The sequence below is a fragment of the Heteronotia binoei genome, chromosome 4 (genome assembly GCF_032191835.1).
Source record: "Heteronotia binoei isolate CCM8104 ecotype False Entrance Well chromosome 4, APGP_CSIRO_Hbin_v1, whole genome shotgun sequence".
In the NCBI taxonomy this organism is placed as follows: Eukaryota; Metazoa; Chordata; class Lepidosauria; order Squamata; family Gekkonidae; genus Heteronotia; species Heteronotia binoei.
This window is the reverse complement of record NC_083226.1, coordinates 63527519-63815876: the sequence shown is the minus strand read 5'-3', so window position 1 is coordinate 63815876 and position 288358 is coordinate 63527519. Positions and strand designations below refer to the sequence as shown.

General features: G+C 41.5%; 4 protein-coding genes and 1 pseudogene across 5 annotated transcripts in view; 2 read left to right on the top strand and 3 right to left on the bottom strand.

Moving 5' to 3' along the window:
- CFAP95 (cilia and flagella associated protein 95) overlaps positions 1–10318 on the bottom strand; it is a 24196-nt gene extending 13878 nt beyond the window's left edge. Inside the window, exons 1-4 of the mRNA XM_060237444.1 lie at positions 9821–10318; positions 9179–9287; positions 4931–5052; positions 3746–3814 (exon numbers count right to left, since the gene is read on the bottom strand). Of these exons, the coding sequence (XP_060093427.1) occupies positions 3746–3814; positions 4931–5052; positions 9179–9287; positions 9821–9918 (398 nt within the window). The 5' untranslated portion in view covers positions 9919–10318. The remainder of the gene's footprint in view (positions 1–3745; positions 3815–4930; positions 5053–9178; positions 9288–9820) is intronic.
- A 6569-nt stretch (positions 10319–16887) lies between these two features.
- PTAR1 (protein prenyltransferase alpha subunit repeat containing 1) lies at positions 16888–75999 on the top strand. Its single transcript, XM_060237443.1, has 7 exons — positions 16888–17082; positions 32365–32534; positions 55804–55870; positions 61621–61725; positions 63916–64129; positions 71678–71994; positions 73451–75999. The coding sequence occupies exons 1-7, from the start codon at positions 16997–16999 to the stop codon at positions 73794–73796; spliced, it is 1305 nt and encodes a 434-aa protein (XP_060093426.1). The 5' UTR covers positions 16888–16996; the 3' UTR covers positions 73797–75999.
- A 37670-nt stretch (positions 76000–113669) lies between these two features.
- APBA1 (amyloid beta precursor protein binding family A member 1) lies at positions 113670–237511 on the top strand. Of its 2 annotated transcripts, XM_060237439.1 has the most exons (13): positions 113670–113884; positions 177978–179185; positions 198012–198113; positions 201346–201385; positions 207127–207272; positions 212922–212954; positions 214361–214447; positions 222462–222647; positions 223154–223333; positions 223784–223996; positions 227018–227137; positions 228690–228830; positions 233267–237511. In XM_060237439.1, the coding sequence occupies exons 2-13, from the start codon at positions 178031–178033 to the stop codon at positions 233336–233338; spliced, it is 2475 nt and encodes an 824-aa protein (XP_060093422.1). In that variant the 5' UTR covers positions 113670–113884; positions 177978–178030; the 3' UTR covers positions 233339–237511. The 2 variants fall into 2 exon arrangements, with proteins under 2 accessions (XP_060093422.1, XP_060093423.1); XM_060237440.1 differs by lacking the exon at positions 212922–212954.
- A 4760-nt stretch (positions 237512–242271) lies between these two features.
- ENTREP1 (endosomal transmembrane epsin interactor 1) lies at positions 242272–285913 on the bottom strand. Its single transcript, XM_060237441.1, has 11 exons — positions 285455–285913; positions 281766–281822; positions 268264–268374; positions 263676–263804; positions 261502–261609; positions 261240–261373; positions 250603–250732; positions 249568–249637; positions 246393–246527; positions 244122–244411; positions 242272–242890 (listed from the first exon to the last, which is right to left on the bottom strand). The coding sequence occupies exons 1-11, from the start codon at positions 285842–285844 to the stop codon at positions 242687–242689; spliced, it is 1758 nt and encodes a 585-aa protein (XP_060093424.1). The 5' UTR covers positions 285845–285913; the 3' UTR covers positions 242272–242686.
- On the bottom strand, positions 248548–249149 carry LOC132569837 (large ribosomal subunit protein uL24-like; annotated as a pseudogene).
- Positions 285914–288358: the final 2445 nt, after the last annotated feature.

Genomic DNA, 288358 nt, shown 5'->3' with positions numbered 1-288358 from the left:
GAGTACAAAGAATGGTCATCATTTGTTTTGCCTCAGTAATGCTTTCTTGGTGTGTGTGATAGGAAGTCAAATGCTCCCCTATAAATTGTGAACTTTTAGCATTCCTGTTATTCCTATTACATTGCCATCTCTACTGCTGGTCTACTTTCTTTTGCTTCACTATAGCAACAAGCCTTCCTTCACCCTGCTTGGTTTGCATTCCAATCAAAGCAGAGATGATGAACTGATGCTGTTTCCATTTTTTAATTAATTGTTGTTGTTGCTCCTGTTGCTATGAGAGAATCATGGCAGGGTTCAGTGGAGTCAAGAATTCTTGGATCAGGGCTTAGAGTCAGCTCTTACAGAGGGAAGGTTAAACACCGCCAAGCTTTGGTTCTCTTTTGCTTACCATATAATCATCCATCAAGCAGTGAGAGAATTTTCCTTGGTCCAGCTGCCTCAAACTCTTAAATGCTGCCTCTAGTTAACACCCAATACCTGCTTCTTGCCTCCTGCAAGTTTTCTTACAAATTCAAGACAAAGAAATATCTATTTGGACCTAAGCAATGGGGTCAGTGATCCCATTTGAGATGCAGCTCCTGGGTCATCCCCCACAATGCAACTCATGCTATGCACAAATCAAAGGAAGAAGGACAGAAACACAACTGTACTAATATTGGTTGGAAGTACCATCAAGTCGTAGGCGACATATATAACCCCACAGGGTTTTCAAGGCAAGAGACAAACAGAGGTGGTTTGCCATGACCTGCCTCTGCATAACAACCCTGCCCTTCATTGGTGATCTCCCATCCAAGTACTAATCAGGGCTGACCCTGCTTAGCTTATGAGATCTGATGAGATTAGGGCTGCCTGGGTCATCCAGGTCAGTGCATACCAATTTCTGCACTTATTCCAGAGACAGCACTAAAGTCACCTTAACTGGTAGGGAAAGATTTCATTTCCACAAGTCAAAGCAATGAAAAAACTGTGGGCAACGAAAAGGGAGACAGACTTGGGCCATATCCAATAAGACATGGACAAAAGGTCATTTTAAAGCTTGTTCTATGGCAGTGGCAAAGACCTTTCTGCCTTATTGTGTCTGCACAGTGTAGGCCAATGGAGCTGTTCTGGGTGGTCAGGGGCCTGTGGGATCTTGCCTGCAGGAGGAGGTGGACTGCTCAGTGGCCCACTGTGACAGTTTTGCTCAGCACCTTGCAGATAAAATCTCTGACATCTGTTCTGATTAGGACTCTGCATTAGCAGTGACGAGGCCACATGGTACTAGGGTGCTGACTTGTTCAACTGCGTGGGAGACTTTTCAGTTTATTCAGTCTGAGGATGAGGACAGGTTTCTTGGAAGTTTGAGGCCTACCATCTGCTTGCATGACCCTCCCCCTTCCTGGTTACTTAAATCTTCTGACGGGGGGTGGCTGGGTGAGGGTTTATTTTTTTAAAAAAGTAGTTAATGCTTCCTTAGGGGAAGGGACGGTCATCCCAGCCTTGAAACAGGCTGTGGTATATCCACTTCTAAAGAAGCCTACCCTCTATTCAGGAGATCTCAATACTTATTGACCAGTCTCAGATGTTCTGTTCTTGAGCAAGGTGATTGAATGGGTTATGCCTAGACAACTCCAAGTCTTCTGGAAGGAGGCAAACTATTTAGATATCTCCCAGTCTGGTTTCACACCTGGTTATGGGACTGAAACAGCTTTGTCACCAGGCCTGTAGCAAGAAAATTATAAGGGGGGGCATGGGGGCATGAGGAAAATGGTGGGATGAAATGTCACAAAATTAAAACATAATAAAAATATCCCCCACCATGGCCCCTGGCTGACCAAGCAGCAATTCCACCTCCTGCCACTCCATTTGTCAAGGAAAGAAGAGGTACCAATGAATTCCCTGCTGCTAAAGGGCTTCAGCTCTGACAGTGGCTGCAAGCACAACAGCCAAGCTCGCCCAGTTGTGGGGGGGGGGGGGGGGAAGGGGAGAACAGGAGAGGGCTCTTCTCACTGGCCAGCTTGTGTCTGTTGGTAAAGGGTAAGAAACTGACCAGGCAGGGAAAGCATGACCCTGGCCTGCCAAAAGGAAAGCTCCTTGGGGCCACGGAGCCTGATCCCACTCACTAGTAAGCCATCCTGCCTGCCAGGTGCCCTTTGCCCAAGTAAACAGTGTCTGGGCTGGCTGCTTGCCTTTATTTCATCCCACACTTCAAAAGGCAGAGACAGGAGAGGCTAAAAAACCTGGGACTCCTCCCCCCTCACTCCAAGAGGACTGTGCCAGCCATTGCTGCTCCTTATTACACCAAATCTGTTGGGGCAGGTGGGAGGCAGGCAGGCTGGGTTCCTGCTTAGGACTTTCTGTAGGGCAGGGGCAGGGCACTGGTGTGGCCTGATTTAAATGTAAAAATTTGCTAAATAAATGAGATTTACTGGAATGAAAAGTTGTGGGGTGTGGCCACAAGATACCCTACCGTGGCTACAGGACTGCTTGTCACCCTGGTAGATGACTTGAGTTTCAGAAGGTGATGCTGGGACACTGCAGTTCAGCCCCTTGGCCTCTGGTGTATGCCCCCCCCCCAAGTTCCATCCTGTCCCCTATGCTATTTAATGTCTCTATGAAACTGCTGGGTAAGGTCATTTAGAGATCTGAGTTTGTTTGTCACCATATGCGGATGACACTCAGCTCTATTTCACACTTACAGCTGATCCCAGGAAGGCTGTAGAGCCCCTGAACCAGTGCCCGGAGGCAGTTTTGGAATGGGTATGGGCTAATAAACTGGAGCTTAATCTTGACAAGATGGAAGAGCTATTGTTGGGCGGAAAGACTGTCCCAGGATTGGAGAGGGGTATCACATGTTTTGGATGGGTTTGCACTCCCTTTGAAGGAACAGGTCCTCAGTTTGGGGATGCTCTTGGACCCAGGCTTACTGCTGGATATGCAGGTGGAAGCTATGGCTAAGTCTTTAACCAACTTTAACTGGTTAACTAGCTGTGGCCTTTCCTGGACAGAAAAGATCTGGCCACTGTGGTATATGCCCTAGTTACATCCAGATTAGATTGCTGCAATGCACTGTACATGGGGTTGCTCTTGAAAAATGTTCAGAAATTTCACTTGGTACAGAATGCTGCACCCAGGTTATTGACTGGAGTAAACTGTAGAGACCATATCACTCTAGTCTTGGCCCACCTACACTGGCTTCCAGTTTGAAGATGTTTTAATGATGTGTGTTTTTATGTGGTTTTATAATGTATGTTTTTATTTTAATGGTTTCGTCATGTAATCTTTTGATGGTCTTTGAAAGGGCAGAAAAGCAGGATATAAATTTTGTTAATAAACAAACTTTAGTGTTTCTTTTGTGCTCCAGAATGTAATTCTCCACACACACACACACCCCAAATATATTCAGGGTTGGTTCTCTGGTCACCTTAGGTGATTTTGAGATATTGTATGCAACTATGAACATTTTTATGAGAATGACAGTAAGGTATCAGAAGGGCTTTAACAATGCTGCACAAGTAAAAAATATATATTTATTTTATGTTTATCAAAATTGTATCTATATATCATACTCAATATGACCACTAAAATAATTCACTGCTTTTGGCCTGTATGCTGGTAGCCAAGAATGAATAAATGTTACACATTTTCTAGCTTAAAAATAACTGTTAATTACTGTCTTTACAAACACTTTATAGATCCTTGCAAACATCAGTAAAACACAGGCACAATCACCAAACAAGCATTTTCTGCTTTTGTGAATACTAACATCGTAAAATGATCTGGGGAGTGATGTGGCAATACAGCTCCAGCACCTGTTGAAGGAAGCCCTGTCTCCCTGCAAATAGATAGTTTCAGACTATAAGCAACAAATCAAGAACATTCAAGTTCAACTCTGATTTTACAACATAAATTAGTAAAATTAATCTAACTCTTTTACTGGCCAGGGAAAAAACATAATTGACCATTAGATCAAACTCAAATATACATTAGAAGGAAAACTGTTTATCCCCAAGATATTTTCATTTTACAGCACAGTATAGTTGTTTTATTTTGAAAAAACTGACTTTACTACCAAGGTTATCATCATACTGTATTTCTGTAAATGGTCACCACTGCTCTCTACTGGTTGGAGTGTGCCAAAGTGGTTCAAAATGTATTCATTTCTAATTTCACTGCGTAGCAACAGGCAAAGCTACCCTCATTCTAACAAACATCTACAGCAGGGGTGGCTTAACTTGCTTAACATGAAAGCCATATATTATAAATGTCAAGTGTTTGAGAGCCGTAAGACATGAACCATCAGATGTTGAAAGGAGGGAGGGAGAAAGGGAGGAAGGAAGGAAAGACAAATAAATCCATTCTCTCTAAGCCAGGGGTGGCCAACGGTAGCTCTCCAGAAGTTTTTTGCCTACAACTCCCATCAGCCCCATCCATCAGCCATGCTGGCTGGGGCTGATGGGAGTTGTAGGCAAAAAACATCTGGAGAGCTACCAATGGCCACCCCTGCTCTAAGCCATCGGCTGGCTTGGCTTGAATAAGTGATTTAAAGAGAGAAATGCCTTCTCTAAGCCAGCCAACGGGGCCACACAACATGTGTGAAAGAGCCACATGTGGCTCCTGAGCTACAGTTACCTACAGTACAAAATCTCCCATCTCAAAAGTACAGAGTTCTTGTACAACTTTAGCTTAACTATAATGGAGTAAACAAGACATATTTACTGGAAGATGCCTTTACTCTTTCCATTTCCTATCCCATATTCTTAGGATACATTGCCAAAACTACCATATATATTTTGGATCTGGTGCAGGAATTCTTGGAATCAAATACTAATCACATTCAATATTTTTGAGCATGAGTAGTGGAACATGTAAAGGAATAAGGTATTTTAATAGATCCTATAAATCAGCATTATTTGAATATTGAACAAGAATTCAAAAGTATTCAGAATACCTGCTAATAACTGCTTCTTCAAAACTATCTTCATCCAACAGGGGCTTCTTAATGTTTAATTCCTGATATTCCTTAAGTCTATAGGGCTGTGACATATAATCTTGATATGTGGTTATCCATTTCTAAAAATAAGCATTTTAGAAAAAAGAACAAAGTTTACCAATACAATAGCAGTCTGCTGATTATATGTAACAATTATTTGTTTTATAAGAACATAAGAGACCTGCTAGATCAGACCCGTGCTCCATTCAGTCCAGCATCCTGTCTCACATAATAGCCAGCCAGTTCCTGTTGAGGGCCAACAACAGGGTATAGAGGCCAAAATCTTCCCCTTATGTTGTCTCCTGGCTGTGGGATTCACAGAGTTAGTGCCTCTGAATGTGGAGGTTCCTCTGACTAGTAGCCACTGATAGACCTATCTTCCATTAACCTATCTAATCCCCTTTTAAAGCTATTTATTCCTGCGGTCATCACTATATCCTCTGACAGTTAATTCCACATTTTAATCACTCTCTGCTTAAAGAAATATTTTCTTTTGTCAGTCATGAATCTACTGCCCATCAGCTTCACTGGATGTCCTTAAGTTCTAATATTTTGGGAGAAGGAGAAAAATTACTCTTTGTCAACTCTCTCCATCCCATGCTTAATTTATAAGCCTCTATCACGTTCCACCTTAGTCATCTTTTTTCTAAATTGAAACGTCCCAGACTCTTCAGCCTTTCATCATAGGGAAGGTGCCCAAGCCCCCAAGTCATCTTGGTTGCCCTCCTATGTACTTTTTCCAGCTCTGCAATGTCCTTTTGGAGAGAAGGGGACCAGAACTGTACACAGTATCCCAAATGAGGCCTCACCATAGATCTATACAGGGGCATTACAATAGCAGCCATTTTATTCTCAATCCCTTTCCTAATAATCCCCAGCATAAAGTTTGCCTTTTTCACTGTTGCAGCTCACTAGGTTGAGACTTTAATTGAGCTGTCCACTACAACCCCCTCTCAGCCTCAGCAAGTTCAGACCCCATTAACCTACACTTGAAGTTGGGATTGTTTACCCCACTGTGCATTATCTTACACCTTTTTTTGATTTAACATTTTAAATCAAAACTAGTTCCAGACCCATTACTTTGCATTGGTAAGAAGTGTTGTCTTAGAACGGAAGCTCTCTCATTTCCTTTATCTTTCTCCTGACTCTCTTCTCTTCCATGCTCAACCCTACCCCGCTGTATCCTCACTGTTCTTCTTATAACTCCAATGTTTTGTCACTCCATTAACCATAATAGCTTTTCAGCTCTAGAAAATTAAGGACAGACTTGAGAGCTACACCTGGAAAGCAGGCTTGTCACATTTTTGTCTGCTGCCAAAGGACCTGGATGGCAATATCCCCCCCTATTTCCTTGGCCTCATGCACATTGTTGATGCCACCACCAGAAGCAAAGCTTGCTATAAATACAGACTACTATTATTCCCAGAAATAAAATCTCCTCTTTTACACAAACTTTAATCTCTGTTAAACCTGGACATCCTAGCACTGTTGAACTCAGTGGACACTCTACTGTTCTGAGCTCTCTCCACTACCCAGAAAGGGTTGCCAGCCTCCAGGTAGTAGCTGGAGATCTCCCACTATTACACCTAATCTCCAAGTAAAAGAGATCTGTTCACCAGGAGAAAATGGTGGCTGTGGAAAGTGGACGCTATGGCATTAGACCTAGGGTTGCCAAGTCCAATTCAAGAAATATCTGGGGACTTTGGGGGTGGAGCCAGGAGACATTGGCGGTGTGGAGCCAGCAGACATTGGCGATCAAGGTTGTGACAAGCATAATTGAACTCCAAAGGGAGTTTGGCCATCACATTTAAAGGAATGGCACACCTTTTCAATTCCTTCCTTCCATAGGAAATAATGAAGGATAGGGGCACCTTCTTTTGGGGCTCATAGAACTTAACCCCCTAGTCCAATCTTTTTGAAACTTAGGAAGTATTTTGGGGAGAGGCACTAGATGCTATACTGAAAATGTGGTGCTTCTACCCCAAAAAACAGCCCCCCCCCGAGCCCCAGATACCCACAGATCAATTCTCCATGATTTTCTATGGGAATAAAGCTCCATAGGGAATAACAGAGTTCCCAGTAGACATTTCCCTCCCCTCCCCCCACTTTCTGATGACCCTGAAGCGGGGGGGAGGGCCTCCAAACCGGGGGATCCCCTGCCCCCACCTGGGGATTATACAATACACAGAGAGTAACACAGCAAAAGGACAGAAAACTAAAGGTACATAACCCACCGTGAAAACCAGCTTCTATTATTGAATTATACAAAGTCAATTTATGTATTATTTTCAAATGTTATAAAGGGAAAAATTAAACTTACAAAAGAGAAGACAATGAAAACAGAAGTTCAAAAACTTGGACTTGCTGGCTAAAACAACCAAACACAAAGCTGTGAAATTTCTTTGTGAGCACACAGAAATTGAAGACTGCAGTTCTATCAATATTTACTGGGAAATAAATTCCACAGAACTCAATGGAAATTTGCTGCTCAGTAAACAAGATGACTGGGGAAGGCAATGGCAAACCACCCCATAAAAAGTCTGCTGCAAAAATGTTGTGAAAGCAACACCACCCCAGAGTCGGAAACGACTGGTGTTTGCACAGGGGACTACCTAAACAAGCAGTAGACTGAGATTATATTTATTTTTCATTAAACATATTTCGATGAAAAATTAATAACAATCTCTAGATAGGCTAACAAACTCCTAGAAGTAGGTATACCCAGGCCCGTAGCTACGAGGGGGCCTGTGGGGGCACAGCCCCCCAACTTCTTGCCAAAGCCCCCTGACTCCAGGGCCCCAAGGAGCCCCCAGGGCCTCAGCCATGTTGGCAGGAGCTGCCACCAGTCCCGTGAGCGATTTGGTGATGGAGAGGTCGCTTGCGGGGCCGGCACCAGAAGCAGCCCAGGTATCCTGCCTGAGGTCTCTCCTTTAACTCAAGGGGCGGTGCTGGCTGCTGCTTCTGCTCCCCACTGGCAGAGAAGGAAGGTCGGCAGCCAGAGCGACTCTCCCTGTTGCTGCCCTCCCTTCCCGACACTAAAAGAGCATGCAGGGTCAGGGACAGAAGCAGCCCCCAGCAACCCGCATGAGTTAAAGGGCCCATGGGACAGTTGGGTACTGGGTTAGGGCCCCGTGTGCTATTTTAGTTACAGGAAGGGAGGGCAGCAATGAGAGTGGCAGAGAGAGCCGCTCTCTCATCAGCCTTCCTTCCATGCCACAAAAATAGCATGTGGGGCCAGGAAGAGAAGCAGCCCCCAGCTGATCCACGGGCCTTTTAACATACTGGAGACTGGGGGCTGCTTCTGTTCCTGGCCACTCACTATTTTATTGGCGGGAAAGGAGGGCGGTGACCAGAGCAGCAGGGAGAACCACTCTCTCACCAGCCTCCCTTCCACATCACTAAAACAGCACCTGGAGCGGGGGGCAGAAGCAACCCTCAGCACCCCGCTCTTGCTAAAGGGCCCACGGATCAGCTGGGGGCTGCTTCTGCTCCTGACCCCATGTGCTATTTTAGTGGCGTGGAAAGAAGGCTGTATGAGAGGGCGGCTCTCCCTGCCACTCTGGTCACCACCCTCCCTTCCCCGCCACTAAAATAGTGAGCAGGGTCAGGGACAGAAGCAGCCCTCAGTCTCCGGTGCATTAAAGTCTCAGCTGGTCAGCGGTCCCTTTAACTCATGGTGGAAGTTGGGGGCTGCTTCTGCCCCGTTCACTATTTTAGTGGCAGGGAAGGGAGGCCGGCAACGAGAGCAGCAGGGAGGGAGGGTTGGGGGGGGAGAGTGAGGAAAGGGAAGGTTGTGTGGGGTGCCAGGGGGCATAAGTGACCCCCGAAAAAATTATATGCCCCCCCGACCTTCCAGATCCTGGCTATGGCCCTGGGTATACCAGTCTTCTGGTAGGGACTGGGGATAAAACAATTAACAAAAACTAACAATAAAATAAAATTAACAATAAAATAAATAAGGTGCATCACCAGTGGAAAGGGCACATTCCACAAAATACAGTTTTTTGGCCCAAGAAGAAATGATGGTATTAAGAACAGATTCAGCACCTCAACAGGCTATAAAGCATAATGTCATAACATTAAAACCCAGTTAGAATATAATATTAAAGTTGATAAAACAATTAACAAAAACTAACAATAAAATAAAATTAACAATAAAATAAAAAATATTTTCTATCACGTGAAAGTGATAGAAGAGTTTCTTACCTCATTTATGGTTCCAAGCCTCCAGTAGGTAGAACGACATAAATTTTTAGATCCCAAAGGAATTTCATGTATGTCATAATCCTTTGGTTCAGTCTCTCTGTTTTGATGCCTTTAAATTAAAAAAAAGGAGAGGGGAAGGTAGATGAAATTAAACTATTATGGGCACTACTAAAAGATGCATGTACCAATCACATCAAAACATGCAGGCATCTATGGTCATATTTCTAATTCTTTTAAATATTTTTCAATTTTTCAAAATACAACTTTAAAAAAAATTCAAAATAGAACTTGAAAAACGTTTTGTCCAAAGATTATAGAAAGACAAAAAACTTGCTAAAAGATAACTAAATGGGAAAATCAGCTATCAATAATACTGATCCCCCTCCCCCAAAAAAGCTGGACAAATAATATACAGTATTATGTATCAAATAGTACAGTCAATGGGATTTTAAATTCATGGGGAAATAAACAAAATATTGGAGCTTTCACTGTCCCAGGAAAAAAAAGTTCCAAATCAAAAACTTGTTAATAATACTATATATTTTATATTGAAAAAGTGAAAACTGGAACTAGGAAAAATTGTGGGGGCTCAGCTCATCTTGCAAGCAGGAGACAGAAAAGTAAACAATGCCTTTTGCTTACCAGCGGTACACAAGGGTGGGTCTCCCATAGTTGGCAAAATGAGAGCGTAAAGTCAGCGCTCCTCTGCGCTGCATCACATCTGGGGGACCTAATTCCATCTTCAAAAGTTTAATTTTTTTTATTGCAACTCTAGGGAACTTTGTTCCACAAATTTGAAATCCCTTGGTATTAAATTGCAAACATCCATAAGTAAGAAGCAGCAGCAGATATCTCGCATGTTTTTAACATAATTTCACATGCCAACTCGCCAAACTACTCCCCCGTCCCCACTCAAGAAATACCAATATAGTAATTCTTCCAAACTTCCAAGCCCTTTACGATCTATTCTCTACTATCCCTGACAGAGAGACCATAACCGGAAAGCATACTTCAAGACGCCTTATCGTAACCATAGTAACCATAAAAAACTGCCACGATAACGAAACTCAAGAATCACTGCGCTCCACGCCGGAACTAGTTTGTTGCTGCTGAGCTTCCACTGGGAGTGAAAGCCAAGTTAACACTACATTTCCCAAGATGCAACAATAAGCTCATGGGTTGAAGGACGCCTTTCTCAAATTGGAGCGGCAAGCGGGGACACCAAGCTTTTAATAAAGCGTCTCCATAAGAGTTTCGTTGGTGTATTCGTTTGGGAAGCGTTAATCTTCGCCCTGCCCTTTCGTGTGCGTGTTAAATCCGCTCACGTAGACAATTATATTCAGTTTAATTTCCAAAACAAGAGATTTGGAAGGTGGGAACTGCCTAAAAGATTGTCCTGAGCGCTTCCGATGTGCAGCTGTATACTCCTAATATGTTGATACTGTTTATTTATTATTATAGAAAGGCAGATCTACCAGCCCTGGTCCAAATTAGATCTTGTACAAAGGAGTGGTTCTGTAGGAGGTTCTTGTATTTGCGTATTTTAACCGGTTTTGTTGATGTTATATAATTCAAAAGCGAATAAAAGTTTTTAGAGGGCATTCATCAATAAATTGCTGATTTTTAAAATATTGAATAAAATCCCTTTTAACATAGAGATTTTAAAAATGTTTTAACATGTCTTATAAGTTAACATTCTGAATATTCAGCTATGTCTGATCTTGGCTGAAAGGCTGAGAAGCACTGTATCTAAAGCCAGGTACATCTGAATTTGAAATAAATTTTCACTATCCTTAGAAGTATACCCTTACAAACCCCTTCATTCAGTGTTAAAACGCCATTCAGCAATACCACTAGCATATGAAACCCCAATCTTATGCGTATTTGCACTAAAGTAGATCCTTCAGAGTTGGGTTTATTTCCAAGTGAATGGGATTGTAGCTTTGCTCCCTTAAATCTACCCACTTTTATTCAGAGGTAAATCTTATGATACAGGGGCATAAACTACAGGAGGCAGTGGGACTCATGCCCCTCCCTCCCCCTTGCCAGCTGCGAAGTAGCATCATGAAGCTCTTTTGGCTTAAACTGTGCAGTCTCAACTTCTCCACTTGCACAGAGGCTACAACTCCACTTTCTTTCCTTGGAACATTTACTTGCCACACAGCAGCATCCCTCCACTACCTTATTTTTTTTTTCTTGGGATCTTTGGAAGTTCTGCCTAAAGCTCCTAATTTCAACCTGTGGATCATCAAAACAGACAACATACTAGAAATTAAAATGATTTTGGTATCCTGGGACTTGCAGTTGTAGCTCAAAAGAAATGGAGTGGATGGGAATATTTCTGTATTTAGCTATGGTGGCTCAAATGCTGGAAGGTGATTTTGGTATCCTCAAATGCTGGAAGGTGATTTTGGAACTTTAGAGAAAAATAAATGGACGACATGGGAGTATTTTTGTCTTTAGCCATGTCCGTTGGGTTAAGAGCAGTGAATTCTGATCTGGAGAACTGGATTTGATTCCCGTCTTTGCATGAAACCTGGGTGACCTTGAGCCAGGCATGGTTTTCTCAGAACTCTCTCAGCCCACCTGCTGCACAAGGTGGCTGTTGTGGTGAGAGGAAGGGAAGGTGACTAAGCCTCTTTGAGACTCCTTAGAGCAGAGAAAAGTGGTGTATAAAAACCAACTCTTTTGAGTTTCTGATACTGAATTCGGTATGTTTCTGCGCTAAAAATATGTTTTTTCCCCATAAGTTTACTTGTAAGCATTGTCACGGTCTCTGTTGTATGATTTTTTAACAGGCTCACATGCATTAGAATTGCTTAGGAGGTCACTTTTATAAAGTGATTCGAATTCTAGTTTTAATGTCTGTGAAAATTTTAAGCAGTTTGCTTTTATTCCTGCATTGCTTATTCTATGTATTTCAACATCTCTACTGCATTCTTTTCTGCCTTGTAATTCACTGTTTTATAGGTTGTTATGTTGTGTTTATTGCACTCTCTTCTGATTAACAAGTCCAGAAATTAAATAACAAGAAATAATACTGTATATTTTGTAGAAGATATTTTGTAGAAGATTTTGTAGAAGTAGTAGCTTTTGTTCATTTGTGATTGTGTCATTTTGCTATATTTCTTCCAATGATACTTAAAAATACACATTGTGGGTCCATATTGCTTTATTTAGAATTTCAGAATGTTTACAATGCGAAGTGCAGTTTGAATCAAATAAAAATGTTTGTTTTTGTCTTATAGAATGAATGTCAATGCAACAGTGAGAAAGCAATATCATTCACTATGTCTGTGTATCTGTACAGTCGCTGTTTGGGTGTGCAGCTAAAATGGACCCTGTCCTTCTTGGCTTGTTACATGTTGTTTTCTTATCTAGGACAGCAGCCTTGCATTTGTCTTTAGAACCTGAGGGGGGTAGGGGGATGCCTCTACAGTTCTGTTTAAACTAAGTACTGCCACTGAGAATTTAAATAAACTCAACTTTATTTTTTTAAATGTATTTTAAAATTGGCAAGGCAACCCCCCTCCCCCAACAACATACGGATCTTTCAAGAATCTTTACAGTTTTTCATTTTATTTATGGTAACCCCATTAATGTCCTCTCAAACACTAAATGCAAAGCAATATACCATTAGGTAATATACACTACTTCAAATTGATCATTTATGTTAATTAAAAATATATCATTTTTTCGTAAAAGATTATTTGATAAGATTTTGTTTTCTATCATATAATGTACTAAATGATATCATGGTTCAATAACTTTCTTCTCATATTGCATTCGTATTACATTTGAAAAGGAAAATGTTATTTTAGTCAAAATAAAATAATCCCATATTTTTTGAAACCAAGTCCAAGGAGCAAGAATTTGTTTATTTGATCATTTATAAGCTATTGACGTTTCAGCTGTAGAAAGTGAAACAGATATAGTATATTTTCTCTGAATTTCTTTGTTTGATTTATTCCAATGCTCTAGTAGAATTGCTTCCGGTTTAAATGGGATATTTACGTACTTGGAGCATTTTGTTAATATCTGATATCACTTTGAACCAAAATTTTCGTAAGATAGGACAAGACCACCAACAATGTAAAAATTCTTCAATATGGCCACATTGTTTTGGACAATGTTGTGAATTTGAAGAGTTAATTCTGTTTAAAATAGTTGGCGGTAAGAAACACCCTACTGTTGACAGCCTTGCTCAGGTCTTGCAAACTGAGGGCTGTGGCTTCCTTGATAGAGTCATCTAATACAGTCCATCTAATACAGGGCAGGGTCTGCCACGAGGATTGCCTAGGACACCAGCCCTCTGGGGGTGCCAAACTGGGTGTGCCCATGTGACTCAGTGATGTTATCAGTGTGGAGGCGGGCGGGGGGGACCAGAAGTTAGCCTTGCCTAGGGTTCCAGACCGTCTGGGGCTGGCCCCGATCTCATGTTGGGTCTTCATCTTTTCCTTCTGCCTTTAACTTTCCCTAGCATTACTGTCTTTTTCAGTGACCTTTGTCTTCTCATAATGTGACTAAAGTATATTCAGTATAGTCATTTTAGCTTCTAGGGAGAAATCAGGCATGATTTGATCTAAAACACATTTGAATACACAGTCCATGGCATCCGTAACACTCTCCTCCAACACCACATTTCAAAGGAATCAACTTTCTTCCTACCAACTTTCCTCATTGTTCAACTTTCACACCCATGCGAACTAACGGGGAATACTGCGATATGAATTATCTTGATTGCAGTTGTCAGCAACACATCCTTACATTTAAGGATATTCTCTAGTTCTTTCATGGCTGCCCTGCCTAGTTTCAAATTCCTTCTGATTTCTTAGTTGCAGTCTCCCTTTTGGTTGGTGATTGAGCCAAGGAAAGAACACTTAACAATTTCAGTTTCTCCACTGTTAGCCTAAATATTGCACAACTCCTCAGTAGTCATTATTTTTGTCTTCTTGATGTTCAGCTATAATCCTGCTTTGGCACCTCCTGCTTTAAACTTCAGCAGTAATCATTTCAAGTCCTTACTATTTTCTGCCAGTAATGTAGTATCACCTGTATATCTCAGATTGCTAATGTTCCTTCCACCAATTTTCACTCCGCCGTCATCTAAATTTAATTCAGTTTTCCTTTACGATATATCCTGCATACAGATTGAAGAGACAGGAGATAAAATACATTCTTGTACCTCTGTCAATTGGAAACCATTCTGTTTCTCTATATTGTCCTAACAGTAACCCCTTGCTCAGAGAACAGGTTGCACATCAAAACAATCAGATTCTGTGGCATACCCATTTCTTTTAAAACCAGCAATAGCTTTTCATGATCCACAGTCAAAAGCTTTGCTGTAATCCATGAAACACAAGTTGATCTTCTTTTGAAATTATCTCATATATTCCACAAAAAACAAAAATTTGCAATATGATCTCTTGTACCTTGTCCTTTTCTGAATCCAGCGTGAACATATGGCGTTTCTTGTTCTATATATGGTAGGAATCTGTTGTAAAATCATGGGACTTGTGTTCAAAACAGAAACTCAGCTGAAAGTTCCACTAAAATGTGTGGTTCTTACTCCTCTAAATGTTCAGGGGGGGCAACTACTCTACTTGGAAAGCAGAGAAACCTTTTTCAGGCATTATGTTTCTAGGACTCCTGTCACACACCAGGGAGTTTGTTATATCAGATCATCTCAGTACACATACTGTCACTCTGTTTGAAAAGTGGAACACATATGTTTTACAGCTTCAATATGTGTAAACACATACCATGAAAATCTAATTTTCAGGTTGTGCATAGCAAAGTTGATTACCATTTGAGACAACATGGTGATTATGTATACTGAGATGATCATACATCACACACTCTCTTAAGTGTGTAATTTAGAAACATCAGAAGTGTGCTGCCTGAAAAGGGAAAAAATGGGGCATGCTGACAGCAGCACACTGGACCAAGGCATGCATGCTGACAGCAGCATACTAACATGGCCATTGTGAAGGGACCAGCAACTAGCTACCTTCATACAAATATAGGGGCTTTCCGGCATGGTCTTTTTCTCCATGTATGTTTTTACCCTTATTTTCACTATTGGTCATAGTTGTTTGTGTGTGTGTTGTCCCCCTTGGGCTTCTGCTGTGTATATGAGTTTATATTAAAAGCCAGTTTGGTGTAGTGGTTAAGTATGCGGACTCTTATCTGGGAGAACCGAGTTTGATTCCCCACTCCTCTACTTGCACCTGCTGGAATGGTCTTGCGTCAGCCATAGCTCTGGCAGAGGTTGTCCTTGAAAGGGCAGCCCCACCCACCTCACAGGGTGTCTGTTGTGGGGGAGGAAGATAAAGGAGATTGTGAGCCGCTCTGAGACGCTGAGTGGAGGGTGGGATATAAATCCAATATCTTCTTCATCTTCTATTCCACATCTTCTTCCCTCTTTTGTGAGTATATGTATATCTCCTGTGACAGCCATTTTGTAGCGGTGCCTGCCGCCCTGCCTCAAAATTCCTAAGGTGCCCACAAGCACAAAAACATCGAGAACCCTTGCATCAGACTATTCTGCTTGGCAGTCAGGGATGCATTTCTACTCAAGCAACTAAACATTGGCAGCAGTACTGAGGCCAGCAACAGACATCATTTATGCTAGCCAACTCACCTCCTCCCAGATCTGCACAATCACCAACCAGATCCAAAGCAATTCTCTCACAGTCCAGCAATGCTACCGGCACCTGACTTGTTCCAAACATATCTGGCCAAATACAATCCTTCCCACTCCCACTTCTGTTTTCCAGCACAGCAACTTTTTCCCGCTGCATTGTTTCTGGCACTTGGACAAACAAAAGTAGATAACCCAAGGCTAAAGTGTACCTCATCAGAACACATGCAGCCGTCAAAGGAGCAAATGCCACCATTTTAGGTAAGGAAAATGGCACGTGTGGTGAAGTATTAAGCCCCCTCCCCTCTCATGCCACCCAGATCCAAACTGGCCCAGCTCCCCCTCCCCCCAAAATAGGAAAATTAAAATTCCAGAATACCTCTCTGAGGGAAATTCTAGGAAAAACCTAACACAGTAAAGTCCCATTACAGTAAATTCAGCCTACTTGTGAATCAATAGGAATCCAGTAGCACCTTAAAGACTTAACACAGTTTGTGATAGGGTATGAGCTTTCATGAGTCACTGTTTACTTCTTCATATATAAATTATCTGAAGAAGTGAGCAGTGACTCACGAAAGCTCATACCCCACCACAAGATGCTATTAGACTCTTACTCAGAAAGACTAGCACGGCTACCCATCTTAGCAGCTTCAATGACAGATTCTCCATTTTGCATTTCTACCGTCAAAAGATCCTTGAAACGGAAATAAGAACAGTGGAATTCTAAACTGGGTTCCATCTTGCTAAATCCAAAGAAGACAATGGTTTAAGAAAGATATAGCTTTGTTCAGGATTGCATTGTGCAGCATTACCAAAAGAAGGGATAGAGACCCAAAAGAGGAGAGAGAGCACCGAACGAAGCAAGCTAGTGGAGAAAGCGTAGAGACTGGGGGGGAAAGGGAAGATGTCAAAGCAGAAGTTGCCACTTGCCTTAGTCAAACAGTACTGGGTGACCTGAAACTTTTGTTCCCCCCGCCCCGTTTCGACCGGGCTGTGCCAGACAAAACATGAAGGCGGTGCCTCCTTGTTAGATTAGTCGGTTCTCCGAGCTCCGCCCTGCGGGGCCGCCGACCCGGATGCGCTTTGCTTTCCCCGGCCTGCCTGTGTGAGGCGACGGTGCCGCCGACAGTAACAGCAGAGGCGGCGGCCGGCAGCAGGGGAGGCGGGGACCGAAGATGGCCGAGTCCCCAGAGGAGGTGGCGGTGCTGGTGCAGCGGGTGGTGAAGGACATCAACAATGCCTTCAAGAGGAACCCCCACATGTGAGTGGATGAAGCGAGCAAGATTGGCAGGGATTAAATGTTGGGAACGCGGGGTAGATGAACACCCCGGCTCTGTTTTATCTTTCCTATCTTGTGCGGACGCCTGTCCTTGCGGAGAGGAGCAACAGAGGAGAGCAAGGAGGCGGGATCTGACTTTTTCCGGTCTAGACACCGCAAAGTTACTGGGTCTGACAGCATCAGCCATCCTCTTTCCACAGTCTGAACATGAGAGTAACTTTTTACTGGGGGGAGGGGGAACTCTGACCATGCTACCGAGTTGTAAAAAGAAAGTAAAACCTGTACACAACATGCAAGCAAATTTAGATTTACTGAGAACGGGGCTTACTCCCCAGAGGAGGATGTCTGCCTTCATTTATAATGATTTGATAAGATTACAAGGAGTGGAATCAATGTACTGAGGAAGCAAAGACAGAATATACCACATTAGCTTTTAGGATGTGCCCTTCAAACCCACAAAGGCTTTTTAAAAACCTTTGTAACTGTGTAGGAAGGTTTCCCTTTCAAGCTTTATTTTCTTATTGTTAGAGACAGAATAAGCATGTGCTAGTAATTTTTTTTTCTTTGTCAAACTGCAATATTTAAGTCTTTGGGTTTAATGCCAGGACAAAGAGCACAATAAGGACTGCCCTAAAATCCTCCATAGAAGCTTCATGAAAATCTGAGAACAGATACCACAGCACCAGGGTGAACCACTAACTGCTGAGTCTAATTATCTGGATGTGATGGTAGGTTTTGGCTCCAATGCAAAAAGTTGGTGGAGAGAAGCATTAGGGCAAAAAAAGATCTGAGTGGATCATTTTGTCAGCTGGTAATAATTTATCTTGGGCTATGCTGCAAATTATTAATAGAGCTAATAGGTCTTCAACAACAATCTTCTTAGGAGCTTGCTTAAAGTAGTGATCAGTGGGCTTATGTACTGTACTGCCCTATACTGTAAGTAGGCAGTTTTAAGGTAAAGTATATTGTTCAAAAACCAGCCGTTTTCCTTTTTCAAATCAGAAAGGTTAATATTCAGTATGCGACTGTTATGGAGCTTACTGTACAGAATATGATAGGGTGAACTGTATTGTGTGAATCAGCCCTGAGAGCTATGGTTTTACTTTAATTTGTATGCATCTCTTAGATAGTATCATAAATTATAAGCCTTTACAGCTTTTGCTGTTTGGCTTAATAGCATTTAATTTACCACATTGCTATAAAGTGAGACCAGGGAATTCCATTCTCGCTTTCATAAAAGTACATTGACACTATCACCTTCTGGAGTCTCCCTGATAGATGTGTTTGTTGAACGTTACCGGACTGGATCTTGGGAAAGCATGTGATAAGCATGGCAGAGAAGACCTTGAATACACTCTCATATTTTCCTGCTATGCTTTTAATGACTTCTCAGGCAAGATTTTCATCAAGCGTAGGCATCAAAAGCAATGATAAAGAAGTTCTAACCTGAATAATCTAGTTTGGCCTGAACTTGTAAGGGCTTGGGAGTTAAACAGGCTTGGCCATGGTCCTTAGAGGGTTGCTACACAGAAGAAGGCAATGGCAAACCACCACTGCTCATCTCTTGCCTTGAACATCCCATGGCTGGGATGGCCATGAGTCTGTTGTGATTTGAGGGCACATTCTTTTTCTTCTTGCCATATTGTTATACAAGGAATACAGCTGCAAAAACCAGTTTTCCATTACTTCTAGATTCTGTGCAGTGAATTAAAAGTAATGAATATGCATTGTGTATTGCTTTCTCTTGACATAATGATATTGTGATCTTTGTTAGGGTGTTAAAATATTGTCTTGGAAGTACATTACTAGTAATATTTCACTTACAGTGTACTTTTTTATAAAATAAAAAATATATCCCACCTTTAATATGAGGCATATAGCTGCAGTTGGTGGGGAGTAATTTAAATAGAATTAGAATCTTGCAATGATGCACAAGCGTTGTGAGAAAAATTCCATATATATTCCTATTAGGAAGGGTGATAAAACAGTTCTTGTTTAGAGGCTGCAGAAGCCATTTCCTGTGTTTATCTTAGAGACAAAGTTCTCTTAACTCATGATGAGCTTTCCACTGATGGCAGAAACCAGCCAGAAAGAATATAAAGAAGTGATAGAAATTAGATTTACAAAAAAGTTTTTTTGTGGTTGAGATCAGACATAGCTATGCTCTTTGTACATCAGGGAAAGATGCTGATGGGACTTAGGAAACTTCTGCTCTGTTTATTTTCGATAGATGAGCGATGGCTTCACACTTTGCACAGAGAAAGACCTGTGTTTTATCACTGCATGTATAATAATAATAATATAATAATAATAATAATAATAATAATAATAATAATAATAATAATAATAATAATAATAATAATTTTTTATTTCTATCCCGCCCTCCCCGCCGAAGCGGGCTCAGGGCGGCTCACAACATAAAATAAACACTACATCGGTTTTACATTATAAAACATGGTTAAAACAGTTATAAATTATTAAAAAATTAACATAACATAACAACATGGCGTTATAACATTAGATTTGGTAGACTTCTAAGAATAGGACATTAAAACATTTCCAGCAGCATGCCTAGCTTTGTCATTGATTCTGTCACTAGTTGAAGGCCATCCTGAAAAGGTGGGTCTTACAGGCCCTACGAAATTGATCTAAACATCTTAGGGCCCTCACTTCCTCAGGAAGTTGGTTCCATAGTAGTGGAGCAGTGACAGAGAAGGCCCGATCCCGGGTGGCCTTCAGTCTGGCCTCCCTTGGCCCAGGGATATTCAACTGGTTTTTCCCAGATGACCTCAGTGCCCTCTGGGGCTCGTGTGGGGAGAGACGGTCCCTCAGGTAGGTAGGTCCTCGGCCATATAGGGCTTTAAAGGTAATAACCAGCACTTTGTAGCGAACTCGGTATACCACTGGCAGCCAGTGCAACCCGCGCAGCCCCGGCTGTATGTGCTCCCATCTTGGGAGCCCCAGCAACAGCCTAGCCGCCGCGTTCTGCACCAGCTGCAGCCGCCGAGTTCGGCACAAGGGCAGCCCCATGTAGAGGGCGTTGCAGTAGTCCAGTCTCGAGGTGACCGTAGCATGGATCACCATTGCTAGGTCACGGCACCACAAGGATCCACCACAAATCTTAGGTTCTTGGCACGTGTACCTCTGTGATAAAGTTGGTTGCCTTAAGAAGGCAACTTCTAAGCAATATTCTCACATTTAATGTCATTGTCTCTTTTACTGTGTTTTCCCCTTGCTTTCAAGTACCACTTTAATCTTTTTAAGGAAAGGTAACTTTTTTATTCCTATTTCTGAAGCTTTCATAAATTAAACATTAAGCTCATATTTTGACACATTTTGCTCATTTGTGTTTTTTCAGACTAATGTAGGGCAAACCATCTCAGCTTACTATGTTCTATTTTTGAGTAGCCACTTAATTGGTCAAATATAGTGTGCACCTTACCACAGATATGAGGTCCCCCCACAAAGTAGATTGTGTAGGAATGTGGATACTCTTGTGTGTGTTTGTTTGTTTTTTAAAAAATTATCAATGGGATGGTCACTCCAGAAGTCTTTCTAATTTGGAGAAAGAAGGAATGAAGCATGAGAACTTGAATACTCTTCCACAGTTTGATATGTGCTCTAAATTGCTCAGTGGTGCTGCAGACCACTTTTGCAGCGCTGCTTTAATTTTTGAATTAACAGATCTGAATAATACCATTGGGAATGGAACTGGATAAATCTGCTTGCTATTCCAAGCCTGGTTGGGAGGCAGAGAAAATTTCCATGTGTCTCAGTGGGGACAAGGATGTTAGGGCAGAGGCAAGTAGTAGACATCTTAATAATTTGACTTAAATTATTATCTGTCCATGAAAAGAGAATAAGCAAGGCTCAAACTGGGGGTATATATTTGTTTTATGGGTCTAAGTAAGATGCCATCATCTTTAGTTGCTTGGTAGGCACTTAGTTTCATTTTTTCCCCTCGATCTATTTTACCTTACACCCTGCTGTTTACAAAAAAAAATCTTTTTTTTACCATGATTCTCAATCTCCACCCTTTAAAGATAATTAAATGTTTACTTAGTGATACTCTGGAGCAAGTGTTAAGTAACAATTACTACTCTAGCATCTCTGCATTGTAATGTGAATTTAGAGAAAAGAATTCCCAATCTGTTCTGTTTTGGCTTTGTTCTCAAGTCATCCACAGATTACAAGCATGAAGAATATTACATTCTTGGGTGCAAATTAAATTTAGAGCCTCCCAAATGCTGGAACAAATTAACTGGCTTCCACGTGGAGGCTGCTTGAAATAGCTGTTCCCATGTGGCACATTTCAGAGAGCTCTGAGAGAGAGCAGAGACTAAGTGATATAAGGGTGAGGTTTGGCTAAGCAGCTGGGGAAGTTGCTGAGAATTTCTGAGTTTGTGTGATTGCTGAAAATTCTGAGTTTGTGGTTGCTGGGGAACTGCTGTCTGTTTGGTTTGAGTGGGCTGAAGGTGAAGGTGATTGTTGCTGATTGATTAGGAGTGGCTGTGTTCCCCACCCTCTTTGCATTATTAAGCTGTGCCTTGCCAGAGAGGTAAAGGGCTCTTGACCTGCGGCTCTTAGCCTGGGGGCTGTGTAAGGACCAGATCCCTAATTTCCTTGCGCTCCCAATAAAGTAAGTTGACCCTCCAGAAGGGGAGCCACATAAACAAACAGGATTTGAAGGTAGAATGCCAGCAGGGGGGTGGGGGCTTTCCAGTGTTTTGCACTGAGTGTCACATGTATGACTATCTGTCCACAGGACAGAAGTCTTGGGTGTGTTCTCGATGCAAGGAGCTCCTGGTCCTCAGGGAACGTTTGTACCCTTGAGGCTGAGGTGACTGACCTGGAGAAGCAGACACAGTCATTTAGGCACTCGGAGAAGACTGTCGGGGACGTATTAGATGAGCTCCACTCTGAACGTGGCAGCCCCGTTGCTGCCAGGGAGCATGAGGGTCGAGAGGGAACAGGACACCAGGCTGAGGATAAGGGCAATGCGCCCTCAGAAGGGACCTCTTCTTCAGTTGGTGAGCGGGTATCCTTTCGCACCAAGGAACCATCCCTGGGCAGGGAGAGATGGGGGGGTCTTGGTAGTTGGTATTTGATCCTTAGGCAAGCAGACAGCTGGGTGGCAAAACCGCATACTGACCATATGGTGACTTGCCTGCTTGGTGCGAAGGTAGCGGACATTACGCGTGTAGTAGATAGGCTGATAGACAGTGCTGGGGAGGAGCCTGTGGTCGTGGTGCATGTCGGCACCAACAATGTGGTGAAATGCAGTTGTGAGGTCCAGGAGGAAAAATTTAGGCTGCTAGGTGGGAGACTTAAGGCCAGGACCTCCAAGGTAGCCTTCTCAGAAGTGCTACCTGTTCTACTTGCAGGGCTGGAGGGACAGGCACAAATTAGAAGTCTCAATGTATGGATGAGATGATGGTGTAAGGAGGAAGGGTTTAAGTTTGTTAGGCACTGGGATGCTTTCTGGAAAAAGAGGGAGCTGTACAAAAGAGACGGTCTCCACTTGTCCCCAGATGGAATCAGGCTGCTGGCGCTTAAAATCAAAAAGTTGGCAGAGCAGTTTTTAAACTAAATCTTGGGGGAAAGCTGACAGGAGATGAAACGTCTCTGGTTCGGGAGGTCTCATCTCAAAGAGATAAAGGGTTAGTTGTTACTTTTCTACCGGTAATGGATCAGAGTTGTCCACTGAGATGGTGACAAACAGTATGGACTGTCTGCCAAAGTCTCAAGTCAGCAGGAGGAAGGTTGCGGGCCTTGCTTGCTTCAGAAATTCTAGATGTTTGTATACAAATGCTAGAAGTGTTCGAAGTAAAATTGGTGAGTTGGAATGTTTAGTGTTGGGAGAAAACATAGACACTGTGGGAATTTCAGAAACTTGGTGGAATGAGGAGAATCAGTGGGACACGGTGATTCCTGGATATAAGTTATATCGGAACGATAGGGAGGGAAGGGTTGGAGGTGGGGTGGTTTTGTATGTCAGAGAGGGTATACAGTCCAGTAAGACTGAGGTCAGAGAATTAGATTCCCTTCTAGAAATGATTTGGGTTGAAATAGAGGGCTCAAAAGGAAATTTAACTATGGGAGTATATCGCCCGCCAAATCAAAACAAAGAGGACGATTATAATATGATGGAAGGATTAAAGATAGCGGCTAAACGTAAAAACTGTCGTAATAGGTGATTTTAACTACCCGCAGATTGATTGGGTCAATATGTGTTCTGGTCGAGAGAAAGAGATTGAGTTTCTAGATGCTCTCAATGACTGTGCTATGGAGCAGATGGCCACAGAACCTACCAGGTGTGGGGCGATCCTGGATTTGGTCCTAAGTAATGCCTAAGACTTGGTGAGAGATGTAAAAGTGATCACACTGCTTGGGAGCAATGACCATAACGTTATTGATTTCACCATTTGTATAAATAGAGAGTTGCCCCAAAAGACAAGCAAAATCACGTTTAACTTTAAAAGGGGTAAATTCTCTGAGATGAGGAGGCATGTGAAGAGGAAACTGAAAGGAAAGGTAAATACAGTCAAAACCCTTGGGGAAGCTTGGAGGCTATTTAAAACTACAATCCTAGAAGCTCAGATAAAATATATACCACAAGTTAGGAAAGGCACAAACAGGTATAAGAAAAGGCCTGCATGGTTAACAAACAAAGCAATGGAAGCTGTAAAAGGTAAGAAGGACTCCTTTAAGTGGTGGAAAGCTAGTCCAAGTGAGATTAATAAAAGGGAACACAGGATGTGGCAAATCAAATGCAAGACTGTGATCAGGCAGGCAAAAAGGGACTATGAGGAGCATATTGTAAAAAACATAAAGACCAACAATAAAAATTTCTTCAAATATATTAGAAGCAGGAAACCAGCCAGGGCGGCAGTGGGGCCTTTGGATGACCAAGGGGTCAAAGGATTACTGAAGAAGGATAGGGAAATGTCTGAGAAGCTGGATGCATTTTTTGCCTCCATCTTTACTGTGGAAGATAAGAAGTGTTTGCTTGCTCCAGAAGCACTTATTTTGGAAGGGGTGTTGAAAGATCTGAGTCAGATTGAAGTGACAAGAGAGGAGGTCCTACAACTGATAGACGAATTAAAAACTAATAAGTCACCGGGTCCGGATGGCATACATCCAAGAGTTCTGAAAGAACTCAAAGTTGAACTTGTGGATCTTCTGACAAAAATATGTAATCTTTCATTGAAATCTGCCTCCGTTCCTGAGGACTGGAAGGTAGCAAATGTCACCCCCATCTTTAAAAAGGGTTTCAGAGGAGATCCGGGAAATTATAGGCCAGTCAGTCTGACTTCAATACCAGGAAAGTTGGTAGAAACCATTATCAAGGGCAGAATGAGTAGGCACACTGATGAATACAAGTTATTGAGGAAGACTCAGCATGGATTCTGTAAGGGAAGATCTTGCCTCACTAATCTGTTACATTTCTTTGAGGGGGTGAACAAACGTAGACAAAGGAGACCCAATACATGTTGTTTACCTTAATTTCCAGACTTCCAGAAAGCTTTTGATAAAGTTCCTCATCAAAGGCTCCTTAGCAAGCTCGAGAGTCATGGAGTAAAAGGACAGGTTCTCTTGTGGATCAAAAACTGGCTAACAGGAAGCAGAGAGTGAGTATAAATGGGCAGTCTTTGCAGTGGAAGACGGTAAGCAGTGGGGTGCCGCAGGGCTCAGTACTGGGTCCCATGCTCTTTAACTTGTTCATAAATGATTTGGAGTTGGGAGTGAGCAGTGAAGTGGCCAAGTTTGCAGATGACACTAAATTGTTCAGGGTGGTGAGAACCAGAGAGGATTGTGAGGCACTCCAAAGGGATCTGTTGAGGCTGGGTGATTGGGTGTCAACGTGGCAGATGAGGTTCAGTGTGGCCAAGTGCAAAGGAATGCACATTGGAGCCAAGAATCCCAGCTACAAATACAAGTTGATGGGGTGTGAACTGGCAGAGACTGACCAAGAGAGAGATCTTGGGGTTGTGGTAGATAAATCACTGAAAATGTTAAGACAGTGTGCGATTGCAATAAAAAGGCCAACGCCATGCTGGGAATTACTAGGAAGGGAATTGCAAACAAATCAGCCAGTATCATAATGCAATTCTGGTCACCGCACCTCAAAAAGGATATTATAGCATTGGAAAAAGTCCAGAAAAGGGCAACTAGAATGATTAAAGGGTTGGAACACTTTCCTTATGAAGAAAGGTTAAAATGCTTGGGGCTCTTTAGCTTGGAGAAACATCTATTGCAGGGTGACATGATAGAGGTTTACAAGATTATGCATGGGATGGAGAAAGTAGAGAAAGAAGTACTTTTCTCCCTTTCTCACAATACAAGAACTCATGGGCATTCAATGAAATTGCTGAGCAGTGGGGTTAAAACGGATAAAAGGAAGTACTTCTTCACCCAAAGGGTGATTAACATGTGGAATTCACTGCCACAGGAGGTGGTGGCGGCTACAAGCATAGCCAGCTTCAAGATGGGGTTAGATAAAAATATGGAGCAGAGGTCCATCAGTGGCTATTAGCCACAGTATGTGTGTTTGTGTGTGTATGTAATTTTTTTGGCCACTGTGTCACACAGAGTGTTGGACTGGATGGGCCATTGGCCTTATCCAACATGGCTTCTCTTAAGTTCTTATGTGGTGAGCCATTTGTGCCTGTGTAAAGCTCCAAACTCTTCACAAAAGTCACAAAACAATTTGCGTGTAAGCACCACAACCTCATGGTAGATGGAATCAAGTCCTATATGTTTCATTTATATAGTGCAACCAATTTGCAAAATGCAGTTATCTAGATTTTGGCATAATGGAGGTGGAGGAATGATAAACAGGAAAAGAATATGAATTAATACTGGTTATACTTGTTTGAATTTATTTGCAGTCAGGAAGAATACCTAAGGGGTTTGCAGAAAATTGAGGAAGGATTTGAAGGACAGGAGGTGATTGAGATGCCATGTTATTTTTGAAATGCTTCCCATCTTTTATTTCAGATGGATTTTCTGGCTGTTTTATTGCTATATGAATTTTAGATTCAGATCTGGATAGATGTTATGGTAATAGGCAAAGAGTCGTATGTTTACAATAAAGCATTGTGAAAATGTTGTATAAGTGATTTAGTGGCTAATAAAGTACTGTGAAGTTTAATATCACCTGACATTCTAATTGAAAAATGATTTCTTCATTACATGTTCGAATAATTGCTACTCAGACACTTATTTATTGGTACCCTTAACAGTTATCCTTCATCTGCAGCCCTGAGTGGCCCAAGGCTTCTGCCTTGTTCTACTCCCTTAATAGTGCAAACAAGGGAGTTCCTTATCAGATGGGTGCACCATGCTGGTTGTTGGACTTATTTTTTTAGTTTTCTGTCCCACCCCTCTCCTGCAACGTAGTGCTTTGGGTGGCTTGCAGCATATTAAAAGAAATACAACTGAACCATAAGGTTCATCATTAAAACATATTACAACAGCTACAATCTTGACCTTCTCCCGGTACCTAGAAATATTTCAAAGAGAAAACATCTGGCAGACCAATGGTCATTGAAAATAAAACAATTATCCAAAGGCTTGCTGGAACAATTCCATCTTGCAATTCCATCTGTGGAATCTTGACAGGTCCCACAGGGCATATGTCTCCTCTGATAAAGCATTTCACTAGGGCGGGGCTATGATGGAAAAGCCTTCACCCTGGTGGAAGCAAGATGGACTTCCTGAGGACCAGGCACTGTAAAAATTGTTCAATGATGAGTTCAAGCAGCTGGGGAGTTATATTGGAAGAGACAGTCCTTCAAGTATGCCCGTACCAGACCACTTAGGGCTTTAAAGGGTGTAACCAGCACCTTGAACCTAATCCGGAAACAAATTGGCAACCAGTGTAGCAGCCTCAGGATTGGTTGTATATGGGTAGACCAAAATGAGCCAGTCAACAAACTGGCAGCTGCATTCTGGATCGCCCAAAGTTTCTGAAATATCCCCAAGGGCAGACCTGCATAGCACAGTTGCCTGTTCTGGAGGTGACCATGGCATGGATCACTGGCAAGATCAGGATGAACCAAATAGGGAACCAGTTGGCAGGCATAGCGTAGAAAGAAACCTCACCACAGTGGATATCTGCTTGTCCCAACAGAAGTGAGGAATCAAGTCACATCCTTAGGCTCTTCACTAGTTCACCAGACTTAATGGAGGAGCTCATAATTGCAGTCCTGCCAAAGATCTGGCCTTCCCCAGTCACATGACCTCCATCTTTGATGGATTCAATACCAGCTAGCTCTCCCTCAACCAATCACCCGCTGCATCCAGATGCTGACTCAAGACTAACATGGCTGCATCTGATTGCTTATCCAGCAGGAGAAAGAGTTGGGTGTTGTCAGCATATTGACGGCACCCAACGCCATATCTCCTGATGCGATCCACTAGAAGGTGTGTGTGCTCATGCACAAACACATATATTATACAACATTGGGGACAGGAGTTATCCCTGTGGAACACCACGATCTAGTGTACGCAAGGAGATCTGTCCTCTGACAGCTACCCTAGGAGAGTGTCCCTGAATAGAAAAGGAAAACCAGTTTAATGCAGTACCATATACCTCCTATGAGGCCAGGCAGCTGACCAGAACCAAATGGTCACCTGTATCTAATGCTGCTGACTGATCTAATAAGATAAACAGCACTGAACCAATCTAATTGTCATCCATCAAGGTTACAAGTCCAATCTTGGACCCCAAACCAGGTATGAAGCCAGATTAGAATGGGTGAAGTGCATAGTTTTCATTCAGGAAAACTTGAAGCTGTTCATCCATTGCTCTCTCAATTATCTTTCCCGGGAATGGTACATTTGATACTGAGTGGTACTTGACTAGATCTCTTTTTATATCCCGCCCTCCCCCGCCAAAGGCAGGCTTAGGACTAGCCGCCCTGAGCCTGCCTTTGGCGGGGGAGGGCGGGATATAAAAATAAATTTATTATTATTATTATTTAATCTTCTAGAGACTAGCCCCAAACCCGTACTTTGCTAAGGCATTTAACTACCTTTAAATTTGTTTGTTTGTTTTAGGTAGGAAGGGTGTTTTGGTTTTGGAAGATTTAGAAACTCAATTGCCATACGTAGGCTGAGATCACACACACACAATAATGCACCTTCAATGCACTTTCAAACTGGATTTTGCCAGTTCACACAGTAAAATCCAGTTTGAAAGTGCATTGAAAGTGGATTGAAAGTGCATTATTTAGTGTGTGTGATTGCAGCCTGACTGTTATTAAAAATGCCTATTCTGGTTTATAGCTGACTTCCCTTTTGGTCTGCACAACAACCCTGTGAGGTAGGTTAGGCTGAAAGTCTGTGAGTGGTCTGAACTAACAGTGTGGACCAAAGCAGGAGGGAAGCAACCTCAGCAGGGTATAATGAAACAGACTCCTGCCTGCAAAGCAGCCATTTTCTCTAGGGGAGCTGATCTCTGTCATCTGGAGAGCAGTTGTAATTCTGAGTGATCTTCAGCCCTCACCTGGAGAGTGGCAACAATAGTTCCCCTGGAGGAAGTGGCTGGTTTGGAGGGTGAAGTCTATGACATTGTACCTGTCTGAGGTCCTGCCCCTCCTCAAACCCCACCCTTTCCTTTCCACCCCTCAAATCTCCAGGACTTTTCTAATGTGGAGTTGGCAACCCTATGTCCTTCCCAGCAGTGGTAGCATCAATAGCAGTATGGTTACACAGGTCGAGGGGTTTGGTTTGGGCATTGATGAGTCAGTCAGGATACCTGTTCATTGGTCTGCAGTCTCCATTGGCTGATTTTTACCTCAGAACACAGTGCTGCACAGCTGAGCAATCAGAGAGAAGAGTGTCTGCAGTCTCCATTAACTGATTGCCACCTCAGAACACAGAACACATCTAACTAATCAAAGGGCATTTGTAAACAGGCAGCAGGCTGCCAGTCACACAGCAAAGCTTTACCCCATTGGGAAAACATTTTACCCCTTTTCACCCACTTAGGAGTCAGATTTCTAAAAATCTCTTCTTAGTGGGCATTGATGTCATTGGAAGGAATGCATTTTCCAAACTCTGGATTTCTAGGTCCAGGGTTTGGGGCTGGGCATTGATGATCTGTCAGGACACTTGTGTAGATGGATGGATGGTGTCTTAAGAGGCCTTACAGTGACCTCCTTCAAGTGCCTAGGGGAGCAATCCTGAGAGCTAAACTAATTACCGTAATCCTCAAAGGCCTCTTATCACCTCTTGGCTGGCTTTCACTAGCCAAGAGGAGCAGGGATCCAAGGAACAGGTTGTAGGCTTCACAGCCATCAGGGTTTTGCCAGCATCTTGTAAGGAGAGCAAGTGGAAGCGGTCTGAAACAGGATCAGAGAGAACCAATGGAGCCTCCAATATATAACTAACCCTCAAACTGGCAGCCAGATCATGGCAAAGTTGTGAGTCTTCATCCACAAAAAGTTTGCAAAAATGTCACAGCTAAATATCAAATCATCAGTTTGAGACTCCACCTTCAGGGAAGTCAGATTCCTAAATAATTGGGCTGGATGTGAACTGCCAGACCCATGGAGGCAGAAAAGAATAAGAGATTGGATGTATTCCCTGCCCTTCACTACCTGAAGGAGTCTCACAGTGGCTTACAATCTCTCTTCCCTTCCCCTCCACTCAGCAGACACCCTGTGAGGTGGGGGGGCGGGCCTAAGAGAGATCTTTCAAGAGCTGCTCTTGAGTAGAACAGCTCTGAGAGAGTTATGACCAACACAATGTCACTCCAGGAGTTGGTGGTGGAAGAGTGGGAAATCAAACCTAGTTCTCCCGGATAAGATTCAGAACACTTAACCACTATACCAAATTGGCTCTGGAGGAGGAGTTGGATGTATACCCTGCCATTCACTTTTGGGTTGAAAGCGGCTGAGCGGCCCCTTTCCATGGAGGCGCTGCTTGGCCGCTTTCAACCCAAAAGCGGCCGGCTGCCTTTAAAACACTGCGCTCTCCGAAGAGCGTGGTGTTTTGAAAGCAGCCAGCCGCCTTTTAAAAACTAAAGGAAGCCTCCAAAGAGTGTAGTGCAGGGGGAAAGCAGCGGTGCGACAGCACTCTGGTGTGCCGCCCGCCGCTCTCTAGTCCCCCTCACAATATCACTTTTAGGGAGATGGAAGGGGGAGTGGGTCTGCCCTTGGTAGTGTGAAATAGTCACTGAAACACCTGGGTCCAGTCCAGAAACTCACTCCAATTTAAATGTAATAAAATTTATTTACAAAAGATGAGAGAAATAAAAACAGAATTTTGGGGGAAAGGGCGTACAGAGGAGCAAAGAACTATAAAAAAAACGCATCTAGCTAACTCACCAACAATTGCTCCTGCCAGGTTACAGCCTCAAAGTTGCAGGAGAAGCTTGACAGGCATCATCATCAGCAAAGTGGAAGTCCTGAAGGTGTCTTAATCTTCAAGATGTCTCCAAGCCTCAGTGCTTAATGCTTATACTGAACTTGAACCTGAGCTTCACTTAAAGTAGCACAGCTGTCCATTCCCAATTGGCTATGCAATCCCATTCCTTGCTTAATTAAGATCTTACAAGCATGGAGGATCTGGATCACCAACTGTCAATAGATCCAGATTGGTAGCTGTCAAAACCAATTGATTTGGCAGTTCTCCAGCTGAGGACTAACACTTCGAATTACATACCAATAACAGCTAACAGGTGACGTTATTAGCGACCTTATATTTCATGGGTACAATCCAAAAAACACTTAACCATGGGGTGTTATCATTTTACAATTGATAGGCTTCAGCAATTTGCATAAAAACACACATTTAAAGACAAATGGCTGTCATAAAAGTCAGTTTCTTGACATCCAAATTCTAAAAAAATCCCTCAGCTCCACCAGTTCCTTTCCTGACCAGTTGTGTATTTTGGAGGAGATTGTTAGAATATTCTGCAATTGGGAATTCTTTTATTCACTAACAGTTTTGTATGCTCTGGTCCTGACATGTTTCAATTTGTTTTGCTCTTTTTGCACAAGTCACTAAATGAAATGTTTTACTCTCTTTGATCAAACTAAATGATGAGCATAAGACCATTCTTGTATGTAAATTGGTATGTTTCAATGATAAAAGATAATGAACCTATAGCTGGCAAGTGTATATTGTACTTGGAGAAAAAAAGATTCCTTAAATGGCTGTTCTCATTCTGTATAATTTACAGCCCAACCCTGCACACATTGCTTACGATAAATTGTGTCAGTTAACTGGGAAATACTTTTCAGGATGTGAATCTCAGTAACCTGAGTGTACCTTAACATCCAAGTAAATATAACTGTTTGCGAAAGTAGCAAACACCAGTTATATTTATTTGGACGTTAGGTTAAGAGATGCCACTGGTTCATTTCCAACACTTAAGTCAGGTGGACTTTAAACAGAAACATTTTAGCAAACTTATTGGTTACATCAATTCACAGACCAATCCTATTCACATTTGGTTGTTTATTTCATTTCTAGTCTGCCTTTCCCAAAGAGATTCAAGGTGCATGACACAGTTAAAGCCAGTGCAATCAGAGCAGTGTGCATATGATCAACAATGCAATAAAATGGGACTATAAAATGAGAGCAGTGCATTAAAATCATACATACAATAAAATATTATAATACATATTGTCAGAGCTTTGTTTGTAAAAAAAAAAAAAAAGCCAAGCAGGAACTAATTTGCAATTAGGCCACACCCCTGACATCACCATTGTTTCACACAGGGCTTTTTTGTAGAAAAAGCCCAGCAGGAACTCATTTGCATATTAAGCCACACTCCTTGATGCCGAGCCAGCCGGAACTGTGTTCCTGGACATTCCAGCTGAAAAAAAGCCCTGTGTAAAATTGGATTACAAAATTAGAAAAACAATACAACATTATGGTATATAGAACTAACAAACCAATGAAAATGATCTAAAATTTCAGAAAGTAACTGCGACCCTGTTTCCTTTATAAAAAGGGTGTCCTGAACAATCAGAGCAACAAAGTAATGTGAAAGTTGGTCCAGCTGCATTAAGTAGAGTTTACTATCAAATAAACATAGGGCTACAGGCTTAATTGCATCAGAGAAGATATTCAGAATGGTTATTCTAGCCCTCAAAATTTATTGAGTTGGATGAGGGGAAAGGATTAAGTAAATATAGAATGACAGGATGGATCAAGTGAAAAACTGTAGAAAGTTTAACATGTGCAATGTTATTAATACATAAAAGAGTTGTGTAATATCGTCACTTGCCTTTTTTTGTTTTCAAGTGATGAAATCGGATTAATTCCTTGCCCGGAAGCCAGATATAACCGAAGCCCTATAGTCTTGGTAGAAAACAAACTTGGAGTGGAAAGCTGGTGCGTCAAGTTTCTGTTGCCTTATGTTCATAACAAGCTTCTTCACTATAGACAACGAAAACAATGGCTGAACAAAGAAGGTATGTTACCTCATGAAATATTTTGTATATTTTGTATTTAGTTTTTAATTTTAATTGAAACTGTATAGATAGTCTTTAAAACTACTACTCTTAACACTAGAATTGCCTGGACAAGTAGAAACTTTTGAACAGATGTCATGCTAGTGTGTGTATATGTTTAAAGGTAGTGTTTGTGCTTTGTTGCTTTCAAGTGATGTAGAGACTAGTTTATTTTAACTGACCATCTTCAGGAAGGACATTCTCCTCTTCTTGAAAAACTCAAAAAAAGGGAAAACAGTATATTAATCCATTATATTAATGGATTATATTAATTAATCCAGTATATTAATGCCAGTATATTAAAACCTGGCAAAGAATACATAATTAACATAGTTAATAGAAAGTAACCTCATTTAAATCTGAAAGTAATGTCTTTAGGATGGGATTATAAGATTATACAGAATTCCCCTTGTCTAGAGTAACAAGGCAAAGTAACTAGTTCTCAGCTATAGGTAAAGCATGGTGTTTTCTTAATGCAGATATTTTTGGTTATGTTGGATTGTGTGTCTTAATAACAAAGTTTAAAAGGATGTGCCTAGGAATTGAGCTAGTATGGAGCTGGAAAAACCCTTCATGCTTCTTAATGGGCTCCTTGGAATATACATGTTTTCTCATCAACCTGCAACACCACCCCATAGTTTGATAAAAAGACAATAGATCAAATCAGTTTCAATACAATTAGTGTGAGTTCTGTCATGGACATTAGTAACAGATCTATGTCACTCAGCAGCTAAAGAGAACTTGAGGTATTGCAGTGGTCTTTTGATGGCTATGTCTTGTTTTTAGGCCACTTGTATGTAAACAGATTAAAGGCACATTTTCTGAGGATCACTCTCTGTAGTACTACTAGAAAAGACAGGCATGATGTAATAACAGATCACAATCATCTAGATAGACAGCTGCAGGACACTGGACCTACCATGCAAAAATTGTATGTTCATTTTATTTCCATTAAAAACACTCATGCATCTGTATTGTAAGTGGGTTACAGTGAACTCTTTCTGTTCTTCATGGCCTACTTCAGTGTTTCTTATGTGCATGTGTGCCCTTTAATCAACCACTTTAATCTTACCTCTTTTGGTGTATGGCTTTTTTGGCCATCGCAGGAATGATCATACTATGATTTTGATGTATGGTTTGTTTTTCAAGGCTTATTTGATTTTAGAGTGGAAATTTTATTTTAAAATTGTAATTATAGCTGTGCTCTGTTTCCAGTGGTTTCCTCTACAGCTTCTGCAGAATATACTTGGTGTAGAATAAATGTGCTTTTTTATTTTAAAAGATTCTAATTTCTTTGTCATTGCAAACATATAAGTTGGGGTGGTATTGAGGCTCTTTAAGACAGGGTTTTTTTTTGTTTAGGTTAAGGAAGTCATTGTGGAATGTATTTTCTAAGTGACTATTAGATTGCTTAAATCATATGGTAATTTATATATGTATATATCTCTGTGTGAAAAACTTATCTGCATGGCCGATGTGTAGGAATAGGCCAGGTAGGCGGCTTCCTAGGGCGCCACCTGGCCTATGGGGCACCATTGGGTGCCCTTTCCCCTTGATGTGCAAGGCTCTGAGTCCTGGGTGAGAATCACGACCACTCCTCTGGCCCCTGCCTGCCCACCAAAGCTGTCCTCCCTCCTTCCTGGCTCAGTACTACAAGCCCGTCAGAGGGGGTGGAGCAGGCACATGCCACATAGAAGCTGTTGTGTTGCCTCCTGCCTGCAGAAGCCACCCTCCCTGGCATTACAAGCCCGCCCAGGCCACCTTGCCAGTGAGTCTGTGTCCCGGCTCTGACTTCCTGAACTCCTCCTGGGTGGGTGGTGATTGGATGATGGCACTGGAGGGGGCAGAGCAGGAACATGCCATGCAGAAGGAACTGTTGTGTTGACTGCCTGCAAAAGCCATCCACCTTCCTTCCCGGAATCCAAAACCGACACTACAAGCAATGAGCCCCGCATGTTTGCCATGGAGCAAGACCCACAGAGCATGGGAAGAGGGTCTTCCTTGCTGGAACTCCAGCACTGGGCATAAGACGAGTGGAGGAGGAGGGGGCCCAGAAGAGCTGGTGGTGCCTTCTCTGTCAGTCGTGGAGCCTGGCTGGGGCTCAGGTGAGGGGAAAACCAATGTGGCATTTCCTGGCTGGCCGGGTATCCCTCCTGCTGCTGTGGGTTGCCATAAGTTGACTTTGACTGTATCCTGTTGTATTTCTGCCTGTTGAGTACCAATTAGAGTACTTGCTGTTTACATTTTTTTTTTTTAAATTTGTGGTGTTGGGGGCACTAATACATGGTCTTGCCTAGGGTGCCAAAAACTCTAACACTGGCCATATCTGTCAAGTACCTTTTAGGAATAAAATTTCAGTTTAGCTGAACTAGATTGTACAACATGGCAGAGAATAAACAAAATTTCCTAGATTTGCAAAAAGCATTGTGCAATAGAAAGGAAATCAGTTTATGTTGAAAATTAATCAAAATTGAGAAGACTTCAACTTTTAAGTAGCCTGTAATTCCCTCTGGTCATAACTTTTTGGAGATGATTGACTAAAAACTCTAGGTTGAATCTAAAGAAATAATTGAACAAAGCAGAAGTCAAGTTTCACTTTTAAGACCAACCAAGTTTTTTTCAGAAGGTTTTTTTCGGAATGTAAGCTTTCGTGTGCTCTCTAAGCACACTTCCTCATCTGATGAAGTGTGCTTAGAGAGTACACGAAAGCTTACGTTTTGAATAAAACTTGATCTTAAAGGTGCAGCTTGACTCCTGCTTTGTTCAGCTACTTCAGATCAACACGCCTGCCCACTTGGATCTATCTAAAGAAATAATGTTACTGTCCCTAAAATGTGTAGGATTTGCAGCATAAAAATCAAGACTTTGAACACTGGGCAACAATAGAAGTCTTGTTTATGAACCAGCTCTAATGACTAGGACTCTAATCCTGTGTGCATTAATTTGGAAGCAAGTCTGTTAGGATTTACTTCCAAATGTGTCTGAGTCCATTTACTGAATTTAATTATTACCTCCTCTTTCTTCTTCCTGAAATCAATGCCTATTGTGAGCTTTATGTACTTTGTACACATTTTGCAAGCAGATATGAATCTCAAGTTTTGTGAAGAACAGTAGTCCTCTGGAGTTTGGATGCAGAAAGTCCAAAGTTCAGTAGCTAGCATCTCCCCCTAAAAGCACCTCAGATTGTAGTTCTAGGAAAGATCTCTACTTAAAGTTTGTTTTGCCAGTTGGAGCAAGAAAGTTAGATGGGCCAAAGGTCTTGCTTCTGCTAAGAACATCTTCATGTGTTCACCAAAGTCAATCACAACTCTCTCTATCTGTAAGTCCATTTCTGCCGCTTGGCCTTTAACCATAGATTACCCACCTCTGTATTGTGCCCAGACATATAATCTGATGGACTGAAGAAGCTGTGTTAATTACAAAGTCAGGGTTTTTAAAAGATGGACCTCTGATGTAGGTTACACCTGTAATCCACTTTTGAAGTTGACTGACATTTTGGTAGAAGAGTAGAATCTCCCAGTGTTCAGCTTTGAGTTCACTTTAGAGGTCTTCTGACATTAAGAAGCCAGTAGATACTTTGTGCCAAAACTAGAATATTCTAAATCTCTTCCTCTTCCTGCTGTAGCCTGAAATTGTCAGACACAAGTATAAACTCTCCATACTCCAGATTACATAAAGCATACCTTGGCAGATTTTATGTTGGCTATGCAAGCCAGCCCAAAACTTTAGGACTCAGACTCATATTTCAGCTTTCTGGTTATGGATGACCATATCCTCGAATTATTGTTACTACAAAAAATGCTAGGTGCTACAATGAAATTCCTTAGATGCTATGGAAGCTGGGTGCCTGGAATTTGTCAAGCCTAACATACAGTAGCTATTAGTGAAACTCTTAGATTTCTTCATATTAGCACCTTTACATTGACACTTAGCGCTTACATTGACACACAGTTTAATCAGTTGTCACTGCTGTTTCCTACCAGATTAAAAGTGGCTGATCAGACAGCAACATCTGCCTCCAGGTAATCAATCGTTGTCGCCCTCCTCCAATCTTTCTCCAAACCAGATTATTTTGTTACCTGCTCCTTTGTGGTGTTTTTTGAGTTGTCCAGTTTCACCTCGTAGTTCTCTCCATCTGGATAGTTCTGCTGTGATATTAACCAACTTCCGGATGTTTGAAAGCTGTCCCAGAGTAAAAGGAGCCTCAGACATCCGGCTTACAGTCGCCATTTTTAAAAACTATTTAGCGATATACGCATAACCACATGTTTTTTACCTATGTGCATAATGTGCACATGCGCATAATACTCTTATGAAGATAATAGTGGAGGAAACAAAAAAAGAACTGCATGGTGCCCTTGTGTGGATGGCAGAAGATGGTTTCACTGCAGAATGATTTGAATTACAGTATGGCAGTCTGATCGATAATATCTGGAACAAATATATTTGGAACAGAATCGTGTCAGTTTAACAAGGCCTCAACACACTGTGTGAACAGGGCCAATGTGTTCCACTAAAAGCCAGAATAGTTGATGTGTATTTGTATTTGTATTGGTATTAGAATTATGTAGACCTCCCTTAAGCATGTTGATACAGCTGATGGCTATAAAAGCATTACTTAGTATTGTTGTCAAATTTTTCATACTTCCTACTGTTATGTTTTGCCAAAATATTTTGCCAAAAGAGGGGAAAAGATGCAGCTGAATATTATCAGCCCTTTATGCTGTCCTAATCCTAACCACATTTCATTTTCATTTCATGGAACTGATTTATGAAATGAGACCCAAATAGATTATACGAAGGCTGCGTTCAGATGTTCTGACAAACTCCAATTAAGATAAGTGCTTGTTGCCATGACTGCATGCACATTTCCTCCTTTTTTCTGGTTTCTCACAGTGTAGCAAAGGATTTCTGGTTTGAAACAAAATCCAGTTCCCTATGATAAATGCATGCAGGTGTCTCAGGGATAAACAAACTCCATCTGTAGATCTGAGAAGACGAGGTTTTGTTTCAGACCAGAAATGCTTAATCATACTCCATGCAAAAAGCAAGGGGGAGACACGTGCAAACATGGCAAGAAGCTGTGTTTGTGCTCAGCATCTTGGAACTTGCTATGATGCATGCATTCAGTTACCCTGATGCCCCTTCTAAAACAGGGAAAGGTGTTTCCCCAAAAACAATTAGGACTGAGGGAATTGTAGGCTGCAGTTTTCTGGGGGAGTAGGGAATTAGTGTAAGGTTGTGTTTCAGTTTATGTTTTCAAATCACTCAAACTGTTTCAGGCACGTATCTGCCATTCCTTGCATATACACAGTTTGGTGACCTTTGAAAATCTGCCCTAACATAATTCATATCTTCATATTGTGTTACATTTTAGTTAAACTGTCTGGCCAGATTAATCCACTTCATTTTTTGATTTTCCCTAATTATTATTTTTATGTCCTACTCTCATATGGGACTTCCTGTGGTCTCCCACCCAGATGACTAAGTCTGCACTGACTTAGCTTTACAGCATCAGGTGTTCTTCTACAGCAAGTGATCTTCAAACCATGGGTTTGGGACCCTTTGGTCACAAGTCCCTATAAAGCCACCATTTTTGGTTCTTTCTTGGAAGGACCTGCTACTAGACCATATGCATGTGAATAAGGGTGTTACACCTCCAGCCTTTCTTACCTACAGATGGAAAGGAGCAATAGGATGATGATCACAGAGGGTGTGGAGGCTACCTTTGATCACAGGCAGAGCTTCATGTCACATGACTGGGATGTCATACGACCAATATTCTTGTGCCCTGGGCACCCCTCGCAACCCCCCTGGCGCAGCCGTCGCCACTCTGCCTGGACCGCCCCCTTTTGGGACTCGTGCAGGTGTCCCCCTGAGGTCTCAGAATTAGGGGAGGGAGCCAGGTTACTTCATCTCAGGCCCCCTTTCCCCTCCGGCTGTGGTTGGGCTCCTCTCTCTCTCAGTTGGCAGCCCCTTTTTACATCAGCCAGCTTGCTCCCCAACCTCTTGTCCCTCTTCCTTTTATCCTTCTGCCAGTTCCCTCCCCGCTCCCCAGATCCCACCCCCTTTTGGCTCCGCCCCCACTCATAAGCCTGGACGCCAGGGAGAGGTGTTCCAGGGCTTGGCCACCTTGGAGCTGCTGGGCCGTCCATGGGCTCCTTCTTTGACTCCCCGCCCTGGCCGCCTTTGATGCTGTGTGGCAGCTGGACTCCTCATGCCCGAGAGCAGGCGCGCTGGCTGCAGGGGCTAAGTTGTGCTGCTGGGGGCGTCGCTCTGCCATCGGACGCCAAGGTAGGTGGCGGTGCAGCTGTGGGGGCGCCCAGTGGCGCCGTGGGTAGCTCCCCTGGTGTCAGAGGGGGAGATGGCTGGTGAGTGAGGGGGGGCCCCCGCGGAGTCCCGGCCTGGGCTGGGCAGGACAAATATCATGTTCCTTCCTGTCACCTGCTTGTGATTTAGTGGGTTCCTTGACTCCATCTCTGGATTGAACATGAACCCAGTTCTGGAAAGGATGAAAACCAGTGCAAAACTCATTTGTTAGGAGGGCCGGATCTGACATAAATGGGACTTTGTGGAGCTGAGCCATGCATTTCCTAAAATGTAATGCCAGAGAGAGATGTACACTTTATAAAGAACACAGACAAACACAATTAAAGATACTATTTTTTAATTTAAAATACAAACTCTTGCAATATTTTGCTAAAAACGGAAAGGTAGAGGAATAGTGGAATTTTGCAATGTAATTTTAAAAATAAAAGATAAAGTAAAAGCACAAAGATCACACAGCAGAAAACTAAAAAAACAAAATGCTCTCAACCTGGGAAAACACGAAATGGCAAGGCATTGCAAGCTCCCCCCCACATACACCCTGTCAATTCCGATTAACAATGGCTCTACAGTGTAATATCCCCCTTTGGCTGTGGGTTCCCAAGTTAGAGTACTCACTCGGCACTAGTTCTTATTCCATTTGAGAAGAGATAAAGCTGACTCAGAGCATGCACACTGGATTTACAAGGACACAACTTCAGGAAGCTTCAGCTGGCCATAGGAATGTTGGGAAGTTAAACAAAGTTGCAAGGAAAATGTGGAGTGGATTTCCCATTCCGGTCTCCTCTGTCCATAGGCCTGAATGGGAAATCCATTCCACATTTTCTTTGTAGCTTTGTTTTTGCTTTAGCCTCTGCAAAGAGAAGTCAAAAGGAGCTGGGAACGTTGGCAGCTTCGGTGCTTTGCAGGGTGAGGACAGGAGTGCAGAGAAGAGAGCCCCAAGGGCCTGATTGAAGCCCTTGGAGGGGGGCTGGTTTGGCCTGCGGGCCACATATTTGACACCACTGCCCTAGGTTGTTCACAAGTCCCCATCATGGGGACTTTCAACTGAAAAATATACTAGTCTGTCTTTTTATTCTCTGATATTCAAAATAAATCACAGAACAAGTTCAATAAAACTGCACATTTAGTGGTGTTGTTGGTTTTGAATATTAACTAGTCAAATAAAAAAGCAAATTTATTACTGTTAGAACAAGAACAAACATAAAATTAATGTGATTTATTACTCCAAATTTGGATATGCTTGTTATCCCTGAGTCTGCTATCTGATTTAGGTTTTATTGTAAGAGGGCACTGGGGAGGGTAGAGGAGATAAAGTAAATGACACACAGATTTTCTTCTTTTGCCCCTGCCGCACTATGTGAACTGGTGCTGTGGGTGAGTCCAGACTGCTGGGGTCCTATACTTCCTTACTTCCCTGGTCATTTAAGATGGTTTTTGTGGAATTTTCAAGATGTCACTTTCTGGGGCATCCTGTAAAATCCTAGTCCCAGTGTTTGTTGCACCATCTCAGATGTACAGTTAAGTTTATTAGGAGTTGTGTGGAACCAATAGATAATGGAAAAACAATATTAATGGAAGCAATGTTTTAAAAATGAAAACTAGTCAACTCCTCTGTTTCTACTTAGTATTTATATTCTTATGATCCTATCCTGAAGTCTCAAGTATTGTTATAGCATTAAATATACAAAATTGCTTGAAAAAATATCTTCTAAAACAGGGGACCCCAGTATGGTGTCTGTGGGTGTCATGGTGCCTGCTGACACCTTCTCTGGTGCCTGCCAAATGGCTTTAGAAAGTGGTCAAGGCCTGGTGGGACTTTTGCCCAGCAGGGCTTCTAATTGGCCATTGGGGATTTGATTGGCTGTGCAAATACATAAAAATGTTGCTTTTGCAGGAACTGCCACTAGAGAATAAGGATCGTCACTGTGTGATTGAATGTAAGCTGCGGCAGTTGTATTGTGGTTGACTCCACCTCTTGCAGCAGCCATTTTACAGCAGTTTTTGTGCCACCCTACTGTATTAGAATTCCAAAGATATCCCATAGTTGGAAGTTGGAAAACCCCTGATCTAAAGCATCAACAAATTTAAAATCAACCAACTTAAAATTCAAAGTAAATATTATCTTTGTATTGCTTCTAGCTGTCTGTCAAGTGTTCTTACTTGGATTTCAGATTTCATGCTGTAACTCTTACTGGAAGGTTTAATGTGACAAAAATAACTTTTATTAAATATTAAGCACAATGTTCTTATATGCATCAAGAACATCTTCAGAATTTTCAGTGTGTGTGACATTTTTATGCATTTTAAATGTGTGCCTTTTGTCAAGGAATTGATGGATAATTTCTGTTACTATTTTGACTTGTTATTGAGACTATTGAATGCATTAATAAGTTATTTAAAAAGTTATAAAAGCCTTTATATAATTTGTTACTAAGTGTAGTCACATTAATTGACCTGGTTTTGAGCCACATAAATCTATATAAAATCTGTATAAGACTTCTGTTTTCTGGTGGCATTTGATAGTTAATTATGCCTATCTGGCAGGCTCCCACAACAATTAAGGACATTTTCATCCACAACAGATAATATACATCAAATTTGGTTGTGCAGTAGGATATGGAAAATTGCCAAAAGAATAGTTCCACACATCAAGCATGTTTCTTTTATTGCCATCACAAATGCAGCAACGTGCACATTGACCATGGAGTGTATACATGGGAGTTTTCTGCATCCTTTCCTCTGTCAGCCACTTGCAGCCACCATTTTTCTCCACTGCTTTATTGATTAAAAAAAAAAGAAGTAGTGACTGCTGTTATGCTATAGCACCAGCTGGTGCGATAGTATCTTCCAATTTTTAAGGCCCTAAAAAAGCTCTCCAGTGGAACAGCAAGGAAAAAGGCAGCCATGAGGAGCTGACAACTGGAAAATGTGTGCCTTCCTATCCAAGATTGGAGCAAAGTAGATTTGAGAAAGAGTACAGTGAGAGAGGAAAAGGATGATTAGAGCATGATGTGTGGATGCTCTAGAGCAAAAAAATTTCTTTTAGGTGGAAAACAAAGTGGAGAAAAGTTCCTGTAAAGAAAAAAAGCATTAGAAAAATAAATCTAGGATTTAGGGTTGCCAGGTCCAACTTAGGAAATATCTGGGGACGCACATTCCAAAACACAAGCAGTTACAAGCATATTCTAAGCCTGCTGAGGTCTAAAGGCACACAGTGGCTGTTGGGGTGGGGCTTTCCCCCACCAGCCAGGGAGGAGCCTGCAAAACCAGGGTTTCCCTGCCGGGACCTGAGGACTGGCAAGCCTACTGAGGTTACACCATTTCCTGGCCATAAATCTTCTGTAGGGGATTGTTCAGAGCTAAACTAAAGAACAAATATTTTGATAACTGAGCTTGATTAACCCTAAACATACTGCATTGGATTAATATTTTGTATTCCAAATCACACCTTCATAATGTCCCAGACATAGTTAATAAGGAGACTGAAGGTTGCCCGTAAACTCATTGTAAGCACACAAAACAATCCTTGGTAACATGGATGTGAATCAGATTCACCTCAGTCTGAATTGGAGTTACTATGTAAAAGCATCTGCTGACCCTGAAACTGAAGTTGCCAATGGTGAGTTAAATTCTAATTAAGTAGATTGGTGGTAGCAGTGGCACAGCTCTGCAGATGTGGTAAAATTGAGATTTTTTTGTCTTAAAATTTAAACAGTGTAATGTAAAGGAAGTGTGTACTATTCAGCTGCCATATCTTAGAAATATTTTAATAACAGTTTTCAGTTAAGTATACATTTCTTTAAATATAAGCTACATTCAGTGAATTGTATTGAAATTTCCCCCTAAACAAAAATTTAGCAGCTGAAAAATAATTGAAGTATTTATGCAGCAAATAAAAGAAATGTGATTTCTTAGAATTTCATAACTCAGTTTAGTAAATAAAGTTAGAGGAATACTAAGTTAGATCCCAGTCAGAAAATGTTCTAATTCAGATTTTTCTGGAAAATCTACATCACTCATGCATTAAATGACTTCAGTTTCCCAGACTGTTGGTTTAATAATGGTGGCCAAATTTAAGATTATACCTGGAATGCAATCTTAAGTCTTTCTGGAAAGTTATGGAACTTAAAGGGGCTCACTTTAGAGTACATTTGTGTTTGATGGAGCTGTAAAATCTAGGATTAGTAGGTGATGAATTGATTCTTCCTTTCCTAGGCTTTTACCTAATGATTTTTAACTTTTAAATGTTTTATGGTCTGCTTCTGGCTGAGAGGGTAACATTACTCTGGGTTTTACATAGCAAAAATACTCTATGAAAGAGTGACTCATCCTTACACATGCACACAGCTCACAATCACAAATACATAGGACTTCAAGAACATGCATGAAGAACAGTCCATTGATCCACAGGAGCAGTGGGGAGGGCTGTCTAGGAGTCTGTGGAAGCATACAAATTTGTATCCCACTCTGTTCTGGAGAGTTGCCTGGCCTCCAAGAGCAGCTTGGGGAGGAGGAATGCTGTCTAGGAGTCTGTAGAGTGAAGGGGGAGTGATAGTCTGTTCTTAAAATTCCTTTTGTTCATAGCTCATAGTACCTAACTTACTGTCTTGTCATGAAGGGCCATAAATGGAACAAAAGCTTCTCGATATAGCTAAGTCCATGACTCACAGCAAGGTGCTGAGAATAAGATTTGTCCACATGTCTGTAGACAGTTTTCCAGATCCTACAGTATGTGATACTTTCCAGATAGTATGGAATTTCTCTTCAAGTAGTAGGTTATCAGTCATATATCCAAGGCAACAGAATTTTGACTTCTTCTAAAGAATTGTTGTCTAAAATTGTAACTGACTGTTGGCAACACTTTGCCATATGACTATAATTTTCTTAATTTTATTTATTTTATTAGATTTGTTGTATTGCCCAATCCTGGCCAAGGCCAGGCTCTGGATGATGTACACAGAATCATAGAGTTGAAAGTGGCCATACAGACCATTTAGTCCAACCCCCTGCTCCATGCAGGATCTAGTCCAACCCCTTCCTCCATGCAGGATCAGCCTAATATATTACATCAGGTGAGGTGATACATAATTTTTAAAAGCACAACAATTCAGATTAAAACAGCAAAACAATAAAAATTTCAGAAATCCTGATGGTGTCCAAAGTATTATTCTTTCAAGTGGTCAAAGCAACACATAATGGAGAGGGGAGGGAAGAACTTTGAGGGGGATGGGGAAAAAGTCAGGTGTCCTCAATTGAAAGTTTAGCTAAACATCTCTGCCCTGCAGGTCCTGTAGAATTGCATGAGGTCCCGCAGAGGCCAGATGTCATCTGGCAGAGAGTTCTACCAGGTTGGAGCCAGGACTGAGAAGGCCCCGGCCCTTGTTGAGGACAGGCAGACTTCTATAGAGCTGGGGATCACCAGTAAGTGCTCTACCAGGGACATAATGGAGGAGTTGGTCCCACAGATACATTGGTTCCCATGGATACATTCATTTCAGATCATTTAAGGCCTTGAATCTGACTTGGTACTCAACTGGAATCCAGTGTAGCTGGTTCAGCACTGGTTGAAAGTATGCTGTCTGTGACATTCCAACATCGCTGAACTTAATGAAATCAACACTAGCACCAAAATTATTTTAAATCGTTTTAAACTGTTTTAAAATTATTTAATTGATATTAATTAATTGTTAAAATTTTAATTGTTTATTTACTGTTTTATTGTTTTAGTTTGACTGCTGTGAGCTGCCCTGACCCTGCTTCGGCAGGGAGGGCGGGATATAAATCCGAGTAATAAATAAATAAATAAATAGAAAAATTCTGTTTCATGGCAAATTGGGACAAATAACTGTAGTGCAGGTCCCATGGAAAAGAGAGAAGTTTGCACAAAGCAGTGCTGGTCAATTTATACTACTTGTTGCTAGGTTCTGTACATCCAAATAAATGAGCTGCTGTCTTGCAAACTCATTCTTGGGTATTTACAAAATGTGTATGCTGCCTTTCTGTCCTTGGTTACTAGGGCCACCAAGGTGGCTAGAAATTTAAAGCATACATAATAAAACCACATTTAAAAAACACTAACATCATTCTCTTCAAACACACATCATTAAAACAATTAAAATAGAGTTAAAATACATAGGAAACAAAAAAAACAGCAGTTAGAACATTGGTTAGGAACGAGGGATCACTGAAGGAATGCCAAATGAAACAAAAAGGGTCTTCACCTACTGGTCAAAGATGGCAACAGAAGAGGATAGATGAATCTCTTTGAGAAGAGAGTTCAGGAACTGTGGGACCATGACTTAGGTTGTCTCCCAGGTTGCCACCTGCCTAATCTCAAAAGGCGGGGCACCCAAAGCAGAGCCTTTGAAGATGACTACAGTGGTCAGGCAGGTTCATATGGGAATAGGCAGTCCTTCAGTTATGCTTGTTCCAAAACATATAGGGCTTTGAAAGTCAAGACCGGCACTTTGAATTGTGCCTTGAAACAAACTGGGAGCTCATGTAGATGGGCCAAGACTGGAGTAATATGGTCCCTGCAACTCACTCCAGTCCATGTATTGGCTGCAGCATTCTGTACAACTTTAAGTCTCCAAACACTTTTTAAGGGCAACCTCATGGAGTGATCTAATCTAGATGTACCCAGGGCATGCACCCTAGTGGCCATATGCAATAGGCCTGGGTCCAGGAGCACCCCCCAAACTTGGGTTGCCAAGTCCTACCTTGGCTTTGGTGGGGGACTTTTCTTGTGAGTGGCATGATGATATCACCTGAACGCAACATAATTGTGCCAGACACATCACGCCAGGGATGCTCTAGGATTCAGGTAAAAACTCTATGGTGCCATAGTTTTCACCTAAAGCTAGAGCATCCCAGCATGATGTGCCTGGTGTGATGACGTCGCTTCCAGGTAATGTCATCATGCCGGGCATGTTGTGTGACAACGGAGCTTTTGGGGGCAGGGATTCCTCGGCAGCCCACTCTGTACTGGCGGGTTGGGGACCCCAACCCAGGGGAACCCCCACCTCCAGTGGGAGCTTGGCAGCCCTACCCAAAACTATGGACCTGCTCCTTCAAAGGATGTGTAACCCAATCCAGAATAGGTGACACCTTAAATCCTGGGTCAAACTGTTCATCCAGTTTATATTATGAATCGGCACAATTAGGTAATTTATTTACCTTCCTGCCCTCGGCGAACAGTTGATTATGTACATATAGTAAAATTATACTTGGGCTTGGCACACTTTTATGATATAATATGGAATTCTCAGAACAAAAGAATGATCCAAATAAGGCAAGGTATATTTAGGACAGAAGAAAAAGGGTCCTGGCTGTAGGCATTTCACCTACTTCATTGTTCCTTGGCCAGACTTGGTTTGACCCAGGGAGGGAACCTGCTTCCTTTAGGAAGTGGAGAATTCTCAACAAAACATCAGGGTATTATACTAGGAAAAGCACAAATAGAACACAGCTCAGATATAACCCTCCCATAGTTTGAATACCTTTAGGTCAGGCATCTCTAAGAAACTCTAACAATCAAATCAGGACTTAACAGAAACTTAACAAAATGCGAATACTTCTTAAAGCAGGATAGGCTCCAAAGGACTAATCTCCAAATCTATATTGAGGACAACTCAAATTTGACATATCAAAATAAATGACAATATGATTGTGGAATTACTTTTGTCAAATTCACAATGTGAAGATCTGGCACTCTGTCGAAGCAATTTGTGTCTAAAGCAATCGCCATCAAACTCCTCTCCTTTAAGATTATGACAAAGTGGTACATGACAGCAGCACAAATACACTGCGTAAATCGTACCACTTTTCCTTTATGCTGGAAGCTCTGTGGTGTTCCTGGGTCCTACCCTCCACTGTTGGTGGAGGTGCCCCGACATTCAGACTTTTGGGGGGAAACTCTTCACTATATCCAGAAAATAACAGGCTGTGTAGTGCCACTGAAACCTGAGACAGTTTTCTTGAGCCTATGGATGGATTCTACCATTCCATTGATTAGAAAAGATTTAATTCTTATTTTATTATCAGTTGCCAAAGAAGCATTGGCTTCATTTTGGAAGAAAAAAAGAAGTACGGTACATTCAATATCAAGATGGTACAAAGTTATTTGGGATCTCTTTATCATGGAAAGAATCTCATCAGGAGTGTCGAACTCATTTGTTATGAAGGCCGGATCTGACATAAATGACATCTTGTTGGGTTGGGCTGGGCCATGTCGGGCTAGGCCATGTGTGTACCTATTTAAGATTAGGTAGCAGAGATATAAACTTTATAAAGGACACAGAAAAACACAATTAAATATATATATTTTTAAAAAATTTAAAACATTAGCACTCATTGGTCTTAATGTTTGTATTTCTTCCATGGAATCCAGGGAACTGGGCAAAGGAAGCTCTGGGTATTTCTTTCCTTCCCCAGGGGACCAGGAGGGGCAGGAGTCTCAGCCAATAAAAGGAAGAGAGACTTGGCTCGGTAGTTCTGCTGTGAGAGCCTGGCAAAGCAAGCTCTGCCTCCTCCCCTTCCTCCTCAAGGGAGGAGCCTCAGCCAATGGAGAAAATAGAGGTTTTACTGTGTAGCTCCTGTGCAATTGAGCAAGCCTTACAAAGCAAACTGTTTTGCAGGAAGCAAGAGAGAGGGACAGTAAAGTCGATGACAGCCAGTTGCTCGAGGGCCTGATAGGGGCCTACTTCAACCCCCAGACTGCATGTTTGACACCCCTGATTTGCAATGTATAAGCAATCCCCATTTTGAATCTTTGCTTATTACTCTGGCGGCCTCTTATAAAATATATGCATACTCAGAATGTTCCCACACCACTTGGCCCGAATGTTAACTGTTTTGTAGCCTTTATATACCTTTGTTATCCTTACTTATCATTATATTGCTAATGAGCCCCAGGGGCTCTTCCAATTCATTATATTCACCATCCAAGAAATGCCCCAATCTTCCCTTGGGTATTTCCTGTTCGAACTGCTGTACAGCAGGCAACCCCGGGGGATCCTAGGCCTGATGGAGGAGCAATGGATGCAAGGCAGGGAGGGGCCAGAGGAAGCCCTGGAGGAGTACGTCAGGCAGCTACGAGAACGTCTGGAGGACGTGTGGCGGGAGGCCCGGGGGAACCTCGCACAGGCCCAGGAAGTCCAGCGGAGGAGATATGACAGGGGCGCTAAGGGGGACAATGTCCTGGTGCAAAGGGGAGTGATGGGCCAGAACCAAGGTGACCCTTGGCAAGGACCCTTCCAAGTTACCCAAGTCCTGAGACCCCTGATGTATGAGGTGCAATGTGGGCCCCGTGCCCGCCAGAAAAAGTCCATTAATGTGAACAATCTAAAGGCATGGGTATGGCGGGAGGCGATGGAAGAGCAGGGACTCCTGGCCGAAGACCTAAGTGACCTATGGGATGGGTCCATGCCCTGGTCAGTTGCAAAGGGCACTGATGGGCCCCCGACGTTCAGCGCCTCACTTATACCCGGACAACAGCAGGCCCTGCAAGAGGTCCTGGCCGAGTGCCCTTTCGTGTTCTTCAACAAGTCGGGCTTAACCACCCTGGTCAAGCATAGAGTGGTAACCCCCCCAGGCCAGGTGACCCGGGCACGATGGAGGCCAGTGCCGCAGAAATTCTGGGGTGTCATCTCCCGGAAAGTGGAGGAGATGCTGCGACTCGACGTCATTGAACCATTGCAGAGCGAATGGCGCAGCCCGGTGGTCCTGGTGCCGAAACTCGATGGCAGCGTGCGTTTCTGTGTAGACTATCAGGAAGTGAACAAACTGGCCAAATTCGATGCCTACCCAATGCCCCGGGCAGACATCCTCATTTACCAACTGGGGGAGGCCCGGTACCTCTCCGCCCTGGACCTCACCAAGGGCTATTGGCAGGTGCCCATGCACCCAGCTGACAGGGAGAAGACTGCCTTCGCTACCCCCCAGGTGCTCTTCCAATTCAAGTGCATGCCCTTTGGTTTTAACGGGGCAGCGGCCACGTTTCAGTGGCTGGTGGACAAGGCCTTGGCACAGTGCAAGGGCTTCGCTCGGGCCTACATTGATGACATCATCGTGTGTAGCCCAAACTGGGAAGCCCACCTGATCCACCTGTGCCATGAGTTCCGAGCCCTGCACGCCAGCGGGCTCCGCGCCAACCCATAGAAAAGCCACCTCGGCTTCCAGGAGCTAAAGTATCTGGGGTTCGTGGTGGAGAAGGAACAGCTGCGACCCCTGCCCGAGAAGGTCGTCACATTGGAACAGCAGCACCGCCCGCGCACCAAGAAGCAGTTACAGCGCTTCTTGGGGTTCGCGGGCCACTACAACAAATTCATCCCCAACTTCACAGCTGTGACCACACCGTTGACAGACTGCCTGTGGAAAATGTGCCTGAATGTCCTCCAGTGGGGGGTGGCCCAGGCGGCAGCTTTTGAAGCGCTCTGCACCAGCCTATCCCACGAACCCGTGCTGCAAAATCCGGACTTCTCCCGGCCCTTTGTGTTGCACACTGATGCTTCGGGGACTGGAATCGGGGCGGCCCTTGTGAGGAAAAGCCCCCTACTTTTCGTACATATGGACATCATGATCACCAGTATGGTTGCCAGGGTGCCTGGAGTTTTGACTCTCACACATCTGCTCTAAGAAGTGGACTTTGCCCACGGTTTCTAAGAGCTATGTGGATACTATAAGCCTCAGCTTTGCAGCAGCATTCTACATCTCTGAAGGGTGTTAGCCAGAACTACAGACATGCTCCAGCTGCTCCTTGTGTGCCCAGTCTTGGCCACTGCAGTGGAAGAAGCCAGGCCACCATGTTTCCAGCCTGCTTCCATGAACCAAAGGCTTAACACCACCAGAATCCGTCTTGGTTTCCTGATCCAAGCATACCCTGCCAGGCTGGACTCCATTCCTTCTTAGTGGGAAAGTCACACGTACACACCCTGAGCCTGCAAGCAACCCATTTGCCTCATGAATGGATTAACAGCTCCACTGTTGATCCTAATTGCTCAGCAATACCAGAACAATAACTCTTGCCCAGCAGAAGATGAGATAAGAGGAAGAACATCTCCTGTCTTCATCAAGTCTTTTTGTCTTACCTGGGTGATACCTAGGCCAGTATTTGATTCCCTATTGTCACCTTCCCAGATAATCCCATTTAACCTTAAGTATCCAGCCATTCCCATTTCTCACCCCAGTCTAATACCTTGGAGCCGCCCCAGGCAGCATTGCAACTTGGAAATTTCCAGGTTCACAGGACTAAGGTGAAGTTCATTGGTCAAAGCTGACATCCAATTAAGAGCTACCAAGGAACTTGCCATTGGCTCTGCTCATGTCCAGCCTCCTTGGTCATCACAGAGCCTTCCCCCTGCTCCTCCCCAAGACCTCCCAGCCCCTAAGGGTCTAAGGGAGTCTATTTAACCTCTGACCCAACTCCACTCATGTGTGCATCTAACAGTATCCCAGGTCCGCTGTCTAGATCCATCCCCAATTCTGGCCACAGTTTTGGGTCCATTTCCCCTGTCCTCTTATGTCGCCATTGGAAACCTTCCTGGAAGACTACGATGGTAATTATTGCCCTGTCTGTTTATCCATATATGTTCCCCTATCGATCTATCTGTATTTCCTTAGACCTGTGTGAATGTGTGAGTGTTTTGTATTTTTATCTTGTGTGAAAGAACTATTATTCTAAATAAATTACAATTGATTTTATTAAATTAGAGTCCATTTTATTGAGCATTCACTCTCTGGATGATTGAGCCTGGTATACATTTGGTAAAAAGATTCCTATTAAAGCTGGGTGTCCATCAAACTAATTCCCCAACCTCGTTTTGAGGGCATTTCGGCTTACACCCTGTCCAGGGGAACCCTGGGGAAGAACGTCTGGTGCTGTTCCTCAGCCGTAAGCTCCTGCCCACAGAGCGGGCGTACTCCACGGTGGAGAAGGAGGCCCTGGCAGTGAAGTGGGCTCTTGGGGCGTTGAAGTTCTACCTCACCAACAACCCGTTCCGGTTGGTGGTTGACCACGCCCCTGCTGCTGTGGATGTCGAGAATGAAAGACAGCAACGACCGTGTCCTTAGGTGGTACATGTCTCTTCTCCCCTTTTCATTCACAGTTCACCATCAAGCCGGGGCGGACCGCCATGTGGCCGACTACCTCTCCCGGCTCTTCGAGGAGGATGCAGAGAAGCAAGGGACATGGGGGGGGTGTCCCACCCGGGCTGGGACTGCGTGGGCCCCCCTGTGCTCGCCAGCCGTTCCCCCGCTGCCCGGGCAGCTCCCTGCACTGCCGCAAACCCCTACTGCCGCCCCTTCACTTACCTGGGACGCTGAAGCCCCAGCAACGCCCCCAACAGCACCCCGCAGCCAGCATGCTCGTCTCCGGGCTCGAGTGCAGCCAGAGCGGAGCGTCAGAGGCAGCCAAGGCCGGGAGGCTGAGAGGGAGCCCAGCGACGGACAAGGGAGGGGCCAGCAGGCTGACACGCTGCAGGAGCCGACATGACCCAGGCGCTTCCAAGAGACCAAGCCATGACACGCCTCTCCTGGGCGTCCGGGGTTTTTAATGGGGGAGGAGCCAGGAGGGGGTGGGTCCCAGAGAAGGGGGAGGGCTTAGGCTGCAGCGTAAAATAGAGGGAGGCAAGAGGTCAGGGAGAAAGCTGGTAAGCGCACAGAGGGGCTGCCTCCTGAGAGAGAGGGAAAGGAGCCTGTGCACAGCCAGAGAGGAACGGGGGCCTGAGGTGACGTAACCTGGCTCCCACCCCTTATTCTGAGACCTCCGGGGAACACTCACACCAGACCCAAGGGGGGCAGACTCATCAAGGGGGGCGACGGCCGCACCTGGAGACCGAGAGAGGTGCCCGGGGTGCGACATCATCTTAGACAGATAAGGCAGTTGGTTCCCTTCCTTGAATGCAGTGACTTGGCGACTGTGATCCATGCTATGGTAACCTTGAGACTAGACTACTGTAATGCCCTCTATGTCACGGGCTGGGGCCAGGCCAGGCGAAGTCCAGGGGCAGTCCAAGGTCTATAGCTGGGTAGCAAGGAGGGTCCAAAGCGCCAAAACCGAATCACAGTCCAGGTATCGTAGGTCAGAGGTTCAGAAGCCGAAGTCAGGGGGTCCAGAAGTCAATGCCAGAGTCAGGGGGTCCAGAAGCCAGTCAGAAGCCGAAGTGGATGCTAGAACGTCAGGTAAGTGACTAGTTGCTTCCACAAAGCCTTCTCTCAAAGCCCACAGCTATATAGCCCTCTGCTGTCTGTTGCCCATTTGAGCTAACTGCTGACTCAGAGGGCAGCCAGGATCCTGCTGAGACTCAAGCACCCTCACTCCTAGAAGGGCCAGAATCCTTTCAAAACTCAGGGCTCAGGGAGCGTCTTGCTCGTGAGCGTGCTGCCCTCCTCCGATCCCTGAGGTCCTGACGAAGGCGGTCACGCACACGAGCCACCCGAGAGGGCGAGGCAGGGGGGCTTGGATCTTCTCCAGCAGGAGGCAGGGGCACTGGTGCAGGTGGCAGGGGCACAGTTTCTTCTGCAGGCTCGGCTTCTTCTGCAGGGCCCCCAGCACCCATGACACTCTACATGAGACTGCCCTTGTGTCAAGCCCAGAAGCTTCAGCCGGTGCAGAATGCAGTAGGCCAGGTTATTAGAACTCCCTATATGGGAGCACATTCAACCTGTGCTGAAAGCACTGCACTAGCTGCCTGTGGCATTCTGGATTTGTTTCAAGGTACTGGTGTTGACCTTTAAAGCCCTATATGGCCTGGTGCCTATCTACCTTTGGGACTATCTTTCCCCACATATACCCCAGAGGGTACTGCGTTCAGGGACTCAGAATCTCCTGGTGATCCCCGAGCCGAAGGAGGCCTGGCTGAGTACCGCCAGGGCCTTTTCTGTGGCAGCTCCTACATGCTGGAACGCACTCCCAGATAACATCAGGGCCCTGTGGGACCTCTCTCAGTTCAGCAGTGCCTGCAAGACTGAATTATTCCATCTTGCATTTAGTGAATAACTTGGGAGACTGCTGCCAAATCAGCACAGAACTGATTGTCTTTGTCATCATTGCCGCGCCGATATTATCAATGCTGTACCTTATGAGATCACTGTCAATTTTTCACCAATTGCTCTATTTTAAAATGATTTTATATTGTATTTTATGATATTATATAGTATTTGTTATTGATTGTTTTATGATTCTATGTTTTATGGCCATAATGGTTGGTAGTTTCCCTGAGCCTGCTTGTGGGGGACGGGATATAACTCCAATAAAATAAAGGACATAAAATAAATCTCTGAAGTCTGCAGTAGAGTTGGCAACACAGTTGCTGGTTTTACTGCAGTTTTACTGTATTGACTTGTAGAAAGGAGAAAGGAATGAGAAAGAGAGAAAGGAATGAATTCTATAACTTCTCAAAAGCAGGAATTAATTAAACTTGAAACCAGGGGTGGCACACCTGCTAGTAGGCTGTCACCTAGGGCAGCAGTCTTCAAGGGGTGCTGAATTGGGCGTCCCCCAAGTGACTCACAGCAGTGGAGATTGCCAGTGCCCAACATGGTGACTGTTGGGGCAAGAGGAAGTGCATGCCTGCACTCAGCATGGCCAGTGATGGCGGCGAGGCTGGTGAGGCAGTGGATGGGTGGGAAGGGAGCTCCACCCCAGCTCTCAGAAGCTGCCAGTTGTGCCCCACCACAGGAGCCACCACTGCTGCCACATCCCTCAGGCAGGAGGGAAGGGGGCTCCAACAAGGCGGGCTGGGGGCCTGTTAGGGGGGTGACAAAGGGTGGGTGGCCACATGCAGATGGCTGGCTGGCAGGGAGCCTCATAGTCGGTGGGTCTGTCTGTTGAGGGGCGCTGCTGCTGGATGAAGACCTCTGGCTGGGGAATTGGAGAACTTGCAGGCTTCAGGGGTTGGTGCTAAGAAAACGTCTAACATAGATTCCTGTTATCTTGCCTGTTTGGAGCTTTCTTTTGGACCAGGACTGTGGCCAGCAGCTTTCCTCCCCCTCCACCTGGTGGGAGCAAGCCAGGGACTTTCCAGGGCTGGTTTGTCACCCAGCCAAGGAGGGTTTGACTTTGACTGGGACTTTCCTAGAGTCAGGATACGAGCTCCTTTGAGCCAATTGCAGACTCCAAGAGAGGTTGAGTCATCAATTACTAGGTAGTGGAGCTTCTGCCTCTGGGCAGAGTATCTCTTGCTTTCTCCGCTCTTCTCTAGCCTCCCATCCATCCTGCAGGTGGGGAGAGAAACCTTCTCTGGGTCGCCTGGGGACTGCACCCCACACCTCACCCCTTTCCTGGCCTATGCCTTGCAAAGTCTTTTGCCCTTGGGGCTCTCCTTGCCTTCCAGATTTTTGTTTCTCTGACGTGTATCAGTACTCCATTTGTGCTATGAGATTCACATAACAAAAGTGCTGTTCTGGGGGTGAGAACTGAAAGGCTTCAGACCGAATGGGGAGGGGGCTGGAGGGGGAGGGTCAGGGGCTGCTCCAGGCCTGCCCTCTCGGTTTGGACCAGAGATGGCTGCTGTGTTGGGAAGCTGGAAGAGAAGGCAGCAGGGGGAGAGACCTTTGGGAACTGGAGGGGGGCAGTAGGAGCTTTCCTGGAGGAATCGGGTCTCACAGGAGCCAGGGCAAGTTTCCAGGCTCCCTTCAAGCCTGGTGATGGGGGGGGATATCTTTCCTCCAGGATGGGGGTGCCTGCCATGAGCCCCCCTGCAAAGCTTCCCAGAACGGGCAGGGTGTTGCTCCCTCAGGTCTCCAGTTATAGAAGCTTTCCTGGTGGCTCCCAGTATAGACCTCCCTTCTGAAGGTGCAATATTTGGGGAGGGGGTTGGCAATTAACAGCATCCCTCATGGGTGGTGTGCTGCTAATTGCCAACCCTTCCCAAAATATTGCACCTTCAGAAGGGGGGGGGGCGGTACCCTGGGAACCACCAGGAAAGTTTCTATGACTGGGGACCTGAGGGAGCAATACCCTGCCTGCTCTGGGAAGCTTTGCAGCATCCATCTCAGGTGGTGTAAGAGCCCCGTGGTGCAGAGTGTTAAAGCTGTGTGGTGTCCTTTGTGTTATAATGATTATGGCTGATTTTAGGGAGATGATTTCTGAGAAAGATCTGCTTCTGAGGAAGATCAGCTATGAATCGGGCTTATTTCTAGATGCTCATCAATTTACTACAACTTATTACAGAAGCTGTTTTAAAATATCACAAGGATTGGACTTTTCTTAATTTTGTGATATAGGATCACATTACTAGTTGTGATATTTTTCTGTTATCTATGTAATGCGTAAGGATCATTTGTATTTTTATTAACTATAAAATACCGTAGCCATAAATCACAGTGATTACTTGAAAGAATGAGCCATAAACAGTGACTTGCCTGATGAGTTTAGTAGCTGAATGGATCCAGAGTTCGTGTATCCAAACCCAACATCCTAGGTTCCCATATCCCACCTCCAGTCTATTTTGCATTCTTATGGGCTGATATCATTTCCTCAGTAAAGTTGGTTTTCAAATAGCCATTTTGGAGGGAAGGAATCTGTCATTTTGCAAGGCTGTTGCAGGATATGCTGCCAGTTATTAATGTGGAAATGGCTGGTAGTTTTCTTTCCTACAGCTCCCCAGACTGCAAAATTAACAGCAATAAACGGAGACCAGATGGGACTACCAAGCCACATGGTACCCAAGATGGACTTCTTAGAGGGATAATAAATGAATGCCTTTATCCCACTCTTATTATTTTATTTATCTGTTGCAAGGGAAACAAAGCCAAGAAATTTGAGTCTGGAAAACAATGTCATTAGTTTCAGGATAAATGGAGGACTAATTTTAAACAAAAATGGTAACCACAAGTATCAAAAAGAGAAACATGGAAAGTTAAGAATATTTTTTTAGAATGTTTTTCTTTTCCTTTTCAGAATTGATAGATATTACATGTACGCTGCTGCTGCTAAATCCAGACTTCACTACTGCTTGGAATGTCAGGTATGCTTGGTTCAGCAATGGAATGATACAGAGATTTCCAGGAACAGCCTGAAGTCTGAAGGAGCCATGCACTTTAAGTGGTGGTTGACTACTTATCTACAAGCCTTTTAAAGAAGTTTCTTTGGGAAAGCTTTTAATGTGATTTCTCACTTTTCCATAGCATTATCAGCTGTCATGCTTCATGGTATTATTTTCAGAGGATGAGCTGAACCTCAGTTTTTTGTGTACCAGGATCACTGAAGAGCTATCGGTGTTGGCTGTCTTCACCCAGAGGTTTACAGCTTCTTTATTACCAGTGCTTATCCAATGTGGCTTGTGAATATGCAGAACACAGAATCAGTAATTTTGTCTGCATAAAACTATACAGGCTTGACAAAATTTTAATGATACTTTCCAGCTACTATTAATTGATTTTATGTGTCTGTGTGTGTGAGAGAGAAAATCAGTTCATTTTCCTAAAATATTGTCAGTGAAAGTAGTACTTCATGAATGATGATCTAAATATTGACATGTCAAAGCCTTTTCACCAGATCTTCTGATCTTTAGCAGTTACTTCATTTGCTGTAGCTTTGATTGCAGACATTTGTGCCGGAAGAGAAATACAGAGCAAATGCAACTATAGTAACAACACTCTTCCTCTGCTTGTTGGAGTTGGGGGTGGTACACAGCGTAGCTGATACATAAATGTTTCACTAGAATTTGACTACATGTCAGAATAATGAAAATAATGTCTGTTTGGGAAAAAATCTGAAAGAGCAAATATAGCTGGATGAAGCCTAAGGTATAAATAAACCCAAAATGTCAAGACTGTACATCTTTTTTTGCTCACGTGACAGTAGTAAAGGTGGCTGTCTTAATATACAGTAGTCATGTTTTTAGAACATGAATAAATTTGGAAATGCCTTAGTCTACCTACCTCCTAATATTACCATTTACAATAATATTTTATGGCATCACTTGTTACATATCATTCTCAGAATGTAACATTGTAGTTCTGTTCATAAACTTGGGGAAAACTGATGTCCTTTCTTGCTCTCCCATTTCTCTAACCCATTATTCCCTTCAGCTGTCATTCTGCATCCTTAGATCATGCCATAGAAGTGAAATACCCTTTTATCCAGCATTGTTTTTGGCAACCCTTGTATCACTTGTCATGCCAATGAAATGTTCTGGAGTTGAGCTGATGTGATTTTCTTTGTACAGCCTTAGCAGCTCTGCTGCTTAATGTCATATGAGACTATAGCAAAAGCACTGACCTGAGTTTGTTTTGCAAAAAAATGTTTGTGTGGTACTTGGTAAAGGGTGCTTAAGAGGAGGTGATACCTAAGTGCTATTTAGGGAACTGTTACAGAGCCTGACAATAGAATAATTTTGGCTTAGATCCTATCTAGAATTTCTGTGGGCACAAAGGGGGATCCTGACTCCCCCAAATGCAGCATAAAGCAGCCCTCCAAATGCTGTTTTTGGGAGATGAGGATCTCCAGAAATGGCTTGAAGGGCACTGGAGTTCTTCTGGGGGGGAGGGATTTGTGAAAATGGCTCCAACCCTGCACCTGTGATAATTCTAGATGGGATATGACATGATATCTTGTAATATATACTATTGTAGCATATGATAAGATGCCTTTAATAAAGTATTCTCCATAAATAAATGCCCACATAAGTGACAACACTTACAAGCCTTCTGGACTAAAATCTGAAGCTGTTTGCTTATGAATTTCAGTACTTTGTATCTGTTTTCTTCTCCCAGAGCTCAAATTCAACATGAGGGCCGTCTACCCCTGTGTTTTCTCTTTCCCCAATTGACTTTTAGTTAAGCAGGCTAGCAGAAGTCAAAGTGTGTACAAATATCAGAAATCTAAGAGCCATTACATGTCCATAATAATCCAAATAAGGCTCTCATTTTTAAAGTTTGTCATGATAAATTTGCTTGTGCTACTACACTTTAATATTTTAGAAATTGAACTAGAGAGTAAAGTAATCTGCGTCTTTTGTATTGGATAAGTGCCTTAACAGCCTGCAGCAAAGAATCTAAATTGTTCTTACCATTTTTCCAGTCCCTTGTTTAAAGCCTTTTATTTTTATTGAATCTTACTTCCATCCTCTACAAAATGGTGCTAACACAGCTTCACTGAACCACAGAATATAGGTATATAACAAAGAATTAAAATCCCTTTTTGCTAAAGTTTAGCTTTTGTCTCTCTTGAATGTCTCTGTATTTAAATATTTCCTAAGCAGTGATTAATGCTTTATGTATTGGTTATTAAGAACAAAATTTGTAGGAGGCAGGTTCAAATGAGTGAAGAGAGGTTTAAAGTGCTGCTTAGAATATTACAACTCTCCTATGTGGAAAGCATTTTCTTGTGGGAAAACAAGAACAAATTATGTGCAGCTACGCATGTATAATAGTTGCTCTCAAAAGAGGGGATGTTACAGAAATTAGGGGAAAAGTAAAAAGGAAGCTGAAAAGGAAAAACAAGACAGTCAGATCCCTAGAGAATGCTTGGAGGCTATTTGAAGCCACACTAATTGAAGCCCAAATAGAATGTGGTCTCTTTAAATGCCTTCTGAGTTCACTTACTTAGTTGTGCTGTGGCAGTAGTGAACTTGGCAAGTAAACTCAGAAGGCATTTAAAAATACTACTGGCTCTTTAAATGTCTTTCCCCCCTTCATCGAAAGCAATGGAGAATGAGGACACCTTCTTTGGGGGCCCATAGAGTGGACCAGGGGGTTCAATCTTTTTAAACCAGGGGTGGTGGTGGTTTGAGGAGAGGCATCAGCAGCTATACCCCAAATTTGGTATCTCTACCTAAAAAAATATCCTCCTCAGAGTCCCAAATACCTCTGAATTGATTCTCCATTATGTCCTATGGGGTGTTAAACATGGAGCCTGTGGACCACATCTAGCCCAGGCAGGGTTCCTATCCATCCCTTGAACAACTGGCTGTCTCCTGCTGCCTTCTCCAGTTCTGCTTCTGCTGCATCGCAGCTTGCTTTGCCAGTCTCTTAATCACACTGGAGAGATAGTAGTCAAGCCTCTGTTCTCTGCATTGGCTGAGGCTCGTCACCTTCCTCCTCCAGAAGAAGAAGGATTATTTCCCTCAATTACACAGGAGATAAAGGCAAGCCTTTCTTTCCTTCCATTGGCTGAGGTTCCTCCCTTTCCTCCCTGTTGCTCAGCTTCCTTAATCACACAAGATAAATACAAAGCACAGTTTTATTCAAGGCATGAGCTTTTTTGTGACTTGCTTCAGTGTGTTTGTATTCTGTTGGGCTCATTATGTTGTGGCTGTTCTGGATGCAACTGGGTTCTCCTCCCTTTTTTCATTGCATTCATGATCCAATATTTTGTAGTAGGAAAGCAATGTTTAGACAAGGAATAACAACAAGCCAGTGAGGTGGATTAGGCCGTGTGTCCAAACCAAGCTCACCCAGCACATTTTCTTTGCAGACTGGGGATTTTGAACTTAGACTTCCCAGATAGCAGGCTCATACTGACCACTATGCATGACTGTCTCTCTATTCTTGCATTGCCTCATAAGAATTGAGATATTGTTCTGGGAAGACTATAATTGTGTAGGCAAACACAGAAACCTCAGTCTGTATCATAGTTCCTTCACATGTTCTTCACAATTACAATTTCCACTCAGTGGATAGATATTAGCACATGTAGCACTCTGCAACACACTGGATATCCTTCGCTTCTCTGCTGACTTTCTACCTTTATACCTGGTTAGTGGTTTAAAGGTACCTAGAGTGATTCAAGGCCCCCAAGCCTGATCCCCAGGCTAAGAACCAAGGGCAGTTGATTCTTGCCAAAAGCGCAAGCCTCTGCCTAAGAGGATCCTTACCATTCAGAGGCCTACTGCCCCTGCCTCCTAGCAGCAACTGATCTTGCTCAGTGAGCAACATACACAACAAAGACCCAGGCAGACCCAGACAAAAACACCCCTCTCAAGAAGGCAACAAGCATGTACTCACCCTGAAACTCTGTTCTTCCATAAAGCACTCCAGTAATTTAGCAGTTCAGGAAAGTCAAAAACACCCTTACTTTCCCTGCAGCTCTCTCCTGGATTCTGTCTCCCAGCCCAGCTGGCTCAGAAAATAATGACTATGATAGACTAGTGTTCTTATTCAGTATAAGCTGGGCTTTTTTTGTAGCAAGAACTCCTTTGCATATTAGGTCACATTCCCTTGAAGTAGCCAGTCCTCCAGGACCTTACAGTAGGCCCTGTAATAAGAGCCCTGAAAGCTTGGCTACATCAGGGGTGTGTAGCCTAATATGAAAAGGGGTTCCTGCTACAAAAAACGCCCTGAGTATAAGGGAGCTTTGTGTGTGGCATGAGGTAGCTTACAAGGGCTTTCCCATTTTTGTGTAGAGCATCAAAGAGGTGTGTATAGTTGCCACCTGTTAAGAGCACCCAGTATTCACTGATTTCCATACACAGAAGTTTTTTCAGTGTGGTAGTGGATTTAGTGGAAATGACAAACTGTAATGAAATCGGCATGCATTGGCTTTCTCTGCTTTGTGTTTTTTATGGAAGTATGGTAAAAATTACATTTAGTAAGAGCAGAAATGATGGGATTCTATTGCTTAAATGCTGGAATGGAAAGGAGTTAATCATTGCTAGTGTAAGGAAAGGAAATTATAATTTGATCTATTTTATCACTGACTGTCTCCAGAATTCTCTTGTATAGCTTTTGGTAATTTAAAATTCCTTTGCCAAGTTACCTTCCCTCCCCCCCAAATACCCACTATCCATGTTAAATGACCTTTTCTGTTACAGTGACAAAAGGATTCAAAACTCCCCTTTAATTCCTGACATTACTGACAACAGTAGAACCGACCAGCAGTTTGTTTCTGTTCCAACACCTGGAAAACACCTACCGTATTTTTCGCACCATAAGACGCACTTTTTCCTCCCAAAAAAGTGGGGGGGAAAGTGTGTGCGTCTTATGGAGCAAAGGTACCATACGTACCTTCCTCGGGGGGGGGGGGGTGATCCGCTGCCTCCGTCCCGGCGCTTCCCGTCCCTGCCTGCCTGGCTCCAGCTCTGATGCTTACAGCAAGCGCCAGGATAGCTCCCTCCGCCCTCTGATCCCAGCGCTTGCTTTAAGCATCAGTGCTGAAGCCAGGCAGGCAAGCAGGGAGAAAGCACGCCGCCTCCTCCACAGCCAGGGCTTCCTCTTTGCCTGTCTGCCAGGCTTCAGCTGCTGCTTCTAGCAAGGGCTGGGTTCAGAGGCAGGATTGAGAGGGGGAAGGTGCCCAGATCTGGGTGCACAGCTTCAAAAATTTTTTTCCTGTTTTCCTCCTCTAAAAACTAGATGCGTCTTATGGTCCAGTGCGTCTAATGGTCCGAAAAATACGTACTTCAGCCCATTCAACATCTGTGCTCCTCTCATTTGTAATCTGTCTGGGTTATAGTTTGCACAACGCAAGGTGGGCATTTGATGCAGAATGTTTGCTTAAGTGTGCCTGACATTTAAAAGAGTACAACAAATGATGTCTGGTTGAGTGGGAAGAGAAGCCTATGTGGTCACAAAATAATCTGCATGACAATAGTACTCTTAGTGCTGCTCTGCACTTACTGCTTTGTCAAGGACAATATTTTGACTGTTCCAAACCATTTCAAAGTGATATCTTACACAAAGTAAGACTCAGGAAAATGATAGAATGCTTTATCAATGTTTAAGATAATTACTGTGCTGGTCAATTTAAATTAATGTTTGTCCTAATTAATTTGTTTAGGAAAGAACTAATACTATCTGGCACTTTAAATCCAGTTAAAGATTTACATCTTGGGAAACTGGCGCTAACTAAGTTTCCGAAGAGTCCAGAAACTTGGATTCACAGGTTTGTCTGTCTTTTCTTTGTTTTCTTAGAAAACATTGAAATAAAGGTACTTTGTTCTCAATGAAGCATGAATGATAAATACATGTGATATTATAAGATTGTTTATCGGGAAGTTTCTTTCTTTGCTATTTATTTAAATATTTATATATATTCTTAAATTCAACATTATTTAACTAAAATTCAATCAAAATTGTTTAATAAAAAAATCAATCAGTGGCAAAAAACAAGTAAACTTCTTACAGTATGATACATTTACAAATAACCATAACCCCAAATTAGTAACATCACCAGTGTATATACAGACTGTTCAGATAAAAGCTAATCTGTGGAATTTTGCAAGAGAACTGGCTTTTCTAATTCACTCTAGAAGAGAATTTCAGAAGCCTTTCAGAAAAAGCTCTTTGAACACCCTTGCCAGAGAGAGAACTGTCAGAACCTCTTATTGGCAGGTGGGCCCAGTAATCTTTACAGTGTAAAGAGCTGGGGTGGGGTGGGGGGGTTTGGTGCACGATATATTTTTACATGGTCTGAGGCCTGGTCTTGCATTTGCATTACAATGAGAAATGAAACCTACAAATATATGTGTGTGGTGGGAGTCACATTTGTGAATGTTCTCTATATAAACCACTGTTTGCAAGTACAATATTACTGTACCAGCAAGAGTGCTGAGCTAGAATTTTTGTCTCTGACATGGTAGGTGTTTTTGTTTTTTTAAAAAATATGCAGTACATTTAATATGGGAAGAATACAGAGACAATTTCTACCTATAGAAATCTACAGCCTCAGGATTGTGCCATTTCATTTTGTTCCATATGCAAACCAGGCCTGACAATACCTGGATCTTAATGGAAATGTTAACTCAGTAGAAGTTAATCTTATCTTGGGATCTTAATGGAAATGTTACCTCAGTAGAAGAATGTTATGAATTATTAGGATGGTAGCTGAAACTAAAACAGAAAATATTATACTGCTATTAGAATACTATGCACGTTTCTGGTGACCCCATTTCAAGAAAGGATATCTAAATGTTTGAAAGACACAGAAAAAAGCAACTAGGGGGAAAAACTAAGATGTTTGATCCAGGTAACTTTAAAAAAAACATATGTTGAGAGGTTAGCAGTTCAGTTGGAAGGTTGTTTTTGAACTGTACTTTGCACTGAAGAGGAAGTAACTAATTGACTCTGAGTACATAAAGGGAAAAGGGGAAGAGGGAAAGCACAAACAAAGGCTTGTTTGAGAAGCATCAAACTATATAGGTTTGGCATTACATCTGAACCAAGCCAAAATTACTTATGGTTTGAGAAGAAAAGAAGATAAGAGATTGGATTTATACCCCACCCTTCATTCAGAGTGGTTTACAATCTACTTTCCCTTCCCCTCCCCACAGCAGACAACCTGTGAGATAGGTGGGGCGGAGAGAGCTCTTTCAATAACTGCTCTTGAGAAAGCAACAGAGTGGTTTACAATCTACTTTCCCTTCCCCTCCCCACAGCAGACAACCTGTGAGATAGGTGGGGCGGAGAGAGCTCTTTCAATAACTGCTCTTGAGAAAGCAACTCGTTAAAGAACTGTGACCAACCCAAGGTCACTCAACAAGTGCATGTGAAGGAGTGGGGAATCAAACCTGTTTCTCCCGGATTAGAGTCCGTGCACTTAATCACTACATCAACCTGGCTCTGGTTTGAAAAAGTGGCTAGAGATCTGAGTGGCAGAATAGTGGAATGAAGCTGATTGTCAGTGAGGAGTTCAGGTTATACTAAAGGATGCATAAGCTTTCAAGAGTCAAAGCTCTGTTTGTTAGATATTTTGACTCAGGCAATTTTGAGAGCTTTGATTCTCAAAAGTTTATACCCCCAAAATCTTGTTGATGTCTGAGATGCTACTCAACTCAAATCTAGCTGCTCTGCTACAGACCAACACTTCTACCCTCTGAAACAAAAGGAAGTACAATTTAAGTGTCTTTTTAGAAGGATTCAATGTCAGTCCATCGTGACTACTGGATGAAATGTTGACAAAAGCATTTGGGTTCCACTAGGGAGATGTGAGAGTGTTGACAGTATTTCTTCTTTTCTCTATCCCAGCTTTGAATGTATTCTTAATTAAGAACCAGTCTAATGAAAAAATAATAATGAAATGTTTTCACTCTCTTGAATCGGCTTTTGCATTCTTAACTCTACACCATTTAACCAGACGATGGGTGCTGCAACAACTAATTCAGGAAAACTCCTTGCCCACTCTTGTGATTAAAGGGAATTTGGAAATGGCACCAACAGAAAGGATACAACGATTAGTAAAAGAAGAAATGGATGTCTGTTGTGAAGCTGCTGGGAGATATCCAAGCAATTATAATGCCTGGTCCCATCGCATCTGGGTTTTACAACACTTGGCAAAGCTCAGTACAAAGGTAGGGAACCATAGTGAACAGAATATCTGGATTCTAACATTGTAAGAAGTACATGAGCTGGAATAATAATTTATCTTTGAATTTTTTCACCAATAAGCCTAGTGAGATTTCTTTCAGAAGGCAAGAAAGTTAAAAAATGATATGAACCAGATTGAGCTGATTTGTATAGAGAGATTAAACTAGCAGCTTTGTAGAGTACTAAATAATATCAATGGTAGATAGTTACAATTCAAAATGATAACTGAGGAGAGAAAAGCATGTGGAAGGTGGGATAGAGCAGTAGAGACCAGGAATAAATTATATACTGGTACAGGCCATAAAGTCTCCCAATAGAATAAAATTAACACATATTTTAATACTATAATTTTAGGACTTTCTTCTGCCTTTATTCTCTAAAGACTGTCCATTGTTCAAATGCAAATCATACATTGGTATAGGTTGAGAGAAAGATCAGACAATTTAGAAGCAGCCTGATGTTTACAAGTGCCTTTCAAATATCTAAGGAAATCCTTCAGCTCAGTTTATGCAGCTTTAATAAATTAACGTGACATCAAACAGCCAGAATACAGCTAACTGGCTCTGGAAATGCCTTATCAACCTGAACAGAAATGTCTGTATGAAAAGCACTTGGTTCCACCCCTTCAGGGTAGTTCTCAGGGGGTGCTCTCTAAAATAGATTATGTGAGCAAGTTGGAAGATGTTGGTACCTGTCTTGTCTAAAATGGGGGGAAAGGACAATATCCTAATGGCTTTCCAGGTGCAGTTTCTCATCAGGGAGCCAGGCTTGGTGCCTCTTTGTTGTGCAGGCACATTGACCTTCCACAGTAGCCATTCTTGACTCTTCATTCTTTCATCTCCTTTGCTGTCTGCTGCCCCACCAGGCATTTTCAGGGGAAGGGTGCTGACTTTGCAAAAGCTATAAGCTGCTTTCACCTCCTTACAAGGATGTCACTTTATGCATCTCAGCTTGTCACCTGAGAACCTTCCAGAATGATAAGGACATTTAATAATAGCCTGAAAAGTATGTTACATGCCCCAAGAGAAAATCAGGCAGCACTGCAGACTCTTAATTCCCAAAAAGAGAATGTGGTGGCGGGAATTAAAAGAACAATGACAGCTAGGGCACTTTCAGTTTGCTTTAAAAATAAAAACTATTTCCATTAAATTAAAACAGACATTATGATGTTTAATCCAGGAAAACTAAGGGTTGGATCCAGACTACAATAGCAGTTTCTTCCTATTCCCCAATCATGCAGCAGAAGCCCTCCCTGTCATTCCTCAGGGTCCTCTGTCTCCCCAAGAGCAGCATTTCATGGTGATCAGAGCGCTGAAGGAGGATATGAAAGTTGCTGATTGAAACTTAGTCTGAATCCACCCCAGTGAATGCTTGCAGTGTCATGTAGTTTAGTGTATCTCAACTACACTTCAAGAGGCTTGTACACAGGGGTTTTTTTTTAGTAGGAACTCCTTTGCATGTTAGACCACACACCTCTGATGTACCCTGTCCTCCGAGAGCTTACAGGGCTCTTAGTACATCAGGGGTGTGTGGCCTAATATGAAAAGGAGCTCCTGCTACAAAAGAAGCCCTGCTTGTACATAATCTAGTTTTGGAAGGCACACTTCAGTGCTGGAGGCAGAGACATAGTTATAAAAATAGTCAGAACATTTGTTGTTTTTAGTACCCCATTTCCAATGAATTCAAAATGATGTTGAATTTGATTACTTATATTTGGGATAATGTTGTGTGAGTGTATGTTAAGGATGCTTCGAGTGGAAAGGCCAGTCCAAAGGAAGAAGGCCATGTATAGGAATAGTTTACTGATTTCCATGCTGGTATCTAATTCCTACTTTCCTCCTACCTTTCTGAAGGCTAGAAACTCAGCCTTAAAGGAGGGAGACTGTATAGACCAGGATATGCTTCCTGGCCATTCCACCTGCTCTCTCTTCCTCTGCAATGTCTGTGATTACAGTCTTCTGCTGCCTGTTTGTTTGTAGCTATAATCTCTGCACCCCTGCCTGTAAATTTGTCTCTTTCCCCATTGCTCTGTAGCCAAGGCATTGAGTCCTACAGTAAATCTTAAAAAAAGAATGGGAATGGACTCAAAATCCAGCAACTAATTTTAAAAAGCATAAAAGGGGGGGGGGGGAGAATATAGAGAGTAGAAACAAAAGTGTAACAGCGGTAGCAGATCTACACATACATTTCTGTAAAAGATTTCCAAATACCTAAAATTGTCCATATGCAACTGTCATCTGTATGCCATACATTCAAATATTGATAAGTTGTAAGGGCCTCAGCCTGCAGGAGATGGGCAGTTACCTCTCCAGTGTTGTAATTCAAATCTTTTAGCTGTAGTAAGGGCTTGGAGGGTCCATTTTCATTGACCTTGAGTTATTCTTCAATACACAAAGAAAAGGAAAGCTTCCCTGTGCAAGCACCAGTCGTTTCCGACTCTGGGGTGACGTTGCTTTCACAACATTTTCACAGCAGACTTTTTATGGGGTGGTTTGCCGTTGCCTTCCCCAGTCATCTACACTTCCCCCCAGCAAGCTGGGTACTCATTTCACTGACCTTGGAAGGATGGAAGGCTGATAGTTTAAAAGTGCAGATGTATCCTTAAAAATCAATGAACATTCTAATACAGAACTGATATGAGTAATAGCTTCTTTCCAGAAAAACCAAATAACTGGACATGCCAGAAGCATATGTTTAAGAGATTTGTCCTGTGAGTTACAATGCCTTGTTTTACTCATTCATTCCTTTTTGTTTTTAAATTTCAGGGTTTTTTATTGAGAAAAAAGATAGGCAGCTAACAAGACATAACAGATATACACTATACAGATAACAAAAGAATACACACACACATATACACACACATTAGTAAAAAGAGGCTTCTGATTTTCTTTACAACAGATACAGGTTTAATTGTTTAATTTTCTCTTGCTATATGCATACTGTTATGGGCTCTCTTTTTTCTATTATCTACTTTTCTTATTCCTAAAACCACAAATTATCAAATCATTATTACCTATTTTATGCAAAAAGTCTATAAGGGATTTCCAATCAGTAATAAATTGTCTTTTCCCTAATCAATGCCGTGAGTTTGGCCATCATTGCAAGTTCCAACAGCTTCTCCAACCATTCTTCTATTGAAGGTATCGTTGGACTCTTCCATTTTTCTATGTATAGTAGTCTCGCTGCCATGGTAATATATAAAAACAAAGTTCTATGACGGTTTTCCAGCTCCTTGTCCATTAGTTCCAAAAGAAAAAACTCTAGTTTCAGTTGTACATTAATCTTAGGTCTGGATTGACCTATTATGTTAATGTAGCATGTGAAAATGGATAAAATTGATATTGATATTATTATTATTGTTATTATTATTATTATTATTATTATTATGCACCATAGTTCTCTTGCTGCAAAAATTACAGGATGGAGCAGAATTCACTCTAGCATAAGTAGATCCTAACACATTCCACTTAGAGGGGCACTAGAGAGACCATGACGGGTGTTAATTAGTACAAGTTAATAAATATGCCTAATAATAAAAACTAAAACCAGGAAAACCAAATCCTCCTTCATTAAGTGGGAGTTGCATCCTCTTTTAAGAAATCTGAGGCAGTAAGAAGCCCTACATAAATTTCCAAAACAAAGTATTAATTTGATTAATATCTCTACAAAATATATGAAAAGGAATAGGTATAATTATTTAGGGCTGGGTATGATCTGGAGCCCCATGGTGCAAAGTGGTAAAGCTGCAGTACTGCAGTCCAAGCTCTGATCATGACTTGAGTTCAATCCTGGCAGAAGCTGGGTTCAGGTAGCCAGCTCATGGTTGACTCAGCCTTCTATCCTTCTGAGGTCGGTAAAATGAGTACCCAGCTTACTGGGGGTAAAGTGTAAATGACTGGGGAGGCAGTAGCAAACCACCCCGTAAAAAATCTGCCATGAAAACTTTGTGAAAGTAATGTCATCCCAGAATCAGAAACAACTGGCGCTTGCACAGGGGATTACCTTTACCTCTTCACCTTTACTATCTGGTTCAGACTTGGAAGGCTGGGCCAAACTTTAGCCAGTTAGAGGTTCGCAAGCTGCAGCTCAGGAAATATATGCTTGGCGCATACCTATCCAAGCTTTTCGCCGCAGCTTGGAAGCACTCAAAGAAATCTCACCCAAAAACCTTTGCACAAAAATGCTGGTGGGGGTAGTATTTTCCAGCTCTGAAAACACCAGTAGGGATTCTCCCAAGCTTGATAGGCAGTTTATGTATTTATTCATTGTTTTCAGTTTATAACCTGCCCCCTAGGGTGGCCAGATCGTCCCGCCCACCCAGGAAAGTCCCGCCCCTGCCCCCAAATTCCCGCCTCACGGGTTGGCTAACCCGGGACCAAGCAAATCCCGGGTTCGCCAAAATCCCGCCGCCATGGTGAGTGCGGTGACTGGTAACGCAGCGCCTTCGGTCGACCTGCCGTCCTTCTCCACCTCGCAGAAGCAGAGCAAGAACACCCCTCCTTCACAGACACACAAGTCACCCAGTCAGGAAAGGGTTAAAGAGAGTCCCCACCCCACCTCCCCACCGCGGGCTGAACTTTCCTCGCGGTGATCCAAGGGGGAGCGGAGCAGGAGCCAAAGTCGGGGGTGTGGGGGGAGGGGGAGAGAAGGGCGAAAGAAACTAGTTTGGGGCAGCGTTCCCTCCAAGCTGCACAATCATGCGAGCAGAACAATCTACTTTGTGAGCTGCTTGCAGCATTGAAGTTGTGAGCTGCTGCATTACTTCGTGTGCTCCGGGGCCCTCCTTCCTGAGCGGAGACAAAAAGCTGTGAGTTGGAGGCTAAAAACCTGTGCGCCAGCTCCCGCTCACTCAGCTTAGAGGGCACACTGGTGAGAGGTCCCTGGGAGAAGTCCTGCGCCGGCTGCTCTGCCTGTGCGCAACTCCCTCTGTCGGGGGGTTGGACAGAGAGAGAGGCGAGGAGGGCAGCGTGCTCCTCAATCCAACACGCCCGGGCTGGAGAGAGAAGCTCGGGGGGTGGTTTGCTTGCAGCTCTGCAGCCGCCCCGGCGTGGTCCCTTCTTCTTCCCTCCCTGCTCCGCCTCCTCCCGGCCGGCCGGGGCTGCCTCCGGGCTTGCAACTTTCTCCTCTCTCTCCCGGGCGCAGCAGCAGCAAGAGGAACCTGTTACTGGCGGCTTCTTCCTGCCACTGAGTCATCCCCCTGAATGTCGGGGCTGGTCGTGCTCTGTGCTCCGTGCACGCGGTTTCCCAGACCAGATGGCCGCCGGGGGTCTGTTCGACTGAAGGCAGGCAGCCGCCGCAAATGGCGTGCAAGCGGAGAAGCCAGCTCGGTCTACATGGGGGTGGGGGGGGGAGGGTTGCCCAAAGAGCTTCCCATTTCAAAGAGAGAAAAGGAATGAAGATGCACATCAAAGCCATTCTGTTTCAGTGTAACGCCGTAGTTCTTGGTGGTGTTGGTTTTTTGTGTCTTGACATTTCTGGTACAGCTGGGAATTTATTCCCCCCCCCCCCCCACCCTCAGCCAACAATGTTGTTTCCTCTGTGTTCAAAATGTTGTCAGCCTGTGCAATTTCTTTCTTTCTTTCTTTAAAAAAGTATCACTTCCCTTGCTTTAAACCAAAAGGGACATGGTGTGTTTTACAAGTTTCCCCATTTTGTGTCTGAGTGTAAAGTCTGCTTTTGGAGGTTTGGCTTCTGTATGTCTTGCAATGAATATCCGAGCATGGGACATCATGTGCTCATGGTCCCCTTTAAAAATATTTTTTTGGGTACAAGGTGTAAATAAAACCCAGGTTTCAGCCTTGTCTTGTGAGCAGTGTTCCCTCTAAGCTGCAGTCTTGTGAGCAAAAATGCTATTTTGTGAGCTACTGGCGTTAAAGTTGTGAGCTACTGGAATTAAAGTTGTGAGCTACTACATAAATTATTGTGCTCTGGGGTCATCCTTCCTGAGCTAAGACAAAAATCTGTGAGCTGGAGGCTAAAAATCTGTGAGCTAGCTCATGCTAACTCCGCTTAGAGGGAACACTGCTTGTGAGTAAACCCTATTGAGCTCTGCAGGAGTGACTTCTGAGTGAACAGGCATAGGTTCGTACTGTAGGCAATCTCTTCTGAGCTTCTGGGTGTGATTTGGAGTATGCTTGAGTTTTGAGGTTTTGTTGAGGTTCAGTTCTTTTGCTTCTGGTTCCAATGGGTCATTTGAGACACTTTGTCCAATGAGGTGCAGCTTTTTGGCTTGCCAGCGTGCAAAGGTTTCTGTCAAAGTTTGTGGACCCATGTCAGGGAAGTAACAAGAGGGCTACCCTCTTGTTAGAGCGCGGTGCCATGTCCCGGGGGTGCTGCACCCACCTCCTGTGGGATGTGAGGAAGCGGAGTTTGGGGCTAGAGGAGCCCGTCCTGCTGTGGAGGCGATACCTCGGTGAGAAGGGAGGGCGGGGTCTGGGCGGCGGGGGGAGGGGGCGGGGGGGCACGTCGTAGGTTGCCCCTCCCCCAGCAGCGCAGGCCATGGGCTTGACAGCGCTCGAGCTGGAGGGCCACGAGGGCGGGGCTGGTTGTGGGGCCAGGAGTTCAGTCCTTGGGGCAGCGCAGCTCGTTGGTCACTTTCTGCTTCCGGCAGGTGGCGCGGGGAAATGATGTCACAGGAAGTGAAGTCATTTCCTGTTTCCGGCGGTGGCATGACGTTACCCGAAGTGGCGTCACCGGAAGTGACGTCATTTCCTGTTTGTGGCGGCGCTTTGCGCGCACACACATTCATTCCCCACTCAAGGTGTCCCTGGCTGGCCTGCAGATATTATGGCCACCCTACCCACACAAAATGGGCTCAGGGTGAGTAACAACATATAAAACTTACATTTTTGGGTGCTTTTTTTGGGAGGGGTTTAGTTCAGTGGGATTTACACACACTAAGCTGCTTTGTCTTTGGGGGAGAGCTGTTCTTTTGCATATCGATTTTCCTGCTTTCCATTTGAACCTCCTGAAAATTTGCTATTCAGCAATAAGAGCTAAAATTTAATCTAGTGCAATTGTCTTTTAGGTTTACAACAGATTTACTTTTTAAAGACTATTGGCCCTTATTTCTGAATGTCACTTCTAAATCAATAAATACACCCACAAACCCTAAACAAGAGTTCCAAAGGTAATGTGTAGTCTTATTAGCTTAAAGTATATAGCTCTATTTAGAAGGTATGGTGAAATGGCAAGGAAGCAGAGGGTATGTTTGATTGATGGCCTTTGACATTATAGATTTTGGATTCAAACACCTCAAGGGTAACTGAGGACATAATTTAACATATTTTATCCATTTTAAAATGTCCTTGAATCGAGATAAAGGTCCTAATCTGAGGCTTATCCATTTCTTTGTTCATTTTCCTTTGACTCCATTTGTTTTAGCTGTGTTGAAGACCATGGACAGCATGCCTTAATAGCAGAGGACCTGAGAGTATCACTTTGAGGGGGAAGTGAAATAATGAAAATAGAAAAGCTAGGCATTTTTTGTGTTTGTGGTTGGGTTAATTTTACTGTTTGCTTTTGATTTTCAGATTCTACTTGATGAACTTTCTTCCACTAAACACTGGGTTTCCATGCATGTTTCAGACCATAGTGGATTCCACTACCGCCAGTTTTTATTAAAGTCCTTGATTGGCAGAACCGTGACTGACTATACTGTTCAGATGCATAATCAGCCAAACAATCAACAAGCACCCAGTCTTCCAAAAGCTGAAGGAAATAATGAAGTGGATGCTGCCTATGTGGAAGAACAAAGGCCAGATCACCCTTTTCTTCTAAAGGAAGAAGTAGAGCTCTGCACTGATTTAATTAATAGTTATCCAGGGCATGAAACTCTATGGTGTCACAGGTAAGGAAATGTATTCAAGGATGTGGGCTTGAAGAGGATGCTTGCAGCTCAAATCAGACACACTTCTCCAAATCTTTGCTGACTTTTTAAAAATAGGGGTGCTGGTGGACAGTTGCTTGTAGCAAGGTGGAGAAAATTTCCAGTCTTCATGATAAAATGCATTCAGGAAGTGGCTTAAAGTGTCTTTCTTGGAGCTGTCTCTGTGTATGGAATGTTAGATGTTGATTTATTTTAGTCTGAGGGTTAGTGTCCACCAGGAAAAAAAGCTTTTAGTTTACAGCATGATACAGTTTTTGTTTTGATGTTTAATATCAATCCAAACTCGTGTTATATTCTCTGTAGAAGCCACTAGAGGGTAGCTTTAGCAAGATGGATCTATTGATTATCACTATCCTCTCATTTTAAAGAATGTGGGATAGGTTAAATATCTCAAACTCCCAGGGTATTTATTTAAGTATTTCAGTAGCGAATCAGTCTGAGGCAGTAGCATGGTTACATGATAAAAACAGCTCTAAACAAAGTTTTGAGAATTGCAGAGAAACAGATGCAATTGTTTCAGTCTCCACTGTAGAAGATGTAAATTCAATCCCTTTGTATTCCACCCACTGCCCCCAGCCAAGCTCTTTATGACTCCTCTTTTCTATGGAAGTTGTAAAATAGATGAATAGGAGGAGCAAACAGTTCTCTATCCCTGTCTCTCTCTTTCTTCACACTACCACCTTGAACGCTGTTTTGGCTGTGTCTGAAGTTTCCATTAACCTTACAAAAAGTAATCCTGATGTTAGTGTCAGATGTTCTCAGAACTACATTTCCCAGGGTTTCTGGCACCTTGATACTTCCAGATCAGCGTTGGAGACATTAGGGAGACAGGATAAGACAGTCCAAGATAGTGAGGGATTTTCCCTTCCATCCATTTGCCTTTCTGCCTCTTTTATAGCAACAACCTCCACAGAGTATGGCTAGGATAGTTGAATGGGGTGGGTGGGGAGGACAGAAGGAGGATTCTTGTTGGATAACATCTCCAGATGAAGGGTATTGCGGAAAAATACATTTTAATCTAAAAAAGGTATTTTTCATATTGTCTCTTGTGGTGATCACCTAAAATGCCAAACTATGACTCTTATGATACTTTACAGCCCAAGTCCATTGAAGACAATGGGCTTAGAAGGGTGCAACTCAGTTTACAATTGCACTGTTACTTTCAGATAGTAATAAATTGGGTAGTTTTCAGTTACGAATAAATGCAGAGAGATTTTAAGTGATAGCAAATTTAACATGAGCCACAAAAATCTAAGTTGGAAATAAAACCTTTTTTTTTCTAATGCTTAACAAGATGCGAAGCAATCTACATTGAGGTTAGGGAGAAAATGACAGAAATATTTTCTTTTATTTAGTCATTCATTTTCTTAGACATGCTGAATGAAGTCTGACTTTTTTTTCTGACTTCTCTTTGAAGACGGCACGTGTTCTATCTTCAGCACCACTTAAAGAACAAACTTGTACTTCTGAACACCCAGGCAGGGGCTGCAGACAGCAGCGATGGAACTCTGAATAACACTCACCCTGGTGGTGCCCTTGGTCATGTGACTCAGGCCATGGATGTTGATGGTTTGATTGAATTCAACAAACAAGGCTACACTCAAGAAATCAAGCGGCTGAAACGTGCTCCTCTGCAGGACTCTGTCAGTCTGGAAGCAGAATACAGATTCACTGACCAGGTTCTATCAACTTGCAGGGATGTAGAACAGGCAAGGTTTGCTGGTGCATACAGAAAATGGCTGGGTTCTTTTCTAGGTCAGTGAAGGAGGAAATTAAAAAAAACTGCAGGGTCCCTTGTTTAGTGCAATATTCTCTTTTTGAAACACAGGTGCACATTATGGCTCTTGGCACTTTCCACCCTTTTGATGTTGTTGTCAGTGCTGGAACTTCATCTGCAATGATGGCTTTAGTTTTATATATATATACACACACACATACATTTTAAAATATCCTGGTTTTTATTAAAGCTTCTTCTGCACTTACATTTCTGTATAGGATAACTCCTTCTAGTTTTAGTACAAACTTGAAAACAAATGCCCCTTAAATTAAGATGAATAGAAATTTTTAAGTAGATAACCTAGGTGGGTTTCCTGACTAGAAGCAAGTTTGCTTTCAAATCTCCCTTCTATAACAAATGCTCAAGAAGCACTCAGAGCCATTGGCCATTGAAGACAAACCAATAAGCTGTGCAGATTAGTTTTTGGCAAGATTGATTTTGAATAAGATATTTTTTTGTTATATCATTGCATTGCCTTCATTGCTCTACTGCTCTTCTGTAAGAATTCAGGCTATAGTTGACCTGTTTCCAGTGCACATTTGAATTGCTCTGAGGACATTCCAGTACTATAACTCATTTTTGCATTGTAGTGCCAGTGAAGTATAGATGATACAAAATAGAAGAGTTGTGATAAGACTATCATATCTCTGCCTTATACACATACACCATGCATCCACCATCAGTTATATGGTTATGTAAAACTCTTCATTACATATCATATTTTTATTTATTTTCCTTTGTCAGTGTTAATTATGTGTATTTCCATATGTATTGTGAACACTACAGATATGTGCAGCTCTTCTTAAGTGTGACATGCCATAGACAAATCAGTTCAGGTGTTTAGAATTAAAAGAGGCTAAGGTAACTGGCCTTATTGAGTTTAAACAAGAAAATAATGCCCTGTGGCTGTTCTGTCATTGAGAAAGGACTGTTATGTCCAGTCTCTTCTACCTAGCAGCCTTTTACCATTATGTTTAAATCTATCAAACATAAACTGGGTGCAGAAGCAATTAATTTTCCTTCTTTTAGCGCTTTCCTACATTTGGAATTTTGAAACTATTATAGCGCTACCATGAAACACTTTTTCTCTGTATGTGTAGGTCCCAGCTCTGTTTCCCCCAAAGCTCACACAGGACTGATGTGTGAGTGGGATTCTTTGTTGATGTCAGTTAGAGTAGCCTCATTGTGTGTTTGGTGAAGGTTTGGCCTGGAGCACACCAATATGGAAATTCTTTCTGTACAAGGAACACCTGAATTGAACAGACACGACAGGATTCCGTTTGTCATGATGAAGCCAATGGTCCATATGTATGCGTGTGCACATTTTCTCAAAGCATATACTGCTCGTTTAGAAATGTATCATTTTACAATGTGCTTGCTAAAATAATAGTTTGATCAGGTTTCTCACCCAAGCTGGGGTGGCTCCAAATATTGAAATGTTTCCATTCACAATCTTTGTGCCTGTTTTCTTTGTACAAAGTGGAAAGCTGCATACTGCTGCTTTTCTAGGTAAGAAACTAGTAAAGCTGTAGAGCAGCTTGATTCTGTTGTCCTAAAGGGTGGCTTTTATTGGGCAGCTTAAATCTCATGCAAGTATTGGAACAAATTAGTTTGCCAAATGAATAGTGACATTTCTTTAGTATCACGAAGCCTGTCTTTAATTGGAGAGGCTTTGAAATAAAAGGAACTGGCCACCCAGGAAAAAGATCCCCTTCCTCCTCCCCCAGCAGATAAATAGTTTCTGGTTGTAGCTAACCCATTCCCTGAAAGTAAAACGTTTCAGATTTGAGTTTTTAATGTACAGTTGGATAGTACTAGAAATACCAGGGTAATACAGAGAATATTATCTTCTAATATAGTTACATTTTATTTTTACAACAATATCATAGGGCATAGTTCACTAAGACTGGGGTTGGTGCATCCCCCGTTTATTTTGAAGGGGTCTTGTGTGATTCACACACAATTCAGAGAAGTATGTGTAATACCAGTCCATAATGGATTTTAGTTTATTTGTAGTCTCTCACTTTTTGCATTCCTGCAGTTTAGCCAGAGAGAGAGAGAAGGATATGTGAAGTGGGGATGCAATAAAGAATGTTGTTCATGATGGGCAGATAATTCCCTGTTTGCTCGAGCTGGATTGATTTTATGAGAGCTTTCAAAGATAATAGTGAAACGTGAGTTGAAATCCATTTTGCTTTCTGTTTGATTTTTAAACTGAAGTCCCAGCTAGATTCCCTTGAGCTGTACATAAATAGAGATAGCTCCACTTATTAAATTTGGCAGCCCTTCCATTATCATAGATGTAAGGTCAAACTCTGCCCTCAGATACGGTTTTGAACTTCTCAGTGATGGCAGTAGGAATCACTTATGCTGAAATGAAGATGAAATTGCAGGACTACAATCAACTTCTGATACTTGGTTTTAAATTTATCTTGGTAGCTTGCAAAATGTAGACATTATTAATAGTTTTAAGAATAGTATTGATAGACATGGAGGGTTTTAAAAAAAAGGTTTATGAAAATATTCTAGAGACTGTTTAAACAATTTCAGTACAAACTCAGAAGCAAAATAATTCCCACTTTTTTTGCAGGTAGGATCTTTTAGAATAAGGGTCCTGAAAACCAATGACATAGCAAAAATGCAACATCTCTTTTTAAAATCTAAAAAGCTGTCAAAAGCTAATGGGTTTTTTTTCTAATGGCTGACTTTGAACGCCTTATGTAAATACAAGATCATTCCTTAGGAATATATTTTCGAGTGTGAAACTTTGTGGCATTTTGTAATTGAAAACTCTAAAAAGTATGACCACTTAATGTTCAGTTAACTTTTTAAAAAAGTCTTTGAGAAAAGGCTATATAAGTAGCAGTTCCGTTTATTTGGTCATGCCTCGAGGCTCTGGTGATTACCATGCATTAAAAGTTACCAAGCACAGCTCTTAGTGCTAAGTAGTTCAGAACTGAGCATTTAGTATGTTGGAGGTCAAGATAGTAAAACAATAATTAAACCACTGCACTAGTGAGGAAACACCAGACTTCACCTGTTCAGTTCCTAGCACTTGTTCATTCTTGCCAGTTCTTAATATTGATACAGCACCAAACATTATTCAGTACTACACCGTGGATGTGTATTTAAGAATTCAAGAAGTGTTATTATTTTGAATCTTTCTTGCACTGTAAAATCTAATCAAATGCAGTTTTGCTATCTTCCCCTTCTCCATGTTCTGGATCAGGTTTGACTGAGGAATATTTATGGTGAAAATATTCTGGTGGCTGTTTGCTGATGTGGTATGCTTGGAGCAGGCCCATCCCCCTTCCACTGGTTTCAATGCCATGGCAGATCTGGGCTGTTGGACCACACCTCGATGTGAGATATAACTCAGAAGAGCGGAGGTTGGATGAGGGAGGGTCAGTGCCATAATTTAGTTGAAGTAACCCTGTGGGGAAGCCAGAGGTACCCCTGGGAAAGTTGTCTTGGAAACAACAGGACACTGCTGAACTGGTCACCATAGAAACAAGGCCCTCAAAAGATCTTGAAGTCTTGTGGTGCCATAGATAGGGCTTATAATGGATGCTTAGAGCCATCTAAACCTTGCCATCAGAAGCTGGGGAGAAAGCTTTGTGCTGACTCTCATTCAGGCTGAAAGGGAGAAACCCGAAGGAGGACCAAAGTGTGAAGGCAAAATCCCCTCTCTAGATGAGGACTTGGAGGTTCAGCAGCTGGGAAACATTTCCATTCTTGGGGGAAGGTAGCAGTTTTAGGCCATAGTCTTCAAGCCCCATATTATATGACCAAAAATGAGAATCCCATATAAGAGTATTAGACCATGAGGTCAACATAAGCAAATAACCATTAAATACTACTTACTGCAGATAATATTAATGTATACATTGTCCTGTGCTGAATTAGCAATTGACTCTTTACTTTATGTATAATATGTAGCTACAGTATATGTCAACAATTTTGGCACATGGTTATAAAATGTTTAAATCTTCCATAGCTTTTACATCAGATTTCTACAATATTTAGAGCAGAGATTTGTCCTTTTCTGGTGGTATTGCAAAATACAGAAACTTTTTAAAAGTTCTGTACTTTAAAATAACAGAAAAATTAATACTGCTACCTGAGGGGAGGGGTAAATACATTTGTGTTTTGGAGAGAAATGTGGATAGAGTTACTCTACATGAGCTTTCTTGATAGGAAATGATGATACAATTTTCTATCTCCCTGTGTGAAGCAGTTTTGAAAAGCAAAACTGCCAAAAGACCAGAGTAGTTACATCTAGCATTGTTCACAACGCAGTGTGATATAATTAAGGTGGAAATGTAATACAAGAGTGGATTGAGTTGTAGTGATTTCGAAGTGGTATGTGAATATGAAACCAATACCAGCAGAAAACATTTATTTGTACTATGGTTTGTAACATTTGCTTATCTGTTTTTCCTCTGCTGGCTGCCACCACTGCAGAATGCTTACACTTTACTCCTAAACACAGTTTGTTTTAATATCTAAGTGTTAAATAATGAATGCTTGAATAGGCTGTACAGTTTATTATTAGTTACAGGGTTACTTTTATGTAGGAGACCTGTGTCAAAGAAGAAAACATAATGATGTTGTGGTAATGTTAGTTTTACCAAATACCTGTAATCTGCTTTAAACTTTACATTTCTCTTGTGTGGATGATATTCTGTAATTAGAATATACCTTCATGAAAGGATTGACTTTTCTTTGGATTACTGTTTCTGAAATAATGCCGTCAGTAACACTTCTTAGTGAAGAATGTTGGCCAGTATCAGGAAACAGCTGGGGGTTACCTATATAAGATGCAGCAGGTAGTTTTTTAAAAAATGCTCTGTAGCTTCCATCCAAGTCATAACATTTTTCAATTAAAAACTGGTGCTTTATTCACATTCTAAACTATTGTTTCTTTTAGAGTACTGCTGAGTTTTTACAGTCTTCTGCTGTTCTGAAAGTCACTGTCAGTTTATATTTGCCTTAGCTCAAGATCTGCTGAGTGAAAGATAAGCACCTTAGACATGTTCCTCTCCACTGACAGCACTACTGAAGAAATTAAGACTCTTTTGATATGAACTATCACAGGGAGGAGAAAAGCCCACTACTCTGGAATGCTCTAAAACAGACTTAGAAGTGGAAGGCAAAACTGGGTTGCATTGATGGAATTTTTCTTCTTCTTGCATTTATTGTGTGGCATTCTAAAAAGGTTTTTTTGTGAAGAATGTAGTATAGCAGTGGAAGGAGTGGTCTCTTTTGGATAACTGATTACCTCCTAAAACTGAGATAAGACCTAATTTTTTCTACAACTTCAGTCTCCAGGATTTTAAAAGCAAGAACTGTGCCAGCAAAGCCCATCTTTTTATGATGTGTTTAAAACAAACATCTGAAGAAAACAAATGCTTCCATTTGGTTTTGAAATCAGGCTTTCCCATGCCTGAACTCCATGCTGCCATTTTCACAAGCAAGCTCTGTACTGTTTTCAAATGTAGGAAATGGGCAAATGTGATTACGTAGTTTAAGCTTTTGCTGTAGCTCAATGTCAGTGATGGGATTTCTGATTCTTCCTTATGACTTCTGGTTTGTATTTGCTGTTTTACTCAGGGCATAGAGAATATTGAGTTAGGGTATCTTTTTATCCTTATATAGTCTATATGATTTGTAACTATTTTAAAATAAAGTGCATAACAATGGCCACTTAACAGTTTAGCCATCTATCTAATGCTGTGACTGGTTAACAGCTTTTTAAAAAATGCCTTTTGCACCTGTTCTGCATCCATGCAGTCTATTTTGTATCTTGAATCAAAACAGGTAAAACTGGCTGCAGTCTTAAACACACTACAGAGTAAACCCCATTGAGTTCATGAGGCTTATTTCTGAATAAACATGCTTAAGATTGCACATCATGAACCTAATTGTGTAGGTTTCTAAGTATTTGTTTACCTCTTTGCACGAGAGTGTTCCTGAAAAGAGGACAGCTTAATGTCCTGTATAACAGCACAAATTATTAATTTCTTCTGTTGCTTTAATTTAATACATTATAAGTATTTGAACAAAGCAGGAGTCAAGTGGCACCTTTAAGACCAACCAATTTTTATTTAGAATTTTATTTAGACCAACATGGCTGCCCGCTTGGATCTATCAACATTATAAGTATGTACACTACAGGGGAACAGCTGACTCCAAGATCATACATATCTCTAGTCTTACAGGGCAAACTGTCATGTTTGTCTCCTAGGCAGATTGAATTTTTGTGTGTTTATAGCACAAACAATGCTGTTTGGGACATATGTGCTCATTAATATTGGGTGGGGCTCAGTCAGTGTTAAGCAATGTTCAATTGGGTCTGTACATTTTGAATCAGATGAATTACATGTACTTACTTCCAAATAAACATACATGGGATTGTAGCTTATATCCCATTAGTTTCAGGTAGATGACTAGCTCAGTCTGAAAGTAAGACTCCAAAAATGTTTAAATTCTATTCCATTGTACCCAAGACAACCAGTGGAGGAATACTCTAGTGAAATAGCTGGTTTTAAAATTAGCTATAATGAATATTTTGTTGTGAACAGAAATGTACAACAGAGGCTTTAGTAGACTACACACATACATATGTAACTGTGGCCAACTGTCCTGTATCCAGTTGCTAAATTCATGGACCGATTTGTGCTGAAAAGGCATGGATTTTTCTACTGTGTAATACTGAAAACTGAATGTAAATCACATTAAATAAAACACCACAAGATTAAATGCTTTCCCCAAATATCTTCAAGGCCCAGTTTTTTCTATTTAATTTATTTATATTCCAGATTTGTTTTGTGCTTTCCTTGTTTTCTATATTAGTGTCATTACAATGTAATGTTTCAATCAAATTATTTTTCTGTTTGCATTTACTACCTTTAGAGATTAATCTAATGAGTGCAATTCACTCATCCCCTGTTGCTGTATAACCTCCATTAATTTCAGTACAAGAGCTTTTTGTCTGTCAGGTGGCATTGAGAGCTAGAATAAAGCAAGTCTTTGTCAACTTTAGTATTGGTGTGTAAACATGTTCTGACTTTTCAATCTAAATAATAGATTTTTAGACATTGCAAAATGGTGACCCAATACTATACACCTGTGTTATCTAATTTATTATATGATAAAAATGTCACATGTGGCTTCAAGAATAAAGTCCAAACAGAGAAACTGTCACTATTCCATGACTCAGAGGATGCTAAGAAAGAAGCTGTCCTTCAGCATTTTTGTGTTGCTGCAATATGCAGTGATTAATGAAAAATAAATGACCTTCCACACATTAATAAAAAGGATTTCAATTTAGTAAAAATCCAATTCTCTGAACATGTTTGCGATTCATAAATGAACAATCCAAAATTTTATAAGTATAATACAATAAAGTGTTCAGATCTCTCCAGGTGAAATTGATAAGGTAATTTGTGAATGGTTCTAACATGTTATTTGACAAGTATTTGAGAGAAAATTGGACTTCTTTTCCAAAGGTATTATCTAGGGGTGACGAAGTACATTCTCATTCTAGTTATTTTTGTGCATCTACTGTAATGTTACATTGGCTTTGATCTAAAAGGTCCCAAATTGTGATTTCCCTTCCTTTTGCAGCCCTCTCCCCTATACCATACCACACTATTTCATGGTGCTCACTGACTATCAAGAATGGCTTTTTTTGGAAGCATAGAAAAGAACTTGCAGCAGGAGTAATTAGAGAATTAAGATCTTGTGCTTGTGGTAGTTAAAATCTAAGCCTCCATTTTTCTTTGTAAAAGTACCATATGGTGTCTTAAAACCATGGTATAGGGCAAATAATGAGTTTAGATAAATCATTTGTCCTTACTACAGAGCATCAGCTAAAAGAAGATTACAGAGTTCTATGGATGAAGTGTGGGGTGATGCTACAGCTATAACTTGAGGAGGGGCTTCCCATACCCTGACCCAACAACCTATCATGAAGTTCTCTGTGTTTTCAGAAAATTGCACCTCAGCGTAATGTAACCTTGAGGCTAAAGTGAAAATCCTCCAAGATCAGGTACCAACTGCCAAAGAGAAAATGTGCAAGAAAAGGTTGCCAGCTAGTTAGCAGAGATGATATAGATTAAAATGTCTGTTCTATACATGCTTGACCACTCTTTCCTTGCCTGGAATTGCACTAGGCTCATGGTTTTTGGATTAGTTGTTGACTGAGGTGCAAAAACAGCAAGATCTTCTTCATGGTCTCTGTGCTTCACACTTGTGGGATAGTGCGCCTGCTCCAATCCTCAGATCAGTACCTAAAAAGCCCGGGATTTTTCACGCCAGGCCCCCCATGAGCATGTGCAGAAGCCCCAGTACCCATGCTCATGAGGGCCAGCACGAGGATCCCGCCAGTTCCTTTTTGACCGCCGTGCTGAAAGGATCTCGTCAGTTCTCCAGTCGGTACTTACTGTTTTTCTTTGGGGTTTTCCCCCTTTTCCTACCCATTGACCTTTCTTCAATTTTCTTCCTTTTCCTGGACTTTATTTCCTACCAAAAAAAAGGAGAGAGAGAGAAAGATACTTTAGTTCTGAACTTCGCCCTTTGGGGCATTTCTCCTGCTTCCTTCCCAGACTCATTTTGCCCTGAGTCGTCTATGGCAAAACGTTGGGGGTTCTTCAAATGGTGCTTACAGTGTGGAGGCAAAATTGCACCTCCCGACAGTCACTCTCTCTGCCTGGGTGAGGGACACCATGTCGACTCATGCCTGCATTGCTCGAAATTTTCCAAGCAAACGAGGAAACATCGAGCGGCCACGTTGTTGGCGGCCTTAGTCGAATCAGGTCTTCGACTGCCGAAAATGGCGTCAGGCCCTTCGGTACCGACGGACGAGTCCACCCAGCCTATGATTGCGGCATCGACGGGATCTTCGGTTGAAGCTACTCCTGTCGATCATGACTGTAAAGCAGGCAGCGGAGGCTCCAGCTGACTGCACATTGACAAAAAAGCATTGGGACGACTCAGGATCCAAGCCTTCACTACCAAAAAAGCCCAAGTCTAAGGAAAAGCGGAAGAGACAGGATAGACTCTCTCGCACGCCTTCCTCAAGCAGGGATGCTTTGACACTGGATCCAGTGGCGGTGCAAACTGTTCCACCGCGCAAGCTCCTAGCTTCGCCTAGTCACCGGAGAAGCCCATCAGTGTTGGGTAGACTTGGCTCGCAACTGATCCGTCTTTTGGGATCAGAGCAAGAAATTGACCTAACCCAGCAGACGCCCTCCTCTTGGTCGGGCTCCTGGAGTGACAGCAGATCGATATCGGAAGTAGAGACATCAGTTCCTATGGAACCGCTGGTCCCACTTCGACCGATCAGAGGACATTCACAGGAATGGGAGGTGGAATCGAGAGCTCGCCTTCATAGACTGCCACCAGCACCTATTTGGGATCAGCACCCATGGCCATACTCTGATGGGGCTTATCCCTACCAATCACCATATCCATGGTACCCTCCCCGTGACCTGTTGGACTGGGACCAGTGCTTGGAACTTCTCAAAGGTCTCGCACCACTCGCCACCACATTGCACACCCTCGGTGTCAGTATCAATCCCCCCGGACAGGCATAAGGAGAGGCTTAGGGAATCCCAAGTGAAACCATCGACACGTCCTTCGGTTCACGCATTGACCCCGCAGCTGTCAGAGCACTCCGATACAAGAGAGGCATCCTCGATGTCCAACTCCAAGGCTGGTGATGAGGACTTGGACAAGACACAGTTCAAACCATCACCTGACTCTCACATTGCAGAAGACCTTCCTATTTCCCCGTCAGAAGACCTTAAATCTTACAGGGATCTAGTAAAGTGCATGGTACAGGCTCTCTCACAGTGGTGCAGCTGCAACCTGTCATCGATGACACAGTCTTCGATATTATGCAACGGGACACATCAACAGCCGTAGCCCCTCCCATCACCAAGGTCATTCTACAGACAGTGAAGGACCCCTGGTCTAAGACTGCCTCTACGTCAATTTCCTCAGGACGCTTGGACCATATGTACCGTATTCAAGAAACGGAGGTAGAATTTCTCTTTACCCACCCTAAGCCCAACTCTGTGGTCATCTCCTCATCATCTAAGGCGCGCAAGACCTATTCCACCCCTCCAGACAAGGAGGGAAAGAAAATAGACAATGCTGGCAGACATTTTTACTCTGCTGGGGCTCTAGGTGTGAAGATCTCAAATTATGCCGCCTGCATGGAACACTACCAGTACTCCATCTGGGAGCAGATTACATCCCTAATTTCCTCCCTCCATGAGGACAAGCGAGCATCAGTGAGGAAGCTGCAAAAGGAGGGTTTGGCTTTGGCCAAGCAACAACTAGCCACCTCCACACACATGGTGGATGTGTCAGTTAAAACACTCACCTCCGCCTTTTTTTCGCCGTCATTCATGGTTACGGTCGACAGCCCTACAACCTGACACTAGGGCATATGTGGAAGACCTTCCCTTTGAGGGAGAAGGGCTATTCAATTCTACCACTGACAGTGTCCTGCAAGAAATGGACAAAAGCATAAAAACCTCGCGGAACCTCAGGGTCCCTGCCTCCTCGCTCGGGAAAATCTAAGCCTTGGCTCAAGCCGTGGCCTAAGAGACCTTACCAGAAGTACTCAACTGATAATTCATCGTGTATCAAAAGTTTCAAATGTCCACACTCCAGACCATTTTACCCCTCATCAACAAAGGGGATTGGATGGCTACCTTGGACCTCAAGGATGCCTATTTCCATGTCAGCATCCATCCATCTTTCAGACAATACCTCCGGTTTGCTATTGGACCCAACCATTTCCAATACAAAGCCCTCCCCTTCGGGCTTTGTACTGCACTGATGAGGGTATTTACCAATGTGATGATAGTTGTAGCCGCCCATCTCAGACTCCAAGGTATCGTTGGTTTTCTGTATATCGATGATTGGCTGCTGGTCCCGGATTCAGAAGATTGTCTATCCAGTCACCTTTCCATCACACTTCAGCTTCTCCAAACCAAGTCAACATTAAAAAAAAGCCACATTTGCTCTCTTCCCGAAAAGTTCAATTCATCAGGGCACTCCTGGACATGGAATTGCACTGAGCCTTCTTGCCTCACCAGAGAGCATTGGATGTCATCGCTCTCATTCATCTTCTCCAACTCAGAATGTGGGGCAACGCACAACAGCTACAGAGCCTGTTGGGCCTGATGGCAGCAACAACGTACTGCTGTTTGCGAAGCTTCACATGAGGCCACTCCAAGTTTGGTTCTTGAAACAGTTTCGCCCGCTACAGTTACCTTCAAACAGTTTTTCAGCAATGGGGGCATCCCCAGATAGATGTCTTCACAACTGCTCTGAATCGGAAGTGTAGTCGGTTCTGCACCAAGGGAGGGAGGGATCCAGCCTCCTTAGGGGATGGACTTCTGTTCCCTTGGGCAGATTGCTTCCTATATATGTTCCCACCTCTCCCACTCCTTTTTTTGTGTGTGTGTAAATCAATTTTATTATTTTTGCAATATATTGAGAAATATACCTCTATCAAACACCAAAAATAATCAGCCAATACATTACAAAATTTCCTCCCCCTCCCACCTCTAATTCATGACCTCCGCCGGTATTTAAAATATATAAAAAGACAATCTAAAGGTAAAAGTTACAATTATAGAATCTTCACTGAAAATTACCATTATCTTAACTCAAGGATAATTATTATATTTTATCTTCTACTTGATTCTTATTTATCTAACTTGCATATTAACTCAAATATCAATCACAGTTTCCCTCTTCCCATTAAAAGTTCAACTGATATTATCAAAAACAGTGTCTCTTCACTTTCAATTGTTTCTCCACATAGTTTTGAAATTTCTCCCAGTCTTCTTTGAATTTCTCTAAGTTACAGTCTTTTAAGATTCTAGTAAGTTTGTCCATTTCACTTCAGTTTAATACTTTTAAAACCCAGTCCCATTTCTCTGGTATTTTATCTTGCTTCCGCATTTGAGCATACAGTGTTCTCGCAGCTGAAAACAAATACCACAACAATGTCCTGTCTCACTTCGGAAAGCTTTCCATTTGTAATCCCACCAGAAAGACATCTGGTGCTCTCTTAAAATTATAACCCAAGATTTTAGAAATCTCTTGTTGAATCATAAGCTAAAATTGTTTCGCCTTTTCGCAAGTCCACCACATATGATAGAAAGAACCTTCATGTTTTTTACACTTCCAACACCTATCTGAAGCTTGATTGTTCATTTTTGCTATTTTTTTAGGTGTCATATGCCACCTGTACAACATTTTCAAACCATTCTCTTTTATATTATAGCACATTGATATTTTTGCAGAGTTCTTCCATAGGTGTTCCCACATCTCCATTTGTATTTCTTTGTTAAAATTTATTGCCCATTTTATCATTTGGGGTTTCACCACCTCCTCTTCTGTAGACCATTTCAATAACAGCTTGTAAGTCCTTGAAATCAGTTTTTCATTTTCACCCAACAGCATTTTTTCCATTTCTGTTTGTTCCTGCCTTATACCTATATTCCTAATATCATTCTCTACCAAGCTTTTGATTTTTTGCAATTGAATCCAATTAAATTTGTCCTGCAAATCTTTGGCCGGTTTCAATTACACTTTGCCTCCATGAATCTTTAGCAGTTGTTTATATGATACACATTTCCACCTCTCCCACTCCTGACAAGGGTAGTCAACAAGCTTCTGAGGGAACGGCCAAAATGTATACTAATAACGTCGTGGTGGCCTCGGCAGAATTGGTTCCTGATTCTTCTCCAGCTTGCTCAGGGAACTTTTCATCATTTTCCAGCAGAGCCGGACCTCCTTTCGGCCCAGGGAGGCCAAGTGTTCCATCACAATGCACCTCTTCTCAAGTTGACGGTGTGGTTCATCGACCCATAGATTTTTCAGATAAGGTCCAACAAGTCCTCTTGAACAGTAAGAAGTTGTCTACCTGCCTTTCCTATGAGAGGAAGTGGACACGGTTTGTTATGTTTTTGGCCGGAAAGGAAGGCCCGCCCCAACTGGCTGGCTTGCCTTTCATCTTTGCCTTTCTTTTGTCTCTCATCGATGTTGGCCTTACCTTTTCCTCAGTCAGGGTTTATTTGTCAGCTATATTGACCCTACATATGCCAACTGAGGGACACGTTGACCGATTTCACACACAGCTTACTCCGCGGTCATGTTCCTCTTTTCTGCGCAGTGTCGGTCGGATTTCCCACTATCTGTGCCGGAGTTACAGGAAGTGTCGTGGCTTTTACGTAGCAAACGTAAACCGCTAAAACCCAGTTTATGTTTGCTACGTGAAAGCCACGGCACTATCTGTAACTCCAGTGCATAGTGGGAAATTTGACGGACGCTGCACGAAGAGGAACGTGACCACGGGGTAAGCTGTGTGTGAAATCGGCCTGTTTGCGCACCCGCAGACAAAACATTTTTGAAAGGGCTTCTCAGACTGTATCCTCCATCTAGAGCGCCTCCAATTTTGTCGAACTTGTCCTTAGTTTTGGATAGGCTGACTAGACAGCCATTTGAACCTATGGCAACCTGTTCTCTGCAACAGCTATTGTGGAAGACAGCAGTTTTGATGGCAATCACGTCAGCCAGACGCGTGGGGGAACTCATGGCTGTGTTGCGACCACCCATATTTAGTTTTTCATGAGTCTGGTATATTGCTAGCCCCAGACATTTCCTTTCTCCCCAACATGGTTTCTCAGTTCCACCTCAACTTAGAGGTCTGGCTTCCATCTTACCCTACACGTACCTCGACGGAGGAGCGGCATCTGCATGCGCTAGATGTCAAGCGCGCACTGCTCTTCTATATGAGTCATTCCAAGAGCTTTCGTAGGGACCCACATCTTTTTGTGTCCTATGCTGCCCCTAAGTTGGACTGCAAAATTTCCTCTCAAAGGCTCTCCAAATGGCTCACTGAAACTATTAAACTCATTACCTCTTAGCCTGGACCTGTCCGTGGGCATTCTACTAGGGCTATGGCTACGTCGACAGCGTTCCTGAAGGGTGTCTCCTTGCCGGATGTCTGCAAGGCAGCCACGTGGTCCTCTCCACATGCTTTCATGTAGCACTATGCCCTGAATGTACGTATGCAGCAGAGGACTAGGTTGGGAGCTGTGATGCTGCAAGCTGTTTCTTCAGGTTGACCATCTGCTCCCGCCTCCAGGTACATCTAGCTTGCTAATCTCCCACAAGTGTGAAGCAAAGAGACCACGAAAAAGACAAACAGGTTGCTTACCTGCAACTGATGATCTTTGAGTGATCATCTGTGCATTCACACTACCCTTCCTCCTTCCCCACTGCTGAGTCTCCCTGTTATAGGGGCTTCCAGCGGGCAGAAGAAACTGGCGGGATCCTCGCACTGGCCCTTGTGTGCATGCATACTGGGGCTTCTGTGCGTGAAAAATCCTGGGCTTTTTAGGTACCAATCTGGCAATCGGCTCAGGTGCGCTATCCCACAAGTGTGAATGGACAGATGACCACTTGAAGATCATCAGTTACAGGTAAACAACCTGTTTATTTTGCAGTAACCCAGGTCACATTTGAAAGCTTGTAGCAGTGTGCAAAATTACTAATTTTGCTAATGATGAAGTTTTACTAATTATCAATTACTTAATTGCATGGTCAGCTGACTTTGGTATATGATAATGTACAACCACTGAATCAGTTGAATAATTTGTGCACCATGTGTTCTGTCAAGGCAGTGAAAAAAATTGTTGCTCTCTGTATTTGTGGTGGAAGTTACACCCTCCAACATTGACTTTCAGACTCCCTCCACCTGCTTTTAATCATAAATATAGGTATGCCTGTCCTTTTGGAACTAAACTACTTCCTTGCAGATAACTAAAACTGAGATTCAAAATGAGGAGTCCTGGCATGATGTAAAATACAACTCAATTGCATTCAGTTCCTTCAGTCTGGCTAGACTGGGAGCTTTTACTACTTAGAAAGGACATGGGTGGCTAATTTTCTGATGTCAAACATAAAAGATTCCTATTGGTATTGCATTAGAATCAAGTGCCAAAGAAAGGAAGGTTGCAGTCCATAATGAAAGTGTAAATCTTTGTGATAGTGTTCCTTAGCATGAACTGCTCACCTGGTACAGTGGATTCAAAACTAGATCATATGTACAATATGCCATGATAGCAATCTTGTTCAAAGGTTCAAGTTTATTTTTTTGCCATTTTCACGTTACATGTTTTACTGCAATAAAAATGCATTCTTCTGTATCATCTCATTCGTCTATAATGCAGATATGATTGAATTTTGATAGAGCTACATTAAAATAATTTATGACTGTACTGTAACTTCCTAACAATGCTATTTCCACTTGCTTTCATTTTCCCTCACTCATTTATATGCTTCACATCATAATAGCATTCAAACTGAGTTTTCTGAATTTACAGGATTCCATATTGCTTTTGGAGAGATAGAAAACATCCTCCTTTATATTTGGCCTAGCTTGCTGTCATGTTAGAAGTGGATGACAGCTGTCAAACTGTTCCATTCTGCCCACAAAATGCACCTTAATTTTTCTCAAAAGACTTTATACTGCATGTTAATTATATTTTCACATATATTAGAAGTATAAAACTGTGGTAAAGCCTGGTTCTGGAATTCTGTTTATCCCTTGCAGATGTTTTCCAGATTTAGCAGGTAAAAACATGTGGTGGTGATAACCATCAGCGGAATGAATTTTCCATTAGTGCTTTTTTTGTGGTGGTGGTGGTGGGTGTTGGTACATGTGTGTTTTGTTACATTATTTTTAGTAACCATCTAGTCTGAGCAAAATGATATTGTATTTAAGTGTAAATTTTTTTCTAAATATAGGCAGTTTTTAGTAAATATTTTATTGTAAAATCTGGCTTCCATTTGGTTATACCCTGGTCAGGTTTCCTCTCCCCCTAGTTGTTGAACAAGCCTTGGTTTTCCAAACTTGTTCATGTAATTTCCCCTTTTTTCAAAAACAACAAGAAAAAAAATTCTTCAAATCCAGGAACTAACAAAAAGGAAAAAGAAAATCAGTATATATAAAGTGAGCATTGATGCAACTGCTAACACTCAATATAAATTAATCAGAGTAATGAACTGTTGACTTAAATATTTATTAAGAGTGAAAATGGAGCAATTTCCATGGAACTGAACTGTAATGAACACAGATTGGCTTGCATATCTGTACTTCAGGAGCAAGCCATCTTAGGAACTACCATAGTCTCCATTTGTGTACATTATAGGCATTGTATACCTCACTTTGTCTCCTAAATGACAGCTGTCAGGAAAATGCTGAAGCTATAGCACTAGGATGCTTCAATGTTGAAAGCTCCATATGTTTCAGATTGACAGCTGTCATACAGGTTAGGGGCTATTGGCTTCTTTTCAGCATTATGCTGGAAATAAGTATTACCGTTGGGTTGAGTCCATTTCATTTTGTATGCCACTAAGATACTACAAATCTGTCACAATAGATTGTAGCAGAGCTTGGGTGATGAGTAAGAAATTTAAAAGATGACATTATAGTAGGGGACTTTTAGGAAGCTTCTAATAATTTGGGGAGTGTTTCCTAATTGTCGCTTACATTACCTTGCCTGTAATATCTTACATCATTAAGCTCAATTTGCTACTATGTAAGCAGGTCATTAATTGCTAGCTGAATATATAACGATGCCTATCACACCTGACCAAATCCAGTTATTTTTAGCATGTATCAGCTATTGGTCCTCTTCTCCTTTTGGTCTCTAAATCGGGAATGTATGAGGAGGAAGAGAAGGAGAAATTGGATTTATACCCTGCCCTTCACTCAAAGTCTCAGAGTGGCTTACAGTCTCCTTCCCAGAACAAACACCCTGTAAGGCAGGTGGAGCTGAGAGAGCTCTCCGAGAATTGTTCTTGAGAGAACAGCTCTGAGACAACGATGGTTTGCTCAAGGTCACCCAGCAGCTGCATATGGGGGAGTCAGAAATCAAACCCAGTTCTCCAAAATTATTCACACACATAACTACACCAAATCGGCTCTCTGGTTTGGTGATCCTGAGGAATCTGGTTTGGTGATCCTGTGGAACAAGGAGATCATGAGGAACAATCAGAAGTGAAGTGATAAGAATCACTGCTGCATACGTTAAAAAAAATTATTACTCATTTTCAATATTTTTCAGTATTTCAGGGTCACTATTTTAAGATACCAGTATGAGAGGGGGCAAAGTATATAAAAATCCACATCTTTTAAGGTTAAACTGCAGGAAATGGAACGTTTGAGATCTAAACTGTACATATGTTTTACTTATAAATTATCATTGTATTGTTCATATTTCATCATAAAATATACCAGTGTTTTTTAATTAATACAGTCACATTCCCTTCACCCCAAAGCAAAATACTTTGGTGTACATACCTAGTTTGTATCTTCTCAAAAGGATTAGAACAATTTCCACCATTTTGTAGCTGGTTCTTGTTATTATTATAATTGTTTCTCACAACAAAAAATGTTTTGATTAACTTCAGGCAGGTTAGGGGGCTATTGGCTTTTTTCCAGCTAAGATATAAATCATCACTTCCTGCAACCAAACGCCTGGTGGAACATCTCTGCCTTGCAGACCCTGTGGAATTGCACAAGATCCTGCAGGACTCTGATGCTGTTTAGCAGAGAGTTCCACCAGGTTGGGGGGGGGGGGGAATCAAATGTTTGATTTGGATATATGCACAAAACATGCTGGCCAAACTTACTCACTGTACTACTACACACTACTACTACTACTGTACTACTACTACACACCTGCAGCTTTAGCTATATTGTAACTGTATTGTAATTATTTTACTTGTAAACCACCCTCCCCTGTACATAAGGCAGTGGACATTTTCAAAACACATTCTACAAATCAAGTTAAACAGTTAAAATAATAAAACAGTAAAAAAAATCTGTAAAAAAATTGCACCGTGGCAGAGCAAACCCAACAAGACTAAGGTCAAGCCAGGAAAGTGTTTTTGGGGAAAATGTCAGGCACAGGTTCTAAAGCAGAGGTGGCCAAACTTGCTTAAGAGCCACAGAGAATAAACGTCAGATATCTGAGAGTCGCAAGACGTGAACATTAGATGTCTGAGAGCCACAAGACAGGGAGGGAGGAAAGTAAATAGGAGGAGGGAGGGAGAGAGGTGAAAGGAAAGCAACTTTAAATGCGTTCTCCAAGTTGCCAGCTACCTTGGCTTGGAGAAGTGATTTAAAGAGGCAAATGCCTTCTCTAAGCTGGCCAACCAGTGGGGGCTTCAAGAGCCACACAATATGTGTGGAAGAGCCACATGTGGCTCCCAAGCCACAGTTTGGCCACCCCTGTTCCAAAGTGTATAGATTGGATCCCCTGGAAGCTACACACACCAAACACACAGGAAACATCAAAAGTGCGCTCTCTGGAAAAGACAACTGCAGTTACAGGAATTTACAAAACAGCTCAAGAATAAACCAGTGATACCAAACTCACAAGCAAACTTCACCTGCATAGATTTCCCCTCCCCCCGCCAGTCAATGGAAGCAAGGCAAGCACCCCTCCCCCTATGCTCACAGCAAGTCATCTCTGTTCAGCATGAACACAGAGACTGTGACTCAGAGCCCTAAGTCTACCTAACACCACCAAATCCCAGCAGGGGAGAGGAGTCACTATCAAAATGTGGATCCTCAGCTGAGGAGCCCACTGCTTGGCATGAACAGAAAGACAAGAAGAAGAAGAAGAAGAAGAAGATATTGGATTTATATCCCGCCCTCCACTCCAAAGAGTCTCAGAGCGGCTCACAGTCTCCTTTACCTTCCTCCCCCACAACAGACACCCTGTGAGGTGGGTGGGGCTGGAGAGGGCTCTCACAGCAGCTGCCCTTTCAAGCTGACACTGACTTCTGATTCTGGTTTGCGATTTTGCTTTGGTGACTTGGCTTCTGCTTGGCTTACTGGACTTTGACTCTGGACTGGCTTTGGACTCCAGCCTGCCTGCACCCTGTCCAGGAAAATTTAGTCCAAGAGGATGCAAAGAATAAATGGACATAAGTCTGACATTAGAAACCACAACATTCATTTGCTGACCCAAGAGTAGCAGTGCCCTTACAAAGGAATGTCAAAGGGAAATTATAAAGGTAGACTGCTGAACCACAATTAATAACGGCATACCAGCCAGACAGCCAAATTCTTCTCAGCTCCCACACCAGGTCAACAGATTTGATGCTAGCAATTTTTGGTGCAGAGAGAGACCCCTAAATTTGTAAATTGTTATATTGTTTTATTATATTGTTTTTAAGCTGAATTGCTTAAAAAAATTTTATCCACATCAAAAACTGCATTATAATCACCAAAAATACAATAATTTGGAACATCGAATTCAACAAGCTTCTTGTGCAAGCTGGCATCAATTTTTTCCTGATTATTATTTGGGGCATATATGTTACCCACAATCACTCTTTTCCCATTAAATTCTACTTCTACCAGTAAAATTCTACCAGTATCTTCATTATAAAGCAATTTGGATTTTATCTGTTCTTTAATATAAATAGTGACCCCTCTTTTCCTCTTCTGATCGGATGACTAATAAAGTTGACCTAATTTTTTATTTTGCATATATTTTATATTTTCTTTCTTAATATGAGTCTCTTGTAGGCACATTATGTCAGACCGTAATTTCTTAAGCTGAAGAAAAGTCCTCTTTCTTTTTTTCGGTTCATTTAGTCCGTTAACGTTTATCAATATAATTTGTAATCCTGTTTTATTTATCTTCCCACTAAAATATTACTATCTGATATGTTCTTTTGTTCTTTTTGTGCCTGCAGTCTTGTCTTCATTCTCCCTCTTTTTCTCCTCTTAGGCTCATCTTCCTCAGTTCTGTTTAGATCTGCTTCTTCTTGTTCTTATTCCATTTCAGTTTCTTGACTGTCAAAATCCACATATCTATTCCAGAAGTCTTGGGCTTTCTCTAGCGATGTTAAGTTAAACCTTTTGTTTTGAAATATGAAAAATATACCGTCTGGGACTAGCCATCTAAATAAAATGGATTGTTCCGTTAGCCAAGCCATCAATTTTTTATATCCAGTTCTTCTATGCCTTATACTCCAGGGTATATCCTATAATACCTTTATTTTATTGCCCTACCACATTAAATCAGCCTCTTTCGTAACTTTCAAAATCCTCTCACACGATGAAGCTCTTATAAACTTAACATGTGTTTCTCTTGGTAAATTAAACTTTTTAGTATATGCAGTAGTCACTCTTTTGATGCAGTCTATTTCTTGCTCACATCTTGGACTATTTCCTCTTCTCCTATTGTCAAAATCTCAGTAATTTTTTTATAGATGTCTTCTTTTTCTTCTGGAATGCTCTGAAATCTTAGACTATATGTTGCCTTTTCCATCTCTATCCTAGCCATCCTATCTTCCAAATCCAATGACTTGGTTTTAACTTCTCGTATATAAGAAGCCGTTACATTCCCTTGGTCTTCTAGAGCCTCTACTTTAGCTGATAATTTATGCGTTTGCTGTGTGTTGGCGAAGAGTTGTTTCTGGAATTCCTCCACTTTCTCATTTGTCTTTCTTATTTCTCCCTTAAGTTTTGTCCTAATTTCTTCCAGAGCTTCTTGATTTTGATTAAACCCTGCTACCATAATATTTTGAAGCTTCTCTAAGGCGTCCTGGTTCAGGGTTGCCACAACTTATTTGCTCACTCCTGGGGGGGGGGGGGCGGTGTGCCCTGAGGCAATTTCTTAGCTTTGGTGTCCATATTTTTAAAAATAGTTGTTCACTTATTACCTTACTTAATTCTTTCCTATCTATATATTTTAACTATATTTTCTAACTATATATATTTTTGAACCCCTCCCAGTATCTCTTTCATTAAATCTTTAAATTAAACCTTAATTCTTGCATGCATTTATGAAAACATACATCTATTTCCACCCACAAAAATTCATTAAACTAATTAGTTATATCTACAGTAATGATCATAAATTGCTTCCTTTAAGTCCAATAATTAATTCATAACTAAATAAAATATATCAAAACAATTCAAGTTCATTGATAGTAACTTAATAAATATTCCAAAATAGATCTCCCCTTTAAGGCAACATATCTCAAATCTGGAATGATACGTCACTAGGTTCTCTTCCTCCTCCTTATTCCCAGCAGGCCTCTCAGCACCACCGTCGCAACAAAGTCCTGCACCCTCCCATAATCGCACAAAAACAAAACAAAAAATTCTCCAAAGTTCTATCAGAGTCAACGTCTAAAACAAGATGCTAAACGACAAGAGAAGAAAAAAAAATTTATATCCAAAGGTCTGTCCAATCTTCAAGGGGGAGGCAGCCGCGAAAACAACCCCCTAAGAACCGGCTCCTCCTCCTTTAAGCCTGGCCATCCATCTTCTTACTCGCCTCCATGCACTTTGTTCAATTCTCCAGGGACTTCTCTTTCTCTTGAGCAAGCTGTCCACCACCTCTTCTCCAGTCCCTTCTCTTTTCTATCTCATTTCAAACGTCTTGGGTTAAACAACTTTATCTTCCTTTATCATTTAAAGCAGTCCAGTTTCCTCTCCTTACTCTTTACTCCTTACTCTTCCTCTCCTTCGTCTCTTTTCATCCTGTGTCAACTTTGAACTATCAGTCCAAATCACTTTCTACTCCACAACTCCCTCCTCGCACAAATAGCTGCTTGAAAACTCTTCCCTTCACTTCAAAAGCAATTTCTCTCCCAACTCACACTTTCTCTATCCTGACCATAATCACTGCTGCTGCTGCTTCCGCCGCCATGCTGCCACATTGCTTTTTCAAAAGGTATAACCGATTATTTTCCCTTCTTTCCTCTGTTGTTCCATGTAGCTCCAATTTTTAAATTCAGTGTCTATTAAGGGCTAGGATTAATTGATGAAGGTTGCGTATATCCTTTCCACTCCTTATCGGGTGGCCCAGTTAATGTTTTACAGCATTCGCAAGCCTCGGCCTGAGCAAGGCTGTGATCATCAGGGAAAGCCTCCGCCGCTCCTTCCGAACCCCCGCCAGAACGTCCCGAGATGCTCTTTTAAGAGGTGTCCTCTGGAGAGGGCCCCCTCTGAGGCTTGGAAATCGGGGTGTCCCCAAGAGTGCTTGGAAAAACACTCAGTTTCACCACACCATCTTAACAGAAGACTTGTTTTAAAATTTTATTAGTCGCCCTGAGCCCGTAAGGGGATGGTGGGATACAAATCTGATTAAATAAATAAAAATAAAAACACCAGGGGTTTCCCAACCAGGATCTGCCAACCCTATACCCCATGCTCCACTAATAGGCAGGGGGGACCTGATAACCCTGGAACATGAATAGGCTCCACCCCCATGCTCAGGAGCGCTGCTTTTAGAAAGTTTCTTATGGCAGCAGGAGAGCCTTTATACTAGTTTCTCTACAAATAGTAGCTCATCTGCAGTAGAGGAAGATGCTTGTAGCTAGAACAGAGCTGCTGGTAAGCTGTTGCTGAGTGAGGAGAGCTTGTTTACCTGGGTAGTTGCTGGCCGCACCCTCTGCTGTTGCTCTGACTGTTGAGTCAGAGGTAGGTGGGGGCTTGAGCCTTTAATTTGCAAGGCTCATCCTTGCCAGAGGCAGAAGTGGCTCAGCTGGAGTAGAATAAAGTGCTTGGATCTAGAACAGAGCTGCTGGTAAGGTGAATGAGACTTGATTTGTTTTTTTGTAAAATTGCTGGGAAGCATTACCTAGGGTTGCTGTGAGAAGGAACTGTGTGAGTGCTTGGTGCCTGCTGGAGAGGGGTTTCTAATTGCTTTTGTGTGTCTTTTGTGTGGCTGTTGTTGATCATGAAGAGCTTGTTTGCCTGGGGATAGTTGCTGGCCCCACCCTCTGCTGTTGCTCTGGCTGTTGAATCAGAGGTGGGTGGGGGCTTGAGCCTTTAATTTGCATGGCTCATCCTTGCCAGAAGCACGAGCCTTTGGTGCCAGCCGAAGGGCAAGAGCCAAAGGGCTCTTGGCCTGTGGCTCTTAGCCTCGGGGTTCTGTAGAATGGTGGGTAGTTACCCACAAGTAGTTTCAAGTGGCAGTTGGTAGTGGGATTTAAAGAGAAGTGAAGATAAAGAAAATTTTGAAATGGATTGCAGCAGTATGGCTGGTGAGGGAGCAGAGGCAGTGACGCGTAAAGACTGGGATGTTTATATTTCTACCTGAGAGTAGCACGAATTACACTTGCAGCAAATGTAAATTAGTGGCCCTGCTGGAGGAGAAGATACGGGGACTGGAGGCACGATTGTCCACACTGCAGTGTATAAAGGAAGGTGAGGATTTTCTTGACAAAACGCATGAGGCACTCTTGAAAGGACAAGAGGAGGGAGAGGAAACGGTATCTCAGCAATTAGAAGAGAACCCAACACAGGAGGAGGGTTCCTGGAAAAATGTAACCCCAAGAGAAAGAAAATCGTGAGATGTTCTGAGCCTCTGCTGCTCAGCAATAGGTTCCAGGATCTCCCCACAGTAACTGATTCTGAACCATTGGAATAAGGGTTACTTCCCCAGCCTCCACAAAGCTTGAACAAAGTTTCTCAGGATCCTTTGGATAAGAAGCGTGGAGCTTCTGCTCCCCAATATAGGAAGAGGAAGGTGGTGGTGATTGGAGACTCCTTGCTCAGAGGGGTGGAGCCCAAAGTGTGCTGACTGGACTTGTCATCCCAAGAAGTCTGCTGACTGCTGGGTGCACGCATCCAGCACGTGAAAGAAAGGATTGGAAGATTTATCAAGCCCACGGATTACTGTCCTTTCTTGCTGATCCACGTGGGAATAAATGATACTGCCCATCATAGCTCTGAACGTATTAGAAAAGACTATGTGGCTCTGGGTCAGAAGGTGAAGGAGCTGGGTGTACAGGTTGTGTTCTCATCAGTTCTTCCTGTTGGCCATGGCTTAGGACGAGAAAGAATACTTCAAATAAATGACTGGCTACGTTGATGGTGTTGTCAGGAAAGATTTGGATTTCTGGACCATGGTTTAGGCTTTTGAGATTATGGTCTTCTATCAGGAGATGATTTGCACTATACGGCGGTAGGAAAAAGAGTGTTTGGTAACAGCCTTGCTAACCTAATAAGGAGGGCTTTAAACTAAATTGTACGGGGGAGTGAGACAATAATTCAAAGCCTCCTATGATGCCAGAAATTGGGGATAAGAACATTAAAGATTTGCAGAGAGTGGTGCATATACTAGGTAATGTTAACTTGCAGGTTTGTATGGAAACTAAACCCTCAGGATGCATAAAAAGTGGATTCCAATGTTTCTACATTAATGCACAAAATATGGGAAACAGGAGAAACTGGAAGTCCTAATACAGGAAGGAGACTATGACATAATAGGCCTTACTGAAACTTGGTGAGATCACACTCACAACTGGAATATTAGGATTCAGGGGTACAACTTATTTAAAAGGGACAGGCAAATGAGAAAGGGCGGAGGCGTAGCAGTATATATGAAGGAATTATATACTTGTGAGGAAATATGTGAATCTGAGCATGGCAGCTCAGTTGAGAGTCTCTGGGTAAAAACAAAAGGAATAAGAAATTACAGTGATATTATTGTGGGAGTCTGCTATAGACCACCAAGCCAGGCAGAGGACTTGGATGAGATACTCCTACAACATATTGCAAAGTTCTCCAAGAGAAGGGATACCATGATCATGAGAGATTTCAATTACCCAGACATCTGTTGGAAGTCCAACTCTGCTAAAAATGAAAAGTCAAATAGATTCCTGACTTGTCTTGCTGACAACTTCCTTTTCCAGAAAGTGAAGAAGAAAACAAGGGGATCTGTTATCTTGGATATGATTCTCACCAACAAGGAAGAATTGATTGAAGAAGTGGAAATAGTGGGCACCCTGGGCAGTAGTGACCATGTGAGTTTGGAATTTACAGTCTTAGGGAAGGGAAAAACTATATGTAGTCAGACTTATAGGTTGGACTTCAGAAAGACAAACTCCAATAGAACTATGCTGGGTAAAATCCCATGGTCAGAAATACTTAGGAAAAAGGGGGTTGAGAAGGGGTGGGAGTTTCTTCTTTCTTTTCTTTCTTTTTGAGTTTTAAAGGGTTTTATTCAAATATATAAGTACAACACAGTTACAAAGGAGAAAAATTGTAACAGTCCGTTCATGTCAGGAAAAATTACAGAGACATTTGGAGTCACTGTGATGGTCACAACATAAAATTAGGCAAAGATGGTCTTTACAAAAATTTGAGACATTGGGAATTAAGTTCATTCAAAACTAATAGAAAATATTAATAAACAGCATTAATCGCATCCACTTGTGATGAGTATAAAGTAAAAGAGTCCAAATAGTTCAGATATGGGAACAAAACTCTATAAAAGTTCTATTCATAAGAATCTGAATCTTGTTGTTTGAAAGAATCTGTAATTTTGTCATGCAAGCAGAAATCCAAAGCTTTGCAATGCCAGTTAAGAGATGGACATAGGTTCAGTAGACTTCCGTTTTGAAGCGATTTCCAGTTGCGCGGTGGCGCAAAGGCAGTGGTGGGATTCAAATAAATTAACAACAGGTTCTATGTCCTAATGACCATTTTAACTATACCAAAAGATATACTGAAAGGTAGTTTAATAATTCACGCATTAAATACTGCAATAAGAACAGTAAAAGAGGTAAAGACAACTAAGCTGTTGTTAATTTATTTGAATCCCACCACTGGGCAGTATCCAAGTGTGCACCTTTCTGGGGATGATAGTTGTGCTTTTAATTTTTTTTTAAATGTTTAACTTTAACAACAAGACAGTTATGCTTCTTGACAGTCTATGAAGACAACCAAGCTACCCCAGCGTGATTTTTTTTCTATTTCTCACTGAGGAAAGTTGAGCACTGGAGTATAGGAAGCTGCCTGGTATTAAGACACTGAGCTCATCTGTCTAGCTCATTATGTGCATGTACAAATTGATATAAATCAAATAAAGTTGTGAGCAAAAATTCTACTTTGAGTTACTGGCATTAAAACTGTGAGCTACTGCACAAATTAGTTTGCTGTGGGGCCATCCTTCCTGAGCTAAGACAAAAATGTGTGAGCTGGAGGCTAAAAATTTGTGAGCTAACTCAGCTTAGAGGGAACACTGGTCCCAGCCCTTTGCTGCTTGATAGCAGGATTTTCAGTTCCAGAAGGGATGCTGTGAACACTGCACTTCTATGGAGAGTCACTCCAGCCTTATTAACTGTTCTGTTTCGTGTCAGGCTGCAATCACACACACTAAATATGCACTTTCAATTCACTCTCAATGCACTTTCCAACTGGATGTTTCCAGTTCACACAGTAATATCCCAGCTTCAAAGTGCATTGAAAGTGTGTTATTTAGTGTCCTGTGATCTCAGCCTCAGAGTGGTATTTGATTAAGTTTCTCTATCTCTTCACAATGGAAGCTGCTGTTATTCTTAGGGGCTTCTTTATACAAGATCAAAGCCACCTGATGCCATCTGTTTCCCAGCACTTCCTAAGGTGAAATGACTGTTCCAATAGGAGCAGGTTAATAACAGTAAGATCACAGCCTGAAGTTAACTTTTTCCCTCCCATCTCCCGTTTTGGTAACAACATTCCAGTCTGACGAAGAGCTCTTGAGAGCATAAGTGTGCACAGTTTTGTGCCATACTGGTTGCACATAATAAAATTATATCATATGGCTTTTAAACATGCTTCCCCCCCCCCTGTTGGACCAACACAGCTGATCTGGAACATATGCCTGAGATTGCACGGCTTCATTTCCTACTGTGTGTCCCCAAGCCCAGGACAGGGCTTGGGTCTAAGAAAAGAAGCATTTTTTTTTTGGCTCATTATTCTTGAACGGCTATCCTAGAGCCCTAGTGAGAAAGATGGACTAGAAATAACATTTTAAAAATCCCCATTCCTTTTGCTAAAAAAGGGGGGGGGGTGGAGGAAGCCTTGAAAGCCACCTTGAAGATCATTAGCTTGAAAAGGTGAAGTAAATAAATGCACTTTTGTGGATAGAGATAGCTGGTAGGTAGAGAAGATAGATAGATGAAAGACAGATAAGAAAGAGTGAGAGAGTATGCCTGCCTGGGCAGATTTTTTTTTTTTTTAATTTAAAAACTTTTGTCCTCTAGAGATCCTTTTTTTAACAAAAGTGGTATCTCGGAATTATGGAAATGATATACTATGGGAATGCGTGTGTCTGTGCACACACACAAAAACCACAGGAAGGAAAAAGACAAAAAACCTCCCCCGACCAGCCCTCGCTGTCGCTGAACCAAAAACCGAGGCAGAGAAGCCCACCAATTTCTTTCTCCCTCTCCCCTCACGCCAAACTGAGTGGCCATGGCGTATACACAGATTCCAGAGGCGGGGAGCGTGTAGGTAGCGTGAGGCAGAGGCGGGATCGAGGGCTGCTTCCCCCTCCCTTCCCTTTGGCTGCCTCTCAAACCAGGCGGCGCTTGCCGTTGGTGGGAGGGGAAGCGCTCTCTCTCACACACACACACACAAACTCTCCCTTCTGTGTTTCTCAGGCGGGCAGGCGGGCGCGTGCCGTTGGGCCGAGTGCGCGCGCAGGTGCATTCCCATTCCCTGCTCCTCTCTCTCTTCACTCCCTCCCTTTCTCTTCCCCTCTCCTGGCGAGGATTGGTCGCCCGCCCGGGCCTCTTTTGCCTTATCTGGGGCGAGCCACGCAGCGCGCCCGCCCGCCTCGTTTTTTCCTTCTTTCCCCCTCTTTTTCCTCTCACAGAACCTCGCGCGGGTCCATCCAGAGGGGGGCGGGCAAGGGACCCAGGAAGGCTGCGGTTCGCCGCCCAGCCTGGGGGAGGCCGACAGCCAACGAGCGAAGAGGCCGGCCGGGTAAGAGAAGAACACCCTGAGAGGATGAGGAGTGAGGCCTTCTTGGCCCGGCCGGACTGAAGTAATAAAAATTAACAGCCGGCGCCCGGCCAACAACCGGTTCTATAGAACCGGTGCGAACCGGCTGAATCCCACCACTGCGCAAAGGTATTCAACTAGTTCATAGTTGTAGAAGTGAGGTATAGGAGGTGAACAAAAGTTCAAAACAGCATTCTCAAATGATATTGGGAATGACAAATGGAAAATTTGGGAAATTATATTTTGTACTCTAGGCTAAAAAGCTTGAACTGTTGGTCATTGCCATCAACAATGATATTGGGTGCCAATGGTGTTGCATCCTTTCCAGCATAGTCTAGATGAGTTAAGGAGGATGTAAACTAATTTGCTCGGAGTAGTATACCATCTAGTGAGAGTTTTAAAAAATTGAGTTCTTATTTTAATGCTGGGGGCTTTGAAAACTTTAGAATTCCAGATTTTGTACCATTGGTCAGGAGAGATAGGTCTGCCCAGCTCTTGGTGCCATAATTTTGTATATTTAGGTGGTTCAGTCAAATGATGTGAGATTAAAATATTATAAATAATGGATATCGAATGTTTAAAAGTTAAGTAAGCCTTATAAATTATTGTTTCAAAGGGAGTTAGTTTGAAGTTTAAGCTGTTGGACCTTTGGGGTAGCAAATAAATGGAACCACTGAATTTTAATATTTCCTTCGCTTTCAAGTGTCTGTTTTTCAAGTAGTTTTCCATTGGTTGAAATATTGATGAGCCTATTAAGTTGATTGGGAGTACAAGATTTATAGTAGTTGTTATTTAGGGCTGATTGGAACCAGTTTTGATTAATAAATAAGGTTAGGGATTCCTGCACTGCCTTCCCTAATAGGTTGACTTAAGAGTTTTAAACTGAATTCTCGGTTGTTTAGAATTCCAAACTGAGCAAGTTGTGAGCTTTATGTAGAGTGGTTTTGGGAAGGTCCAGTGGTAAGACTCTAAACAGAAATAAGAATAAGGAAAGAATAAAAGCTCTAATAAGGTCGATACGTTCTTGCCAAGTCCAACTATATTTTCCCCAAGAATTAAACTTCTCCTTGACTTTGGACTGAACTTTGGTTAAGTTACAACTCAAAAGCTCGTTTAAATTTATGGGAATGAATAGACCCAGATTCCTTAGAGACCCATTTGTAAGTACTTTTTTTTATTATTAACTGCTTTTGTATTGGTGACAGATGAATGTGATATATTTCCGGTTTATGACAGTTCGAAGTTAGACCAGAAACTAGCTTAAATAGATCAAAGTGTTTATGCAAAGCATTTAATTATTCCAATGGTTTGGTTAAATATAGCACTGTGTCGTCAGCAAATAACGACAGCTTGTAAGTTCTGTTTCCTATTGAGACTCCTGCTATTTCAGGGAAGGATCTGACCAATAAAGCTAAAGGTTCCAAGGCTATAATAAATAAGAGAGGGGATAAGGGACATCCTTGACGAGTTTTTCTGGTTGGAAAAAAGGGTTCTGAAAATAGGCCATTGATTTTTATATTAGTTCTTGGTTTTTTATAGATTGAAGAGATTGCTGTTATGAAAGGTTTTCCAAAGTTCATAAGATGTAGTAAATTTAATAAATAATTAATTTCTAGCAAATCGAAAGCTTTTTCCAAATCAAGAGATAAAAGAATTGATTCAATTTTTTCCATTCGGCCATAATTAATTATATTTAGGGATTTCCGAATATTATCTGTTAAGCTTCTTGAAGGAACAAAACCTGATTGGTCATTATGGATATATGAAAAAATGAATCGATTAAGGCATGAAACTAAAATTGAAGAAAAGATTTTGAATTCTTGATTTAATAAAACAACTGGCCTGTAAGATTTGATGCCTGTATGATCTTTATCTGGCTTAGGGATCATTATCATTGAGGATTTGGCCCATGATGGTGATAGGATACCCTTTCCCATTATGTCATTGCATACCCTTATCAGGTAGCTAGGAAGGATATGAAAAAAAGATTTTTAAAATTCACCACTAAATCTGTCATTGCCAAGAGATTTTCCATTTTTAATTTTTTTTAATTGCATCCGATACTTCTTGCTCTATAATGGGAGCATTAAGGATGTCTCTATGAGTTTGTTGTAATGTTGGAAGGTTATTGATTGATTGCAAAAATAAATTAATCGAGTCTAGTTGAGGAGAAGTTGAAGAGTATAGCGCTTTGTAAAATAAAATGAAAAGAAATATTTTTTTACCAATAAATTGCCTTTTGGGTCTGTGATTAGTTTTATTGGTTTATTTTTTGGTTTCTTATTTGTTTTCCAGCTAAATTTCTTAGGGCGTGAGAGTTTTGTATTGCAAAAAAAGTTTCATTTTCATTGTGTTATTTTTTTATATTTGAAAGCTCTAAAGTCTCAAGTGCTTTACGTTCATGGAGAAGCTTCTTGTAAATTTTAGGACTGTTAAGTTTTCTTATGGAGATTTTCTAAATGTTGAATTTTTTTTATCAATTCAGATTTTAATGAATTTTGTTGCTTTTTAAAGGCTGAAGTGAGAGCGATGATTTTGCCTCGGATAACCGGTTTCATTGCGTCCCAAAGGATTGCATTGGATACATCCCCTTTGTCATTATCCTGGAAATATTCTATGATGAACCTTTCAACATCGTTCCTGATGTGTTCTACTAATAAAATGGAAGGATCTAAAACCCATTGTTGTGGTTTTTGGTGGTAGTGTTCTAGTTAAAAGTTGCAGAAACCCATGCATGATCTGTAAAAAGTTTGGGACCAATTTCAACAAGAATTACTTTAGAGGACAGGGCTAAAGAACCTAAAAGATATGTGCACCTGATGCTTAGCAGAAAAATAGTATAGTCTCTAGTATTAGGGTTGGTTTGTCTCCAGAGGTCTATCAGGCCAAATTTCTGAAACAAAGAGAAAAAGCTCAGTATATGGGTTTATCTTGGATTTCTTTTGTAACCGGGTTGTAAAGTGTGATCTGTCTAGATTAAAGTTTGTAACATAATTCAAATCTGCACCTATAGTGAGTTCTCCAGAGGCAAAGCCTGAAAGATGAGAGAAAGTTTCGGATATGAATGCAATTTGGTTGTCATTGGGGGCATAGACAGAGGCTATAAGTTTATAGTTATATGGTTATAAGTTTATCATCAATAAATCCCTTCAGAAATAAAAATCGTCCTCTTGGGTCTGACACTGTCCCTAAACTTAAAAGAATGCTTGTCTTAAATTAAGATGGCCATCCCTCTAGACTTAGATGTGCCAGCCGCATGAAATTGAGAAGGAAATCTTTTTGTTTTAAATATCTTTTGATAGGTAGCTTTTAGATGAGTCTCCTGAATGCACACAATATCAGGTAAGTTTTTCAAGAGAGCTGTTTCATACTTCTTCCTTTTCACAATGTTGTTAAGCCCTCTGCAGTTGATTGACAAAATGGTTAATCTAGAATCCATATTCAATGAATGGTAGAAAAATTAAAATGGACATAAATACAAATTTAGTCCTTAATATTTGTCTCTTTGAGTCTCTGTGTGCTCAACCAAACACAAATAAAAACCTGCTCTTCCATAGGCAAGCTTTGCTAAGCTACTTATCAAACAGAAACTGCTCACAGTAAAGCATATTTAATATTAATAAATATCTCATTTCAATTTGTCTGGTGTTATAAATTGAGCTATTATAAAAGAACACAGGATTTTCTGCTTAGACCACTCAAGCCTAGACAGTAATGCAAAAGTTTTAGCAGGGCTAAATGAGTCTAATGAACGGTAAAAAAAATTGCACGGTTAAACAATACAGCCAACGTTCCTGTCTCATAGGCATTCCCACCTCGTTAGAAAGAAAAAAAAATAGTGAACTCTTTACATGGTATAAGTAACCCCTGACAGGAAACCAAATACTCCCTGCTCCAACCACCCCCCATCCCCAACCAGTAAGCTCCTTCAAGAAGACAACAAACAGAGCAATGCTATAACTTTGACGTCTCAACCCCCTCTTCCCCCTTAACGCACAAAGATCTCTTCGTTGCGGAAACTGGGAGAGCATAGAGAATGAAAGCATAAAAATTAGCCATAAAAAAACAAGGTTTGAACATATGAAGCTGCCTTATACTGAATCAGACCCTTGGTCCATCAAAGTCAGTATTGTCTACTCAGACTGGCAGCGGCTCTCCAGGGTCTCAAGCGGAGGTTTTTCACACCCAGTTGCCTGGACCCTTTTTTGGAGATGCCAGGGATTAAATCTGGGATCTTCTGCTTACCAAGCAGATGCTCTACCACTGAGCCACCATCCCTCCCCTAAGTTTACAGGTTCAATCAGAAATAACCCTTTCTGTTGCGTCTTCATTGAAACTGAAACTTTTCTGGAAAACCCCCAGAAATCAGACCAAAGTCTTGCCAATGATGCTTCATAACCTTTACCTAAAGAGCTCATTGCAACACAAATAGAGCAATAAAAATAAAATAAGAAAAACATCAAGAGCTTGTCTTCACAGATTTGGGAGCCTGTAGGCAAGCACCTCGCTCCCTAACCGCCATATTTTGGCTTGGAATTAGTTTAAGCCAGCAATGTTAACTACAAAGAAAATTAAGAACGATAAAGTATGAAAACAAGATTGTTACAAAATAGAGACAGTCAGGTGTCCCCCTTGCCCTTCTTCTTAGAGTCTGGGAAATCTGAGGCATGGAATCTGCTCCATTTAGGAGGGGTAATTTTAAGGTCCAACTTTCGCTTAGACGTCTTGCGTGATGGGTCAATGTCCATTTCGAGTTTAAGAGCATATAGTAGGTCATAACCCGACTCTAGATCTTCCGCCTGAAGAGACTGAGAATTGTGGCGCACTAGTAGTTTGCCCGTCGGTAGCCGGCGATACTTTATGCCTGCTTCGTTGAGGCGATTGGTTATCGGCTTCAGAGTTCATCTAGAGTTCATCTTCAGAGTTCATCTAGTCTGCAGAACCTCTGCAGGTAGGTCTGAAAATGTGGCAATTTTGGAGTCTTTATAAGGTAGTCCGTTTTTCACTCTGGCCTCCTTCAAAATTGCGTTTTTAGTTCTGGTGTTGAAAAATTCCACTAGGACGTCTCTCGGGTCGCGTTGGTTAGGAAGGTTCGGAGAGCCGATCCTATACGCTTTTAAAGTGACTGGTGCCAACCTGTCTTCCAGTTGCATAGTTGATGCTAGCCAATTAGAAATAAAAACGGAAAGTTCAATATTGCCTTCTGCCTGAATTTCAGAGAGCGTTCTTTGAGGTGTTCTAGGACAAGGATTTTTTCTATTGCCCAGGTTTCCTCCTTTTGGAGTTGTTGAATGTTTTCAGAATTCGCCATAGCATTCTCAAAGGTTGTATTTGCTGTGTCAGCAACATTATGAAGGGCATTCTGAATGGCAGAACGTTGCTCATTCACTGGCTGGAACATACTGTTGATTTGTGCTAGCATATCTGCTTTGAAGTGTTCAAATATGTCTGTAAGTCTTGTAGGGGTGGATTAGATGTATTTGTTTCCATCTCGGCTGCCGCGGTGGCCATTTGGGCTGAGGCGCAATTTTCTTAATTGCAGTGTTGGGCTTAAAATAAGCTGGTTTCAACGGACTGAAGCTGTTTTCAACGGAGAATGTTTCTTGTGGGTTGCTGAAGGATTCCCCATCGATCATGGTAAGAGTCTACTCAAATGGCTTTTATTGCCAGCGAAAAGGCAGTAGGGGGAGAGAGATTGCCTAGTATGCATCCGCCATTACTGCGACTGACGCCACACACCCCCAGGTGGGAGTTTCTTAAAAGCAAAATACTGAAAGCACAATCACAGACAATTCCTATGAGAAGAAAAAATGGAAAAAGCCGAAAGAAGAAGATGATGATGATATTGGATTTATATCCCGCCCTCCACTCCAAAGAGTCTCAGAGCGGCTCACAATCTCCTTTACTTTCCTCCCCCACAACAGACACCCTGTGAGGTGGGTGGGGCTGTAGAGGGCTCTCACAGCAGCTGCCCTTTCAAGGACAACTTCTGCCAGAGCTATGGCTGACCCAAGGCCATGCTAGCAGGTGCAAGTGGAGGAGTGGGGAATCAAACCCGGTTCTCCCAGATAAGAGTCCGCACACTTAACCACTACACCAAACTGGCTCTCCAGAAACTGAGGTGGCTCCATAAACAGCTCTCTAAAGACTTGAAAATTAAAAAGATTCCGTTAGGAATTGGAAGGAGGGACTTCTACCAAGGATAAATATAAACAAATCACCAGTGCTTGTAGAGAAAAAGTTAGGAAAGCTAAAGCTCAGTAGGAGCTTAGGCTGGCCAAAGATGCTAAAAACAACAAAAAAGGATTATTTTCTTATGTTCAGAGTAAGAAAAAGAGGAAGGATGTGGTAGGCCCATTGTGAGGGCAAGAAAGTGAAATTGTAACAGGTAATGAGAAGAGGGCGGAACTGCTCAATTCCTACTTTTCCTCACTCTTCTCTTCTGAGGGAAACGGTGCTCAACATGGCAAAAACAGAACATATAAGGAGGGTATGAAGTTCCAACCTAGGATCAGCATAGGGGTAGTACATAAACACCTAGTTTCTTTAAATGAAACTAAGTCCTCAGGGCCAGATGAATTACAACCAAGGGTTCTAAAAGAGCTTGCAGATGTAATTTATGAGCCTCTGGCTATTATTTTTGAGAATTCTTGGAGAACAGGAGAGGTGCCGGAAGATTGGAGGCGGGCGAATGCTGTCCCCATCTTCAAGAAGGAAAGAGGATCCAGGTAACTACCAACCTGTCAGCTTGACGTCTATACCTGGAAAAGTTTTAGAACAAATCATCAAACAGTTGGTCCTGGAATATATAGAAATAATGGATGTGATTACTAAGAGCCAGCATGGGTTTCTCAATAACAAATCATGTAATACAAACCTGATCTCTTTTTTTGAGAAAGTGACTACCTTGCTGGATCAGGGGAATGCTGTAGACGTCGTTTGTCTTGATTTCAGTAAGTCTTTTGATAAGGTTCCACATACTATCCTTGTTGTCAAATTGGTAAAATGTGGTTTGGATCCTGTTACTGTTAGGTGGATCTGTAACTAGTTGACAGATCGCACCCAAAGAGTGCTTGTGAATGGTTCCTCATCCTCTTGGAGAGGAGTGACAAGTGGAGTGCCTCAAGGATCTGTCTGTTAGTGTATGTGCAGGTGTCAGACCACTGCTTACAGCAAAGGATCTAATTGACAGTAGATGATCTGGCTGACAGAGGCATTTGGCAGATTGCCAGATTGTATCAGCCAGTGATGTGAGCATGACTCAGCACTAAACCTGATTGGTCACTCACCTAGAGGACATGTATAAATGTACAGTAGTACTCTGCTACTTGTGGGTAGATGGATGGTGAATTGTATGCGGAGCACTTTACTAGTCTGTATTATAGTTGTAAATAAATGTACATAGCTAGTCTAATTGCAGCTGTGTACAAGACTGGATTCCTTTGTGTCTTCAGAACCCTCTCTCACTAAACGCGGAAGACCAACAGGGTTATGGGACCTGTTTTGTTCAACATCTTTATAAATGATTTGGATGAAGGAATAGAGGGACTTCTTATTAAATTTGCAGATGATACTAAATTGTGAGGGGTTGCAAATACAGTAGAAGACAGAAACAGGATGCAGGATGACCTTGACAGGCTGGAAAACTGGGTTAAAATCAATAAAATGAATTTTAACAGGGATAAATGTGAAGTTCTGCATTTAGGTAGGAAAAATCCAATGCATGGTTATAGGATGGGGGAGACTTGTCTTAGCAGTAGTATGTGCAAAAAGGATCTAGGAGTCTTAGTGGATCATATGCTGAACATGAGTCAACAGTGTGATGCAGTGGCTAAAAATGCAAATGCAATTTTGAGCTGTATCAACAGAAGTATAGTGTCCAGGTCATGTGATATGATGGTATCGCTTTACTCTGCTCTGGTAAGACCTCACATGGCATACTGTGTTCAGTTTTGGGTACCACATTTTAAGAAGGATATAGACAAGCTGGAATGAGTCCAGAGGAGGGCGTCGAAGATGGTGAGGGGTCTGGAGACCAAGTCCTATGAGGAAAGGTTGAAGGAGCTGGGGATGTTTAGCCTGGAGAGGAGGCGGCTGAGAGGTGATATGATCACCATCTTCAAGTACTTGAAGGGCTGTCATCTAGAGGATGGTGTGGAATTGTTTTCTGTGGCCCCAGAAGGTAGGACCAGAACCAATGGGTTGAAATTAAATCCAAAGAGTTTCCGGCTCAACATTAGGAAGAACTTCCTGACCATTAGAGCAGTTCCTCAGTGGAACAGGCTTCTTCAGGAGGTGGTGGGCTCTCCTTCCTTGGAGGTTTTTAAACAGAGGCTAGATGGGCATCTGACAGCAAAGAAGATTCTGTGAATTTAAGGGGAGGTATTTGTGATTTTCCTGGATTGTGCAGGGGGTTGGGCTAGATGACCCTGGAGGTCCCTTCCAACTCTGTGATTCTATGATTCTAAGTAGGTGCCATACTTATAAGCCAGCAATCTTGCTTAGGTTAAGAGTGAGTGGGGCTAGCATGCTTATGTTCACTCCCTCTCTATGTGCATTGATTAAACAGAAGAATGGGTCATGTGCAGGGGTGTAGTCAGGGAAAGGTGTACTTTCCATTTCAGTCCAAATTCAAACTTGGATAGCCTATGAGGGCAAGGAAGAAAACCCTTATTCTGTTGCCTCTCTTAGGTTAAGAGAGTGGCTGGTTTAGGCTTCACACATTATTTAGGAATATGTACTCAATCCAGGCAATGAAACAAAAAGTAAAAGGGATCTGCTGACAAAATGACAAAGCCCTTTCACAAATCCTAAAAGGTACACTGAGAGTCTGAATAGAATAAAATCAAAGATAAGTTTATTAGGGAAGATAATTAGCAAAACCCAAGCAGTCACAATATCTTTCATTTCATAATATGCATCAACACTAGAGTGTTCATATTAATATACAAATATTGAAGATGCTTATATATATTGTGCAGTATATATAAGGCTAAAAAGAGTCAGGAGGCCAAAGTTCTAAAGCAAAAGGGTCAAACAAAAGCACCTGGCCGAGTATGGCAAGAAACAGGATGGACTATATGGACCTTTGATTTGATCCAGCAATTCTTTTCTTATGTTCTTAGTATGTCTCTTGATAACCAGTCATGAATATGGTCACAAGTATACTTTAACAATCATTCCTAAAATTTTACCCAAGGGCAGACCAGTAAAGCAACCTGTATTACCATTACCAGAAAGAAGGATTACTTCTATTTTGCCTTTCAACCATGGAGTGAAATAGAGGAAGAAAAGAGGGAAAGTATTTTCACAAAATTTCACTGTATATGTTTTGGGTTTTTTGGAGAATATTTTCCTACATGTAAATAGGGTGTCATCAATGCAGAAGATATAGTTTCCTGAATGAACACCACACTGGCATGTAAATGTGCCTCTGGTATTCCTGTGAATGCAGCTGTTATGTTCCCTTTAAGCTGAGTTAGTGTGAACTAACTCACCGTTTTTAGCCTCATGCTCACACGTTTTTGTCTTAGCACAGGAAAAATGGCCCCAGAGCAAACTAATTTGTGCAGTAGCTCACAAAGCAGAATTTTTGCTCACATGACTCCACAGCTTTGAGGAAGTATTAATAGCTTTGTGACTTAAGGAAGTCAGGACAGCTTTCTCATATTGTCATATTGTTTGCACACTCAAAGGGTGCTAAGCTTAGTCCAGAGGATAAACAGGAGCACTTGGCAGTAATCTTGAACTGAATGCAAAAAGCTAGAGTGAGTAATATAACCTTTTTTCATATTACTTGGGTTTTGTGTTCCCAAATACTGAACACTGAACTATGTTCCCTGTAATACTTTTGATTCTAGAATACAGAGGTATAAATCAACCCATTCTTTGCTTAGAAACCTTTTTTCAAATTCTTATATGTGGGGGTATGGCATGTGGTTTTTGTCATATGAAGAGATGACAGTAAAAATATTTCTGTAATCAGGAGTCCACCTTACAGTAACAAACAAACCTTACAGTAACTAAAATATACAGTGAAATATCTGAAATGTGGTGGGCCCTTGTTACACCATGAAGAATTACTTTAAAAGTATTTTTTGCTTTGTTAGAGATGAATGGATGAAATTTCATTGGTTCTGAAATTATGGTTTTCTACAATGAACATTTTCCAGTCTTCTCATACAGTAAATACTTCACAAACCACTACAGATTAATGCTTTATGACATTTGAAAGCTGGTATTTCTATCTTTTAGATGGCATAAGTATTCATTTCTATCTTTGGCAGTTCTTGAGCTTTCTGACTTTTTTTTTTAAACCCTGTCTCTGTGAAGAAGCTCTCTTTCTCTCTCTTATACACACACACCTGAATCTCAGACCAAAGCAATTCATTTCTCAGGGGTTTGCTCTGAATAGATGCTATGATGAAACCATTGTCATTTGTGAAATGTCTTTAAAAAGTTTTGCTGTTAAGCTTGGGAACAAGCAATAAACCTGGGTTAATTTTTCAAATTATGTATGCTTTCTCAAATAGGGTATTTTACAAAATTTTAACTTTGCCACAGTCTCTAAATGAAGACTGAAAAAGCCTCTTAACACCAATGATGACTGAAATTATCCAGTTATCTTATCACTATTCTGGATTAAAAACAATTTATTACATGTATAGATCTAAGAATGAAGATGAACAATTGGTGGACTTGTTTCTGCAGCAATTTTATTCAGCCCCGGATTGCATTACTAAATTTGAATCAAGATATATTCAAGATATCAAGATATATTCAAGATATATTCAGGGTTTGCTCACTACTTTGAATGGAAAGAAACAAGATTTTTTTTTGTAGAAGGAACTCCTTTGCATATTAGGCCACACACCCCTGATGTAGTCAATTCTCCAACAGCTTACAGTAGGCCCTTACAGGGGTGTTTGGCCTAATATGCAAAGGAGTTCCTGCTACAAAAATAGCTCTGGAAAGAAATGATGCTTGCAAATAATAAAAAGCAAACACTACACACCAGAACAATTTTTTTTTGCATCAACATGTAACCCCCCCCCCCCAATGCGGTCCCTGTAACCTCTGATATTTTTAAAACTAATGACAATTGATCATAAGGAGTGTCAACTTGCATTGACAAAATATTCTTTCTGTTCCTGGGAAGCTATTTTGAAGAGTGACACCTGGTTAGCTTCTGTTTTGTTATCCTGGGTTATTTTTTGAAATGGTTCTATTATTTTAATTATGGTCTTTTGGATAAGACATAGCACTTAAAAGTAGGTGAATTCACGTATCTTACTTACAACAACGATTTTCTGATCATTCAGTGCTTATCTACTTTGTCTTGGAAGAAAGGTGCAGCATTATAAAATGAGTAAGTCGCTTTACAGCAGACAGGCAAGAATTCAACTGTGCTATTGATAGTCTGCCTACAATGCAGGTACTTACCAGAAAAAAAATAGGGCGGCCTGTGCTTTACCATTTGCTTGCTGATGTCCCAAGAATTACTTTCCCTTATTATTCTCTCAGCTGTATTAAGGGCTGGGACCCAGAGTGTGAAAAACGCGGCTTGGCTAAACCTTAATCAGAAGGCAGAGCCGTTGTCCTTTCAAAGCATGCCAGCAAGTTTTCTGAATACGTGGAAAGGCTAGGTGGGCGGCGGAGGCTGCTCTCGCCTGCATTTGCTCTCTCCCTACGATGTTCGCGTCCGCGACGGGCCTTCTCCTTCTAGCGACTGTATTCGCTGGCCTCGCCTAGGAGACAATGGCGCAGAGGCTGTAAAGAAGAGAGAGAGGGGGACGCCTGGAAGAGCTATGCCTTGCGGCTTAAGAAAAGCACTTCGTTCGCTGGTGGCCTCCACCAGCTCTACCCAGATTCTGTCGTTTCCTCTCCGCTTCACGGGCGCACGGCTGAAGAAAGACAGCCAAGCAACTAGTCCGGCCGCCCCCACCGAAGTCACGCGGAAAACCTCGGAGGCGGGAAGAGGGAGGAGTAAGAGGCGGGGGCAGGAAGAGGCGCCGTCGCGGGTGGCTGCGGAGCAGAGTCCGGGTGGAGTGAGCGGAGAAGGAGGAGGAAGATGGTGGAGGGGGAGGCCGTGCTAGCGGCTGAAGTGAAAGCGTCTTTCCAGGTTTCCTGCTCACCAGCGCGCAGCTGCCGCCCTCCGCATCTGTGTCAGACCTGCTGCTGCTGTTGTACGCAGTGAGTGAGGCTGCCGCACAAGTCCCGAGCAAAAGGTAATCCTGAGGCGGCTCCCCTCTCGCTGGGGCTAAGGGGGATGGGCTGATCTGAGGGCTCTTGGAATCAAGGGAGGAGTGAGGGCGAAAAGCTGGGGGCAGTTGACGCGGATGATGGATGGTGCAAAGGCTTCCCAGAGACACAGGGCTTGCTCGGCGCAGGGGCCTGGGTTAGATGCGCGCCTGAGTATGGTGCGTGTGTCCAACCTGTGTGATCTGTATGGAGTGGGGTCCTCGCACAGTTTGCCTTCTCAGTCCACCCACAGATCCTGCGGTTAGGAGGGGAAAATGTGGAAGTCACGCCACCGGACTCACAATTTAATGTGCCATAGCAAGAACGTGTGATGACTGCATGTCTGGAGAGGTGTATTTTTGCTGGGAGGTGGGGTCATCTGAAAGACTGAGCGAGAAGAGAGGCGGATGGATGGGTCTTAGGGCTGCGATGGAAGGCAAGGCACAGATGCACAAGTGATGCAGAGACGGAGGCAGTTAATGACGTGCATGTTTATCGGGTAGGATTACTCCTATGAAACCAATTAGAGCGGTCAGGGTCGCTGCTGGAGCTCATAATTCAGGATTCGGCATAGATTTCAGGGCAGAGTTGGGGAGCGGCAAATCGCAACAGGGTACACATGGTAAATGGGATGCGGTTGGGGCGAAGATAAATCACATCCTAAAGGAGACGCTGTCGGTCTCCCTCCTCTGCATGCCTGTAATGCTAGACCCTCCCTTGCGTGTTACTACAGCCCCGGGCTTGTTTGCCCGATATCTTTGCTGAAACCCTGGCGAGGTGACCTGCTGCTGCTGCTGCTGCCACATACCAGTTCTTGGGAACTGAGGTGTCCTGACCTGCTTTGTTCCTTAAAGCCTTGCATCAGTTTTCACCCTGTCAAATTAAACACCATCCAGGTGGCCTTTATTTTCATTTGTGAACTATGTAGGCAGTTATGATGGTAGCACTGTTTCACTCAAGTGCTTCAACAGCAACTGAGATACCCATCATCTCGATGGTTTATTGGGATTAATACATTGAGTTATCTTTTATTTGCAGCAGTCAAGATTTCTAAGAATGTTTATAGAGCATCTCACTTTAAAACCAACAGTGCACATTACAAAGAATTAATAAAAAGGCTCCACCCCTTCTGCTAATTAATTATTGTTCAGCAGTCAGTGCAGTATAGCCAGGAGATCCAAAGATTGTCTGGCAGCCTGAAATTCTAGCTTTTTGTGGTGAGCTAGGTTTATTTTTTTGGACTGAGAGAACATTGACTGACTCAAGATCACTCAGCTGGCTTCGTGTGGAGGAGTAGGGAATTGAACCTGATTCTCTGCATTAGAGTCCACCAGTCTTCACCACTACATCACACTGGTTGTCTTGCTTCTGCTAATTAGGTGTAGACAAATTCAGCGTTAGGCACTAGACCAGACTGGACCATGTGGCAGTCATTTGTAACCTTGAGGTATGCAGCTTATTTCTATCCTGGCGGTATGCCTCAAGGTATATATGCATGCTGCCATCCTTCCGTATTTAGACATCCCTTTGATTATAGATTTCAGAGATCCAATCTAACAAGGATCTGGACAGTATCTGAGTCACTGCCTTATGTTTACTGCACTGCTGTCAAAATGAGAAGCTTTTCCTAGTGCATGCAGGCCTGTCACTCCTGTCTGAAGCACATATACAATGTACTGTCATAGTCATTAGAGGCTGTGAAACACAGATATGTATGTGTGTGTGATGTTTAGCTTTTGTGCGTTTTTAACAATAACTAAAAATGGAGAACATTTCATCTTTTGTCTTAAACCTGAAAGTCATTTCAGAGACTTCAGGTATTGAGTATACATTTGATGGCATTGTTTTGTTCCTTTTAGCACAGGGCTGAATTCACATAACCTCCATTCCTAAACAAATGGAGGTCCCAGTTTGTTTACCAGTGAAGCTTACGTTGTAGTAATCATAAATTAGATTAGATCGCATGTGGAAATAAACACAGTTGCATCCAAGGGATCCAGTTGTTCTGATTGAGAGTAACCTCAGATATTTGATTGCCCTTTAATTCCCACAGTATGCATTCATATGTTGTTCTAGAAGAGCAGTAATTCTAGAGCTATTAATCACTACTAAAAGGCCTGCTGTCAGTATGTTTTAAAGTACAGCTATGAGTTAATAGTATACTGAAAATGAATGTAGTACAGGCATATCATGTTTTTACATTTTCCATGTATGCCTGTGCCACATTTATTCTGTTTCCTCTTTCATGTATTTCAAAAAATGTTTTGCTTATACATTTCAAACAAATAGCTAGCAGACAGTACAGTGCCAAAGTTTTTAAAATGGATGGGCCTTTGTGCATAAGCAAAATCACAAACAGAAATTTGGTCGGAGAAGCTGTTCCTTGCGTATGGATAAAGTGATGAGAAAAGTTTCTTCTGTGTTTTTATTAAGATTTAGGTATCCTAGCAGGGTTTTTCTGTGAGGAGAGTCTGGTTTCAGTCCTCATAGCACTCAAAGGATGGTTTAAGCTACCTGCTCTCACTTTTTCTCTCTCTCAAGCTACCTTTGTTCACAAGATGATTGTGAGGAAGGTATAAATTGTGGCAAAGAATAAAATTGAAAGAATTATGTTGTATTTTTCTTCTTTTATTCTTCTTTTCTTTTTAAAATCATGTTGTATTTGCTGTACAAAATGACTGAATATAGGTTACAGTAATCTAAATTAAAAACTAATATAATCTTTGGATTTGAACCAATTTTCTGAGTAACAGTAGTTGTGGTATGTATGAATTCTGTAGTTCATAGAATTATTGAACTTCTTTTGTAATTACCCTGGCTTGCAGCTATGTTCTGGTTATGCACCGATGCATTTGGTTTGATTTAAAATAGCTGTAATGCATTTTGACTGTTTTGTTTTCTACAACATGTAAAACCTAGCGTTTTAGAAAGCTAGAATATAATATATTAATAGTTTGATCTGTTCAATAGGAACTAAAAGATTGCCAGGGGAAGTGGATTCTAAGGAAGAGAGGACATCTTTTGAAAAGAAGAAATATGTTTTCTCAGATTACAAATATTTATTTATTCAATCTTCATAATCATTTAAGACAAAATACATTATGTTGCTTGAAAAATAAATGTTACTAAGACTAAGATCCTAAGCATACTTCCTAAAATAAGATTCATTGAAAACAAATAGATGCATTTAAGGATGAGTGCTAAATTTGACTAGTGCACAGCTTACTAATTGGCCTCATTTTCCAGTGAAATGTTAAAATATATTTGTCTGTATTTATTGTACTTACAGCCTCCTTTTAGAGAAATCATCCATTTGATTATGACATTTGTATCCGTTTAGGTTCAGCAATTTCTGGACTGTTGGGCACAAGCTTTTTTATTATTGTCTTCAGTCTGTATTTTCAAATAATTCTAAACAAACAATTGTATAGAATGGTATACTTTTAAAAAATCTTTTATACTGTTCCATAGCTTGAGTTGTGAGAATGGTTCACAGCTGAAAACACTGAAAACATCAGTAAAAACAATAAAATCCACTGGTAGTATGAGGGGCAGGCAAAGGAGGAAAGGAAGGCAGTGCTCTTATTGGTGGGTGACAGGAAGTGACAGTGGCATTTCTGTTGTCATGACTGCAACAACATGCAGGCACATAGCTACTGAGTGACTAGTGGAACCTCTCTGTGTTAAGTGTCATCAAATCACTTCCAACTTATATCAATCCTGTTAATTAATGTTCTCCAAAATGTCCTATCATTAGGGTCCATTCTCAGGTCTTATAAATGGAGGACTGTGGCTTCTTTTATTGAGTCAATCCATTTCATGTTGGGTCTTCCTCTTGCTGCTTTCAACTTTTCCTAGCATTATTGTCTTTTCTAGTGACTTTTGTGACCAAAGTTTGATAGCCTCAGTTTAACCCAGGAGTGGCCAAACTATGGCTCAGGAGCCACATAAGGCTCTTTCACACACGTTATGTGGCTCCTAAAGTTCGAGGCAGAACTTAATGCAGGCTTATTCTCAAGTAAGCATGCATAGCATCGGGACCTCAGTCAGCCTTTGAGCCCTGACCCATAGGTAGGTGATTATTTCCGCTGTGTGTGAAGCAGGGCAGGAGGGGGGAAATAGGCGGGTTTGCAAGCTCTTTTCCTCGACTGCAGAGGTCGCCCAGAGACCTATAGTAAAAAAATAATTCCCTAACCATTCCTTAAACTGGTCTTATGGTGACCATTATTCCCAGCCTTTGTTTTTTAAAAAAGTCTCCATCTAGCAAGGTCATGTTTTAAAGTGCATATATTATCTTTCTGTACAAAGTATTACAAGTTTTAATAAAGATGTGTAATATTCGTGTCATGTGACTCTTATACTGAGCAAGTTTCGCCACTCCTGGTTTAGCCATTTCAGTTTCTAGGGAGAGTTTATGACTAGACCCACTTATTTGTCATTTTGGTGGTCCATGGTATCCATAAAACCCTCCTCCAACACCACATTTCAAAGGAATCAACTTTCTCTCCATCAGCTTTCTTCATTGTCCAACTTTCATACCCATACATAGTAGTGTGGAATATTATGGCATGAATTAACTTGATCTTAGTCACCAGCCACATATCCTTATGCTTAAGGATCTTTTCTTGCACCTTCATGGATGCCCTCCCTGGTTTCATCCTCCTTCTTGGGTGCAGTTTTTCTTTGGGTTGATGACTGAGTCAAGGAATAGAAAATCTTGAGCAATTTCAATTTCAGTTCTTCATTGACAACCTTAAAGTTGTGTGATTCCCCAGTAGTCATTACTTTTGTCTTTTTGGTGTCCAGCTGTAATCCAGTTTTCTGACTTTTTGCTTTAATCTTCATCAGCAGTTGCTTCAAGTCTTCGCTGTTTTCTGCCAATAACATGGTGTCATCTGCTTATCTCAAATTGTTAATGTTCCTTCCACCAATTCTCACTCTACATTTATCTCAGTCTAATCCAGTTTTCCTTATAATGTGTTCTGCATACAGATTATGCAGAACATATGCATACAGGGAGATAAAATATATCCTTGTTTGACAGCTTTGCCAATTGGAAACCATTCTGTTTCAGTGGAGCATAGATTGCACATCAAAATAATAAAGTGCTGTGGCACACCCATTTCCTTTAAAGCCAACTATAGGTTTTCATGATCCACACAGTCAAAAGCTTTGCTGTAGTCTATGAAACACAAGCTGTTTTTCTTCTAAAATTCTCTTATATGCTCCAGTAACCAATGTAAATTTGCAATATGATCTCTAGTGCCCCCTCTTTTGAATCCAGCTTGAATATGTAGTATTTCTTGTTCCATATATGGTAACATTATTTGTTGTAAAATTTAGAGCATCACTTTACTTGTGTGAGAAATTAATGCAATGGTCTAATAGGTGCTATAGTCTTTGACGTCTCCTTTTTTCAGAAGTCGGATGTAAACTGAGCATTTCCAGTCTGAAGGCCATTGCTTTGTTTTCCATATTTGTTGGCACAACCTTATTAAGATTTTGATGGATCCAGTTTGGAATAGCTCTATTGAGATTTCATCTGCTTCTGGTGACTTGTTTCTCCCAGTTGTTCTCAGTGCAGCTTCCACTTCACTTTCTAGTATTGTAGGTTCTTCTTCAAAAGATGGTTTTGAAGGAATCTGTCATCCTTTCATCTCTTTCTTCAGTGTACGGTTGTTGTAAGTCAGTCTGTGCTGAGTGAGGGGCTTGGATTTCTCAGGTGAAGAGCTAGCTGTCAGCCAGTAATTGAACAGCTGGCTGCAGCTGGCTAAGACACAGGAGAACAACAAGAGATCAGGTTTCTGGCTGATCAAGAGTCATAGCCTACAGCTGAACCGAGCCAACACCTTTTATCTCTGACACAGTAAACAAGTCTTCAGAAGCCACTCCCAGCCCACTTAGCTCACCCACACCCTTGCAGCACCAACACTGTCAGAGACCCTTAGAGTTGCTACTGAACCACCAGTCTTGCAGTTACCAGAGCTCTGCAACTTTGAACCTAGACTGGGCCTGACAACCAACTTTCCTGGAACCCCTGACTTTTGAACTGGACTTTGGTTATTCTCTGCAGCCTTGCCTGTGACTTCCCTTGCTGACCTCTAACCTTTGCCTCCTGGGGAAGCTGCACCAGTACAATTTTCATCTTTTCTTTATTTTGTCTTCCTTAGTTAATGTATTTCTGTATTGATCTTTCAGCATGCTGAACCATGATTTAAATTTCCCTTTGATTTTTTGGATCTTGTGGATCTTCCTGTTCTTCCTTTTTTGTTTACATTGGTCATTGCAGTCTCCTTGTCTCTATGTGTAAGTCGCTAGAATGCTGCACTTAGACTTTTGATTCTGTTTCTATCACTTTTTACTTTTGCTTCTTGTCTTTAGCAATTTTATGAATTTCATCAGTTGTTTGGTAACATTAATCGTCTTTGCACACGTTGCACATTCTTGATAATAACTCTGGTTTCAAGCCATATTTCTTCTGTTCACGTGAACTTAGTAATGCAAGTCTGTTATTTACATAGTTTTAAACTCTTCAGGAATGTTGCTTAGATTGCATTTTGGCATTATGACTGTTTTGAGGTTTTTATTCAGCTTTATTCTAATTTTTGATATTAACAATTCATGATCCGAACTAGAATCAGTTCCTGGTCTTGTTTTAGCAAAGAGAATAGAAGTTTTCCATCTTCTGCTTCTAATGATGTAATCTACTTAATTTCTATTATGGCTGTCCGGTGATGTCCACATATACAATCTTCTGTTTGGTTGCTTGAAGCATGTGTTTGCAATGAACAAGCTGTTGTCTTCACAGAATTCTGTGAGTTGCTGTCTTGCTTCATTTTGTGTTCATAACCCAAATCTTCCAACAATATTTGACTTTGCTTTATTTCCTGCTTTTGCGTTCCAGTCACCTATGATTATAAGCTCATTTTGTTTATGTGTGTGATCTGTTTCTTCCTGGACAAAAGGTTTCAATGTCTTTCTCATCAGCCTCTGTAGTTGGGGTATAAACTTGAACGAGGGTTATATTGATAGGCTTTCCATGAACCTGGCGTGAGTGAAAAATGGTGATAACACTTACTGGTGCCAGGTTCTCCCTTCATCATACTGCTCAGTGGCTATGTGCCTGTACAGAATTTGCTGCTTTCTGTTGCCTTCTGGTAAGGGCACTAATTTCTTCTCCAGTAACATACAGTGGTGGAGGCTGGAATATTCCCTGGGTTTTACCATGTCAGCTGTTGGTGAAGCCCACTATTAAGTTATTGACTTAACTTTCTCAAAGATTTAAATAGAAATTTCCTAGCTGTCATGATTAACAGGCAAGTGTTGTTATTTGAAGTGTAGTAGTAGTCATTGACAGAAGAGTCCTTGCAGATTTAATTCAACTTTTTGGTTTTTCTTGAGTTTCATCAGCTGGCTATCTGATTTCTGGTATCTTTTAAAACAAATAAAGCAAGAGATGTTGTCTGTTTGCCTGACCTTCAAGGGAAGTAATTTGTTCTTACTAAATCTTGATTGAAAGCAGGCCTGCCTATTATGACAATGAGTGAAGGTGGTGTCTCAGAGCTTCCTTCCAATCAAGATTCTCCACAACTTGTGTTCTTATGTATAGTGACTATTACAACTTTTGGTTTTTGTAATGGTATGCTGTTGAAACTTGACATTATAGATGTATTTGCTGCTCCATCTTCAGCATTTGGCTACACAAAAGGAAATTTTGAGATCTTTAATGTCGCATCAGGATATACAGAGTTTCTTCCTCCTTAAAAAAAAAAAGTCAAAACAAGACTGTGCAAGAAGAGTGGCTTGAAAGCATCTGTTTCTTAGGTCAATGTCAGCCTCCTTGCTCAAACTGTAGAGTGAAAATATAAAGTCCTGTATTTTCCCACTGGAAGTGAAAAAACGTGGGAGATGGTGCTTTTATCTGAAAAATGATCGGAGGGGAAAGCAACCTATGTTTGTCCTGTCCTTCCTTTGCCTCAAGGGTGATCTTGGCTTTTTTTTTTTTTTTTAAGTGTGTAATGAGTACAGAACTATCATATAACATTATTTTGAGCCAGTGTCTTTCAACAGTGCTCATGCAGAGTTCTCCTTTTTTATTGTTATAGGAAGCAGAAGTATCATAGCCTGCAGTATGGTATACCACCTACAATTATGATCCTTGTTTAGCTGTTGTCTAGGGTGACTCCTTTTCTGTTTGCAACAAAATTGTTTTTTTGATTCTGAGAGACCATGAATCAAGTGGAAGGGGAAGGAAATCCTCTTGTCATTCACCACCATGTTATACTTCATGCTTAATATAAATGGATGAGAACAAATAAATAAATAAATACACATGTTTTATTGTGACAGTGGCCCAATTCTTATAATACAGGTGTGAAATAGAATAATTACCCGTGTGATGTTGCACATGTCATATTTAAACCAATTCCTTGTCCAGTGCACAAGTAATAGAAGAATGGCAGTGCAGTGCAGGCCTGCATTGTAGGCTTCTGATGTGCTCTTACAGTTCATGCGCAGGCAAGGCAGCCTCACTGCATAGAAATACATAATCTTTGAAACAAGGGTATGTACTAGTGCATTCAGTGTAATGCTTAAATAGGGCTTAGGCCAGGGACCTTGTATTTCAGATTTGTCCTAGCCATTTGGAAACATCAAGTTTTACTTGCCTGTTGATCTGTAGGAAAACACGGGAGAGTGGCATTTTTCTCTGCCTTGATAGGTGGGTTATAATTTTAACTTGTTTGTAGAACACCACTGGCACTCTGAGCCTGGACTCTGTGATCTCATCAGATAATCAGCACTACATTGAGCAAGAATTGTTCTCTCCGAAGTCAATGAAAGCAACATTGGAAAAGTATAACTTTCATACTTCAAATGGACAGTTAGTTCTGGCATGATAAGCATATGGTCATAAGCTATCATGTTACCCTTCTATAGTGAAATGTAAAGAGTTAATGTGGACTTTGGTGTGTCTAAAGAACTTAATGGAAATCAAACATAAAGAATTCTCACATTGTACACCATCACTGTTAATAAGGAGAAAAGAGAAGGAAACATTGCAGCTCAGTGGTAGAGCATCTGCTTGGCTTACAAGTTCCAGGGTCAGTCTCCAGTATTTCCAGTTAAAATTCAGGTAGTAGGTGATGTGAAAGACTTCAGCTTGAGACCTTCAATAGCCACTTGAAATCTGAGTAGACAACACAGACTTTAATGGACCAGTGTTCTGATCTAGCATGAAGCAGATTTGTGTCCACCTGAGATGGAGATAATGTGCAAATTTAGAATTCTGCCTCCAAGCACAGTTGGACTAACCATAAAAGTCAGATGATTGGAAAGGACCCATGAACCATTCATGTATTGCCTAGTAACTTTCTATCTTCTTAGTAAAGCTCTTCTTTAATTTAAGAAACTGCATCTAGTGTGTTTTCCTTCTGTGATTTTAGTTTTATTTGTCTCTTCACCTTACTGTGATGAATATTGAGGGTAGCGTAGTTTATCTGCCAGGAATTTCTAAATGATGGCGTTCTGATGAACAGTCAATAGGAGTAAATAACACAAATCAGGGTCTGAATCGTTCGTTATTGTTGCCTTCAACTAGTGGGCTGTTTCTCTTGGAACCCTGTGCAGTGACCCATTGAAAGAAATTGTGGGATGTCATTATAATCTAGCATAGGGATGCCCAAACCGGCTTAGGAACCACATATGGTTCTTTCACACATATCGTCCAGCTCCCGTAGGTCAAGGAGGAATTTAATGCAGGCTTAAGTAAGTGCATAATGCAGGCTTAAGTAAGTCAGGTAAGTGTGCTTAGCATTGGGACCTCAGTCAGTCTTTGAGCACTGACCCATAGCTAGGTGACTACTTCCACTGTGTGTTAAGTGGGGAAGGAGAGGAAAATAGATTTGCAAGCTCTTCTCCTCTACCACAGAGGATGCCTAAAGACCTAGAGCAGGGAAAGAGAGTGCAAGAGCTGAGGAAGCCACTGAAAAGAGGGACAGAATTAAATAGGGTAGTGCAGGGTTCCCCTTAGTCTTATAGCTCTTGTAGGAGCTGTATTTACCAACCTTGGTGTCAAAGCAAAGAGAGATACATAATGATGCAAATGGTGGTCAGTACATGTGTGTTTCTTCTCCCACTGGTGCAAATAATAATTCCCCAACCTTTCCCTAGGTTGAATTTATTAGGACTGTTATTCCCAGCTTTTTTTTTTTAAGTCTCCCTTTAGCATGGTCATGTTGTAAAGTGCATACATATGTATTTTATCTTTCTGTGCAAAGGAAGTATTAAGGCTTTTAATAAAGACATGTGTGTAATATTTGCTAATGTCTTGTGACTCTCGGATATCTTATGTTTATTTTGTGTGGCTCTTATGTTAAGCAAGCTCCCCCCCCCCCCCCGATCTTGCAGGTAGAAAGGTGAACATGACCTAATGTTGGTACTCGGTCTCAGTGGGATTCATAGGGTCATTAATGTTGCCTGGTGTTTTTTTTTTTTAAAGTAAGAGTGTCACTTAGGCAGATGACTGTTCTAGGGGTAAGTTACCTAAGTACTAAGTAAGTTACCTAAGAACAAAAAAGTAACAAATCGTTCTTGCTCTTTGTACAAGTCATATCTTTAATACTGTACATATATGCTCTTACAGACCTTGAAGATTTCATAATGGCCAAGAAGTTTATCAAGTTGCTTCTAAAAAAACATAATATGGATTTAACGTACAAGAAGTGCTGTATTAGTAGTGCTTGAAAACAAATGATTTTTTTCTTCCACCTCGATCAGCATAATAAGCCAGCTGCTCAGAGCAGTAACAAAGGCATTTTTCTGCAGTTGCCACTAAAGAGCGGTATTCTTATTCCAGACTATATGTTGCTGGTAAGGCCTGCAAATATATGTATACCACTTTCAGAATGAAAATCTGCCAGAGTTTTTCATTGTACAGTTTTAGCTGTAATGCTTGTCTAGAATTGCACGCTAAAAGAAGCATCTGTCCTGGTGCGGAAAATGTTATCACTGAGTTTGTATTCATTGAATTATGTTCATTTAAATGGCCCTTTCTGGTAAAGAAAACTAATGTAAGAAACATATGCAAATTACATTCTTACTGGCTTTAAGTATTCCATGACAGTTTGATTTTATGATACAGCTTATCAGTATTGGGGTAACTGAGAAATCTGCACAAAGCAATGTGTAAGAGAGAGAAAAATACCAGCCTGACATTTAATAGCTCCAAAAATACATTTCTTCTCCAAAGGAATAATCTGAGCGCTTTTTTTGGTTAGCCCTGTAAAATTTATTAATAAGAGCCAGAGATAGGTTAGCTGATTAGTTTGGAACTTGCTTGACACTCAAGTAATGCCCAGAACAGCAGTTACTCCTTCTTGTGTCCCTTGGCAATTTTTATGTTGGCTAATCACTGCTTTCTAATAAGATATGGGAGGTGTTCCTGTATTGTTGTGCTTTGCCAAACAGCATTTTATTTAAAATCAAAGATAATATTGCTGTATTTTCAGGCATTACAGTAATCCATAACTGTCTGTGAAATCTGTCCCCTTAATGTTCTTCAGCACTATATATAATTATTTATTCCAAACCTACTTTATTAGTTGTATATTCAGGTATTTCTGGACGGTATCCCAGAACTCAAGGAAAGCAAGATGGAAGAGGCTGGTTTAGAGGTTTTGTGGTATTTGGAATACTTAGGTTGCTGTCACACTATAGGTGTTATGAAATGCCTTCAGTGCATTTGTGATGAAGGGCTTCTAGTTCCACCCTCCAGGAATCCCAGCAGATTCCTGCCTACAGGAGGAGTATGCAGATAATAAATGGCATCTGAATGTTGGGGAGGAATCTACTAGGAGGTTGGTTAGGTGCTTAGGCTTTGCCTGGTAAAGGAAAAGAACTCAGACATCTTTGGTAAAGGGACCTAAGAGTAGGTATCCTGTGTCATGTCAGGGAAATATTAGCTTATGAGGGGATTGTAGAAAATATTCCAGGAGACAAGCTAACCCTTTTTCAGTAGAACAAATTTTGAGTCCAGTGACATTTTTATGACCAACAAAAGTTTATTACAGCTAATTTATTACATCTGATACATCTGAGTTTATTACATCTGATACATTTGAGAAAGTATGCCTGCATTTGAAAGCTCATACCTTGAATAAATGTTCATTTTTCTTAAAGGTGCCATTGGATTCAAACCTTGTTCCACTGCTTCAGACCAACATGACTTTCCTCCTGGACCTGTTTCAGTAGGCTAAGATTCTTGTGTTTAAGGAAGAGGATCAAATGAAATTATTCTCTCTCTCTCTCTGTGACAGAAATGCCTGTTAGTTCAGTAAAGCTGTGGGGATGTGAAATTTGTCTTAAATCAGAGTTCTGTTGTCCCTTGCTGTTAATAACCAATAACTTGTTACATTCCTCGCTTTAGCCATCAAACCACCTATCCACTATACCACTAAGCATTGATCCTTTTTAGAGAAGAGGTAATAAATTTGTGTGTGTGTTATGAAAAAAAATCACTCCAGGAGAAGGGGGAGGGAGGAAGTAGTAGAAACTACCTATTCTACGCCCCAGGCTTTCTCTGTAATAGCAGCACATAATCCAGCATAGGTATTAACATTGGCTTACTCAACACTCGCACCATAACTAAAATCAGCTTGGTCACTGCTGCTGGAAGGTGGAATGGGTGGAGAACTGAGAAAGCACCTGGCAGTCACAGCATTCTATTCCCGATCTTCCTTACTTTACCACATACTTGTGAGTTTAACTGGTCATGCATCTGCTAGTTTGGTGTAGTGATTAAGTGTGCGGAGTCGTATCTGGGAGAACCGGGTTTGATTCCCCACTCTTCCACTTGCAGCTGCTGGAATGGCCTTGGGTCAGCCACAGCTCTGGCAGAGGTTGTCCTTGAAAGGGCAGCTGCTGTGAGAGCCCTCTCCAGCCCCACCCACCTCACAGGGTGTCTGTTGTGGGGGAGGAAGGTAAAGGAGATTGTGAGCCGCTCTGAGACTCTTTGGAGTGGAGGGCGGGATATAAATCCAATATCATCTTCTTCATCATCTTCTAGTATAGAGTTCAGAGAAAGAGACAAAGATATCGCTAAAAGTCTGTCCTCTCCCTTATTTGTATAGTTGCTTTCACATACTGCATCACTAAGCTCTGATGGTTGCCACAAGAAAAATATGTATGTCTCTAGCAGAATTATGTAATGAGGTTAAAGATGTTGCTTTATGTGAGCATGAGACCAGGAGTAAGCATGCAAAAACTGATGTATTGGAAGTATAATTTAATAAAGAGGCATCATTTATATATAATTTAATAAGAAGAGGGTTATGACAACCTGCAGGCAATGTTTGCAAATGTTTGTCAGATTTCTGGCAACCTATATCAAAGATATCCAAGCTCCTAGCTTTCTGTATGTGTGGTGTGCCCAGGAAGTGTGCTGTAGATTATGTCTCCTATCACCATAACTGGCAGAACTTGATGTCTGGTGACCTCTGCACTGTAATATCTCTTCGTCAGCTACTTCTAACTCTTTCAGAAGCTATTGTTTTTGTCCAACCCAAGTGGCAGAAAGAAGTTCATCTACAAGCTGGCCAAGTATAGTACCAAGGGACTAGAACTCAGTGCACTGACTGTGCTTCCTTCTTGAAAGTTCCCTAATACTTCATAAAGATTTCTGAAAGCCATACACATTTCATAGAACAATACTTAAACATAATGATACTTCCTTATATAAAAGACCAGATGAGGATAAATGACTAAAAGAATACACATAAAAGTCATTTGTTTTTTAGTTCAATCTTTTACCCTTGTTCTTTCATAGCCAGGTAGGATTGCCGTGCCCCTCTTAGCAACCGGTGCGGGGGACTTATGAGGAGAAGGGAGAAGGCCTGGGCTTCATGGCCGGTGGTGTACAGGGAGTGATGTCATAATGCCAGCAACATCTGGGTGATGCTCTGATATCTGGGCAAAAACTCTATGGTAAAACTGGCTCCTACCATGGAATTTTTGCCCAAATACCACAGCATTACCCAGACATTGCTGGCTTGGTGACATTGTTTCCTGTGCAGCTCCTTTCTCCTCATAATTCCCTCCGCCACCAGTTGCTGAGATACGTGGCCCAACATCCTCTTTATCAGCCAGCTGATTAGTGGGCAATAGGGCCTGGTGGCAGGGGACTCCACCTTCACAGGAGGTCTGGCAGCCCTACAGCCTGGCTGTTTTGAAGGTCATACAAGAGAGACATTGCTTTATCTTGCCACACATCCTCAGATCCATGTTACTTTTAATTTAACTTGATAAAGCAATCAATACAAAAGTTAGGTCAGTTCCAAGTGCTAATTCCACCAGCAGCAGCTACAGATGGGAATGATTTATGTTTCCCTGCTAATGTTTATAACAGTTTTATCAGTGCTTTGTATATTCCATTATAAGAGTTCCTGGTTTTAATTATATTGAGTACAATGTAATTAGCTCTCTGCTATACATTGCTATTTCTTCTTTAGGAAAACAGCAGCTCTTTGATGTGGGGGCAAACGATATGCTTTCTAACCCATCTTCCATTATTCAGTCTTCAGTATGCCCTCAAAGATTTGTCTAGATGGAGAAAAATTATTTTCCCCCTCTTTTAAGGAAAGTAAAATGTCATTTAATAAAGTCAAATGACAGAAATTGAATGTGATATAACCCCACTAACATTGTTGCCACTGATACTGTTAACTGGAAGGTTTTTCTGAAGGACAAGAACAGAAACTATAGCAGTAACACTGAGATGGAGAATCACATGATTTTGAAGCTGAATCTAGACAAAACAGAGATAATGCTGGTTGGGAAGGCTGAGGGACTGGATCTACTTGTCCTGGATTGAGTGATGTCTTTTTCAGAGCAGGTTAAGAGCCTGAGGGGTGCTCATGGATCATGCCTTGCTGTTTAAAAAGGAGGTTGGCTTGGTGGCTGCTGCTCCTAATTAGCCAATCTTTTGTTACATACTCTACTGATCTGGCCACACTGACCTTTGCTTTGCAACCTAATGGTGGGATCACTGCAACATTCTCTTATGAGGGACTGCCCTTGAAGACAACTCAGAAACAACTGGTCCAGAACATAGTAGTCCAGCTATTGTTCAGGGCTAGTCTATAGGAACATATGAGGTCCACATTGAAACAACTCCATAGGCTACCAGTCTGTTTCTGAGTTCAGTTCAAGGTGTTTGTTATGACAAATAAAGCCTTTTATGGCTTGGGACCCACATATTTGGTGGAACATCTCCTTCCCTATATGAATTTGTGCCAGCTGCAGTTGTCAGGCAGCCATCTTTCAGCTTAGAGTGGCCTATCTGCCATTGAATAGAATTTTCCAGATATTTTCCATCATAGCTCTGGCTCCCAGAAGAGATAAGGTGGATCCAGCCCTGTAGCTAGCAACTTTTTGCTCAGGGGACCCAAGTGCGGCCTGCTATTATATGACTGTGTGGAGCTGTCACACCATGCTTATACTTATAAATAACCAATAAATAATAAATACAAGTGGTATATTGCATAGAAATGTTTCAGGGTTGTTATTATTTTTACAAATAAAAATGGTTTATTGCACAATAATATTTCAGATTTGTTATAATTTATTCCAGTAGTAGTCAACTCCAAAGTAAGGTTTGGACCACCATATATCACAGGGGTGGCCAAACTGTGGCTCAGGAGCCACATATGGCTCTTTCACACATATTGTGTGGCTCTCGAAGCCCACACTGCTCCATTGGCCAACTTGGAGAAGGCATTTCTCTCTTTAAAACACTTCCCCAAGTCAACCAAGCTGGCAACTTGGATAATGCATTTAAAGTTGCTTTCTTTCCATCTCTCCCTCCACCAATCTATTTGCCTTCCTTTCCTCCCTTCTCTCCCTCCCTCCCTGTGGCTCACAAATATCTGACATTCATGTCTTGTGGCTCTCAAATATGAGACATTTATTGCATGTGGCTCTTATGTTGGCCATCCCTGATGTATCATATGCCCCCACATTCAAGGGATTCTCCTCTTCTAGGAAACATGTGCTGGGTCCTTGTTTAAAGAGCAGTTCTTGTGCCTGTTGCTCAAAAACTAAGTGTCCCCAGGACAATCACACAGGCAGAAACAGAACATCACTATGCTCTGGCACCTTTAAGACTAACAAATTATTTAAAGTAGAAACTTTAGTGTGCAAACACACTTCCTCAGGTACAATCAATCAAATAAAATATCCTCAAGTTCTGCTTATAAGGAAAAGAGAGCCTGGGGGCAGCTGTTACGGAACAGCCATGCAGAGCCAAGATGTATTGAGCTGAAATAGGCCTGTAAGATCAATGAATGGCAGCAAATTAGCACATAAATGCAACAGGTGACAGGGATGTGAGAATTAAACCAAAGTCCTGCAGAACCACCAAGCCAAACGAAAATCATCCCAGGGTACGTGTGATAACAGACTCTCAGCATGTACACACTTCTTCACATACATTGAAACAGATTTCCTCAAATATTACATTTCATTGCTAAATGAGGATTAATGCATTTGCTTCAGTTCCTTATACCAAACTGAGTTTATTGAATTTGAATTCATTCACAAGCACATCGAAAGCATATTGCAACTTTGCATCCTGGCTTCTTTCTTTAAAATAGTCCTTGTATCCTTTTATATGGATATAAGAAAGATTTCCTTTCAATTCTGTCTGAACAGACAAGCTTTGACAGTTGAAGCCTCAGATTCCCAAAACCAAGACAAATCAATCACTGGACATACCAAGATATGCTTGATCACCTGTTATTTTTCACCATTGCATATGCTGTTAAATGCCAACAATTCCTGTCTGATTCAGTAGAAGATGATGATATTGGATATTCTGCCCTATACTCTGAATCTCAGAGCGGCTCACAATCTCCTTTATCTTACTCCTCCACAACAGAGGTCTGAGAACAAAAGAAGCAATTTATGTGGCAAATGGTTACTTTTATGACTCTGAAGGTGTCAACAAATGCTAGTTTCAGGGAGATGATCTGCAGCTAGAATTGGGAATCACCAGAGTTAAAACAATGTCTGACATTAGTCTGCAGTGAAAACACACACCGAAAGGAAAATTACTGAAAAGGCTGTGTGAGGGGGCCTGTAAAAAAAATGCAAGGAGGCCATGCCCCCTCCAGCCCCTTGAGAGCTGTGGCGCTGGGTGGGCCCCTTATTGGAGATCTTCAAGAGGTGCTGCAAGGCCTGCCTGTTTGCCAGGCTTTGGAGGGGTATGGATGGCTGGCATCTTTTAAGGGGGAAGAGGTGTGAGAGATTTTGGGTTTGCTATTTTCATTTTTGCTTTTAATGGAAAATGTTTTTAAGTATTACTGAATCACAAGGAAAGGTGAGATGTAAATGTTTTAATAAATAATACTTTTATCTGCAGAACTATGCTAGATCTTCACATGCAAATATGAAATGCACATGCAGACCATTGATTTGCATATTAATTGGTAACTCTTGGAGGCATTGAATATAGATCTTTAATATACATTTAGGTAAGGGTTGTGGAGTGCTAATTCTTGGAAATGTTACTTTGGTGCTCATGGCTCACTATATCCATGTCTCTTGAATCCGATTCTATATAGAAGGGAAAGGTGAACCAGAGTCTGGGAGGCCCAGGTTCGGATCCTCTCTACTGTGGAAGCTTTCAGGGTGACCTTGGGCCAGTCACATACCCTCAACCTAACCTACCTCACAGGATGTTGTGAGGATAAAATGGAGGAGTGGAGAACAATGTAAACTGTTTTGGGTCTCTGTTGTGAAGAAAGGTTGAGTACAAATAAAGTACATAAACTGCTATTTTCTTTTGTGCTGCCTAACTTACATTTTCTATAAAATGGCCACACAAGAGGGGGAAGACCAAAACATTAATGAGTAAAGAAGAGGGAATGTAATGATGTGAACTTACGAAGAAGTCAGAAAAGTATAGTAACTAATATTAGCAGACTTCTAAATTTGGATTCTTTTTTATTGAAATAAGCTTCATCATATTACAAACTTCACAAGTAATAGATACAGCAAGTAGATGATTGTAGATATATATTATGCATATGATCAGGACATGTATTGCTAGATTTAAATCACTTTTAAAAGACAGGGCATCATTTGACATTCAATTAAATATCTTGATGCTTTTGGCCACTGGTGCTTTCATTTTTTAAAAAAAATGGTTCTTCAATGTCATTATATGATATAACAATAGGTGTAATTCTCAGCTGTCAATTTAAAGCAAGTTTATCTTTAGCTTCTTTTATTGTGGAGACAAACCCTTCTCATTATATCTCTGCACAGATTAGGCTAGATACATTTAAAAATGAAAGGTAGGAATTTAGACAAGCTGTTACAGGTATTTGTAACAACATTAAATTGCCATTTTTTTTGTAAAAACCAAGAAAGCCCCCCACTAGTGAGGGAAGGAAATGGTTTCTGCTGGACCCAGGGAAATGGCTATTGTGTGTGTGAGTAGGTAAATCTAAAAATTTCCTACCCTCACCAGAGCTATTCAGGCTTTCTCAAAACTTTGCAGCAAAGCAGGTTTGAAAAAGATGGAAGGACAGCTGAGAAAACCCCAGGAGGTGAATAAATGTACCATATTGCTGTGTGAAAGCAGGAGATAACCCTACTTCCCAATAGCATTGAACCTGAGACAGATAGTCAGTGTGGAAATGGCTGTCTAGCCCAGCCACCTCTTTGACATTCTAGTTTTCTACTGTAAGGGATTTTTTGTAGAAAGAACTTTGAAATATGAACTCTTTTACCAGCAGTCATATCAGCAAAGTATTTTCCCTCCGTGCTTGGACTGGCCCTTGAAAGTGTTCAGGAAAGATTGTTGAGAGGAATAGTTTCTTACAGCCAGAAAGAAGAGCAGTATAATCATACATTTAAACTGAAGTTCCCATTTCTGCTTTAGGTATTTCCTAAATAAAGTACATTATAATTCATTTATATACCATCTAGAATGTGTTGATTCATAATTAAATGGACTGTAGATCAGTATGCTTTAACTGTTTATAATTTTTCAGAATTAACCTCTTCAGAAAATGGTATATGATACATTGCTTTTTTAATAACTTCTTACTCATGATTTATCAAGCTCTGTTAGGATGGTAAATAGAAGATAATTTCACAGACTATTTTTATTTTCCAGTAGGGATTACTGAGTGGCTTTAAAGTCTCCTCCTCTCCCTTTATATATTCAAGGTCCTGGAGAAAGATCTTTTTCAGTTGAAAACTAGATGCTCAGATCATTACAGAAGCAAGGTTGGGTATGTGCATGGGTGTGAGAGAGTGCCTGTATTCTATTTTAGATAGTAGGTAAAGTCATAAATATAATTTGAGAACTGTAGTCATATAACTGGAGGGCAAAAAAGGGATACATAATGTGAGGTATTCTGTTTACTTTATTTAGGAAGGGCTGCTTCCTATATACTTCTCCAAGAACAGTGCATAATTCCAGTCCTGAAGTTTGATTATGCATCTTTGTGGCATCTTTTCTTAGTGGAGCCAAGTTTCCTATGAGAATAGCCCATATTTTCCCCCATCATACATTGTGCTTCTAGGTTTTTTTCTGTGCTCATTTGCATATGCAGTGTAAAAATACAGAATGGCTTTGAAGTTGATTACATACAGAATATTCAATCCACCACCTCATGCATTAACAGTTAATTCATCAGTTTAGCTGTTCTCCCTGCTTAAAAACACTTCTATTTTTACTGCTGAGCTGCTAGCATTAATTGGAATGATAAGGACAGAAAACTGTTAAAAGAAAGAAAAAAAACTACTAGTTTTTCCTGTCCATCTATGAATAAAGGAACCTGTGATTTAAGAACCTCCCCCTCCCCTCCTTTGCTCAGTCCAGGGTGCTGTAGATACAAGACTAATGTGCGCAGGGATCTTCTAGAGTTGCCAGTTCTGGGTTGGGAAATTCCTGGAGAGTTGAGAATGGAGTCAGGTACAGTCACAGCTTTGGCAAATATCCAGGCTGCACTTGAAGGATCTCTAGTAAAAGGCGAAAGATCTATGCGATCTGAAGAGAAACCAGAGTACTCTGGTTTACTCTGGTTTCCCCTCTGGAGGATGGCAGTCTTAGTAAACATATTCTGCTTCTTTCCATCTCTCCTTTGTTCATGTACAGAAGCATTCAGAATGCTTGGCAGTTATGGAAATAGGAGGTTGTATGCATGTTGCATAGCTCATTGAGAGGGGAAAGGTGGTTATTTGGCTGACATGATAGATCGTCCAGTCCTTGTAATAGGCCTGGATTGCTGAGAATTTCATGGTTGGAGGAATGAACTCTGTATAGGCACTGCCCACTTGTAATTTGTAACACATAGGAAAAAATAGTGGCAGATCACTGACATTCTTGTTTAATTTCCGCATTCCATCATATATGTAATAGGAATGGTTGGTCCCATCATGTGGACCATTAAAACATCTGCGGATGGGAGGGAGCACACAGGTCTTGGTTATGCCTTTCTGCAAACCTGAGGTTTCTGTGTTTGTTTTGTTTGAAACTTAGTACTCTTATTAAGCAACTTTGATGCTTATTGGTCTCTCCAAGGTAAATATATATTTTCAGAAGAATATTACAAAGGACCGATATTGTTTTCAGTCTACATTGATAGAGTAGCACAGATTATTTCCACGAGTGCTCCACTTTCTGCTACATATTGCTCTTATGCATGGCTTCTCTGGTAAATAAGCAGGTAGCAAAGATGTACTTGGACTTTCTTGTAACTTTTCTGTATTAGACATTGATGTGTCTGTAAACAGTCAGTATTAGTCTTTTGTCCTCATTTTTGCTGACTTTAATTTGCTTGGGCTCTTTGTTAGCAGAGTGGAGGTCTGAAATCAGTATCTGCTAATCAGAAATGTTTCTGGTAATGAGCTGCAGGGAATTGAGAACCTTGCTTTAGCCAAGACATCTATTTGTTTCTTTTGTTTTGGTTCATACCATTACACAAAAGTGATGCCATTGGCCCATTCCACAGGGGAGAAATAACAACATGTGTCCCTTTCCAAGGCACAGATGGCATAGCAAGCATGCCAAATCTATTGCAACCATGGCAACACCCATCAGATGACAGCAGCCAATGGTGCCACTATGTGGCATGCACAGGCACAGCTAATCACTACCTTCTGATCCACTCACTGCCCCTTGATGCAACACCCCTCACACACACATAGAGCCAGTGAACAAAGAGGAAAGACCCAGCAACAGCACATCTCCAACAGAGAAGAGTTGGTCCAAGTGTGCCCCCCCGCCAGCACATAGGGGAAGAGCACCCATGCAGCAGAAAGGACACCCAGCCCTTCCTCATCAAAAGTGCTACACATATGCAACCATCCTTGCTTCAAGCCATGCCCCCTTCCCTTGAAAGTAAAAAAGAAAGAGAAAAAACACCAACCGAAGCCAGGCTCAAACCCATAAGAACATAAGAGAAGCCATGTTGGATCTGGCCAGTGGCCCATCCAGTCCAACATTTTGTATCACACAGTGGCCAGAATCCACTGTTTGGACACCCAATACCATCCTAACCACTGGGTCAAAAGAATAGGTTTAAAGGAGGCATACTATTAGGGCACTCCACTTCAGCCCTGATCACCAGCCACATGGTAAGCAGAGACCACTGCACAGAGAGGCATGGCTCAGTGGAGAGGCCCTGGGATAGCATAGCCAGGACTCCTGATTCAGTCCCCAGATGGGGAAATGCCAGTGGCAGACTAAAACCACAGAGATGACATTTTGCCTTTGCAAGCCAGCAGCTAACATAATCAGCACTGCTCAGAATAGTACATTGTAGCATCACTACCAAGGCAATGTCTTATGCTGGTATTATTATCATTTTTAACTCTTTAATTTTAACTTACATGACAATTGTGACGTTCTATTGTTTTATTGTTATGGCTTATTTGACCTGTAACCTGCTCTGAGCCTGCTGCAGGGAATGTGGGATATAAAGTGAATAAAATAAAATAAAAACCGCTGGATGGCACAGCTGCTGGAAATCCATCATTTTGGCAAGGACATCCCTCCACAACCTTTCCGTACTAAACCTATGGCAGCAGTTCCCTTGTATCCATGCTTAGGGCTGTTTAGCCTAGAAAAAAACTGAGTAAATGGAGACATGATTGAAGTTTATAAAATGGAGATTGTGGACATTTTTGTTTGGGTCTGCCAAACAAAAAAAGTCTTCACCTGCTGGCGAAAGGCACCAGTATAGGGAAATAGGTTAATCTCCCTGGGGTGGAAGGTTTGATGCCGTGACTGAGAAAGCTCTTTCTTGGGTTGTTTACCTGTATAGCCTCAGATGATGGGGCAACTAAAATAGAGTCTCTGAATATTACTTGAGTGAATGGGTAGATTCATGTGGAAGGTGGCCTTAAAGTATGTTGGTCTTTAAAGAGCTTTTAAAGATCTCTACCAGTACCTTGAGTTGAGTCTGGAAACAAATTGGAAGCCAGTGTAGATGGAACAAGACTGGAATGACATGATCCCTGCAGCTTACTCCAATCAGCACTCCGGCTGCAGCATTCCATGCTAACCATAGCTTCTGGACAGTCTTCAAGGACAGCCCCGAGCAGAGCACATGGAGTAAAGTAATTGTTATTAGAACATGCACTACTGTAGAAGAGCCTTTCAAACCAGTACATGCACAGTCTTTCATTCTTATATTCCAGGCTAATGAGGACACATTTACAACCTGTACAATGCCAATAGCGCTAGCTCCCAGTTGAATTCCAAGTCAAATTCAAGGTCTTGGTTTTATCCTTCCAAATCCTATGTGGTCTGAAACCAACATACCTTTAGGTCCATCTCTCCTGGTATGTCCCTTATAGAAAATTAGGCATGATAGATCAAGATCTGCTGGTAACCCCTGGCCTAAAGATGTCTGCTTAGCCTCAACCAAAGCCAGAGTCTTCTTGGCTCTGGTGCCAGCCTGGTGGAACACTACTGAGATCTGGGCCCTGCAGTTCCTAATGCAATTCCACAGAGCCTTCAAAATGGAGATGTTCTACCAGACCTATGGTTGAAGCAACAGAGATGTATGTATGTTGGCCTCTGCTGCATTGTTGTCACCTGCATAGTCTTTCATCTGACTTTTTCCCATCATCAGTTGACATCCACCTGCAAGCTTATAGAGAATCTACACAGAGCAAATGGAAATGGATTGGCTGAATGGTGCAATCGACTGCTGTTGTTGATAGGCCAATTGTTCTTATTGCAATTTGGGTTTAATGATTTTTTAATAATTGTGATTTGGGTTTTTAATAACTGTTACACTTTAAATACTGAATTATGTTATTTGTTGTTGTAACTCATCCTGAACCTGCTTGCAGGAGAGGAAGGGCTAGAAGTCAAATAAATAAAATTATAATGAAATCTTTATGTTGACAGGCTTTTGTTCCAGTGTTTTCCAAACAGTCCGGTACACTTTCTTTGAATATTCGCTGACTCCTTTAGTTTCCAGAAGGCTGGTACACTCTTTCTAGTACCCAAACCCCTTCTCATGAAACACCAATGAGTTTTTATATGACTCTTAAGAGGTCTCTATAGGCAGTTTCTAACCACACCAGATCAGGGATATCTCCACTCATTGGAACTCTCTCCTTGTTTGACTGGGTAGGGACATTCTCCTCTGATTAGGGAGTGACAATGGGAGTCTTTGCCTGCTTCCCAGATTTTCTTACCAGCTTTCCTCCAGCACTCCATCTGTGTTAAACTGCTCTCAGCTAAGGCTTAAATCAGACTGTCAGTACTCATTTCAGTCAAGGCAGAAATCTGACTGACCATTTCCTCTACTCAACTGATACTAACCAATCAGATTGCTTGGAGCAGCCTGTTACTCAAGGCTTTCTGTTTCTTTGTAGAGTTAACCCTTCATAGTCCTTCAGCTATTTGTTCAGCACTTTTAAGCTTTAAAAAGTGCAGTCCATCATTGGCAGCTTCCTGGTTTCCTTGATAAACCAGAAGCATTGTTTCAGAATTTATTTTGGTTTACCTTGATTTGTTATTTTTACTTCAATCATTCAAAAGATAATAGGGCTCCATTTCCTAGATAGTGTTATATCAAGAGCCATTGGTAGATCCTAACAATGCATTGTCAATCATAATATGATTCATCTTTCATAAGATGACCAAAAAAATCTTTGAATATGTTACTTATTTCACATTTGGAAATCAATGTGTGCTTTGTTCTATGAATAGTGTACTAGTCACTTTAAGAAAATCAAAATCTGAGAAACCTTGTTTTGTTGTTAAGAACCCAAAAGTGTATCCATCTGAGCTATCCTCATATCTTCCTTATTGAAAATGTCTGACAGTGATTAAGAGATTATGCCAATCAACTGTCATTTGAAATCCACACATGTGCCAATTACACTGTTGTGCCATTCTCCCTCTTCCTGACAGGATATCTAGCTGGCTCCAAGTAGGTTTTTTCATGTCTTGCACTTGGATGTCTTTGTTTTTCATTAGTAAGGAAAAAAACCTGAAGACCTGCCATCATTTAGCCCTTCCTGCAAGGCGCAGATTAAGGACACAGACAGAGGAAACAAGATCTTCACTTGTCTCATTCTGTTCATAAAATGCAAGTTGTTGGCTTGTACAGCCTCAGTTTGCCTCAGGACTGTGTCCTGCACTTGGTTTTGTTAGGCTTCCTGATTTTTTTTAGCATTTTAAAGAAGAAAAAGCATGTCCCTTAAAATCTACTTGCTTTTACAGGAATGTTGCTCTAGCACATCCTACCTCAGTTGGTTAGTTTTTGGTATGCTATTTGCTCTCTTGCTTTTGGGTCAGGACTCTATACAATTTAATGAGTTGAGCTCTGGAAAGTCTTACAGTTGTTCTTGTGCAGTAACAGAACTCATATATGTGCCCTGCACAGCAACCACAAAGAAAAATGCAGGAAAAAATATGAGCTGATGCAGTTGTGTGTACTTCAGTTTCCTTGAGGCTTGGCTTAAGATGGGTTGAATTATGAAGAGGGGTTTCAAAGGAGAGAGAGGTAATTTTTTCCCTCTTGCTTTTTAATAACTTGAATTATGAGAGTAGATTAAATTGAAATAGCTTTTAGAAACCTGCATTTCAGGGTCTATTTTGTAAATGTAGCTGATGTGCAGTATTTCTCAAATATCTCTAGCTATAATGACAAACTGCCTTGCAATGATATGTACAGAGAGAATGTCACTGCCACTGTTACTACCTATCTTGATATTTAGCAAAAGGGAGCTTTATAACTTGTTACATATTGATAAAGAGTGCTTTTCAAGTGGTCCATCTACTGCAGGTAAGTATATCTGCAGCTGTTGTTTATTGCACCTGCTCTGGAGTGAGAAGGTTCTTGAAAATGTTTGCAATTATAAAAGATGCTGAACTTGAGAGAACATCAAAGTCATCTGAAAGAACTGTGAAAAGCAAAGGTTAAATTTAGAGGTGCTGGTGTCATGTCATTTTTCATTGTAAAAATGATAGCATAGTTATTCACACTGCACAGATATTTGAGTTGTGTGACACAGATATTGCTGAAATTGTACTAAAATGGATTGAATGGAGCCATTTTGTAAGAAATTGTCAAATGCCTAGCTGCGATTCAGAACTACTCAGTGAAGACAAATAAAAATGGTTCTAATTGCAGACTAATTTCTGTGTTTGTTTCAATGAGATTTTTTTGTTGCAGTGGGATTCATGCCTACACATTTAGTGGGGGGGGGAATCTCTTTAAAATATTCAAACATCCAGATCATCCACTTGGGATGCTATTTTGGTGTGTTCTTCATAAAACAGGATGTCTGTACTGGAAAGAAACTGTTTGTATCCTGAAACATGGGTAAATTTTGCTCTTCCAGCTCTTAACAGTGGTGACTAGAAAATGAGCAGATGTTCCATTCTCTAAGAGCTGAATATTTAATGAAGTTTATGAAGTGCCTATTGCTTGTGCTGTGCTTAAACTTGCTTGAGACATACTGTATCTGACAGGGACAGTGCCTACAGTTGTGAGTATTGTCCTCGGGGCCTGTTCAGTCATAAAAACTAGGCAGCTAATTGACATTCCAGGATCTTACACTTTAAAAAAGCAGAGTTTGATGGAGTTTCTCCACTGATCTTCAGACCCTTCTCCATTTTGTTTCTCTGAGGCTTCTAGGCATTCTAGCTCATCCAACTCTGAGGGTTTATTTCACTCTTCCTCTTTGGTACGCTTCTTCCAGCTGATCAGCTTCCAAATTGCCTGCCAAGAGGGCTAGCACTCCCAGCTTCTCTTCTGAATTGATTATTAAAGGCTCTGCCTAGTGCTCGCGTGATCCATTACCTAGTGACAGAGTGTCATGGGATGGCTTACTGATTTGCCCACTCCCAGGAAAATAGCAGTCTAGAAACAACCTCATCCCTTCCCCAGGTACCAGCTTTGAATAGTGTGCTTGAGCAGTGAAAGTCTACGGTATGGAAGACAACTACCAGAATTTAAAATAGTAAAGGATTTATTAAGGCGGGAAAAATTCATGCACATACTCAACATAACAGCAGGTTGGGCAAAAGAAAGGCTACAAACACACAAGCCTTTGTCCCTTGAATCTAAACATGCCCTAGCTGGTGTTATTCTAAAGCAGGCTCTTTAATCTTGCAAGTTAAAGCAATCTAAAAGCTTTCATTACTCTGGTGTTTTTACCTGGGCAGCCAACCCTTTATCTGTGCCCCGTGGCAATGGAAGTTGGAGCTCAAATGTCAGAGCTCATTCTTCCAGATGAAATCAGTCAAAATGAACCATCCTCCTTCAGTGGCAAAGATTTAATCTCTTCTGTTCACTTCTGTGGGTCAAAACACTTCTTCCTTGGTTCACCAGGAAGATCTTATCTAGCCCTTATAAGTCTTTGTCACTTTCTAGGTGTTAGATTCCAGCCAAGGTTAGAACTGGCTATTTAATTGTTTTCAGTTCTTACTCAAGTAGTTGACTGCATTTTTTCTCCAAAGTGTGTCACTGAAAGGTAGAAATGTCTCCCTTCTGTGACTTTTTTTCATTTGTTCATGCCTATACTACTCTTATGTTGCTATTTACCTGGTTCTAAGCATTGTGGTTATGGTGTAGGGATCAAGTTTGGGTATCTTACTGTTTGAATTATGTTGTGGTCAGGATTTATGGATGGATATATTTTGTTTCTGCCATGGCGTATGCTGTTTCAAAACCTTTTGAAAAGGAACTCTTAACTTTTGTTTTTGACCTCTTGGTTGCCTAAGAAATGGCCATAATTATAAAACTGAGAAAGTAAAGATGCACTTTAAAAATGAAAACAAGAAACTCCTTATATCATTTGATAGTGATTTAGTGTTCAGTATACAATATGGTGAGTGGTATGGTGGAGAATTTTAATACACCCAGGAATGGAAATAAAACTGGTGTATCCTTGCTTACCCTGGGGATCAACCTTATTTTGTGCAAGGCCCCAATAAGTAATCTGTATGTAGAAATCTGTTTATTTGTGTGCATTGCCAATGCTGGGGCTACCAGCCTCCAGGTGGGGCCTAGAGATCTCCCAGCTATCTCCAGATGTCAGAGATCAGCTCCCCTGGAGAAAATGACAGCTTTGAATGGTGGACTCTATGGCATTGTGTCATACTGAGGCCCCTCCACTCCCCAAACTCCACTCTCTCCCATATCCACCCCCAAAGTCTCCAAGTATTTTCTGACACAGATCTGGCAACCCTAGCCAATAACTGAGCATAATAACTGGGCTCTACTGAGTGATCTGGAAACCACCTGATTCTGTAGTAATGGTGCTGTTAAAGTGGCACAAATCTGATCAAGGCCCAGAGGCTGCTAAAAAAACCCATGCAAGCAGCTTTGAATTGTCTAAAGGAAGACCATTCTAACAATAACATGATTTGATCAATAAAGAATACAGCAAAAAGAATGAGCTAAATGCTGTATGTAAATTTTACAATAAATGAATTAAAAACTACTCTTTTGACTTCTTTTCTACAAATTTATATTTTACAATAAAATTATAATATATTTTAACCACTTAAATATTATATATAGCAAAGGAACTTAAATAATCCAATCACAGAATGTAAGCCCATGGATAAAGTAAGGAGTATCTCATGGAAATATCACAATGTTATAGGAACAGAATGTCCTCTGGATGTAAAATATATACTTCTATACTTATAGAAAAATATGACCCATCAGGGGTCCCAGATGCAGAAGAACATCCATTGCAAGTCAAGGATGAGCTTGATAAAATTTGCCATACTTGAAACTAACATGGATCCAAGGTAATCTTGAGTTTTGTTCCTTCTTCAGGGTACAGTTTGTGATTTCCCTTTAACAGTTTCTATATTTGGAGTTTATTCATATACAACAAAGCATCCTCTGAGGAGCAACCAAGCATCATAAACCCATGAGAGAGCTTGGCACTTGACTTGCCAAGAGACTTTCTGTTCTGGTAACATCATGATATTTCCATATGGATACCCCAGACTTGTTATCCATAAGAACATAAGAGAAGCCATGTTGGATCAGGCCAACGGCCCATCCAGTCCAACACTCTGTGTCACACAGTGGCAAAAAAATTTATATATACACACACACTGTGGCTAATAGCCACTGATGAACCTGTGCTCCATATTTTTATCTAAACCCCTCTTGAAGGTGGCTATACTTGTGGCCGCCACCACCTCCTGTGGCAGTGAATTCCACATGTTAATCACCCTTTGGGTGAAGAAGTACTTCCTTTTATCCGTTTTAACTTGTCTGCTCAGCAATTTAATCGAATGCCCACGAGTTCTTGTATTGTGAGAAAGGGAGAAAAGTACTTCTTTCTCTACTTTCTCCATCCCATGCATTATCTTGTAAACTTCTATCATGTCACCCCGCAGTCGACGTTTCTCCAAGCTAAAGAGTCCCAAGCGTTGCAACCTTTCTTCATAGGGAAAGTGCTCCAGCCCTTTAATCATTCTAGTTGCCCTTCTCTGGACTTTCTCCAATGCTATAATATCCTTTTTGAGGTGCGGCGACCAGAACTGCACACAGTACTCCAAATGAGGCCGCACCATTGATTTATACAGGGGCATTATGATACTGGCTGATTTGTTTTCAATTCCCTTCCTAATAATTCCCAGCATGGCGTTGGCCTTTTTTATTGCAATCGCACACTGTCTTGACATTTTCAGTGAGTTATCTACCACAACCCCAAGATCTCTCTCTTGGTCAGTCTCTGCCAGTTCACACCCCCATCAACTTGTATTGGTAGCTGGGATTCTTGGCCCCAATGTGCATTACTTTGCACTTGGCCACATTGAACCGCATCTACCACGTTGACGCCCACTCACCCAGCCTCAACAGATCCTTTTGGAGTTCCTCACAATCCTCTCTGGTTCTCACCACCCTGAACAATTTAGTGTCATCCACAAACTTGGCCACTTCACTGCTCACTCCCAACTCTAAATCATTTATGAACAAGTTAAAGAGCATGGGACCCAGTACCGAGCCCTGTGGCACCCCACTGCTTACCGTCCTCCACTGCAAAGACTGCCCATTTATACTCACTCTCTGCTTCCTATTACTCAGCCAGTTTTTTATCAAAGTGGATCCATGGGCTTTCAGTCTATGATTGTATCATTTGAGTTCATTTGTTACATATAAGTATTATATTTAAGATTGGTTAAAATATATTATGATTGTATTGTAAAATATACATTTATATAAAAGAAGACAAAAATTAATATTTAATTCATTTATTGTAAAATTTACATACAGCATTTAGCCTAGGCTATATTTTGCCACAATAAAGGAAGACCATGGCATAAATGAAACACCTAACAAAAAAGTAGTACTGTGATTTAAAATTTTCTATTGTTGCTTCAGTACAGTGAAAAAAGAAGAGAGAAATCAATAGTTGTAGTGTGATGGTGGAGTTTACATTTGGAGTTGCTAAAATTCAGGTCTCTTAGAAATGTAGACAAGTATTGGTAGAGTGACATCAAGAAAGTATGGCCCTGCAGGACCTTGGGGGATTTATGAGGCAAAAGTCTTAACCATGCTGTTGATGGTCTAGAGTAAAAATATCCACTGAAAGTATATTACTCAGAGATTCTGTCTGTAAATACTACAATTTTTTTGCGGGGGAGGGGGGAGTGTACAGTTCTACAGTATACTGTTCCTTACTGTTGGCTTTGATTTTGCGTTTTCACATTATTAGATGGAATAGATCCTTCCCCAGTTCCTCAAGTGGAAAGTAATGTTTCTCAAATGTAGTTGATCTCCCAGTGTGGATACATCTGCAAGGAAGCTTTGACTGTTTTGGATTATATCTGTATGATCTAGTTGGATTGAGAAGTATAGAAGATGCTTCCATATGGAACCTATCCTCTTCCATCTACGTTGAAATACAAGTGCAAACTGTATAAAAATATGCAATCAGTCCACGTACTTGGCTGATTCTCTTTTTCTGAGCAGGCTGCACAAGGAGGGTTGCTTCATGCGTACATGATGCTAGGTTTGGAAGCGCATGGAATGCCCTTCCAAACTCTTGTAAAACCTCCGTATAAATATTTACTTAATATCTTCTGCAGATCTCTATGTCTTCCTTTCACAGTAATTATTTAGGTAATTTCTGTACTTGATTTTTAAAAAAGAAACCAATTTCCCAAAGGTAATCTTTTTCAAACTTGACATTTTTCTGTTTATCACTAAGCTCTTTCCCCCTGCCTAACCTTGAATGAAGTTTATCAGATGCATTTACCTTTTTCTCTGCTACTTTGTACTTCAGAAATTTTCCTCTGAGGCATTGTTTTGCTCTGTGCTTCCAGACAACCTACAGTTAACAAGCACCTTTCTCTGTTCTGGCTATTTTCTCAAAGAACCATAGTAAGATAGGGCTGAATCATCCCTTTGTGAAACCAATCAAAGTTTTGATTGGATCAAATGTCAAAGAGGAAAAAACAAGAAAAAATTATAAATAAATATGGTATTCATGAACTGTCTAAGCAAAGGCCTTCTTTGCAGCACCTGTAAAATTACCTGATAAGGAATTCATTGCTCAGGATATATGAGACAGAGAGAAAATTGCTATAAGTAATAGTAGTGTTTCTCCCTAGTTATAATACATTTAGATTTGCATCAATAACATGCAGCCCTAGAACTGGCGATATATAATTGTGAAATAGTAGCAGCAGCAAAATGGTAACATTGAGGACCAAGTAATGGGGAGATATTTTAGTTTCATATGTTGTGATGATACTGGGATTGCTATTAAAAAGTTCTTCTGCATGATGGGGATCCTGCATGGGTGCTGTAATGAGATAACTATGTAGAACTGCACATCTCCACATGATATAATGAATTTGCTACATGATTAAAGGTAAAGGTAGTCCCCTGTGCAAGCACCAGTCGTTTCAGACAGGTATATATGAAGAGCCAGCCTATTTTGGAGATCAGCCTATCATATCCAGTAAACTCTGGTTTCCAAGTAATGACTAAAGAGGACTAGCAGGTCAGTAGAATGTCTGGTCTAGGGGTAATTTCTTTCCTGATCCCAAATACAATAACAGCTAGCAGTTTGTCTTAATCTACTCCTGGTCTGGAGACTGTGTCCAATAATTTGTAGATAGATCCAGGTGGGCAGCTGTGTTGGTCTGAAGCAGTAGAACAAAGCAGGAGTCAAGTATCGCCTTTAAGACCAACAAACTTTTATTCAGAATGTAAGCTTTCATGTGCATGCACACTTCTTCAGATGAGGAATGAGGTACAATAAGCAGAGCTACATATAGCTAGTGGGGTTTGCATTCTAAGCTATATGTAGCTCTGCTTACTGTACCTCATTCTTTGTCTGAAGAAGTGTACATGCACATGAAAGCTCACATTCTGAATAAAATTGTTGGTCTTAAAGGTGATACTTGACTCCTGCTTTGTTCCAATAACTTGTGACAATAACAGGTCTTGGAGGATGGGATGGTAGCAGGGAGGAACCTCTTTCAGATTGTATGTGGCCAGAAAAGACCTTTCTGATCCCAAGCCAGCCATTGCTGAAGTAACAGACTGAACACTGATAAGACAATCTTTCGCTGTCTTGAGGTGCGCTAATAACAGAATCGGTAAAATGAGTACCCAGCTTGCTGGGGGTAAAGTGTAGATGAATGGGGAAGGCAATGGCAAACCACGCCATAAAAAATTTGCCATGAAGACTTTGTGATGTGATGTCACCCCAGAGTCGTAAACTACTTGTGCTTGCACAGGGGACTAAAAGATAAATGTAGTCCCCTGTGCAAGCACCAGTCACTTCTACAAGTCCCCTGTGCAAGCACCAGTCACTTCTACAAGGTAGAAGTCATGGTCAGTGTAGGTGTAAAGAAATAATGGCATACAATAGGTGTGAAACTGGAGACACTTGTGCCTTGACTGGTAAGCATTTCTTGGAACTGTCCAACAAACTGGTTGATGAAGCTACTGCTTCTGCACTTTTTAAAATAAAATCTAATCTGAATTTTCAAATTAGGCTGATACTCTAAAGAGGAATGGATAATTTATTGATGAATGCATTAGGGTAGGAAGGAATGTTCTTGTATTTTTACTTTATGTAATTAAAAAGATTGCAAGTATTGAAAAGCTGTGACTTTAAACTTGTGATGTTCATTTTATGAACTCAGGTATCTTTGTATGGTATCATTGTCTTGGATTCAAACATCCCACTACATAAGTGGAAGGCATACCTGGTCACCAGAGGAAATTGCTGGTGTCCCTTCTGTTTTTGTACACCATTGGTCCCAACAAAGGTGCTGCAGAAGATTCCTGGTTCTGAATTTTAGGGAGCTGACTATGCTGGGGTGGACTGGTGTTAAGAGATTGACCTATCCTGTTCAAACAGAAATATCTTCTGTTCATGCAGCAGAATGTTCAAAACCAGGCCATTAATTAATTACACTTTAACATGTCTTGCTGGTTGTCTTTATATTCTGTGCTAGTTGTTAATTCCACTTGACAGCAATTCTCCAGATTTTTATGCCTTAATCCTGTATATCAGGGTTTTACAGAATTAAAAGCTCTTTCTGTTCCTTATTGGCTTTAATTTTTTGCATACATATGATTTAATGTAGTTTCCTTCAATGAAACACTGCTTCAGAAATAATAAGCAAAGTATGTATCTTGTTGCTTGTGTGTGTGTGTAGCATTTTAAGTGCTGGAGGGAGCTTAAGCTATTAACTATTGTGTGTTGCTGCATTTCTTCAACTTGAAATGTCTTTATAGCCTGTAGCAGTTTGTGCGATAAAATGGACATTGTTGAGGGATGCTGGGAATGTTTGCTATATATACACTTTATGCAAGTATATGGTAGAATTGACTCATGCAAAGAATGAAATCTCATACTCTCTTACTTAAAATAAGTGAAAGTTTCTTAATATAGCTATTATAACTTCTTGAGTGTCCCATGATTTTATTGAAAAATTACGTCATTAATAAACCCTAGGAAATGGTTTTTTGGTGGGTTTTTTGTGTGCGTAAGAGCCAGAAAATTCTGTATAGCAAAAGCACCTAAAGATGGAAATGTCTTGTGTAGAATACTGCCTATGTCATTAGACGCTAATATTTACTTACTGTGTTTTTCCCCCCTAAGAGCATGGAGGGGGCCAAAGGACACCCCAAATGGAGAACGGAATCTGTGGTGGCAGCACATTATGCAGTGTCTTGTGGAAAATAATAACTTAGTACTTGTGTGGATATATTGATAATTTGCATTGCTGCTAGAGTAGGAGGTTGATATGATGTCAAGAAGTACAGTTTTAAATCTTCATCTGGGGCAGGAGTTGGTTTCCTGTTTGGATTTTGCCAACATGGCCACCTTGATCCATGCCATAATAGCTTTGGGACTGCAATGTTTAGAGATAAGCACTTTATCTTAGCACACAAAATTTTCCAAGGTTCATTGTTTCATAAAACTAATCACAGTGAATGGTTGCCAAAGTGGGCAGAGGGGAGGGGTGCACAAATACATACAATAGTCCAAAATGAAAAATCAAGTTTGGAACCAAAGCCAACATCCTTATGCTCCTTTCATATGGTAGAAGGGATAATGTAATCAGCAATAGGATACAGAACCAACAGGTAATAGATGCAATACTATGGACAGTGACAGACTGATTGCCTCTGTAACCTCTGTGGAAGAGAGTTAAATTCTGTTGATAGAGATGAGTGTACAACCACTTACAAGGTATATCATGTACATCATTTAGCTCTGTTAAAATTAATGCATCAATAATCTTCAGGCTTTTTGTTAAATATAAACAATGTAAGGAAGTACATGTTAATATTTTATTTAAATCTTTACAAGTATTAGTCCATTAAAATAATTCCACCTAAAAGTTTGGATTCCCTTAACTTTAAATCAAACTTGATACTTTTTTCTTAATCAAATATTTCAGTTCAAGTACTTCTTGCTATTGGAACATAAAATCAGCTCTGAATGCTTTTAAGTCAAACTATACATGCTGAATTAGGTCATGCTCTGTTTAAGGCACTGGAAAAAATTTTCCTATTCAATGTTTTCCAGAAAGCACACATCACAGGATTGCGAACGAAGAGATAACTCAATGACAGCTTGTCAGTAAGGACCAAGTTGGGAGGTTGCTTCATCTGCAATATATAAATATATTGTATTTTTAATCTTACATTTCCATGATTTTTTAATTGCCATGCAGTTATACCAAATTTTCCAAAACTGGCACATGAATCAGCTCCCCATGCTGAATTTAAGTCTGTTTGGCTAGGCCCTGTGAAGCAAAGATAATATATCTGGTCCTCCACCATTTCCTCCTTGGACTCAGTAGCTCCCATTGCCACCCCAGATGATGGTTCCTAAGAAGCATTTTTTCATATTTGGCTTTTTAAACAGAAGTTCGTGGCTTAGACCCTGTAGCATTATTTAGTCACTTTACTGCAGTACATGCCTGTCCTCTGTTTGAACATAAGAACATAAGAGAAGCCATGTTGGATCAGGCCAGTCCAACACTCTGTGTCACACAGTGGCCAAAAAAAAAGGAGGTTCACAAGTGGGGCTAGAAGGCCTTCCCCTTTGCCCCCCCCCCCAAAGCACCAAGAATACAGAACATCACTGCCCCAGACAGTTCAAATAATATGCTGTGGCTAATAGCCACTGATGGACCTCTGCTCCATATTTTTATCCAAACCCCTCTTGAAGCTGGCTATGCTTGCAGCCGCCACCACATCCTGTGGCAATGAATTCCACATGTTACCCACCCTTTGGGTGAAGAAGTACTTCCTTTTATCCATTCTAACCCTACTGCTCAGCAATTTCATTGAATGCCCATGAGTTCTTGTATTGTGAGAGAGGGAGAAAAGTCTCTGCTTTCTCCATCCCATGCATAATCTTGTAAACCTCTATCATGTCACTCTGCAGTCGACGTTTCTCCAAGCTAAAGAGCCCCAAGTGTTTTAACCTTTCTTCATAGGGAAAGTGTTCCAAACCTTTAATCATTCTAGTTGCCCTTTTCTGGACTTTTTCCAATGCTATAATATCCTCTTTGAGGTGCGGTGACCAGAATTGTACACAGTATTCCAAATGAGACCGCACCATCAATTTATACAGGGGCATTATGATACTGGCTGATTTGTTATCAATTCCATTCCTAATAATTTCCAGCATGGCATTGGCCTTTTCTATTGCAATCGCACACTGTCTTGACATTTTTAGTGAGTTATCTACAATGACCCTAAGAGCTCTCTCTTGGTCAGTCTCTGCCAGTTCACACCTCATCAGCTTGTATTTGTAGCTGGGATTTTTGACCCCAATGTGCATTACTTTGCACTTGGCCACATTGAACCTCATCTGCCATATTGATGCCCACCAAGCCTCAACAGATCCCTTTGGAGTGCCTCACAATCCTCTCTGGTTTTTACCACCCTGAACAATTTAGTGTCATCTGCAAACTTAGCCACTTCACTGCTTACTCTCAATTCCAAATCATTTATGAACAAGTTAAAGAGCATGGGACCCAGTACTGAGCCCTGTGGCACCCCACTGCTTACCGTCTTCCACTGCGAAGATTGCCCATTTATACTCACTCTCTGCTTCCTATTAATTAGCCAGTTTTTGATCCACAAGAGAACTTGTCCTTTTACTCCATGACTCTCGAGCTTGCTAAGGAGCCTTTGATGAGGAACTTTATCAAAAGCTTTCTGGAAGTCAAGGTAAACAACATGTATTGGGTCTGCTTTGTTCACATGTTTGTTCACCCCCTCAAAGAAATGTAACAGGTTAGTGAGGCAAGATCTTCCCTTACAGAACCCATGCTGAGTCTTCCTCAGTAACTTGTGTTCATCAGTGTGCCTACTCATTCTGTCCTTGATAATGGTTTCTACCAACTTTCCTGGTATTGAAGTCAGACTGACTGGTCTGTAATTTCCTGGATCTTTTCTGGAACCCTTTTAAAAGATGGGGGTGACATATGCTACCTTCCAGTCCTCAGGAACGGAGGCAGATTTCAATTAAAGATTACATATTTTTGTCAGGAGATCCATAAGTTCACCTGAGTTCTTTCAGAACTCTTGGATGTATGCCATCCGGACCTGGTGATTTATTAGTTTTTAATTCGTCAATCAGTTGTAGGACCTCCTCTCTTGTCACCTCAATCTGACTCAAGTCTTTCAACACCCCTTACACAATTAGCGGTTCTGAAGTGGCAAACGCTTCTTATCTTCCACAGTGAGGATGGAGGCAAAAAATGCATTCAGCTTCTCAGCCATTTCCCTATCCTCCTTCAGTAATCCTTTTACCCCTTAGTCATCCAAAGGCCTCACTGCCTCCCTGGCTGGTTTTCTGCTTCTAATATATTTGAAGAAGTTTTGCCACTCTTGCATTTGCTTCAGGTGTCTTCACCTGTATAATTCTTAGGAAGCTCTTTTTGTTACATTTAATTTTTTTAAAATACTTTTTTTTGTGGTTCTGCTTCACTATTTCGTGTTTGCATCACAAAACCAGTTTGTCTTTCTCTTTTTTCTGTCTTGATAAAGGATACAGATTGCACACAGTCACAAGTGAATAGTTTCTCTCTTCATCATTGTTCAGACTGTGTAACAGCACAAACATATAAGATGTTTCTCTGGATATTCTTCATGAAATATATTGGAGGAAGTATGTAAGAACAAGCTGGTAGGATTCCTGTGCAACTTGGTGTTGTGTTGTCATTTTTCCACCTTGCCTTGTACTGTACTAGGATGACTTACTGCATTTCACATGTTCCCTCCGCTTTACTTAATAGTTTTAGTATTAATGCTCTAAATTGGATGGCATTTGGTAGCTTGGTATATCCAGGCTGTGAACCCCTTTTGAATTACTGCTGCAGAGAGAAAAACCTGCTGAATTGTCCATGGTCCACACAGAGGTCTTGAAAGTATTATTTGTGTTATAAAGTGCAGCCAGCAGGGGGTGTGCAAGTTAACAAACAAGTGGCTATTTAAAAAAAGCTTGTTAACAAATGAGCGCTTATTTGAGACATTTGCAAATAAGAAACCAGAAGAGATGCGATAGTACCAATGGTGGTTCCTCATATTTGTGTGATGTAACGTTGGGGAGCATTTTCAGCCATTTCAGAAGAAGGCAGTGAACACATGGTGATTGCCCACAATAAAAATTATTTCCCATATTCTCCCATTTCTCCCTGAAGAATACACACATTGTTTTTCTTTTTCTTTGTTCTCTTCCATTTTCCAGTCTTTCTTTTAGTTCTCTTTAGTCTTCTGATTTCTTTCTCCTTGGTTCCATTTTTTTTGAGACCTGTCTTCCAGGCCCCTCTTAGGGCCAGATTAGTCATGATGTGCCAACATTCATTTTGAATGGGGGTGGGGGTGGTATCCAGCTGTAAAAAGATCATGTGTACATGACTGCATGGAAGGAAGAGGGGTGGGGGTTCAGTGTTACTCTTAAAGATGCTGAATTGAAATAAACTAGCAAGGAAGCCAATTATCAGGAAGGTTTCTGTAGGGAGAGTAGTCAAAAGCAGCCTAGCATCCATACTGTGTATTAGGTAGGTAATGGCGTGTGAATGAATTGTACCCAAAACTAACCAAAAAGCATGGTTTATCATTTTTGTAATCTGAATTAGGAGTAGGGTTGCCAAGTCTGCCCAATATCCCAAACAATAAGGCTTTTTGGACAGAACCTGGTGGTCTCAGATTGAATAGTGGTATCAATGTTAGTTCAGCTATTGAATAGTGGTATCAATGTTAGTTCAACTTCCATCTTAAGTGCAGCTCAACATCTGGACTGTGCTTGCACAGGCCAGCCATGGATAGATTTTTCACCAGCTAAAAACTCTCTAAGGGGGTTGCCCCTCTCCCTCCGGGGCTGATGTGAGTAAATTTTCCAGCCTAAACTGTCACATGCACTGTTCCCTCCCAAGCTGTGCTAGGGGGAGCAGGTGTACAAAATTTTAGCTGGCTGCTCAGGGGTTTTAGCCTCTAGATCACAAGCTCTTGGAACAATGGAGGATGAGGGCAGCTCCCTCTGGGGCCCATAGAATTGGACCCCCTGGTTCAGTCTTATTGAAACTTTTTTTGGGGGGGGGAGGTTGAGGAGAGGCACCAGCAGCTATGCTGCAAACTTGGTGCTTCTACATCAAAAATAGAACTCCCCAGAGCCTCAGACACCCCCAGATTGATTCTCCATCATATCCTATGGGGCTCATTGACTATAGTGTTCCCAATAGACTATAATGAAGCATGGGGGGAAATCATTTTTGCACACCACTATTATGATTTTTAGTGTGATTTGTAAGCTGCCTTGAGTCACAGTAAAAGTGGGATATAAATATTTGAATAAATAAGTAGTTTGGGCAGGTTGCTAACATTTAAGGAAACTTCCTATTTTCAGGGCCGTCTTAACAGCATTATGGGCCCCGGGCAAAGCAGTGTACTGGGCCCCTACAACAACTACTAACAGGAATAAAATGTAAATGGCTGATAAATGGTCGACCTATACAAAGGATCCTTGTATAGGTCTACAAGACTACATTCAACATTTTCTCAACTTGCACAAATAAAAAGCTTATCCATTCATATATTCACAAACTATCAATACCTGGTTATTAGTGCTGCATCATACACAGATTAGTATGGGGCCCCTATGCTTTGTGGGGCCCACGGGCAAGTGCCCATCAGGCCCATGTGTTAAGACAGCTTCCTGTTTTGGGGCACCAGGTCTGAGGATAAATGCTAATAATGAAACAAAGTTGTAAGTGTTTAAAAATATCTAAATTGCAAATCATAAAAGAAAGTGGTGAACTCTAGGATATGCTTAGTCTAAGAAAAACACTATAAAACTTAAATACTCGTATTTTCATATTATCTCTGTTGTTTTAAAATGTACAGCTAAATGCCTAAATTGTACAGCCAAAAATTGAAATTGTAGTATCTGGTGTGCGCAAAGGTCCACATGAGGCAGTTCATATTTTATCATAACTATGTGGCACTGTTTTCCATCCCATGTCATTTCAATAACATTTGTATGTGGAATCACATGAGTTATGCCAGTGACTTGGTCCCTTTCAAACAAATTTCCTGGCTCAGTAAGGAACCGTCTCATTGACCCTGTGCACATTATTACTAATTATTTCTTTATGATGTTTTTCCATTTCAATATATTTCTTTTCAGAGGGTGGAAAAATAGGATCTAGGAGCATCTTGTCATTTTATTCACCTTTGGAGGAGTTTAAAGTTTTAATCCTGTGTCATTTTGTTTAGTCTAATAATAGTCTATCTAATAATGGGTATCCTGATTCCCTGCTTCCCCTTGGGGTATAATCAATCCATGTTCAAAAGCTTCAGGGACTACTGTATTTGTGTGCTACACTGAGTGCCCTGATTTGGGCATGGCATATAGATTAATCTGTTATTTCATGTTGGGAAATGTAGGTTCAGAAATGTCATTCTTCATTATGACTTTAATTTCCTTTGGAAAGCAAGCAGACTGTGTATGCAAGCAGCTGCCTCTGATCAGCTAATTCAGCCAAACAGAAATTCAGTGATTGAATTACATAAATGGGCTGCTTCAAGGGATGAGCAAAAGATTTTTGGGTCCATGTTCTTACAGTTGCATGAGAAATAAAATCAGCTGCCATTACATGTTCTGTCTTTGGAATGTTATAAGCTTGGGATGTCAAACATGCAGCCCATGGGATAGAACCAGCCCCTGCAGCTGGTCCACAAGCAACCATCTCTCCTGCTTCATTTCCCAAGCTGCTGCTTCTGCATAGCCAAGCCTGTCTTCCCTCCAGTGGCTGAGATATCCTGGCCCTTCTTCTTTTGGGGAAGAACGGAAGAGGGAAAGTGCACATGCATGCACCAGAAAAAATCTTTCCTCTATCTTTATGTCTAGAGTCATCCTCTGGGGCTGCTGCTGTGGCAGAAATCTCTCTTTCTTCCTTTGGAGAGGAAGGGAGGGGGGGAGGAAAGAGAGAGCGCACATGTGTGCACCAGATAAAAACTTCCTCAATTGCTCCCTCCTGCTTTGTTCTCTGGACTGCTGCTGTGTCTCCAAGCTTCTCTTCCCTCCTAGGTTTCCTTCCTCATTACCTATGCTGATATCCCCGCATGGTACCCCCTTGCATATCACACCTAATCCAATGAAGCCTGCTATTGCCATTCAGCATCTGAAATAATTTTTTATAATGCTTATATCTATAGTACCTCATGTTACATTTTGTGGCACACATGCCCCGGCCCATCATAGTGACATGTAGGGTTGCCAAGTCCAATTTAAGAAATATCTGGGGACTTTGGGGGTGGAGCCAGGAGTCTTTGGGGGTGGTGCCAGGAGACATTGGGGGCGGAGCCGAGAGCAAGGGTGTCACAAGCCTAATTGAACTTCAAGGGAATTCTGGCCATTACATTTAAAGGGACTGCACAAATTTTTAAATGCCTTCCTTCCATAGGAAATAATGAAGGATAGGGGTACCTTCTTTTGGGGCTCATAGAATTGGATCCCCTGGTCCAATCTTTTTGAAACTTGGGAGGTATTTTGGGGAGAGGCACTAGATGCTATACTGAAAATTTGGTGCGTCTATCTCAAAAAACAGCCCCCCCCCAGAGCCCCCGATACCCGCGGATCAATTCCCCATCATTCCCTATGGGAATCGTTCGTGGAGGTGCTTGATGGCTCTGGGGGCGGGGCTTCCCCTGCCGGCCAGCTGGCTGGGGGAGGGAGGAAGCCTGTAAAACCGGGGGATCCCCCTCTGGGACCTGGGGATTGGGAAGCCTAGTGACGTGTCAGATTCAGCCCTCATAACAAATGAGTTGGACTCCTCTGTTCCAAGCCAAGCTTGTCATTGATATCTCGGCTTGGCTTCGCGAACGAAGATTTAAGAAGGGTGCAATAGTCCACGTCTGCTGCAGGCTCGCTGGTGGCTGACAAGACCAATGTGGGACAGGCAGGTCCGGCCACAGTGGCTGCAGGGAAAAGTTAAAACTATAACATCTGAATATATCCCAGAAGCATTCAGGAGCCAGATCCCATTGTAGCTCCCCCACCCATGCACCACACAGAACAAAAAGATGTGAATTCATTGGCACTGAGTTTCTATTGTGGATGTGGAATCTCCATGGCTAAGACTTTCTGATAGTAACCCACATTAAATAAACTGGGACTGACTTATATATCACAGAAGCACTCAAGAGCTGTATCATATTGTAGCTATCTAACAGTGCCACCCATAAGCAAAGTTACATCCTTCTAAGTCAGCTGGAGGCAGTTTTCTTAGAAGGATGTAACTGCATAGGGATGGCACTGTAAGCCTATATCCTTTTCCAACCTGAGTTCTGTGGTGCACAGTCTGGAATTTTACTGAACCAAAAGATTTAAGTCCTAGGCTGTTGGTGAAAATAAATTAATGACTCTTACTTTTTCACAGACCAAAATAGTCTCTGTGTTGTCATTCACAGTTTTAAAATGCAAAATTTGAGATAAACTTGGTTTTACTTTGAGAGGCTTCAGAACCAGTGGTTTGTTTTTATTTAATGTCTGAGTGCAGTTTGAACTATTGGCTTGTCCCTGAGGTAAATTTTTAGTGTGCCATTCATTTGTCATTTACTTTTGGCTCCTGAGTGCTGAAGATAGTTCTTTTCCCCTTTCCCTAACATTTGGCAGGTTGTCTGGCCAGGTGAGTAATTTGTTTGCCAGCTGCTGATTTAAATCACACATTCCTGTCCCTTTTGAATTACTTTATTGATGGAAAGTTATTAAAACGCAATTAAATAGAAAGAATATGGAACTGGAATTAGAGGTACTGCTCTTAGTGTATTTTGCTTTGGTCAGCAACTAGTTTTGCTTACCAAAGCAATATACAGTCCAAGAGATTTAAAGAAGCAGTACAAAGTGGTGAGCCAGTACAATGGTACTTTTTTAAAAGGTTACATGGAGAACCCTCTGCCTCCCCACATACTTGAAACAACATCTGTTTCAATCTCCGAATCATTTCCTTCCATCCTCTTGCAGATTTCTGAAATAATCTAGTGCTGGGAAGGAAGAGATGACAGAAAATTGGACTTGCAACTGATATTCTGTAATAGTTAGGATTTAGTCATGAGGCTGCTGCTAATTGACATAACTTTGTAAGAATGAAAACACAACTTATTCGGCGCTGTATGCATTCCATTATGTTATAGGATTGCCATGAAAGTGTGGGATTTGAGGGTTGGCATAGAGTTCCGTTTTTAGCAGACTTTGGAGGATGGTGAAAGACAGGAGGGCCTGGTGTGACTTTGTCCATGGGGTCACAAAGAGTCGGACTCGACTGTGCGGCTGAACAACAACAAATAGATTTCAGTGTCCTGAAATTAAAAAAAAAAAAGATTTGTGAAACCTAAGCTTCTATCTTTTAAGACTGTGTTGAGGATATGTGAGGAAATTCTGAGGGAGAACCAGCTAGGGACATCCAGTGGTTGGGGATTGTCAGCTCTCATCCTTCCTCTTCATTGTTATTGATCATCTTCCACAGCCAAATCCATTTCCATTCCCTTTCTTCATTTGTCTTCTCTGTGTTTGCCAATCCATTTCATATTTTTGAATTCTGAGGTGCTTGGAATTGGGATTTTTAAAAACAAACTTCAACATATTGTATTGCTTCATGCATAAGCAAGTTCCCACCAAATAGCACTCTAAAAGTATAATCTGCAAGCAGTTTCTTTATGTGTATGTGCAAAAAAGCTATTAATTGGATCCATGAAAGGAGTGTGCTTCATATAAAGTCATCACGTTAGTTAGTTTGTAGGTTCTAAGCCTGTGGAAGTTGGACAACTTTTGAAGCATCATAAGTGAAACAGGGTCGGGTGATAGAACACATTCACAACCTATACCTAGATTAAACATTGTAAGAAAAGAAAAATACAACACCAGCTGCAGCATGCACTTGTTTGCTTGGAAGTTGCTCAGATGTACAAGTGGTTTGCATATCTCCCATTCACAGCTCCAGAGTAGTATCTGTAGTGTAAATATAGGGTTGCCAAGTCTAACTCAGAAAATATCTGGGGACTTTGGGAGTGGAGCCAGGAGACTCTCACATTCACTAAAACAAATAAGTAAAAATACAGCAGTTCCCCTGAATACCCATTTCCTCATTCCCAAGCAGCTGCATGTCTGTCTTCTCATTCTCTCTCTCTCTCTCCTCCACACACCCCAGCTAAAATAAACAGTCTGCAATTCCACACTTGTGTGGTCTCACTGGGGCAATTTACTCACGAGTTGCTGAAGTTCCAAGTTCTTCAGACTAACACAGGGAAATCAAAGGTTCTAGTTTATCCTTTGCTGTGTAAACGACTTCTAAAAGGATTGTGAAACAAATGTAGGGTCTGAACTGCTACAGCTTCACGCCTCACTGGGAACAGCCATGTTGTTCTGCTGGCTCCCCCCCACCACCACCATTCAGCCTGGGTCCTAGATTTAAAGGCACAGACACACCATCCAAAAAGCAAACCTTTCCAAGCTGCTTTTGTCATTCTGAAGTGGAAAGACACATGGTGGCTGTGGGGACGGGGCTTCTTCCCTGCCAGCCAGCTGACTGGGGGCGGGAAGGAGCCTGCAAAACTGGGGGATCCATTTGTGGAATGTGGGGATTGGCAAGCCTACATGAATACCATGAATTGTATGTTAATTGCCCTTTCAGAGACACACTGCAAATACAAAAAGGAAACAAGCAAATCCCTTATTTATCCTTATTTCAGTTTTTGTATAGCATCCAGAGCCACCCCGACGCATAGAATATGTGGAGAGCCAGTACAGGAGTGATGAACAAAAATACTACTGTAAGAGGCAAGTTTTTTTGTAATGTGTTATAGCATAAGTAGATTAATATTTTTGTAATGTAGAGAATTTAAAACTGCAAATTTTCAACCACATTTTTAATTTTTTAAATTAAATTATTCGTGTTTAATACTATTTGTGTTTGAAGCATGCTAGGGCCTCTGAGGCATATTGGCAGCTGGCATTGGAATGGGAGAAAGAAGCTGCAGGTTGTAAACACCTGCCTCTTGACCATGTTATTCAAACATATGTCGGATCCTTTATACCTAGCAACAGAGAGATGCTTCATCTTTCTGAAGGATGAGAGAACTGAGAAAAGTGAAGAATGTGTTGATACCTAATCTCTTTTTTTATGCTAAATTCTTGAACTTGCAAACTCTACCCTTCTGGATGGGATATTTTCCTATTTACAAATAATAAATTCTTCGTTATTAATTGAGTTTTCAATCTTACTGGAATGTCAGTATTTTTAATTTTACACTTTTGTCTTTTGAATAAATGCATATAGAGCAGTTTTAACACTTAGCATATTTTATTATTAAAATGATCTGTTTGTGTAAAGATGTTATCTGCTTATATGAAAGAGTGTGAGAGGTTATAGTGTTTTCTGGTGACATGAGGGGTGTTCTTAGGCATGCAAATGGTCTTGTTCCATTTTTTATCAGACCATGTATTTCCAATACTGTCTTTTAAAGCCTTTCTTCATAGTGAAATGTAAAATAAATTCAATTTTGTTTCCTTTTTTGGTGTGTTCTGTTGTAATAAATAGTAAGTAGCTTCCTCAGAAGTAGTGGCATTTAATCAGGGTGAGAAAAAAATTGAAGAGTGCCTTAAAGCATTTATTTTTGTTTAAACTGCTGTAACTCAAATGAGAGTAAGTACAGATGAGTAATTTTTCAGAGGTAACACACAAGGTTAACATTCTTCAGTCTTTCTAACAATCTGAATGGAGTTTGCTGGAAAAAAATTGCTTTGCCATGTTTTAAAATGCCATATCACCTTTCATTTTGTCAGTGAAGCATGTTTTCAACTGTTAAGATACCCATGAAATCTTTAATCAGAACTATGGTTTGCATATGAGGAGTTCATGCTCTGCTGTCTGTCTCTTTTTCTCTTGTCTGCAGATTTCCTCCTCCTTTTCTTAATTTGCTGTAATCATAGTGTGGTATTGTGTCAGAATCAGGCAAACTGTTGTTAGAGCTAATGAGGGATTGCCCCCGAAACCATAACTTGAAAATATGGTTTCAAGTGGGTGATGTGGTCTTTATGAAATTCTGGTTCGTGCCAAATGTGAGATACCGGATTTGAATATAACAGTGAACTCCAAATAAAACAAACCAGAAATATAAAATGGGTGCGGAAGACAGGCTGAATGAGCTTCTTGCCCGATCCCCAACCTTTTTCAGCCTGTGGGATCATTTGGAATTCTGACAGAAAGTGGTAGGTGCATCCATAAAATAGCTTTCATAGGAGATGGAACCAACCACAAAACGGCTGCTATGGGAAACAGAGATAACTAAGAAATGTCAGAGAATGAGGTTATGTATAACTAGTGAGAATAGCTCTTCAGTATCTGTCAGAAGTTCTGTTTAATTGGATGCATTTGAATATTGTTTAAAAACATTTTCTTGCGTACACAAAATAAGTATACATGAGCTACCTAAGAAATTCTCATTTGCCTGTGTCTGTATTTGTTTTGCAGGCCGCTAATACACGGGCAGCCCAATCCAAACATAAGTGGCGGCCGGCCATGGCGTAGCTGCCATACCGCTAGTAGACTTCCTGAGGACTTCGGCACACTGGAGCGTAGGGAGGGGAGAGGCATAGCTTGCCATGAGGGAGACAGTTTCCATGGCAACACGGCTGGCGTAGGCACGCAAGGAAGGTGGAGGCAGCCAGAGGGGAGGGCCAGCCCACCTCCCCCATTGGCCAGTCCAGGTGCATGCACCGCAGCTCATGACAGTCAGGGATGGGGAGAGGCGGCCCCAGAGAGGCTGATAGCCATCCCCAACCCACCCCCAAAGAGAGAACGGAGCCAATGATAGGCAGACCATCAAAGGCAAAGGAGATATGTCCCACCAACACAGGGAGGGAACAGGAGTGAGGCTGGGCATGCGTGCACGAGAAGCCTGGCTTGGTGGTGAGGCAGAAGTATTTCTAGGAGGGGAGAGACCGTGATTGGGTGCTGGGGAGGGGTTCGCCAGGCCGAGGCACGAGGGGATTGGCGAGACAACCACGCTGCTCCTTAAGGGGTTTTCAAGCTTCTGCAGTGGCGGAGGCAACGTTTGTTTTTAGTTTCAACAAGTACCTATTGGACACGCCACTGTTTTTGCAGGCGTAACGTTGCGCCTCTCGGGGGTCATGTCATCGGCCAAACTGCTCAGGAAGCCGCCTAAGCCTGGCCACGCCCCTAACTCCACCCCCTTCTCCACCTGAACGCCATGCTGCACCTCACTTCCGCCCATGCTTCGGCGCAGCCCTCGGGCACTGCTGCTCTTGGGCAGAGCGTCGCTGGGGCGTCCGCCCACCCACGTAACTCCTTTCTGCTGTGGCGGCACCAGTCATACGTCGGCGCAAATGCTTCTGAGGCCCATGTAGCGGCAAGTCCGCTCCCAGAGTGCTTTCAGCTCCTCCCCTCTGGATTGTGCTGTTATACACTAGAGAAAAATGCTTCTTCTGGTTTCTTCTTCACTTTAGATTAGCAGTTCTCTCATGAGCCCAGTTGTTTTTGGGTGAAATAAGAATAGCCTTAATTTCCACTTAAATCTAAAGAGGTCTGCAAGTCAATCTCCTTTTTAAAAACTCCCTTTTCTCTGTCCATTATCTGATGTCAACAGGTGAGATTCCCTCACATGCACACCCACACTCACATAAAAAGCCTTCAACCCTGTTGTGTTCAGGATAAGGGAGGACACATGTAGACGCATACACCATTCAAGCCAGCCCACCTGCACATGTAAAAAGCCTTCAGCCCGATTGTGGTGCTCAGAACGAGGGAAGGTACACACACGCACACACACACACATACCCCCATTCAGGCCAGACTGCCTGCTTTCTTCCTGGGTGCTGGACTTTAGTTTCCCTGCTCTCCCATCAAACCAATTGTAAGGCGGGGGGGGGGTTCTGTCTCCTCACACACATGCACACAGCTAAACAGGTGGAAATGGAAGATAATGATGAAGACCTGGAGCATTTTACATTCAGAAGTGAAGATCTGTGTTCTATGGCTGTTGTGGCCACTGAAATTTTTTTCCTCATTGGGAGAGCGAATCGGAACGCTGACCAGTCCAAAGCCCTGCTGGGCACAAGCTACACCTAGCCCCACTGACTTCCTGAAAATGCTTGGTGGGTGTTAGGAAAGGTGTGGCACCCACAGGTTACATGTTGGGGACTCCTACTCTAGTCCATTCTTGTCTTCAAACAGTAGTTTGAAGCCTGTGAAAAGTTACATTGGAACTAAGCAATCATAATGAATATGCCTGCCCAGAATAAGGCAAAATAGGTGGTTGATAATTCAGTTTCTGTTGGTTTGGACCAAAGAGAAAGACAAAAGCAGGCCTGCAGAATTCTAATATAATGTGGTTGCATGAAGGAAACAATTGTTCTTCAAGAGGTAGTAGTTTTAGGAGCCATGTGTGTAAGATGTGAAGCATACAAGTTCTTTCAGTTGTACTAGTTCGAAGGAGCAGTAGATGAGGCAAGACCTCCTGCCAGCTGTCTTTAATCCCAGCTGCCCCTCCATTGGTCAGAAAGAGAAACATGGAGGGAGCAAAATGGCATCTGCTGATACTGCAACATCACTTCATAACCAAAAGTGAAGTCACACCATCAATGAATGCCATGTGAGCACGTTCTGTCCTCCTCCAGTTTCAGGGGGTTACCTTAGCTAATAACCGTACAGGAGTTTAATGGTAATTTTTTTTTTGCCCTAAACTTATTCCTAAGAGCTCCTGGTAGAATTCAGAAATCTTAATTATTTTGTCCTGCCTTATGAATACTGTGGTTGGTACCACTGTTCATATGTTGCAGTGAATGCACTTAAATCTTGTAAGAAAGAACAAACGCATGTTCACTTGGCAATTGAAGCCAGGGATTAGGATACCTGGATAATTGTGGGATTTGTGTCACGTTGAGCTGCCCATGCCTTAAATACAACATGAAAATTACTTAATGCAAATGCTTTTTTAAAAAATCAAGTGTACACCGTACAAGGATTTTTTGTGTATGCACTGTAACTTGCAAATAGGGCTGGTGTTGTTTGTCATGGAATCAAATTGGAATGTAGAATGTCAAAAACCCAGGGATAGTGTATAGTGTTGCCAGGTCCGACTCATGAAATATCTGGGGACTTCGGGGATGGAGCCAGGAGCAAGGGTGTGACAAGCACAAATGACCTCCAAAGGGAGTTCTGGCCATCACATTTAAAGGGACTGCATTCCCATAATGAAGGATAGGGGCACCTTCTTTTGGACCAAGGGGTCCAATCTTTTTGAAACTGCAGGGGGGGGGGAGTTCAAAGAGAGGCACCAGATGCTATGCTGAAAATTTGGTGGCTCTGTCTCAAAGAACAGCCCTCCTAGAGTCCCAGATACTGATGAATCAATTCTCCAATATACCGTATGGGGACCAGTCTCCATAGGGTATAATGGAGTGCTCAGTGGACATTTTCATTTCCCCCTCCTGCCCACTTTCTGATAACCCTGAAGTAGGAAGAGGGCCTCCATACGAGGGGATGTCCTGCCCCCAACTGGGGAGTGCAACCGTAAATTGTAATTTGATTTCTTGGTGTCAGACTTCCCATTGACTTGATAGAAAAATTGTACAGCTTGGGCTTTCAGCCTATTACAGCTGCACACAAAAAGAAATGGTAGATAGAGTCCCTATTTAATATTCTACGTATTTTTGCTAAAATATGTAAATATGCCATATGAACTAATGACTGGTTGCTGGAAGATGTTGAATTAGTTAAGGTTATGTCTATAGTTTTTTCAGTCCCCTCTCCCTTTTTTTTATTTCTGTCTATGAATCACTGAAAATGTTCATTTCTTTTCAGTGCCTGATCTTGTTGACTAGAAATGTAAATAAATTGGACTGGAGATGAATGTATGATGGAAACCATGTTTTTTCCTCTTCACATAAACTTTTAGAGCACTCTAGAAAAGCTGCGAAGTAGCTACACTAGCATAAATTACAACAGAGGTTAGGAGTTGTAAATAAGTCATGAAACATTTCTTAAAGTCTGGATTATTCCGAGTCCAAGTTTTTAAATAAGTACTTGCTTTTAAGGTAACAAGTCAGAAAAGCTTTCCAGTGTGGGTCCTGTTTTATTTTTAAGTTCACAAATAACAGATGAAGATCCATGTGGCCTAACAAAATGTGTACATGCTAATCAGTGTTGTGTAGACTTCCTTGTAAAATTGCATGGATCTGTAAAATGATTTTTAGCAATGTATGACTATGGACAAATGTTATTAGCTTTAAAAAGCAACAGGGTTTGTGTGTGGTTTTTGTTTTAATCCTATTGGAAAGAAAAATGGCTTTTGAAAGCTTTCCTTGGCAATAATTGCAGGCACTTACTTTTCACCTCTGTGGCTTTTTCTCTCTTAACATTCCATGCTATGATTTTGCTTTACAATGAAATATATACTAGATGAAATTAATCTCTGGAATACAGGTTCATGTGAAACAACTGCCACAAGAGAAAATAATAGTTCTGGTCTTTATCAAACATCATATAGTTAACATTGTAATGAAAATCACTTTGCTCATGTATGAAAACTGTAGTTATGACATGATTGTCATTGTGTCAAAATTTACATAGGCCTGAATGAGGTAGTTTTGAGTCCGGTAGAACACCTTAGACATCAACAAGATCTAGGGGGTATGAGGTTTCAAGAGTCAAAGCTCTCTTTATACTAGGGGTGCCAGACTCCAGGTGGGACCCACATGTCCAGGCTAGAGAGATCAGTTCCGCTGGAGAAAATGGATGCTTTCGTTGGTGTATTCTATGGTATTGTACCTCACTGAGGTTCTTGTTCTCCACAGGCTCCATTCCTGAATCTCCAGGAGTTTCCCAACCTGGATTGGGCAACTCTGTGTGGCCAGAGGGACCTGGTGACCCTAGTTTATACCCCCAAAATCTCATTGATAAGATGCTGCTGAGCTCAAACTGCAGACCATGATGGGTGCCCTCTGAAAATATAGGAATGAATGTTATCATGAATAAGCGGTTTCTTGAATCAAAAATATATTTAAAAGTTTGCTGTCCTGTCTAAGGAACACCAAGTGTGCATGTGTGTAGGGGAACCCTATGTAAGTATAATACTGAAACTTGTCATGAAGACAGTTTTTTTATGGAGCAACAGGACAAAGTGTTCATGGAAAAGGTTCAGAACTTTATTAAAACTGCAAGCCTTACTCCATGCATCTACCGTTCTTGTTAGAAAGGTAATTGAAAATTTCCTTGCAACACAAGAACAGTATAACTTCTTGTGTTTAATAATTTTTACTGATAAACTTTCATAGTAAACTATTGAAAAGATGATCTAAAATTTCAGCCAAAATTTGATGCTGTGAAAGGTTCCTATACAGATACTTTTGCAGTATTTCGTTTAAAAACAGAAAGGTGGGGGAATAGTGGGATTTGGCTATGCAATTTTAAAAATAAAACATAAAGAAAAAGCACAAAGGATCATAGCAGAAACTAAAAATATAAACAAAAAATATACAATGCTCTGGACTTAGGAAAATATTAAATGGCTAGGCATCGCAAGCTTCTCTCCCTGCCTCCAGGTCTACTCAGATTGGTAATGGCTCTTCAATATAATATCCCCCTTTGACTATGGGTTCCCAGGTGAGAGTACTGACTAGGCACCAGTTCTAAGGTCCATTCAGCAGAGACATGCTGGCTCAAAGCATCAACCCTTTATTTGCAAGATCACTCAACTTAGCAAGGAACAACTTCTAACGGGGCCATATGAATGCTGAAAAGCGAAACTGAGCTCTACTCGATTAAAATCCATTGCAGCACAGACAAAGCTGAAAGGAAAATATGGAATGGATTTTCCATTTAGGTCTTTGTGCCGAGATATACTGCTCCCAGAGTAATTTATCTCAGCACAGACACCTTAATGGAAAGTCCATTCTGCATTTTCTTTATAGCTTTGCAAACCCAGAATTGCTTTCAGCTTCAGTCTGCAAAGACAAGAAAGAAGGAGCTAGGAATTTAAGCCTCTGAGCTTCAAATGGTTAGGAGAGGAGGAAGGAAGGGTGGAGAAAAGAGCCCCATGGGCCTGATTAAAGTTCTGGGTGGGCCTGTTCTGACCCACGGGCTAGACATTTGACACCCTGAAATAGATGGTATCTGTGTGCCCTGGATAGAGTTGCCAATCCCCAGGTGGGGGCAGGGGATCCTCCAGTTTGGAGCCCCTCCCCCTGCTTCAGGGTTATCAGAAAGCGGAGTGGGGGGAGGGAAATGTCTGCTGGGCATTCCATTATTCCCTATGGAGACTGATTCTCATAGGGCAAGGGTGGCCAACGGTAGCTTTCCAGATGTTTTTTGCCTACAACTCCCATCAGCCCCAGCCATTGGAGTTAAGTTAACCCTTTGGAGTTAAGTTATGCTTGTCACAACCTTGGTCCTGGCTCCACCCCCAAAGTCCCCAGATATTTCTCAAATTGGACCTGGCAACCCTAGCCTTGGAGTTACAAGAGAGGGCTAAATGTAATATGCTGATTTGAAATGACTGGTCAGTGGTGAATTTTTTCTGTGCAGTCAAGAGCATTGTGTGGCCTTCAGTCAAGAGCCAAGAGTGCAAAAAATCAACCTGTTTCTTTCATTTATTTTTTTGGGGGGAAACCATTTATCATGGTCTGAATGCTGAGCGAGGAGTGCTTAGGGAAGCACTTTCTGGTATGTGTCAGATCATTAGAGCACTGCTGCTGTGAGAGTAATTAATGGGAGAGAGCTTCGTTTTCCTGAAATGTAGTATGTCTTTATTTGCAAACCCATGTGTCACCTTACACTTCTGTGTTACAGGATGGCATATTACAGTGTCCTCAATGCAATAAAATGTCATGGTGCTTTGTAAATCAAAAATGCTGTACAATTTGATAATTGAGATGAGAGTTCATTTTAAAAAACCCTGCCACAAAGGAAATTGAAAAAATGTAAAGAGTAGATATAAGATATTGTAAAATTCCATCTCTTCTTACAGTTCCATCCTGACCAAATCATTTTTTCAGCTGTTCTTTCTTAATACATTATGTCATAGCTTAACACCTACTTTGTGTTTCTGTACAGCTTATTTACAGAATTTCTATTCACCACATTCTTCATTCCTAGTCACACAAGCCTTATAATGGCATAGACCCTAAATACTGAAATGCCTGCCCAGAGGCGGTGTGGCCAGTTTTTTAAAAATGTCAAAAACAGTTATTTTTGGATACTTCAGGATGCAAAGTCAAGATGACTCTGAATTTTTGACATGATTAATTCAGCATTAAGGCAACCCATTGGTTTTGTTATTGCCATTGTAACTACAGACTAGGCTGATGCTCAGACCACATATCTAAATATGCATTCTAAAATTTACATTGTTTCTTAATCCAGGTTTATAAGAAGGTGCCTTTGATTAATAAACTTTTTTTTCAGGTACCCAGGTAAAAAGGCTTCATAAAATGTGGCTGCTTGTTTCTATTAGACTAGAAATAATTATGTGAGTATGCAGACTGCTAAATGTTATTGTAGGATGATAAGTCCTATAGATTGGTTGTAAAACTAGAGATAGGGTTGCCAGGTCTGACTCAGGAAATATCTGGGGACTTCGGGGATGGAGCTAGAAGCAAGGTTTATTCTAACTTTAGTGGTTTGTTCATATGCTCAGGGAACACTCAAGGCAAACGGTGATGTCACAGTTGCCCATTTCTTGAGAAGCTTGGCTTTAGAAATTTTGCATTATCTATAGTGAACTATTTCAGCTGCTGCTCAGAGATTAGTGATGCCATCTATTTTACTATAGCAACTTATTTATACTAGCGCCCCAATGATCCAACAAAACTCTCTCCCCAGCACTGACCCTAAAGGGTTTAGCAGGAGAAGTTAAGTGTAATTCACACCTTTCATTGTCAGATTCACAGATTTCTGGCGCCACATCAGTGTTACAAGAGTGTTAAATATTTATTGGTGTTGTTTAGCACATCTGTGGGGCTCACGTGCTTGAGCCCCCAGATCCCACAAAACCTGAAGACAGAAATGTGGGTGGATCACACATTTGGCATATCAGCCTGAGCCACCCACGTTGTGTCTGAAAGGCTAAAAAGGCGCAGACATCTTACACTCATATTCTCGCTTTCTTTTGCTGACACATGTATTCTTGATAAATTGCTGGCTGTATTGAATCTTGGGGGCTATGAAGACATAACCTCATGCATGCTTCCTGTTTCATTAACTGCCTGAGATGTATAAATAAAACCAGGACTTGCAGAGAGCAAGCTTTCCTCACTTCCTCAATACACGTGTCGAGAGTCTTCATTCCTACATGTGGCGCCCGAACAGGGACAGCTCACCAAAGCAAGGACAGCGTACTGAAGCAGGTACAGCTCAGCTCCCGGGACAAGGGAGAGCTCCTGCTTTCGGGTATCGCCTGGCATACGGCCCCGAAGTGCACACTCCATCGTTCTCAAACGACCCCTTTCATTTGGTAAGTAATGGGTGGACAGTTTTCTCAGGCTGAGCAGAAATATTTAGGTGAGTTAAAGTTTTTGATCTAAAAGTCCGGCGAGTCCGTGACTTCTGGCCAACTTAAGACTCTGTTACAAGAGTTCAGTAAGCAATGCCCCTGGTATCCGAAGGGAGGTTTCTTTAAACTTCGGGACTGGGAGAAAATAGGGAAGACCTTTCACAAAGAGCCCCAAGCTTCTATTGAACTTCTGCAAGTCTGGCATAAATGCAGGTATGCAGTAGAGAAATTTATGCCCGTTTCTAACCCAAGCCAGCTCTCTAAAGATTGTTCCCTAAAAAGCACTGGTGTTCAACTAGTGCCCCCTGCTCCCCCTCTTCTTCCTCCTCCTTTTCCCCCTCCTCCACCAACAGATCCACCCGTGGACCCACCATCTAACGCCCCGGGACGCATGGTCTGTGAAGTTTTGGAGAAGGAACTTGATCAGGCTAAATTGGAAGATGTCCTAGAATTGGCAGAAATGTTGTCTATTTGCCCTGTACATTTAACATGGGAAGAGTTGCCTGACCTTTTATTGGTAAAGACTATCAGAGATATGGACATAGGGAAACCAGCCCATAGTTTTGCAACTGTCTGTCAAAAGCTACAAGAGCCCTGTTTAGTCTTTATCAATTGTCTTCAGGCAGCAATCAGAAGGTTGATAATCCTGATGCAGCAGGAAAATTGATGATAAAATTGGATCAGACCAACAGCCCATCCAGTCCAGCACTCTGTGTCATTCAGCAACCAATATATGTGTCAGTTTGGTGTAGTGATTAAGTGTGCGGACTCTTATCTGAAAGAGCTGGGTTTGATTCCCCACTCCTCCACTTACAACTGCTGACCTTGGGCAGTCATAGCCCTCTCAGAGGTTGTTCTGGTTAAGAGCAGTTTCTGTCAGTGCTCTCTCAGCCCCACCCACCTCACAGGGTGTCTGTTGTGAGGGAGGGCAGAATATAGATCCAGTGTCTTCTGTGCATACACACACACACACACACATATATGTATATCTATACTGTGGCTAATAGCAACTGATGGACCTCTGCTCTATATTTTTATCTAGCCCCTCTTGGGGCTGGCTATGCTTGTAGCTGCCACCACCTCCTGTAGCAGTAAATTCTACGTGTTAATCATCCTTCGGATGAAAAAGTACTTCCTTTTATCTATTTTAGCCTGATTGCTCAGCAATTTCATTGAATGCTTAGTAGGAACCAAAAGCAATTAGCACACTTACCCATTTTTTTCCCTCATTGCTAACAACTCTGCTCTGAACTTGGACACCACCCTGCAAGGCGGGCCAAGTACAAATAACAGGTTTGTGCAATGAAGACAGAAAAACAGCCCACAAAGTCTTACTGCCAATAGAGGAGCAGCAGACAGATAGCATTACTTTAAAAACCCCAGCCAGATTTTTTTTACAAAAGTTGCTCCTTCCCCAATAGAAGAATTTTTTTTAATTAAAACAAACAAAGGGAAAAAAGAGAGAAAAAAACAGCCTTGCAAGCCACCTTTTTGTGTGGGGCAAGATTGACTCAATTTGAAAAGAAAAACTGAATAATTACCAGAACAAAATATCAGAACGGCATAGTGACATGTGCTTCCAGCCATTCTCTCTCTCTCTCTCTCTCTCTCTGCGTTTAGAGAGGAAACAGGAAATTAGCAGAATTTCACTGCGCAATAAATAGCTTAGCGCTTTTTTGCATGGAGTTAAGGCATGTAACCCTTTATTGCTCTGAAAAGCAAAGGGCAACCTCATTTTTAACCCTAGCTTTTCTTTTCATGAACAAAAAAACAAACATTCTTGATCAGCCATGTGATATAGAATTAATTTTGTTTTTCTCTTGATTTAATCTCAAGTGTGTTCTAATATTTTCCAGAATTAAGATATTGTCTCACATGCACACACACCAGCAGTAAAAATGGCCCTGGTGACGTCACATTGCCCCTACAAGCGTGCATCTGAAAACCTGTCCCCTCTGGAAACAGCAGCAACAAACAATGGTTCCAGACATACATCCTCTCTGTTGCAAGAACACAAGGGGGGTGATAACAGATTTTATTATGTGCCTGTTAGTTTTGTACATACTAGACAAGGCCTTTATATTTTTGTATTTCTTTTGTTGAATTCCATTTTGCTTTACCTGTTTTTCTGAATTTGTTGATTTTTGTACACAATGGACATTTAATTCCAGCATGGCATTTCATGTAATTCCACAGGTCAAACTATTGTGGAACATGCTAATCATACATTAAAAACCACTCTTCAAAAACAATTAAAAGGAGTGAAAATGAGGGTTCAAATTGAATTTTGTCTTATTAACTTGGCATGGTCCAGCCCCCCTTACCTGGGGGTGCAGCCATGCTGCTGTGTTTTCTCTTGCAGGTCTTTTGTGGGTTTTGGCACGTTGTGTTTACTCGGCTAAAGATGGCATGGCATCAGGGTCTCCCAAATCTGATTCTCAATTTCAAACTCAGCCTCAAATGCTGAAAGAGGCTGGGCAAGAGCTTCTCCAGAGAATTTGGTGGCTGCTGTTTTTGTTACTCACAATGAAATCCATGACTAGTCTCTATTGTTTGTATTTATGTATTTTGTCTCCTGTCAAGGCTATTAGTTTTACATTTATCACAATTTTTCAACTTATTTTAAATTGCTTCACAATTTTTATTCATTTAAATTTGAAAATCTTTTTGTTGTTGGTTCTGAATTTTTATTTTCTGAAAAGAACAGTCTTTTAAAATTCTACCTCACAAATTTTGGTTCCTACAAGACCTCTTTTCATTTGAAGTTATAGCATATGTTATAGAAGAACATCTGTACCCTTCCTTGGATAAAACTACCCTATCACTGTGCATCTTCTCTCTTAAGTCTTGAAAAACTAATACCTTGTTTTATCAGTGACGCAATTATTCTCAGTGTCATGTTTCTCATAGAAATATTTGTTAGAGTATTTTGCACGCAGCAGAAGAGCTGAAGGAGAGGGACAGGGTAGGTCTGTACGGAGCAGTCAATCTGTGCTCAATCCCAAGCTCTGCAAATAAACTTTGAAAACGTTTATTAACAAATTCAGAGCCTCTATCAGAAATAATGCATGCAGGCACATTTCCAGTTTTTCTCTTAACAAACCTTAGCCAATTCTGCATATTTTGAAAGGTTTCAGTTTTAGCTTTCAACAGGTAAACAAAACCATACCTTGAATAGTGATCTTCTATACTTAAGACATATTTGGCCCCGCCCACTGACTCCTTAAAGGGCCCTATCAGGTCTAAGAACACTAGGTCAAGAGGTTTCTTACTAGTAAATTTACTTGGAGTACGCACAGGAGCTTTTGTAGACTTTACCAGCTTGCAGATTTCACAGTCAAGAAATTCCTTGCAAGGTTTAAGACTAAGGCCTTCTGCCTGTTCAACAGTCTTCTTTAGAGCAGGAAAACCAGCATGGCCTAATTTCCTGTGTAAAAGATGACAGCAATTATCATGCACTGGTTTATTCACACAGACGTTATTACACGTTTGTACCTTGGTATGCAAGAAGTATAAATCTTCCTTCAGCATTGCCTTTACACACAAGCCGTCCTTGGTCCTCAGCTCACAGCACGAGGTGTCAAATTGCAGTTTGAAACCTTCCCTGCACAGAGCAGACACAGACAGCAGATTCATCTTAAGTGAAGGAACAAAACCCATTTGAAGCTCCTTCCTTAGGCTTGGCAGGAACACTTTCCCTCTGCCAAAAACAGTTGCTTTAACTCCATCTGCCAAAACAACAGACTGGTTATCAACAGGTGTGTAAGTAGTAAACAAACTCCTCTCTCTACAGAGGTTCTCCGACGCTCCGCTGTCAATTAGGAAAGATTGAGTGTGATTAGTTGACTTACCAGTAGTAACGAGATGCACATTACCACTCTTATCAGCAGACCTCATTTCAGACCGTCTCTCTTTCCCTTTCTGGCCTTGACAATTCCTAAACAAATGTCTAGATGAGCCACACCGGAAACATTTCTTCCTTACAGCCATTACATTACCTGTTTGACAGTCAGGATCCTCCTTAACAGTAAATCCACTGCCCCTCTCTGGCTTACAGACAGGCTTTTTCTCCACACGCAGAGAGGAATTGGACTGTCTCTTGCCATATTCATCAAGAAGCCGTCCAGTTACGACGTTCATGGTCAACCCTGTCTCAGGCAAACCCTCCAGGCTCGTTATCACAGCGTCATATGATGCATCTAAAGAACTTAAAAGTATGCACACCTCCTGTGATTCAGAAAACATTTGGTTATGCTCTCTTAGCTCTAGAAACATCCTACGCATAGACTCTATATGAGATAACATATCTGCATTAGCTGCCAGCCTGGTATGCAGAAGCTTCCTCACCAAACGAATCTGAGAACCGACAGTTCCTCGGACGTAAATTTCCTTCAAAGCATTCCAGCAGTCATGAGCCTTCTCCAGTCCTGCTATATGCACCAGCTGGGAGTCGTCTAGAGAAAGACCTATTAAAGACAAAGCCTTAACATCCTTTTTACGCAAAAGGTCTGCAGCTTTTCTGTCTTCAGCAGCTTCCTCTGCCTCCTCAGCAGCCTCCTCTTCACCCTCCGGGCTACTGATAGGAGCAGCCACCACCTCCCACAGCTCTTGGTGCTTTAATAACAGACTGACCTTCTGGGACCACGTAGCATAGTTAGTCCCATTCAGCTTAGTAATGCTGAGCCCAGAGAAGGAAACAACATTTGCAGCTTCCATCTCTGCTACTTATCACTGGACACCTGGGCAACTTGGCAGTCTGCCCCCGTCTCTTCCAAAACACTGTGTTGCCTCCTCTGTCTTCAGAACAGCAGCACCTCTAGAAACACTGGGAGCACTGGGAGCTCTGGGCCCATAACCAATGTTAGAGTATTTTGCACGCAGCAGAAGAGCTGAAGGAGAGGGACAGGCAAAACACAGGAATTAATAGACAAGAGAAACAGCTGTATTCAATGGTAGATATATTTACCAGGAAAGTATCCAATATTCAGAGTCGTTGCCAGGCCAAGGTCATACACAGTAATCAGTACACACTTCAGTAGATAACAGTATACAGCAGTAAGTATACACAGCACGATCCAAGCACAGTAGCCTAGGATCCAATACCAGCAGTGATCGCTGCCACCCAGACTGAGAGCCTCACAGTACCCACAATCCTTACAGGCAGACAGAGCAGGCTCACTGAGCTTCCCTAAGTACACGTACCAATCATGCAATCTTACCAGAAGGTTGCATCAGCTCTGTGAGTCAGCACAAAGCCTAATTACAGGTGAGGTCATCCCACCTTACCTCAGTAACAGGTAACAGCTGGATCATGATGCAGCATGACTCAGCATGACATTGCAGAAACAACATTACTATTACTAAGATGGAGTCAGTCAGCCATTTTAGGACTGAGTTCCAACAATATTTTTTCTAGATCTGTTGGTAATTTACTAGGCAGAATTCCTGAAAACTCTTGGTCTTCATTAGAAATCTAGACTTTAATAATGTTCTGCATTCCTCAAATGTATATCTTCATTTGCTCTCTTAATGTCATTTATGTTCCATCTATGAACTGTACATATCAATCTTCCTATTTAGCTATTTGGTAAACCTCTTACCTGTGGAAAGAGGCATCTACATGCTTATCTATTTTATTTTATGCCTCTATAGTATCTTGTTAGAGTTTGACCTTTTCTGAGTGTTTTGTTTAGAAAATCCTTTCTATATTTCATGTTCTTATCATGGTAGGACTCCAGTTCTGCTTGATGTTGTGTTTCAATCCAGTCTACAGTCCTTGCTACTAGAGGACACATTTCCATTTGCTTGTTTTAAGTTTCAGCCTCTCCATTATTTCAGCCTTCTTCATCAAGGTGCATGTTTTAGCACCCTGCTTTATGCATCAGTTTTGAATCATAACTTTGCACTGCCATACACATCTCCTTGGCTGTGCAAGCTCCCTACTAGGTTTTCTCCTAAGTTTGTATATATATTGCATGCTTATTATAAATAGATTTAAAAATTGTTTTGTGTTGTTGACCAGGTATTAACCATAATTTGATTTCTAGGATTTTTTCATTGTGTTATTAAGTTTGCTCATCTTTTCTTTCAATATCCTGCACAGGAAATCTGGGCCTGCAAGTCAGGTTTAAATGCATGTTCATTATGATGGTTTTAAGAATTGCTGGTGTGTCTGTTAAGAATTGTTTGTTTAAGGATTAATTATTATTTGCTTTTAGGATTTTGTTGTTAGTTTGTTGAAACCCACTCTCACACCTATTTGAGACCCACAGAACAAATTTTGGATGAGCTGGCACAGAGAAAAAGGGGGTTCAGTGGGACTTGATCAACCCACTGATTTCCAGTGGTTTAAATTCTCTGATCCAGTTCTCTAATCATTTTGGGTCTGATCCCTCGTATACATGTATATTAAAGCTAGCATTGTTTTATTGAGGCCTCAGTTTTATTTTGTTTGTTTTTAAAGTTTTTTCTTATTTTTGATAATTTCATATGTTCCAAAGCTATAGCAAAAGTTTTTCTTTCCTTTTTGTGACCATTTTTATAATCCGGAGGTAATTCTAACTGGTAATCTCTCTTTGGAGCGCCAATCTTGTGCACAATTTCATGTTTTCTTTTTTTTTTTAATTCATATCTGTTGCAACAAAGTAAAAAGCCTCTCAGGAATCTCTAGGTGGATGCTTTTTATATGGATGTACACTAGACTGAATCTTGAGAAGTGATGCATAGGTTTATATTGTGAATTTGTATTCTGCATAATGTATGGTGTATAAAATTTGCCCTTTAACATTGGAAAGGCAGAGGCATTGTCAAACTAAAACTTAATGTGAGGAGAAGAAAGTATCCAGTCCAAAACAAGTGTGGTAAATTAGTTATGGCAATTTGTGGACAGCCAAGAAAAGCTTTAAAAGAAAAGAAAAAAAAATCTATTATTGTTATTTTGTTTGTTTGTTTCTTCACGTGTGTTTTCCAGGCTCTTCCATATCTACCCAGGGGTCTTGAAATTGCCTGGACATGCCTCATTGATGTTGGAAGGAAGGCCTCCCCCAAAACCCCATCCAAACTGAGTTATGGAGGCCACTTATTTCCAGGGAAATTCCTCTGCCTAGCAAAAGGCTAGAGGCCCCAGCAAGATCCCAATAAGCAGCCCCATGGCCACTTCCAAGTCGTACTTCCAAATAAAAAGAATTCCTTTTGGCTGCAATAGAAACACTTTTTCCTGTGAAAAGATTCTCATGCATAAAGCACGCAAACTCTCCATGAACTCAAGAAAGAAGACCTTTTGTTAGACTAAGGGAGGAGGGGAACAAGAAATAAACAGTGAAATGGTTTTTATATTGTAATAATAAGCCAGTATGGACTGCCCATTTCTGGCCATGCTCTCACCTATGTCTGAATGTGTGTATCTTGATCACCTAGGCTATAATATGTTGCTTGCCATAAAGGCACATGAATTGATTCAGTTTATAACATGTCACTTATGTGTTTTAAAAGATTGAGATGAGTTTTTGTATTCTTGCATCATAGCTAGTAATGTTTATTGATAAAAAATTTTCAATATCAAGACACATAGCTTTCCCTCATGCATGAAGAGCTTACTTTTTGGTAATTGACATTCCCATCCCCCTCTTGTCTCAACTGTGTTTTAACCCTGGTTGTTTGAAACCTAAATGAGAGCACATCATGCAATTTGGCCTACACTCTCCAGGAATTGTACAGTGCAGGAAGGCGGAGAACTGATACCAGGGTGCTATGGTATAAAGAGGGTAGCCTAGTTTCAAAAGAGACCTGGTGGGCCCTCTCACGCTAGAGGGGGTAGCTAGCCTCAAAAGACATGGTGGGCCCTCTCACGCTAGCCTGCATACCCAGCCGCATGATGGAGACTTAAACAGCTCTGTAGTGGAAGGCTGACCTGCCTAGCCAAAAGTATGCCTCTGAATAACCCTTCTCCTCCTATACATGCATCTTTTCTGGACAGACAAAAATTAAATACTAAGATGTGCCAGTGTGAATGCATAAATCCATCACTGTTTGTTTCCCACCTGTGGCTTATCTATTACCCCATCTTTATTAGTACACCTTTTTTATTAACTCATTGTAATGTTATTTCATTCTTTCCAGGGAATGTCAAGATCAAATTGTTATTTTGCTGCCCTTTGTAAGCAGCCATATAAAAAAGAAAAGAGTGGAATGTGGGGCTCATGCGCTTGAGCCTCCAGACCCACAAAGCCTGAAGACAGAAGTGTGGGTGGATCACGCATTTGGCATATCAGCCCGAGCCGTCCACGTTGTGTCTGAAAGGCTAAAAGGGCGCAGACATCTTACACTCATTCTCGCTTCCTTTTGCTGACACATGTATTCTTGATAAATTGCTGGCTGTATCGAATCTTGGGGGCTATGAAGACATAACCTCATGCTTGCTTCCTGTTTCATTAACTGCCTGAGATGTATAAATAAAACCAGGACTTGCAGAGAGCAAGCTTTCCTCACTTCCTCAGTACACGTGTCAAGAGTCTTCATTCCTACACACATCCATTTAGAGCCATTTCATGTTATGAATGCTATTGCTTGACAGGCATCCTTTTCCTTTTCTCTAAATTGCAATAAACCACAGACTACAATTTACATATTACTCTTGAGTATGTGCCTTGAGTACTGTTAGTATTCTGGAGCAGCTTTCTTTATTTATAACACTGCATTTCAAAGACTTCAGTTATTCTCAGCAGAAACAAAATGGGTTACAGTGGGAGTGTCAGAGGGAGAAAGCCAGTCATGGTTACTAAAAGCAGTTTTGATTTATTTTGCTGTTCCTTTTTCCAGAGCTGCCTGATATTTCTGAGTTTGTTTCTTGGCTCAAATAAGAAGAAGTTTGAGACAGACAATTATGCCCAATTTTCCTTACTCATAGAAGCATTTTAAAGAAGAATTTTTTCATTGCAGTGACAATCCGTGCATTTGGGGGAGGGGCATATTTTTCATTTGGCTTTCAATGGTTTAATTTTTATTTTTGTAATACCTTGTTATATGAATACATGAAATTGCCTAATACTAAGTCAGACCATCCATCAAGATCAATATTGTCTGCTAAGATGGGCGGTGGCTGTCCAGGGTGTCAAGTAGAGAGAGGTCTTTCACATCACCTACTACCTGATCCTTCTGGAGAAGCCAGAATGGTCCTGCCACACCCTCCTTATGGGCAGAGCACCAGAGCATGGTGATGGCAGCTGTGGGCCTCTTGCCTAGCCCACCTCAACTGAGCTGGTTCCAGTGGTGGCAGGCATATCAGCCCACTGGGATTTTTCCTCCTGCTGCTTTCTCATTAGTTGTATCCTTTGCTATACTGCCTTCTTTTTTTTGCATTGTTTTGCTCTCTTCTTCAATGTTATCTTGTTTGCATATATTGCCTGCATGATCTCCCTGAGTATCAGTCCCCTCTTATTGGCCTGTTCCAGGGCTTTTTTGTAGGAAAAAGCCCAGCAGGAACTCATTTGCATATTAAGCCACACCCCCAATGTCACAGTTGTTTCACATAGGGTTTTTTAAAAGAAAAGGCGCAAGAGGAACTCATTTGCATATTAGGCCACACCTTTTGTTGTCACTATTGTTTCACACAGGATTTATTTATTTATTTTTGAAAAAAGCCCAGCAGGAACTCATTTGCATATTAGGCAACACTTCCTGACACCAAGCCAGACAGAACTGCGTTCCTGCTCAAAAAAAGCCTGGCCTATTCAATTGTGACATCAGCTAGTATTAGGAATCCTGAGATTTTTCTTCATTCTCATCAGTGTTTTCTGCCTATATCATACATTAACTTGACTTAGGCCCTTTCTTCATCAGCTGACTCACTGCAATCTGATTATAGTGTATGACAATTTTCTGTTTTATAACAAAAAAAGATCATTTGTTGGTTTCCTGTGAAGTAGAAGTACTTTCTGATACTGGATTTAGTCTCTTCAGGGTTTTAAAATCTTTTTAAGACTACGTAATAACTGGTTTTGTAATTTCTTTGCAGCTTCAACACACACAATGTCAGTAGAATAAGTGAGGCACCTTCTAGAACCTGCCATGAACCATTTTGAGGGACCACCTGAAGGAGAGGTGAATGGTGAACTAGCAACTAGGGAAGTGAATGAGTCTGTGGAGGCGGACCTGGAACACTCTGAGGTGGAAGAGGAACAGCAACAGTATGCCATTCATTATCCAAGATGCACCAATGGCAACCATGAAGGACATTCTAGGCAGGAAGAAGAGGGCACATTAGCACGGTCAGCAAGTACTGAAAGTGGTTTTCATAATCATACTGATACTGCTGAGGGAGATGTCATAGCAACAACAGAAGATGGCTATGAAGGAGACAGAGTCCTAGAGAATGAGGATGAAAATGCCTATGCAGTACAATACAGACCTGAGGCAGAGGAGTATACAGAAAATGCTGAAGCAGAACATACTGAGACTATTCATAATCGAACTCTTCCCAACCACTTGCACTTTCATTCCATTGAGCATGAGGAAGCCATGAATGCTGCATATTCAGGCTATGTGTACACCCATCGGATCTTCCATCGAGGGGAAGATGAGCAGTATGCAGAACCCTATGCTGACTATGGGCTGCAAGAGCATGTGTATGAGGAGATAGGAGATACTCCTGACCTCGATGTCAGGGATGGTATTAGACTATATGAACAAGAGAGGGAGGAGGCTGACAACTACCGAAAGGAAGCTTTGGGAGCCCGCCTCCATCATTATGATGAACGATCTGATGGGGAGTCTGACAGTCCTGAGAAGGAGGCAGAGTTTGCGCCCTATCCAAGGATGGACAGTTATGAACAAGAGGAAGATATTGACCAAATTGTGGCCGAAGTCAAACAGAGCATGAGTTCTCAGAGTCTAGACAAAGCTGCTGAAGACATGCCAGAAGCAGAGCAGAATGTGGACACTAGTAATGCTCCTAGTAATGTGCATCATGAAAGCAACAGTCAGCTTCCAGTTGGCTCTAAGTCTTCTGCTAATATAGGAGAATCAGTGCAACGATATAGCAAAGAAAAAAGGGATGCGATATCACTGGCTATCAAAGACATTAAAGAGGCTATTGAGGAAGTGAAGACCAGGACCATTCGTTCTCCTTATACCCCTGATGAACCCAAAGAACCTATATGGGTTATGAGACAAGACATCAGTCCAACTAGGGATGGTGAGGATCAAAGGCCACTAGAGGAAGATGTAAGTATGCCACTGTTAGATTACATTTTTATAACTGTTTGCATGGAAAAACAGATTTCATCCTGTAATCTTTACTTTGACCTTTTGATATTTGGTATTGTTTTTAACTACTTTTAAAGCAAAAGGTCACATTGCTTTAAAAAATTTCCTGGATAAAGTGGTTTGTGAGTTAATTGCTGCTTCACTGGTTAAATGCGTTTGGAAATCAAAATTATTACTTCCCCTCTGGTTACCCAATAATGTTTGCTCTAATATATTGGTAACCAAAGAACATAAAATATAAAAAAAAACCCTGATTTTGCATATGGTTAAGGTAAGGGACACGCTAATCTCGAACATTTGATCTAATCATTTGATTCTGAGATACATAGTGTGTTGCTGAATGTGGAGTATATACAGTTACAATTTAATGTCAGACCATTACTTGGTGGTCTATGAAAAAGCCCACGACCAGATCTACATGTTTGTTGTGTTTAAACAATTTATTGGTAGCATATGGTTACAAAACTTAACTATTTCTTAATTTTTTTTCCGCATTAATCCATATGACATTTCCATCCCCCCTCCCTCCAATGTTGACTTCCCCGAGGTTATAAATTCAAACCAATACTAAAGGCACTTCTAACTGCTCAAAGTTCAATATATATATTCTTACAACTAAAAAATTGTCCAATGTTTCTTTACTTTCCAAGTTTTCTCCATATATCCTTTAAATTTTCTCCACTCCCTTTTGAATATCTCTAAATCATAGTCTCTTAGTGTTCTAGTTAATTTGTCCATTTCACACCACGATAAAACTTTCATGGTCCAATCCCATTTCTCTGGTATTTTTTCTTGCTTCCAAAGCTGCGCGTATAAAGTCCTAGCAGCTGATAACAGGTACCAAATTAGAGTCCTATCTTCTTTTGGAAATTTTTCTAATTGTAATCCAAGTAAAAACGTCTCTGCAATTTTCTTAAAATCGTAGCCCAAAATTTTGGAGATTTCTTGTTGTATCATCTTCCAGAATAAGATCTACATGTTTGTTGAGGGGGGGGGGGGGCAAAATTAAAAAATTACTCCCCCTTATGGGCCATTCTGTCTTATTGTCCCATAGAAAACAATGGACATACCCAATTTGGCACCCCCCCCCTTTGTCAGCACCCGGGGCAAGCACCTCCCTCTGCCCCCCCCCCCCCCCGATCCGGCCCTGAAAAAGCCTCAGATACACAGGCTTCCTCTTTACCCTGCATACTCACATTTTATTTTCTGTGATTCTCTTCTTTCCAGATTCAGTGCAAACCATTGTTTTGTGGCATCTGAATTCGCAAACTGTGGTATGAAATTGTCATACCCCCACTTGGTAATATTAAACTAACTGTTTCTGAGCCTGGCCTCCTCTCATAGTATTGTTGTTCTGAGGATAAAACTGAGGAAGGTTGGGATAAAAACAATAGTACTCTGATTGATTTGTGTTGTGAATGCTTCTGGTTACTTACCGAGTTTCAGGTTATTCCTCTGGGTTCTTATGAACCAAGATTATTTGTAGTAAGTCAGAAGATACATTAGGCTACACCTCAATCACGTCAGCTGTTATTTGTGCTTCAATCTGTAGTAGGATTGCTCTCTTCTTCTTTTGCAGAATAACTGGTTCAGTGATAGCAAACCCACTTTTTATTTGTATGTTCTTTGGTTCGGTCCCAGTCAGCAGATCTGATATGAGGACTGGGTTATGGAAAGGCTACTGCTAATGAACCTTTGGTCTTATATGGTATATGGCAGCACCTTATGTACTGATCTGGCTATGAAAGTTCTTCACTTTTGCTCCTCCAGTCCTTTATCAGACTGTGGTTCTTTATGTTACCTAACCACATGTCTTTTATACGGACATCCCTGTTATGATTCACTGCAGACAAACATACCCACAATAACAGAACCCTGTTTTTTGTCTAATACAAATCATCCTCCATTAGATATCAAGATCATATTAAGAATGGACATTTTTTACCTCCAGAATTACTTAGATATCTTTTAATAACCATTTTGAAAATGCCGGTGTAATTGATTCAGTTTTCTGTTAGTTTTCTTCAGCATATTCTGCTTTACAACTTCATTGTAGACTAAATTAAACAGGAGCTCACATCATCGGGTATCTGATAAACTGTGCATGCACAACAGAATTAAACCTTGCTGGTCTTAAAGGTGCTACTGGACTCAAACTTTGTTCTGTCATTAGACAGGTAATGCTTAATGTTTGGCAGAGAAAATTAAAACTCCAACCATCTAAATCAGTGCAGTCTGGAGCAGATTGGGAAGTGAAAATGGCCATGGAATAAGCTAAACTGAGTGGCCCTGTGGTTCTACAAGCCAGCTATGCAGGAGTTACTCAGCTCAGCAATACAAACAGTGGATATTAGCTCACCCATTACTTCCTCCTGAAAACTGGCAGAAGTGTGGGAAAAGAGTTGATGAACTGACCAGTTACCATTGCTAATTTGTGTAGTCCCTAAGGCTCTCACAAAGTTGCTGGAGCTTGTTTATGTTAGCTCTGAGCCATCAGTAGCCCTCTGGGACAGTGGCCCACAGTGCCTCACTGGAAAAGCAGGCGTAGGAGTTCTCCTCTTACTATTCCTTTTCTTACTATTCAAAGGGAATATGTTCAAACTTTATGCAGGGGCAACTTGAATATTTCCCAAAAAGAATTCACTCAATTCACTCAACAGATAGTCCATAGCATCAGCAGTCCTTGTCTCCTTCATGGGTTCATTAAATGAAAAATGAATTTGAGTTTTCAGCAGTTGCTGAGAGCAAAAGTGAAGATCTGTCCACTTTCATCCCAGTTTTTGCGGCTCTTGAAAACTATAGTTGCTCCGTATTAGTGGCTGTTATTGGTCAGTGGAATGTTTACCAATGGATCTAGAACATAAGAACATAAGAACATAAGAGAAGCCATGTTGGATCAGGCCAACGGCCCATCAAGTCCAACACTCTGTGTCACACAGTGGCAAAAAATGTTATATACACACATACACTGTGGCTAATAGCCACTGATGGACCTGTGCTCCATACACTGTGGCTAATAGCCACTGATGGACCTGTGCTCCATATTTTTATCTAAACCCCTCTTGAAGGTGGCTATACTTGTGGCCGCCACCACCTCCTGTGGCAGTGAATTCCACATGTTAATCACCCTTTGGGTGAAGAAGTACTTCCTTTTATCCGTCTTAACCTGTCTGCTCAGCAATTTCATCGAATGCCCACGAGTTCTTGTATTGTGAGAAAGGGAGAAAAGTACTTCTTTCTCTACTTTCTCCATTCCATGCATTATCTTGTAAACCTCTATCATGTCAACCTCTATCATATCATCTAGCTAAAACATAGGATACATCTGATTCACAATGTGTTTTTGTGTAGTCACCAATCTTTCATTAGAATCCTAACTTTTATTTTCAAAAGTACTGCTTAGTCCACTTCAGTCACAAAAGATAGTCTTCATAATGCATTGTAAACCATCTGGTTGGGCCTTGTACAGCCAAAACACCTGATCTGGGACTTTAGACTTTAAAACTTTGTCTGGACTCTGTGTCTAAGTCTTGTCAAGTAACATCAGATTAGAGAATCAAAGCTTGTATAAGTATCTTAGATTAGCTGTTTACATTTTATAATTTTCTCCTTGCTGTTCACTGCTCTTATATTTTTATTGTTCCTGCACACTCTTTTAATAAACTATATTAGTTATATCCTGTGGTGTTCTTTCAGTTTGAGGGTTTCAATCTATCTCCAGTTCTTTGACCTTCACTGACTAAAACTACCAGCGTAATTGTTTCTGGAACTCATCTTGCAGGGCTGACTTCTTGAGTGACACTCCGAAGAGCTAGAGATTCTGTCCCTTGGTCTCTGGCTGGAAGGACAGTAAAAAAACAGGTTGTGGCTTGTTACCTGGGGTCATGAGTATCCTCAGCCTTTTGTGTTTGTTGTTCCTGACCTATCACCTTTAAGGCAGTATATAGTGAGTTATACACATGGAAGATACTGGTTTTGAATACTTGAATCTATCACTTTTAAGGGAAAACATTCTCTTTCTTTTAGGGCAGATCCATTTTGTTTTTAATTTAAATTTGAATGAATAAATTTCCTCAGTTCTCAATCTGATGCTAAAGCAGCTTTGCAAAGCATCAGTTTTTCCACAGCAGGGACAATCTATTATTAATAAAGGGAACAGAAAAGGTTGTATTGAATAATTGAGCAAGTATCAGGTGCTGCAAGAACCTAAATGAATGTTACCAGCTATATGGATATGATTATGTGTTTACTGTTTGCTAAGCAAAAGTTTAAGAGTGGCTATTTAGAACACAACTTGGAATTCCATTGGGCTTCCTATAGATAGTAAACCCTTAAAAATTATGCAGTAAACCAGCGAATTCAAAGGCTTGAATAATTAGTAACTCTTGCTAGCTAAATGTACCACTAGGGAAAAGGATGTTGGATCATTAAATTGTTGAATGTAACTCCAAAATTTGCATTTAATGTATAAGGAACATATAAGAGAAAAGCAATTCATAGCATAGAAACATAGAATTGGAAGGGACTTCTAGGGTTATTGAGTATAACCCCCTGCACAATGCAGGAAATTAACAAATACTTCTCCCCACACATCCCCAGTGACCTGCTCCACACCCAGGGGATGGCCAAAAAAATAAAAACAACCCTCCAGTATCCTCAGGTAAAACTGGCCTGGCGAAAAATGACCCCAAAAGTGCCTGACCCCAAAGTGGTGAACAATATTTCCCTGGTCATGTAAGAAAGGGCCACAAGTCTAAGTTTTAAAACATTTTTATTTTACAGTATATGTTACTAATTTCAGTGGGAATTATTTCTAAATATGTGCACATGATCCTGCATGTATTTATAAAGAAGCAAGTCCCACTAGATTTTCTAGGATTTGATGCCAATTAAGTGTATATCTGATTACATCCTTAAGATTGTGTTTGGGTTTTGTAATATGGATATCTTGTACGATGTGGACTGTCTGAATGATACATATTGTTATTTTCCATGATGGGTGTTGCACATAAATAGTCATTTCCTGTAGGAAAAACTCATAAAATATTATAATACTACATAGAATATATAATAGTCCACAGAATATAATGCAGTGTTGTAATAAAGCAAAGTTATAAAAAAAGATAATATTTTTGAACAGAAGACCCAATGTTGTAGCATTGTTAAAGTCATGTGTTGAAGACTGCGAGCTAGGGATGGGCACAAACCAGGAAAACGGCGGTTCCTGTTGCTTCATGGTTCATTTGATTGCCCAAACTGATTCGTATTGGTTCATGATTCATTTGATTTTCTGAACTGGTCCATAGTTCATTTGGTTTGGGAGGTGCAAGTTAGAGGTATAAAACTCAGAGGAAATCTTCAGCAGGCTCCTCCTCCAAATTTGGCAAATACTGGATTTGGAATGTCCGATGTATAGCCCCCCAAAGTGTGTACCCCCAAGAAAGCTCAGGTTCAGTCCCTGAACCCACCGCAAGGAAAACCTTCCCAGCTGGGTGATGTGTTTAAAAAATTGTATGCAGAAAAAGGAGCCCTTGAAAGCCTCCCTTAAGTCAGCCGTACATTAAATAAGCGAACTAACTCTTCTCTCTTCACGCTGCAAAGTGAAAGCAGCTGATTCGGGGTGGTATTATACTGGTATATAATATAGATCAGAATGGGAGCCCTGTGGTTAGAGCTGTTAATCAAGCTATGGACAACTGCTTTGGGTGTTTCTAGGGCTCTCCACAAGTTCATCCCCGGTGTTGCCTAGTTTGATTGAATCAATTGATTGAATCAGTGCCAGGGTGTCTGGAGAATGAACTGCAAAAATGAACCACCATGGAAAAAATGTGGTTTGTTTTTTGGTTTTGGAATATCATGAACAAATGAACCAGTTTGAAACAAACCATGAACCAGCCCAGTTCGTGCTTGAACCGTGGTTCATTTCTCAGTTTATGCCCATCTTGCTGGGGACCATACATACAACTGACTACTGAATGACACTCCAGACTTTCCAAAAGGAAAAATTCAATACAATTAAATAGCCAGATGAACATCTGGAAACTCAGATTGTGTAGTAGTACAATATATAACAACATGGGATGGAGTGAACCCTTCATACAATAAATAACTCCGATCTCTCCAAGAAGAGTAAATGCCAGTAGTATTGACATGGAAATGAGCTAGTGTAGTAAGATCCTACCAGTTTAGACTTTCGTAGCTCATATTTGTCAGTGTGATTCAGTTTTATTCATGTATTCATTTGAGGAGAGGAGGACATCCTGACATTAGAATAACATAAAGGCTATACCCTTTTCCTCCAAGAAAGAGAACTGGTGACAGAAATCCTTTTGTAACTACCAGACTCTTTCTAGATTCTGTACAGATTATAGAAGACTGATTATAGAAGACTGACTTGAGCCAAACCAAAGTCCTTCTTCAAGTCTCAGTCCACCCAGGGCCAAAACTTGGGCAACATAGGCAACAATTCACACCTACAGTGTTCCTGATGCCAGGCCCCAGCCAGTGGGGGGGGGGGGCAGACTTCTTCTTTTCTGACAGAAATTGACTGCATCAACATCCAATGCCTGGGTTCGGCGCATCATCAGGCAAGGTTATATTACTGAGTCTGTATCAGTTGCCGGCAAGCACACAATCCTGGAAGCTGGCTTGATAATGAAGTTATTAGAGAGAAACGTAGCATTCTCTCTAAGAGGAGTACTTTGAAAGCACCTCCAGCATCTAGGCCAATTGGTTCAACATGACTCACCTGGATCAAGAGGGGTAGTCCCTATCCCACACCCTATTCAAACAAGTGACTGGTTCCGTCAGCCCTATGTAGATCTCTTCCACGCTTCTCTTAATACAAAGACCACCTGCTAATAAGCCAGGTAGGGCCCGGATCTCAATAGGGAACTGATTCCATCAGGTTGGGGCCAGGACTGAAAAAGCCCTGGCCCTAGTTGAGATGAAGCGGGCATCTCTTGGGCCTGGGACGGCCAATAAATGTTGGGAGGCCGAACGTAATGACCTCCTGGGCATATTTGGAAGGAGACGGTCCCATGGGTATGTTGGTCCCAGGCTGCATAAGGCTTTAAACGTTAGAACTAAAACCTTGAAGCGAATCCGGTACTCAATGGGTAGCCAATGCAGACCACAGAGTGCCGGCCGAATGCTCATCCCATAAAGGTGGTGCAGTTAGCAGGTGAGCCGCTGCATTCTGCACCTGCTGCAGTTTCCGGATCAGTCTCAAGGGTAAGCCAGCACAGAGCGAGTTACAGTAGTCTAGTCTGGAAGTGACCATTGCATGGATCATTGTAGCCAGGTCCTGGGGGGATAGATATGGTGTTAGCTGCCTGATCTGCTGAAGATAACAAAAGGCAGACCTGGCAATCATCGTGAGCTGGGCCTCCATTGAAAGGGAGGCATCCAAGGTCACTCCTAAGCTCTTCACCTGTTGGGCTGGCATCAGTGTGGCACCATCCAAAGCTGGGAGCTTGATGCCCATACCCACCCCGTCTTAGCTGGATTCAGTTTCAGCTGGCTCTGTTGTAAGTACCCAGCCACGGCTCCCAATGCCTCAGACAACTGGTCAGGGGCGGCGACTGGCCAACCACTCATCAACAGATAGAGCTGGGTGTCATCAGCGTACTGGTGGCAACCCATCCCAAAACCTCGGGCAATCTGGGCAAGGCGGCGCATATAGATGTTAAATAATATTGATGAGAGAATGGCTCCCTGCAGCACTCCACATATAAGTGGATGCTGCAAGGAAGTCTGCACGCCAAGCACCACCCTTTGTCCCCGTCACTGGAGAAAGGAGGAAAACCATTGTAAGGTCACCCTCCGAACTCTGGTGACGGCGAGGCGGTGGGTCATAAGGTCGTAATCGACCATGTCAGATGCTGTTGACAAATCGAGAAGTATCAGCAGCGCTGACCCACCTTGATCCAGGTGCTGTCTTAGGTCATCTGTGAGAGTGACTAGGACAGTCTCCGTTCCATGGCCCGAGTGAAAGCCGGACTGGAATGGATCCAAGGCGGATGTCTCATCCAGGAAAAACTGTAACTGCTCTGCCACTGCTTTCTCAACTACCTTACCCAGAAACGGTAAATTTGAAATTGGGCAGTAGTTGGCCAAGACCTCAGGGTCTAATGATGTTTTTTTTCAAAAGCAGATGAACCACTGCCTCCTTCAGTTTCTCTGGGAAGGTCCCTGTTGAAAAGGACAAGTTGACAATATCACACAGGGAGTCCCTGATACCATTACGGTTGGCTTTCACCAACCGAGATGGTCAGGGATCCAGGGGACAAGTGGTAGGCTTCACTGCAGCCAGGATCCTGTCCACATCCTCTGGTAAGAGCCCGCCGAAGCTGTCCAATATAGGACCAGAAGATGGCCAAGAGGCTTCCAGCTTGCATACTGTATCAATCGTGGCAGGTAGGTCTTGGCGGAGAGTCAGGATTTTATCTGCGAAATATGTCGGAAAAGCCTCAGAGCCAATATCTAATTCTCTACCATTTTGATTGCCTGATGGCAAGACTGTTAATGACCAAATTACTCGAAAAAGTTGAGCTGGGCATGACTTCGCAGACTCTATGGAAGCTGCATAGAACTCGTTCTTAGCAGACTTCATAGCCCCTTCATAGACCTTCATAAATGTTCTATAAAAGGTTCTTGACTCTTCGTCACAAGCACATCGCCACACTCACTCTAGCCATCTAAGTTGCCGTTTCACCCTCCACAGCTCCACAGTATACCAAGGAGCAGCTTTGCTGCAATGATGAAGAGGGAGCCGGGGAGCAATGTCATCAATGGGAGTGGAGAACTGGGAGTACCAGTCCTCCACTAATTCGTTCAATGACCTGCCAGGGGGCATCGGATCCTGCAGAGCCTCCTGAAACCTCTCTGGGTCCATTTGGCTTTGCAGGCTAACATAAATCAGCTCACCGCCTAAACAGGTGGGAAGTTTCAGGTCTAACTGGGCTGTCAGGGCATAATGATCTGACCATGGAACTGTCTCCGCTGTCACCAGATCTGGTAATATACCTGCCTGGTTCTTCTTCCTGGAGATTTCATGTGGTTCTTCAAGCACTTACCAGACCTCCATTTGAACCACTGCAAGAGTTATCACTCTGGTTCCTCATGCTTAAGGTGCTGTTTCTTATGACCATCACCTCTTCTTGACCCGTCTCAGAATTGGAAGCTGTGAAGGTACAGGAGTACAGCCTGGATTATAGGGGAAACTAATTTCCCCTGATTATAGGGGAAACTAATTGCTTTGTGGACAATAGCCCTCTTGTCTTAATTGTCTTAAACATTTTTTTCATGAGGTTGATGTTAATCATTAAATATTGTTTCTTCTCTGAAATGGGGTTGCCCTTCTGACCTGTGGAATGCAGAATTCCACTTTGAGATGAACAAAGAATCCAGATGGAGAACTACTACAACAACCATCTGGAAAATGCAGAAACCTTCAGCTATAGATAGAGCTCTGAGAATTGTTTGCAGTTCTTTGTGGATGTGTGAATACACAACCCTGCTGTGAAACTAGGTTTATAGATTTTAGTGTACTTCATAGTGTTCTTTTTAGTGTACTTCATAGTAAATAGGGTAGCTAGCCTCCTGATGGGGCCTGGAGATCTCCCAGAATTACAACTAATTTCCTGTTGTCAGAGATTAGCCCCTTTGGGAATAATGGCTATTCTGGAGAGTAGACTCTATGGTATTATACCCTACTGAGGTCTCTCCCCTCCCCACATCCCACCTTTCTCAGTTTCTGCTCCCAAATGTTCAGGAATTTCCCAGCCTGTAGTTAGTAACCCTTTCTAGCTAGACAATTAGAACATGAACATCACTGCTGCAGTATTCTTAGCCTACCCCAGCAATGTACCCACTACTCGATTTGGTTTTGTTCTGACATTTGTTCTTTTTTTTTGCAGGGTGGGGAGATGTAACAATTCCTCTTGGTTTGAAAATTGACTATCTCTGAAACTGTTTTCAAGCTGGGAGAAAGTTACTGTTAAGAAAACAGTGAAAATATAGTTTTCTCCATAGCAAAGTGCTCTCTCACATTAGTTACTGATATTGGACACAGTAGTGGATAAGGTCAGTGAGGAATTCACTCCTGTTGCTACAGCAATCATCTTCTTGGCCCCTTTGCCTCCTTGAATATTTCTCAAGGAATTTCCCCGCTTTGTCTGATGGATTCCTGTTCACTCCCAAGTATTTGCAGTCCCCCACACAGCTAAATCTTGCCCATTTTGTTTCTTCTACTGCAATTACTTTCAGATCACCAGAACAGGTGAAAAAATCTGTTTGTTAGATCTTATTCTGTTTTCTCTTTACTAAAATGTACATGCTGCCTAATAATATAACCAGTTTAAGTTAGGGCATGTTAACTTCACAGTATACAACTGGACTTCACAAACAGATATATATGCAGACATTGTGTGTTTGTTTTGTTTTCTTCTGAATTAGAAACTTTTAAAAAATGAATCCAAGGTTAAGGATCAAATTCTGCTTCTTGAAAACATCAGGTATATTATCATATTTTATAGTACATCAGTTCTGCTTCAAATGTGTACCTTAAACAGCAAGTTTAAATCAGGAATAGATGAAGCAACTGTTGTGAAAAAGGGTAGCCTGCTTATGGTAGAATGACCATCTTATGCATATTTTTGCAGGGCAGTAACAAAGAAGGCTAATCTACATAGGTAGGACACAGGCAGCATCTTATGTTACAGGTTTCATTTGCAAATCGCAGGCACATAATACCACTGGAAAAAAATTGAAGGCACTTGATGGCTAGGAGACACCTTTGACAGTTGACGCAGAGCAGCAGTAAAGTCAAAATGGAGAATTTTTGGATGTATCAGGCTGAATATTTCAGGAAAATGGTAGGTGAAGTCTTGCAAGAGTATAAATGGCAATTTGCAGAATGTTTTATTTACACTCTGAAGACAGTCCAGCAGCATAATATAGAACTGAATTAAGGTTGCATATATCAGATAATGCTGTATTTGTCAAATTTTTATGGATACAAGCAACTGTCATTTTACTGGAAATTTGGTCAAATATTTAACAGTTTTCAGTCTTGAAGTTTTAGTTATCTCTGCATCAGTTTATGCTGCAGTAAATAGAATATTTTAATGTATATTTTTGGTAGTGATTAATACAATATTTAAGTTGAAAAAATAGCAGTGTGTGTTGAGAGCCATGTCTAATATTAATGTTCAATATTCTTGTTTGCAAACGTTACGTTTTACAAAAGTAAATCTTGTAGCGAGAATATGAGAAAAATAGGTGGGAAATAGTCATGCAGTTCTTAAATGGAATATATTTTTCACTACTAGTATCTCTGTGATTGTGCAAATGGGTAAAATATTTTAAAACCACAAAACCCTGAAATGGCAGTACATCATTATATACAAGATGTGAAAACAGTTGGGAGAAGTCTTGCTTTCCACATTAGCTACATACATTTATTGTATCCTGTGCTAAAATAACTGAAAAACCTCTTTACCATGGACAACATGGGATGTGTATAATCACACGCAACAATCCATCTTTCAAACAGCCTTCTGTGGAGTAAGGATAGTAGGTGCTCTGTCCTCTAGGGTCTAGGGCAGTGAACATTTTCTCTTCATGAATTTATTTTTGTCATGGAAAAAGTAAAAAAAAATAATTGAAAAGAAGAAGGCCAGCTGAAGTGTGGTCACCATTGCTTGATACTTAATGAGAACTTACTTAATTTCAATTCCCATTTTCTGTATAGGTGAGGGGTAGGGTTGCCAGATCCAGCTTGGGAAGCCACTGAGATTTGGGGATGGATCCTGGACAGGACAGGGACCTCAGTGAGGTACCATGCTGCAAAGTCCACCCTCCAAAGTATTTTTTTCTAGGGGAACTGATCTCTGTAGCTGTAATTCTGGGAGATTCCTCATGTCCTACCTGGAGACTGGCATGTCCTTAGCCTGGTGGAGAAGTGCAGCTTCCCAGAACACAGTTAAAGGGTTCTTCCCCCATTCTCTTTTGGGAAGGGTTTCAGTACCTTATCATTGGTCTACCTTTGAAAGAGCTCAGAACTTGTATACAGTCTCAAGAGGTCTCCAATTGAGACTTACAGCTCACAGGGGCCAGACCAGTTTAGTGCTAGCAGCAGAATTGCATCAAATGCCTTGAAACTTTCTCTGACTTCTTGGTGCATGAACAGTGTGAGCTTGAAACCAACAGGTATAGACTTGAGGAAAGAAGAAGATGATATTGGATTTATATCCTGCCCTCCACTCCGAATCTCAGAGTCTCAGAGCTGCTCACAATCTTTTTTATCTTCCTCCCCCACAACAGGCACCCTGTGAGGTGGGTGGGGCTGAGAGGACTTTCACAGCAGCTGCCCTTTCAAGTACAACCTCTGCCACAGCTATGGCTGACCCAAGGCCATTCCAGCAGGTGGAGGAGTGGGGACTCAAACCCGGTTCTCCCAGATAAGAGTCCGCGCACTTAACTACTACACCACCCTAAGCAGATGTAAAGAAGATGGGAGGGCGAGCTATATTTCTACCCTTGATAAATGAAATTTTTAGAATGGATGTTTACCTGCATTAATAATTCCAGAGTTTTTGTGCATTATGAAGATCTATGTCTGCTCTATAAAAATTGTATTGGTCCTCTGTCCTTTGTTTCTTTCTTTCTGTTAAATTTCACTAAAAGCGAAGACTAAAATAGTAAAAGTTTCCATTGCAGAAGTAGTTTCAGGTTCGTAGCCATATCGGTGTGCAGAAAAAGAGCAATATTTGAATCCAGTAGTACCTTAAAGACCAACAATATTTCCAGGTTATATGTTTTTGAAAGCCAAAGTTCCCTTCCAATATGAGTAAGATTTGGAGATCCCTAAACCCTTATATCCCAATCAGGAGTTGGGAGTGGTATTGCAAAGAAAGGAGTCGGGATGCAAAAATACTATGCAAACGCACAAAAGTCTTCTAGTCGGGCCTGAGGCTGGAAGGTTTTTGGAACTGCTTCATATTTGAATTCATTATTGCAGAGCTAAATTTCTGCAGATGATTGTTTATTATGATTTGCACCTTGCTGGTTACAAAAAAATTAAACCTCAGCATGCAAAAAGAAAAAAGTGAAGTAGTCTTCGAAATGTAACTATTTTTTCTTTGAAATTTAGGTTTATGTTTTATCCTTACGTATAGCTTTTTAAAATATTGCTTAAATTGGTTACTTAAATAAACATCAATATATCTGTTTCCAAACAATGCTAGTATAGAGGGTATGTTTGATAGAGCCACAAAGTAGAGCTAGGGACAGACCAGTGGGATTTTTTCTACAAACCTGAAGGAAGGTTCAAAGCTGCAGAAAAATTGGGGGGGGGGGGGAATACACTGGGGATTTAAAACTCAAAATAACAGAAACAGTGCCTAAAGCTTTAAGAAAAGAATTCTCACTGAACTTGCAGTGGATGTTGAAGATTGCTAGTCAACCACAGTGATATTGCCAAGCCTTGGTTTCCATAAAACAAAGTGGTGGAGGTGAGGACAGAAAGAAACAAGAGGCCAAAACAGTCCTTCATTGTTATGTCCCCTAATGGAGGAGGATTCACCAGAGATATCAGCAATTGCAGAAACTCACTATCCACACAACTTTGTCTGGTAGTGGTGACCACTGCACAAATTGGCCCAGCCTGACTAGTTGGCAAGTAAGAACAAGGCAGGGAAAGTAGAGTTGCCAGTGTCCAGGTGGGAAAATAACAACAATATAAAACTGTGGAATAATAGCAAATAATATTTACATTAGTAAGTTGATTTTAAACACTGCAAAAAATGTTATTTATAGCTTTTTTAAGTGCATCAATTACTTAAAGTGCCACAAAGGCATTACAATATTAAATAACATCTACATTCTCATCATACATTCAATGGGGACCCAATAGATGTTGTTTACCTTGACTTCCAGAAAGCTTTTGATAAAGTTCCTCATCAAAGGCTCCTTAGTAAACATGAGAGTAATGGAGTAAAAGGACAAATCCTCTTGTGGATCAAAAACTGGCTAATTAATAGGAAACGGAGAGTCAGTATAAATGGGCAATTTTCTCAGTGGAAGGTGGTAAGCAGTGGGATGCTGCAGGGCTCAGTACTGGGTCCCATGCTTTTTAACTTGTTCATTAATTATTTGGAATTGGGAGTAAGCAGTGAAGTGGCTAAGTTTGCAGGTGATACTAAATTGTTCAGGGTGGTGAGAACCAGAGAGGATTGCTCCAAAGGGATCTGTTGAGGCTGGGTGAGTGGGCGTCAACGTGGCAGATGAGGTTCAGTGTGGCGAAGTGCAAAGTAATGTACATTGGGGCCAGAAATCCTAGCTATAAATACAAGTTGCTGGGTTGTGAACTGGCAGAGACTACCAAGAGAGAGATCTAGGGATCGTGGTATATAATTCACTGAAAATGTTGAGACAGTGTGTGATCGCAATAAAAAAGGCCAATGCCATGCTGGGAATTATTAGGAAGGGAACTGAAAACAAATCAGCCAGCATCATAATGCCCCTGTATAAATCGATGGTGTGATCTGGAGTACTGTGTGCAATTCTGGTCACCACACCTCAAAAAAGATATAGCATTGGAAAAAGTGCTGAAAAGGGCAACTAGAATGATTAAAGGGTTGGAACACTGTCTCTATGAAGAAAGGTTAAAACGCTTGGGGCTCTTTACCTTGGAGAAACGTCAACTGTGGGGTGATATGATAGAGGTTTACAAGATTATGCATGGGATAGAGAAGGTAGAGAAAGGAGCACTTTTCTCCCCTTCTCACAATACGAGAACTCATGGGCATTCAATGAAATTGCCAAGCAGTTGGGTTACAACTGATAAAAGGAAGTACTTTTACACATGGATTAACACATGGAATTCACTGCCATAGGAGGTAGTGGCGGCTACAAGCATAGACAGCTTCAAGAGGGGACTGGATAAGCATATGGAGCAGAGGTCCAACAGTAGCTATTAAAGGTAAAGGTGCAAGCACCAGTCATTTCCAACTCTGGGGTGACGTTGCTTTTACAACGTTTTCACAGCAGACTTTTTACGGGGTGGTTTGCCATTGCCTTCCCCAGTCATCTACACTTTCCCCCAGCAAGCTGGGTATAGCCACAGCCTATTGTTGCAACTCTCTGTCTGGGGCAGTGATGCTCTGTATTCTTGGTGTTTGGGGGTGGGGTGCACAGTGGGAGGGTTTCTAGCCCCACTAGTGGACCTCCTGATGGCAGTTAGTTTTTTTGGCCACTGTGTGACACAGAGTGTTGGACTGGATGGGCCATTGGCCTGATCCAACATGGTTTCTCTTATGTCCCAGGAAGACTTTCTGCTTTTCCTATTAGCAAAACGTTGTCTCATTGCTCCAGCGGACTAATTTAAACTGCTAGTGCTGGTCTCATAGAACAACATAAATTTTCAGCGATGTGTAGAGTTCCAATCTTGAATTGTTCTTCAATATAGGTATCCTTTCCAATAGATAACTTCCCAATTATTATTCAATCATTATTCAGCAACTTATTTCAAAGCTTAATACGTGGTATCATAGTAAGTCCCTGATGGAAATGCCAGCCTATGATACCATTTCTTAGGGATCACTTTATCAAAGAGGCATCCCACATACAACCCCATTCATCGGACTATACTTTCTAGCACAATTTACAGAGAAATCTCTCCAGCTGGCAGAGATCAGCTCCCCTGGAGAAAATGGCTGCTTTGAAGGGTGTACGCCAGGGCCAGCCCTAGCGTGCATGGTGCCCCAGGCAGACTCACCAGCCGCTGTGCCCTGCCACCCTCCTCTGCGGTGCTTCCCCCCTCCCCTTCTGCATCGCCCAGGAAGGGATGGTGGAGCAGCTCACTTCCTGGCCTCTTTAAAGCCCCTCTGCTGATCAGCTGATTGGCAGGTAAAATGCTGCCGCCACCCCTCCCTCCTCTTCTATTCTGCGATGCTGCTCTCCGTTGCCACCCTGGCACGCTCAGAGGAGTGTGGCTAGAATTGGTCCTACCTGCTTAGACTTGGCCCGGGCCTCTCAGTGCTCTCACTTCCAGTGGAAGTGAGGAAGGAGCAAAGCCTCGTCCAGTCCTCTCTTGAGAGCTCTGAGAGGCCCAGGCCGAGTCTAAGTGGGTAGGGCCGATTCTAACCGCACTCCTCTGAGCACACAAGAAGGGAAGGGAGGGGACAGTGGTAGCTAGGGTGACCATAATGTCTGAAGGCCAGCCAGGAACACTGGGGGGTTAGTGGGTGGGTAGGGGTGCGCGCGCGCGAAGTGCGTGCGCCGCCGGAAACAGGAAGTGACGTCACTTCCGGTGACGTCACTTCCGGTGACGTCATGCCACCACCGGAAACAGGAAGTGGCATCACTTCCTGTGACATCATTTCCCCCCGCGTCACGTGCCGGAAACGGGAAGTGACATCACTTCCTGTGACATCATTTCCCCCAAATGACATCATTTCCCCAAAATGCCACTGCCGGAAACAGGAAGTGACTTCACAGCACTTCCTGTGACGTCCCCAAAAATCCCCCAAATATCACCGCCGGAAACAATTTTGTTCTCAAATCCTGTATATACTTCATCAGTATATGGGATAAGGCACTTTCTCAACTGTGCTGCATAATGCAGCCTATTTATTTTGTCCTGTTGGCTCTGTTGGCTCTATCTGCGCCACCTTCATCACTTTCGGGGTGTGGATCCCCCAGTGGGGTGGTCTCCCGACTCCCTCCGCCGACTGTTTCTGATAGCCCTGCGCCCCCTCTTTCATTTGATATGTGTCCCGTGCGGGTGCCACCCTCCCGCCGGGAGATGCCGCAAAATGAGCCCCCTTGAGGCTTATGGCGGCAGGGCTCGGGGGAAGCGAGCTAGACTGCTGTTCTTTTGAGGGGTTATAGAGTGTTTCGAGCCCGTCCCTGTGGCATCGGTCCCATCGTTGTGGGACCCAGGGGGCCGGCGCAGCGGCACGCCGAAGCAGCCTGTCACTAATAACACCGGTCGAGATGCAGGACAGGAACCTGGAAGTGACCGACAGGCTGCTTCAGCGTGCCGCTGCGCCGGCCCCCTGGGCCCCACAATGATGGGACCGATGCCACAGGGACGGGCTCGAAACACTCTATAACCCCTCAAAAGAACAGCAGTCTAGCTCGCTTCCCCCGAGCCCTGCCGCCATAAGCCTCAAGGGGGCTCATTTTGCGGCATCTCCCGGCGGGAGGGTGGCACCCGCACGGGACACATATCAAATGAAAGAGGGGGCGCAGGGCCTCCAGCGACCCCCGCGGGCCTTTCCGACGCCCTCCCGGGCGGGGAAGGACGGGGGTGGGGGTTGCGAGGCCCGGGAAGCCTCGGGAAGGCCCGCGGGGGTCGCTGGAGGGCCTCCAGCGACCCCTGCGGGCCTTTCCGACGCCCTCCCGGGCCTCCGCCGCCACCGCCGGGCCCCGTGCGCGGGCGGGGAAAGCGGCGAGGGAGGGAGGGAGCGTCCCTGCGCGTGCGCAGAGCGATCTGCGCACGCGCAGGGTCGCTCCCTCCCTCACTCGCCGCCTTCCCCGCCCGGGCGCGCGGCCCCCGGCTCTCTGGCTGGCTAAACCGGGACCTCTTAATGGTCCCGGTATACCCAGCCCGGGAGCCGGGAATTGGGGGCCAGAACCGGGAAAGTCCCGGGAGACCGGGACGGTCTGGCCACCCTAGTGGTAGCATTTTACCTAACAATCAGTTGATCGGCAGGGGGGCTTTAAAGAGGCTGGGAAGGTGCTCCAGTGCCCCTTCCCGGGTGGCGCAGAAGGGAAGGGGGGAGGGAGGAGGCGGTGCAGTGATGGGGAGGAGGTAAACTAGGCATTTGCCTTGGGTATGGGGAGGGGGGAGAGCCCAATTTGGCATCCCCCCTCCCAGTGCCCTAGACAAATGCCTAGTGGGCAAGCTGGCCCTATCTATGGCATTGTACCATACTGAAGCTCCTCCCCTCCTCAAACTCCACCCTCTTCTGGATCCACCCCCAAAGTCCCCAGGTACTTTCCAACACAGTTCAGGGCTATCAGGAACTGGGGGAAATTACTGCTCCAAACAGAAGAAACTGAAAATAAACACAACATGCCTATGTCACCCAGAAGCGATGTAGGCATGTTGGTGATGTGGAGGGAAGAACATTCTGTATTTTGGGCAAAACTCTGTGTTAAGCTAATTCTACCATAGAGTTTTGCCTACAAACCATAGTATTGTCCTCCGTGTGCCTTTGTCCAGGGCCATAGCCAGTAGTGGGGCACACAGGGCTCTGCCCCTTTTGAATTTGCAGCACCCCAGCCACTGGCCTTTGCTGGTGAGTGGGTGCAGCTGCAGGCTGCCAAGTATTCCACGCAAGGAGAGTTACTGCAAGCTGCATCTCAAGCCCTTGGAGAGCTGCTGGACAAATGAGAGCTGCATTCCTAGCTGGGTGAGGAGAGCAGAAAAAGGAGAAAGACCATGGAAGCTGCTAGGGAAGGGAAAGAATAAACAGAGGAGGAGGGGGAAATGAGATATCCCTTGCAAGTCTTTGCAGGTCGCCCATTTGTCTAATTTAATACTACATATACTGCCAGAATTATTGTCTTCACTAGATTTACTTAGAAGTACATTTCATTAAAAGTAAAGGAACTTGCTTCCATTTACCATGTTAAATTCTGTGTATTTACTATTCCCATTTACTAAACCCTATTTACTAAACCCTATTCCCATCCCAGCACAATCCTTTTATCTTTTTAAAGATATCTGTCTTGTTGAGTCAGGATTTAATTTTGTTGTATTTTCTTCTAGTCTCCATCTCCTGATTCATCTTCACCTCAAGGTGCCGAATCATCAGGTATGCAACATCATCAGGATGTCTGTGGTATGGCAGAAACACCCACTAATAAGGAGGTACTTTTTTTTTTAATCAGTGGTTTTACTCATATTTAGGCTGCAATGATGTTCTGTGCTTTAGTTCTTAAATACAGCCTGGAATACTTAGAAGTAAATTCCATTTAAATAGAATGTATTTATTGATAAGCAATCTTATTTAGAAACATAGTCTTAATATTGGTAGATGGAAGTTTTGACAGATCAAAGCTGTGACTTTGAACATAAGCAGTGTGGGAATAAATTACACTTAGTTTAACTCAATCTACAATCAGCATGTTGATTGATAAAACTCCATTTTGAAATACCTTTTCATGTAGTTCTACTTTTAAAATGTCTTTCTGCAAATTGGAGTCAAGGGTATTGAAATGCAATCCAATGTTAAAAAAGCATAGTTATTACTTTACTTTGTAAAGCTTTATCCTAAATGTTTAAAATAACATTTTTATGGTATGCTGTACTTACTAATAATAAAAGTTTGAATTCAGTGGCATCTTTAAGACCAACAAAGTTTTAATCAAGATATAAGCTTTTGTTACTGAATTCAGACTTTTTTCTATGGCTGCAGACCGACATGACTGCCCACCTAGTAATAGAGAAGGTTGCTTCTCTCTGCAAGAGGTCGGTTTAGGGAATTTTAATGGAGGTAGTTAAATTTCCTTTTCCACAGGCTCCTCTGAGATTAAAGTACTATTCTGCTCTGTAATAATGAAATTTGTATTAACCACAGTCAACAAAGCTGTCATTCAGTGGTCACAGCGTTTGTAAAATTAATGGTCTTTGAGTCTGCTTGTGATTACCAACTGTTATGAGAAAAACTGGTCCTTATTACTTTTCTTCAGAGCTTTTATTGGAGGTTGTGAGCACCATTGAAAAAAATGTGCAAGAAAGGGTTTTTTAATTTATTTTTCTTAAAATTGAGGTACTTTCTATTAAACTTCCAAACACAGTAAAAACTTTATTTACTGTTGACATTGAGGAACTGGGGTTGCTGGTTAACCAAAAATGTTGCTAAACCAAGTGTTTACTGCAGCCACGGCAGATGCCCACTACCTGTTTTTCCTCAGCCTAAGAGGATGAGTTTCCTGCATTGTACAGGGGGTTGGATTAGATGACCCTGGAGGTGCCTTCCAACTCTATGACTCTGTGATGAACAAGTAGCAGGATCTCAGTGGGCTCTCACCCTTGAGTGCTACCTGACATAGATCAACATGAGTGGGCAGCATCCATAACCCAAATGGGCTCCTTGCCCCCATGCAACCGATCAGCTTTGTGGCAGGTGGGCAATGATACCTGCCTATTTAAATCCCCATTTACCATACATCTGACTGACAACATGGGGCAGGGAACAGGAGGATAGTGTCATAATCCTGGTTGGGTAAGTCCCATGGCTGGTTAACCAGCCTGCTGGTTAATCAAGTTTGCTGGTTAACCAAGTGCCAAATAATACAACTTTAACTGTATTTGCTTTATACTTGGAAGCAACTGCAGAGTGTCAATCAAACCCATCATCCCCATTCTGAATAACCATGTAGAAACTATCATAAGAACATAAGAGAAGCCATGTTGGATCAGGCCAATGGCCCATCCAATCCAACACTATGTCACACGGTGGCCAAAAATTTTACATATATATATATCCAATCAAGAAATAGCTTTCTGAAGAGAAACAGTTTACTGAAAAGCATCAGTATGGTGCACTTGTAGACTTTCTCCCAGCTGGCTCATATTCTCATGTCACAGAGGAATTTAGAGTAGGAATTTGCTTTCAGACATAGTGTTCTTCTCTGTCCAACCCTTCCTATGATAGTATTCATAAAACCAAAGTCTGAGCAAGAAAATTTTTACCCCAGATATTTTGTTCTATCCAAACACCTAAATAGGGCCCGTATCAGTCAGGAGATTACAGGAAAGTATTTGACATAAACCTTTGTTCCAGAATGTAACAAAAATGTGTAAAAACAACTCTCTCTGAAGGAGGGAAGAAGATTATAATGATGATGATAGCTATAATAATAGTACAGCATATCTGTTAATTGAAGACTACTTTATATTGCTAAGCTTTTCTCAGAAGTGCTATTTGTTGTTCTTCTGCTTTATTATCTCTACCTACTTCAATGAAGATGATAAACCTCTTTAATCTGCTCATAGCAATTGAATGAATTATTAAAAAGGATAGGAGTATCAAAAGTAGAGCCACTATAATAGATCAGATGGTCACAGAAAATAAATGTTACAGTTTAAACCAACACTTAATTTTCTGAAAAACATATTGTCAGCAGTTCTTCGGTTATTTGATAGTAACTCTTTTGGCATTTTTCTCCTGAGGCACTGATCAGTTGCCTTCTCACTTAAATGTCCCTATAGTATGGCACAGAGTGTAAATGTAAAATGAATCTTATTCATGTCATCAAAAGAGTTTTAAACAAAAAACCCACCTCTGTCGGCATAGACATAGTTTGTTTGTAGACAGCCTTGTAATAATAGTCACATGGGTGTTTATGTAGGTCCCACTCATACCTACAATTTCAAATAGTGGTTTACTTAATCAAATTTAATATTTTAATTCTGTACTCTGAGGAGTAAGCTATTGCTGTCCCTCTCTTCTAATCTTAGGCCAATAAGAAAATTTAATACCAAATCTCTGTTGTAATATGAGAACATCCTGCATAAACTTTCACCATGAAAGCAATCACAAAATTGGATTGATGAGTTTTTAGGACTTAATCAAATTATCTGTTTGCTAGATGTCTGTCACCAACAAGTTTTGTGATGAATTATGACTGTTTAGTCCAGTAAAGAAATAATCATTAGACTTTTATATAGAAGCATAAAGAAAGAGTACTCTAGAGACCTTTCATACAAATGAGCTTATAAATGATAGTTTAGGATAGTTTTATACATTGCTAGAGTCATTAAAAACCCTTGAGTCAATTCTGGTTGTTTTTGTTTAAAACATTATAAGTGTGGGTATTATCTTTGTTCTCATGAAAACTGCTGTCATACTGAAGCTAGTTTGGAAATGCCTTATTGATGCTAATGGTACACACTGCACTCCAGGATAACTCCTCAATAATTAAAAGATGCTTTTGAAACATTTATAACTATTTAATAGTATGTCTACAAAGACTGGATAACTACTGTCACTGTATGATGAATAATTTTGCCAGGTTTGCATGAAAGTTTTTTTTTTTTTAAGTGCATACCTCAGCAAGCTCTTCTTGGTTTGATATCCTGTTTGTTTTAATTACAGTCACGAAAAAGTTTGGCTTCATTTCCAACATATGTTGAAGGTGAGTTACCAAACCAATCTTAAAGCAAAATAATTTTAAACTTCTCAATATAATTATAGAACTATTAGACTTACTGATGCCAGTCTATTTAATCTAATACATTTATTATAAGCAGGTATTCTCTGAGGGAAACTCCGCAGACTTTTAAGTATAGTTTAATCTCTTTGCAATACTGAAGCTATGTTGAGCTCAAGGAAAACTGTTTCCTGTTTACATAGGCTTCCTGCTTACATCTCCATTCTGTTGTGGTGTATGTTCTGTCTACTGTTGGTTCTATCAGTTCAAAGCTTCATGGGGAAGAGGTACCTCTGAGTTCTAGTGCCTCATTCTACTTTTCTGAGTCAATACATAATTTTGTAAACTTCAATCATGCCACTCCTCCATAGTCAACTCCCCCTCTCCCCAAAAAAACTCTTAAAAGCCCCAGATTCTTTAGCCTTTCTTCATAAGGAAGTGAATTTCAATCCTGTAACCATTTTTCTGGCACCTTTTACATCTTTTCCAATTCTACAAGATCATTTTTGGGACACGGTGACAAGAATTGTATACAGTATTATCAAATGGAACCATTTGACAGATATAAACAAAGGCATTACAATAGGGACTGCTTTATTTTTGGTCCATTTTCTAATAATTGCTAAAACTGGGTCAACATTTTTTCAAATTTTCTACCACACATTTCTTTTTTGGTCAGTCATAGAATCATAGAGTTGGAAGGGACCTCTAGGGTCACCTAGTCCAACCCCCTGCACAATGCAGGAAACTCACACACACCTCCCCTAAACTCACAAACACCTCCCACTGCTGTCAGATGTCCATCTAGCCTCTGTTTAAAAACCTCCAAGGAAGGAGAGCCCACCACCTCCTGAGGAAGCCTGTTCCACTGAGGAATCGCTCTAACGGTCAGGAAGTTCTTCCTAATGTTGAGCCAGAAACTCTTTTGATTTAATTTCAACCCATTGGTTCTGGTCCTACCTTCTGGGGCCACAGAAAACAATTCCACACCATCCTCTAGATGACAGCCCTTCAAGTACTTGAAGATGGTGATCATATAACCTCTCAGCTGCCGCCTCTCCAGGCTAAACATGCCCAGCTCCTTCAACTTTTCTTCATAGGACTTGGTCTCCAGACCCCTCACCATCTTCGTCGCCCTCCTCTGGGCCCATTCCAGCTTGTCTATATCCTTCTTAAAATGTGGTGCCTAAAACTGAACACAGTACTCCAGGTGAGGTCTTATCAGAGCAGAGTAAAGCGATACCATCACTTCACGTGATCTGGACACTATACTTCTGTATAGTCACTGTCAGTTCAGACCAGTGTTCCCTCTAAGCTGAGTTAGCGTGAGCTAGCTCACAGATTTTTATTCTCCAGCTCACACATTTTTGTCTTAGCTCAGGAAGGATGACCCCAGAGCACAATAATTTATGCAGTGGCTCACAACTTTAATGCCAGTAGCTCACAAAGTAGAAATTTTGCTCACAAGACTCTGCAGCTTACAGGAAACATTGGTTCAGACCCCATCAAAGTATATGTGAAGTTAGGATCTTTTCTGCACTACGCAGCAAAAATAAAACTTAATTTAAATAGAACTTAATTAGAAAACAAAAATCAAAGTGTCTGCAGTTCATTGGTAGAGTATCTGTTCTGTATGCAGAAGGTCCCAGGTTCAGTCCTTGGCATCTCCAGCATAACGTGCAAGAAAATAGATGATCTTGGAGTTTGACTGCTAGTCAAAAGAGATAATACTCTCCTGGATAGCCTAGTGATCTTACTCAGTATGAGGCAGCTTTTAGTGTTAATGTGTTCAGCTGGTACTAATACAAATTCTTCAAGAATCCTATATGCATACTTCTTTCCACTGTTTTACCTGTTGGCTAACCAGTTGCTAAACAACCAGCTGCCTTGTATGCAATGACTCCTAAATTTCCCCAAGAATTTTAGGTAGCGGACATTGTTAATATTTATTTATTTATTTATTTATTTATCTTCAATTTATATCCCACCCATTCCAAAAATGGATTCAGGGTGGCTAACAGTCATAGTAAAACCAACAATCTCAGTTACAAGTTTAAAACAATAAAACATAAACAATTAACAATTTAAAAACAAGATATTAGGTGCAATACAACATCTTGAAGTATAGGTGGATCAGATTATATTGGATCTTCTATTTATCTGTTGGTGGTCCTTCTGATGGTGTTGCTCATCAGCATAGAAGCAGCAGCCTTCTCCCACTAGTTAGTATAGACGTGTCACAAAAGTTCAGTTTTACAAGCCCTGTGGAATTGGGAGAGTTCCCGCAGGGCTCTTGTGGCCTCTGGGAGAGCATTCCACAGCATTGGTGCTGCCACTGAGAAGGCCTTGGCCTTTGTAGAACTTAGTCTGGACTCCCTTGGTCCAGGTGTGGACAACAGATTTTGAGTTCCCAAACGCAGTGCTCTCTGGGGAACATATGGGAAAAGGCGGTCCCATAGATAGATAAATGTTTGGACTTCCAAAAAGCTTCTGTTTATTAGTTTACCTTATCCACATTCTTGTTAATATACTTCAAAAGTTTAGCAAGGCAGGATTTTCCTTTGTAAAAGCCAAATTGATTCTCCTTAGTAACGTTTGCGTAGTGCATATGTGGGTGGGTGGCAGGCAGAACTTGCTGCTTCTGTTTCCAAAATAGTTAGCTGTAGAGAGACAAATTAATTGAATGAGGAATTAGCAAGTCAACTGGTGATGGTACAGATGTGAAGTAAGTTGAATCTAAGGACTGAACCAGGCAAGATCATGGAACATCCAGTATGATACAGCTGTGGTTTTCTCCCCTTCTGGTAAATGGTGTATGTTGAGACCCCAATTCAAACTGGTTTCTGTCTGTGCTATCATCCCAATTTCAGTCCTCTAGATCTTCTATTTGCGCTGATGGAGAAATCATATAGGCAATTATTTTGTTTTTCTCCAGTTAGTAAAATTCTCCAGATAGTAATTTTGATGAGCCGCTTTATGTTGGGGCAGCAGCACAGAAGTAAAGACCAAAATCCATCTTCCCCTGTGCCTTAATTTATATCCATTGTATCCGCTCATCTTGCTGTAACTGCTGTGTATCAAGAACAAATGTGCTGGTGATCTTCCAGCATCTCCTCTGCCCATATTATCAGTTTTAATCTTTGAATTTCCAGCCTGACCCACTCCTGGTTTTTCACTCCAGACGTAGAACTTCTACTTTGGGTTGTATTTTTTAAAAAGAATTAGTAGTAGCCAAAAGAATTTTTTTTATATGTTTGGGGTGCCCATATGGTGTCAGTATTTCAGATTAGCTAATGTACTTGTATTGATGCACTAGGTCAAAGCTGGACTGAAACTTGAAAACACTTTCAAGCAGGTTTGTTTGTGCATGCTAAGTGGCAAATTAAGCAGCACTGAAACGAATGGTAACAAATTGTGGTTGCATGCTTCTGACTGTAAACTAAATTCTGCTCATATGAGAACCAAGCTTAAATCAGAAAATTAGTAATTGGTTCAAGATTGGCTTTCTGCTTCCTTAATCATTTAGTTTCCGAAGAGGGCTCCTATCTGTATATATATAAAATACATCTAGCATGGACTGGAATCCACAGCCTTTTAAGCCAACTTTAAATTTTAATTTGATACATTTTTATCTTTCCTCTAAGAAAGTCAGGGCAGCATACATTACCCACCCTCTCAAGACTCTGTAAGGTTGGCTAGGTTGACAGATAGTGACTGCCCACAAAGGCACCCTTTGAACCTAGCTAGATAGGCTAGTACTCTAATAGTTCCACCCTAAGCAGTGTTACACCCTTCTAAACCCATTAACTTCAATTGATTTAAAATGATGCAGTTCTCCTTAGGGTTGTATACTACACTGTCTCTGACTGCAGTCTTATAAGCACTTAGCAGGGAATAAAGCAGCTGGAATAGCTTTGCCTAGCCCAGTCTCAGCAGAACTTAGAAGCTTAGCAGGGTAGGCCATGGTTAGTTCTTGGATGAGAGACCAACCAACAAAGACTGGGGTTGCTATGCAGAGGAAGGCAATGGTAAAATCACCTCTGCTTATCTTTTACTATGAAAACCCTGGGATCACCATGAGTCTGTTAAGACTTGATGGCACATTATTATTATTATTATTATTATTATTATTATTATTATTATTATTATTATTATTATTATTATTATTATTATTATTATTATTATTATTAATGAGGGAATAAATTGCATTCAGCTTGCTTCAAAGTAGGCATGCACAGGAGTGCACTTAAGTGGGGCTAACATGGTGTGGTGGTGCATGCAGGTTGAAATGGTTAATGGATTCCACTTTTGCCATAATGGCTGGGTTCTAATTTAGTTGCAGGTGTTGTTCAATACTAACTTCTTTGTTGGTTTTTTTCTGTGTGGATAAAGTTAAATTTTAGTATTTTGTGTAGATCACATTAGTTTTTCTTGTATTAAAATATGTTCCATATTTTAGTTTTTATACTAAAACTAAAGCCCAAGCCATTTGATTTTTTACTTTTCTCTTAATAGCTCCTTTTTATTTGCCTGACATAATGAAATGTGCATAGTTAATATTAGAATAAATGTCTTCACTATGACCATAGCAACAGCAATTCTAGTAAGTGAGCAAGAAGAAGACAAACAACCCAGCAACTACTTTTATGGAATTGTCATAGTTAAGTAGCTAATGGGGATAAGGTGATTTAAGGGTAAACACAATTCCTTAAGAAGTTGTGAATCTCCTTGAAGAGCTTATAAGTCATTATAGTGGTTTTTTCTTTTGAGGTGGGGAATTAAGTTATTTCCATCTTTTTAGGATTTACTCACCAGTGTTGAAATCCAGTGCCTGGAACAAAACTGGGCAGTAAATTTGTAGAAACATGTGAATGGCACTGATCAGGATCTCAGTGAGGCCAAAGAAAGACCCTGATGTCTTCCTGCCGCTTCCTCTGGAAGCAAATGTGAATGTCAGCATTCCCACCATGGGCCAAATTTAGACCCAATCCAGATTTTAGTATACAGCTATAGATAATTAAAAAGCAACAGTGATTTGCAGTGATGTTCCAAAAGCTGGATTTAGCTAGAGTCTTTCTAATGGCTGCCTTATGCTGGGGTGGCTATAAGACTAACCCCTCTACCTATACAGGCTACGTAAATGTAATATTAATGAATTGTGATTCTTTCCTTGTCCTAGTTTTCACCAATCAGTTACTGGAAAAACCTGACTCTTGGAAGCAGGATATATTGTGCAGAGTAAATTAATATATGGATTTTTATTTAATTTCTGTAGTTTCTTTAGTGCTCAAAACTCTGATTATACCACATAGCATCTCCTTGTTTTAGATGTCTGATGTTACATAACTGCTCAAAGAGTGATGATGGGCAGCAATTCAGCCAGGCGGGGACATATATAAATGCTTTGTGCCTTTTTGTGAAAAGGAAGAAGGGAGGGAAAAAAACCATTCAGGTTATTTTGCTTCAGGGTGAACTTTGTTTTGCACAGAACAAGTAAATATAAGAGTCAGGTTGGATTACCAAATACAGCCTTTGCTGTAGAAAGGCTTGTCCTTGCTTTGTCTGTTTTGATTGTGTCGAACCTTTTTCTGTCATGAGGAACTGCAGACACGCTTCAAAGCTGAATTTGCATCCTTCGTGCACTATCTCCAGTACTGGGATGTGTTATGTCTCTTTCCTTTTAGGAATATAATTTACCCCAATAATTCACTGTTTCACTGTTTTAGTTCCTGGGCCTTGTGACCCTGAAGACTTGATTGATGGAATCATATTTGCTGCCAATTACCTTGGCTCCACTCAGCTTCTCTCGGACAAAACTCCATCCAAGAATGTGAGAATGATGCAAGCTCAAGAAGCTGTTAGCCGAATCAAGGTGAGGGGGTTTGTCTTGCTGTCCGTCTCTAATGATGCTTCAAAGCTGCAGCCATGAATTATATGTGCCTCACTTCTCTTCTGAAAGATAGCACCTTTTGTGATTGGGCCAAAAAGATTTATTAGATCATTTAATGATACTTTTTTCACATTTTGTGGGTCAGATCATACAACAGTGGTATTTCTTGTGAATTTCTTGTAATATGTTGGAGTCTATGATGGTATTAATATTTTTGTATTTCTAAACCCTAAAAAGATGGTCTGTTCTGTCACCTATGCACATAAATGAATGCTTTCAGCACTGTGTTCATACACCTCTGCACATGGGAAAGACCAAGAAGGGTAGGGAGGTTAGTGAGAGGGAGCAGAAGGAGGTAGTAGGAATTTCGATCAGTCCCTTGACAGTTTTAACATTGAATCAAAAATATATATCATAATAAATAACATACATAAGGGAACCTAATAATTTATGTGATAGATACACTGTGCTAAGAGAGAAACTCATACACACAAGCATTTCAGTGTGGGCAGTGACAGTCTGTTATATGGAAGGAGACTTTCTGCCGGGTTCTTGCGTTGATCCCTTCCTTCTTTTAAACGTGATGTGAGAGTCACAGTGTTTTAAATTACATTTAACTTGCTTTCTGGTTTATATCTGATTAGAGTGTGAGATGTTTTAAAAATCTTATAAATTATTGACTTTTTTTTGTTTCTTGGGAAATTTGCATCCTATCAAACTTGTGGAGCTTAAAATGCATCCAGTCTAGTAGCTTATGCTGTCATCCACAAACTAGCTAGTATTAAGCACAGTGATCTGTGATGGTGGTGCCTGGCATTGGAACTGAGTCCTGCACTGGTGAAAGAGGTCATACTGTTGTGCTCTGTGAGGACCTGACAATGCTACTTGCCTTCACACACAGCACAAAAGTATCTTTGAGAGGGTCTTGGGCTGTTGGTAGTTCACAGTAAGACACTCTGAGGACCACTTCCTTACAGAGGTGTCTGGATAGCTCTTGCATGATGAATGGATTCTTTCCCAGGTGCGGACTTGGGTGTTTCCCATTAGCTATGGCAGGACAACTGCTGGTTATGCTACCATTAGCATCCTAAAAGGAGTGTGCAGGAACAGGCTATATTTTAATTGAAGTCCATTGAGGCTAGTTAACCTGAAAGCAATTAGATCAGGAATTAGTATTCCAGTTTCAGCTTGTTTGTGGGTGAGGTGGTTCTTCATAGATTAATCTATAAACTCTGCATGTTAGCAACTGCAAGCTCCAACCCAGTCCAAAAGGCCATGTGGAAAGCTTCACAAAAAACAAAACTGCACATTTGAGTAGATAATTGCTCCAGGTCTGGCCTCCCCATCTCACATTTTTCCCTCCCTCCCTGTAACGTGTACCTTTGCTGTCTTATGGTATGTCAGTGCATTGTACATTTTCTTACCTCCCTGCAGCCAGGATGATGTGAAATTGTCATGTCTGGCTTTTCATCATGATTAGGGAGAGTGTAGAAACTGTGGTGTAAGGAACTACTTTCCAGCCACAACTCTTAAGTCATCTATAATATATACTTTTGCCTACACTCAGCAAGGCCCTGATTCTCCCACTTTTTTGTTGCATTGCCAGTAATGTAAGGCTTGGGAAAGAATTTCATAAGCCTCAAAAGTAACTGTGTCAGGGGGAAAAGCCAGTTATACGGTTTACAAGGCTTTATGTGCACTAGAACAAGTTCTTTAGGATGTGACTGTGGAATGCATTTATACTTTAGAAAGCCCCTATGTAAGAGCAGCCAAGACTAGAACATTATGCTGGTATTGCTATCAAATAGTAACCGTATATTAGGGGAAAGTGTATATATTGGCAGCAGTGAATGAATATTAAAACCATATAAACAGTGCTCCAAACAAATAGGCTAAAGATCCTGGATGGTTAGTCATATATTAGTCTGTAATGTATGCAATTAATGTTTTAACTAAGGTTTTCAGATGTCACTGTTTTGACATTCACTTTTGAAATTAAAGAGCCCCGTGGCGCAGAGTGTTAAAGCTGCAGTACTGCAGTCCAAAGCTCTGCTCATGACCTGAGTTCGATCCCTGGTGGATGCTGGGTTTTCAGGTAGCTGGCTCAAGGTTGACTCAGCCTTCCATCCTTCCGAGGTCGGTAAAATGAGTACCCAGCTTGCTGGGGGGAAAGTGTAGATGGCTGGGGAAGGCAATGACAAACCACCCCGTAAAAAGTCTGCCGTGAAAACATTGTGAAAGCAACATCACCCCAGAATTGAAAACAATTGGTGCTTGCACAGGGGACCTTTCCTTTCCTTTGAAATTACACATGTATGTGCATGTGATAATGGAGGTAATGAACTAACATGCATATGAAATTTTAATCTTGAATCCTAAAGTTGAATTGACATTTTAGAAAATGCTGTTAGGCAAATTAAATATTCCCTATTTTCACATGTACATCAAGTGGTATGTTTGTACATAAGCAGAATAGGCAGTAGTCAATATGCAGCTTGCATAAGGACACCTTTCAAAACATGTATAAATTTAAATTGAGGAGTTTTTTATTCCATTTTAGTTTTGACCTTCATTGTTGAAGTTTTTGGAATCTGTTAAGTATGGAATAGAATTGTAAATGCTGTAGGATTTTTGTTATCTATCTTAGGGGAGGGACGATGGCTCAGTGGTAGAGCATCTGCTTGGGAAGCAGAAGGTCCCAGGTTCAATCCCTGACATCTCCAAAAAAGGGTCCAGGCAAATAGGTGTGAAAAACCTCAGCTTGAGACCCTGGAGAGCCGCTGCCAGTCTAAGAAGACAATACTGACTTTGATGGACCAAAGGTCTGATTCAGTATAAGGCAGCTTCATATGTTCATATGTTATATTCAGTGATACTTGGCTCTGCTTAATTAGCAGACAGAGCACTAACCAACTGGACAGAATACGAACCAATCCATAAAAAGATCCAACCAATACTAACATATACATAAGCATATATTTATAAACAAATTAGTTTGCTGAGATTGCTAAATCTTTGAAAAGTGATGTTTAGTGAATTTTGACTTTATTTCAAATTAGGCACACTTGGTATCAATGTGATCTGAAAGTACACAGATTTGGCTGCAGTCCAATATAGCAAAAGTATGTCCATGATTTTTTTTAAAGCGCAATTTCCATTTTATTTTTTAAAGCCAGTTTATTAGTTATTTGCTGTATCAAAGGAAGGAATGAGGCAAACATTTAATCAATAGAAATTGCCTGAACTTACTTTTCTTCTCTTTTTTTGTATTGTTTCCTCATGGTTCTGTTTGATAAATATCTTGTTAGACTCTGAAGTTGGGTTCATATTTTTGTGTGTGAAAATAAGGTGAAATTATTCAAATATTCAGTGACTTTCTGCTGAAATCCTCATCAGCTTCATTTCCATTGTATTTGGTGCAAATTCTTTGTTGGTCTCTTCATTAGTTTCCTACTTGGCCAAAAGACAATGGGGGCTGCAGCTTAATTGACAGGTCAGAGATGACATTAGCACTAATTTGATGAGCCAGTTGACAGCATGGATGCAGGAGATTATTGTTGCTCACTCCTGAAGTTTCAAGAGACAAGCTGAGAGGATTGCTTACATCCAAGAAAACTGATCCAAGGTTCTCATTCCCTTTAGGGCATCTCAGAAGCCCGCAAGGGGTGTTCATGTAGACTTGGCACTTCCATTCATATTAAGAAGACTGCTTCCATTGTGAGAACTCTGTGAGCATATCAGAACTTCTGTGCAGAAAATAGAGTTGAACCTCTAGACTGGTGCTGGGGAATGGGCAAACAGAAGAGACGATGGTAAAGCACCAGTGTTATCTCTCTTCTTTTTTTTTTTTGCACCCTTTGATGTGCACCTGCATCTTTGCATACTGTCCATGGGAGCCCCGTTCTCCTGCCCATGCTGTCTTCCTGGACCATCCCTCACCTTCATACTTGGAGACCACACCTTATACACCCTTTTTCCAGGGAAGGGGGAATAAAAGCATCACTATGCAACATATGTCAAGTTCAGCATTAACAGATACTGAATGACAGGCAAGGAACTGGAAACATCAGTTCTAGCTAAAGTGATTTGCCTCATTTGCCTTATGATTGGCACATGCCTCCTTATTTTAACCCTTTTGCTTTAAGATCTGGAAATATTTTTGACAGCAAGGAGGCTGTGAGGCTTTAAACTATATATGGTTAGTGTCATTATAAGTATGTATTTTTATTTTATATGCCCTTTGCAATTAAGAATAAGACTATCAGAGTGTCACAGACAATTTAACGTAAAGACTTCAATAACAAGTTTTCTCAGTGGTAGATTTTGTGCTCCAGCAATTTTCTCATTTTAGTGAATAGTCCCCTAGATAACATTTTCAGTACTTTGTTCTGGTTTTAACTAAAACCTAGCACTGTATGTATCACTTCTGCTGATGGTCTCAAGTGGCTGAATGCAAAACATGAGCACTGCAAGTTATGGCTGCTCTTTCTCTGGGCTTATAGCTGCTAGTTGTTTATTGGATACTTGGCATAATGTACAGTGGGCTTCTTTATGTGCACTAAAATACCTCCATAGAGAGATCCTGTGACTGCCACCACAGAGCCAGCATGTTGTGGTTAGAATGTTGGGACTAAGATTTGGGAGACCCAGGTTCAAACCCCAACACTGACAGGAATCTTACTGGGCCAGTTACTCTCTCACAATCAAACTTACTTCACAGAGTGGTGGCTGTAAAGATAAAATGGAGGAGTGAAGGGTGTTGTAACCACTTTGGGTTTTCACTGGAGGAAAAATTGGTAAAAATAGCTGAATAAATAAAATAAATAAAGTAGTGAGGATTAAACAGATTTTCGGCCACATTTCCCATAACCAAGGAGCCATACTTCTTCTCTGTCAGATTCATTCAAAATCTGTGCAGTTTATATGCTACACATTAGCCTAAATATACATATGTGGTTGCAGACCAGTCAAATGTCCAATCTAATAACTGGTCTGTCAATTGTGGTTGCCATGGGGAGGCTGCTTGGAACATCATTTGTGTGATGTCTGCTCCTTGTGAGTATTGTGTGTAGAGCAGCTTGCAACATTAATGACTCCCTCTACCCTCCCTCACCTTTGCAAGATGGAGAGGTTCTGCATGACTGCCAGGATTATATGACAGTTGAATAGAAATCCTGCTTGGTAGTGGAAGGAAAATCCATGCCACATACCACCCAGCTAGAAAATGTTTCATTCAGATGTTTCATAATCAAGTCTTTATTATTTTTACAGGGCTTACTTCAGAATTACTAGTCTAGGATTGAGTGTGTCAGTGTATTAGGGCTTGAATGCCTTTCTTGTTTCTGCTGATTTAATAAAGGATATTTCTCTTGTCTTCAGTGTAGCGACAGCTGAATTAAATCTTAGTAGAATCTCTGTTATACTTAAAATGTTTCCTTTGATCCATCTCTCTCTCTCTCTCCCCCCCTCTCTCTCTCCCCCTCCCCATGTGACCTTTAAAATATAAAACAGAACTAAAGTTCAAGTAGGTGATAGTCACAATCCTGATGTTCTAGATCCCTACTTGACTTGACATCTCTGCAGGTTCCTTTCTAACCGTTCTCCTGTCTCTGTTTATTCCATGCTAAGCAGATGGCCCAGAAATTAGCCAAAAGCAGGAAGAAGGTGCAGTACAACCTCATCAGCTTGATGTTATGCCTGGGTTGTTTGTTTGTTTTTTGTTTATTTATTTTTAGCATTTCTTGCTTTTTTCTTTTTCTTTTTAAAAATTTTCTGTATCCAGCAAGTTTTTTTTCTTCCAATTTGTTTGAGACATCATATAAATTGACACCTCAACCAACCAGCTGCCTGGTTTGCTCTTCTTTGTTGCTTATCATTATCCATTTCATGTTAGAATGACAGTAGGGTAATGAATGGATTTAAACAAATGAATAATAGACTGTTCCCAAATGTATTTTCCAAATGCAGAGCTGTTGGGTATAGGTTCTAATTAAATTATGTGCTTTAAAAACCCATACATTTTCTTGCTACTTAGTATTAGAATGGTGTTTCACTTGATTTATGGATGTGTCAAATTGCTGGATGCAAAAAAGCTTACTATGTACACAGAACTACATACTAAGATTACTAAAACACCTCAATTTGGGATTTTAATGGAGTTTTACATGGTTCTTAAAAATTTGATGGATCTTTAAGATATTTAATGTACAAAATTGTGCTTGTTCAGTCTCTGCAGTGGGTCAATACTTGTAATACTTCTGTTGTCTGTCCAAAGAGTCCTTCATACCCAGAATTGTATTGTCTATTCTTTATTCCCTGCCCGTAGTAAAATTAATTTTTTAAAAAAACCATTTTATGTGGTCTTTGTGATTATCTCCTTTTAAAACTTTTCAAATAAAGTCTGCCATCAAAGGGCTCCTGTTAAAATGAAATAAATATAAGAACATTCATTCGTATAAAAACAGAATAACATGCATTAGAAATGGGGACCCAGTTATGTAAAAATTCTTCACCTTAATATAAAAGGGGAATGAGTAGCAGGCACATATTTGGCCACTCCATCTGTCCCCAAGGGTGAATTTACAGTACAATCAGTCCACTTCCCTAGTTTTATCTGTATCTAGGTACTCCCTGAACCCACTAATCACTTCCCAGTCAATAAATTGTAGGTTCAAGAAGGTCCCATTATAGATGAACTTAATATTGTGCTGGATGATTCAGTATTTTAGGACTACAGAGAAAGAGGAGTGGAGAGAAGCAGGTGAGAATACTTTTATCTAGCTTCTCTTTCACATCAGAAAGATAAATGTTTGTAGAATGAATGTTGGTGGTTGAGACAATTAACAATTTGCACACAGTACTGCACTCTTAACTCACATTTCATACCTATATATACCTTTCATACCTTTGTGCTTACCTTTAGCTTCTGCAGTCTAATACTACATGTTTGCATTGCTCTGCTGGTGACTATAACTTGTTGCTTATTTGATCTGTTATCTAACCTCTCTGTTTTAAGGAGTCTCCTCAAATCTTTTTTAAAAAATTCTGATTAAGATTTACTTTAATTGCAGGCTCCTGAAGGTGAATCTCAACCCATGACAGAAGTTGACCTCTTCATTTCAACACAGAGAATAAAAGTGCTGAATGCAGATACACAGGTACAACAACCAGTGATAATTTTGCTGAAATCCAACAGTATTGCTTTATTGATATATCTCTCATTGGCTTGTTTTCATTTGTTACTGGCATGATCCCGGAGTTCACACATTTTAGATCTTTGGTGAGATGCTGGAGATTGACAATAATCCATTTCTTCTCTAACCTTTTGCAAAGGGAGAGAAAAACAACACTGGGTTTTTATTTACTTATCTTATGGGTTATGTAATTCCCACAATTTTGCAGCCACACACTATTAGAAAGCTTAACAGCTGAACTGAGGTGTTCTGAGACTGTCTCAAGGCAACTTAATGCTCATGCCTATATCATTCCTTCGCCTGATGAAGTATGCATGCATACGAAAGTTTACATTCTGAATAAAATTTTGTTGGTCTTAAAGGTGCTACTGGACTCCAACTTCAGCCTATAGCAGGTGTTATGATCCTACGCCTATTGTGGCCTACAGGCTCCAGAGAAGTCTGTATTAGAGTAGCATCAAGGCCTATATTTCCAAGGATCCTTTCTGTCCTTCTGATTGGGTGGGCAGACATTCTGGAGGGAAAACTTGCCCAATGGAGAATAAAGGAGTGGAACTCCAGAAGGAAAGGATAAGAGGCCTAGCTAGAGAGGAGGAAGTGTTCTCTCTGGAAAGGCTGAGCTGGAGAGAGACTGCAACAGGAGAGTTCCCTCATACAAAGAGGGCTGGGTGAGTTGTAAGCAAAAAGAGAGTATATGTATAGTTAGTCACGTCAGGACTTTTATTTTCTTCACTGTTGCGCTAATAATTAAAATCCACTTGTTTGTTCTTGAGCACTTACAATAAACATTATTGTTATACTACCTCTTTAGTCATGGGAGAAGATATTTTCTAAGAAGGAAGACACGGGTCAAGTGGGTACTCTGGGCCCTCCCAGACAGATCCTTACCAGAGTGGTGGCAGCCTGTAAAGACCCTCCCTGGTCCCCTGCATTGTGACAGCAAGTCATATGTTCAATCTGGTTTTCTGCAATTAATAAAACAGCCTCCTTCAAAATTTCAAAGGATGGCTCACCACCTCAAGGAGCCTGTTCCATCAAGTGGGAACATTCACAGAAAAAAAACAAGGGGTTCTTGTCAATGCCAGTCACCTTAAATGAGGAAACAACCAGAAATGAGCAAGCTGAAAACCAGAGCTGACTATAGAAGGGCATCACTCTGTTTAGGATTGTAGTTAGAAACATCTGTAGGACCAGGGAACCAGTTAAGATGATCATCTTCTGAGGGATAAGATGGATTCCTGAAAGACCTCTGGGTGTTTTTTGCAAATAGCATTGCTCCTCTGGCTGAAGCCCTGGATGATCTTTGAAACAGAGAAATAACCTCAGTGGCTGACATGATTATTGCTCAGTGCCTTCTACCATCTCTATGAAAGTGCTAAGTGAGATCATCTTGTGGAATCTATTTGGCTCCTTGGTTTTTGAGAAGTTGAGACAACTTGTGAGGTGGTGAAAGTTCAGAATGAGTGCAAAGTGAGAAGTGCTAAGTGAGATCATCTGAAAATAATCTGTAAATTATATTCTTTGGCATATTGAAGGAACATAGAGATATAAACATTTTTGTTTTCTACAAGCAAAGTTGTGAGTATATGCAATACTTTAGAAAGAGAGCAGCAAACTGTTACAGTACTATGCTACCTTAGCACATTTTCTTCAGAACCTTTACAGCTCCAGTTTGGGAGCAGACTTGATTACAGCCAATAAATTGAAGCCCAGTCTAGAGACCAGGGGGTGTAGCAGTTAGAATGTCAGACTGGCATCTGGGATTCCCTTATCTGAATCCCCACTCTGCCTCCACAGAATTTTACTGTAGAGAAGGGTGAGGTATAAATGAAAGCTTAGCTTTTAAAGTCTTTAAAAACACCCTGGGCTAGGGTATCTAAAGGACTTCCTATCCCCATTACTAGTTTTAAGGCCTTCTTCAGAAGCTCTGCTCCCAGGTTCCTTCACCTTCAGAGGTGAGATGCATAATATCTGCAGACAGAGCTGTTTCTGTTATGGCATGTCACCTTTTGAAATCCAGCTGTTCAGCTTCAGGCACCAAGCAGATATGTTCTTAATTGTCTCTTTTGTTGTTGATTCCCACCCCCGCCCTAGTCCTTCTTTCTGACCATGGCCATGTTATAAGCAATGATGGATTTATGTGTCAGTTTCATAGAACATAGGCTCTTGTTTATGTGTCTCTGTTCCCCATGCCTTTGGATTTTTTTACCAAACAGCTAATTCCTTTGAATCTTCTTCATGGTCTCTGTGCTTCACACTCATGGGTTAGAGCGCCTGTGCCGATCCCCGAACCAGTACCTAAAAAGCCTGGGATTTTTTCGTGCCCAGCACCAACGGGCATGCACAGGCATCCCAGTGCGCATGCTCGCCGGCGCCAGCGCGAGGATCCCACCAGTTCCTTTCTGACCGCTGCACTGTGAGGATCTCCTTTCGTGTCCCCAGTCAGTAAAGTAATCTTAGGATTGCCTTTCTTGTTGTATACAGCCCGTTTGTTATTTTCTTAGTGTAGTTAGTTAGTTGTTAGATAGTTAGTGTTGTAAAAAAAAAATGTTGGACTTGCCCTTCGGGGCCCAGTTTTCCCCCGTTTTTCCCCTCAGAGGCTTTCCTGGGTGGGTTTTTTCCTTGGCGTCTATGGAAAGACATTCGGGGTTTTTTAAGAGGTGCTGCTCCTATGGGAAGAAGATTCCCCCCCCACCCCGACGGCCATTCCCTCTGTCTCCTTTGTTTGGGCGAGGGACATCGTGTGGATTCTTGCTCGCACTGCCTGAGTTTTTCCAAACAAACTCGCAAGAATCGAGCGGCGAGGCTTTCGGCTGCGTGGGTTGAGTCGGCACTTGGTCCTCAAAAGATGGCATCGGGCCCATCGGTACCAATGGGAGAGGCCGCGGCCCCGATGGTCACATCGGCCAATACATCGCCGATCAGAACCGAGATGCCAGTCAAGCATGGGCGTTCCACAAAGCGACCTTCTGAAGGGTCAGTGGATACCCCAGCTAAGAAGCGTCGGGATGACTCGGGGACCCGATCATCCACACCGAAGAAGGTGAAATCTAGGAGAAGCGGAAGAAGAGATCGTCCCGCACTCCTTCCCCTTCTCATGACGCTTCGACATCAATATCGACCACTCCACCGAGGAAGATCTTGGCGTCCCCACATCGTAGCCCTTCGGTGTCGAGAGGCAGTGCTTCGCAGCAATTGTGTCTATTGGCATCGGAGCAAGAGATCGACCTCACTCAGCACTCGGGGTCAAGGCGTCGCAGTGAGAGTGACTTTGTCTCGGAGATGGAGGTGTCAGCACCGATAGAGCCGTTGGCACCGCTGGATCAGGCAAGAGGTCGGAGAGAGCTGGAACTGACCACCGTAGCTCGCCATTTCCCAACGCTTCCACCATGGGAGCAGTGCCAGTGGCCTCCCTACGCCTATCCATACCCGACGTACTAGTGGTACCCCCCTCAGGAGTTTGCAGACTGGAACCAGCAATCCGAGGCATCCCATGTGTCGAGGCTTTCCCAGCATTCTAGGAGGCGTCCCTCGGCATCGATGGCCATCCTGCCCGAAAGATGCAGTGTGGTGGTGGAGGAAGTCCAGCCTAGGTCGTCGTTGTCGATCTGGTTACCCGTCAGAGAGTCAACGCTGGTGCTCTCGGAACATTCTTTGAGGAGAGAGTCTTCATCGTCGGACTCCGAGGTCGGTACCGACGATCTGGACAGGGCTTTGGAACCTTCGCCAGTGTCTCATACCGCTGAGGATCTTCCCATTTCACCATCGGAGGATCTAAAGTCATATGGGGACCTGGTGAAGAGGATGGCACTCTCCCTCTCTCTCCCGGTGACTCAACCGCAACCCGTTGTAGACGACACCGTATTCAACATCATGCAGCGAGATGCATCTACAGCGGTTGCCCTGACTGTTACGAAGGTCATCTTACAGGCGGTGAAGGAGCCCTGGGCGAAGCCTGCTTCTACACCTGTGTCATCAAGAAGGTTGGACCACATGTACCGCGTCCAAGAGGCCGGTGCTGAATTTCTCTTCATGCATCCAAAGCCCAATTCGGTGGTCGTATCCTCCTCGTCAAAGGCCCACAAGACGCACTCCTCTCCACCAGACAAGAAGGGAAAGAAGCTGGACAATGTTGGGAGGAAGTTTTACTCTGCTGGGGCGCTGGGAGTAAAGGTATCTAACTATGCTGCGTGCATGGCTAGATACCAATACTCAGTGTGGGAACAACTTACCCCCCTCTTGTCTTCCCTGAGTGAGGAGAAGAGGTCTGCTGCAAAGAAGTTGAAGAAGGAAGGCTTTGCTGTAGCCAAACAACAACTGGCTGCAGCAAAGCATATAGTGGACATCTCAGCAAGAACCATCACTTCTGCTGTCTGCCTCCACCTCCACTCGTGGCTCAGGTCAACAACCCTCCAGCGGGACACCAGGGCCTTCGTTGAAGATCTGCCCTTTGAGGACGAAGGCCTCTTCAGCTCGACCACCAACAATGCACTCCAGGAAATGGATAAAAGCATAAAAACTTCCAGGAACCTGGGTGTCCCGGCGTCTTCCAGAGCTACGAAACCAAAACAGTGGAACAAACCTTGGTCAAAGAAGCCATATCAAAAGTTCTCCCCGGAACAGCAGTGGAGACCTCGCTCTGCTCAACCTGAGAGTAGGTCCCCACACAGGGGGAACAATAGAAACAGCTACGCTTCTGCACAGACCACTGGCAAGTCCAAGGGCGCTCGCCCTCAAAAGCAGGGCCTTTGACTTTCTGGTAGCACGCTTCACCATCCCCACTTCTTCGTCTATCCGCCTCCTCCCATTGCTGTCGGCCTGGGAGTCCATCTCTACAGACAGGTGGGCGCTTTCCATCATCGCGGAAGGCTACAAAATAGATTTTGCTCAGATTCCAAACCAATCTGTGGTAATCACCACACACCCTTCCCCATCTCTGCTGGCGGAGGTGAGCAACCTCCTACAGAAACACGCCATAGAATGGGTCCCGGTGGAGGCCAGGACGGGGGGGCTTCTACTCTCGTTACTTCCTGGTTCCCAAGCGGGACGGGAGTTTGAGACCAATCATGGACCTTCGGAATCTGAACAGGTTTATTCTGTACCAGACGTTCAGAATGTCCACTCTGCAAACAATTCTGCCCCTCATCAACCAAGGGGATGGGATGGCAACGCTGGACCTCAAGGATGCCTACTTCCACGTCAGCATCCATCCTGCGTTCAGACGTTTCCTTCAGTTTGCAGTAGGTTCTCAATACTTCCAGTACAAGGCCCTTCCATTTGGCCTGTCCACTGCACCTCGGGTGTTCACGAAGATGATGAGCGTTGTGGCTGCCCACCTCCGACTTCAAGGGATAGTCGTCTTTCCATACATCGACGATTGGCTCCTTGTGGCGGAGTCGAAGGAAAGTTTGTCAAACCATATTGCCACCACTCTTTGTCTTCTTCACACCTTGGGTCTGCAGGTCAATTTGGAAAAATCACACCTTACTCCATCACGGACAGTTCAGTTCATAGGGGCTTTGCTGGATACAAACCTTCATCGTGCTTTCCTGCCTCAGCAGAGAGTGATGGACATTATCAACCTTGTCGAACTTCTGCAGAGTTGAAAGTGGGGCACGGTGCAGCAGCTGCAGCGGATGCTGGGGCTGATGGCGGCGACTACAAGTGTGCTGATCTTTGTGAAGCTGAGGATGAGAGGCCTACAACTTTGGTTTCTTCGTCAGTTTCGACCATTAAGGAACTCACCTCGAAAGAGGTTTATAATTCCACCTGTGACACTTCAAACACTGCAGTGGTGGAAATCAAAGGACAACATTTGTCAGGGAAATCCCTTCCACCTACCTGTACCAACAGTGACGATCGCAGCAGATGCATCTTTATGGGGTTGGGGGGGGTCCACATGGACACTCTGTTTGTGGGGGGCCGTTGGCCTTTGAAATTGACTCATTGCCGTATAAATTACCTGGAACTGCTGGCAGTTCATTTTGCTCTTCGATCCTTCCACCCCATGGTGGCGGGGAAGTTTGTTGCTCTGCTTACGGACAATACCACTGCCCTGTGTTTCATCAACAGACAGGGAGGGACAGTTTCTCGATGGCTCTGTGTGCTGGCATTGGAACTGTGGTCGCAGTGCCTGGACCATGACATCTTTGTGAAGGCTACGCATCTCCCAGGGGTGCTCAACCTGCAAGCAGACTCCCTCAGCAGGGGTGCGGCTTCCCCTCATGAGTGGGAGATACAGTGGCGCTTCCTTTAACCCGTGTTTCAGCTCTGGGGGGTATCCTCAGGTGGACATCTTTGCCACAGCCGAGAACCAGAAGTGTCCTCTGTTCTGCTCCAGATGGGGCTCGGATCCAGAGTCGTTGGGAATCGGTCTGCTGTTCCCGTGGGAAGGTCGGTTCCTATATCTGTTTCCACCTCTGCCACTATTGACAAAGGTGGTCAACAAGATCGCAAGAGAGAGACCATGCTGCATCCTGGTGACTCCGTGGTGGCCTCGGCAGAACTGGTTCCCGATCTTGCTTCAACTGGCGAGGGGGGTCTTCTACCAGTTTCCTGCGGAACCGGATCTTCTGTCAGCTCAGGACGGTCATGTATTCCATCGCAGCGTGCCCCACCTGAAGCTGACAGTGTGGTTCATTGACCCTGTGAGTTCTCCAGCAGAGTCCAACACGTTTTCCTGAATAGCAGGAAGCTGTCTCCCGCGCTTCTTATGATAGGAAGTGGTGGAAGTTTCTTCAGTTTTTAGTTGATCCTACAGTTTCGCCCCAGAGGGTGGGACTGCCGGTTATTTTTGAGTTTTTGTTATCTCTGGTGGATGCTGGCCTTGTTTTTTCCTCCATTAAAGTTCATCTGGCGGCAATATCTGCATTCCATGAACCAGTGGAGGGGCATTCAGTTTTTGCACACCCTCATTCTAACCCATGAGTGTGAATGCACAGATGACCACTTGAAGATCTACAGTTACAGGTAAGCAACCTGTCTTTTTTGGCAATGTTCTCATGAGGCATTGTGTATTGTTCACCATTATATTACTGTACATTTTTTCTTTTTTTTTCTTTTTCACAACAGTAAGCTGTCTTGGGAGTTTTTAAACCGAGAGAGCAATATACAAATGTGTTGAGTAAATACCTGAAATGTTAGTTTGGAAAGGGAACATCAAATGCTACACTTTCAAAATGAATTCTAATAAGATTTAAATGTATGTTTTGTATAATGGAAAAGGCACTCTCAAAGTTAACATAGTTGGAAGTACACACAGGTTAACTTGACTATACTAGCAAGATTGCCTTTGACCCCTAATAAGGCAAGTTACCTAGCTTATGCATGGTGCAAAGAGGCCCAGAGATCCTCATCCTGACTTTGCTTGCTTCCATATGGAGCTCTTACTCTATATCTCCCTTCCTCCCAAATAGCAATGATTTTCAATTGGCCTGCTGAATGACATCATTTTTTTGGTTGTCCACCTTTTGAATTTTTCCCTGCTTAGCTTCTGGTTTTCTCAAATATCATACACAAACTGGTATGGGGGGATAGCTGAATGAGGAGATTGTTGCTGAGAAGATGTAGATTTTCCCCATCTTCCTGCCTACATCCAGTGCCATTTCCAGAGATGGAATTAAACTAGGAGGCCAGGGGAGGACTAGTGAAGCAGATCCTGTCCCATAGCTCTCTTACCCAACACATGCTTTGCTGCTGAAAACTGACAGGAGAGCATGGGAGAATTCTCTGTGTCTTCCATTTGGCTTGTGGCAGTTGACCATGCAGCAGGTCTATCTTAGTAACAGATTATTTCCTATGCTTTGTTATTATCATGGTTCAGATCCAAAATACCAAGGACTGGTAGGAACTTCTTGTTGCTTTCCTAGAAAGTGATTTAATTTTTTTTTTCATTCATGGAGTCTAAATTGCTGCATGTACTAAATGTCTGTTGTATGTTAATGCTAAATAGCCTAATACAATGGTTTGTCTTCTTTAGGAAACTATGATGGATCATCCTCTGAGGACCATTTCCTACATTGCAGATATTGGGAATATAGTTGTGTTGATGGCCCGCAGGAGAATGCCAAGATCTAATTCCCAAGATAATGTGGAAGCATCTCACCCCTCCCAGGATGGGAAGAGGCAGTATAAAATGATGTGCCATGTTTTTGAATCTGAGGATGTAAGGAGAGTTTTTGTTATTGGTACCCCTTCATTTAAAAAATTTACAAAAACAGAAACATAATTTGGAATTCTTAGGTCAGTTCGTCAAAACAGGGTTGTATACTCTCCAATAAGACTACACAGGACTTTTGATATTATATTTCCCTATAGCTCAGTTATTTCCTGGAGGAGGATGCCCATGGCAGACTAGGAGTTAACAGTGGCTGAACATCTAAGGTCATTGTTAACTTCCTAAACCTGAGGCCCACTTGACAATTCTGTGGGCTTGACCCCTTATGGGCAGCAAAAATCCAATTGTTACTATATAAAAAGCCTAACTGATGTGCTGCAGCCAGCATATGGGTTCTGTGGTCATACCTCCACCTGCAGGTGGAGGCCAGTTTGAAAGTCCCTATTTTAAGTCCCCATTTTCAGCTCTCCCAGCTTTGACTTAATGTTATAAGTTAATTTGTTATAACTTATTTTAATGTGGCTACTTTTCTCTCCTTTTGGCACCTACCACAGGCACAGCTAATTGCACAGTCCATAGGCCAGGCATTTAGTGTGGCCTACCAGGAATTTCTAAGAGCAAATGGAATAAATCCAGAAGACCTAAGCCAGAAGGAATACAGTGACCTTCTCAACACTCAAGACATGTACAATGATGACCTGATCCACTTCTCTAAATCTGAGAACTGCAAGGACGTATGTTTTCATTTTAATAATGATATTGTTAGGCTAATAATCCCCTAGAGCAAGCTAATAACACCCATTACATAGTAATAACAATTACACAGCTATTAAGAGTTCCTTGTGAATGACTTTCAGCCATACAGAATGGAACAGTGTCTATCCTGCAGGAATATCAACAGCCATTTTTTTTTTTGCATTTTTCTCCCTTAAAAAAAAAACATGAATAAACAACCAGCGCTAAATTCATCAGCACTTCAGCTGATTGTCATATGCTATGTGCTGTCTTAAGAAACAGCTTTAAAATGTTTGGCATGCTGTACATCAGTTTAGTGTGACTAAAAATAAACAGTTAATGTAGTAAGCAGTTTCATTTTTGTGGACATAACGTTTGCATGTTCTGTGCATTTTGTAAAGAAAAATGGCCATTATTGGATGTTCTCAATATTTGTTCTTCTGATTCAGGTTTTCATTGAGAAACAAAAGGGAGAAATTCTGGGTGTGGTTATTGTAGAATCCGGATGGGGATCCATCTTGCCTACAGTTATTATTGCCAACATGATGCATGGAGGACCAGCTGAGAAGTCTGGGAAACTGAACATAGGGGACCAAATCATGTCAATCAACGGGACTAGTTTGGTTGGCCTTCCACTCTCTACATGCCAGAGTATCATAAAGGTACAGAAATAGCTCTTGATTTAAAACAGATTTCTGACTCTTGTCTTATCAACAAGGCTGTCTGCTCTGCAGCAGTCAAAAAAGTGAATGATAAGACACAGGGATGGCTTATAATCCTTGTTCATGGTGCTCTGCATTATAAGCCAGTGACTTTGTGGCCATTTCAGGTTCCTAGTCCTCATGCTCCCACCACTTTTTCTTTTAGTTTTGAACCAGATTTGCAACATGAGTATTTTACTGATGTCACCCTTTCTTTCATTCTCTGCCTTTCCCTCCCCCCATGGACAGGTATAGTTTGGTCTCTCCCACTAACTTGCCTCCATTTTTTACTTCCTCCTGAATCAGTGCTGCTATCTTGTTGCTATAGAGATTTTGCTGTATCCAGTATATGATGTCCTGCTTTTTACTGCAGCATTTGGCTGTTGTCATGGGTACTGCTGGGCATTTCTTAACAGAAAATGACCCAGAGATCAACAGAAATGCAGACTTGTTTGAAGGTTTGAGTGTTTACCTCTGAGCTTAATATGGAAGTACAAAAATTAAGTTGGCAACCAAGATGCTATATTATGTTGTTCAAGTAGATACCATGATGGTTAAAGAACACAGAAGTGCATTTTTTATTTTGAATAGACAACTGTATTATTGTTACTATATGAAATTCTACCCATCAACTTCATTATGGCCATTAAGAAATAGATCATAATATTTTTCCTGTTATTGCCCAGTTATGAAAGCACAGGGTGCAATCTTAATAATATGCATGATGTCACTTCCTAGGCAATCCTGTGTACACAAATTCTGCAGTGCTTAGCATTACCACCTTAGTTTGCAAATACAATAAATCCAGTATTTGCAGATTGGTCCACAGGAGCATATGTGCAAAAGAGCAGAGCAAGTACATTAGCTGTGGATATGCATTTGTAGTGATAGTCAGGAGTGGATTGGAAGTTGCAACCATGTTTGGGGGAGCTGTTCCATATTTTTGTTATTATATAGCTATTTTGTTCCATTGCTCAGTATCTGCTTCATGATCCATGCAGGTTGCTTTGTTTTTCCTATGCCTTTCAGTTCCAAGAAGTGTATGGAAGTCAAATTTGGATCTGCTGTGAATATGTAGTTTTTTATCCTTGCAGGGAACATCTTTTCTGCACTTCCAGGGCCCTAGCAAAACACACAAAGCTGTCATGGCCTTGAAATTTCCTTGAGTTTATATTATTTACTGATTATCCATAATGTCAAAAAAGAGGGCTTTTGTTGCATATACTGTTTGAAATTTGCCATTGTGTAACTCTCCCTTGGCAATTCGTGAGTTCTGATCTTAAATACCTTATTGTAGGGCTGCAAACCTTTCCTATTTGGCAGCCATTCAAGTGTCAGAATTAAACAGGGTGTGTGTGTGTGAGAGAGAGAGAGAGAGAGAAGTGCCATCATGTCACTTCTGACATGGTGGCCCTATGATCCAATGCCTTCCAAAATGTCCTATCATTTGCAGCCTTGCTCAGATCTTGCAACCTGAGAGCCATGACTTAACAGGCTCAAATTTATGTGTATGAGAAAAGTAATACATTGATATCAATTAAATATTTTATTTTTAAAATTTTAAAGTCCACTTTCTCATTGGAACTCAAGGTGGATTACACAGTGTAAATCAGTACAATCAAGAGGATGGAATGTCCAGTAAGCACTGCAATAGGATTACAATTGCAGAAATCTGAAACCAAGCAGAAAGCTAAAAACAGAATTTTTTTGAGAAATCTAAAAACAAAGCATGTGTGTTAATATGACATTAAATGGTGCAGAAATTATGAAGTAGGATAATACATGCAGCAACAAATAGTACATATTCTCTACATAGGGTATAATTCCTGGTTCTTTTGCCTTCTCTGAAGCATCTTTTTGAACCATTCTGTTATAGTATAGCCCTGTTATCTATGTAAGAATGTCCTCCTAAGTAGAAAGCAAGTGGACCATATTTTTATAGCTAATGATTTATGCTGTGCTGAGTTATTTTAAGACCGGCTATAATCTCACCTTTAAAAGCACAGTTTCTAAAAATAAAGTAGTTGGCTTTTTGTAGAGAGAAATGATGTGTGCTAGTAATGGAGTGCATGATACAAAGAGAAAAGAATGGACATATTGGTCTTTTCAGAGTTTGTACAATAAATGCATGTATATGTAGCACCATGGCTTTTTTTGAACAGAAACGCACAGGAACGCAGTTCCTGCTGGCTTGGCAGTGGGATGTAGCCTTATAGGCAAATGAGTTCCTGCTGGGCTTTTTCCACAAAAAAACCCCTGTGTGAAACAATGGTGACATCAGGGGGTGTGGCCAAATATGCAAATGAGTTCCTGCTGGGCTTTTTCCACACACAAAAAGTCCTATGTAGCACCTTTGTCTTTTTGACTGGGAAAGCTAACAGACAGCCATATGGTGCACAGATGATGTTTGAGTCTGGATCAGGTGATACATTTTGGACTATAAATAAAGCTCAGCCAACCCAAAGTGGAAGCTATGAAACAGAATGGAAATGTCTTAGGGCCTTGTGTTTCTCTGCACACCAGATGTCTGCTGAATGGCCTTTTCTCATCATCTCATGCTTGTATTTTATTTACTGTGTGTGCATCTCAGAGCCACACGCAGGCATCCTGGCAACCAGCCTCCATGCTTGATTAACAAGCAAGCTGAGCACAGTAGGTATATACACAGGCAGAGAGAGGAGTGAGACAATACTTTGCTGTTTGGTGCTCTCTGAGGCTCGTTTCACATATAGTCTTTGTGAACACTGATAGTTAGGTAAAAGTGCTGATAGGAAAAATCAACCATAAAGGGAAAGGTTAGATGTATGAATAAATCTGTGGTGGAAATAATCACTTAAGCAAATATTTTTTATTTAAAAAGACACTGGTATTAAGCAGGATACCACCAATCCTGGCAAATGTGCATCAAGTTGATAAGGAATTTATATCCATATTGATGTCCTGCCACAGTTTTGATGTAATCTCTGCTGTATTCTTTTTAAGGGTCTAAAAAACCAGGCCAGAGTTAAGCTGAATATAGTGAGATGTCCTCCAGTAACTACTGTCCTCATCCGAAGACCAGACCTCAGATATCAGCTCGGCTTCAGTGTACAGAATGGCATTGTAAGTAGTTTTCTTAACCAGTTACTTTGACACTCCATCTTTCACAAACATTTTTGTTTTTGCTTTAGAACGGGAGGAAAAATGGAAAATGAATTGAATTCAAAAGCATTGGGTCATATGTTTTTATCCACCTAATAAATCAAGACATGACATTTTGGAATCAGTGGACAAATACAGAAAACCATTTCACTGTGGGGCAGTATAATCCCGTGTGACTGGATATATTACATATGAAGTAGTTAAAAGGGTAATTTCCAGTGCTTAATCTGTGAAATCAGAAGTCCTGGGGCTCAAAACTGAGTAGAAGCTAGGTCCCTTAAGTCTTATGAGTGTGGAACAGGGCTAAGGTTATTCAGTAGAGTAAAAATGCACTGTAAAGATGCCCATATAATGCTAAAGTATCTAGTGATCTGATCACTGTGAATCTTGATGTCCTAAGGCTGGAGTCCTGATCATAATATGGAATTGACACATGGACAAAGGCAAAATCTGCAGATGTATCTCTAGGCAGAAAAGATGAATTCTTGTGTCTTTACATGGTCAGTGGTATCTTGCAATTTGGTTTTGTGTAACATACTTCCTTAAGAGGCCAGTGTCTCTAACTCATGGTATACATAGTCAAATGTTAATCTTTACACACTTTTGAAATTACCGCTATCTATTCCAGTTCTTACATGAAAGTGACTAGTTCATTTTACTACATGGCAGGAGATATTATTCAATTTGGATAGCCATGTATTTCCTATCATAATTTTGTGCAAGGGCAATGAATATATGATTGGCTTTTTCCATGGTATTGTCTTGATTGCCTTTCTGGTCAGTGCAATTTTTACTTGCTTTCACCCATTTTGGATCTTGTCTTTCATTCTTTTGTGCCATTAAAGGTTTTGAATCTGAATGCCAAATATTTCTAAGAAATATCACTTGAATTCTTTTAAAAATGGTTAGTTGTAGAAAAGTAGGATTTGATTTCCACAGTTGAGTGTTGATTTACACATACTTATACAGCATGCAGTGATTTCACTATGTGCTCTGGATCATACATTCATCTAGGCTGGTGCACAGTTTGCATAATGGAGGAGTAATACATAGAGAGATGCCCAGCCAAAATGTGGATGATGCAATATGAGCTATGTGGACTATTTGCTTACATGGTTTCTATCCCTCAATATGGATTTGGGTGTTGAAATAGTACAAATAGGGCCTCTGCCAGTATTAGCCTCCAGTGTGGAATACCAGGTTCATAAATTGTATGGTGGATGAGGGGGGAGCACACCACTTCTACACCTAGAGAATTGTGCCTGTTCTGGTAAATGTATGAACTAGGACGACTACTCTTCAGGGTAAGTTGCCTCCATTTAAAATATTGCAAAATACAACAGTACCTTCTGTGATACTGGATTCTGTGATACTGATGTTTATTTCACACATGCACGTGATCCTATCGTATTGCATCATCAAGGTTTCAAGCACGTGTAAACTTCTGGTTTGGTCTCTCTTTAACTGCGACATCTGCCATTGCAACTTCAATTGTTATCGTCTGATGTTCCAGATCTGTAGCCTTATGAGAGGAGGGATTGCAGAGCGAGGAGGAGTACGAGTGGGTCACCGGATTATTGAAATAAATGGGCAAAGTGTTGTAGCAACCCCTCATGAGAAGATTGTTCACATCCTCTCAAATGCTGTTGGTGAGGTAGGAGCTGGCAACTCTGAATTTCATTTATGAAAAATTGGTTTTGTTGCATTGTTTCCACCAGCCAAATTAAAGGCTGACAAATAAGAATGGTTTGGCTCTTAACTATGAAATGTGACTTTATAGCTTTTGGTGAGATTATCTGTTTGGTGCTGAGTGCTCATGGCTCCAGCTATGGAAACATTGATTCTATGTGTCCTGCCTATCTTCCAAAGAACTTAGGACAGGGGCGTTGAACTCATTTCTTATGAGGGCTGAATCTGACATAAATGGGACTTGGGGGAGGGGCATGCCATGTGTATTCTAAAATGTAATACCAGGTAGTGGAGATAGAAACTTTGTAAAGGATATGGAGAAACACAACAATTTTTTTTCTTAAAATAGAAACATTCTTAAACCTCTTGCAATGTTGTGTTTAAAATGGAAAGGTGGGGAAATAATGGGATTTAGCAATGCAATTTAAAAAATAAAACATCAGGAAAAAGCACAGGGATCACAGCAGAAGCGACACATAGAAACCAAAAATATAAAATGCTTTGGGCCAGGGGTCCCCAACCCCTGGGCTGCAGACTGGTACCGGTCTGTGGCTTGTTTGCAACTGGGCTGCAAAGCCTGACCACCCTGCAGCGCCGTACAGCCTCACCACCCTGCTCCCCCCTTGCGGTGCCTCCAGTATCCTCAGTTTTTACAATTTTAAGGCTGAGGAATGGGCGGTGAAGTGCCACCTTCCCCAGCTCTTTAAAGGCCGACCCACCCCACCCCCGCTGCCTTTCGGATGGGAAAACCACTGCAGCGGCGGCAAGCAACCCGCTGAAGAAGCAGCACTGCCCTTGCCTCCTTCCCACCCAGGAAGGAAGTGAAGAGGAGGCAAGGGCAGCACCGCTTCTTCAGTGAGTCCCCCGCCGCCGCTGCGGTGGTTTCCCCTGTTGCATAAATTGGCGGGGGGGGGCGGGGTGTCAGCCTTTAAAGAGCCAGGGAAGGCAGCACTTCACCGCCCCTTTCCTGGCCTTAAAATTGCAAAAATGGAGGATACAGGAGGCGCCACAAGGGGGGGGGCGGCCAGACTGCGCAGCGCTGCGGCCGGGCAATGAGGCTGCACAGCACCAGGGGTCAAGACAGGTTGCTTACCTGTAACTGTAGATCTTCAAGTGGTCATCTGTGCATTCACACTCATGGGTTAGAGCGCCTGCGCCGATCCCCGAATTGGTACCTAAAAACCCCAGGATTTTTTCACGCTCGGCACCAACGGGCATGCACAGGCATCCCAGTGCGCATGCTCGCCGGTGCCAGTGCGAGGATCCCGCCAGTTCCTTCCTGACCGCTGGAAGCCTCTACTGGAGGGAGACCGTCAGCAGTGGGGAAGGAGGGCGGGTAGTGTGAATGCACAGCTTCTTAGCCAACAAATAACACAGTTTAATAGTCTCAGTGAGCCATTTTGAAAGCCACTGAGATGAGATTCTGGAACCTAACTTAGGAGAAGCATAAGAAACAAAAAGATGCTGGTCCTCCTTACGAAAACTCTTGGAGCGACTCAAATAAAACAATAAGGCACACTTAGCATCAAAAGCATGCAACCTACGTTCCTCATCCAAGGAAGGTGTAGGATAAAACGTAGGCAACCAAACTTCTAAGTTAAGGTGAAACTGAGAAACCACCTTGGGGAGAAAGGAAATATCAGGAGCTAAGGACACTCCAGACTCCTGAAAAGCTAAATGTGGGTAGTCACAACACATAGCTGTGAGCTCCCCTGCACGGCGTGCTGATGTGATGGCTACCAAAAAAGGAGTCTTCCAAGATAGGAGCTGTAACGAGCATGTGGCCATCGGCTCAGAAGGACGCTGAGTCAACCTGTCCAACACTAGAGTCAAATCCCACAACTGTGGGGGTGATCTCGAAGGAGGATGAAGCCTAAGCAAACCCTTCAAAAATCTCTTAGAATGAGGGTGTGCAAAAACTGAATGCCCCTCCACTGGTTCATAGAATGCAGATATTGCCGCCAGATTAACTTTAATGGAGGAAAAAACAAGGCCAGCATCCACCAGAGATAACAAAAACTCAAAAATAACCAGCAGTCCCACCCTCTGGGGCGAAACTGTAGGATCAACTAAAAACTGAAGAAACTTTCGCCACTTCTATCATAAGAAGTGCGGGTGGACAGCTTCCTGCTATTCAGGAAAACGTGTTGGACTCTGCTGGAGAACTCACAGGGTCGACGAACCGCGCTGTCAGCTTCAGGTGGGGCACGCTGCGATGGAATACATGACCGTCCTGAGCTGACAGAAGATCCAGTTCCGCCAGAAACTGGTAGAAGACCCTCCTTGCCAGTTGGAGCAAGATCGGGAACCAGTTCTGCCGAGGCCACTATGGAGTCACCAGGATGCAGCATGGTCTCTCTCTTGCAATCTTGTTGACCACCCTTGTCAATAGTGGCAGAGGTGGAAACAGATATAGGAACCGACCTTCCCACGGGAACAGCAGACTGTCTCCCAACAACTCTGGATCCGAGCTCCCTCTGGAGTAGAACAGAGGACACTTCCGGTTCTCAGCTGTGACAAAGACGTCCACCTGAGGATACCCCCTAGAGCTGAAACACGGGTTGAAGGAAGCACCACTGTATCTCCCACTCGTGCGGGGAAGCCTCACCCCTGCTGAGGGAGTCTGCTTACAGGTTGAGCACCGGTGGGAGATGCGCAGCCTTCACAAAGATGTCGTGGTCCAGGCACTCCAACCACAGTTCCAGTGCCAGCACACAGAGCTGTTGAGAAACTGTCCCTCCCTGTCTGTTGATGTAACACAGGTGTCCTTTGATTTTCACCACTGCAGTGTTTGAAGTGTCCCCTATATGGGGACCTACTCTCAGGTTGGGCAGAGCGAGGTCTCCACTGCTGTTCCGGGGAGAACTTTTGATATGGCTTCTTTGACCAAGGTTTGTTCCACTGTTTTGGTTTCGTAGCTCTGGAAGACGCCGGGACACCCAGGTTCCTGGAAGTTTTTATGCTTTTATCCATTTCCTGGAGTGCATTGTTGGTGGTCAAGCTGAAGAGGCCTTTGCTCTCAAAGGGCAGATTTTCAATGAAGGCCCTGGTGTCCTGCTCGAGGGCCATTGACCTGAGCCACGAGTGGAGGTGGAGGCAGACAGCAGAAGTGATGGTTCTTGCTGAGATGTCCACCATATGCTTTGCTGCAGCCAGTTGTTGTTTGGCTACAGCAAAGCCTTCCTTCTTCAACTTCTTTGCAGCAGACCTCTTCTCCTCACTCAGGGAAGACAAGAGGGGGGTAAGTTGTTCCCGCACTGAGTATTGGTATCTAGCCATGCACGCAGCATAGTTAGATACCTTTACTCCCAGCGCCCCAGCAGAGTAAAACTTCCTCCCAATGTTGTCCAGCTTTTTTCCTTCCTTGTCTGGTGGAGAGGAGTGCGTCTTGCGGGCCTTTGATGAGGAGGATATGACCACCAAATTGGGCTTTGGATGCATGAAGAGAAATTCAGCACTGGCCTCTTGGACATGGTACATGTGGTCCAACCTTCTTGATGACACAGGTGTAGAAGCAGGCTTCGCCCAGGGCTCCTTCACCGCCTGTAAGATGACCTTCGTAACAGTCAGGGAAATCGCTGTAGATGTATCTCGCTGCATGATGTTGAATACGGTGTCGTCTACAACGGGTTGCGGTTGAGTCACCGGGAGAGAGAGGGAGAGTGCCATCCTCTTCACCAGGTCCCCATATGACTTTAGATCCTCCAATGGTGAAATGGGAAGATCCTCAGTGGTATGAGACACTGGCGAAGGTTCCAAAGCCCTGTCCAGATCGTCGGTACCATCCTCGGAGTCCGATGATGAAGACTCTCTCCTCAAAGAATGTTCCGAGAGCACCGGCGTTGACTCTCTGATGGGTGACTGGATCGACAACGACGACCTAGGCTGGACTTCCTCCACCACCACACTGCGTCTTTCTTGCGGGACGGCCATTGATGCCGAGGGACACCGCCTAGAATGCTGGGAAAGCCTCGACATATGGGATGCCTTGGATTGCTGGTCCCAGTCTGCAAACTCCCGTCCTGTGCAACTGAGCAAACCTGGCAAAGGAAACTGTGACACAGAAGGAAGCAAAAGAGAGGGAGAAGAAAACAGACTTGCTCGAGGGGGCCTGATAGGAGCCCTCTGGAAGCCTGATTCAGCTCCCGGGCTGCAGTACACTACACCACACTGCCTCTTACTCAGTATCAGTGTTTGCTTGCCCATTTATTATGGAGTAATTTCCACTGAGCTGTGGAGTTCATTCCCCAGGACATGTGATAACAGTGTTTTCATCTGTAGGACACATCTGCTTCCTGAATATCTTTTCATCCCAAAATGCAAAATGTAGAACTCCTTTTTAAAATATTTTAGGACATGCATTGGAGACACACTGACTCAATTGTCTTTTTGTTTTTCCAGATCCATATGAAGACTATGCCAGCTGCCATGTACAGACTCTTGACAGCACAGGAACAGCCAGTTTACATCTAAAGCTCACCTTCCTAGTATGCATGGAGGACTTCTCTCCTCATTAGTGGTTGTGTTTTCTTGTGCTGCATTTTGGTGTCTGCAGCAACATTTTCTCTCCCCGCCCCCCTTTTATCATTTTGCTGTGTACAAAACATTTTTGGTTGCACCGTTTTACTACTAGAATTTTATGTAATTCTTCACAGCAGAGAAAAACAACCAAGATTCTCTTTCTCCCTCACACACACACACCTGCAGTTGTTCAGGCTATGTTATCATTTTGTGCTCCTGTGGCTGTTAAGACAGACAACACAAGTACACCAAATGAAAGAAAGCTCTGTTTACCAAATAGATCAGACTATATGGTACAATTCTCTCAGATGGGATTTGTAAATTCGGTAATGATGTTGTGCTGCATATGTAAGAGGAAAGCACTCGATGATATTGTTCTAAAGAAAAAAATTGAGTTGTGTTTGAGGAAGGCAAGATGGGCAACCCCCTCTCTCCCCCATTTTTCATCTGAGAATTGCTTCCATAATGTACTCGGCAGGCACCTATGTATTAGGCAAGTTTTGCCTCAAGGGTAGTGTTTATCCTTTGCTGAAAATCCTCTGGGACTAAATTTTGCATTGTTGGTGGGAGATTTTGCTACCAGAGTTTACATGCTACATGTAAGCCTTTCTCCCTCTGTTCTTTAGAGTACTTTATTTTTAGGAGCAGTATGGTTTTTGCATATGGCTTTTCTAATCTCTGCTTTCTTTAGCTGTGTGTTGCAACCCTAAATACCTAACTAAGTTAGGGGAGCAGGGGTAAGACTGCCGTGGACCTTAATTTCCTAGAGTTCTTCATTTAGTGAACATGTCGCTGTATGTGTGTGGATGTGGGCTGACTGGTTGTCACATTTTTAAACTGTATGCTTGATATTTATGATCTTTTCTCAAGTCCATACAGTTTTAAATTGTTCTGTTATTCTGAGCCAGTATACTTTTAACATATCTCTGGTCCAAAAGTTTGTATTTAATATTTTAAAGACAAGTTCTCTTTAATTTTGGACCATAGCATCATTGGAATAGTTGAAGGGTATACATTTAATTTATTTTGTAATATATACATATATAAATAAATATATACATAAATATATATGTGAAGTTAATCTCAGACGTGGGATCTAAAAGAGTATGATCACTTACTATAGATGCTTGTGCAATGAGTGTTCCAAAATGTTTTGGTGATGGTATTTAAAATCAAGGTCAGTAGACTTCAGTATTTGTAGCAAAAAAAAAAGTTCCTCTGGCACCTTGAACATGAATACATTTATCGAGACATATGTCTTAGTAGGATACAGGCACAAAAACATGTCATAATTACCTTGTCTCAATAAATGTATTAGTTTTTAAGGTTCCCCAAGACTCTTAGTTAGTTTTGCTATGGCATACTAACATGGTTGCCTTTCTGGAATTTATCTATGTATGAGGAAGAAAAATAGGAGATACTTTGTATGATGACAGCCCAGTGCACTATTCAGGAAAGCACTGGTGCATCAGTTAAAGGGGCTGGGATTTGCATGTACCTGTTGCATAGATAACTAATTGCATACTTTTGAGATTGAGTGTTCTTAATGGGTCTTGTATGTGGATACATGGATATCCCACCACCTGCACCAAGCATAGAGAGAGCAAGAGGGTGCTGGTGTGACAGAACTTTCAGCCACTTAATGGGTAAAATAAGTAGGCCCTGGGGAACCAGGGAATTACTACCTCTATACTCTATCCCCCTTACACTACTGGAAGTGGCTACATAATATAGGAATAATGGCAGGATTTGAGGTTAATTCTATTCTTCCACCAAAGTTGTAAATGATTGCATTTTGTTGCCCATAACTTTGTAGGAAAGGGAAATAGGAATACATAGCAATCAAGGCAGATTCTAGTTGCCTGATCCTATGCACCTAGATCCACCTAAGCCCTTTTAAAATCCTGATTCTACATATTATCAGTCTTTTGTTTAAATTGGCTGCAGGTTAGAGCTTTGAAAACTTCAGATATTATAGCTTTACTGAAACTGAGGAGATGTGAACTTGGATGCAGTCTAACCACTGAGGGTTCCAAGTAAGAGGAAACAAACATACAATAAATATTTTAAAAAAATTGGCTGCCAGCTTTGAAAGAAAAACCAAAATAAAATAAAATTATAACTATTATCCAAAATATTTCACCATTTACTTTGATATGGAAAACTTAAAAGATTTATGAATGCCCCTTTTTCAGGTCTTATAAATAGCCTGAAAAATATGAAGTTCTGTGCAGATTTTCCATGTTTCTTTTTTAAAAGCAGAGGTCAAATTTTTGCTGCTGAAAAATAGAAGCTGCTATACAAGAGAAGGAAATAAACCTCATTTGAGTAGCAGGAGTTATTGAAAGGTTCAAAGTAGGAATTTATTGTGTTCAGTGTGAAGACACCCACATTATTGTATTTTTCTTACAGGATTTCAAACCATGGAATAATCATTTTTAAAAATGCGGTAGTATTAGTTTTCCAGTTTGCTGATGATATTCTGTTCTCAGACTCATACACCTTGATCAAGAACACTGAGCTTTCCAAATGGTCACATGAACAATGTTTATAAATAATTATATGCATATATGCATCAACCAATGGAAGTATGATATATATTACATATAATTTAGTTTAGGCACCATACAATGTCTCCTCCCTCCTGACCTCATCAATAGCCTTTATTTTACATTGAGGAAAGACCATGCCTGTGCAAAGTCATCTTGCCTCTAAACACGTATTAATTCTGCTTCTCTTCACACAATCAAGTCTCCCACCCCTATTTCCCTGTATTCAAAGCAGATAGTCCAGAAATTTTCTGAATTAAAAGCTAGACTTTTGAGGGTCCAGCTACTCCTCAGCAGTGTTACCTCCCAGAATAGATTTACTCCTACTTCTGGCTTATCTAAGACATTTATTTTCATAGATTGTAGAGAGAGTTCTATCAGAGTACAAAAGAGAATAGGGCAGATATAAGAGTCAAATAAATCTGGACATCTTTATAACTTGAATTACTATGAATGGATTTCAGATTATTACAAATATGACAGAAAATCATGCATTTCTCAAATGCCTTCTAGTCTGTTATTACCGTAGTCTTTAATACTGGTTTGGATATGTGGGGCTGGTTCACAGAGCCAGAGGCTCCTCTTGAACACATAAATGCTCTTGAACCAAACTGTACAGGATGTGAATCCCCTCACAGTTGTAGAAACTGCTGTTGCAGTCAGAGAAATCATTGTTGTCTATGTACAGCCTAGTTCATACTAAGTTTTTTTCTGCACAGTTTAAGAGGAGAAACTTCAGTTTTTATAACCAGCTAGTTTTCAACTCATGCAGAAGAATTTGAATGATATGGGCTGGAAGGTTAGAGGTGACACCATTGGTTGAAAGGTGATGTTTTAAACAGATCTTAAGAGGAGCAGTTACTGGAAGGAGATTGCCTTCTCTATGGGATCAAAAGAACAGTTTATTGTATACCCCTTCCAGTTTGCAGAACTCCAGCAAGAATGATAACTGTGTACTTCAACAACTCTTCCATGTTTACAATAAAATTGAAACTGCCTCTTGATTTACCATTTTTCTGTGTGTCTGGATCATGTTATAACTTGCAATATGTTTCAGGATTTCTCAGTGCAGGCTTTTGTGGTAGGGAGGGGGAGTTCTTTGTACTTCTCAGAATAAAAAGAAATCTGTGTCTGAAGATGGCAAGTGTGTGTGTATATATACATAGAAAGAGAGCACAGTACTAATAAATATGAATCTGTACTATTGTTCTGTAAAGAAGGTGAATAGAAATAATTGAAAAGCGTTGGGAGAAGTATAGTATTGTATTTGTAACAATATTGTTCTTTGTAAACACTAAACTTGAGTTCTATATATATACACACAAAAATGTGAGCCTGGAATGTTGATACTGCACATCTGCTGAATGTAACTTTTCAGATTTTTGTCACAGGTCTTTTTGCCCCTTCTCTGTAATCAAGCTTACAGTGGTTTAAAGGGGATTTGGTTTAAAAAAAAATCTGGCCTCTGTTTTATTGTGATGTATTCATGTGTGCTACATTCCTTTATTTAACAGAGTGCTAATATCTGTAAGATTTGCAACAATAAACAAATGTACCAACAAAAGCATTAGATACAGCTAAGACTCTGTTAACATTGATTTAGGAAGCCCTCATTGTTGTTTGTTATTTATGTATTCTCATTTGCATACCCTACCAGCACTCCCTGAAAGATAATAAAGTTGGGCAGAGTGGTTCAGAATCCTAACTATGTCTCATGCAAAATACATTTATTTTCCCTAGTAGTTGTTTAATATAATTAAGGGTTTTCACAAAATGGCCCCTTTATCAGCATATTTTCTTTGGATTTAGGAGCCATTCCCAAAATTTCAGAGCCAGCATCATTTTTTTACCTGTCTTTTGACATTGACAGGCCTTGCCCAGGCCCCATGGCCAAGATAGGAAAAAAACAGTACTGGTTGACATCGACCCTTCCACCAAGTCTTGTTATATGTGTAGATAATTTATGGGTGCATTTTCTCTATCTTTATACTGGTCTTTCACAGAAAACATAGAAGCACCCTTTGGCCTTTCAGCAAAAGCCCAGTGTTACATGTAAAGAACTTAGCAGAAAATGAAGGTGTGGGGGAACCGTTCTTCCTTTCCCTCAAATTCTCTATAGTTCATAAAGATTCGGTATAGGGGCTCTTTGCATTAGAAATGTTGGAAAGGATTCTCTAGACATAAGGCAGAAGTGCCCTGTTGGATCATACCAAATGCTCCTGAGGTCCAGTATCCTGTTAGCACAATGGCCAGCCAAAACACCCAAAAGGCAAAAACACATCCAACACCTGTTTCCTTTTTCCCAGTTAAAAAAAAACACTAAGGAGGACAGGAGTTGTTGAGTTTATCTTGTCTAGCAACAATTCTGGCTCTGAAGTCCAGCACAGCCTTCCAGCTCTTATTGCAGTGATCCAAGTGTTACCATTAATCCTAGAAGCTCAGATAAAATACATACCACAAGTTAGGAAAGGCACAAACAGGCATAAGAAAAGGCCTGCATGGTTAACAAACAAAGTAATGGAAGCTGTAAAAGGTAAGAAGGAATCCTTTAAGTGGTGGAAAACCAGTCCAAGTGAGATTAGTAAAAGGGAACACAGGCTGTGGCAAATCAAATGCAAGACTGTGATCAGGCAGGCAAAAAGGGACTATGAGGAGCATATTGCAAAAAACATAAAGACCAACAACAAAAATTTCTTCAAATATATTAGAAGTAGGAAACCAGCCAGGGAGGCAGTGGGGCCCTTGGATGACCATGGGGTAACAGGATTACTGAAGGAGGATAGGGAAATGGCTGAGAAGCTGAATGCATTTTTTGCCTCCATCTTCACTGTGGAAGATGAGAACTTTTTGCCAGCCCCAGAACCACTAATTTTGGAAGGGGTGTTGAAAGACCTAAGTCAGATTGAGGTGACAAAAGAGGAGATCCTACAACTGATGGACGAATTAAAAACTTAATAAGTCACCGGGTCCGGATGGCATACATCCGAGAGTTCTGAAAGAACTCAAAGTTGAACTTGTGGATCTTCTAACAAAAATCTGTAATCTTTCATTGAAATCTGCCTCCGTTCCTGAGGACTGGAAGGTAGCAAATGTCACCCCCATGTTTAAAAAGGGCTCCAGAGGAGATCCGGGAAATTACAGGCCAGTCAGTCTGACTTCAATACCGGGAAAGTTGGTAGAAAGCATTATCAAGGACAGAATGAGTAGGCACACTGATGAACATGGGTTATTGAGGAAGACTCAGCATGGGTTCTGTAAGGGAAGATCTTGCGTCACTAACCTGTTACAGTTCTTTGAGGGGGTGAACAAACGTGGACAAAGGAGACCCGATAGATGTTGTTTACCTTGACTTCCAGAAAGCTTTTGATAAAGCTCCTCATCAAAGGCTCCTTAGAAAGCTTGAGAGTAAAAGGACAGGTCCTCTTGCGGATCAAAAACTGGCTGAGTAATAGGAAGCAGAGAGTGAGTATAAATGGGCAGTCTTCGCAGTGGAGGACGGTAAACAGTGGGGTGCCGCAGGGCTCGGTACTGGGTCCCAAGCTCTTTAACTTGTTCATAAATGATTTAGAGTTGGGAGTGAGCAGTGAGGTGGCCAAGTTTGCGGATGACACTAAATTGTTCAGGGTGGTGAGAACCAGAGAGGATTGTGAGGAACTCCAAAGAGATCTGTTGAGGCTGGGTGAGTGGGCGTCAACGTGGCAGATGCGGTTCAATGTGGCCAAGTGCCAAGTGCAAAGTAATGCACATTGGGGCCAAGAATCCCAGCTACAAATACAAGTTGATGGGGTGTGAACTGGCAGAGACTGACCAAGAGAGAGATCTTGGGGTCGTGGTAGATAACTCACTGAAAATGTCAAGACAGTGTGCGTTTGCAATAAAAAAGGCCAACGCCATGCTGGGAATTATTAGGAAGGGAATTGAAAACAAATCAGCCAATATCATAATGCCCCTGTATAAATCGATGGTGCGGTCTCATTTGGAGTACTGTGTGCAGTTCTGGTCGCTGCAGTTCTGGTCCATTAGTGGCTATTAGCTGCAGTATGTATGTATGTGTGTGTGTTTGTGTGTGTGTATGTGTGTGTGTGTATATATATATATAAATTTTGCCACTGTGTAACACAGAGTGTTGGACTGGATGGGCCATTGGCCTGATCTAACATGGCTTCTCTTATGTTCTTATCTTATTTTTTAAATGAGGAGAGGAAATGCAGGGGAAGATAATCCTTTGTGTTGAGAAATGCCGGAGCAGCAACCTCAATAAATGATGATTGAAGACATTCCCTGCCCATTTTTGTAAGAAATTGAGGGAAATTTCCAGAATTTCTTCAAACAAAATGTGGCACCACCCAGGTGTCTAGGCACCAGCAGGACTGGAGTTGCCACCCAGTGAAGTGCTGCTTTCCTGGCTTGCTTGACTCTCAGGTTATCTTGCACTTTTCCGTCAGTACTCAGCCAACAGCTAGACCATTTTGGAATTACCCACTGAGACTCCCAGCTTCTCTTCCACATTGCTGCTTAAAGGTCCCACCTGGTGTCTCTTCCACATTGCTGCTTAAAGGTCCCACCAGAGGCTGGTTATTACAGGGACAGCTGACTGCAGTTGTATACTCCCAGGGAGCTAGCAATCTACCAGCCACCTTTCTTTCCCAACACCCGTTTTGAATAGTGTGTTCTAATAGAACTCCCAAGAAGTATGGAGAATAGGGGTGTGCATTTGGCTATATCTGAGCCAAAAAGCAGCCCAAAATACTGTATTTTTCAGCTGTTCTTTGAGCCAAATATAGTTCTGAGGGGTTTTTTTTCTGCTATCTGACATAACCAAGCCCCTCAAATACTAAAAGTATTTGGGACTGCTGGATAGCCAAAGTTAATGGGTTTTTAAAGTGATCACAGTTGCCTTAAACTCCTTCCAGCTGAACTCAATGCTTAAAGAAGACTTTTAAGGGGACTGTGAGCCTTTTAAATGCCTTTAGAGTTCACTCATAGCTCATTGAAGGCATGTAAAGGGACCACAATTACTTTAAATGCCCTTTTCCACTCCACTGAAACCAGTGGAGGATGGGGGCACGTTCTTTGTGGTCCATGAAAGTGGACCCCTGATCCAATCTTTTTGAAACTTGGGAGCATTTTTAGGAGAGGCACTAGCAGCCACACTGCAAATTTGGTGCCTTTAATCTAAAAAAAAAAGCCTCCCACAGATTGATTCTGCATTAAGTAGTATGGGGACCATTGATTATAATGATCCCCATAGGGTATAATTGAGCAAAAAAACCCCCTGGGATTTCCAAAAAGTCCCAAATCCCAATACCATGTGATATTGGGATTTGGGAATATCAGAAATACCAATATGTGGGGGGTTCAATTTACCCAAACCCAAAAAATACCATGGTTGTTTTTTGGGGGTGGGTGGGGGTGGGGTTTGCACATCCCTAATATAGAACAGGCCTTGGAATTCTGCAGGAGCTCGCAGGAGCACAACTCCTGAACCTTTCTGAGAGTTCCACCTACTCCTTCCCACCTTGTCCATTGAATAGTAGGTGCAGCTGCATAACAATCCCTGGACGAGCTCTACCACCTATTTTTCTACAAAATGACCCGATTACCAGCATTTAAAATTGTACATAACTGCAATGAATTAAGCAAGGGTTATAAAAGAAAGGTGCAAACATGCAATTCCCCTGTCCCTCAACTCTGTATATGCCCTAGGTGGTCTTATTCTAAACCAGACTTTTTAACCTTAGAAATTACAGCAATCCAGAAACCTCCCATTTTCCTTGGTAGTCTTTATCTGGGCAGCCATCTGTTGTCTGCTTAATATGACAATGATTACCAACAAGTGTGAGAGCTCTTTTCTCCAGATGGATTCAGCCAAAATGGAGACCTCTTCCTCCATGCCAAAGGATTGTATCTCTTCTTTCCACCCACCCCATCTGTGAGTATCCCATCCTTTCCAGGAAGAGACACTATTTAGCATGCCACAGTTTCTGTCTCCTCCTAGTTGTCACATTTCTGTCAAGGTGTGAAAGGGCCCTTGGCTTGTTCTCTACTAGCTAGAAATAGCTGCATAACCAGACTTTAAGTACCAAATGGGAGAGCCATCACCAAGACAGGGGTGCTTGAGAGCAATTAACATCTTCTGTTTCCTGTTCTTGTGCTATTAAAGAAACATCTTAAAATGAAGATAGTCCTTTTGAAGCCGCAAAGCAGAAATGTCTGCCACAACAAAAAATGGTGGTGCCAGCAAAATAAAAATATTGTACCCTTTCATAACTGTTCTTGGTAGACAAGTAGAATCTCATTGTCCAACATAGAACACATATTTCCATTTTCATGGTATTAGATTAGAAATATAAATTTATCTTATATTCTTCCAAAGACACCAAAATATATTTGTAGTTATTCACTGAAAAGGAAGCCACAGACATTCGAGACACTTGCTGTATAATATACATTAAGGAGAAAGAATTGCTTCCAGAAAGATTAATGTGCACACAACCTTGATTCTTCACTGTATCTCAAAATAAGAAATCCACCTCAAATAAACAAATTGCACTTGAATATTGCCGTTTTAAGACAACCACTTTGAAGTCAAACACAGTGGTTTTTATAGAGTTCCTCTAGTGGTTTCAAGAACTGATTCAAAAAGCAGCACTAAGTATAAAGCACACTGCTCTCCCATCAACTTGCATTTTCATAAGGTGTGTTCCTGGTCTGTCCATTTTATCAAACAGGAAGGATCACATATTCAAGCTCAGAGCACTGTTTCCCGCACAACTCCAATGAGGCTATGAGGCCGTTCATGCTCTGTCCTTGGCATCCTCTGCTTTCTCAGCTGAAATTCTGCTGCAGTGAAAGTGCTCACATCCCCACAGCTTTCCAAGTGCAGGAGTCCTGGATGCCTTCTGAAAGGCAAAGTATGTGCTCTTGATGTAGATGGATAAGCAGGTGCCATCACCTTCACAAAGAAAGAAGAGCACTTGTCATCTGTTCTTAAATATGCAGAAAGTTGGGGATTTTTAAAGTATTTAAATTTCACCCTGGGATCATATACTATATTAAAACAAAATATTCAGATCACATGTACAGCTGGAAACAGAGCTTATGTCATACTAAACAGTTTAATATTTTTCTATGCTAACAGTGACAAGTCTAAAAAATATGTGCACTCTCATAATCCGTTAACAAGTGGATACCAAGGATTTACCCCTACAATCACTAATTCAGACCAGAGAGATTTCTTACTTTAAAAAAAGGGGGGGGGACTTTTTTTTTTGGTAGATATGTAGGATTAATTGGTTCCCTTGTGTTTCCATCTTTGGCCAGCAGTTTTCTGTTTCATGTTCCCTGTTTTCCTTCCTGCCTGCCCAATATTTTAATTGTTGTTTTTATATTGCTTTATGTATTCTAGCTCTGATCTCAATTTTTTTATGATGTTTGTTGATTTTAGTTTATTTTAAGAGGTGATTTTGTTATGTATGTTTTATTAGCCACTTTGGTGGCTCTTATAAGGGCAGAAAGGTAGGGCATACATTTTGTAAAATAAATTGTATGTACTACTTTGTAAAATACAATAAATAAATATCCTTTTACAGAGTTATGAAGAGCCAGGGGATGATCCACTTCCCTGTTATAACCTCCCTTCCCCCCACAATGTGTGCCCTGCTCCACTAAGGGCTACCACAAATCTCCCTCCCATCTCTTTTGTGTGGAGCTGTCAGCTTCATGCAAATACCATTCCTCCTCTATATTCTTTCCTAAGGTAGACATCCTTTCATGTCACAACTTCTTCATGTACTTAGCAGATGCTTCTCCCACTCGCCATGTCACCTTACAAAAAAGTAAAGTTTGAATTTTGTTTTCCTATAAATTAAGAAATAAGAGTGCCATATCCACCACCTCTTGCCACTTGCTGCTAGCTCTGAGTGTTGTGTGCACAGAAAAATATTCAACTCTGAGCTTGATGGCCTATTTGAAACTTCACAAGCTTTCCTCATTGTACTATTTTCTGCAATGTAAAGGCCACAAATTTTAATGATCAGCTGTTTTGCCTTTCTACAAACCAAGCTGACAGGTCACCAGTCCATGCAAAAGGTAATGTTTCTGTGCCAAGTAAACTTGCATCCTGTTTAAGCCATGTCAGGTAAATTAAGGAAACATTTAAGAGTCCAGCTCTGACAACAAATTACCTGTTCAAGGAAACTGGCACTGGTGATGGCTTCCTCCATGTGCTCTTCATCTGACTTTAAAACTGACTTTATGTCTTCCACTAGTTCATGTATATCAGGGGTCATGCTGCAGGAAGACTGCTCAAGGAACTTTGCCACAAGCAGCTTAGTGTCTATATAAGATTTGTAGTCTATCAAAGATCGAGGCCTCAAGCGCAAAGCCTTTGCTCTCAGACTCTTTCGTAAAACAACAGTAGCCAACTCTGACTTTAATTCTGTTTGTGTGGCAGCTTCACAGCTTAGCACTGGACCTGTACACACACACAAAAAAAATCCTGCTGTGTACATCTGAGTAATTTAATGAGAAATAACCAGTAATACAGTAGAAGAAACAAAACAAATACTAGAAGAATGACATTGCTGCTAAGGTTAAAATGTGCATAGTTTCTGAAGTAAACAATTCTCAAGTCTCACCAAAGGACCAACCAAGGAGAAAAATACATTGTTATTTCTGAATCAGCAATGATATAACTACACCATCAGTAACAGGAATTTAAATAAGGTTTCTCTGGTCAAGCTAAGAATTAAACAATTTCCTCCTGATATAGCAGATTTCAAAATGAGAGGGGAGCAAGCAACAAAGATGTATGTATACAAGACCTCTGCTACTATTGCAAGAGCAACTGTTTTTCAAAGGCAACAAAAAAGGAACCTGATGAGTTTTGTAAAAAAAATTAGCAATTCCAATGTGTATGAAAACTGAATGAACTGGGAGGCTGAAACCATGCTAGAAAATGTCCACTCCTCCCCTTACAATCATGTCCCCTTGTGGAGGACGCCTTACTGGGGACAGGCCCAGCAGTGACTACTGCAAACTTGCTATCTACACAGTTTTTCTCAGCCTGGCACTGGTGGCCACTGCACAACTCAGCCCTGCCTGGCCCACTAGCAGCCACTGCACAACTGGGCCTAGCACTAAATCACTGTGCAACTTGGCCAGACACTTCCCCAGATACAGGTGCGTACCACCACACAATTCACCAAAGTGACTTACAACTGCCCAATTTTTTAACTTTTCCCATGAACAGTGTGACAGAAGTAGGGAAGGGGAGGACTGAGAGTCAGCACGGTGTAATGGTTACAGTGTCACACCAGGATCTGGGAGATCTAGGTTTGAATCCCCACTCTGCCATGGAAATTTGCCAGGTGACCTTGAACCAGTCACTCTCTTTCACCTAATCTACCTTACAGGGTTTTTGTTAGTGCAAAATGGAGGTAAGAACAATGTAAGCTGCTTTAGGTTCCCTCTGGAGAGAAAGGTAGAGTATAAATAAGTGATAAATAAAGTGATAAATAAAACTGAAGGTGGGGGAGATAAAAGCTAGGCTTGTTGCTCAGTTGGAAGGAGAGAAGGAAGCAGACAAAGGGGAAATGATATTGGGGCTCTTAGGAGGCAGGCAAATAATATGGGGACAGGAATACAGGGGGAAGGGAAGTGACATCCATATGTTCTTTTGGTTGTCCAGGTTATTGTCCTCTATTGTTTAGGTATTCCCAGGGGTTGTTTTGTAGAGAAAAAGGTAGTGGAGTTCATCCAGGGATTGTTATGCAGCTGCACCTACTATTCAGTAGACAAGGTGGGAAGGAGGAGGTGGAACTGTCAGAAAGGTGTGAGCTCCCGATGAATCCGAGGCCTGTGTATTCCTCTCTACAGTTAACTAGATTTGCTTTTTCTACTATGAAATTATTATTATACTATTTCTGGAAAATACAATGAGTCTGTCCTCCCCATCCACTACAAGTGTTTCAATGCCATTTTCTGTTTCTCCATATTCTGGAAAAACTCTAAGCCCCACCTAGATGTTTACAACTCTATGTTTAGCCTCCAGGAGGGGCCTGGAGATCTGCTTTTACAACTGATCTCCAGTTGGCAGAGATCAGCTTCCCTGGAGAAAATGGCTGCTTTGAAGGGTGGGCTCTTTTGACATTGCACCTCTCTTTCCCAAACTCCACCCTCTCCTGGATCCACCCCAAAAATCTTTAGATATTTTCCAACCCCAATCTGACAACCCTACCTAGACAATGAAGACACACTTTGCAAGCCTGTTGCAAGAACCCTGAAGATAGCTGAGAACATCAAGTACATTGACTACATATTTTTTACATTAGATAACTTGTCTTTCCAAGTTATCAATCTCACAGGAGATCTGACTTTAGAGAAAATATGTCTGCTTTATCTTGTGGACTCATTAAAAAAAGAATTCTATCAAACTTTCTGGAAAATTTACTTACCTCTGGATGAAAAGCCATGCAGCACAGGGTCACTTTTTGATCGTTTTCTAAGAGGTTTCAGAGGTCTCTTGTAGGTTTCTACAGATGCTGAACTCAAATTTGGATGTATAGTGATGTCTCTAGAATGGACATCATCTGTTCAAAAATCCAAAAGAGACAGAGAAAGTAAAATCATATATGTGTAAGATCTTCAGGAGGTATTTTAATAATTCAATCAGACTTCCACTGCTGTTTTTAAGCCAAAAATTGGCTGCCAAACTGATTTTTAAGTCTTCCTCTTCAAAATGCTCCAAAAGCAACTTTAAATTGTATTTTGGAAACAATCAGCATTTACTAAGCATTTTATCATAATCTTGTCCCAATTTCTCTTGAAATTAACATTATTTATATTGTCTGGAAATGCAGCTAAAATAGAATTATACTCACTTATATGTAACAGTTTGAACTACTAAAGACCAGCTACTGATAGCTGCAGCATTGCCTGGAGAGAATAATAAAATTTTATCTAGGAGTCAAAAGCTCCTTGGCTGACATAGAACGGTGCATTTTCCTCCCATGAGAAAGTTAAGTTTCAAAGAATCTGCCAGATTTAGCATCATCCAGCGACTCCACAGCTAGAAGATCAATAGCATTAACCAGGTACTGCCAAACAGATGGATACTTGGCACTTCTTTGTGCTGTTCCAAACATATCCTCTCTGCCACCAACTTTCTACATTTAGATTCTACTGACAGAAAGCTACTATAAAAATTGCCTCAACCTATGTCACTCTGTCCATGTCCATATAAGTGGTACAGATCAATAATAATTTCAGCAAGTTTTTCCTTGCTAGGATACATTACTTCCATGAAGCAAATATATATATATATATATATATATATATATATATATATATATATATATATATATATATATATATATATATATATATATATATATATATATATATATATATATATATATATTTAAAAATCTATTGTTTATTCAGAGACATGTTCTATTAACTTGCAGAAATGCTTCACAGATAGCTTTCTTTGTCTGAAATTACACTACAAAAAACTACATTGAAAGTACCACTCTGGTAACTGCTGTAGTACAATAAATAGCAGAAAGGTACTGGGCATATTTCAGGCAAAATCATATACATACATGAGGCAATTTTTACTGTAGTTTTATGGCATACCTTAAGTATTACTCATTCAAATAAGAGAATAAAGTCTGAGTCCAGTGGCACCTTTAGGACCATCAAAATTTTATTTGTTGGTCTTAAAGGTGTCACTGGACTAAACTGTTCTGCTGCTTTAGAACAACACAGCTACCCAATCTATCTGAATCTATCACTCACAAACTTAAGCAGGTGTGCACAAAGCCAAATTTGATTTCAAAGTGCCTAACAAATTGTATTATGTGTGTGTTAGCGTCTGAACCCAACAAGGCTGGAAGCTGTGATTGAGAAGAGCAGAAAACTATAAGGAGAACCAGAGTAATGCAACTGATAGTGTTTCACAGGAACCACAATTAAAATCTCAGCCACCCTATAAACATGTTGAAGACACATATTCAATTCTCCATATGTAGAAAGAATGAGTATTAATTACTACCACTTTCTGGGTGGCTAACAAGGTGCAAATAATTTTGCACATTAAAAGCACTGCAGAAACACTCAGGGTCCAACCCAACAGGAGTTAGGCTCTTTAAAGTCCCATTAATTTCAACTGAAGAAGTAGAAATATGCTTAAATTTCTTTTATTAAAATCAATTGGACTGAAATTTAACAATGATTAGCATTGTCACTGCATTCACTGTTACTCTTTGAAGAAATAGATTTTTTTTCTCTTTCATTGCTTGGACACAGCCTGAATGTTTTTTTTAAAGATAATTAAAGTTGCTTCCAAATGAAAACAATGCTTAATGTAGCTCTTGTTGCAATGCAGGGGCATTTGCAGTTGTAACAGAACATGCACTCAGTAGTTTCCCTGCACCAAGGAATAAGGCTCTAGTGGTTGGAAGTGCCATCAAGTCACTGCTGATTTATGGTGACCTCGTACAGTTTTCAAGGCAAGAGACAAATAGAGAGGTGGTTTGTCATCAACTGTCTCTGCATAATACCCCCAGATTTCCTTGGTGGTCTCTCATCCAAGTAGTAACCACTGGGTTTTTTTTTTTTCATTTCAGTGGAATTTTAATGAAAATCACCAAGGAGTCTATTTTATTCTTGCATCTTTTCAATTGTTCCTTCCTTGTATTTTCCCTTCTCCTTTCCAACTTGGTGAGACTTTGCTTTACATTCGAAGTTCTTTTCATGATCCTTATCTAGCTTTAGTCTTGTGATGACCACCTTGCTAGGGTGGATGCCCACATGAACAGTTGTGCCATTGGCCTTCCACACTGTACATGTTCAATGTAGATGACATACTTCTTTCTATAGATCTGGACCACCTTGCCAAGCTGCTGTCCTTTGTAATGGCCCCAAACAACCTGAACGACATCATCCTTTCAGATGGGCATAGAACAAACATTATATCTCTGCCTTGGAAAGGGGAGAATGTGAGAGATGGTGCATTGAAGTGTCATTTGCGATTCTTGCTGCAGTCCAAGGTCAAATAGATTGAACTTCATTTTGACCACTGCTACCTATGCCCAAGTAGTAACACGGTTGACCCTATTTAGCTTCTAAGATCTGACAAAAATCAGGCTAGCCCAGGCCATCCAGGTCTAGGTAAGACAGTTGTATGCATACTATTTGTTTGTCAACATTGCGCAGTACTATCACGATATATTTCAAGATCATCCAGGGAGCTTCATGGATAAGTGGGGATTTCAAACTGAGTCTGATCCTCTAACCACTCTATTGTACCGGGTTTAAATCTAAATTATGTTTTTAAACTGCAGGCAAATATTCCAGTGAGACAGAATGTTCTGTCAGACACAGAACAAACGTATTAAGGCAAAATTTGTGCTGCATTGTTTAAATCCTAGTATAGCATGCAAACAAACCAGCAGATTGTTTCTAGAAACCACTGTTATAGGGATGAGTCTAAAGAGAGACTTTAAACTAAGACAGTGGGGAGGGTGATTAATTAACATGCTCCTTTGCAGTTCATTATTAAAACTAACCCTACACTTTCAAAATCAAGTGGGTTCTTTTTCAAAACTTTATATTATCAAATCTTACCTGGGGGTAATTGTGTATCATTTTGACCTGCTGGACCACTAACTGTTTCTGTAACTTGAAATGTGCTTTCCTAAACATAAAATTAACAATGTTCAAACAAACTTTAATATGACAATAAGAGATTGTTGAGAAATTTTCAGTTGAATAAAATCTATCCATAAGAACAATATCCAAATCTCCAATTCACAGCTTGAGCAGCTTTTCAATATAAAAAAGAGTAAACAATAAAACAAGCACCTCACCCCAAACTCACAACATTTAAAGAGGCAGCAAGTATATCACTATTAGTCCCTGCTTGCAGAGGAACTAACTAAATGTAAAGGTAATCCCCTGTGCAAACACCAGTGTGTTTTCACAGACTTTTTACGTGGTGGTTTGCCATTGCCTTCCTCAGTCATCTACACTTTCTCTCCAGCAAGCTGGGTACTCATTTTACCGACCTAGGAAGGATGAAAGGCTGAGTCAATCATGAGTCAACTACCTGAACCCAGCTTCTGCCAGGATCAAACTCAGGTTGTGAGGAGAGCTTGGACTGCAGTACTGCAGCTTACCACTCTGCGCCATGGGGCTCTTGAACTAACTGCAACTAGGCAAAAAGCCCAGATTCCATGATCAGAAACCCCTCTATTGCTCCAGTATGGAAAAATGGAAGAGTACCTCAACCCTACAGAAATGTTTAACATTCTAAAGGTATGCCAAAAGCAGAAAACATTCACTTCATTTTTAAAAGTTCAAGTAGCCATCAAATATAACAGGACTTATGATGTATTAAATGTCAAATTTAGGGGCTGTAATATATAATAAAAATAAATTGCACATTCAAGTACACCTAGTCTGAAGTAAGTCAATATTTTTAGTACCCCTGAACATACTGATCTTATTTGTAAGTAGAAATATACACTAGGAGTGCAAATTTGCTTATCTGTAAGCAAACATATACACTAAGAGTGAAAATTTGATTGGCTGAAGCATGTGACAACATATCCAGGTCCATTGTGACAGCATGTTAACCATCTGGAACACAGTAGGTAGTACCTGCTCATGACTGATCTGGCTCACCACAGCTTCATAAGGTGGTGGGGGATCAAGGGGGCAGAAAATCTCAACTCCTTTAATTCTGGCTCCATAAATATGTGGTAGTGGAATGATATCTGAACCCAGCATCCTAAGAGAAAGACTTGTAGCGGTTACAAAGATCACTTACATTTTGTGTGGAAGGTACTCACAAAGATTTCCATGATGCTTCCACAAACTAATGAAGAGTGATTTGCAGAACACAGATGAAAAAAATTACTATGACTATAAAATAACCAAGGAAGGGGCAGTTCAAAATGTTCTGCATGCAACTAAAGAACAGGTGGTTCTCAGCCAAATTAATGCTGAAAATTAGGTCCACAAGGCTAGGCAATAATAGCATGGTCAGCGGAAAGATTTGTACACAGCTGAAGCATCTGGCAACACTTGCCTGGAAGAAGTCTAATGTCTAAGGTGATCCTTTCCCATATAACCTTGTGCCAATAATGTTAATCACACTTTTCAGTTTGTTTGCTCATGGTTAGGTTCCAGGTGCCTAAAACTGTCTTGCTGCATAGCTAACTCTAGAGCATATAGTTGCAAAATCCATCGCAGAAGTCTTGAAATATTCATTACATCCCTCTCTGATGTGCTGGTTATCTGTGAATGCATTCTAGGTTTTCTTAAGTGAAACTGCAAACTGTTATGAGTCTACTGTGTCCCATAAATGTCAGTTTTGATTGCATGCAATTAGCCTAGTATTTCACATTTCCTACTATATTTAACATTCTCTGCCCTCATTACCATTGAAAATAAAAAAACATTAAGGTATATGATGGTCAAAATCAAGGTTTTCTATGAGGCACTATGGATAAATTCTGTTTAATATTTTTAAGCTTATTTCAAGGATTTTAAGCTTATTTCAAGGATTTTCAAGTGAATATTTAATAGATTACATACATAATCAGCCTGTGAGAAGCTGGACACCAACACCTTATCAAAAAAGCAATTAGATCAGAGATTAACACCTCTTATCTAATGGAATTCATTCTAATGTTAGAGATTAGGAGGAGATGCTGTGAAAGTAAATTCTGTAGTCCAAAGAGAACTCTAAAATGTTCTGAAGCTAGATCTCTTGAGTGTGACAATACAAAGTCCAAGAAGGAAAAAAAAATGTTTTCTATTTTTCACCTATCATCTATGTTTAAATAAGATGAATAAAGACACTGAGTTCCCTTGTCTTCACCTTCCCAAGACATACCACACATGAAAAGTTGTTACAGCTTCTGAACCATAACAGTGCTCCTGCCAACTTTCTCCCTTCCCACACACCTCTCCAGTAAGGGACATATTGTGGAGTGGTGGTCAGAAGAACTTCATTTACAGCCTAAAGGCTATGACAGAAGGATTCCCCAGACCCAAGGCATGGCAATGCCATTACAATTACACAATACCATCTATGATCCTGAAGGCATCACTGCAGTTACTTGAAAGCTTGGAAATTTGCATTTCACACCAAACTTTGGACAAATTAGTCCAAAGTACAGCCAAGGAGAGTGGACAGGGAGAAAAACATAGCAAGTCCAAAGTTTCATGGTATTCTGCATCAAATCTAGTCATTACAAGGCTGGTACAATTAAATAAATGAATAGGGTTGGATCTAATGTAAGAAAGAAAAAAGCTGCTAGCATTCTTGTTCAAATGCTTATGGAAGAACTTGTACAGCTGCAGCCCCATGCTTTCATTTGTGCTAACAGAACATCACTTTTGGATTCAGTTTCACTTTTTCCATATAACACTCCAAAGCAAAGTATAAATCAGCCAATCCATGAGGGGAAGTCACTGTCAACATGCAGAATGGCACCTCTGGATCCAATCCAGAACAGAAATTACGCTCCATATCAAAACAACTGAACATGTCTCTTTATCAAGGAAACAATTTTTGGAACTTAGACTGGGTTCATAAGGAAGGCTAAAATTAGTATTTAATGTCCCCAGTTTTGCATATGCTATTCAATAATTCCCCCACCAGTAAGCTCTGAAGTTGCAAGAAACATGTTTTTTCCAAACACTGAAACTTCATTTCCTGTTGCTGAAAAGTCAGATTCTCAACAAACAGTACCTCCATTTGTAGCATACCATGTAACTGCAGAGCTTCCATATGCACCTATTAGTTACTGCATGGGATCTCACACACTCTCTCTCTTTTTAGATTTTGTGATTTAAAACTAGGATATGCTGGTTGATGAATAAAGTTAAATGTGGGGCTAGGAAAAGGAAGAGAGACATTTCCTGTTCAGTCTTTCAATGAATGTTCATTTGGTTCTGTTCTTCATTCCTTGATTTCTGTGGTGATGATGGAAGTTCCTGTAGCAATGACTCATGCAGTATCAGTCAGACTAAGTGTGGGGGCAGGGGTGGCCAGCATTTGATTAGTCGTTCACTCTAGAAAAGCAATTTACTTTCCATTAGATCAAGCAATTTCCACTTTCTCTTTGTGAGCCTATATCTGTTACTGCCTCTCCCAAATACTATAAAGGACTGTGATCACATATAATTTATTATCTCAGAGGGAAGGACAAAAGAAAAAAACACACATACAAAATAAAGTTGGCTGCAGAGTGATCAAGCTATGCAGCACAGTATAGTAAACTAGTAGTTGTTTTCTACTTGTTCTGGGGTGTGTTTTAAAAGTAAGTATCTATGTCACATCAACTGTATGAAGGGTAACAGGGTAAAGAAGATGTAGGTGGATGCACCCCACAGAAATTGCCTTCAAGGTCATGTTACATATCACTGTGCAGCATGGATCAGGATACTTGAGGAAAAAACAGCCTAGCTCTGAAAGTAATGAATGAATCAGGATAAGCTATATATCAAATGACGATGAGGAGGTATGCTACCAACCATAAAATCATAGTGCAACTCTATCTCTGCCAGGTGTACTGCTGTAAGAATTCAAGTGTCAATAACACAAGTTATTGAGGAAGACTCAGCATGGGTTCTGTAAGGGAAGATCTTGCCTCACTAACCTTGTTACATTTCTTTGAGGGGGTGAACAAACATGTGGACAAATGAGACCCAATAGATGTTGTTTACCTTGACTTCCAGAAAGCTTTTGATAAAGTTCCTCATCAAAGGCTCTTTAGAAAGCTCAAGAGACATGGAGTAAAAGGACAGGTCCTCTTGTGGATCAAAAACTGGCTGCGTAATAGGAAGCAGAGAGTGAGTATAAATGGGCAATCTTCGCAGTGGAGGGCGGTAAGCAGTGGGGTGCCGCAGGGCTCAGTACTGGGTCCCATGCTCTTTAACTTGTTCATAAATGATTTGGAGTTGGGAGTAAGGAGTGAAGTGGCCAAGTTTGCAGATGACACTAAATTGTTCAGGGGGGTGAGAACCAGAGAGGATTGTGAAGCACTCCAAAGGGATCTGTTGAGACTGGGTGAATAGGCGTCAACGTGGCAGATGAGGTTCAATGTAGTCAAGCGCAAAGTAATGCACATTGGGGTCAAGAATCCCAGCTACAAATACAAGTTGATGGGGTGTGAACTGGCAGAGACTGACCAAGAGAGAGATCTTGGGGTCGTGGCAGATAACTCACTGAAAATGTCAAGGCAGTGTGCGATTGCAATAAAAAAGGCCAATACCATGCTGGGAATTATTACGAAGGGAACTAAAAACAAATCAGCCAGTATCATAATGTCCCTGTATAAATCGATGGTGCAGTCTCATTTGGAATACTGTGTGCCGTTCTGGTCACCGCACCTCAAAAAGAATATTATAGCATTGGAAAAAGTCCAGAAAAGGGCAACTAGAATGATTAAAGGGTTGGAACACTTTCCCTATGAAGAAAGGTTAAAACACTTGGGGCTATTTAGCTTGGAGAAACGTCGACTACAGGGTGACATGATAGAGGTTTACAAGATTATGCATGGGATGGAGAAAGTAGCGAAAGAAGTACTTTTTTCTCTTTCTCACAATACAAGAACTCGTGGGCATTCAATGAAATTGCTGAGCTGTAAGGAAATGCCCCTAATTTTCAGAACATTGTAGTCACCCGTGTGGGTGCCAGAGTGCCTGGAGACAGAGCTCTCACACATCTGACAGAAGGACGTGGGTTTGCCTACCAGAATGGAAAGGACTTATGACTACTAACAGCCACAATGCTACAGCAGCGCTCCGTGTTTCGGGAAGAGCGCCAGCAATGCCATCTCTATCTTGGAGCAGAGGAAAAACGCGCCGTTAGGAGCTATCCAGACCAAGCGGTTTTCACCCTTGACCACAGAATCCACTTTGGGAGGCTAACACCAGCTATTCTCCAGCAGTACTAAGACTCCATTTCAGGACAGCTGGAGGCACACGTACGCAACAGATGTGAGCCACCCATGGAACCATCAAGCTTATCCAGGCATGGATCCTGCCAGACCACCCAAGCCTTTGACCAACGAAACCCAAGACAAAGTCTGGTGCCACGAAGAAGACTAAAGAAGAGGAAGACCATCTTCAGCCAGAGCCAAGTTCCTGTGTAAACCGGGTGTTACCTAGGCAATGATTTGACTCTCTATTGTCACCCTTTTAGATAAGTTTAATAGTCTTAAGCATCTCCCCACCCAGTAATCTCCCCCATTCTTCTTCCCAACTGTCATTTTGGAGCCTCAAGCTGGTCCATTGCAACCTGAACGTTCATCCAGTACCCCTGGACCAAGCTTGTCCATTGGTCAGTCATGGGCACCCAATTAGGTGCCACCAATTAACTTGCTATTGGCTACTGCAGAAGTCCAGCCCTTATGGTCACTGCAGAGCCTCCCCTTTCTCCTCCCGCGTACCTCCCATCCCCCGAGGGTCTAAGGTAGTCTATTTAACCTCTGACCCAACTCCACTAAGGTGTGACTCTAGCAGTACCCTATCTCCACTGTCTAGATCCATCCCCAATTCTTGGCCAGTTGAGGGTCCCATTTCCCCCATCCTCTATCATTGCCATTGGAGCCTTCTTGAAGACTACGATCAGTAAATATCACCCTGTTCATCTACCCATGTGTTTCCCTATCTATCTACTTTTCTTAGGACTGCATGTATGATTTTATGAGTATTTTATCTTGTATGGAAGCCTATATTTTTCTGGAATAAATTTTAATTGTTTTACTTAATTAGAGTCTCTAATATTTTTAAGCATTAATTTCTGGACAGGGAATCCTGTATACACAGGTAAAAGATCCTGATTAAGCCAGGTGCCCACCTGACAATTCTCCATCCTCGTTTTGAGGGCATTTTGGCTTACAGATATTGGTGGAGAAAGCATTAGGCAACCCTGACGGTGTGAATACATGCGAGTCGACACCCGTGTCTTCAAACAGCCAGACGTGGGATTACACCATCCAGAAAGTCTTGCTAGCTAGGCTGTTGTGTGAATGAATGAGTGACTGTTGACTTGTGTGAACGGCTCTAGAGAGCATTTCTATATTGTGGGTTGGGATGCTCCCGCTCTATCATTCAGCGCAGACTCTCCAGCCACACCTAGAGGGCCAGAACCTTGCAAAAGGACTGAGCCTGCCTAGAATGCAAGGGAAGAGTCTCATGAAGTCCGGCCATCGTCCCGAGGCCTTTCTGAACGCGTTTGTCTGGGGAGGGAATGTCAGGATAGGTCAGGACTGTTTCTGAACTGATAGGGCTACCTTCCTGCATTTTCCTTTTACTGGGATGGCAGTGCACACATGCATACACTTTACATGCATCCACACACTTAGAAGTCCATAGAGCTGGGCAGTTAACGGATCACCTCTGGGCAGCACATAAAATAAGTCCTTAAAACTGTGTAGGAAAAAGGATCGGTTTAAGGCACTCATTTAAGTCCTGAGGATCCGCTCTGCATACTGCAAGTGTCCTCAGCATAGGGCAGTGAGGAAAGTCCTGGAAGCAGGAGACCCAATAGGCATTGGCTCTCCAGGCACCAAGCAAAGTCCTAGGCTAGTCGCACATGTGCTAGGATGCATCAGCTTGTAGTTTTCTGGGTATATTCACAATGTTGCTAATACAAAACTAATAGGTTTTCCCCCCCCATAGTTCAAAATTTCCAGAAATTTTACATTTCTAGGTGTAACAAGACCTTGAACTTGGCCACTGTGGTATTTCAATAAGACCTTGTCCTAGATGTGTTGTTTTGTTGAATTTTTGGGTTTGGCATTTCTTCACTATCTCTTATATTCATCTTCCCTATGTGTTTATGTGTGTTTATGTGTAGATATGTTTCATTTAATAGAAATAATTTTAAATATAAGAAATAATATTAAGTGCCATCAAGTCATTACACACTTATGATTTTTTTACCACTTATGGTTTTGAAGGCGTAAGAGGAGCAGAGGTGCTATGCCATTACCTTGCTCTGACCAGTAACCTGTCTTTCATAGTGGTCTCTTATCCAGCTACTAAACATGGCCAACCCTAAAGATCTCAGAAGCCCTGGATTCAACAATTTAAATTCTAGGATGCACAAGCAACTTCAACTACTGAGCTGAGCTCAACATGAGCAACTTCAGCTGCTGAGCTGAATTTGCACTATGGGCCTTCAGACAACACAATTACTCAGCAGCTTTGGAACCTTTCCCAAGAAGACGACTCGCAGCTTGTTAGGGAGGACTGTACCAAATTATTTTTCCTGATAAGTGTACATAGGATTATCAATTAAGAAATTGTTAGAATCAATAAGATTATCAGTTATCATGTTGTTAGAATAAGAACATAAAATAATGTTCATACATCTAGAGCTGTCTGTGCAGAGCTGAATTTGCAGAAGATTTCTATCCTGAACAAAACGTTAAACAAAACTACTAAACTATATCCTGAACAAAACGTTAAACAAAACTACTAAAATATATAATTCACCACAGAGAAATGAAATTCTATTTTATCAGCAATTACACTGCTGTCTTCAAACCTAGTGAAATGTTTGTTTTGTTTCTCTAGTTCTGTATACTTCCTATGGAAGCTCTTGTGCAAGCCTTAGCAGTTAATATGGTTATCTTAATAAGCAATTACTTAATTAGTATTTTCTCTTCTGTTAAGACAACAAGATTGCAGGTAGCAGCTGAAATGCTCAGCATGTATAAAAGCAAGCATTTGTGTTTACCAAGCAGTGAAGCAAACAAACTAAGAAATGAATGCCTAAGAAAAAATACATTCCATATGGATTACATTTGGCCCCTGGAATTACAAAAGTTATGGAGGGTTCATGCTATTTGTATGTATTTGCATAATGATGCTGAGATATATGCTGCCCAAATGGCATTTCCATCACAAGGTGTTTCTCTTTAAAAGAGAATGATTGAGCTATTTTTCCTAATACGCACACCATACTGCTAGAACCGTTTATCAACATGCTTCGTTTTAAGAGAGAGGCAGAACTGGAAAGGGGGTGGAGGAGAGCAACTCTGGAGGAAAATCTCACAGTGTGGGCTGCTGGAGAAGTCACCCAGCAGAGTGACAGTGCATTGCTAAGCAGAGTTATATGCTTCTAAAGCCCACTTCGGTGTTTTAGGATGGCACTGTGAGGCCTCTCCGAATTTATCAAGACAGGAAATTAAATATCTTCTACTGCTGTTTAAAAACATCAGTGCTTCCTACAATCTTCAATTTATGATAGTAGTAAATTATTTTTATTTATTTTATTCCAGTTTTATGGGGAGGGAGAGACAAAGCCTAAAGCCCTACCTGCCAGTTACAAAAACTTTTGAGGCTCTACTCAGCTGCGGTGGGTACAAAATGCCCAGCAATACCAAATTCTCTTTAGCACTGTGGTAAATATAAATTTATGAGCTCACACAGTAAATAAACAAGAAGTGGAATCCTATTCATACCTACTCATAAGTAAAGATTATTGGACATTGTCAGACTTCTGAGTATAACATGCATAGGATCAGGCTGCACGGACATGTGAAGGAAGATGCCTTATACTGAATCAAACCACTCAGTCACCAAGCTCAGTATTGTCTAATTTGACCAGCAGCAGCTTTCCAGGGTCTCAAATTGTGGTCTTTCACCAACTACCTTTGTAATCACCTTTCTTCATTATGGGATGTTTTTTGTGGCTTTAGAATTTTGTTTGCATTGTTTTCTTTTCTCTGTAACCTATTACATTGTTTATTGGAGGCCCTGGCTGTCTCATTGAATTGCTTTGAATCTTTCGTAAGATGTTTTCAGTCTCAGTGAGAAAGGTTGGCTATAAATGAAGATAATAATAATCTGATAAGGAATTCTGTTTGAAATTCTATTTCTTTATCTCAAACAGTGCGATGGATCACTGGATTAAATGATCACTGAGAGGCATTTAACATGAAAAAGCAAAAACATATTTATTTCTACAGGGAAAGGGTACTGGGAGGTGAAAATAACAAACACTATAGAACTACATCCTCACACTAGAAAATCATGTGCTTAATGGAAGACCACTTCCGCCTTCTTCTTGACCTCTCTGCCTGAACAAAGGAAGTCACCTGACTAAATGACCAAACAAACAAAACAGGTTTTCCTGCTTCTAGACCTTGATTGACCGCAGTCAGTATCTTCTTTCCAGGTCATGCAGACAATAGAGAATCAGGCACAGTGTTAACCCTATAATGACTGGAACTTTAGAACATTGCAAAGGACATACAAAACAGATACATATTTCCAACATAATCATTATCTTTTTAACTGGGGGTGTCAGGGATTGAACCTGGGACCTTCTGCAGGCCAAGCAGATGCTCTATCGCTGAACCACAGCCCTCCCCCTGCATATTAGTCTTCCTAACATACAGCTATTATTGTAGTTCCTCAGTACTACTCTTTTTTTTTCTGTCTTTGGCTATAGGAACTAACTGGCTAACTCATGACTTTTAAATAAAATTAATGCTCGCATTTTACAGCATAACTTCATAGTTTTGCCAACTCCAGCTTGGGGAGTTGTGAAGATTTGGAGAGGGTGCATGGCAGACATGGAGTTCCGGCATGGGGAAGAAAGCTCAGCAGGGATGTGATGCCATATGGTCTACCATCCAAAAGCTGCCATTTTCTCCAGTAGAATTAATTTATGTACTCTGTAGAAAAATTATAACTCAAGGAAAACTCCAGGTTCGGCCTGGGGTTTGGGTAATTCACTAGCATTTTCCTATATTAGTGGTAATCTCCATATAGATTCATCTTATAACAGAGACATCAAGCTCGGATCCCTTTTTCCATGTTATTTTCTGAGAATCATCAAGTAAGACCTAAACAACCATGGCATTCAACTGGTTTAATGATTTACTAAACCTTGTGAACCACATTTATTACTTTTACATTATGATTGTTTCCTTTGTCAAATTTCCCATTACAGTTTGCCAAGTCATGATACCATCCTAATATCCATCAGTTATCTCTGTGAATATAACAGCCTTATCTTCCTTTCCTACTTTGTTGCCCCTTTTATTGATTCATTCATTCTTACTTTTACAGAAAGTGCTCAGAGTTTCAAACTTTTGTAATTATTATTATTTTATCTACAGCATCCTGATCCCTAATCGCAAAAAGGATGGTAAATACATAAATATTATAATAACACTAAATTCATACTAAACAGGGAAACCACATACTTGCCAAAAACTATATTATTTTTATTATAATTAAGTAAAAATAACATCATTCTCTCCTCCTTCCAGTCCAGTCCCTTAGCTTAAAACAATATCCAGTAGAGGGATATTCTTTATACAGTACAAGAAAATTAAATCCACAAGGTGAAAGACTTTTTACTATAGTAATCTGTCTAAGACTGCTGAGGAATTCCGGCTTACTTGATTCAGTATACTATATATAGATCTATCATACTGCTACCAGTAAAACAATGAATGAGGGGCTATGGGGAAGGAAGCACAGGGTTGGGGTACCTGTACAGAAGCAGGGATAACAGTTTGATCTCTGCATCTGGGAACATTCAAAACTATTCCTGAAATTCCCTTAAGATGCCATTACGGCCATATTGACCTCAAGGGGAAAGTGGGTTCATTCAGTTTTCCCTACAGTTTGTCAGGGAACTTTTTTTTTTTGTATTTTAGTGTATTTTGTTCTGTTTTAGCTTTGTTTCCAGATTTTTACTTAGTTTTAATTTCCACATCCAAATCCTATTACACTGTTTACTGGATATCCTACTCTGGATATCCTTATACTGGATATCCGCAGGGCCTATAAGATATACCTGTTTATGCAGGCCTTTAATAACTAACTGGAGGTGCTCCTAACACCTACGGAGGTGCGCAGTACCCACCATCTCACAGCATTAATATAAATTATTTTGAACCAGACAGAACACCATCTGAAACTGTATTTAAAACTGCTTTTAATATTTTAATAATATTTTATTGTAATAATTTAAATCTGTTATTAAATTGTTAACTGTTGTTAGCCGCCCTACGCCCCGCAGGAGAGGGCGGGATATAAATGCAATAAAATAAACAAACAAACAAACTGTGTAATTTGTTTCGAGTCTCAATGAGAAAGGCAGACTATAATGTAAGTTTAATTAATTAATTAAAACTGATTTATGATTTCCAAAATGGCATCCAAAATCATGTACTGTACATATTATTATGGTTTTGATACCAAGATTCATGCATGCATTACAACCCAGCCCCTGGCTTCAGGAGATATTTTACCTGTGATTCATCCTAGGAGTACAGGAGTAAAATGTAGCAAAATATGATGGAGGTGGTACAGGCGGCACGAAATCCTCAGGATCAGAAATGTGGCTTTGTTCTTCAACTTCCTCCACATAAACTTGGGATTCTTCCTAACAAAATAAATTTAGAGGTTTTGGTTTCCCCCCCATTTTTGAAGGCTTGAATCATGAGCCAATTTCATGGATGACAGACTTCTGAAGTATCACTGCAATCTAAAAACTTTGCCTCACTCACTTACCGAGCTGGTTCTTCTTCTTGCAAATATCTGCAGGTAACGTAGGGCAGCTGCTACTAAACACACAGTTGTGGTCAAGGCATTCAGAGCACAGAGAGCAAAGAGAACTTTCTGTAAGGCAAACAGAGTAGTAAGAGAAATAAATGTATGAAAATGTGAGCCATAAACATGTATAACGATGAATACTTATACTGAGTCAAATTACTGATCTATCAGGGTTAGAATTGTCTACTTTGAGTGGAAAGGGCTCTGTAGGGTCTCAGACAGATGCCTCTACCTGATCCCTTTATCTAGAGATGGCAGGGACTGAACCTTGGACTTTTTACATACAAAGTAGATGCTGTATCACTGAGACACAGTGCCTTCCCAATGAACATGATTTTTGAATTTTTGACATATAGGAAGCACATGAGCATTTACATAAGCCATTAATCTCTTTGACTTCCAAGAACAGAAGTGGTCAGTCAGCAGCTAGCATCTACATTTTGAACTCCTTTATATTATGCTGTTTAAAATATGGAGAAATAGTAATCATGATGGATGTTCTTCTTCTTTCTGTGGTCTACCTGCAAATACAAGATCATGTTAGACAAGCTACTGTTTTATCATATTGCCCTGTAGCTTGCTTATATTCTCCAGAATTGTACACCTTTTGTGTATAGTTTTAATGGTTTATTTTTATTTCTAACAAACAAAAGAAAAACAGGAGAAAAACTCAACCCAAAATATACTGGTTATGCTACAAGGATCAAGCTACATCAAATAAAATAACAAAATAAATATTTATTATATGCACAACCATCAGGTTAAAATCATAGAGTCTGATTATCAAACTGCATTAAAAGACAGAGTAAGCTTTACATAAGCTATAATAATTGCACATATAAAGTTGATGGGACGAGTCAAAAGACCAACACAAGAACATATGTGTTTTGGCCTCTAGGGCCTTCTTCTTCTGAGCCTGCCTTGGCAGGGGAGGGCGGGATATAAAAATAAATTTATTATTATTATTATTATTATTATTATTATTATTATTATTATTATTATTATTATTATTATTATTATTATTATTATTATTATTATTATTATTATTATAGTAGTCAGTAATTATATAATTTTTTCAAACAAAAACATACACAGAAAAAATACTATACATCAATGTTGGTCAGGTGTTGCTATGCAGCATAGTGTTTTATATATTAATAAGACAAGTCATGGATCCCTTCTCAGGGTAACTGAACTCACTCAAACAACTCCCTGGATGTTAATGTCTGGTAAAAAGTTTCCAATATTTCCGGATGTGTGTGTCATCAACCATCAACAGCAATCAAAAGGCCTTAAGTTGGTCCTTTGACTTGTCCATCAACTTTGTATGTGCAATTATTATAGCTTACATAAAGCTTGCTCTAGCTTTTAATGGATATTCAGATTCTATGATTATCGTGCACACCATGCAATAAATATTTATTTTGTTATTATTCTTTTTATTTGTAATCATTTCAACCTGTTTCGTTCCATTATAGAGACCTTAATGTGCACATTTCTAGTTGCTAGTGAAATGCAAACAACAAGGAGCCAACAAAAAAAGGTTTCTTTCACCTTAAAATAATGTTAAGGTTATGATTATTTTCAAAGATCTGCTAGTGCACTATATTAGGATTGCTTCTCATGTTGCTCTTTTATGACACAAGGCCAAGTTCTGAGTCATAACCCATCAGATGGCCTACATCTATTTCTGAAAGGCCCAAGGCTCTACAAGCTCCTCCAGAGTTCACAGTCATTCTTTCAGAGACAGATTCATGCATTCTGATTCTCACATTACATTGCCATCTATTTCCAAACATGGATGTGATCTGTATATGGAGTCAAATTCAGTGAAGCTCAAGACAGCTGAAAATAAGGACAGATCAGTGAGCTTTCACCTTTGACCAAAACATGAGAAACCTTACATCATTGTATAGGATAAGAGTTTACAGCCTGGCTGTTCTTGTAGGTTCTTCTCTACCCTCTTTCTATGACCTGAACAAGCAACACAAAAAGGAAAGTAATGAGAATGCTGCAGTACATCTGAAAGCAATTGACACTACTACACAGCAAGGAATTATACCTATCTACACTGAATTTTTAATGTTGCACTTTATTTAGCACAGTGCCATTTCCATTGATTATTCATTTACCTTGAGGAGAAGGTGAACAGCACTGCATGACTGGACAGGATACAGCTTCAGTGCATTTTCTTTCTCTGTGCATTTTACTGGCAGAAATTCTTCACAGCAGAAACAAAACTTACTTTCATCCACATCAGCCTTCAGTATTGAAAAACATGAGAATTTCGAATTGGCAGTTTAAAAGTACAGGCATTTTACAACACATCTATAAATTGTATCATTTTACTGCTACAAAATATGCCTAAACATAGATCTAAAAAACCTTTAAAAAATCCCATTATTTCTAAAAACTGTCAATGAATGTCAATGAATGCAATTATGTAAGTATCTATATGGCTCGTATGCGTAAGAAAAGAGATTTCTCATGCACGTGAACTACATTTATCTTATACCACGGGTGTCAAAGCATGTGGTCCACAGGCCTTATCCATCTCCCACAAGGCTCCTATCAGGCTCATGGCAACACACTATCAACTGCTTCCTTCTCACTTTTTTCTGCATTGCAGCTTGCTTTGCCAGGCTCTCTCATTTGCACAGGAGCTAAGGAGCAAGAAACCTTGCTTTGCCAGGCTCTCCATTGCATAGAAACTACAGAGGCTCTCTCAATCACACAGCAGAGCTACTGAGCCAAACCTATCTTCCTTTCATAGGCTGAGGCTTTCTGAGGCTCTGAGGGAAGGAAAAAGCGAGAGCTTACTTACCCAGTTCTCTCAATTGCATGGGAGAGATTCAAAGCACCTTTAAGACCAACAAAATTTTAATCATGGTATGAACTTTTTGCCGAGAGAAAGAGAGAGTTTCATTGAGCTGTTAGGCTAGGGCTCTCCCAGGTGCAACTGGGTTCCCCTCCTCTTTTTCACTGTATTCATTTCCTCATGATCCAGGTTTTTCTCAGTAGGAAAGCAATGTGAACTATTTACATGAGGAATAACAAGCTAATGAGGTGGATTAGGCTAAGAGTGTGTCCAGATCAAGCTCACCCAGCACGTTTTCTTTGCGGACTGAGGTTTTTGATACTGACCACTATGCATTGCTATCTCTCTTTTCTTGCACTGCCTCATAGGAGTTGAAATTATTTTTATGGGGAAGATTTGTTTTGTAGATAGTCCTCAGTCTGTGTCATGGTGCCTTCACATGTTCTTGATCAGCACACAAGCAACTTACATACAAAGCTCACAATGCCAGCCATTTCATGTTTTCCTTTGGGTCTTAGGCTCAAAGCACTGACCATGAGACTTCAATAATGAACGTCTATAAATCAAAACTATGTTTGCAACTTACAGATACACACCTGAACAATATACTCATGATTGCTACAGCACAGACACTGTCTCCAGATTTTGATCCAATAATTCAGAGCAAGAGGCATCAGTTATCAGAGACTGTTAAATAAACAAAATATTGTAAGGGTGCTAATGTTTTAAGCATATCTTAGTTTGAGTTTTAAAACATCTTTAATTGTGTTTGTCTGTGTCCTTTATAAAGTTTAGGAGCCCCATGGCGCAGAGTGGTAAAGCTGCAGTACTGCAGTCCAAAGCTCTGCTCATGAGCTCAGTTCAATCCCAGTGGAAGCTGGTTCAGGTAGCCGGCTCAAGGTTGACTCAGTCTTCCATCCTTCCAAGGTCAGTAAAATGAGTACTCAGCTTGCTGGAGGGGAAAGTGTAGATGACTAGGGAAGGCAATGGCAAACCACCCTGTAAAAAGTCTGCCGTGAAAATGTCGTAATGCTACATCACCCCAGAGTCGAAAACGACTGGTACTTGCACAGGGGACTACCTTTACCCTTTTTAAAAAATAAAGTTTATATCTCCACTACCTGGCATTATGTTTTGACATACATGGCCTGGTCCAATAAGGTCTCATTTATGCCAGAACCAGCCCTCATAACAAATGAGTTCAACACCCCTATCTTAGACATTTGCGCTTTATGCCTACTATGTACTATATTTATACTCATTATTACGAGTTTGAAAGTCTGCTGAAGTCCCATATACATATAAGTACATACATATGTATGCGTTTAAAAATTGCACTTTGAATATACACAGCTGGTTGTTTTTCATTAGTGTTGCTTTCACTTTGCTAAAAACCAACTGATTTTGCAATTATTATATTTTAGTCGCACATTTTATTCAACACCATCATACAGATAACACTTTACACAGAGTTTCATCAGTCATGAGATATACAAGTTCCTACCCCAAGGATTATGTAATATAAATGCCCACAGTATAGAGATAATGTAAGGCAGAGGTGTCAAATTCCTTTGTTATGAGGGCCAGATCTGACATAAATGTCACTTTGTTGGGCCGGGCTGTGCATGTCATAAAATGTAACACAAGGTACTGAAGATACAACCTTTATAAAGGAGATTTCAGATATTGAATAGCAATAGCAGGTGAATGACAATAGCAGACTTGATTGGATTAGGTATGATATGCAGAAGGGAGAGACACCAACATTGGTAATGATACAGGAAACTTAGGTCTCAATTCTATCCAGGAGGGTTCAGTCCAGAAGGATGCAAACAATAAATGAATGTAAGTCTAACATTAAAAACCACAACATTCAATTGCTGATCCAAGAGTAGCAGTATTTCAAAGGGGGATTAGAATTTCAAAGGGGGATTAGAAAGGAAGACTGTTGCCACTGATAATTAAACTCAAGACAACACATCCTCCAGAACTGAATTGAGAGCTAGTTTTCCTGTCTGATTACCAATGTGTGCTGTTATCTGAAATCACTCCGCTCTCCAAGATATTTGAACCAATCCAAGTGTTCTAATTCCTAATCAGGGTCTTTTTGAAAGAAAATAAAATCCAGATAGGAACAGAGAAATCCTTTAAAAAAACTTTACAGAATTAGCCAAAATAATTTCCTCAATGCAAACTGTGATTGCCAGAAGAATCCATCCATCCACCCACCCACCCACTCTCTCTCCCTCTGAAGAAGTGTGCTTGCAGTACTCAAAAGTTTCCATCTGGAATAAAATATTGTTGGTCTTAAAACTGCCACAGGACTTCAACTTTGTTTCTCTCTCTCTCTTTCTTCTCCCTCCCTTCCTCTCCAAAAGAGAAACAGCAGCCTCAGAGAAGGAAGCAGAAGCTGTGTGTGGGTATGTGTGAAAGAGAAAGAGAATCATAGAGTTGAAAGGGGCTATACAGGCTATCTAGTCCAACTTCCTGCTCAATGCAAGATCACCCGACAGCATCCCTGATAAGTGTTGGTCCAACTGCTGCTTAAAGATTGCCAGTGAGGGGGACCTCACCACCTGCCACAGTAGCTGATTCTCTCTCTTGGGGAGGGGACTTGTCTTTGTATTTCTCCTGCACAAAGCAGGAAGCAGCTGCTGAGGGAGCTGTGTGTTTGTGAGAGAGAGGGGGCGAGGCAAGAGGCAGGAAGCAAAGAGCTACTGAGGGAGCTGGGAGGGGGGGAACAACCTACAGTGTGGCTGCAGGAACAGCCCTGGAAAAGAAAGCTGCTCATGGGCTGGATTTGAGCCCTGCGGGAGACGGACCTGGTTTTCAGACTGCATGTTTGACACCGCTAAAGAATGGGTGGGGAAGAGGCAAGCACATGAAATGAACATGAGAAAATTAAGTTGTATTTACTGAAGGCAGAGCTGTAACAGCCATAAAAACATCATCCTTGTGGACTCCTGCAACATCACAGCCCTTGTCACAGCATTATAATGTCCATTTCACCCAGCAGTGGGGAAGATATGGAATTGGGAGAGGAGGATTATGATACTACACAAAAGGTAACTAATGCTACATGTTACAAGGAAAGAGGGGGAGAAACTGAAACTGACATGCTGTTTTCAGTGATGGCCCCACGCATTATTCCATTCTAAGATTTCAGACCAGATGGGGATCAGAACTAAACAAGTAAACCAGATTTATGGTACAGATGAGGATGGATTTGAAGGAAGAGAGAATGTAGGACCATTAATCACTATGAGAGACAGAATTTTGCTTTGTAGTTTTGATTTGCAGTCTTTACATTTCAGAGGCATCTAAGATTAGTAAAGTTGTGTATGACAGGCAGGGATTGGCATGAACTGAAAAAATCCAGTTCAGTTCAGGGCAGCCCCCGAATTGAACCCTGAACTAAGTCAAAAGGCCCCAAACTGAACCAGTAAGTTTGGATCCTCCTTTCTTCCAGAGGGAGATTGCCTGGGAAGGGTTAAATAGCTGCCAACCATTTAATCCAGCTGTTTCTCTTTCCTCTGCTTTGAAGTGGGGGAGCAAAATTGACAGGTTTAACTGATGGACCCACCCTGCTATTAGACTGAAATAGGTGGCGGGGGGGGGGGGGAGTGAAACCAACCGCTAAAATGGCTCGCAGCTATTCAAACCTAACAGGTCATCTGCAGACTAGCATCGATCAGCTGTTAGGTTTAAATGGCCAAAACAGTCAAACCAAACCAGACAGAAGTCTTTTAAATGTTTAGACAAAGCACTTCCCCCTAACATTAGTATGGGGGCTCCAAACCAGCCCAGGTTTGTGCTGAATTTTGGCTTGTGAGCCAGTTTGTGCCCAACCCTAATGATAGGTACTGTCACCTCAGTGCTATCTAGGTGAAATGTCTTCTCACCAGAATGCATCTAGGTACACTGGATACAAACTGAGCACCTTGACATCCAAGGATAAATCCAGCCAGGTTCAAAAGAATGCAGATAACAGAAAGCAAAACAAATAAATTAACCTGAAACAAAATTAAAAACAAAATGTGAGACATTGAAAGCAGAATATAAAAACATGCTACCTTGGTCATTGTACTCAAATAATTGCCTTTATTTTCTTCACTCAAATGCTATGTACTATGCTTAGTTTATTAAAGTTATTTCCTTCTTTTATAGCCCCTTCTGAAAATGGCTAGGGTCATTTTGAGAAATTACTACTGCAACATATTACTGACAAGTTTATTATTATGGGAACTTTTAAATAGTGACTGTAGAATTCTGATCATTTTATATTCTTTTTCAGTGCATTCAATATTATGAAATCAATAGATGAGTTTCTAAATTTACACTGCAACAAGAGAAAGATGCTAAAGACACCCTATACTCTACAAAGGAAACAGGCACTTTTGAAGGTTTCAGATTAAATCTTTCTTCCTCCTTGGTACCAAAAATAGAATACCTTGTTGACCTAACATACTTTTATTTTGCTGAGACATCTGATGGGGTACTTGCATAGTGAAACTTAGCAACTAGATGTTCCCGACAGCCTCCTGAGAGTAGGAAACTAAAACCTAAAACAAATAATTCAATGAAACTTTCACTCAGATTTGTTTCTAATTATCTGGTTTTAAGGCATGGGATTACTTTCACAAATTGTTCCTGCGTGTGATAAATGCAAATGTCTCATAATTTAAATAAGTAACTTGCATTACTGTAAGTAAGAATAAGAAATTGCATTACTGTAAGTATAAGAAATTGCATTACTGTATTCAGGCATGATGTATTAATTAGAGAACTACTTGCAGAGCACAACAATTCAAAAATCTAGTTGGGATTTAATCATATGATCTTGTCATTTGGACAAGACATCCCTTATGGGCCCATCTCATTGCTGCTATTACCTTAGCCACAGCAGCCCATTCACAAGCTTTGCATTCTAGTCCAAGAGGCAAGAAACGAGAAGAAGGCACTGCCGCTGGCCATAGTTGCTCTCTTACCTATCCTGTCAAGAAAGTGGGTGTGGGGGGATATTAATTAGTTGTGATAAGCATTACCTCTGTCTACGCAGTGGTCCCAGATCTCACCACTACTCAGACAGATGGTCAGTAGGTAAGAAAACAAACTGTTTCTTCTCACTACTTGCCTTCCCAAGAAAGAGCAGGTGGGTAAATGAGCAGTGACAGTGGTGATAAGGACAAAGAAAAGCAACCACAACTCTCTTACCTCACCTTCTATTTCCAGGTAACAATGAGGATTGTGTTCAAGCTGAACCACTCCTCAGACTAAAATCCAGAGGGAAGGTGAGCAAAAAAATGGTGACAGCTGCTGTTTTCTTGCATTCCTGGTAAAAAGTGCTGGGAAAGGAAAGGTCCCCTGTGCAAGCACCAGTTGTTTCCGACTCTGGGGTGATGTTGCTTTCACGTTTTCCCGGCATACTTTTTACGGGGTGGTTTTGCCATTGCCTTCCCCAGTCATTTACACTTTCCCCCCAGCAAGCTGGGTACTCATTTTACCAACCTTGGAAGGATGGAAGGCTGAGTCAACCTCAAGCCGGCTATCTGAAAACCCAGCTTCCACCAGGGATTGAACTCAGATCGTGAACAGAGCTTAGGACTGCAGTACGGCAGCTTTAACACTCTGTGCCACTGGGCTCTTAAAAAGTGCTGGAGGGAGACGATAAATAAGCAGTTGCAAACAGCAAGGAGCAGCAGTGGGTACTGGTGACTGATCCCCAACTAGGGTGCACTCCTCACTAGCTACCAAACAACATTAATCTTCAAAACTATCTCTGCCCACCATAAAAGTGTGATCTCACAAAAGATAAACTGTCTGAAGTACAGAAATAATTAAAGGTATTTTTGAAAAAGCAAAAGTGGCCTCAGTTTACTGCTATGTAAGACTACCAAGACATGTGGCACAGTTATGTATTTCAGAAATTAAATCTCCAGCCTGTATAGAAAGCTTGCTATTAAAAAATTAAGGACCAGGAAGGAAGGAAGGAAGGAAGAGAATGCATATTCTGTTGTACATACTTTCATTTTGAATTCTGCCTAAACATTCCTCATCAGTTTCTATCTCTTCAGTCCTATTTTTATTTCATGCTGTATTTCTGTTTTGAAATGGATGTCATCTTAGCACAGGTTGCTAACTTCTCTACAGAGTATTTAGATCCAGCAGAAATAGATTATTATGTCTAAGTAAAAGTAGCACATTATTTTCCCACTGTTCTGCACAATTACCTAGTTCCAGCTCACATGTGACAAAGGTTCAATTGCTGAATTACCTTGGGGAAGGGCATATCTACAGGCAGAAAAAGAAGGCAAATCTTGGTAAACTAGAAATCATAGAAGTTGGAGCAGAACAGCAACAAATGGGAAATAATGATAGTAATGAACAGAGCATGAATTCTGCATGTGTGCTATTTCCAGAGAGTGTATAAGGACCATTTGACATACTTTATGCTGTTGTTCATGTATCATTTGAAGATTCTGCTTTTCAGAATGATTAATATGTATTAAAATAAATATTCTCATTTTAACTAAAGTCACTTTACAAAATGTGATGAATGATGGATACCCATGGCTAAAAGGAAGCAAATTTCATTTTTGTTAAAACAAGGAGACAGATGTCTATGAACACTTACATATTAAATATAGTACATCAGAGAAAAGAGTACACAGTAGAAGAGAATGATATAATCAGAAGTCATACCAATCATTATTACAGAAAATACACAGATTCTTGCAGGGCAGAAACTGTTAAAACATATGGTATTTACACTTTTTATGCATTATATAAAATTATATTTATTGCTTGTTAGATTTATATCCAGCACTGTTAACTACAAAAGGATTCCCTAAAGGAATCACAGAGTTGGGCCATACAGGCTATCTAGTCCAACCCCCTGCTCAATGCAAGATCAGCCTAGAGCAGGGGTGTCAAACATCTGGCCTGGGAGCCAAATCAGGCCTCTGGAAAGCTCCTATCAGGCCCCTGAGCAACTGGCTGCCATCTGCTTCCTTTCCCCTCTCTCTTACTTCCTTCTGTGTAACAGCTTGCTTTGCAAGGCTTGCTCAATCAAACAGGAGCTGCAGAGCAAAACCTCTATTTTTTCCATTGGCTGAGGCTTCTCACTTGGGAAAGAAGGGGGGAAGAAGAGTTTGCCAGGCTATCACAATTGCACGACAAAACATACAAGCTAGTGATCAATTTACTAAGACATATATGCTGGCAATTATTAGGAAGGGAACTGAAAACAAATCAGCCAGTATCATAATGCCCCTGTATAAATCGATGGTGCGGTCTCAATTGGAATACTGTGTACAATTCTGTTCAATGCACCTCAAAAAGGATATTATAGCATTGGAAAAAGTCCAGAAAAGAGCAACTAGAATGATTAAAGGTTTGGAACACTTTCCCTATGAAGAAACGTTAAAACGCTTGGGGCTCTTTAGCTTGGAGAAACATCAACTGCGGGGTGACATGATAGAGGTTTACAAGATTATGCATGGGATGGAGAAAGCAGAGAAAGTACTTTTCTCCGTTTCTCACAATACAAGAACTCGTGAGCACTCAATGAAATTGCTGAGCAGTCAGGTTAAAATGGATAAAAGGAAGTACTTCACCCAAAGGGTGATTAACATGTGGAATTCGCTGCCACAGGAGGTGGTGGCGGCTACAAACATAGCCAGCTTTAAGGGGATTGGATAAAAATATGGAGCAGAGGTCCATCAGTGGCTATTAGCCACAGTATGTGTGTATATATATATATGTGTGTGTGTGTATGTGTGTGTGTGTATACATGTATGTGTGGCCACTGTGTGACACAGAGTGTTGGATTGGAAGGGCCATTGGCCTGATCCAACATGGCTTCTCTTATGTTCTTATGAAACCAGTCTAAATGTCCAAAACATGTACATTCAAGTCCCAAAGTAGTGTGGTGACAAGCCAATCGATTACATACTTGTTTCTTTCCAGTCTTCATCAGACCTGGGACCAATATTGATTCAATTATATAAAATCTTTACATAATTTTTAAAAAAGGGGTATGCAGAGTGTCTCCAACAGCAATTTCACATCGGCTACAGCTCAGCATGAGGCTTCTTGCGCTGAGCTGTAGCCGATGTGAAATTGCTGTTGGAGACGCTCTGCGTCCCCTTTTAAAAAATTATGTAAAGAATCTATATAATTGAATCAATATTGGTCCCAGGTCTGATGAAAACTGGAAAGAAACAAGTACTTGGAACTTGAATGTACATGTTTTGGACATTTGGCCTGGTTTCTATATATTTCTTAGTAAATTGGTCACTAGCTTGTATTTTTTGTTGTGTTATCCATTATAGTGATCTCTCTCGGATTGTATTTTATCACAATTGCACAGCAGAGCTACTGAACCAAGCCTCTTTTCTTTCTGTTGGCTGAGGCACCTCTACCTCCTGGTCCTCTGGGGAAGGAAGGAAAGAGTCAGAGCTTCCTTTGCCCAGTTCCCTGGATCCCATGGGAGAAATACAAAGAAAGCACCTTTAAGACCAACGTATGCTAATGTTTTAAGCAAGTTTTTTTTTTCACTTTGTGTTTGTCTGTGTCCTTTATAAAGTTTATATCTCTGCTATCTAACCTTAAATAGGTACACATATGGCCCAGCCCAACAAGGTCTCATTTATGTCAGATCTGGCTCTCATAACAAATGAGTTTGACACCCTTGGCCTAGAGCATCCCTGATGTTCATCCAGCTGCTGCTTAAGAATTTCCAGTGACGGCAATATCACCATCTTTCTCAGTAGCTGATTCCACTTTTGAACAACTCCTGCTGTAAAAAAGTTTTTTCTAATATCCAGTTGATACCTTCCCATCCTTAATTTAAACCCATTATTATGAGTCCTCTCCTCTGCTGCCAACAGGAATGGCTGAAATTCAATGGACAGGACTCAGAGCCAATGAGGGGAGGGACTGGAGGGACAAAATTTCTGAGACCCAACTCATCTACAGAGCCCTTGAAGCCAAGGTCACGCTGCAGTCAGAACACATCTGGATTTATTTTACTTCTAATGTAGTTTTGCACTACAGCTTCTAGAAGCACAGAGCACAGTAAACAGAAATAGCTGTTTTCTGCTCCCACAACATTTCTGCAAAGTTCACTATCAGATCCAGCTAAACCCATCAACATAATCAGCACTGCAATAAGGCAAGACCAGTCAGCAGAAATCATGGCTGCTACAGTCATTGCCAGACTGCAGCTTCCTAACAAGGTTGTTTCCACTAGTCTGTTTCCCTTTTCCTTTCTTACCATCCAGCTCCATAATTTTGTCCGCTCAGTCAGATTTTCCTTGATAGTGTGTTACAGAAAACAAAACCATTCATCTTCTTTTAGTTCTGCTTTTCTACTTTGTCCTTAATTTTGCTTTCATTATATGCCTTAATTTCTCTCTCCCTTCTTCTAATTCTCCCCACCTTTTATTGTCAGTCTTGGTCTCCATTCCTTCTCATCCCTGGTTGGTAAATCAGAACATACCTAATAGTAGTATAGCAAAAAAACCCTTGCTAATATTATGAACAGAAGCAAGGGAAACGAAGTTAGTATTTCCCCATGATTAAACTAGTAAAAGGAAGCTCCCTGCTTTACATGCACAGTAATGGAATATTAATCTGTTTTAGCAGTTACACATGTGGAACAGGTGTTAGAACTCCCCTTCCTTTAATTAGATGTAATAACATTTTAAACACTGTTCAGGAATTGATCATTGCTGTACTGGAGAGACATCTTATCCCTTTGTAAATGTTACTTTGCTACTGTAGACATTAAGATTCATGTTATATGATAAATGACATTTTATTTTAAAAATATGTCAGCAAAATCAATCTCAATGATCCCTGTACGTCTCATCCAGCACCACTATGTACCCAATTTATCCTTGCATTTTGTGCTAGGTAAATGTACAAGGGTAAACTTAAAAGGATTTCTTACTAATTTAATTATAAAATGTTTATTGTGATACTAGTTAGAAACCTGTGCTTTGCTACTGTATTTAACTACCTTTAATCTAGTTACAATACTGAATCCTGATCTCTAGCCCTCCCCTGGAGATTGGCAACAATGGTTCCCCAGGAGGAAATTGCTGATTTGGACAGTGGCGTGTATTGCATTGTACCTGTCTGAGATCCCATCCTTCCTCAAAACCCACCCTCTCCAGGCTCCACCGCTCAAATATCCAGGCATTTCCCAACCTGGAGTTGGCAACCCTATCTCCTTCCCAGTCAACCAGTAACCTACTTTGATCTGGCCCTCTGACTTCAGTTTTCCATCTCCTCCCTGAAGCCTCTACCTAAAAAAAGTACAATTTTTCTCCACAGTGAGGACCAAAGCAGCTTACATCATTCTCCTCTCCCCCTTTTGATCTGCACAACAACCTGTAAAGTAGATCAGGATGAAAGTCTGTGACTGGTTTGAAATCACAGTGTGGAGCACAGCAGGAGGGAAGTACCCTCAGCAGGTATAATGATACAGAGTCCAGCTTGCAAAGCAGACATTTTCTCCCGGGGGGTTGATCTCTGCCATCTGGACAATAGTTGTAATTCTGAGTAATCTCCAGTCCTCACCTGGAGAGTGGCAACAATGGTTCCCCAGGAGGAAGTGGCTGGTTTGGCAGGTGAAGTCTATGGCACTAATTGTCAGATGTCCCATCCCTCCTCAAACCCCACCTTTCCAGGCTCCACCCCTGAAATCTCCAGGAATTTCCTAACCAGGAGTTGGCAACCCTATCTCCTTCCCAGCAGCAATAGCATTATTATTACACAGTTCCAAGGTTTTGGGCTGGGCAGTGATGAGTCAGGCAGGCAGGACACCTGGTCAGCTGTCTGCAGTCTCCATTAACAAATTTTCACCTCAGAACGCAGAGCTCTGCAACTGACCAATCAGAGAGAGGGGTGTGGAAGTGGGCAGCAGCCTGCCAAGCACATGGCACAGCTTTACACCTTAGAGAAAATACATTTTACCCCTTTTTACTCCCTTAGGGGTCAAATTTCTAAAATTCCCTTCAGACTTCTGCGCTTATGTAATGGAAGAAACGTTCTCCCTGAATTTGGGTTTTCTAGGTCCAGGGGTTTGGGCTAGGTGCTGATGCTTTTTGTGAACTACAGCCACTTCAGATGTCAGTTACAACTGCTGTCCAGATGGCAGAGATCAGCTCCCCTGGACAAAAAGGCTGCTTTGCAAGCTGGACTATGTCATTATAACCTGCTGAGGTTCCTTCCCTCCTGCTGTTTACATCAGATGTAAAAAGTGTGTTCTGTACTGGTACACGTATGTATGTGTGTACAAATATACAAAATTAGACACATGTAAATTTATTTTATTTATTTATTTACTTTCCATTTATATCCCACCCATTCCAAATGGACTCAGGGCGGCTAACAATCTTATAAAAACCAACATCTCAATTTCAAGTATAAAACAATAAGACAGTCAAAAAGACAGTTCTGCATTTAGGTAGGAAAATCCAATGCATGCATGGGGAGACTTGCCTTAGTAGTAGTATGTGTGAAAAAGATCTAGGAGTCTTAGTGGACCATATGCTAAACATGAGTCAAAAGTGTGATGGAATGGCTAAAAAGACAAATGCAATTTTGAGTTGTATCAACAGAAGTATAGTGTCCAGATCATTGATGGTATCGTTTTACTCTGCTCTGGTAAGACCTCACCTGGAGTATTGTGTTCAGTTTTGGGCACCACATTTTAAGAAGGATATAGACAAGCTGGAATGGGTCCAGAGGAGGACGACAAAGATGGTGAGGGGTCTGGAGATCAAGTTCTATGAAGAAAGGCTGAAGGAGCTGGGGATGTTTAGCCTGGAGAGGAGGCGGCTGAGAGGTGATATGATCACTATCTTCAAGTACTTGAGGGGCTGGCATATAGAGAGAATGCTGCAGAATTGTTTTCTGTGGCCCCAGAAGGTAGGACCAGAACCAATGGGTTGAAATTAAATCAAAAGAGTTTACGGCTCAACATTAGGAAGAACTTCCTGACCATTAGAGCGGTTCCTTAGTGGAAGAGGCTTCCTTAGGAGGTGGTGGGCTTTCCTTCAAGGTTTTTAAACAGAGGCTAGATAACAGTCTGACAGCAATGAGGATCCTGTGAATTTAGGGGGAGGTATTTGTGAGTTTCCTGCATTGTGCAGGGCAATAGACTAGATCAGTGGTCCCCAACTTTTGTGGTGCCGGGGACCGGCACCAGGGTTAACGCACCCACCACAGCCCCAGGGCTGGCAGGGTGGGGGCACTAAATTCGGCTCCACTCCCTCACTGTGCTGCACAGCCTCCCCGCAGCCGTGCAGCGTCCCTGCCACACCCGCAGCCGTGCAGCGTCCCTGCCACACCCGCAGCCATGCAGCGTCCCCGCCACCCCCTGTGCTTGTGTAGCTTCCCCGCCACCCCCCTGCGGCCGTGCAGCCTCCTCGCCACCCCCCTGCGGCCGTGCAGCCTCCTCGCCACCCCCCTGCGGCCGTGCAGCCTCCTCGCCACCCCCTGCGGCCGTGCAGCCTCCTCACCACCCCCCTGCAGCCATGCAGCCTCCCTGCCCCCTCTGTGGCTGTGCAGTCTCCCCAACCCCCGCAGCCATGCAGCCTTCCTGCCAACCTTGCCCCCACGGCTGTGCAGCCTCCCCACCCCGTTTCTCCTCGTGGCACCTCCTCCACCACCTCTGTTTATACCATTTTAAGGCAGAAGAAGGGACAGTGAAGCGCCGCCTTCCCCAGCTCCTTAAGGACTAACCTCCCACCGCGCCAATCTTGGTGGGAAAAACCTCTGTAGCAGCGACAGATAAAAGGAAGTACTTCTTCACCCAAAGGGTGATTAACATGTGGAATTCACTGCCACAGGTGGTGGTGGCGGCCACAAGCATAGCCACCTTCAAGAGGGGTTTAGATAAAAATATGGAGCAGAGGTCCATCAGTGGCTATTAGCCACAGTGTGTGTGTGTGTGTATATATAAAAAAAAAATTGCCACTATGCGACACAGAGTGTTGGACTGGATGGGCCATTGGCCGTATCTAACATGGCTTCTCTTATGTTCTTATGTTCTTGACCAGCAACCCGCTGAAGAAGTGGTGCTGCCCTTGTCTCTACCCCACTTCCTTCCCATGCCCAGGAAGGAAGTGGAGAGGAGGCAAGGACAGGGCCGCTTCTTCGGCAGGTTGCCGACAGCTGCTACGGAGGTTTTCACTGAGCTTGGCGGGGGGGGGGGGGGTTCAGCCCTTAAGGAGCCGGGGAAGGCGGCACTTCACTGTCCCTTCTTCTGTCTTAAAATGGTAGAAACGGATGGTGGTGGAGGAGGCACCGTGAGGAAGACAGGTGGCGAGGCTGCACAGGCGCCACGGGGGGGCAGGGCGGCCAGGCTTTGTGCCCCGGTTCCTGACAGGCCGCGGACCGGTACCCGTCCACGGATCGGTGGTTGGGGACCCCTGGACTAGATGACCCTGGAGGTACCTTCCAACTTTATGATTCTACATGATTTGGATCAGGGTATAATACACTGAATATTGTGGTATTAGATGGCAAATCACTTGCAGCATAAAATCCACACAATAGTATAAAAGCATGATATAGTTTCCAGTCTTTCATGATAAAGTGTAACGTATCTAAGCATACTAGCATGTTGTTAGCAAGACCCTCTCTTGTCTATACTTCTATTATAACTTTCTACGTTATTGCATCAGGTGGTATCACTAGTCCAATCAGGCATCATCTTCTGAAGAACTTTACAGAGAATGTATGAGAATTCTCTCATACAATGCCCCAAAAGCACCAGAATGTCCACCAGTGGGGCCAGGGCACTAGAAGCCCTCCCACTGTTGCTTCCCCCCCTCCCAGCACCAAAAATACAGACAGAACATCACTTGCAGGAAAAGAAAGAAAGAAGGGGGGGGGAGAAAAAAAAAAGCCTTCCTCACCATCAGATGACCCCAGCCAGCAAAAACTCTGCCCCGGGGTCGTTTGATAAAAAAAAAAATAGCTACTGCAATGCCCACTCCCCACCCCTCCTGGCTGAAAAACACACACACACCCTTCTTTGCCGCCCAGGCCTCCCCAAAAGAACATACAGCAAGGCACATGAAAGCTCATACCTTGAAAAACACTTCATGGGTCTAAAGTGCCAGTGGATGCTAGCTTTTCTCTGAAACACTGGGAGAGGGGGAGAAGGAAGGAGAGGCAGCCCAGCTCCTCCCTGCACAACACAGAGATGGGGTGGGGCTAGCTTTGGCTTTTCTTGAGAACCGGTATAGAGGCTTCCATGGCCCAGTACCAGGTCACGACCCTGCAAATGGGAAACACTGATCTATAGGTTAGTATGATTTTACAGGCTTTTTTTTTTAAGCAGGAACACACAAGAACCCAGTTTCAGCTGGCTTGGTGTCAGGGTGTGTGGCCTAATATGCAAATAAGCCCCTGCTGGGCTTTTTCTACAAAAAAGCCCTGTGATTTTTTTTCTACAAAAAAGCCCTGTGATTTTATATATACTCCTGACACTCTTTTTAAAAAGTCATCATCAAATGGCCCCTTCATAATTAGTTGATTATATGTTAAAAGAAATGGATCTATATACCTATATAACAAGGGAACTAGGACAAGAAATTACAATTTGAATGTGAATATCTGCAAACTAAATTCCATTTCCAAATCCAATCCCTTGCTAAAATGCTAATAATCCCATTTTTTAAAAAAAGTTTTGTAACTAGTAGTCCTAAAGACAGTGTTTAGAATGTTGATAAACCCATGTTTATTACTTTTTAATACAAATTTTCCACTGATTGTAGTTCAAGCAAATAATTTCAAATATGAGCAAAACTATTTCAAGTATGTTGATTACATGATGTCAACATTTAGGAATTTTTTTTTCTTTAATCCAAATATATTTCAAGAAGACTAGCAGTTGCTGAACATGTCATAACAAAAAAGGAGTCTAGTCACACTTTACTGAAGAACAAAATTATTCCAGTATAAGCACTCATAATCAAGGCTCACTTCAACAGATACATCAAGTATACATACATTAGGCCAAGACTGCAAACAACAAAACTGGAGAGGGGGTAATGTTACAAAGAGGCGCCAGTTTAAAGCAAGGTCCAATTACAAGAGTTATCAATCCACTCAGAGTGGGGTGCATGGGAATCATTCCCAAGTATTGACAGACAGGCAAAATGGGATCAATATACAATCTTGCCTAGGAAAATGCAGGATGAAACATTCAAAAGAAATCCATTTGGGAAATTACAGGGGTCTAGCTGAACTGTAATTTTTATTTATTTATTAGGGAATGGGAAAATCTGGCTTCAACCCCAAAGTCCCCAGATATTTCCTGCGTCGGACCTAGCAACCTTACATCTGTTCATTGTTAATGATGTGATGGAATAATTCTTTCAGATGTGGATAGTGGAAACCGGCTGCCAAGTCACCACAGAACTCTGTCATCATCTGGGTAATAATAAATAATTACTGTAAGGCATTATGTGTAGTACTGCCAAATGATCCAGAGATTGTCTGGCAGCCTTAAATTCTAACTCTTTTAGGTGGTGAGCCAGATTTATTTTGGGGAGGGGGGCTGAAAGAGCTCTGAAAGCTGTGACAGACCCAAGGTCACACAGCTGGTTTCATCAGTGTATTTGTGTGGTACAGCAAAACAACAGTCTTCATGAAAGAACAGATTTATCTACCATGGTTAAAGTGGGATGCGAGAAACTGACAATACAACTGAAAATACTGCTGAGTTTGAAGTGCTGCTGGTTTTGCCCACTGACACAATTTTATTGTTTTTCCTTTTACACGGGGAAGTAAATTGTATGCTGTAAATAGTTTGCATCTCCTTTTGGAAAAATCTTGCCAAAATAATGTGTGGAGAGAGAGATGTGAAGGTCTTAAGAAAGCAGAACACTGTTTTCAGCCTTCCAGTGGAAAATCTGGGGGAGCACTAAAAAAAATGCCTATGAATTATTTTCTCTTTTGGCATGAGTGAAATGCTGCTTAAGTCAAAGGTTCTTTTATTCAAAATATATATAGCATGAAAATATCTGTGGATTCTTTAAGTTTTGGAAATACTAGGACATTTTAGGGAACACTGAAAATTCTACTAATTTATTTGTCTTTTAGAATGAGTGAAATGGTTTTGAAAACCAGGTTTTATTCAAAATACATAGCATGAAAAATTTAATATAAATCAACAGTATAAGATAATGATAACTCCTATGCATTCTGTAGACATATACAACATATTTTCAGTAATACATTTATTGGGTAAATAATTTTGGCAACAATGAATATCTCATGCGTTTAGTGATAATAGATCATTAAACAGTTCAGTGTGTTCAATATTATAAAGTTTAACTTGATATCCAAATGAGAGTTTGTAGCTGCATTAATGGTTCTTTCCAAATAATAAACTTTAGTTTGTTTATTACATTTGTTTTCTAACTTTTACTTTCCCTAAGAGGGTAGAAATTCAGATACATGCACTAAGAAAGCACAGGATGCCGCAGTTTGTAACTCTATCTCAAGAATTAAGTATATTTGCTAATTTTCTTCATAAAAGCCTAAGTCATAATTTAAAATTCTTTAACTATGCTAAATTGTACACTTTTATATGCTTAAGTTATAAAATATTAATTTATGTTGTTGTCAGTAAAACAAGTTCATGTTTGATAGGAAGGCAAGTATTTAAATTTTCCTGAAATTTTCATTTTTAAAAAACCCTCAGAAAAAAGCATCTGGTTTTCCTCATGACTTAAAACTTTACTTCTCTCCTGCTGAGCTAGTTAAAAACAACACCAGTTCATGTAAGTTTTCCTTGTTCTTCTTTTTGTGGTATAAGATGCTAACCAGAGTGGACTATAATGGATTCTTCACTTTCAGGTCCCTAAGTATAATATCCAGGAATCTGTATTTGGATCTTCCTGCTATTAAGAGTGGCCCTTATCTGCTCTGAGTGGACCAATTAGTCTTTGGACTGGATCTTGTTTTATTCTGGCCACTTTTTGTAACATTCTCCACCCTTGCCTTTCTGTTGTTTGCACCTTTGATATAAACACATTGACCTATGCATCTAATGAAGTGAACTGTGGTTCATGAAAGCTAATGCTGGAATAAATCTTGTTTTATTTTGTTGCTGCAGATTAACATAGCTACCTATCCAAAATTAACACTATATGCTATCCCTTCTAAATGCAGTAATAAATCTCATTATTACTAATATCAAACAGTAGCATGAAAAATATAGTATAACTCTTTACATGAGTTTATACCACCATTATTTCTAAAAAAAGAAGCAAGCAAATCAATTTAAACAGTGCTATTATTGTATCAAGAAAATCTTCCAACATGCTTTCCATTATTATTTTTAATAAATATAATTGTGTTAACCAACACCTACCAAAAGTATCATTGGTCTCTTCCATGTTGTTAATCCTATAATCCCTGATAAAATCACCTGCAACAATAAAACAAACAATTATGAAGAACTGAGAGTCTATTAACTCATTACCTACCATTGATTTGCTAAATATTTATGTGATTGTGCAGCTGTAAATAAAGGATTCCAACAAACTTTTTCCAGTTATTTTGAAAACAAATATGATGGGTATGATGACCCAATTAACACCTTCTGTGCAACAAAAGAGGCAGGGGAATCCTGTGTGTAGAGGACAGGCTACCAGCCATGGGTGGGGAGGGTGTTTGTACCAGGGGGAAGCAAGGATGATTTTGTGCAACTGGGCCCAGCCCCAGCTTTCAAGTAGGTTGGCCCATCATGGAAGGGGTGGAGAACCTAAACCTCCAGGCTACAGGCTTGTCTCAGGTTAAATATCCTGTGAGGGGGAGGGGGAGGATCCTGTGAGGGGAAGGATGTAGATGGGGGGTGGGGAAAATTTCTGCATGCTGACTAGTATCAAAGAGTGCTGCTGCACAGTGTTGCATGGGAAAGTTGCTGACAAAAAAAGGGAGTGTGGTGGTGTCTTCTCCCAGTTTCCTGCAACTATATTATTGGATCCCAGCACTCAGCTCTAGTATCCATCTGCAGCTTGGAGGTGGAATCCTCCTAGATCAAGCGGACTCCCTGTCACACACAGATGGGAACAGCAAGCTGGAGTTTTTCTCTCTCAAAAAAATCAGGAGCTGGGGTGAAAGTATAAGCACATAAAAGGTACAGAACCAACTGACATTTTAGAAGCCAAATCAAAGAAAGGGAGAGACTGAAATGGTCCCTTTGTCTTTAGGAGAAATATACCTATTTAAAATTGTAGAAAATACTTCCCAAGGTGATGCTGACTGTCTTGTTTTACTAATACAACCAAAATATTTTCAATTATTTATTTTCTTCTTCATTTAATTCATTTATTTACTTCATTTATATCCTGCCTTTCTCCCCCACAGGGGTTAACTGTGTTCATTTGGCAATAAATTGCAGCATACACACCACCATAGTCACATCTTTAGTAACTGCATCAATCATCTGTTCAGATGGATGAGACTGAATGCCCCTTTAACCCCTATTTCCAACAGATGATTATACCACTATTTACGACATAACTAGCACAATGCGTATGCAACAATCTGCTGGCTACATGAAGCATTGCAAGTGCCAGGAACACCACCCCACCAGTACAAAACCTGTATGCAAACATGGTGACTTGTCCTGCCAGACACATGCACATGAAAACCAACTTCCACAAAGGCCTGTTTACATGAATATGGAGAACCTTAATGAAGAAATTAATGAAACCAGTTTAAAATTCTGTACATCTGAAGGCTTTCAAATTTGTTATGAACTATAGCAAGGGTCCCCTGCATGGTGCCCATGGGTTGCCATCATTGCCATGGTACCTGTGGACACCTTTCCTGGTGCCCACCAAATGTTTTTAGAAAACACTACAGCTTCTGATTTCAAAAATGTCGTTGTGGTGGCAACTGGTTCTTTTCTGTATCCACTCCTCTTTCCAAGTGTATTTTTAAAAATCATTCCTCTTACTTCCTGAACTTGGGCTTCCTCTATGTTTATGTGTATGTGTCTCTATACCTCCCATGGCACCCATTTTGTGACTGCACCCACCAGTCTGTGACAGAATTCCTAAGGTGCCCACAAGATCAGAAAGGTTGGGGACCTAAGCTACAGTGACAGTTAGTGGGGAAAGCGTTTGTTTTCTTATCTCAAACTTTCTCAAAACTCTAATTAAAAGAACTCAGCTTTGTAGATGTATATATGAGAAAGTCATGCACTCATACATTTTGAATAGGAAAGAAAGAGTATATAAAATAAAGGGATTTCATGTACAGAAGATTCCAATACCATCCTTAATTAATAGCTTTAAGACACTTGTTGCATAAAATATTTAACCTGCATTTTACTGAAGCTAAAATACAGAGTGGTTAACTACTCTATTTAAGATTACAAGGCAATGAGGAATACCGAATTCTGAAGCCAGATTCTTTCATCCTTATTTCTATTAACATGGTATAAACAGATACATTCACTAGAAGTCCACAAAAATAAAACATTTCTCAAAGTCTTGTCCTTTATTAATGCCTTCTGTGCAACAACAGAGGCAGGGGAATCCTGTGTGTAGAAGACAGGCTACCAGCCATGGGTGGGGAGGGTGTTTGTACCAGGGCAGAAAAGGGGGAACCTTCTGAACTTGAAATTATGATTTGCAATTGTTACAAGTAACTGTGGCCAAAGAGAACAGGCATGTGTATATAGTAAAATTAAACTTTTTTTAAAAAAGGATGAAAGTAACTTGTTCTTGCCTTCTGTGAATACAAGATTCATAGAAGAATGTCTTCCTAGATTACCTATTTTGACAATTATTTTCTTGGGGCAAAGATTTGTCTCTGGTACTCTGTGAAGTACCACCATCCTACTGTTAACAGCTTACAATACCTAAACAATCCAAAGGGGACACAGCTTGAAATTAAGTTCAGCTGAAATAAACAGTACTTGCTTCTGCCAATGTACTGAAGAATATAAGCCATTCATGATTCCCAGGTTTCTGTACTAATCATCCAATAATGACAACAAAAATGTAGCACACTGATAATATTCTTTAGAAAAGACCACATCCTTCAATTGTTAACCAAGTAATCAATAATAAACTGTCTTAAAACTGGAAATAGTAACAATATGTATACAGTAATGTTCAGATTTAGAAACTTAAGATACATGATAATTTCCACTTATTTTTATGCAATATCGGAAGCTCACTGTTCCATTAGTTAGAGTGAACAGCTGCAATTTTGAGAGTTAACATTTATAATGCTAAAAGATACAGAAAGAAAGAAATATAAGGCACATAAGCAAAAGCCAACACTGCAATATGAAACAAGTTTCACTGAAATCAGTGTGATCCTCATGTTTTGTGCCTGTGATCAAGATCTGGGTGATTTGTCAAAGATTATATGGCAATAGGAAGCCTGTGGCACAATGAACCAATTATAAATAACTGAAGCAGATTTACAGAATGGAAGAAATTACACCACCAGTAATAGCAAAATATTATGCACAGCCACACACCCCATTACTTTGTATTTCCAGTTGCTCCTTTACTTTTAAAGTGATAAATGTTTCAATAGGTAACATCCATAAATCATAACGGACATTTAAAAGAGTATCACTCCTTGGAACAAACACTACTGATGCTGAACAGGCCAGCTGGAATCTACAAAGATATCTTTTTCTCAAGTCTCACTCTTTATTATATCTCCCTTGACGTATTCCAAGGATTCAACTTCAAAGATGGGCAAGTCAAACATCCTTGCCTTACTTTCTCTATCCTTAAAAAACACCACCACCACCACCCCCGAAAACAGTGTACATGTTCACAAAGCTGTTGGGAAGGCAAAGGCTATAGTGCTCATAGCGAGTGAAAAAGTACTATGTCAAAGATAAAAGGCAGCGAGTAGGAGACCGACTACCCAGAGAGGATGGCTAAAACTAACAGGAGTTCGTAGAAAGAAGGTCCAGGACCAACAGGTGTCTCGAGAGAGCATCCGATATGCTAAAAGGCGACAGCACAGCTGAGTCAGGAGAAAAAGTGCGAGAGGGGCCCAGCCCTTCCTGGGGCCACTTACCGAGGAGCCAGCCCAGAAGGGGCAGGCATTCTTCACCACCGGGGAGCCGCTGAGGGACAGCGCCCCAAAACTCAGCGCTACCATGCAGCAGCCCAAAATCAGCTGCAGCAGCCCCAGGGACAGCAAAGGTCTGGCCAGCAGCAGCCCCGGCCCCGCAGTGACAGACGACCCGGCTCGGCGGGAGGCCGCAGGGGAAAGAGCGGCTGGGCGAGGCCGCGGCTGCTGCAAGCCGGAACGGGACCAGCGGGGCCGGAGGGGAGGCGGCAACGACGGGTCCTGAGCGGCGACGGTCGCGGCAGCTGTAGCTGTGCCAGGTCTCGCCATCTCGGGCACCGCTGACAGGCCTGTCATGGGGCAGCAGGAGCCCGGCAGTACCACAGGCAGAGACATGGGCTCGGAGGGCGGCTGCAGGCACAGAGGAGAGAGGAGCAAGCGAAACTAGCCTGCCGAACGGCTGGCAGGGAAGGCGCCACTGGGAGGGGGGGGGGAGAGAGGAAGAGGAGGCAACTTTTCTCTGCCTCCTCCTATCGAAGCGCTTTGCCAAGCCCGCTTCTTTGCTTGTCTCCAAGCTGCACGCGGGGCGGCTGACGACTAGCTACCGCAAGGCCCCACACCCGCTCGCCGCGCCCTTGTTCGGCAGGCCTCCCTTGAGTTTCAAAACTCCCCTCAACAACTTCGCTGTCAACTATTCTTGTCGTCTTTTCTGGAACCCTTCCATATTCCTTCCTTCCCGCTCTGCCAGTTGCTTCACCTACGCGTCCCTCTCCCCGTTTCCACCAAACCCGGTCTGTTAAACCCTGGAAACCACCTGCAGCCACCCTAACTTGAACATATACGCCTTATTAAACGAGTAGAACTATGCTGCATGTCACATTGGCTTTCCTCCTCCTCCTCCTAATACCAATTCTCCCAAACCACACCTCCTAGCCACTCCTAACTATTCCAATGTTTTCTTTAGGTGCTTGGATGTATGCAGCTGCTAGGGAACAGCTTCATTACATTCAACATGTCAACCAGCTTTGTTTGTGTAATTCCTCCCTTAGCTAACCTCCTGTTGCTTCCTCTAAAAAGATTCATTTTGCTTTTAAGCTATACGGGCTTCCATATTTTCTCTTGATCTGGCTCCAGGTCAATCAGGCAGGCAGTCATCCCGCTGTTATTAAGAGCAAGTGTGCTTGACGTTTTAAAATAACTCCTCCTGAAAGGGAGGGCAGAAGAAGCAGCTGGATATGTTCTTTCCATATAACAGTTATCCTTCCTGCGCTTTTCAAAAGGAGGGACTTGTTTCAAACCAGATTTGGATTGCAGAAATCACTGGAAAAAAGCAGGTACTAAAATGCTAAGCAATGCAGAAATTGCGCTATAGGATCATACTTACAGCAATGGGGAAAACATATATACAATAGTATAGGCCACAGTCCCTCTCTCTTCACCAAAACCATTTCTGAACTATTCCCAAGCCCCTATTACCAGTATTTTTAAAAGCCCTCCCAAATAAATCAGTCTTGCAGAGTTTGCAGAATGCCAGAAGAATGGGAGTCTTAACCTCCTCAGGTCAGCCATTCTATAAAGTGGGGCCACAATAGAAGTCACTGATTTTGCTAATTTGTAGGGTAGTACCTGCAGATGAGCACAGCTGTTGTGGAAGGGTGTAGGGGGAGAGGTGGTCCTGGATATATGGACAAAGCCGTGATCAGGATCTTGTATGAAATAACCAAGTTGCAGCATTCTGAAGTCTCCAAGGAGATTTTGAGGGGAGACTTATGTTTAACGTATTAACCATTGGCCATGCTGACTGGGGCTGATGGGAGTTGTAGGCAAAAAACATCTGGAGAACTACCATTGGCTAGCCCTGCATTACAGTGGTCTAGTCCTAGTGTTATTTGTGGCATGGATCCAGGACAGCAGATTGACTGACTGTGTCAAGGTAGGGGCCAATATTCTGGACTAGATTTGACTTGAAAGTGCTTTTTCTACCTGCGTTAACTTGTTTCTCCAGCTACATTAACTTGCTTTTCCAAGTAATGTTAGATCCAGTTTAACTGAGCCTTCAAGGGTCATCTGGACCCTATAAAAATGGGAACCACAATGTCTTCAAGATCTTCACCCTCCCAACCAGTATTACCTCTGTCTTTTCAGAATTCAGTTTCAATTTGTTCACTCTTAGCCATTTAACTACAGCAGACAGGCAGTGGCTGAGAACCTCTAGGATATTTGGATAAGGAGTTATAGAGACTTGAGTATCATCAGCATATTAATGACAGCCAATCTCCCAAGCTACAAATAATTCGATCAAGGGATTTACGTAGTGATTGAATAGAATGGGGCATTGGGCTGCTAAATATTGACCACAATAAAACAGTTAATGAGCTTCTATTGGTGTTAGTAAGCTTAAGGATACTTAATGCTGTATTGAATTGACTGTGTGGTCCCTTTGAAAATCCCAAATAAAAAAATAAAGTGAAAATACACCATATGAAAGGATGGTTTTTATACATGTTCATCACTTGTTGAGTAAAGTGTAAGGTGAGTGTGTGAGCTATCTTGTATCAAAACCTTTATATCACTTCAAATAGATGTCATGCCATCAAACAATGCTGAAGAAAGCACTTCCTTTCCAAGAAGTTATAGACATTAATTACATGGCTCTTGTGAGCCTTTCTAGATAGCAGCTGTGAAACAAGATGATAGAGTTTGCATCTTTTAAGTCTTTAATTGGGACTCCCTTAAACTATGTAATTACATGGCTGTGTAAATTGTGCAAATGACTATTCCTAAGTTACTGTATAATTAAACTTTTAAAAACTAAAGTTTTCATAGAAATACCATGGTGACCAGCTATTGTTGCCATGGAAAAGCAGAATGTAAGCTGAGAAAAATTCTATGAAACACTCTTTGCTACTG

Excerpts from the sequence above, each read along its gene's own strand:
- APBA1 (XM_060237439.1), top strand. The coding sequence starts at position 178,031 with ATGAACCATTTTGAGGGACCACCTGAAGGAGAGGTGAATGGTGAACTA. Across the intron at positions 201,386-207,126 it reads ATTTCCAACATATGTTGAAG|TTCCTGGGCCTTGTGACCCT; the intron begins GTGAGTTACCAA and ends TCACTGTTTTAG. Across the intron at positions 228,831-233,266 it reads TCTCAAATGCTGTTGGTGAG|ATCCATATGAAGACTATGCC; the intron begins GTAGGAGCTGGC and ends TTGTTTTTCCAG.
- ENTREP1 (XM_060237441.1), bottom strand. The coding sequence starts at position 285,844 with ATGTCTCTGCCTGTGGTACTGCCGGGCTCCTGCTGCCCCATGACAGGC. Across the intron at positions 263,805-268,263 it reads GTGTACCTAGATGCATTCTG|GCTGATGTGGATGAAAGTAA; the intron begins GTGAGAAGACAT and ends TCAATACTGAAG. Across the intron at positions 246,528-249,567 it reads TGATACACAATTACCCCCAG|ATGATGTCCATTCTAGAGAC; the intron begins GTAAGATTTGAT and ends ATTTTTGAACAG.
- PTAR1 (XM_060237443.1), top strand. The coding sequence starts at position 16,997 with ATGGCCGAGTCCCCAGAGGAGGTGGCGGTGCTGGTGCAGCGGGTGGTG. Across the intron at positions 17,083-32,364 it reads TTCAAGAGGAACCCCCACAT|TGATGAAATCGGATTAATTC; the intron begins GTGAGTGGATGA and ends TTTGTTTTCAAG. Across the intron at positions 32,535-55,803 it reads ACAATGGCTGAACAAAGAAG|AATTGATAGATATTACATGT; the intron begins GTATGTTACCTC and ends TTTCCTTTTCAG.